The sequence below is a fragment of the Paramisgurnus dabryanus genome, chromosome 1 (assembly GCF_030506205.2).
Source record: "Paramisgurnus dabryanus chromosome 1, PD_genome_1.1, whole genome shotgun sequence".
In the NCBI taxonomy this organism is placed as follows: Eukaryota; Metazoa; Chordata; class Actinopteri; order Cypriniformes; family Cobitidae; genus Paramisgurnus; species Paramisgurnus dabryanus.
The window spans coordinates 16481743-16770100 of NC_133337.1; the positions used below are offsets into that span (position 1 = coordinate 16481743).

Sequence of the window (288358 nt, forward strand, 5' to 3'; positions counted from 1 at the left end):
AAAAGAAACATCTTTACCCGTCTTTCCTGGTTTGAAACCATTTCTGCCAAGGTACACACCAGTATTACTGTTATTCTTTCGATACATCAACTCATTTGTCCAATAGACAGCAGTTTGTACTTTTCTAAGTGAAATTTAATTATTTAATGAATTAAATTATGATAGATGATATAATGATGTTATGAAATAATGATAGATGATATATAAATATTTCTAGATTATATTAAAATTCTCATTTTAGGTATAGTACTGAGAACACTCCAGCCATTGCTTAGCAACATCTTTAAAGGCTAATTCACACTGATCAGACAAACACCAGCAACACCGAGAAACACACTGATGTGGTGTTTGTCATATCAGTGTGAATTAAAGATAGCAAGTAAACAGCACTGCCATGGCAACCACAAAGAACAACACTTGCAACCACTCAAAGCATCCTAGCAACAACGTAGCAACATGCGCATGCCATGATGTGTACCATTTTTTTTTTTGCAAAAAATTAAAACTTATAGTTTATATAAGGGTGTACAAAGATATTGCAAGCATATATAACAAGATGTGACACTGCTATCAGTATGAATAGGGAATGATGATGCTTAATATGGCGCTCTGGCGACAGAAATCCCGCCTTTCAGTTAAAGGAATATTCCATTTTCTTAAAAGAAAAATCCAGATAATTTACTCACCACCATGTCATCCAAAATGTTGATGTCTTTCTTTGTTCAGTCGAGAAGAAATTATGTTTTTTGAGGAAAACATTGCAGGATTTTTCTCATTTTAATGGACTTTAATAGAGCCCAACATTTAATACTTAACTCAACACTTAACAGCTTTTTTCAACTGAGTTTCAAAGGACTATAAACGATCCCAAACGAGGCATAAGGGTCTTATCTAGCAAAACGATTGTCATTTTTGACAAGAAAAATAAAAAATATGCTCTTTTAAACCACAACTTTTCATCTAGGTCCAGTCCAGCGCGACCTAACGTAAATGCATAGTGACGTAGGGAGGTCACGTGTTATATACATAAAACACACATTTGCGGACCACTGTAAATAATAAACTGACACAAAGACATTAATTAGTATCAGTTGACATACAACAACGTAGGAACGGTCCTCTTCCAACACACTTGTAAACACTGGGGCGGAGTTTCGTGTTCGTCCTCTGTGACCTCTTGACGTCATGACGTATTGCGTGGGGACACGCTGACGCATCACGACCGGATCTAGACGAAAAGTTGTGGTTTAAAAGAGCATATTTTTTATTTTTCTTGTCAAAAATGACAATCGTTTACTAGATAAGACCCTTATGCCTCGTTTGGGATCGTTTAGAGTCCTTTGAAACTCCGTTAAAAAAAAACTGTTAAGTGTTGAGTTAAGTATTAAATGTTGGGCTCTATTAAAGTCCATTAAAATGAGAAAAATCCTGCAATGTTTTCCTCAAAAAACATAATTTCTTCTCGACTGAACAAAGAAAGACATCAACATTTTGGATGACATGGTGGTGAGTAAATTATCTGGATTTTTCTTTTAAGAAAATTGACTATTCCTTTAAAAGAACCAATAGTCAATTTATAAAGACTGATGATTCTCTGGTAGAGGGGCTATATACAAAGTCATGAGATGCTTGTCAACCTGTGCACTTGCACAGTAGCTGAAACGATCATAAAAAATATATTTTTAGTGCAATTTGAGCTTAAAGAGCTCCTATGGTCCGATTCACGTTTTTTAAATTTCCTTTAGTGTGTAGGTAATTATTAGTACATATTAACGATATGCAAAAGTTACCCAAAGTAAACGATGAGGTGAGTTATCGTCTGCAATGTAAATCTCTTTTCTTGGACTGCAACAAACACACGGATTGTAGGCAACAGTTTACTTAATGGGATTGGTGATGTAGACAAGACCGACATTATCATAATTGCTCACGCTTCAGACTCTTATAGCCTGTAAGTTTATTCTTGTTAGCATTGCATTGTGAGTGAATCTATCAAACATAGTAAGGAGCATCACATTTCCGGCTGATGTCAGAGGTATTCAGGCCAATCACAACGTACAGGTTAGCTGACCAATCAGGGACACAGAGCTTTTCTGATCGATGAGCTTCAAAATCAGAGCATTTTAGGAAGACAGTATATCTGTTTTTAACCATAAACCACGCAAAAACACATTGTATTATACCAAATACACAAAATAACATTGTTTTTCAGTAATGAAATAGATGCACTTTAAAGGTGACAGAGAATGAAAAAACTTTTTTACTTTTCTTAGTTGAATAACCGTGGTCTACCCACATTCACGAAAATACGAAAAGTGCTAGACATTTTGATCATCTCCGTTTCATAGATATTCTTTCTTTAAGAAATGTCTCCCAGATAATGGCCCAACCTGAACAACGGATACATATTACATAAAATCCATCTCACTTCACCCCCACTCTCATTCAATTCCCTCCCCTTCAAAGTAATTTGCATACATCCGGCCTCTGCCTTCAACTGGTAAATTGCAACAGTGTTTGCGTAGTTTAAGGCGAAATGGCGAGTCGCGATCCGTGGTGTGCTCTTCTATCTGTAAAATTTTGGTCTGTCCGTGTTCTGAAGACGGCGAAGTTTACATCTTTTGAGTGGCAGCAAAGGCAGCCAATCATAATGAGGTTGCCAGTTAAGCCCGAAGGGACGCCAAATAGGTGCAAAACCACTTGTTTAAAATCCCCCACCCTAATATAGCATTTTGAGAGAGGTTTTTAAAAAGCTTCTACGGCATTACAGACCCAACCAAAATTTTGTTGTCTACATGTTACATCACAGAACAAGGATAAATACCCTGTTCAATCATTTTATGTCACTTTTAAGAAACAAACGTTGTGATACAGATGACGGCAGGTATAATTGTTGATCAGAAGTATGTTGTTTAATTGTGATTATAGCATGTGAATTTAGAGATATCTGTATTTTCCCATTCAAGAAGATAGGACTTTAATCTTGCATGACTAAAATGACTGCCCGGAGGTGTTGCAAACACGGCCAACTAGTGGCAAAGGGACTTTGGTGTATATGACATCCAAACATATGAAAGGACACATAGATAAAGTTCTTTAGCAACCATAAGCGACCTTTGGTTTGTTACACAGTGAAGTAGTGGTGTAGAAAAAATGTGATTTTGTTGAAATAATAAAAAACAATGAAGACTCATGGGACATTAAGCAGTGCTCTCTAAATGTCCCCTATGATATTGTCTTGGTTTTAGATCATTAGCTCTATATGGTTCTCACAGCGCTTTTCTGTGAACTGAAGGTAGTTTTATTGTTATTACTGAGTGCTCAACTAAACTCTGAATTTGAGGTAGTACGCAGTCAGTGTTGTCAAATTGCTTTTATTGACAGAAGGTTTTAATGATGTACGGTGTCGGTGGGTACATTATGTCCCCAAGTTATTCTTTCTAGGTAAAATCATGGTCGCTAAGAATATTTAAAAGCCTTGAGGATTTTGTAAAACTCCAAGAGTGGGATGTTTGTTATACTAGTCCAATATTTCACAGCATATTGCTTGTTTTTCACTCTATTCAATTAAGTTGATATTATCAGTGCTGCTTTAAACACATACAGTAACTTTCCTTATAATCTTGCTTATAATGTTAAGCTTATTTATTTTAAGTTTTGGGAGACAAATGGAAATTATCAATTATAAATAGGAATGCAAGTTTATATTTAGTGTGTCCTAAAACTGTAAAGTGAAATTGGGATTTTGAGCATGTTTTTGCCTAGTATTGCACACAACCTGTATGTTACAGAAAAGGACTTTATGACAGGCTTCTTTTAAGTGTAAAAAAGATTTAGACTTAGTAAGGCCCAAGTAAATGAAAAGTTACTGTGTGGGGCTCAGGTGCGTTTTCCACGGCAAGGCCAGCCAGAGTCCATCTAATCTGTACTGAGTTATTTAAAAAGGCAAAGCATTTTAAGCATGCGTCAAGACGCAGATGTTATCAATGTTACAATGAGCTGTCTCCAAACAGTGATTTGAGAGCTTGCAGACAGCTGTTTGTTTGTCTTTGTAATGTCTCCGGGGAAGAGTTGCAGAACTAGACGGTCTCAACGGGATGCAACACACAGAATAAATCAATAAAGACGTGGAGAAGCAACAGCCAGGAGGAAAGGAAATGGAATTTACTTTGTGGATGGAAGATGAGAAAATTACCCGGCTTCATTGGCATGCTGGTCCAGATAGCAGCGTAATGTATGGACCTTATCGAAACTACGAGCGGAACGAAGAATGAAACGGAGAACTAAATATCTCTCAATCTCTCTGGAGGGAAGAACTTATTTCTCCCACACAGTCATTTTTTGCATTGAGCCCACTGGAGGCATCTCATTCGTCTATTTTCCGATCAATCGCGTTTAGCTCTACATTATTAAATGCTTTTAAAAATAATAACAAAACATGAATGAATGTTACAGATAGATAATAACAGCTCAGGTTCTGCATCTTTCAGTTCTGCAGTTCTTAGAACTGAAATATCTATCATTTACAAATGCGGGCGATGCTTTAAAGACTAAAAAGGACAGTAGAAGGACATTTATGCTTATGCATCTATAGCAGATGCTTTTATTCAAAGCGACTTACATTGCATTCAAGATAAATTTTATCAGTCCTTGACCTTTGTGCTGAGAACATAATGCTCTGAGCTAAAGCAACAAATCTTTATATTAATCAGTATGTAATATGGACAATACAGAACAAAAACTTCTTTAAAGCCTCTTGCCTTTCATTTAGGTTGTGTTTTCCAGCAAAATAAAATTTTGTCTCATGTTTTCAAAATGTATACCTGAAACCACCTACTGTACAGTGGCAAGAAAAAGTATGTGAACCCCTGGGAATAAACTGGTTTTCTACAGTGATTTGCCATAAAATGTGATTTGATCCTCATCTAGGTCACAACAATAGACAAACACATTGTATATAAGCTGACAACACACAAATAATTCTAGTTTCCCATTAAACATCACAGTGCTGGAGGAAAATGTAAGTGAACCCATAGACTAGTTACTTTAATGAAAGCTAATTTGTATCAGAAGCTGGCAAACTGGATTCCAATTAATAAAATGTGTTTAAAGGTGTGGTTTAGTGCTACTTTGATTGATAAAAAGACACTCAAACATTTTAAGATTGCTGTCCTTAAGAAGCATCAGCTCTTATGAACCATTCCTCTCTAAAAATATTGATCAAGAGTTGTTGCACTCCATAAGGCTGAAAAGGGATACAAAACAATCTCAAAATGTTACAGTTGGACAAATTGTCTATAAATCGAGACAGTTTAATACTGTAGCTACTCTTCCTAGTAGTGGGCGCACAGGCAAGATCACTCCTAAGGCACAACGCAGAATACTCAGTGAAGTAAAGAAGAACCCACGAGTAACAGCTAAAGGCTTGAAGACATCACTGGAACTGGCACACATCTCTGTTTATGAGTCTACAGTACTCACAGTGTTTATTACAGGACACCACAGAGTGAGCTGCTGCTCTCCCGAAAAACATTGCAGTGAGCCTGAAGTTTGCAAAAGAGTACCTTGTCAAACCCGATTGCTACTGGGAAAATATTTTAAAACTGATGAAAAAAAGTTGAATTGTTTGGGGAAAATACTATGGCGCAAAAATGGCACAGCTAACCAACATCAAAACATCATCCCAAAAGTGGAGTATGTTGGAGAGAACATCATGGGCATGCTTTGCTGCCTCAGGGCCTGGACCACTTGCCATCATTGAGGGAAAATGAATTCCTAAGTTCAACAAAATATCCTACAGGATAATGTCAGGGTGGCTGTCCACCAGTTGAAGCTTAAAAGGGGGGTTTAATAAAGGTATTTGATGGATTCTGACTTATTAACACAGTTATAGAGTTGTTTCCTCATGCTAAACGTAGGCAAAGTGTCAAAAAAGCAGTTGGACGTGTTACAGAGTATTTCTGTGCCGAATGCACTTCGCCAGGGTTCGCACAAGTTTCGGAAAGATTTTTCGATTACAGGTCCAACTGACGTTTCAGGGGTGTTCTATACGTATCACTTCTTTATATGGGCACTTCCCCTGGAAAACCCTGCCCACATGTCAATCAGCGGGAGACGCTAGAACATACAAACATTCACATCACGCGACAGCTTTGTTTAATTTCAAAACTTAACAACGGCACGAATGAAGAAGTGTGTTTTTGGATGTAAGGAGAAGAAATCCAGCCTTATGAAAACGATGGATATAGTTTATTATCCGGGGTAGCAACGGAGTTTTGCGTGTGTGTGTTTGATGCACTGGATTTTCCCAACCGGTAGTTGCACGCGGTAAGTAAGACTTCTGTCTTATGTTGGAAATATGCGCATGCATATTACATAAATGACACAAACATGTAGTGAATCATAAGTTATAAGTGCTGTATAGTGTTGCATGACTCGTACTCGCTCCACCTGCGGCAGTAACTCCTCCTTTTTCATTGTTTCGTACGTTATTGGAAAGATTCGGTAAAGCTAATCTTTCTTTTATAAATCTGATTAAACTAAAGACTCTTCGGAGATATAAAGGATGTCATACTACTCTATAGGTACTCCAGATTAACATCAGAAATGCAGAAACAGCGTGTGTTACGTGAGCTTTAAGATACACAAAATGCGCTATTTGTGTGTTGTTAGCCTATACAAACTGTGTTGGTCTATTGTTGTGACCTAGATTAGGATCAGATCACAATTTGTTACTAATGCCGGCTAAGTTGTAACACAGACTGTTTACATTGTTGCACAAGGTTAAGTTTTTTTTCCGTTAATTTTTTCACGCTGCCAAAAGACAATCTTCCGCAAATTATTGGAAATGTATAATGTTTTTCCAAAGAGTTATTGATGAACGAGTCTTTTGGTGGCATGTAAGTAATTTTTTTCATCATATGTTTTTTTACGGTTTCTAAATTGGGTGTGTAAGATACCAAATCCAATGCTGTGTCATATTAATCAGTGTCTTGTTGACTAAAACATAGCATTGTTTTGAAATATGTCTGCAGCTTTTAGCAACTTTATTGCTAGGCTTAAATATATTTTGCCCCAGCGGAGTTAATTGTAACGCTGTGTTACAACTAACAACTCAGCACTTACGATATAAAAACCGCTAACGTTAGCCTAATTCTTGCCGTTGTTTTAAATATATATAATTTAATATAATTTATAATTGAACTATTGTTAGAAAAGGGCTGGATGAATGAATACAGTGTGGATACCTGTCTATTATAGACAGATATATAAAAATATCCACTTTAAGTATATAAACAAAATAGTATTGAAATATTTGCCTGCAAACTTAATTTTTAGCAAGTGTTACAATGAACCCCACCTATGGGGTAAGTTGTAACGTTTACACTTCTCTCACGTTTGGTGTATTTGTCCAAGAATGGTAAGTACTAAAAACAAACTTCAAATGTTCATTTGTACCAGAGATTTGTGTGTTGCTTGTGTAAAAATATAATTAATCAAACTCAAACATTTTTTTAATGATTGAGCCACAACCAAAAAGCGTTAGGTTGTGCCACGCTCTCCCCTACTAGTATCCATTATGAGTCTCACAAAAAACAATTTACAAGAAAACATGTCACACGCACATAAGAGGGTTTTGCATCTGAGCTCTCCATATTTAGAATAGAAATATATTTATTATAGGCCTATATTGTATTTAAAATAATATAGAATAAGTGCTTATTTAAATGAAAGTTGATAAAAGAATTTTCACAACAAGGCTTAAGCACAATATAGACTTTATTCAGGGGCTTTCTTTTCATTACAATCAAATTAACAAGTACATCTTGAAACCTGCAAGATGAGTGATTTTTAAGATGATGATTTCAGTCAACGCATCTTCATTTAAGAAGCTGCCAGCATAAAGTGACTCATTACGAAGAACGCCCAGCACAAAAATGAACACATGGTGAAACCACTTAAACATGCACAATAACCAGATAACCTGTGGTGATACAAACCAAACATATGGCTACAGTAAGTTTTTTAAATGGGTTGTTATTATATCTTTGGATCAGTAGGACAGCTGGTGTCACAGTGCATACACAGCATGTTATGGATTTCATAAGTTTTAAAACTACACAAGTTTTGACACGAGGCTAATAGTACACCTAACACAAATACAGATCACACAACAACAACAAGCCAAAGTTCTGTCAGTTTTGGGAGCTCTAAAACAGTGCTTTGCATGCAATATGGCTACAGAAGTTGTGTATGCAGCACAGATGCATCTGCATCATGGGAAATCCATGCCTTCATTATCTGGCACCGTTTAGGGCAACACTTAAGGAATGGAATAATAAAACAGCTGACATGCAAAAAAGCGAAAAAAGCCATTTCTCTTTGCTTTTCACTCATTCTATTCTTTCATACAATAAGAACCTTCTAAAGAAATAAGACATCATCAATGTAGGCAAACAGAAAGTCATTACAAGGAAATATTTGCTCCAGATTTGCTCTGATGACTTCAAACAGCTATACAGACACATTAAACCGGAACTGACATTGTATAGCCCCCATTGATTGTATTTTGGTTTACATGCTACAGTACATTCAGATGCTTGAATTGTTCAGGACCACGTAAAAATACATTGTTTCTCTAGGTCTGTGTGTTTTTGAATCAGATTGATATGTTTTGAAAGCGGCACTTTAATAGTAAAAAATGTTCATAAAATAATAAATCAGCGGCTGTTATTTATCATAGGTAAATGAGAATTAAAGTAGGCTACTGTGTCTACATGATGGATGCTGATTCATGACAACCTTTAAAAAAAAAGAGAGAAATTCTGTCATTTAATCACCCTCATGTTGTTCTTAAAGGAAAACACCACCGTCTTTCAATATTTTACTATGTTCTCACCTCAACTTAGATGAATTAATACCCATCTTTGTACAGCACGTCGTGAATGTGTTAGCATTTAGCCTAGCCCCATTGATTCCTTTGGATCCAAACAGGGATGAATTTAGAAGCCACCAAACACTTCCATGTTTTTCCTATTTAAAGACTGTTACATGAGTAGTTACACGAGTAAGTACGGTGGCGCAAAATAAGAAGAGCACTTAGTTTGCCGCACTTCGACCTCGACGTGCAGTAACATCATTACTCCTGACTAATCCCCCTCTTGCTCAAACTTTCATCAATATTACTGCGCCCAAAGTCAAAGTGCTGCAAATTAAGTGCTCTTCCGCTATACATTATAGTTCTAATTTTTTATCCCCTTAAAAAATCGTCACGTTTTATTTTGTGCCACCATACTTACTCGTGTAACTAGTCATGTGACAGTCTTTAAATAGGAATAAACATGAAAGTGTTTGGTGGCTTTTAAAGTGATCCCTGTTTGGATCCTAAGCAATGAATGGGGCTAGGCTAAATGCTAACACATTCACAACGCGCTGTACAAAGATTAAGTGTACACATTGAAGAAAGATATCTATGTATTAACTTGTCTAATTTAAGGTAAGAACTTGGTAAAATATTGAAAAACAGTGGTGTTTTCCTTTAATCCAAATAGAGATGATTTATAAAAATGTCAATGCTACTCTTTTCCATATAATAATGCATGGTTTCAGAAGACTTGTAATAGAACACACAAGTCAACAGGTATTTTATATTTTTTTTATGGTTTATTATCTACACTAGTCAACATTTGAAGTGAATCAAAAAAGTCCATCAAAGACAAGAACTTTATGATAGGGTTTGATCCACTTTAAATGTTTGCTAGTGAGCCCAACCACATGTGTCGTCATTAACATTTTTAATATCGTGACAAGCAAATCAAAGCCAGTCATACTGGTTTGGAATAACAAGAGGGTAAATAAATGAGAATTTTATATTTTCAATAAAACTAAAACCAGAACCCCAACCTATTAAGAAAAATATTAAGGTGCTACCAGAAGGAATGTTTATAAGAATGATTTTTTTTAGTTTGGACTGAACTAATCCTACTCTCAAGACCAGCTTGATTGGTGGAAGACATTTGTTGCACAGCAGGATATATAACCAGCAGAGCGATAGTAATGCCTACTGCAGGTAATTCAGCTAACCCTATTATTTCTAGATCTAATACTGCTTTACAGCCAGCATGAAGACACCATAAAGATGCTATTCTCTCTAGCTCTGCAGGAAGTTCTTTTACTGAAGATGCTTTGTATAGAGGATCTAAGTATAACAGCACAAGAAACAGCGTGACATTATGCTCAGCTGAAAAGGACTTTTCGGTTAAGAGCCTCGATTCTTCACAATGCAGCAGGAGGTTTCTCGGGTGAAGTCACGGCGATCTATATTGCACAGTGAGCGTACGGATCCTCAAACACTGAATGCTCTTCGATACCTCTTGCAAAGAGTGTAATCAGCTGACAATGGACCCTGAAAGAAAACGAGAGAGAAAAAGCATGAGTCAAACAAAATAGAACAAATTAAAACATTTTTTTTTTTTTTTTTTTTGGTGTTTGCCTAAGCAACGCTCTGATAATGTATTATTTTGTGGGTGTTTGTCATGGGCATGCGTTTTTATAATAGGCAGATGCTTCTATCCAAGGACAAAAGAGTGAATTCACAATACACATTTTTTATCACTATGTGTGTTCCCTGGGCATCGAACCCACAACCTACCAACTAAGCTTCAGATTGTTTACGTTTGAAAGATTGTGTGAAAATTGTAAGTCTGTTAAAATTTTGTCTGAATTAGACCAGGGGCCAGATTTACTAAACGGGGCAAATTAGCACGAGAGCGCAAATCCAAAGTAGTGCTTTGAGAGTTGTAATATCTGCGAGTTATTTACTAAAAAGGTGCAAATTAAATAAAAAAAGAGCAACAGATTTCCATAATGACCAACGCAATCTACAAAGAGCAGTACAAATTAGTTCAGGGTTGCAAATAAGCAGAGCTGATGCTCCTGCAGGTGCAGGTGATTTATTAACACCTGATGCCCTTGAGTTCAGCACCACGGACATCTCAGCTGAAAATTCAGGGTGTCAAATCCCAGCTAACAAACCCATAGTACACTTAAAAGAATCGTAGAAGGTTTACAAAAAGCTTTACAATACTTGGTATTGTGCGACTTTGCCTCCAGCAAATAAAAGACATGGCTTGGCAAACAATATTTTTGAATAATATGTCTCTTTGTCATTCCAAATATCTGTTAAAAATCCTCTCTTATCTCTTATCAGCAACAACTGCAGCTATTTCAAGCACAAAATGATTCAAGAAATGCTTTTTTACAAATACCAGTAATATAACACGCACAAACAATTGTAAATCCCATTTGCGTGAATCCTTTAAATACTCTCCTCCCATAAATTATGTGTCTGAAAGGGAAACTCCTAGAAATGCATAAGCAACAAAATCAATCGCAAAAATAACTAGACCACACCTTTTCAGCACTAATTATCCACTGCGCGCCTTAAGTAAATCCCGACAGTCTTTATTTAACACCAAAATGATGGTTTGCGCTCGTGCAAGCTGTTAGTAAATCTGGCCCCATGCGTTAAACAGGCAACCAATTAAAAATGTCAACAGTTTGGTGCCACTTGAGACACTGTGTAAATGTAATCGGTGTAACTGCAGTACATATCGGGCCTTAAAGGCTTAGTTCACTCAAGAATGAAAATTTGGTCATTAATTACTCGGGCTCATGACGTTCCACACCAGTAAGACCTATGTTTATCTCCCGACACACAAATTAAGATACATTTTGATGAAATCTGAGAGCTTACTGGGCCCTCGTAAATAGCAATGAAACTCACAACCAAGGTCCAGAAAAGGCAGTAAAGACATCATTAAAATAGTTCAAGTGACTACATTGATATAAATCTATATTTCAAGTGACATTTTGTGCTCATAAAGTCATTCTTCAATGCATATTCACGAAAGCATGGCATGCATACATTAAACACCGGCATCTTGTGTCAGCCATAGACGTATAAATATTCATAGATACCTCACTAGACCTCTACATAGATGCATGCTGTTAATAGGGAACACAGAAAGCTTTTGGATTACATAAAAAATATTTTCATTTGCGTTCTTAATATGAACAGAAGTCTTACCGGTTTGGAATGACATGAGGGCGAGTAATTAATGATAACATTTTCATTCTGGGATCTTTATGTGCTTAAGTTTATCAATAGAGATTGGCTCAACACCACCGATAAGCAATTCCAATAATAATACTTGACTTAGCAAACACCACATTTGGTGTAACAATAAGTGCTACCTGTTCCAGTAAGCAATAAAAGGCACGTCATGTAAAGTAGAAAGTTTTGTAGTAAAATCTATACACCGCTAGGTGGTTTGGGGCCATTTAATTTCCTCTAATTCCACTCAATACTCTGGAGGTGTGTTCAGCGTTCAGGCGAAGGCTTTTTCTTCAGTGGTATCATCATCAATTATCTCAACAGGTTATTTGCTTACTCATTCGAGAAACAATTACTGGAGCTGAAAATGGAATAAATGAATGGACTTCTATTTTAATTAAAGGAGGTGAGCCTTTAACAGTGAGAGGGCCATTAAATTAGGAGCATTTCATGGCTACGCATTGTTGACAGAGAACAATGGGGCGTAAAGGAAATGATGTGTTCGGAAGAGCCGTCATGCTGCATAAAAGAACAGCTCGTCTTCACAAGCACGACAGAGGGAATTATAATAGCATCTTTTCTAAATGATCAAAAGACAAAAGTCTGTTTGTTTGCCTCTTTTTGTATTCTAGTGCTGACGGCTATGTGATCCTGTCCTGGAGAGAACTCAGCAGTCAGCATATCAGCTACAACCACCAGTGATAAACACTTCATGTTCAAGTGTAGCCATAAACATTTAGACTTGTCTTTGGCTGTTGTGTATTATGTCATATATGTACATAAATCACCTTCTGTAGTGTCACCTGCATCTGGGTCAAAAAGTTGAACACCCAGCAAAAAAACTGATAAATACCCAAAATAGCCTAACGTTGACTGACCGTCAGCCTGGTGTGTCAGGGCCTATAAGACGTAGGGTGTCCTACCTGACTTGAATGGCAGAGTGAGGCAGGATTTCTCCATCACAGTTCCAGTTACTCTGGGCTGGCATGCAGCCGCAGGCTCTGTGTTCCCTGCAGATCTGACTGAGGAAACGCTTGCCTCCAGCACCACTCTCTCTCAGATCCATCTCAGAATCACACTCCTCATATCGGGGTGTAAAGTGAAACTGTTTCACCCGGTATACCTCCACAAAAGAGTGATCAAACTGTAAAAAAGCCAAACAAACACAGTTATGCTTACTAAAATCTGCTTTAACCTAACTAAACAGCAGGTGTGTAAGCACTATCTTTTAAAAATCAAGTCTATCAATCAGCTCTGTACTATATGTTATCATTTAAAACTGAAATGTTGATACACTGTAATTGGATGCTGTTATTTTGTTAAATAATTGTTTGATCTAAACAAATTTGATGGACTACTACACCTAAAAAAAGAAATCATAATGGTACACTTTTTTTTACAACTAAAGTCCGATTTATAGTCGTGCGTAAGCCCTATGGCGTAGGTCAGGGATTGGCAACTTCGGTCCTGGAGGGCCGGTGTCCTGCAGAGTTTAGCTCCAACTTGTCTCAGCACACCTGCCTAAAAGTTTCTAGTATGCCAAGTAAATCCTTAATTGGCTGCTTCAGGTGTGTTTAATTATGGTTGGAGCTAAACTCTGCAGGACACCGGCCCTCCAGGACCGAAGTTGCCCATCCCTGGCGTAGGTTATCCGTAGCCAAAATTTTTAACAGCGCGTCAGTTCCACTCGGACCGCAAGCGCTGTGATTGGTCCACCAGAACCCCTCCCGTCAGGTAAAAAAACCCTGCGTCATAGGTATTTCCATTAGCAAAGGTGAAAACAAAGATGAGCCAAGTTGAGGAGTGATTTAACTCAAACTGCAACAAAAGTCGCTGTTTATTTACTTCCATCATTGTTGCTGTTTCGTCTTCGTTTGTGGGATAACTTGCCAAGCTTCTTCTTCTTTTTTGACGGTCGCGCTGCTACTGTGGTACGTCAACACGGATGATGACACAAAAGTAGAAATGAAAACCGACGTGGAACCTACGCTGTCGCAGCTACGCTGTAGGACCTATGCACAACTAAAACGAGCCCTTAAAAAATTTAAGGAACACGACAACATTTTTGGACTATAGCTTATTCACTGTTTTCCCCAGAGTTAGATATGTCCATACTAGGTCAGGGACTTTAACGCGTTAATTAAGATTAATTAATTACACAAGAAATAACGCGTTAAACATTTTTAACGCATTTTAATCGCACTTATTTTTGCACCGCGGAACATTTCTCATTGGATGAGTTTCGGCAAAGCGATTATACTGGAGCACCAACTAGCGTTCATGACTTCAGACAACAACAAACCACAGTGAACATGAACGAAGAAGCTGATGAGATCGCTTTGGTTGGCCCCGTGGATGGGAATTTTTTTTATAAAAAACGAACGGATGAAAGCGTCGATAAGAGCATGGTTGTGTGTAAGCTATGCGACAAGGAATTCACATATCACCCATAGCACATCGAGCCTCAAGTATCATCTCAATGCAAAACATATAGCAGCTAGCGTGGACGTTAGCCCGACTCTGGGTACAACGACTTGGTTGAACAAAAATAAAAAATAAATTGTTGCTTAAGCTTATGTATTCAGTCATTATTCATGGTATACTAAAAATCCATGTGAAAAAATAACTAAATAATAAATGTTCTCAGGTCAAATATTTATATGTGATTAATTTCGATTATTAATTACAAAGCCTCTAATTAATTAGATTTTTTTTTTAATCGAGTCCCAGCCCTAGTCCATACATACAGTTTCCATCCCCGTGCGTGACGTAACTCTGTCTGACAAACCCACTGCTAGCCTAGCTTAGCACAAAGACTGGAAGTAAATGGCTCCAGCTAGCTTACTGCTCTTAATAAGTTACAAAATACGCCAACATTTTCCTGTTTATATGTTGTGATTTGTATAGTCACAGCATGTACAAATAACAAAGTCATATGAGACACAGCATCTTTTATCCGTATACATACTGGGAACTATATTCTAAGAGGGCGAAGCACTGCTAGTTGGGTGGAGTGATTAGCGCAACTCTGAGCGAAGTCTCTGTTCCTTACCAGGGGGCTTCTCAGGTGCTTCGAGCAAATAACTCTACCCAAATAGCAGTTCTTCTCACGTATTAGGAGCAGCATGCTAGCTGGAGCCATTAACTTCCAGTCTTTGTGCTAAGCTAGGCTAGCGGTGGGTGTATCAGACAGAGTTACGACATGCAAGGAAATGAAAAGGGTATGTATGGACTTATCTAACTCTGGGGGATATGGCGAATAAGAGTCCCAAAAGGTCGGCATGTTCCCTAAATTAAGGCTTTTAGAAAGTGTGTCCATTTGCCTTAATGAAACATCAGTGGGTTTGAGAAAAAGCAGGTACCTGGTCATCTTTATTGGTGTGTCGCAGAAGATGTCGCAGGAAGTCTAGGCGCGAGCATTTCCTGACGAGGATGAGGTCAGTGGTTCCGTCTGCGAGGTGTGCCGATGGCGACAGGCCTTTGGGACTGCGAGGACATGCGCAACTCATGCTGGCTGCGTTGATGGCCAGAAACTTCCCTCTAATTACTGTCCATTTGCCCTGACGCTCTAAGAGACAAGGACAACACTTAACACATATACTGTCTGTACTGCAGAGTGAAGCCATCATTATAAACATCATCAGGTAGAATCTACATGTAACTCTTTCCCTGCCATTGACGAGTTAACTCGTCAATTAAGAGAAAACGCTTCCCTGCCAATGATGAGTATTTCTGTAATATTGCTATTATCCATTAGGTTGCGCTCTTTCACAACTTATAAAATCCGGAAGTATCGCCCTAGGGCAAACAGCTGTATGTCCGTTTGTGTTTTTAAAATCGCTCTAAATCTGATCTTATTTCATTTCTTCTTATGTCTTTACTGTACTTGTATGAAATGAATATGATGTGAATAATCACGTTCCTTTTTTTACTTATTGTTAATTGTTTCCTCTCCATAATGAAGAGACCAAGTAAAAAGCTCAATTCATTTCAACATCCTGTCCATGTGAAGCTGTGGCATTCATTTTTATTGATGAAGGGCTTTTTACTTTAACTCTGTGCATCACTCTTTGACTCATTCCTCCCAGAAGACTCTATTTATGCCACACGGTCTGAAAGCGCTCAGGAAATCATCATGCACAAATGCCAATTTGGGACTGTGAGGGCAGAGAGTGTGTCTGTAAACAGCACTTATCAGTGCTCAGGGTAAACACACAGAATGGTGGGTAACCGAGGTGCCAGTTGTTTGGAGGGTGCTGAGAGGCAGAGATAATATGCTGTGTGTGTGTGTGTGTGTGTTTAAATGATCAGCCGACCGGCAGCTTGAACCATTTGGCCTAATGTTCACAAACAGCGTGCCAGGCGAGCCGACAGATGGGGGCATTAAAAATCATGGCTTGGAAATGCACTTTGTTGGCCTGTAGCGTGGGTGGGCACATTTACAACAGAGTAGATATGAGACTTTCTCTTCAATGCCAATTTCAGTTAAATACCGGTATATAGACATTTCTCAAAAGTGTCCTCACCAGCATCAGGAACATTGTCTTCATCATTGCTCACCAGTTTGTCAGACGAGGATTGCCGACAGACACTACACCTGCAAACATTAAAACAGTACTTAGTTTCTCACTAAATGAACACTGGAAAATATTAAATTTATCTTTATTTAATTTTATCTAAATCTTCACATAGTTTCTATTTAGCACTTTACCTAAAATATACCGTTTCAAAGCAAATACACATAAAATTTTACAAATAAAATACTGCAGAGTGAAGCCATGTTCTAACAATATGAATATAAACATCATCAGGTATAATCTACATTTAATGTGAAAGGGCTTTTTTACTTCTGTAATATAATTAGAAAGCTCACATTACCTACAACAGTGGCCTTAAACAATACTTCAACAGCTGCTGATTTACTTTAAATTATGACTCTTCGGGCCCTATTTTAATGATCTAAGCGCATTGTCTTAAGCGCACAGCGCAACGTCTAAATGGTCGTGTGCGAATACACGTTTGCTAATTTAACGACGGGAAAAATGGTTTGTGCACCGAGCGCATGGTTGAAAATGGTCCTATTTTTTATGAGTAATGGGAGTATTTGGGGCGTAACGTGCAATAAACCAATGAGAGTCTCAGCTCTCATCCCCTTTAAAAGCAAGTTGCGCGGGCGCTATGTCTAATCCCTATTTAGATGACAGACTTTGTAAACTGAAAAACTAAGCAGAGGAAGAAGATCACCAGTTTAAGATTAATGTTAAATAATTGTGTTGTTTTTCACTTGTATTGGAACCTTTAAAAAATTTTCTTTTAGTCATGGAAGTAAAAAAGCAGGCTTTTAATTGCTTTAAATGTATGGCTATCCAATATCATCAAAAAATAATTTACAAGTATGTAAGAAAAGGTTTGTACTCTAAAAATACTTTATTTGTAACAAACAGGAGATAAAGAATTTACAAACGGCTCTCCGCAAGTTTCAGCACTTGGACAGCGTCATTAGTTTTTTTTAAGCATTACTTAAAAATGTTTCTCATCTCACCATATCCACAGGTACAAAGTCATCATATACAATAAATCCCTGAAGTAGCATTTTAAAAAAGCATTTAAAAAAAAAGATGCATTTGTTTAAAGCAAAGCATTTATTTACTTTACTTACCAGGCTACAGGTGAAGCAGCTCTTTGCGCCTTCTAACATCTCATAATTAGTCCTCATTTATGTCCAAGAGACTCAATAATAATCTTTTACATTCAATCCTTTAATCTTTCATATTTAAAAGCGTTTTTGTGCTGCTGCGCATTCATCTAGTGATAAGCAAACCAGCGTTGCCGTTTATAGGTGCATATTACTATTGCGCTTTTTAAATAACAAAAAAACATATTGCGCCATTGACTTTAGACTTTAGACAAGTGGCCGGAGGCATAAAACTTTAAGACTAGTCTTAAAAGTTAGTCATGATTTTTTTTCTTCAAGACTGATCATAGCTGTTTTAAGTATGTTACATAGAAAGGTAGATTGGTCTCATTTAAATCCAAATAATAAGACTGATTAGCCCTAACTAATTGCTAGTTAGTCAGAATCTTTCTTAAGACGCAGTCTTAATGTCACGGCTATGTTTATGCAACCGGCCACAGGTTTTTGTTGGTCAATGGCGTAGTCTATTTTAGTTGCCTCAAAATAGCAACGCGCCAACAATGCGCCTGAACACACCTCGTTTTCAGACCAGAACGCCCATGGGCGCAAAAGGGGGCGCAAATGCATTTGATATTTAAACAACGTGGCGCTAAACGTGAAAATGATAATTGCGCAGGGTGGAAACTAGCAAAAGACACTTGCGTTGCGCACTGCGCTGCGCACTGCTTTGCGCACTGCGCTGCATTGCACCGGGTGTAAGATAGAGCCTGTTAACTCGTCAATTAAGAGAAAACGCTTCCCTGCCAATGGCGAGTATTTCCGGCAATCCATAACACTGCTATTATCCACCAGGTGGCGCTCTTCAGCAACTTGTAAAACCTTGAATTATCGCCCTAGGGCAAACAGCTGCATGTCCGTGTATGTTTTGATCATACTCTGAATCTGATGTCTATCAAGAGTCCTTCATAAAAATCTAAAAATTTGGTGTTTTTGAAGAAACCTACCCATATTAGAGAGGTGATACAAAAAGAACTAATAAAGGTAGGATGAAACCTTTTTTGCTTGAAAGCAGAGGCTTTGTTCTTTCATTTGATATATTGTCTTTGCAAAACTGTACAAATTCATACTAAATGTAAAATCATGAAAAGCATAATAGGGGCTTTTTAAAATAAATAAAAAATATATCTATATAAGCTTTATTTTTTAAAAGCTTTTAAAGCTTTGTTTTAAGTCTGACCAAGTAAGTCAGTTAGACAGTATATATATATAATAGACAGTATTTACCCAGATCGGCACTGGATTTTATCTCTGGGAGTTCCCAAATTCCCTTCAGCAGGTAGAAATGACACAGTTCCCTCGTAGTAGCGATGTGACAGAAATGTTTTAATACCTGTACCAAAATAATCTCCATTAAAAACTGCCGTTGGATAAAGGTCAAGTATTTTAATCATTTTCCTGCAACGGTATCTTGTGTACCTGAGATATCGTAGCGGGCTGGCCCCATCCAGCGCTTTCTTTCGCTGTCTGTCAGCACGTCTCCGTAGAAACCATAGCCCAGCAGCGACACAGAGTAACGCAGAAAGGTGTCGTTATTGTGCACCGAACAAATGTCCATTGGCTGAGAATCACCTGTGGGAAATACCAGGACAGATTTCAGGAAACAAAGGCTGATAACATCAGAATTCTGTGATAGGACAACACGTTTAAACAATGAAGCACACTGCGGCAAAATCACAATCCAAATTGGTTTTTGGAAAGCCGTATTTCCATATAGGTGTGATGCATGAATAAAGAAATAAGCCACTCGAGGCAGTGATTTCATCATAGTTAAGAGGGGTTGTTAGGGGACTCTTATGGAATCTGTCAAGATGACGTCTGGGTAATATTTCACCACAAAATCAAAAGATGACTAAGAAATTATATTTGGTATAAAGAATGAAACCTATTTTAAGAACATTAACATTCATATGAATATCAAGCAGCCCTTCCCCTCTTTTATTATGATTATGCAAAGGTCTATATATTATATTTATTACTGTATATATTACTGTAATATACAAGACCAAAACGCTCAGTGGTTTCTCATGTTTTAAAAATGTCCTAGAGTATTCAAATTTACCCAATATATTATATAATACACTACAAAAAAATCTTACTTAGTATTTTGGTCTTGTTTTCAGTGGAAATATCAAAAAATTGTGATTTTTCTTGATGAGCAAAATTACCTAAGAAAATGTATCTAGTTTATAGAAAAAAACTATATAATTCAAGTAAATTTAAACTGAAAACAAGCAATAATATCTGCCAATGGGGTGAGAAAAAACATCTAAAAATAAGTTTCTTTTTTCTTAAACACTTAATTTAAGCAAAATTTTCTCACACCATTGGCAGATAGTTTTGCTTGTTTTAAGCACAAATTCCCTTAAATTCTATAGTTTTTGTCTAAAAACTAGACTTATTTACTTAAGACTTCTTAAGAATTTTTAGATATTTCTACTGAAAACAAGACAAAAATACTAAGTAAGAAAGTAATTTTTTCAGTGTAAATGTTATATCAATAATTGTTTTAAAGTCATCTCTCTACAATTTTACAATATATTTTGATAGACGGTTTACTCACTGTTTCATGGAATGACAGAAAAATTAATTTACTAAGTTGCAATTTCTTGCTTTCTTTTCTTTTAAACGCCATACCAGCTTCTAAGGCTATATTCATGGTGAGAATAAAGTATAATTAAATAAAGGAAGACTAGGAAAGATGTTTAAAATTAAAATTGCAATTTATGATAAGCCATAATCACCATACCACCACTTGTTCCAATACCATTATTGTGGTACCCTCAAATATATTGTCAAAGTTTTTCTCCTATCTACAATCTAAGTATGCAGTCTATAGTACAATAAACAAAAGCGCATGAATTGACAACTGAATTTATGCATTTAGCAGCAACGCTTCTATCCACAGACACTTGCAGGTATAATTTTTTATGCTGCTGCATGCTCACTGAATCAAACCCATAATCTTAATGCTTCTAGTGCAACTGAGGACTCTTAAGTTAAAACCTCAAAATAGTTCTGACTCTGAATTGTGATGGATGAGCCATGTTCGTACATCAGTAACATTTTATTTTAATGTGCACGTATGCTACATTGCTTGGCAACCATAAATTACAGACTGTGTTTACAGAGGGGCATACGTTAAAGCGTTTTAATATGTGCTACAGATTTTTTTTTATGCTTTTATAGATACTATGTTATAAACAGTAAAACAGAAATATTCTCACTACAGACTGTTCTTATCTGACAGCTGCTGGCTGGCAAACAACCCAACCACTATTACAAGAGCATAAACAGGTTTGGCTCAGAGATATAACATTGAGAAAAATAACATCACACATTCATTGCTAGATATGTGTATCGTACTGCAGATATGGAGCTGTCTGCTTACCCACAACGATGTGCAGTGCTGAGGTGACGGGGTCATTTGAGCCCACGGTGGCATAGCATACACAATCAGTCGAACCTGTTTCAGAAACACATTTCATGGGTCAGGGGATCAGAAACAGCCTAAATCTATCTCTCATAATTCACTCTGAAGGTTAACGTATGAAAATCATTCTTTCAATTTCAATTTCACTGGCATATGGGGGCAGCAGCAATCTAACCTTCAATTGCCAAAGTTAACTAAACGTCAGAAGCCAATGAAGTTTTTGGTCCATTCAGCCCATGTGAGAATCAAATTTTTCGATCTTCTTTATACAGAACAAAATGGCTGTGGCTGAAGCATGGCAGGGCACTTTTATATAGAGAGATGAGATTTCAGATAAGTTCAGGCTTTTTTCTATTTCTTATATGCTCGCTGATAATCTAATTCCGCTTTCTTAAATTGCTTATATAACTGCTGTTAGGTTGACGGTTTAAAAAGCTGCAGATATGCTGGCCTGTATATTTTAGCATCTATTGTTACCACAAAGGAATAAATAAATGTCTAGATGTTTGTGAGACATTTAAATCTCAAAGACAAAGTACTGAGGCAGTTCTATGAAAAATAATAATTATTAGTATTTCTAACATTTTTAATGCCATATCAGCAACAATGCTATATATTCATGGTGATAAACCTCGTAAGAAAACCATACATCAAGAATAAAAGACAAAAAATATGTTCTGGATTTTAAAAAAAAAATAATAATCTGAACAAAACTGCTATCTATTTGTATTGAAAGCAGTGCATTGCTTGTATTTATTTTTACTTTCAGATCAGCTGTAATCCAGTAACATGATAAAGCTTGACCTGAGAGCTGCTTTTCTTCTTGTATGTCTGGCAGGCGTGAGATAAGGCCATAAATGAATTGAATTATACATGCTGATAGCATTACTGATAACAACATGGACTCTTTAGCTCCCTTGAAGACTCTCCCTTGGTCAGAATTACGTGGCAAGCAACAATATCAGAGAACATAATTTGATAAGTCACAGTTATTATATTATCAAGAGCTTTAGTAAATGATTATAGTGCATGACAACAGATTTATCTGTCGATTACTAATAACATCTCTGCTAAACCTTATTCAAGTATTCAACCTTTTGACTGACTTTACAGACTTAGACATAGAATACTGTCTACTAGGGCTGCACGATTATGAGAAAAATCACATTATTTTCCCTGATTCTGTGATTGAGATTATTAATTAATATGTTAAGTATGTTTTAAAGGGGCCATGTCACAAGACTTTTTTAAGATGTCCAATCAATCTTTGGTGTCCCCAGAGTACATATGTTAAGTTTTAGCTCAAAATACCATATAGATAATTTATTATAGCATGTTAAAATTGCCACTTTGTAGGTGTGTGCAAATATGCGTCATTTTGGGTGTGTCGTTTAAAATGCAAATGAGTGGATGAAGTGCATACACTGATCACAATGATGGCGGTTTGATGTAATTCAAACTCAGTTCTGCTGTGAATTATTTTCTCTCTCTCTGCACTAAATGGCAGTGCTGTGGTTGGATAGTGCAGATTAAGGGGTGGTATTATTATAATAAGAGCTCCTTATGACATCATAAGAAGAGCCAAATTTCAACAATCTATTTTTTCATGTGCTTGTAGAGAATGGTTTACCAAAACTGAGTTACTGGGTTGATCTTTTTCACATTTTCGAGGTTGATAGAAGCAGTGGGGACCCAATCATATTGCACTTTAACATGGAAAAAGTCAGATATTCAAGCCATGACCCCTTTAAAATGTCTTAACTTTCTGTCAAAGTGTAAATATCAAATACAAAAATGTGCTCCTGAAATTAAGACTCACTTAAAACACACACACACACACACACACACACACACACACACACACACACACACACACACACACACACACACACACACACACACACACACACACACACACACACACACACACGTTTCCATGTTTTGTGGGGCCATTCTATAGATTCAATGGTTTTTATACTGTACAAACTGTATATTTATATTCCCTTCCCCTAACCCATACCCTAACCACAACATCACAGAAAACTTTCTGCTACCTTTGATTTTCAATAAACATCATGTTTCATTTATAAGCTTGTTTCCTCATGGTTTTGAAAAAGAAAAAATTTAAGTGACTGATATAAGTCCACAAAACCCATACTAAACATGTTTTCCCCACACTTTTCAAAACAGGATCTACTATAGTTTTTCTTTAAAATGATGTGAAAGTCATTCTGCTTACCCATTCACATAAAACAATATATGGATTTACAATTTCAAAGTCACTTTTTGGTTAGGAAGGCAATAAGCAAGGATGCTGGAAGCTCTTGAATAATCTGTGATTGACAGCTAAAGAACAATACACTTGCATAATGAGCTGCATAATCATCCTTAAGGCAGTAAGACAACGCCATTATTGTTACGTGTTTGTTTCTAAAAGCAACACAAAAGAAATGCCTTCCCATGCATGATCCTGCGTTAAATAAACTTACTGTGCAAAGATATACGCCAATAAACAAGGTTTTAGATGTGTTTAGATGCGTCTTAATACAAAGTGCGTCAAATATTAGGCATTGTGTTTTTGTGTGTGCGTTTGGTCGTTGATCGCATCTGACGAAAGCACAAAGAAAACATTAGCGTCTGGAGATAACTTTTATTTACAGGCGAGAGTAGATGACAAGTAGATGTAATGTTTACAATCGTATCTTTTATAAGAATACCACAAAGCGCGTCAAATATGAGGCATCGTGTCTTTGTATGTGCGTTTGGACATCGATCCCGTCACACTGACGAAGCACACACACACTCGCGTCTGTCTGGAGATAACTTTAGGCGTGAGTAAACAAGTAGATGTCATGTTTGCAATCGCATCTTTTATAATGATACCATAAAGTGCGTCAAATATGAGGCATTGTGTGTTTGTGTGTGCGTTTGGACGTCAATCGCATCACTGTTTGATGAAGCACACGCACTCGCGTCTGGAGATAACTTATCTCCAGACGCGAGTATAAAAGTCGCGAGGAAACAAGTAGATGTGATGTTTCCAGCACTCGGATTAAAACTCAACACATCACTGAATGGCTGCAGAGACGTATAGTCTCCATTGACTGTGGGGTTGACTAATGAATATGGATGATCTCTGCTATTCTCTTCAATGGAGCGGGCGTGGCTCATTATAGATAATGAAGTAGCAGGAGAATGACGGTACATCTCCCTCTTCTAATACAGTTAACAACGAATGACAATATTTGTTTTCGTTTTCACTTACATCTTCCAAAAGCAGACATTCCAAGCATTATGTAGACATGTATATTTTGTTTCTATGACAAGTATTCGTTAAGTTACAGTTCATTTTTCTGACGTGTTACTGAAAGTACTTCACTGAGGGAGAGAGAACAAAATGCGCATCATGTTTATTTTCTTAATTTTGCGAAAAAAGCAAAACATTCTGTTTTTATTGGGAGTGGACAGAAAAAAAACTAGACACTTTAACGTTTTAAATGATGTATAAATCATATCTGTATGTCCAAAATCAGCAGAGTTATCCAAGTCTCTTTGAAGAGTGATTGAAAAATAAAGAGTTTGACCCCAGAGTGTTAATTGCTGCTAACCAAAATCTTCTTGGGTTCTCCAGGGATAAAATGAATGTGTTTTGGCCGAACGGACCAGAGAAGACCTGATCTCTTGCGTGTGTGCATCTAGTCCTTTTCCAACCCCTCATTTGTTTGCCTAAAGCGCTTGCAACATCATGTAGCTGCCGGTAGGTTCACTTTCGTGAGCCAGACTTGTCAATCAATTTTGAATGCACATTTCAGTGGTTACCTTCATGTCGTTGTCAGATAACAAATGAAAACAAATGGAGCAGCGGGCCAAATTGTTTGCAAGGCCACTGGGGTTTCTTTCTGTCTGACTGGTGGGTGCAGGGCGGCAGACTGCACGTCGGTGCCGTTTCCATTTGGAAAAACTGCCACCGGGTTGGGTCAGACTCGGGTCTAATTTTCTTTGAAAAAATGTATGCACATCTGTTGTAGTCCAACCTGCTGGAATGATGCCAATGCGAAGTCCACATGGAACAAGCGTCTCCTCCATGGAGTTCTCATCGACACCTTTGTCACACTGCGTACGAGACACGAGGCCATGCATGATCTCACTGAACATGCCATCTCCCCCGACACACACCACACTGCAGGCAGAGACATAGCACTGATCACAAAGTTATAAGGTATATTAAATAATAGATGACATTTGGGAAAGTCTGTTTTATTACTGAATTTACTATATTTCAGGCAAAGCTGGTTATAGTAATACAGAGGAAGAAAGTTTTCAGTTACTAATAACGAGGACGATTAAACAGGTTTCATGTGTGAAAGTTGATATGTCTAAACTGCGGTTTACGGATGCAGACAAAAGAGATTCCATTATTTAGTGAAAAAAGCCTTTGGGCTAGCTTTGGTGCATCCACAATGATGCATCATTGTCGCAATTTTCCAAGTTGCCTCCCATCTTGTGCTGCAGTGCCAAACCAATGTGTATTCATGTGAAAATGTTGATCTGTGCTTTGCTGCAAAAGACATATTCCTCAGCAGGCAAATTAAGAGTGGCTGCACAGCAAATGTGATTTTCCAGAAGATATGCACTCACCCGTCGTACTTCTTTAGATCAGCCTCTGTCTTCAAGTGGTCCTTGGCATGATTTGCATGCTCTGTAACTATAGAAACAAAAGGGAAAAATCATTCCCGTGTTAACGGGACGATGACAACCAGTCTGAGCAGGGGGGTGGGGGACATCATTATGTTCATCTGGCAGTTAAATTGCATTTTTCTCGTGTCTTGATGGAGACTATCCATCAAACTACATCAAATGATAAAGCTATAGCTGCAATGAAAAACAATCCCTGGTACATTTCATTACCGGTTCTTCACCATCAGCACTGATGTAAAATTGTAACTCGGAGGGACGTGTCGAAAATGAATGGGGCTTAGGATAGAGCCCTGTGGATCACATTGATGATATGTGCCAAAGGTGATTTATGGAGCTTATTAAACCGTCTGCAGAACATCTTGTTTGGCACCTCTAATGATTTAGTTTGAATGGTATTTGTCCAGCGAGAGATGCAGCTTACCATTTACAAAATATTTGTGTGGTCATAAAAACAGCCCTTAAGCAACTGCTGAGTAAGCCTGTAATCCTTTGCTCCCACAGCTAAAAGAGTGTCCTCCCTAAAAACTAGTAAATAATGAATGTCTTTGCATTCCTATGTTTATCGACTATCACACTTTGCATTATGGCCAGCTCTAGTGATAGATGACACTGTAAATAAAATCATATTCTTGGGACGGCCTGACAGGTGGGGCCATTTGTCAACCGAGATCTATTTGCAACGCGTAAAAGCTCATTTTTTATTTAAATGTTAATGCAGGCAGCTGACGGGTCCTCACCAATCACGTTGGTGGAAATAGAAGCCCGGGAAAAGATGGGGGCCACTTTGTGGTCGTAAATCTGCTTCCCGCGTTGTTTTCCTCCATAGGGGTTAATGTACACCAGCAAGTGCTTCGGTCGATTGGCTGGAAAATAAGAGGCAGGTAGAGATTTAAGTCTTTCGTTTTAATTTGTCCAACTTTAAAAAAATTCTACGTGAGAACAGATGAAGACCTAGGAATGTACTAGATTAAGCATGATTGTAGACGCTTACATTTTTTTTAATAGTTTGGAATTAAAATTGATAATTAAACATCGTTTACCATATTTTTAACTTCATTAACTACTGTATAATTTTAGTGCTGATAAAAATAATTTCTATAAATTCGACATGGATCAAACATTTGGGAATCAAAGAGCATATTATTACTCAATATTTAAAAGAAAGGGTCATAAGGACATACTTAACAATGCTAGCTGTTCTTTAATAGTTTCGACCCATAGCAAACACAGGGCCCGCTCAGGGCAGTGAAAAGTCACGTCGCTGCACCGCCAGCAGTGCTGCCTCGTCCTCTCCACATATGTAACTATAAAAACAAAAATCATAGACCAAAATCAAGTACCAACCTTTATGATCAACTTTGTTTGGGAACATGCTACAGTAGATCAAAGTTGAGATACAGGCCACACGTTTACTCTTATCAGCGAACAGATAAGCTGATAACAGGCTGGCGTGTCTGTGCTTGTGTACCTGTGAAAGCGTGCTGTTGGGAGTCCACTGGACTCTGAGGAACCTTCTGCCATTTCCCACTGTACTTACTGGGACAGTCATCATCATTTTCTTGAACAGCGATGATCTCACACACTGGAACACAATGACTACCTGTGTGAAGAAAACAAGTGGGTCAACCTCCTATAATATGAGATTCTGTTCCAAAGAGTGAGCTGCCCTACAATCTATTGTATACATTTTGCTAAGGTAGCATCTGTATCTTCTCGGGACCCTAGTGACTGAATCTGATTGTTCAGCATAACAGGCAACTCGGTGCAGTGTATAAATAGCCCTGAAGAGTTTAAAGTTCACATTTTGAAATGCTTTTATTATGCTGACGTACACTCAGCAAATCTGTAAAGGCCAGTCTGACATTCAGTTCTCTCTGAACCCAAACAGAATAAACAGACTAATTAACTGATGAACCATGAAACAAAAATCATTTTAAGCATCCACTATGTTGGCAGTTTCAGGCAGTTCCCTAAGAAAAAATATCTGTGGTTTTTAATAGTAAAAGGGAAGTAATCATGTTTGATTACAATATATCAATCAGAAATAAATTGACAAAAAAGATCTGCCACGACTCACTTTGATAGTCTTTGCAAATAAAAACTTCATATTAGTCCCTCAAAGCTACATATTGCTACCAAAGAGTACACATTAGTACCTCAAATGTATTGTACCAAATGTCAACATATGTTTACATAAACTGTACACTTTAGGACCTTTTTTAAGGGTACTGCCCCAGTGACAGCTTGGGACTTTTTTGACTATTTTATTCTAACACTATAGTTTTACTACAAATATCATTGTCATTATTAAAGTGAGGCCATGGATACCAAAAAGCTATAGTTATGGTTATATATATATAGTTATAGACCAATTTCGTGTTTGCAAACGGAGATGACGTTTTTTGTGGGCGGAGCCAAACTGGTTGCAGAAAGTGACTGCTCCGCAGTAGGGTTGTGAAGTGTTTTAGCATTAAACCGTGATTTTTATGGATCCGGTGTTCTGTCGAAGTCTGATTCCTTTATGTTTCCCTTTAGTGCAATGTTTCTTAAAGCGTTTTAATCACGTTACGTTTATTTTTTTAGATAGATCAAAAGTTTAAATGGCTTGCTACTGATATGCATGTATGTAATGTATATGTATTGTTCTTTGCTAAATCAAATATTTTTACAGTCTGAATCGCTAAAGTACATGTAAAAGCAATACTATCATGTATTATATATAATAGCGTTTATTAAATATTTCATAATTTTCCTGTTTTCTATTATTTCTTCCTTAATAAATTATAATTGTAACATGATAAAAACGCTATAAGAATCACATGGAGGGAACAGACTTCGACAGAACACCGGACATCTTCTCTACTTATTTTCTATAATGATGTCTTTGACGATGGTATTCTATAAAAACGAAAGCCATCTTTTTTTGGCATTCTTATTCTGACACTTAACAGCACAACAGGACATTTTCTAGTGAGTTATCTTGCTCTTTTCACTCGTGTCTAATTCATTTTCACTGTTTTTCTGCAACCGCATTGCGCGCGCAGCTTGCAGTGACGTAACTGTGACGTCTACTCTAAATTGGTCTATAGCTATTATCAGTAATAATTTAATTGGTTAAAAAGTTACAGAAATGTTGTCAACCATAGAAACGTTTTATTTTCTATTTTAATTATCAGGGCCCGTAATCAAAATTATCTTACCACTAAGAGCTTTCTTAAATAGCAGTAAAAGCTCTCTCCTAAGAGTTTTCTCCTAAAACCTATTCACAAAGTACTTTTCCTAAGGAATTGGTAGAAATCTTAAAGGGGAAAAAATCATGAAAATCTGACATTTCCATATTTAACTGCTATAATTGGGTGCCCAGTGCTTCTATCAAACTATAAAATGTGAAAAAGTTCAACCCAGTAACTAAGTGTTCGTCAACCATTCCCTGCAAGCATGTGAAAAAATAGGTAATGAAAATTTGACTCCCCTGTGATGTCAGAAGGGGATAATACCGCCTCTTATTCTGCACTAGCCAACCTCAGAACTGCCATAGAGACAGAGCGCAGTTATGCTAATTTGAAAACCATGCCCACTGTGGGGGAACCAATCCAACAGTCTCCATTGACTTTGTATTGCGAGAGGCATTTCTAGCTTATAACAAAAAACTGAATAATGCCTAAAAGCTGCTATGTGACAAGATGTACAGCTAACAAGCCAAAGAACCCAGAAATAAGTTTTTATAAGATGTTGAGCCGTAAAACTCTGCCTTTAAGGAGAAAAAAGTGGATCGCCGAATTACGTTTCCCCCTAGTGGGCGCAGTTCTACTAATAGTAGTACTATGAAAAGTTAAACTTTTGTGTCTTTAAGCGCTCATTTTTTTGGGGTCGACAGCTTATAAAAACTTATTTCTGAGTTTATTTGGCTTGTTAGCTGTACATCCTGTCACACAGCAGCTTTTAGGCATTATTCTGTTTTTTGTTATAAGCCAGAAATGACAAGGAGACAGCCTCTCGCAATTCAATGTCAATGGAGACGGATGGATTGTTTCCCCCCCAGTGGGAGTGGTTTTCAGGTTATGACGCTCTGCGCTCTATCTCTATTTAGTGCAGAAATCAGCTGATTTAAAAGGACACCCCAAAACAGCAAATTTTTGCTCACAACTACAAAGTGGCAATTTTAAAATGCTATAATAAATTATCTATATGGTGTTTTGAGCTAAAACTTTACATACGTACTCTGGAGACCAAAAAAGATTTATTTTACATCTTAAAGTCTTGTGAAACATCCCCTTTAAGTTAAAAGAGAAGAGGCGGGGCTGGCCTTGTTGCTATGGATGATGTCATCAAGATTACTAACTATGGCCACAGTGATTGGCAGATATGAGTGATTTAATCCAAGGTATAATGTAGTATCATGATGCCATAATCAAATAAATATTTTTAAATGAAAATGTAGTCATTTTTAAATAAAGATTGTAAAATGTAGGCTTAGTATTAACTATTAAAGTAAATGCTAATCTAATTTACAGCCTCTTACGTGTCTGCATTTTATAAACAATACTCTGATATGCTTAAAGATGCTAAGGTTCTTCACAGCGATTCAATAAAATTCCCATTTGGGCTCGCAAAAGAACCATGAGTCAAAAGATATAAAGGGATTGATCGACTAAGCAATATTATAGGCATGCAAGAGGGCTGTGTATCTAGCATCACAAATGGCTCTAAATAGACGCCACAATTTCAAACATTATGATGGTACTACTGAGAGAGAGCGCTTTACTTTCTGTTTTCTTTCAAATGGGTTGAAAAAAGTACAGTGTGAGTGCAAGCTTGTGTGGGAGTGGGGACAATCATGCTCGGGCACGTTTCGATCCGATAGGTATAATATGAGCGGGCCCCAAGCCTTTTATGATTTTAATCATTGCATTTAAATGTTAACAAAACTTGCGCTTAAAATTTTCTCTGTCAACCTGACATATGCCTGACAACCTGGGAAAGTAACTGAAAGCATGTATTTGGCTTGCTGAAGATTGCATCAAGGGCAAAAAGAAGGACACCATACAGCAAGCAAACCCAAACCATTTAAAACCAAAAGTCTGCAAGTCCACATTAAGTGTGACATTGCTTTAGAATTTGGACACAATTATGTATTTTTAAAAAAGGTAACATATCCTGCCAACCTTTACAAATATCCTTTTGCATTTTGGAAACATGTCTACACTTTCTGTTGGCAGTATCTGTGATATACAGGACACAGCAGGGAATTGGATTCTTCTTATGTAACCTCAACATTAGTCAGAAAATAATGACAAAATGCTTTGAGACTCCAGTTGTGATATTTCCTGTGAACATGGTGAAGCTGGCAGCTTTATTTTGTTTGTTTCTGCAGTAAGACATTATGTAAATGTCAGTTTCCATCACCTCTGCATTCTGTGGAAAATATCTAGGCAAACCATCAGGGATTTTTTGCATTCTGACAGCCTGTGCCCAAATGACTTGAGTCAGCTTGTGTCATGTTACGTAATGCAAGCTTCCTAGAAAACCCCTGGGAGAGGAAGTTAATAAGGTTTGACCTTATTAAAAAGATCAGAGAGTTATGTGGATTAGAATAGAATGGAGTGGGGCCTAAGAAACTTTACTTAATGCCTAAATACAAACAATTTATCATAATTAAATTATGATAAATTTAATTATTGATGCCTTTAAATTAGATGTAGTGCATTTCATTTTTACAGAGCCTAATGAAACCTTTCATACGATCAGATGTGGCCATAAACTTGACGGCATCATAAACAGGGAAAACAAGCTGATAACAGTTAAGTGATACTTTTATATTACAGTGCTTCGTTACAATGCTTGATTTCATTATAAAAGAGAGCTATAAATGCAGGGTCAATACATTACAGTTATAAAGTTCATAAGGTAGATGCCAAAGCAATCATCTTTTTCTCAATAGCTTCTTGACATCCACTCACAAGTCAAATCTTGGTTCATTTTTTTAATAAAGTATCATTAAATAGAGAAAATGTAATGTTGTCATAGAGTTTGACAATGGAGGTCAAACTAAATATTTCATGAACCGTTTAATGTTACAACCTTGTTTATGTCTGGCTATAGTCCTAAAACTCCCCATCATTAAACAGTAAACAAACATAAAAAAACCTTTGGTAACATGGTTGAAATGTTAGGGTAATGAGCTTAACAATTACAGCCAAGCCAACACTATAGTTTTATTCCAATGTATATGCTTAAAAAAATGTAACCCTCCTAAATTCACCCATATACTTCCCGTATTAGGGTTGTGCCGATAGACGTTACTATCGACAATAGTCAGATTGCGAGTGTGTTGTTTCCGCTACCTAGCACATAGGAAATTTCAGAGCGCCTGGGCTTTAAAGGAATAGTCTACCCTTTTGCCATATTAAACTATGTTATTACCTCAACTTAGACGCATGAATACATTTCTATCTTTTTTCAATGCGTGCACTGTACAGCGCGTCGTGAATGTGTTAGCATTTAGCCTACACCCATTCATTCCTATGGTACCAAACAGGGAAGCCACCAAACACTTCCGTGTTTTCCCTATTTAAAGACTGTTACATGAGGAGTTATACCAGTAAGTATGGTGCCACAAAATAAAACTTTTTTTGGTACCATAGGAATGAATGGGGCTAGGCTAAATGCTAACACATTCACAACGCGCTGTACAGTGCACGCATTAAAAAAAGATAGGTATAATTAATTTGTCTAGGTTGAGGTAATAACATAGTTTAATATGGCAAAAGGGTAGACTATTCCTTTAATAATAAGCTTGAATTAATGTCATCTGTTTTAAGAAGGTTGCGGTTATGATAGTGTTGCCCTATCAGCTTCTTTTTTGTCCACCAATCAAGTGGCTTATCATAAATGAGTAAAAAATGAAAGAAAAAAAAATTAATGAATGAATGAGTAAACTATTGCCCTGCTCCCCAATACTATCATGTATCGGTAATCTCACAGGCTAATGACAGGAGGACGATCTCACAATGGGGCATATCGCCCCACACTATCCTGTATCTTATTTAATAAAATGCCTCTAATGAGACGGACATCTATTTGAATAAAATGTTTTGATGATGTCTCGTTTCTGTGTTAAATACAATAAACTTGTGAATTGGGGAAGTAAAGCAAATTACAGGAAATGCCGCTAAACAATAGTTGACATTCCCGGATCTATTAATATTATTTCGGAGTGATCTCCTTCCAAAACACACTGCGTGTCCTTTTCAAAGACACGGATCTGGGGCTCAACTACACACAACAAAGCAGCTCACCATGGTGTTCAGAACAGAGCTATGGTTAATGGTTAAATTGCTCAAAGAAATACTGCTAAATAATTAAACTATCAGTAACACAACTGTTGCACAAGAAAATAGTCCCCTGCTCAAGGTTTCTCCTGACACATAAAAAAAGTGTTTAAATGGATGCAAGAAAATCAGGAAATTTGTGCAGTGGGTGGCTGGAAGCCTAGACTTTAACATGTTAACTCTCTTCCAGCAATGTTCTGAAGTGCTGTGCTTGAGCATCATAACAGGGCATTCATTTTTGCGTGACGTTTCCAGCAAAACTAAACATTTGTTTAGCATAAAAGGGCCCTCCACAAATACTGTCTTTTGTGTCCCCTCTCCTCTTGTTTCATGTGCTCAGAGCAAACTACTTCATGGTGAAAGGGGTTTGATTACACAGCAGATCGGAAGAAGTACACTACACTGGCAAGCTAAAGCTCTCCACAGTTAAAACCGATGCCCAAATAAGAAAAAATAAATGCTCATGATGAATTATTATTATTATACAAATGAATAAAAAGACAGTTGATTATGACATACCAAATAAAAGGCTTAGGGAATATGGCACATCAACGTCATCCACAGCATCAAATAAAAATCAAACACAAAGATAACAACATAGGCTATATTAAGGGAATTATGTCAATAAAGTTCACAAAATTCCCCCTAACCGTCTTTGTGAGCAGAACACCCTATTAGAAGGCTACTTTATGCAGGGTGGAAACTTCAAATTCATATGCATCATAGCCCAGAGGAAAACATCCATCAAGAGCTTTAAATAAAGACCTGCTTTGTGTAATAGATATTGGAGGTCACCGTGTTCTCAATGGCTCCTCAGGTGTATGTATCAAAAGCTTATGTACCGTAGGCCCACATTACAAGATTACCAAAATGACTGATTAACTGTCCAAACCTGCAAGATATTCCATCAAAGATAGATAGAAATTCATTAACAATGATATATACAGCAATACAGAGAGACTGGTAGAATACAATGTGTGGAGACTCACAATCCTATTCCTTAAGATTATCAATGACATCTCTGACCTTCCAGCACAGTCTATGAGTACTTCACAGTCTTTACCAACAACTGAAAACTCTAAATCTATACTAAAAAATAAATAATAAATAATTACATTGCTAAACAAACAAACTTTATTCAATTAAGAAAAACTTTTCCACACAGTTTAGGTATGTACAACAATAATACAACAAGATGATTCAAAACAATGTCATAAATGTTAACTGAAACAACTTAAATTTAAGCTTCTGCATCCCGTAAAGCACATTTTAAAATGAACAATAGAGACATATACTTCTATAAGTATAGAAGGGGGAATTTAAATGAAAAATTATTCAATGCAGTGCATAAACATATATCATGAATTGCTTTATTGTATTTTTTTGGTAAGATGTACATATCATTAGTGATTGTCTAATCAGACGTTGTGTTCACAAGTATGCGTCTGAATTCAGTCACGTAGTAAATGCCTAAACTTGACTAAAACAATGAATCAAGTAAGTTGTCTTATACATGTCTGAAAACGAATTGAAAGTTTTTGAGAAATCTTTTGTGTTCATAAAGTTTATTCAAACACAAGACAAAAGCTTGTAACACTTGATGTTTTATGGGTATTTATATCTAATTTTCAATACCATCAGTACAGCATGTAAACAGACAACCTTGTTTACGCCACTTGTGTCATCCGACTATATTTGTTTGTTATTATATTTCCTTTATAGTTAAGTTACAGTAATAATGTGTTCCAAATAAGCGGGCCACATTATGCTGGGTGCTACGCACGCGACCACTAAGCAGGCAGCTTCTCAATCAATAACATCGCATTTTGTTGCCCATGTTATAACTGTATCAGATATTTAACTCACCAGCTTTGACAGCTCCATATATTGCGCGCCCGGCTTGTTTTTTGGTGGTCTGTGTCTCTTTCCAAGCAAGAATCGCGCAATTTAATATGACCTCATAAGGTCTGCGCTGAACACAGAGCACGGAACACAACAGACGCGGCTGCTTCTCCATTTCTAATAATAACGACAGATATACGTTAGTTATCTCACTTTCATCTTCACGTCGGCTTTATGCTATACCGCACTGAGATTGTAAATCATATTAACAAATAACGATAGTCGCTACCATGTTGCTTGTCTTTCCATAAGCAGTTTAGCTACATAGCGGTTCTTTCTTTCCTGACAAAGTGGGAGGGAGCAAATGCGTCACACAAAATGCTATTGTAGGAGGTGCGATGTTGACGTCTGACAGTAGTGTACCTCAACAGTTTTGCTTGCTATTAACACGAATGATTTTAGAATGTAATTAAACATAATAAGTTAAGGTTATATAAGATGTCTTTATTTAAGTTCCGAACACAAATAACATGTTACAGTAATTATGGACCATGATTCATGTTATACTAAAACGTAACAGTGAAATATTTTATACATTTTGGAAAAATAAATATAACAGAAATCTCATTTAAGCATTTTAGAACAATAATAATTATAGAAATAACTGTAATTGTAAATATTCTAAAAAATATAGATAGACTTTGGATGGCACTTTTAGAAGGTATGTAGAATCACTTGTGATTGGCTGTCCAGCAGCCACTCATTACAGCCTTTAACCAATCACGTTTGCACTTTTCTGCTGTGGGCGGTGCCAACATGGCGGCTCTCTGAGTTTGCGAAGAGAAACTGAGGTGTAAATAAACTCTTTGTGCACCGTTTGGACATCTTATTAGCTATTTTCTCTAAATTATTTAATGAAAGATCGACCATAGCCCAAAGGATGTCAGGTGACGGCAACAAAAAGCAGTTCTGGAAGAGAAACACATCCAAGGTTCCTGGGAAGTGAGTGACGTGTTCATGCTAATGTCTGTATGTTAGCTGTATGTGTGTGTTTATATTTGTTAAATTATAAATATAACTAGTTAAATAGTATTTTATAGTGGCAGATCTCGCGAAAGGAGCTCTAAATACCCAGAATGACACGTGTCATTCAAATCTGATCTGTTTTTAGTCTTTACTCATGTGATGTTAGTTAGCTGTACAGCTTCATGTCTGTGTTTATGGCTATGCATTAACTTTGTGTTAATCCTGTTTAGAGTCGTTCAACACCTATAATCGTTGTGTGATCAATTTGCCTCATATCTGATTATTACAGCTGCTATACAGATCAATGCCATATGTTTAAATAATCTGTCTTGTCATGTGTTAGCCTGTTAGCTTGGTGCTGTTGGGCCTCTAAATTGACAACATTTAAAAATTACTGTGATGGTACAGTTGTAGTAATAATGTATTATGAGTGGTTATAAGTACTTAATTAAATACTCACCATGCTGCTAAATTATGTTTTTTTTTTGTGGCAGTCAAAAGTACTTCAGAGCATATTATGTTGCTGCTAACAAAAAAATACTATTCTACTTTTTAGTATTATATAGTAGAGATATAATTAATAATATAAAATATAGTATATACTTAATATGCTTTAATATAATAATAATATATAAAAAGTTTCTTGCTGTATTGTTCCAATAACTATTAATAGTATCATGTCTTTCAATTGCATTTTAAAGTAATTAGTTGAGTCATTGTTGACTTGTTAAACCAGTTTTCATGTCACATAAATAATGGTGAGATATTTGAAAGTATTGATATTAATCTATTGATTTGTTTACTGTACAACTCTTCTCAGTATCCAGCATGTGTATGGAGCCCAACATCCCCCATTTGACCCTCTGCTACATGCCAGGTAAGCTCACTTATATCTGAAGATTATAACAAATGTTTGTACTCTAGGATATTTACTCTAGTTTGTACTCTAGTTTTTAATATTTTCACAATTAACATTTTGTATATTGACTCTTATGAAGTTACTTGCATAACAGCTATGTGTAGTGAAAGTATGTGGAATCGATTGTTAGACATTTTTTTTTTTTAAAGTCGATTATTTGTGGCACCGTGAGTTACTTAGACACAATGGCAATAAAGTGTGGGTGTTTCAAGTGTTGCATCAACATGGAGAAAACTCTTAAGACACTGAGGCACACATGATTCAGCTTTTCTGAAGAACTGCAAATATTTATGTAAGCAACAGCTGTATTATCATTCTTAGTTTGATTGTTCATTTTGTTCATGATATTATTCATTAGATTTGCTGGACTTTATTAAAGAGATTTAGTTCACCCATAAACCTGTAATGTATTTGATTTAATGAACAAATTATATGTTAGAAATTTTTAAAAATGTTTGTAACCGTTCATAAGCCCCGTTCACTTCATAGTATTCTTTTTTCCTACTATGGAAGTGAAGAATAGGGCTTATAATCAGTTTGGTTACAAACGCTCCTCAAAATATTTTCCTTCATGTTTTTCTTTTTTCTGATGTTAATACAGGTTTGTAACAACATGAGAGTTAGTAATTGATGACAGAATAGTCTGAAAGTTAAACTTTTTTCTCAATTGGCTTAATGCATTAAGACAGTGATATTAATACACTAATTTTACTATAGACTAATACTTATAAGCATACTATTATTGACGCTTTTCCATATTATAGTACGGTAGATCTCAGTACAGCTTGCTTTTGTTTTTTTCCTCTGGTACAGTACATAGTACCCAATACTTTTTTGGTACCACCTCGGTTGAACACAGTGTGCTTGTGTTCATTGAAGGAAACAAACGTGCCCTTTAGCGTTTTACATTCATATTCTGGGATCTGCTTGCCTGTCCAGATGTTTTATTAATAAAATATTTGCTAAATTTGATGTGATCAATCTGTAAATGCATTAAGACAGATTCAGCGTTTTCTTTCAGTGTTTTTCTTAAGTGCATCTCCCTCATATTGTTTTGTTAAAGGGGACAGAGAATGAAAAACCATTTTTACCTTGTCTTTGTTGAATAATGGTAGTCTACCCGCATTCACGAACATACAAAAAGTGCTAGACATGCTAAACATCTCAGTCTCATAGAAATTCCTCTTTTAGAAATGTCAGCCAGAAAACGCCCCAATCTGGAAAAACTGATGCTTAGACATCACAGGCATCTCACTGCCCCTCCACTTTAAAATAATTGGCTACATTTTTTGAGTGGCAGCAAAGTCAGCCAATCAGTAATGAGATTGCATTTTAAGCCAGTAGCGGGAGCCAAATAGGTGCAAAACCACTTGTTTAAAATCCCCCACCCTAATAGAGCTATCTGAGAGAGGTTTTTTAGGAAGCTTCTAAGGCATTACAGACCCAAACAAAACCTTTTTTGTCTACATGTCACATCACAGATCAAGGATAAATACCCTGCTCAATCATTCTATGTCACCTTTTGTTAATATAAGGCCGGAATGTAATTTGGTATTTGCTTTTCAGATCTGCCTGTTAACACTTTTATCACTCAAAAAACATGTTAATGTAAAAATATGACATTATTCGCAAAATATAATGACTTTATTCCCGAAACCTCACAACTTTATTCTCAGTGTTGACTTTATTTTCTAAATATTATGACTTTATTCTTGTTATATTGACTTTATTCTCTTTATATTGACTTTATTCTCAAGGTGTTTTTATTTTTAGCTTGGCCCTAATCCTACTTGGTTTTTTATTGTTAGTAAAAACTGATTAAATGTCAGAAGAGATTGAGATCTTTACACTACCCTTCATTTAAAGAATGAGTAAATAACCCTAAACTTTTTTATGAAAGTGTATTGTATTAGTGTATTTTTTGTGCAGACAAATCCCATTTGTGATAGGACTATTATCACTTGTGTTTTCCAGGCAAATACTTTTGAAAGGGTAATTTAACAGTAGATATGTGTTGTGATTGCTCAAAGTGTTTAATACCCCCCCCCCCCAGTTCATTATACCCCCTTCACTAAAGTCCAAGATTACTATCCAAATGTTGACTTAATGTTCTTCTGTATCTGTTATTCAGCCATCAATTGAAATGTTGAAACTGTGTCTCCATTTTAGCCTGATGAAAGTAGGAAACAAGCCTCCATCCACCACAACCCCAGGAAAACCAAAAAAAGCCACCACTTTCCAAGAGTTTGAAAGCATCACCAGTGACGCCTGGGATGTGGGCGACGACGACGATGAACTTCTTGCCATGGCGGCCCAGAACCTCAACATTGAGGTTGTCATGGAGACAGCCAATAAGGTGATAGAAAACCACAGCAAGCTACAGGAAAAACGACAGCAGCAGATAGACAGAAGTGTCGAACATGATGGAAAAGACAGAGAAGACGTGCACGAGGAAGATGACGAAGAGCTAGAGGATGAAGTGGAAAGAGAGGATGGGGCAGAGATGACTACAAACATTTCATTCAGTTCAGATTTGTTTCCACACAGTGATAACAGACTGGTGAAGTCGTACAGTGAAGCAGCTGTTGGTTCACCTAAAGGTGAGTAGCAAGTACATTAGCTACGGTCCAGGTTTGCTGTGTGCTTCGTTACCTAGTTTTCATGAATCTGATATAAACTTTTGCTTTTCTGTGTTTCTTCAAACTTTAGTGCTTTGACAAGTGGTTAACCGCATGGGTCAAATGGTCAAAGAGTGTATTGATCAAATGGTCAAAAGCGTTCAGCGTACATTGGCTAAAACGTTTCTATAATATTGGCACTACATTTTTAAATGCCATGATCTGTTAATGTTAAGTGCCTAATCTCTGAAAAGCTTCAGGAATGTCATGACTCATGAGAAACCCACAAATATAGTGCAATGTAAGCTTCTCACCAGTGACTATACTGAGCTGTGATTTTAAGTACAATAGACCAGCAGGTCTTTTTCGTGCTTTTAAGAGCCCTCCAAAACATTAGGCATTGTATACTAGAGGACATTGGCTTTTACGTCATAACTCTTTTTTCCTTTTCCCCCTATCGTCCTTTTGTGATATTTTTGAAGTTGCAGCAGTAGTTACAATCAGTTCCACTTAGGTGTGGGCCATACAGCCTCAAAATTATAACGTGATATTTTAAGAATATCTGCCGTAATGATATGACGGTATAAAACATTAGGAAAAGTAAGGGCATTTTCTTTCCAATGAGCTGTCATTGATGACAGACTACTTAATTCGAAGTGTTAATCCATTGTCATAAGGTGGCAGAAGCAGCATTAAAGTGCAAAAGTAGTGACACGATCACACAGCATGAGTCAAATGTAAACAAAGTACAAACATGTCTTTGTGAAGACATGTGATGCACATGGTTCACATCACGCAACAAACGCATATTTTGAAAACACGAGCAACACACGTGACAATCCGAACACACATTGTAAAAAATACTTTGCTGCCTTAAAATTTTTTGTTAAATCAACTCAGATTTACAAGTCATGTCAACAGAGAAGAGTTGTCACAACTTATAAAATATAGTTCAGAAAAGTCAACTTAATTTTATAAGTTATAACAACTCACCTGTAGTTATAACAATTCATCAATAGTCAAGATGAATAACAGTAAGTTGAAATGACTTGTAAATCCGAGTTGATTCAACAAAAAAATTTAAGGCAGCAAAGTATTTTTTACAGTGCATATTTTGAACTTGCATCCCTCGGAAGAGCAGTCACCAGCCGCCACTGTATTCAAAACTAAATAATAGGCTTTGCAGGCCTTATAAATGTAAATCACAAATAATTATGGGAGTTATGTTTAACAAATGGCTAAAGGACACGTCAACTTACTAATTTTAAAATCTTTGATTCACCACTGTATTTGGTGCCCAAACGTACTGGCAACGCACAGAAATGAGCACATATGGACAGCTGTAATTGAGGCTTTTGAGGATTATGTAATTGTTTCACCCTTTTTTGTAATCCCGATGAGTTTTTCGATTAATTGTGCAGCTCTACCATGCACTGCCCAAATACCAACTGAAACATCAAAATTCTTCCATCTTTAAAGGAAAACACCATCACTATGTCAATATTTTACTATGTTATTACCTTAACTTAGACGAATTAATACCTTACTATCTTTTTTCAATGCGTGCACTTAATCTTTGTACACCGCATCGTGAATGTTTTAGCATTTAGCCTAGCCCCATTCATTCTTTAGGATCCAAACAGGGATAAATATAGAAGACTGTTACATGAGTAATTACACAAGTAAGTTTAGTTTGCAGCACTTCGACCTCAGTGCGCAGTAGGATTGTGCCGATTGACGATCGGATTGCTATCGCCAATCGTCAGACATATCGCCAATTGCGGGCTTTCATGACGATAGTTGCCGATAGTTATTATTATTATTATCATAGTTTCACATTAACTTTTTCTAGCATAAGAGGGTTAGTGGGCTTCACTTTGCACGAGAGAGCTTGCTAACGTGTGTCGAATACTTAAAGGCGTTCTAAGCGAATCTGCGAGACGTTAGTTATTGTTGACGTTTGAATTGTTTTCAAACAGACGGAGCTAACTCCTCCCCCTCCCTTCCGTGCTTTCATGAACGCGCCCAACCCCCACCCCCAAATCCTTCGTGCCATTTATTGGCTGATACACTTTGTTATGGTTTCTGTTTGTAGGTTTGGCCACTGTTTTGTTATTGCCGTTTGTGAAGCCTGGACTGTCTACAGAGATCGCGTTTTTTACAGTTCGATCAGCGGACAGGCAGCAAGCAGATAGTGAGGAGACGTTTACTGTATGTAACAAAAAATGTTTTATGGTCTAAAACACGTCAATTCGCTTAGAGCGCCTTTAAACCTGGACTTAATGAGCGTGTCTTGGACTCTTGCTCGAACCTGAATGCGCGCGGCATGGACTCCTCTTAGCACCTGAACTTGTAATGGGATGACTCAGACTCGGATCGCACATGAGCTTGTAATACGCGCGGCTCTGCCATTTCCTTGCACTAGGGAGGTTGTTAAGCATGCAGGGGTTAAAACCAGGGATTGTATTGTTGTTCCCGCTCCATGGCATACAGGAAATTTCAGAGTGCCTGGGCTTAAAGACACGCTCAAAGTAATGACATCAGTTTTAAGAAGGTTGCGGTCATGACAGTGTTACCTTTAGAGTAAGTCTTCTTCTTTTTTGTCCACATATCAAGTAATTTGTAAAAAAGTGAACAAATAAATAAATGAGTAAACCATTGCCCCGCCCCCCGATACTACCGTGTATCGCCGATCTCACAACCAATGCAAATGGTTGTCACTGAAATGTTTGATGAGCTTTATTTTGTTATGTAGTATGTATTTTTTCATAGAATGCATTTCTGGGAGTAGCAAATCAAACATTCATCGCAAATATAGTGATAATTGAAATACAAAACACAGTCAATCTTAAGTTCAGACAGGGAGATGTATACATATACGTATACCATCTGCTGCTACCTTTACCTGCACTTACAGGCATATCTGCCTGTCTGTTGTTGTGATGACCTCAGCGATGATGGATGACTTTGGAAATTGACTTGGGTTGATGTGTATCGCCTTCACTTTAGTAGTACCTTTATTTAACCTAAGCCTAAGTCAAGCACTGTCTAATTTCTGGACATTATAAAATATTTAAAATATATGTCAAATGACTCTACAGTAAGACACATTTTTATGCCTCTAACAAGCTTACAAATACATTTGTTAATGCTGCATTTAGGCGGGGGTTAGACTAGCGGTACTGAACAAATAATTCTCTATACCACTGCAAAAGCTAATATACTTAGATATACTTAATATACGAATCTTACTTTGAGGGGCAAACAAAGTCAAAGTACTCTGGTACGGTACGCATAGTGGGAGTTCAAAATATTATAACATTTTTTGAAGGGGCCGTGCCAGTGTTTTCAGAATGAACCATAAAATTTAATTGTGTAATGTGTATCCACCATTATGTTCCCTGTGGCTTGCTTGATTGTCAGTAGATTTATTTGATAGTAAATACTGGATGTGATGTACAGTACAGTGATGGCATGCTCCGAACAGAGCTTCTTTAATAGATATTGATGACATAAAAGTGTTTCATTACCACTCTCTTGGAAACAGCTTCCTCTGACCTGCCGGCTCACTGATGTCCCTTTGTCAGGATGTTTCAGGAAATAGACTTAGCTTCTGTAATTAAGTTTAATGGGCTGAGGAGTGTGAGAGACCGTCCGGAGCTGTTTATTTGGTCATTAAAGTTGTGTTTTGTCCTGTGTTTGTGGATCAGAGGTGGGCGGAGAGGGGACAGGACTCTTCAGACAGCAGTCACTTCCTCACAGGCCCACGATTCCACTAGTTGCCCGCATGGCAGATCAGAACACGTCAGGAACACCAGCCATGACGGAGAGAGAGGCATCGCGACTTGACAAATTCAAACAGGTTCTGGCCGGGCCAAATACTGATCTAGGTAAGATTCTTCTGTAGTTTTATTACTTAATGAAACACACTTTCTCTCTTTTGCTGTCATTTGTAGTAAGCTTAATGTTCTTTATATAAATAGCCTGAAACTGAGCCAACTAAAGTAAAGTAGCATCTGTTAATTCACCCAGAAATGATAATTCTGTCATCCTTACGTCATTCTAAATCTGCATACTGCTATCTTAAAGAACATTCACACATATCTTCTCTTTAAAATAATCGTTCATGATTACTGTCAAGCTTAAAAAAGGACCAAAAAGTTCTGTAAGTGGTCCATATGACTTTGAATTTATTGATTTATAGATTTTTTTAGCATCTTTAGCATTTTTAGGTACCCAAGGGTGCTTGTCAATAGGGCACCCTCAGGTCTCATTCAAACATGGTGAATGACAGGATGAATTTTGAAGTCATGTTGCCTTGATATTAAAGGATTAGTCCATTTTCTTAAAAAAAAATCCAGATAATTTACTCACCACCATGTCATCCAAAATGTTGATGTCTTTCTTTGTTCAGTCAAGAAGAAATTATGTTTAGGATTTTTCTCATTTAATGGACCCCAACACTTTAGTTTTAATGCAGTTTAAAATTGCAGTTTCAAATGACTCTAAATCATCCCAAACAAGGCATAAGGGTCTTATCTTGTGATACGAATAAAAATTTAATTTATGTTAGTTTAAACCACAACTTCTCGTCTTCCTCCGTTCGTGTGACGCGCCAGCGCGACCTCACGTAATTGCGTAATGACGTCGAAAGGTCACGTGTTACATATATGAAACGCACATTTCCGGACCATTTTTAAACAATAAACTTACAAAAACAAAAATTACTTGGTGTCATTCCACATAAAACAACGTCGGACTCGGAATGGTCCTATTTCTCCTCACTTGTAAACACTGAGGCGTAGTTTTGTATACATCATCCGTGACCTCCTGACATGATGTCGTATTACGTGAGGTCACGCTGGCGCATCACACGAACGGAGGAAGACGAGAAGTTATGCCTCGTTTGGGATCGTTTAGAGTCCTTTGAAACTGCAATTTTAATCTGCATTAAAACTGTTAAGTGTTGGGGTCCATTAAAGTCCATCAAAATGAGAAAAATCCTGGAATGTTTTCCTCAATAAACATAATTTCTTCTCGACTGAACAAAGAAAGCCATCAACATTTTGGATGACATGGTGGTGAGTAAGTTATCTGGATTTTTTTAAAGAAAATTGACTAATCCTTTAACATTTTGCAGCTTTTGCTTGACTCGGTGGAACCTTATGGGATTAAACCAGACAGATCCATGAAGTTTGAACAGTGTAGATGTTCACAGGCCTCTGGATGTTAAAGTGTCAGGTCTGGTTTTGTCTTACCGTCTCTGAGGGTGTTCTGGAATCACTTTAGCTGCTGTTGTGGTTATTAGATATCTGAAACGATGAGCTAGATGTGTAGCGGCAGAATGAAATATGAATGAAATCCATAATTAAACTGGCATCTCCAGCATTATAATGATTTCCCATCCCTCCACAAGACAGTTGACCCTCTACTGTCAGTGACTGATTATAACCCAAAGACCCCATAAAATCACTTGTTTTTTTTTTGTATTGATTTAATTTCCACTGAAACAAGAAGTTTGGGCAATACAAGAGCTGTGCCCTTTTTTAAGTAAGTGATAAAGTTAAACCTTTGGTGGCAAACAGTATTGGGGGAGAGGCGTTGTCATTGCCTATAAATTGTCATTTATAGGTAGAAAATTCTTAATATATCAGTTTTTCCTGTCTATTTTCCAATCAGAGATCATCTTTTGGTTATATAGACGACTACTAGTCTGATGGCCTCAAAGCTAATAGGAACTAAAAGTCACAAAATGCATATTTAGGTAAAAGCAAAACAGCACGTCTCATGCACGTCATGCTAAGTCAATCTAGAGATTGAATTGTAATCGCATATGTTGGAAAAGCTGTATCAGACAAAGACATTTTCGAACTATAAATAAACTAGAACATATAATTTGTCAAAATATAATTTGCCATATGCAGTGCATAATAGTGAGCAAAAAGTAATTTTCTTCTTTTTCAAGCTCTTGTTTCTCAAGAGTTTGGCCCCGTCGTCTCTTAGTGGCTGTATTAATGAGTACCTACACACTGACAGATGTGTTTTTAAGAAGACTCTAGTCAGGAGGTCAGCTTTCACCTCTCTAAGAGAAAGAGAGACCGCCACAATCACAAGAAGCAATTACTGCTTGATGCCACTGTTGCCATGGTGATGCATCACCTGCTGCCGAATTCTTCTCCACTTACCTTTTTCTTTCTTTCTCAGATGGGGGAGCTGTGGTCTTACCACAGCAAGTTCTTTTATTAACGCTCAATATCAAAGGCACGAACGCAATTAGAGTCAATTTCACTTAGTTTAGAGGCATTTTGATGATTATGTGACACAAAAAGGCCTCAGTAAGGAATTAAAGAAAATTATATTGAAAATATCCTGAAGCATTCCTTTACAGAGGCAGTGTGCTGTCTGTGTAGGAATGCAAAGCAACAAACCCTAAACTGTAGAGTGCCGCAGGGATGATGTATTTTTGTAGGCTAACCCGGAAGTTAGCAGGATACTGGTTCCCTCACAAAAAGCCCATTTATTTTCCCTATAGACTTTTAGATTATCGCAAAAAATAAGTTCTGTGTTTAACAAAGGTTTATGACACTTTCAGGTTTGGTCCAACAAGTTAGTCTTCACAGATGAACGCAGCTTCGGCTTTTTATATTTGTAGTAAACGCATTTACACTTATACAATTTGTATTCATTTTTAAAGATTAACTTGTTAACCGAGGACTGCCAAATTTTAACGAAATCCAGCGTTGAACAAAAACAATTTATCCATTGTTCTTATAATGCTGGGTTTATTGGGAAGCTGCGTCCAAAATCGCGTACTGTGACAGTATGTACTGAATTAGATGAAGTATCTAATCATCGACAGTTAAAACAGTACGTTCTATATAGTATATGGATAGTATGAATGATTTCGGATGTAATACATTCGCCATTTTGAAACATCACATGACATACGTCGTCATAACAACAAGTTAGTCGTTAAAAGCACTCTAAGCGAAACTGTGTGACGACACTTCTTGTTGACGTTCGAAGTGTTGTCAAACAAAATTGAGCGTAGCTAACTCCTCCCCTTCTGCTTTTTCGCAAATTTTGCCCTTTGTTCAGAGGAACGTCATCTCTTTGGTCGTGTATCGGCCATATCCAAATTCAGGAGAATGTAGAACGTATTCGCTGTCTATGAGAGCTTTCCTCTAGCTATCTGACCTCTTCACCCTTTACGCTTCTCTCTCTCCTACACTCCTCACACTCCCTTCATGTGCACACGCACTAACCTCCTAAACCCCACCCCCAAATCCTTCTTGTCGTTTATTGGCTGGAATACATCTTTTGTGGTTGTAGGCTGCGCCACTTTGTTTTTGTTGCTGTTTGTGGAGCCTGGGCTGTCTACAGAGACCGTGTTTTTTACAGTGTGTTCAGGGGACAGGCAGCTAGCAGATAGTGAGGAGATGTTTGCTGTATGTAACAAAAAATGTTTTATGGCCTAAAACGCATGAATTCGCTTAGAGCGCCTTTAACTGGAATGACATTAAACTAGCCCAATTTAACCACAAGGGACAGCTGGCTAATATATGTATTTGCATTTGAATAGAGCTGCGTTACAGCTTTTGGACATTTTTTAATAAAACAACACCCCTCCGTCGTCGTCTTTGTTGGATAACTCCTCTTCCAGGGGGCTCACGGGATAATAAAGTTTCCATTGAATGAACACTTTGAGATCTTGCCGGAAATAGTAGGTCAACTGGGTACTTTTTGCCTACTGATTTTGGAATACTATGAATCCCGACATACCACTCACCTCGCCTACTGCTTTTTGCCTACTATATAGTATGAAAGCAGGCAGTTTTGGACACAGCCACTCTTGTGGTGTTGATTTCGTGTCAGCTCTTGGTGGGTGGGTGAATGCGCTATTCTGGGTGAAGTGCCCATAAAAGGACTTCCACTGTACTTCCTGCACTGAAATTGCCTATAAAAGAAATAAAGCAAGATGGGTACGTACCGTAAAACTTCAAATAATAGCCGAGTCCCAAATAGACGCCTGTCTCTTTTAGACGCCTGGTGTGACGACAGGTTTGGGTAAATAAACGCCTGTCTCAAATAAAGGCCTGGTCTGTTTTTTAGTTTCGGTTGTATTTAATCTTCTAAAACTCGTCAGATAGTCTGTTTAAGACCGTTCTATGGTGCAGATTGAACACGCTAAAGTTTTTTTTGCTTACCGGTAGATGTCACGTGACAGAAGCAGTCGTTCCGTTACTCATCACTATGACAACACAACAAGCTTCGTCGCCAGGATTGAGGTGATGATGACAGTAGCGAAGTGGCAATCGGGAAAGTCGGGACTTTTCCCGGTGGGCCGGTAGTGTTTTGAGGCCGCTGATAATAGCCGGGCTTTCAGTCTTTTGTCATGCATGCACTCCCGCCACACATTGTATTTCTCGCGCGGAAACACTATTTATCATATTTAATATGCTGCAGCGCCCAAAATGTATCTGGCCGCACTGCTCTCTCTCTCTATCAAGCCCGTCTTCCCTAGAGTTCCAGTCGAGCGAGCCAATACAAAAAAAGAGAAAGAGGCTACACAATAGCCAATCAGAAAATAGCACTGTTGTATCTGGGTAAGATTTCACGCAACAACCAATAAAAAAACATATCCTTGTTTGCTTTATTTATACTGCCAATAATTTAAGACTGTTGTTATTACACAAACTAATTTGTTAAACACATTCAAAAAAAAAAAAACGTAATATGTGGTAACCTCCTGCTGTCATGCTGGAACAATTAAATTAAAAGCCTGTCTCTTATAGACGCCTGGTGTGATGATAGGTTTGGGAAAATAAAAGCCCGGGCTATTATTTGAAGTTTTACGGTATGAATCTTTTACGTTACCAAAAAACTTTCCAAAAACTTGTACAAACCCTGGCGAAGTGCATTAGGCACAGAAATACTCCGTCATACATCCAACTGCTTTTTTGATACTTTGCCTATGTTTAGCATGAGGAATCCAACTCGTTAATAAGTCAGAATGCATGAAATGGCTTTAGACCCTCCGTTTAACAGTTTTTACATTAATCCTCATTACTGCAGACATCTGCCATCATATACAAGCATCTACTGTTATGCATGTAAAGTCTGTGACTTATGTTAACATGATTTTTCTCAAGGTGAAACTAACAGCGCTCAGTATCTGTTAGGTCATCTTAAACTCAACTTCTATTCCGTAAGTGTATTCAACTTGGCTTGAAAATGTGCACCAAGGGTAAAGTATGCACTTTTTGCAAACTTTTCTCTCCAGAAATATGTCACCTGGCTTGGGATGTTGTACTTGCCTCATGACGCAATCCATATGAAAGATAAAGCAAATTTCTAATGCAATCAATGAAATGCAGGCATGCAGTTATTCTGCAGTCTCAGAGGAAGTGTCTGCCGTACTCTCCCCAGACACCTGAACTATATATCATCCTCCTCAACAGCCTGTGTTAATACAGTGAAGTATCTCTTTATATTTTAGACTTGCATTAGTTTATGAGTCTGCAATGTGCTGCTGTGTCCTTTATATAACTTAACAGAGTGCCATTCAGGAATCTAATTAATAAGATTTAAAGCCAGAACTAAACTTTAACAGCTCTGATAGAGACATTTATGAGCATGTCAGTAAATTTTGAAGTCTTAATAATTTTTTGCATGCTGGTATTTTTTGCCTAAAATTTAATTGCCTTTTGTTGCTTATTCCTCACATAATAACATAATAGTTTGTGGTCTGTATTTGTGCTCTGTTCATGTGGAAAATAACAAATAATCTTAAGAGTTGGCATATGCTTTTATCCAAAATGGCTTAGAGGTAATTAAATGTATAAGTTTTATCAGTATATTGCGAGTCGGACCCTTGGGCTGCTAGCGCAAATCTCTACCTACAAGAACACCATTAATACGTTCTCTCTGCATCACTGAATGTCTCTGACCCACCAAATATGTTGTGCTTCATTTGATGAGCAGTACAGCAAGTTTGATTGACAGAGATCATGTACTCTGTTGGCTGTTGTACTTTCTCTCCCTCTCGCAACGTTTCCTTCCTTTTTTCGAAGAAAATCAATGATGAATCATTGGTGCATTGGCTGTGCTTTAGAAGTTTTGTTGAAGTGGCAGAATATATGTTTTTTGTTCTTTGAGAGATTATAGAGCACATACTTCCTGTTTGAGTCCATTCAGAGTCGTTTTGTTTAATTCGCTTTGCGGTAGTGTTTGAGGCACACAATAGAGCACAAGACAGCTGATGCAGACAGCCAACACAAAGTACTGACAATATAATCTATAGTGTGTTCTGGAAGCAATGTTCTTTTATAAAGAAACATAATGGGCTGTACCGGAGGGGTAGTTTTTTCTTACTGAAGAGCTGAAATGAAAACTTTAAATGAATAGGAACTTTAAGAATAAATTTGGTCATTTACTCACCCTGAACCTGTATAACTTTCAGTTTAATGTGAGATACAAAAGGTTACGTTTTGAGTAAAGTACTTACTTTTATTTTCTATATATTAAAAGTAAACACGATTACATAATCAAATAAGTTTGACAAAATTACAATAAATATAGTAAAGGCAGCTTTTGTATTAAAAGTATCCTGTTTAAATCAGACTTCATTTTTATTTCAAATCAAAATTTGAGTCTGTTTTTGAAAGAATAGCTCCAATCCCTATTCACTTCTATGTTATGAAAAAAGCTGCCTTAATGTTCTGCAAAACACTTCCTTAAAGTGTTTTTTTGTGTTTCTCAAAAGAAAGAAAATTGATAAACAACAGTGAATGAATGAAACTAAATCTTTATTATGATTGAACCATTGCTTTAATGCATTTCTTTCTAGGTGTTGATGAGTGATAACCAAGTGCTGGATTAAAGGGACACTCCACTTTTTTTTAAATATGCTCATTTTCAAGCTCCCCTAGAGTTAAGCATTTGTTTTTTACAGTTTTGGAATCCAGTTAGCCGATCTCCAGGTCTTGCGGTAACACTTTTAGCGTAGCTTAGCATAATCCATTGAATCTGATTACATCATTAGCATCGCGCTCAAAAATAACCAAAGAAGATATTTTTCCTATTTAAAACTTGACTGTTCTATAGTTACGTCGTGTACTAAGATCGACGAAAAATTAAAATTTGCAATTTTCTAGGCTGATATGACTAGGAACTATACTCTCATTCTGGCGTAATAATCAAGGATTTTGCTGTCGTACCATAGCTGCAGCAGGCTCAGTAATATTATGCAGCACCTAAAGTAGTCCCCTTGGTAACTTAGCAGGGGGCTATTTTCAGACACTGCACAATATCATTGTAACTACAGAAGAGTAACGTTTTAAATTGGAAAAATATCAAAACTCTTTAGTTATTTTTGAGCGTGATGCTAATGGTCTAATCGGATTCAATGGATTGTGCTAAGCTATGCAAAAAGTGGTACCGCCAGACCCAGAGATCGGCTAAATGGATTCCACTCTATGGGAGCTGGAAAATGTGCATATTTTCAAAAAGAGTGGAGTTTCCTTTAAGAAAGAATAGATTTGTGCTAATAACATGTGTTCAGATAAATGGGATGCTTTGCTTGAAAACGTTCAGTGTAATTTACAGATCTGTTGTGAAAACGTTGGTTTGCTCTGAGCCACATCATTTACAGAATGAATGCAACATTATGCAAGAGATGGAGTCTTATTGATGTTGAATATGATTACAAAATGAGTTCATGAGACTTAAATTCCAGTAACAAGAAAAACATATATATCAAACTTGAAGGAAATGTTTTGAGAATATAGCTATACAATTTCCTTTGCCCTTTTCCTTTTTTGTAGAGTTAACAAAGAATGTTTGCTAAATGGTATTGGCACACAAATAAACAATTACAGTAAAGATGCCAAATAAAACTACAGCTGCGTTTTCATTGTTTGACACTGAATACTACCAATTGACTACAAACAAACAAACCTACATCTGGTGAAGTTGCATGAAAACATACCCAGGTCACATTTTACCCCAAAATGAAAGGAATAAATTTGCTGCAAAAAGCCTGTTTTAGGACTATTAAGATTTTTTTGTATCACAGTAAAGGACTTTTTACACTCAAATATTTATTAGGCTACACTGAAAAAAAATGATTCATTGAATTTAATCAATTTTTTTTAAGGTAAGTGGTTGCAATCAATTTATTTAAGCTACATTTAAACAAAAGTTTTATATTTATTTTACTTTACTAATCTTTTTTGTTTAAATGTAGCTTAAATAAATTTTCTTCCATACAATTTTTATTCATGCAATACAGTAATGTTCCTTACTGTATAACACTGCAATGCATTGTTTTTCAATGTTTGAAGGAAATGCAAGTTATCACCTGATGCCATTAAAAAAAAACTATTATTTTAAAACAATATTTTGGCATTTAAGTTGTGAAAATAAAATAGATTTAGCTTTTTTTGTATTACACAAATTATAATTTGGAGAGAAATAATTGTCATTTTGAATAAAATATCATTATGATATATCTCTCTTTAATTTTGGGATGAAATATGACCCATAAAGGTTCTTGACATATTTTGAGACGCTCACCTGGCTGGAAGCCACAGCTGCTTTTCAGGTATGCTGTCCAGACGATCACCACCTTTTTTGAGGTCACTGTCTCCAGAGGGACGGAGACAGCGACAATGAGAGCATGAAATAGTGAACGTCCAACTCTTCCCCATCGTGAGATTAATGCCACGTGGAGGAAATATAACAGATAGTTTAATTAAGTGCCAGGGCACAAGATTCATCGACTAATTTCTGCAGCTGACAGCGCAAATGAGAGTTCAAAGGTGCGAGCCGGGGAGACACCCTTGAGTGGCTCCATGCTTAATGAATTGAGCGCTTTCCCTATAAAGTTCCTCCACGAAGCAGCATGCACATTAAAGCGTGCCTTCAATGTGTCAGGACAACGTGCCTTCCTTATATACCACACTAGCGCTTGTCCCTGACCGGAGAGAACAGACTCGCGTGCCCTCTGTAGTAATGCTTTAGCCACGCTAGTATTACAAAAGTGACATGCATTCATTAGACTGTGGATGGTATGCTTAATGATGATATATAACCTAATTGAAGTATTTGGAGTTGCATGTATTTCCGCATGAGCGTCTTTTAAAAATGAGATCCTGTGTTTCTATGTCATAAAGAAGTATAATTTACCCATAGATAACAAAAAAGCACCTGCAAAGCCAAATTAAGTTGACCAGGTATTTGGTTGATTCAATGAGTGCTAAAATAAGCACTGCTTTAGCACTTTTGACAATGCTTATATTGTAGATCTTTAGAGAAAATGCATGATTCTACATTTGTAATCTGTTATCAGAGCTGACTGCTGTGCAGGTTTTTGTAAAAGGAGGAACACAACCTTTTCTTATATTTTCATCATAAATGGCAGATTTGAAATAGGTCTGTAATTTGCCAGTTCTCTGGGATCTAATTGTGGTTTCTTAGGCTTAATATCTTTTAAAGCCCGTTGGTGGGATGTTAAAACTATGAACTTTAATCTTTGGTTTAATATTCAGGAATTGTGTTTGTGTAAATTACTGGACATAATTTTTTAAGTCTTCCAAGCCATTTGCAGAGACTGTTATTGTCGTACACTGTGATTATTTCAGATAACTGCTCCCTCACATGAAAAACTGGTTGGTCATTCGGCAAGATCTTATGCTGTAGTCAAATCTTCTTGCTGCAAGCATCTTTCTCTGACCTTTAAATTCAAGCAGGATGTATTTGTTTTGTATTTTTAGAACTACTTCTTGTAAGTTACCCCAGTTCTGATTGGCTAACCTTTGCCTACCAGTTGTTCATATGGGTGAGTGTGGTGGGGACTAGGTGTTCATTTTAATTACCTTGTGGTTATGACTGTTTTTTGATCTTTAGCCTAGCTCACACTACAAATTTACCATGATTTCCCCCTCCTGAATATTTGTGAAAAGTCAGGTCCTGGAGCTTGATTGGTTCTGATGTTCGGCTCAGATTATCATGAAAAGAGTGACGTTTACAGATCAAATCTAAACATACTGTTTCACAGGCAAATCGGGGCCGCCCTGATCATATGTAGCATTGATTTTTATGATTTAAATTCTGAATGATTACATCATTACTTTTACAATAGCCATGAGAGAGGAAGGTTAATGACAGACCTTTTGAAATAGCACCCGTGAAACAAGCTGCTGTATGGGTCTGGTAGACGGTGGAAACTCTTGTTGGAAGTGTGGAAACAACATGACTGCCTGAATAACACATCTGTGAAAATGTATCTTGTTCTTTGGCTAAAAAAAAGAACTTTGAAACAAATAAAAATTGGGACAAATAAAGAACTTTGAACTTGAACTTGAAATCACCTCGGCTTTTAACACACCAGGTGATTGTAGAAAGCTGCTAATGCACTAGCAAGCAAATGTAAGCATTAAAAATAATAACTTTTCGGTTGTGTCCTCTTCCCCGTAAGGTGATGGATGCGCTCGCTGTGGCACGATAATCTTAACTCATTAAAAAAAGTTGCCCTTCTGCCTTTTTTGATTTTCACAAAAGTTTCACAAAATGCCTTCCAGGAAAATTTTCTTCTGTAAATATATATATACATACTACAAATATATTTAAAATGAAAGAACCGACCCTCTGCTTTTAAGCAAACAAACAAACAAACAAACAAACAAAATGAAAAAATGTTTCATCCTATCTTAATTTGTTCTATTTTTATAACTTCTCAAATACGGGTAGGTTTCTTCAAAAGTACAAAATTTTGAGCAAAAAGCTAAAATAATTGCGTTATAATAAAGGGCTTTTGTTAGAGATCAGATTCAGAACGATGATTAAAACATAGACAGAGTTTACCATGTTGTAGAATTAGCTGATGCTTCAGTTTCTTTATAAATTGGGTAAGAGCACCACCTAGTGGATAATATCGGAATTATTGATTACCGTGAAAACTCGTGTCATTGGCAGAGAAATGTTTTTTTTTTATTGACGAGATAACTCGTTAATGGCGGGTAAAGAGTTAATAATATACTCTAGTGTGTGATGTACCATGATTTTCAAATCTTGTAGTGTGAGCGTGTTTAAGATTAAAGAAAAGAAAATATGTCAAGGTTCTCCTGGTGTGTGTTGTAACCAGATTTCATAATCGACCAGGAGTAAAAATCGTGTAGGAAAAAAATTGTGTAGTGCGTGCCCGGTTTTAAGGGGGCGTACACACCAAAGCTTGTTTTTAATTGTTTCCAATGGAAGCGCAGCATTTTTTAAAACAGCCAGCAGCTGGCGGATTTTTTCCATGCTGAAAGCCGGCACTCTGCGGTTTTTCCATGCTCAGCGCGGAGCGTTGAGAGAGATTCTACTTTGGGTGAAAAGCTCAGCTGGTCTATGTCAGTTCTCACACGGCCGTCTAATCACAGTGGAGGAGAGGCGGGACAAGTATCACAACAACCAACCGGCTCACAGCTCAAGTCTCACAGCTACCACAATGGATATAACAATTGTGGAGGGATACTTTTTTGATATAGTCTTTTCAAAAAGGTTTTGTTTTATTTGTTTATATGTTTTTAAATGTTAACACACATAAAATAAGCCAAGCTTATTAAAAAAAATGTAATGAATAAATATTAAGATTGGACCTATTATTAGAATGTGCTTTGATGGGCAACTCACAGACCCCGTGCTTGCAACCTGGTGCCCACGGGCACCATGTTGGAGACCACTGCTCTAGAGCAAAGAATAAATTGAAACGGAGATAATTATGGGAGAGCGCAACCAAAATATGTCTTATAGCATAATGTGAGGCCTTCAGATAAATGACCTTCAGTTATAATGATTGATTTGTGAGTAGTTAGTGCATGTTTACATTACCACATTGTATTTGTATTTTAATACACTTCTATCTTTAAAGAAACATCGCAGGAAGCAATTAAGCGCTGAAATCAGAAAGATTTGTTTTCATAAAATTTTAAATGGTTTAAATTTTTATGAAAACAAACATTAGACATTTAGACATCTTTTCTAGTGACTATTTAGATTTATCTTTGATGTAAAAATTTTATGCACATTACTTTGCTGCCTGTTTTAAAGCTCAAAGAATTTGATTAACAACCAGTTCGGATTCCTGATATTTCTCCATTTGCACTTTAGGTTCACAAATGTTGACTTTTCCTGTGTTTTGGGTAGAAGCTGGACTACAAATATCCATTTTCTGTCACTCTGACTGGCTAACAGTCATTTTACTTTGCAGTGTCCTTAATAGAAATTTAAAGTTGTTTTTCAGTTAACTGCAGCATTTGCAATGGTTATAACTTATGGTTAAAGTTTTACTGTTATTACTTTGTGTCAATGTAGCTACTCTTAAATAAACTTTTATGGGAAACCACAGTGACAACTGTTCCCTAGATTATTCAATATACATTTAAATCTTTAAAAATGACACAAAGTTGTTTTATATTGGTGCCATATTTTCTCTTTTTTTTTGTCAGTACTGTCTAGCTAATATGGGCTGTATAACTGTTTGATATAGGACTTCTTCCAGACCATTCTTAAGTAGGAAATTGTTAAAATTCAAATAGATCACAGAGGCTTTGCTGGTGTGAGATCTTGCGGATAACCTAAATCTTTAAAACCCTGAACCCTGTGTGGTTCTCTGTGAAGATGTGCAAAACATTAATGATATACATGTATAAGGGGATTTATATGATGATATAAAATATGATGTCATCATATGGTGTTTTTATTTAATTAGTCTTTCTTTAGTATTTATAATAATTATTATGATTTTATAAATGTTTCTCTGGTTCTGTGTTTGGCCCGTAAAATGGAGATTGATTTAAATATTCTGCATGATTTTAAATAGGGGTTAATTATTCCCCATGTACTGAAAATAATTTCTTTCTTTAGAGGAACTTCGGAAGCTGAGCTGGTCTGGAATTCCACGGCAGGTGCGTCCCATCACGTGGAAGCTGCTCTCAGTAAGTAGAACAATCCCAGCACCCATTTCTGTTTCAGACGTCCAGCTCATTAAAACACTACAGCACACATCCAGTAAAAGATAAATTAAAGAATACATAATACATTCTAGATAAATACACATAAGTAATTAGGCTTCCCACTAATGACTTAAACTGCCTAGAAGCTCAGAGGTCCAGTGGAGTAATGGATAATATTGAACCATCGCGGTCTCTCTGAATAGGAGCTCTAGAGGTGTAGTGTCTTTAGAGTATGCTTTTTCATAATTATTTTAATGATTCGTATTAATGCATATTTAAGCTGAGTTGCTTCTGCAAAAATTATTCTCTCCAAAGATAAAAGTCTTTAAATGGCCTCAGAATGGCATCAATAATTAATTATATGAAATATAATAATATTAGTGCTGTCAAAGTTATTGCTTCAATGCCATAATTCAACGCAATAAAAGTGCACAACCCATGTACACTTAATGACTGCTTAATAGTCATAAGACACCGTGAAGGGCATGCTGAATGAACTCTATAAATATTTTTACAGTCGCATTGCTAAAGAATCTTCATATGAATAAAGCTGTACAAAGATTAAACTATGTGCACAAAATGGTAAAATCAAATAAACATATTTATACATGGGATACTTGGACCACAAATGTAAATTAACTCACTGATTTTGTAAAATCTTTAAGTTATATCAGCAAATCCTATCAGCTCTGTTAACAGAGAGAGCAAAGCAAAACTTAATAAATAAATAGAAACAAATCATTTTAATCCTTTTCTTAACCTTGATTGTCCCTAGCAAAAATGCATTGTGTTTATGTTTTGGACACTGAAAGTGGTGTCAATATGTGAGACTATACTAACTACTAAGATATTTCCGGGAAAGCTTTTCTTAATAGGTATCTAAGCACTAAGGATGTGCTATTAGTGTTATTGTGTCTCATTCACTTAGCATGCGTGTTTTCATGAACAAATCATGATTCAACAAAAAAATTTGTATCGAAATTTCTTCTAAATGTACGCAAAAATTCAAGAAAACCTAAAACCACTCGTACACAATAATCACATACTCTATAATCAAATGCAAGGCTATAATTATGATGTTTATAATCATGATGTTATATAAAATTGACATGATTATATTTTATATGATATTATTTTCTGTATTATATATTTTTATTCATGATATATATTATTATTATTATATACTAGGGCTGGGCATAGATTAATCTCATACAAAATAAAAGTATTTTTTGCATAATATATGAGTTTGTGCTGTGTGTAAATATTATGTATATTTAAACACACACACATACATATATATACATTTAAGAAATGTTTTATTTTTGTATTGTTTTTTATTTATATATATATATATATAATAGAATATACAAAAATATATATATATACATGTAAATGCTTCTTAAATGCATACATGAATGTGTGTGTGTGTGTATGTATATACATAATAATTACACACAGCACAAGTCATATGTTATGCAAAAATACTTTTATTTTGTATGAGATTAATCTAGATTAATCTATACCCAGCCCTATTATATACATTATATTATACATTATTATAGTCTACTTATTTTTTCTACACATATAAAGAAGATGCACAAAATGAAAAATCTTCATGGTTTCCTTCTTATCTTTTTAAACCTTTATATAAAAGTGTCTGCTTAATGCCTAATTTAAACATCATGTAAATGTAATGAGAAGTCCAACTGTCAATCACTTGATCTCCTGTCTGTTTTATTTTTGATTCAGATGCGCGTCTCTGTCATATTAATTAAATGTCATATTTGTTAACGCATCCAATACTTCTTTAATGTTAAATATGATCATGGATTTATTTTCGAGCTCTTTTGCGTCTATGTCAAACTGCTCTAAAAATTGCAGAAAGCCCTTATATGGAGCTGGTTTGAGTGTGTTATGCAAATTACCAACCTTGTGCACGCGGCCGCTCCTATAGGACACAACAAATGCATTAGCGTATAAAAACAGGTATAAAAACAAACTCATGTGCGTACACACATGTTGTGAATTAGTTTTTGCAAAAAGTTCAAGTGTGCGTATAAATACGAAAAACTTACGCAATTATTAGTGAATGAGACCCAGGGCCCTATTTTAACGATCTGAAACGCAAGTGCGAAGCGCAACGCACAAGTGAGTTTGTGGGCGGATCTTGGGCGCTGTTGCAATTTTCCGGGCGTGAGAAATAACTCTTGCGCCGGGCGCAAATGAATAAGAGGTTGGTCTGAAGCAGTGGCGAACCGTGGGTACTTCAGCTGGGCCTTCAAAATATGCAATGAAGTGCAAATGCCTCTCCATCCATAATACTAGGCTATTCGTATTTCGTTAAATCATACAGTGAACGTGTAAAAATTCTGAGCACGCAAAGTTAAATTACAGAATGGGCATTGTCTGCCTTTAAATGCAGTTTTAAAGTTTAAAATTACTTTAATCTAACTGATAAACACAAATACAGACTCTGCTGCTCTGTAATGACAGGGGCTCTGTAAATTTGCATTTAACAAGCTTAAATTATGTTCTTTATTTTATTTTTTATTTTTTGGAAATATATATTTAGCTGTAGGATACCTTGTTTGTCTTTTTCATAAGGGGAAATATAGCACCCTGCGTTCTCAGTGCACCTCCTTGTGGCTTATAACTGTTTTTATAAGATATGCCCATCGGGTATAGCGAGGAAAAAAATATTTGAATGTTTTCGCATTCTCTCAGATTTAGTTAGGAAATTATATTGTATGTAATTCGGCGTCGTCTGTCAGTCATTACTTTCCTCACGTAACAAGTGAAACTGTCAGGAAGTAAAAGTATAATTAAACCCATTAGTTTTCTCGTGTTCGCGTCATATGAACAGGCTCCTCTGCACGCGCTTCTCACAGCTGTGCTCTTCACGAGTACGCGCATAAGTAATTTCGTTTTTACCTCAGCCCTATCAAGCTAGCCACAACGTCAATCACGTTTTCCGCCATTTACCTCAACCACTCTCACCGCAGAGATTCGGGCCATTAGACTGTATTAATATTAACAGTCTATGATCTTCGTCTTTGGTGTTTTACGGCAGCTCGCATCCAGTTTGTTGCATACTTAGGACTTCATGAAGGCTTACAATGTATTGTTTTTTACCCGCCCACTTGAAATCAAAACGTGATTGGTCGATTTGCCCGTCACTCTCCACACCAAAACACATAGCTTGGCCTTCCCGGGGATTCATGAAGTCCTAACCAATGAATGAGCCAGATAACCGGGCCTTAATAGAGACAGACGATTCTGATTGGATTAGATGTTTTCATGACATAAACCTGACAGTAAGCTTAACGTTAGAACATAGATGAGAGAAAATATATTACATGTATTGTATTAAATTAAATTAAATAGAAATTAAAAAATGTAAAAACATATTTTTATTGAATACTATATTATTTATTATTTATTTATAAAAAATCTTTTTATTAAATTTGTAAGGCCTTCTCTGAAGGCGTAGAAGGCCCTGAAGGTTCCCCACTGGTCTGAAGTAGGTTCATTATTCATAGGTGTGGTTTGGGCGTAACGTCAAATAAACCAATCAGAACGCTATCCAACATTCCCTTTAAACGCAAGGGCGCAAGTTCCATGGCGGGTTGCTATTGTTATGACGGATTTACCAGGCGTACGCCAGGAGCGGTTTACAGCCGAGGAGACCCACGTTCTTGTAAGAGCAGTCAAACACTGAGAAGTTGTTTTGTATGGGGATAGGAGAAACCCGCCCAAATCAGCGTAGGCTAAACAGGCGTGAGAGGAAATAGCCACAGTCTCATTAGCTGGCATCCCCATTGTTGCGCCAGCATAAATCGGGCACGCCGTGTAACGGGAGGTGGATCTGCCTCTACACCGACCCAGCAGAGGACATCGCTGCGTCCACCCTCACCGCTGAAAAGGTTTGGGGGCTTTGAAATCGGTGCAAAATACAAATGATACATGCGTCACTGACAAAGTCAATTGCGCTGGGTGCAAGATAGGGCCCCCAATGTTTTAAAAACTATTACCTGAGTAGAGAAAGTGTTTACGCTTATATAACAACCCTTTCATTATTTACTCAATATGATGTCTTTCTGAACCTGTATGCTGCTATTTTTCTAAGAAACCGAAGGAAATTGCTGCATAGCGTTAGCTATTCAATAACCATCCATGGTGAGAAGATACTGTCCAGCTTTAAGAAATAACACCAATAAAAAAGTAGGGATGGGACAATTACCGGTTTCACGATTAACAACGATAAAATGTCCTCACGGTTAGTATTATCTTTTAAAGCAGACATATCATGCTTTTAAATCTGTCCTTTTTACATATAAATCATCTATTTGTGGTCTATGTAAAGCGAAACTGCAATGCTTGGGTCTGAATTCCTCATTATTATAGCCCCACAGGCCCCCTTTCTACCCCTTTTCTGATGTGCATCTGAGAGCAACTCGTTTTGGTACTGTCTTTTTAAATGCACGTCATACCCTGCCCCCTCTCCAGGTTGCAGAGGTGACACTCGGTTAAACTCCACCCCGTTCGGCCATTTTTGTAGTTTTATAGCAGAGATACGATTATCTAGCTGCACAGTAACTTTTTTTTACTCGTTATTCACAAAATGTCAACAACGGAAGACTTGTCCACCCAGCCTTATATGTTCGCGCCAGAGTCGGAAACGGACTGAGAGGAAAATGAAGACGACGAACCTGCAGAACAACGTCTTCATATGAAGGTATCGCAATGGTGTGAGGCTGCACCCTCCGGAGGTCGCATATCTAGGCTGCATACGTCATCAAGACGGTCTTATTTCAGAATATTAACAATTATAAAGTTTACTTTTATTCTTAGTTAATCGTAAGTTGTTGTAATATGCTCATGACTTGCAAATGTGATGCTCAGTTAACTTAAACCAGGCTTGATGCCCAAAAGCGATCTCCGCAGGCTGCAGCCTTCGGAGTGAGAAACAGCACTGCTAAACCATGACCACCGTGTACTTTACTTTTTTACTTTAAGTTATAAACTGCTTACCGAAGTGCTCTGCTCGTCGTCTCCAAAGAAAGAAGTAATTGACTCCTCAATCAGACGAAGTCTATCGGCAAATCCTTCTTTATACTGGTGGAGATTGGTGAAGTAGTTATCCTTAAAGTGCCTCGGGCACACAAAAATGACTTTACCCACAGATGTGAGTACATTTCTTACGCTCTCGTAACTTCTGCATCCTTGAGCTTGGACTACAATATCGCAGCGAGAAATATAAAATGGCGGATTGCTCGTAGTGTTGGGCTGGAAGTCGATGTCCTTATTTAGCAGTTCCGCTGCAAATACTGTGACGTAATTGTTCAAAAAACGTAATAGATCATAGAAAAATCAGAACCGGTTGGAAAATATGACCAAAACAGAATATAAAGATATCAACAAAGCACCTGAAGAGACTAATTTCAACTTTTATGTACTTATAAACACTACAAATATACAACAAAATGCATTTAAGAGCCAAGAAAGTGGATTTAGCATGATATGTCTCCTTTAAAATTTAGTTATCATTACAACCGTGTTTGATAACTGTGATTTTGAAAACTCGTGGTAAATCCTGTCCAGCCAGACTGACGCAGGCGCACACATGCGACATAATTTTTTGCATAAGAAGGAATTTCAGGGATAATGTATTGTATTCATTCACGGTAAACTTTTAGACAGATTTTTTTTTTACCACAGAAATAATTTCAGGGGCATGAAATATTAAATTGTGATTTTCAAAAATAAAACCATCTCATTTAAACAACACCATGATAATATTGATAACCGTGATAACTTTGGTCACCATAATCATGATATGATATTTTCATACCGTTCCATCCCTATAAAATAGCAATGTTTGAGGAACAAACTACAAATTCACTTCAACTGAATCTCATGTCTAGCCTGCTATAAGATTAAATAAACAGTGCAACTCGTAGTTTATAAATGCTTATGTATGTATTCAAAATTTTAGCTAGCGCAACCTAGGCTCACATGTCAAAAAAGTATGATTGTAAGTGAACAATAACTTAAATTTTGATCTGTTTGTAAATCCCTCTGAAATGTTTTGTAATCCATGAATGTTTACTGTATAATACAACTGTGTAATTGACGATTGTACTTGGCAGTTCGATGGGTTGGCTTGTGTGGTTGTATCCTCCGACACAGATGGGCAGGGATCTGCCCTCATGCCACAGTGATAGATGAAGTGTCATCCTGAACCAGGATGGCGCAAAAGATGGTGTTTTCATAACCCGAACCCCATTTAGGCAAATATGTGGTCTTAGATACATAGAATCATCAAATTTACCCATCTGACCTTCATTTGCCTATGGCTAGCTCATCTGTCATCTTGACTGGACGGCAGCCCTATTCAATCAAACCCCATCGATCTACACTATTGAGCTGCTGCTCAGGTGTGTGGCGTGCAAGTTCATTGCTATGTGTGTGTATTTGTGTTTGAGCAACTGTGAACAGCTGGAACTCATCTTTTAACAAGAGTAATGACTGGCAGAGGATGGCGCCACTGTTTAAACGGGTGTTTTAATGCATGATCAATTCTGCGCATCCTGCTGATGTCTCAAACTGCCAGTCGCACACGCCCAACGCTTTACTAAGAATTCATTTATGTTTCGTCAGCCGGCTACTAAAAAATAAAGATTTAATTTGCTTTGTTTGCTGAATTGATTCCTAATCTCTATTTTCAGTAAGCATATGTTGTCAGAGCAGATTTTGACTGGTGATATTACAGGAAGTTTGCCACTGTTATTATTGCTTTGAATGTGGCGCATTACATCTTAAGTAGGAGAAAGTAGTAAGCAGAAGAAGCTTGAAAGAAGCACGTTTGGTGCTATAGAAGGTATTGGAGAATACAGCGTCGCAAGATCATCACCGTCAATTCCCTCGAGTGCTTGTGATGTGTATAGATCCAATGTGTTGCCGCGCTTTCATGTCAAATCGCAAGGTTTGATTGTGTTAATGGAGTGCAATGTAACATGTTCATCCTTTTGTAAAAAAAATCAGTTTAAGCCTCTGCATCATAAATAAGCAATATGCTCAGATTGGTTAGCTTGCCGTGTGTTGCAATTCGCTTACCACCTACCGCACATTGTCCGGAAACATCACATCCCTTGCCATTATGGGTAATTGCATGTACTTAAGTGTATTGTAAACGGTGGGGACAATATTGCCTTACCATTTTGATCCAGCGAGTCAGACTCAGGGAATATTAGTAAAGAGGATCGAGCAGAACCTGTGCAAACAGCTGAAACTCAATAAAACCTGTCAAGTGGTAGGGTACCTTTGATCTCTATAAAGGATACAACTACACTCTTGTAAAAGTTTTTTTTTATTCGATGATAGCACCATGCCCTGGACAGAGAGGTGACCTGGGGTCCTTACAGGTCTTATTTCTACACAACAGCACCGTGACACAATTATAACCACAACCCTCTACTGTCTGCATTATTTTTTAGGCTTGACAACACTAAAGTATTGGCTTGTACTTTTAAGTTGTAGGTGTAAAAAAACTAAACCAACTAAGAAAACAACTTACTGTGTTTACCTCAGCGTCTCGTATTCTCAGTGGTAATTTTTTTTGGGACGCATCTCTCTCCCACCCACACTCAGTGAGATAGCACATGGTGGGCTTTAATAAATAAAAGGATAAAGCTGTGCGAATGATTAAATAGTGCTTTCTGTCGCACTAATACGAGGTGTTTGAGTAATGGCGTCCCGTCCCGAGCAGGTGCAAGAGTGTTGATGCAGAGCCAGCGCTGGACACAGGCCTTACCCGTGTGTGCACCCTTACCCAGCTGCCGGGGAGCATTTATTACCAGCCTGTTGTTCGGGACTTCTGCACCTGCTGTGAACAATGCCACATTTTCTCTCCCTATCCCGACAAAATGAGAACAGTGGCTTCATTTAATGCTTATTTCACCTCGTGCTGTGAAAATAAGTGCCGGGACATCGTTGTTGTCTTTTGTTGGTGTCATTAACAGTACGTTTTTTTTTATGAAAATATTGTCATTGTTCATTTTACGTCACTCAACTAGTCACATGACACAAGAACTAGTGAATTTTGAAGTTACCAATGCGCCGACATATTTTAAATTTAGCACTTATGTGTTTATTTTAGCTTCAAAATTTTAATAAGATTAAATAAATTATTCAAATTTTTTTTTAGTGCAGTTAATCGCTTATATTTGTATTTTTCAGATTGTTAATAATTGATCAATAAATACTTCTCCACATGTTTATATCGAAATAGGTAAAGTTATTTCTGATGTGACCGCTGATGATATTTGTGACTCTGCCTGTGACAACCCAGCTAAAGTAATTTTTTTGTGATTTACTTATCTGCATAAAATTATCCTACATAATGTAAAGAAGCTAATTTAATTTAAAAATGAAAATATATATATATATATTTCTCAGAGAATGTATTTATTATCAATATATTGAAAAATAAAAAAAATTGCCACCAAATAATGACATCTGAGATATCAGTTAAAAACGTTTGGTAAAAACTGCTCTTAACTAAAAATATAACCTTGGGGGCGGTTCATACAGAATGCATTTCTGGCAGTGGCAGGGGCTTTTTTGAATGGTTTTCTATGGGCAGTGAGCGTTTTGCGCGCTGTTTATCTGCGGCGAATGGCTCATGTTTTGGCCGCTTCCTACGCCACGCTTTTTTGCAGGAGCGCTCTGAGCGGAAAAGCACCAGCTGTCTTTTGTGTTTTTTCCATTGTCCAATCGAATGAGGGGAGAGGCGGGCAGTTACTTGGAACAACCAGAAACTGCACTCATTCACTGTTTCCTGCCTGTTTTTGCACCTCTCACCCCAGTAGGGTAGCAAGTCAGTCGCGGGGCCATATGCAAAATAAATTTATGGGCCCCCTTAAGCCAAAGCCCCCCCAACCTTGCCCGTTGGCACTGTTAACCGTGGAATGCAGGTCTGTTAACAACATATGCTTTAAATAAGGTAGTCAGATATTTTTACTTTTTTACTTTAAAATGTAGATTTAAATAAAGAAAAAAGAAATGTTTTGGGTAGTTTTTGGCTCGTGACTAACTTCTCCGCCGCCTTTTTTTCTCTTTAAGGCCCCACTTTTATGTTTATATTTGTCCATCCTTAATGTTCATGTAAATAGCAGCTATAGTAACCTTTGTGTTTTATTTATTTTTTGGTGCGGCAATGCATCATGGAAAAAAATGATGGCTTAGTAGTCTACGGCGGCCGCGGAGTGCAAAAAAAATAAAATATAAACGCAAGCAAGAAATGACGGAGAAATTAGACATTATGGCGAAATAGGAAGTCACTACACATGATATGGATACAAAAATATATTCATTGCAGCCACAAATAAAAATTAAATTGAAAAAAGTTTTTAATTAAAAGCGTGGCAGGCCCAGGGCTGGGCCCCCTATTGGCCCGGGCCCATTTGCACGTGCATACCCTGCATGCCCAGACGCTACGCCACTGTCTCCCCCTCGATTAAGGTCAGAGCAAGTGTCATCTTTTTAAAGTTTTTGCTAATGACAGTTAACAACAAAAGAGAGGCTCACGCTTCAATATTTAATTGACAGGACAGCTGCCTAGGTGATTGTCTAGCAATATAAAAAAATGCACCGCACTGCTGATTTTTTGGGATTCAATCAAAAAAGTCAATGAGGCACACCTTGCGTTTCTAATTGTTTAAAAACGTGTTCGGTGTGATCGGCCCATAAATGTCTTGAATATTGACTGAGTGAGGCCATGTCAAAGATTAAATTCATAGTAAAATGAATGATTGAAATCAAACTTTGATCCCCATAGTCTCATAATTAGATTGAGACTTTGGCTGGACTTCACAGGCAGGGTCTAATTTTTCTAATTTAAGAATTTATTTTAGGATTTTTAAATGTCAAAATCGGCATCATATTTTTTTTGTACTTTTTTTGCCTCTCTATTAATATATTTGGCCCTGCCTATGAAATCCAGGCTAAAGTTTCAATCTAATTATGAGATTAGGGGCATCAAGGTTTGCTTTTAGTCATTGATATCACTTTAATTTCAATCTTTGACACAACCTTACTCAGTCAATATTAAAGATATCAAGTTTATGTTTTTACTTTAGGATGATTTTATGTAGAAAACAGAAATGTCAAAAAATTCATTTTTGGCTGGGTTTTCACAGGCAGAGTTGAGTTCTCTTATGATTCAATTGCTGCCTTAAACTTCCTTCTGTAACCACAGATCAGGGTCACTTTGGTTTTTTTTGTAATCTAAAAGTTACTCAAGTCTGTTTGACTTAATTACATGTACGTATACTAATGGAGCATACCGAAAAGCACTGTATGGCGCACATACATCTTGTCACGGAGCTCATCTAAGTGTGGAAGTAAAAAATAGCCACATGGGGGAGCGTCTTCTGTGATAAATGGATTTCTGTGCTTGTAGATTTTTGTGCAATCAATTACTTTATCAAGAGACTTTCTTTTTTGGGCCCAAACATCTGCCGTGCTCTTTTTCTTGTGCTGTGGCAGTAATAAGTGGAAATCTAACTTTAAATGTGACTGATATCAACTTATTTGCCACAAACTTTGTAAAACTTTTTACTCCATAATTCCAATTCCAGTTCTTTCCAGGGGCCTTACAGTATTTATAAAGTGCTCATACACCCAAAAAAGGGCGTTGAAATAGGCAAGAGCAATTGTCCACACACATATCAGAATTTATATAAAAAAATAAACTTAATAATTGCTCACCGTACAGACACTTTAAGCAAAGTAATAAAATACACAAAATGATTTTAAACTTTGTTTTTGTTTTTATATACATGCCGTTTAAATATATCCCTTTTATTAATGGTGGTAAGCACTCAAATTACGTCTAGAAGTTAAACTGAAAACTAAAGATATATTTCTAGTGCATGCGCTACTTGATAATTGATCATTTAAAAAGTTTCATGTGACATAATTCGTTTTATTGTTTTAATGACAGCGAGGTGTGTTAGGTCCATGATCATTGCTCTTTAATTTACAGAATTGTGTTAAAAATACATAAAAGGATTTGTAGTGACAACAATGATCAATGAGGTGCATTTTGATATTAAGGCTGACCCTGCTGGATCTGGTATAACGGTCCATTGGCAGGTTTGAGTCCGGTGATGACAGTTGTACAACCAGAGGTGTGTTGTTGATGTCGTGTACAGGCATTAGACAGTAGCCCTTATAATAACTCATGTGATCTTTCCAACATTATAAAAATTCTGTTGTATTTAAAGGATTGAATTTGAAGGTAACTGCAAGGTTTGAATGTTTTTTTATGTTTTGTCAGTGACACACTGAGTTAGACAATAACACAAGAAAAAAGATTTCCATTTCAAATATAGAAACATCCCAAAAACCTCATAGACGAAACTGCATATACTTTTGTGTAAAACTATCAAAAAGTACTATTTGGCCAAAGGAAAATAATGACAATAACTTGTGTCTGAAAACTTACTTTGAAAATTATTTTAAACAGTTTGCTTTTATGGAAATGTTGATATGTATTTCAAAACAAGACAAGGATGCTGAATGATTTTTAGCAATGCAATGTGACTGCAAAAAAAGTATTAATAGCCCGGATGCCTTATCTATTTTTTTCCGACTGTCAAATGGATGTAAATATGCATATAATGTTTTATATATTGAAATGATATGCAGATGTCATTATGCATAGTTAAACTAGGCATTGTAAGCTCTATAATGGTTACTTCAGGAAGGAGATGAGGTGAAGATGCATGTTCGCATGTTTTACCCTAACTGGAATTTAGAAAAGGAATGTTTCTGGCGTCCGCATGGTTTTACAAATGTGAAAACTTTTGTGCATATGCTTATTCTGTCTTATGTGTGCACATTTTGAGGAGGAAATCTATGCAAAGTTTAATTTTTTACAGATCAGCCCATCTGTATGCTCAATATTTTCATGTAATCACCTTATTCAGAGAAAATGGACCAAAAATATTGATATATTCACAAATATTGAAATATTCAAAAAAAAAAAAAAAAAACTTGAAAACTTAAACTAAATTGCAAAAAAATGCACATTCTGTAATGGCTGTAATGCTCTCAATAATTAATTTTAGTAAAGGGCTCAACACTGCATGTATTAAATATGGTTTTATTGGGATTGTGATCTAAATTCCAAATTAACCTTTTTATCTGTTATAGTAAAGTAGACAACAATCATTTTGTACCTAGGGGCTGAACAATATTGTTTTCGATGAATCTCGGCTGCCGTGGTTTAGCTTTCTACCCTCTTAGCCTTCTTTCATGTTTCTTCACAGGGATACCTGCCTGCCAACGCCGAGCGGAGAGAAAGCACGCTACAGAGAAAGAGGCAGGAATATTTTGGCTTTATTGAGCAGTACTATGACTCTCGTAATGATGAGAACCATCAAGATACCTACAGACAGGTAATGGATAACATTCTGTCCTACATGCTTCCTGGCACTTCTCATGATTAGAGTTTTTAAAGAATTTTAAAGTCCAAATCCTCATGTTGTTAGAATTATTATATACTCACCAGTCACTTTATTAAGTACAAGTATTCAGTTGCTTATTACTGCAAATATATAATGGCCCATCACATGGCAGCAACATTTAGGCATGTAGACATAGGCTATGTCTGAAATCGCACTCTGTACCCTATTAAAGTCCACTGGTTGAGATGATTGTCGTTTTGTAGTAGTCCAGTGGCATTATGGACATTCCTGGGGGCATTTATTCAATACTATATAAAACACCACAATAACAAGCAAGTAATGTGCACTATGAGGCTTGTGTCAAATAAATTCCTGAGGTGAAAGGACACTGTTCAAACAGGTTCAAGCTAATAGAAAGGCAATGGTTATTTCAAATATCACTTGATAATATGATGTGCAAAGGAGCATCAATTGAATGCACAAAAGACTACACAGAGTGCCGTTCAAGGTGAGGCTATAGTGGGAGTGTCTTTACTATGTCAGTAGGGACTTAAATCTCTAAGTAATGATTCCAACAACTTGTTGAATTTATTTTACAAACTATTAAGACTGAAGGCAAAAGGGCACCCCACCTGCTGCAAGCAAGGTGTAATTGATAAAGTGGCTGGTGAGTAGATATCAGATAAATATTATGTAATATAAAATTACCATATGATAATAAAGTAGCTAGTTTTAAAAAGACTGAATCTCCCTTTAGTTTATTTTTATATTTTAAAAAAATTCCTTTTCCAAAAATAATGTAATATTTCTTAAGACTATGATAAATAAACATGTACAGCATGATGGAAAGCACAGTAGTCTCATTTCTTTATCTTTATTACACAACAGTTGGGACGCTATCTGCATTCATCATGCTGAAGCATTCAAGCCTGTAACACAAGTTATTGTACAAAATATTATTGAACAAATAAATTATAACATTAATTAAATTACTAGCAAGCCCAGTGGCATAGGTTGCACTGCGCCTTAATGTTTTAATCAATTACTTCAGCTTATTTCTGCTACTGTCATGTTTGGTTATTAGTCGAACCTCACACATTTTTTGTTCCTTCCTGGGTGGTTTTCGGATTATTTCATGGGTAATGCCCCAGGATTCCCATAACAATATTCTGTCCTCAGCCACAAAGCCTCCTAATCCACTATGTTTTACATATGAGGAGTTCAGATGCAAAAGCCGTTAGACGCCATCTCCGTCAAAAATAGGATAATGATATTGACCGAATGTTCTAATCATGTATTATATGTTTGTTTATCAATTATTTTTCTTAAAATCTGCTTAATCCCGAACATTCAGAAATAACGCTTTGTTGGCAGAATCCGCTAAACTTCACACAGATTTTTCATCAGAGTTGAATTGGATGCGAAACAATTGTGGATCACATTCAAAGTTTTGTACCTTGTGAGTACTTGAACTTAAAGGACACGTTCGGTATTTTACACTTAAAGCCCTGTTTTCAGATTGTTTATGATGAAATAGAACGGTTTTGACAGAAATTTCGACATATGCGGCTGTCCCGAGAATTTTCGGGTGTTTGTTTTTCACCTCCCTCTACAATGGGTGTATAGGTGCACTAGAACAATCCTTCCTAAAATGCATTAAACTTTCGTTTACAAAGACGTCAAATTCACCGAGTGGTCAGGGGTGTTCACTGATATGCTCGCACAAAAATCACTGCAAAAGATGCTTTCCAACAGGTGTTTTAGCATTCGTTGTAAACTTGTGGACCTATTTTTTTAAACCCCTCACACTCATATATTTTTCCGTTGAGAGCTTGAATAATAGACACTCCAGCCCAGGTGGTGGCGATAATCCACCTTTGCCAATTGCAAGAATAGAAACAAAGTTCCCGGCGCGGAGTAATACCGTACCTCACAGCACATCTAATACAAGTCAATGGCGTTGGACAAAACTACGATAAAACCTGTTGGAAAGCATCTTTTGCAGCGATTTTTGTGTGAGCATATCAGTGAACACCCCTGACCACTCGGTGAGTTTCACGTCTAAGCAATTTTTATCAGAGCTTTTCAATGATTTTAGTCCCGTCCGAAGGCTCCATGGCAGAAATCATTACGGACAATATTAGTAAAGATTACGGCAACTTTTACTTTCTATAAAAGGGTCCGGAGAAATTACCTCAGGTAAAACTAATCCAGTGCGAATGGACCAGCTGTAAAAATGCTTGTTAATTTTGCAGGTTTCTTTCGTATATAAAAAGCGCTTAAAAAGCATTTACTTGCGTTCTAGGCGAAAAAAAACTAATCAGTTCCTGAATACCACGACACAAACTTCATAAAAAGTCAGATTCACTATTCAGAGGTGAAAAAAGTGTTTTGAGTTTTTCTCGTCTGTGTCATGTTGTTTGCACATGTGATATCAGGAAAAATGGTAATGTGCACGTGACGACGAGAGGGTGGTAATGTGCTGCATAATTGAGTTAGGCCTCCTACTTCTAAATGTTTTACTGAGATTTCGTGCGAATTGACCATCAATAATACAGACGTCCTCTGGCAAATTACATTATGCCATCTCCTCCCATAAAACTAATCCCGTCCTAATAGGGCTAAAGACAGGAAAAATATTTAAATACAAATCCAATGACCAAAGTGACATTTGTGAAAATAAAGCATTTCAATTAATAACCTTTTCATTCCAATTATAGTGAATTTACTGAACATTAGAGCATGAAAAAAAAATCCTCATTCCGCAACATGTCAAGTCTGTTAAGAGCAATACTTTAAATTAGGTAGCTTAACGTTTTTTCAAGAAATTTAATGTTATTTACATGTTATATACTCATTATTAAATAATGTAATATTCCGGCCCAGCTCTAGCCCTAAGGGTTTAGCATCTGAACTCCTCATATGGAAACACATAAATTCTTTTGTATTAAATGGACACTCCACTTTTTAGAAATATGCTCATTTTCCAGCTCCCCTAGAGTCAAACATTTGATTTTTACCGTTTTGGAATCCATTTAGCTGAACTTCGGGTCTGGTTGTACCACTTTTAGCAAAGCTTAGCATAATCCATTGAATCTGATTAGACAATTAGCATCACGTTCAAAAATGACCAAAGAGTTTTGATATTTTTCCTAATTAAAACTTGACTCTTCTGTAGTTACAATGTGTACTAAGACTGACAGAAAATTAAAAGTTGCCATTTTCTAGGCAGATATGGCTAGGAACTACTCTCTCATTCTGGTGTAATAATCAAGGACTTTGCTGCCATGACATGGCTGCAGGAGGCGTAATAATATTACGCAGTGCCCGAAAATAGTCCCCTGCTATTGAAAGTTATTCAGGGGACTATTTTCGGGTACTGTCTAATATCATTGCTCCTCCTGCAGCCATGTTTTGGCAGCAAAGTACCTGATTATTACGCCAGAATGAGAGTATAGAAAACTTTAAATTTTCTGTCGGCTTTAGTACACGATGTAACTACGAAGAGTCAAGTTTTAAATAGGAAAAATATCAAAACTCTCTGGTTATTTTTGAGCACAATGCTATTGGTCTAATTTGATTCAATGGATTGTGCTAAGCTATGCTAAAAGTGCTAGCGCCAGACGCAAAAAAATGGCTGAATGGATGAATGAAAACGGTAAAAATCAAATGTTTCACTCTAGGGTCGCTGGAAAATGAGCATATTTCCGAAAAAGTGGAGTGTCTTTTTAATGAACTCAAACATAAATACTGTTGCTAAGTGTCAAAACCTATAGGTGATCTTTAAATCTTTAATATATATAATAAAGTGCAATACTTTTGTTAGGTTTTGACTTTGGAATTGTCCATTTAATGTTGGATTGCCTATATTTAGAGAATAATGAACCTTATATGAATCAGCGTTTTTTAAATAATTTTTAGTCTAGACTCAGAAGACAATTCTGATAATAAAGTAAAACATTTTATATTTGCCTTTTTTCAAAGGTTAACTACATAATTTCATAATTTGTTGAAAAAGAAAAAAAAATGCTATTTTTTCACTCTGGTTATGAAAAGTGCCTTTTGTACTGTAGTTTTCGAGAATGGTAATAAATACAGTATATCTAATGTAGGAACACAACAATTAACAGGTTAATTACAGACGCCACAAGATTGACTTTATTAGAATTTTCTGTCCTCAGCTTCCTGTTCAGCATTTCACAGCCTGTTTTAATAGTACTGTTAATAAAAGACTTGATCAGTTATAAGCCAGCAGCTCAGTTTGTGCCAGGGATTTAGTGTAACATGGTAGGGGTTTTTGGTTGTTTATACTTCCTGATTGACTGAGTTGGCAGCAGCAGTAGGTTAGCTGTGCCAAAGCAAGGTTATGTTATGAGCTCACAATGTTTAGAAATGCCACAGAGTTCGATATTTAGATACAAACGAGGACAGCAACATACCTGACAACGTTTAAAGCTACAGTGAATTGGCAGGATGTAAATGTAAAGATCAAGCTGTCCCTCTCAGATCTGAGATGTCTGGATGATTGAAAACTGACGGCTAATGATCACTGACTATGTGACATTCACATGTGTCAAACATGTTTTATTCCTTTTGGGTAGCTATATTTGAGTAAATCTTTAGGCGTGTCAAGAACATGTCAGGGTCATTTTCACTCCAGAATTAAGCATGTAAGAAAATATATATTGCTTAATGAAAACATTATAATTTGTATCATAGTATTATTTTTATTATAGGTCCACTTTTAGCCTGCATTTCTTTATACCCTATTGTAAAAAATGGTAATCATATTGTTATTTGTAAAGTATTTATTGTGACGTGAGTTTAACTTTTTAAAATCAAATAAGAAAAAGCATTTTTGGCATTTTTAAAATAAATTGTTCCAATGGTTAATATTAATTTTCTTAAACAGTTGTAATGTATAGATATTTTTGAGAATGTATGTGTGGTTTTGCCCTTTCATGCTTCCATGACTATGTATGTTCTTAACATTTTGTATGTATGTATCTACATTTGTTTTTTCCATGCCATCAGATTCATATAGATATTCCCCGGATGAGTCCGGAAAGTTTAATTCTGCAGCCCAAGGTAACAGAGGTAAGAGGACAGATGGACCTCCCAGAGCACCCCACATGCTTCCGTCCACCTGTCATCCATTAGCATGTCGCTCAATTATCTTCGTCCGTTTGTCTGTCAAACTATCTGTCCAGGCAGCCAGCTCTGTCTTGGCCTTTAAGTGTTTGTCGGAGGGCAAGTGTTTAGGTCCACAGGAAGCAAAATGCTAGAACACAGGAAGTAGTCTTCAGTCAGTTTTGTTCCTTCTCAGGCTAAGCGTCAAATGGCCAGACTTGTTTCTCACTGAGCTCTCTCGCCGTTTCGATCTGTCCTAACCTGCTTGTGCTCCTTTTTGTGTCTTTTCCTGCAGATTCACATTGACATACCGAGAACTAATCCTCTTATACCTCTCTTTCAACAAGCTTCTGTGCAAGAGGTGAGATGTTTGCACCAGCCACTTCACTCAGCTTGATGCGTTAACTTTCACAAACTCACACCCAACCACAGGAAAACACCTTAAATTAATAGGGGTGAAATCTCTCATTTTTACAACCTCATGTTATTATAATCCTGTCTGATTTTCTATTTTCTGTAGAACACAAAATAATAATAATAATAATAATACAAATTCACATAGTTAAAGTGAATGTGGACTGGGACTCGTACACTATATTCCAGCAGTCCTATGTCCCAGGATGCAAATTTCATTGGAGAGCAGTAGTGTGTAAAGATTTTTATTAAGGTGCCGCTAAAATTGGGGACTGTTCCTTAAATAAGCTTATTTTATGAATTCTAAAGATGTTTCTGAAAACACCTATTGTGTTCTGTGGATCAAAGAACGTCATACAGATTTAGAATGACATGAGGGTAAATAAAACTGTGCCTTTAAACTTATGATTACACCTAGATGGTTGCGGGGTTGCCTTTGAAATGCTTTCACTGCCTATAAAGTCACTTATTTGCATGCGGAGATGCCATTTAATGAATACTGTGTGAATAGGGCATGCACTAACAAACTGTACTAAGCACACACACATTCTTTGTGTGCTCTCTCAGAGACAGAAAAAGTCTATTTCTCTTTATTATTCATTTTTTACACAGTTCTCAAAAAATGCAGTACACCCCAGCTCTAAAATATTTATATATCTATATAGGCACATGCACTACTGTTCAACAGTTTAATGTCATTTAACTAAAATGTTTTTATGATTCTACAGTAAAAAAAATTTGAAGGTGCTGATGATGTACTGTATGTTTTAAATTAGTTTTATTGACAAACATATAACATTGGCGAATTATTAATTTCTTTCAATGCATGAACAAAAAATAAATAAATAAAATATTTGTAAAATTGATAACCTGGACCTGAATAACAAAGAAGAAACAGTCAAATAAATTCGAAACGTTATAGTACCGTTTAATTTAAAAACTCATCCAACTGTTATATATATATATATATATAATAATTCCCACACATGTTTGTTATTCCATACATTGTCAGAAAAAAAATGTCAAAAATGGTCTCTAGCTGTCACCGGGTACCCTTTCAAAATGTACATATTTTCACCAAAAGAGATCCTGTTAGTACCTCAGAGGTAAATATTGGTACCAAAGAGTGCATTATTACCTCAAAGGTACATTTTGGTCCCAAATGTACATATCTGTACCTAAATGGCACATATTGGGACATTTTAACTCTTTCCCCGCCAGTGTTTTTAGAAAGGCTTCCAGCCAGAGAAAGCTTTTTTTAATGATTTTCCCAAAAGTTTAATGCCTTTAATGAAAATGTTCTTATTTAAATATATAAACCTACAATATATCAAATAAAAGAACTAACCCTCTGCTTTAAAAAAAAAAACTTTCATTCAACCGAAAAAAAATTTTTTTTTTAATTCCATTTAGTGATAGACCGATATATCGGCCGGCCGATATTTGCGAGTTTTATGTGTATCCGGCGGCCGTGTTCGTCGTTTTTTTCCGGCATAATACAGACAGAGTGCTGGAAGCCGCAAGCGATGGCAGGTCATGTGACTAAAAACAACCAACTTTTCCATGACAACATTGAAAGCTCGGCCTAACAGCTGATCATACTGTAGCTGGACAAAGCGGCTTTTTATTTCTCATCTCTATGCGGCAGTTTCCCAGACAGGGATTAGACTAGTCCTAGACTAAAATAATTTTAAGAATTGTCCAAACTAATAAATCTCATTACCATATCTTAAAATACATCAGTGCCCTGTGTTTTGCCTCAAAATGGACACAAGTAATGTTTTTAAGAAGGCATGTTTGTTTTTTCCTAATTAAACTAAGCTCTAGTCCTAGTTAAAGATAATTCCTGTCTGGGAAACCACTCCTATATGTTTTTGTAATAGTAAAGTGCTAGAAATCAATATCCTTTGCTGATAGTTCCTCTTCATTGTGGAGAGTGCAGTTCATGTTTCCATAGCACCCTCACCGGTTTTTACTATTTGTTAAATATAGTTTTTTTTTTTAAGCTCAATAAATGTAACTTTTTTTAAAATTGAGACTTGTAACATTTGGCATCATCATTGTGTCATTTTTTTTAGGTAAATTGGGTGAGAAAAAGCAGTATCGGCTCAAGAAAATCGGCATCCTATATCGGTCATCGGCTAAGGCTGATGAAACAAAAATCGGCATCGGCACTGAAAAATCCATATCGGTCGATCCCTAATTCCAATTTTGTAAAGTACTTTTAATAGAGATCTGATTAGGAGCGATCCTCAAAACTTACACAGAGTTCTTACTCTTTCACATGAGGCGTCGCTTCCGTGTTGTATAAGTTGCTTATAATAGCGGTATTGCGGATTGCCGGAAACACTCGTCATTGGCATTTAAGCGTTTTCTCTTTATTGACTCGTTAATGGCGGGGAAAGCGTGCAAAGCTTACTGTGAAAGTTTCCCACCTTATTTCTGACAGTGTAGTTTTTATGAGTTTACTCTATATTATTTAAGAATAAGCAAGTAACCCAAAACTTTTCCATGGTTAGTATACATTCAAAGAATAGATGTAAAAGGAGATCATTGAAACATATAATAATAATGTAATCTAATCCAGAGCAGATCTCCAAGAGCTGAGGATATGGAGTTGTTTGACACCAACGGTTAGCATATCATGCATTACTGTCCTCTAATTGGCTTATAACTAAAAATTGTCATGTGTAGGGAAGTGAAGGGCATGACCTTTAAACTTTACGGGCAAGTATGTGTGAGCAAGCATGCCCCCCAGATGCTGATCATTCATTGGAGTAACACACATTCTTAGCGAAAGTTGTCCTTGCGTTATACAGATCCATTGAAAGAGAGCATTGCGACAACAGAAGTATACTCAGTCGTCACTTAATTTTGAGAGGGTCTATGATCCGCAGTTGCTTTAAAAAAAGTCCATTGGATTGAAAGGAGTTTACACAACCCTTGCTTTCAACGCCTCTAGCCTTATACAGCTCATTATATTTAGTGCAATGGACTTGTTGGACATGAATTTCCTGTGCAAAGAAAGATCTGTCGATTCATTGTAGCCCAGAGCAATTCCTTCCACTGCTTCCCCCCTGCTGCTTAAAAAATATCTTTTGCATTTAAAAGCATCGCTTCAATAAACAGGAGCGGGGTTATGAAAAGCAGGCATGTACAGAGGAGGCTTGCACTCTGGATGTCTCCTAACCAAATAAATGGATAATGTATTCGCCCCTGGCACTTCAATGCACTTCAACTCACTCATTGATTTCTGCTGCCTGGTTTAGTGTCTAATTTCCACTTTCTAATGGGCTTCTGGAGGAGAACGAGATCTGGCCACGACTTCTTTCGGGAGAGGAGAGGGGGCGAGTGGGTTTGAGAAAGGAAGGAGGCAGGAGATGTCAGATATTTGGAGAAACTCACATTATGAGTCTAACGTCTTTGATAAATGTAGCTTTGATCATGGAAGAGAACGCAGATGAGAAAGTCACACTGTTTGATCGACAGAATCCTGAAAAACAAGCGCAAGCTGCCTTGTACACTTTTATTGTTTAGAGCTCAACGTGAAAGATGAGTTTATTTGGGGAATGACAGGTACATGGCGCTCTGAAAGGAGATGCAAAATAGACCTCTGGAAATAGAAAGAATCAGCCTTCCATTTTCCCTCTTGATTCAAACTTTCAGTTTCCTTCAATTCAGACGAGCTGACGGCGAGATGAAATGTACAAAAACATGTCACCATTGCTTGCTTTGAGTTAGGGTAGAGGCACTGATTCCAAAAGCTAAGAAAACCGTCTGCCTGTTACTCATAACTTGCTTTTCACACTTGAAATGGTTAATCCTGGGTTGTTCTATACCCCCTGGGTTATCTGTTTTAACATTTCGCACTGTTTACCCTACTACTATGTTTCACACTGTGCAGTACTAAACACTGGGTTGGCATCTTATTTTGTACGTTTGCAGTGTCAACAGCAAATGCTGCAGTTGTCTTGTACTTTCGCATCAGTGAGAAAAAAATGTCACCACATAAATCCTCCCTGGCTGTTTTAAGCCCCCTGAGACATTTTTGTCACAATGCATGTGTTTTCTGTCAACATTTGATGGAAACCCAGGGTAAAGGCGGGGTATTAGTAGATAACTTGCAGTTAAGCACAGTGTGAAAAGCTCTACTGTGTGTGTGTTTGTATATAATAAAAGAAAGCGACTTTGTCAAGCAGGATGAGTGGAAATTCAAGTTCAAGCTCATCTTTTAATGGCCTTGGGTCAGCATTCTTGTTACGCAGATATACTTTAACCCTAACTCTATCTTAACCATTAATGACGTAAAATCTAACTACATACACTGACATTACCTACCTGTCTTGAATTCAGAGCAAGTCATGGGTAACGTAAGTTGAAGGGTAACTCCATACCAAAAGTAAAAATGTACTGATTTACTCACCCCCATGTCATCTAAGCTGCTTATGTCTTTCTTTCTTCAGCCGAACACAATTTTGAATTTTATTAACTCTTTCCTCGCCAGTTATCTCCTCAATTAAGAGAAAACATTTGCATGAAAAAAACATGTTCCTGATGAGTTTTTATGGTTATCTGTAATGTCGCGATTATCCGCTATATGGTGCACTTACCCAATTTATTGAATTATTGAATAATTTATTATTACTTAATTTTAATAAATTTTCCCTAGATTTAATAACTCGCCATTGACGAGTTATCTTGTCAATTAAGAGAAAACATTTGCATGAAAAACGGGTTCCTGATGAGTTTTATGGTTATCTGTAATGCCGCAATTATCCGCTATATGGCGAACTTACCCAATTTATTGAATAATTTATTATTTATTAATTTTAATAAATCTTTCCTATATTTAATAACTTGCCATTGACGAGTTATCTTGTTAATTAAGAGAATACATTTGCATGAAAAACGGGTTCCTGATGAGTTTTATGGTTATCTGTAATGCCGCAATTATCCGCTATATGGCACACTTACCCAATTTATTGAATAATTTATTATTTATTAATTTTAATAAATCTTTCCTAGATTTAATAACTTGCCATTGACGAGTTATCTTGTCAATTAAGAGAATACATTTGCATGAAAAACGGGTTCCTGATGAGTTTTATGGTTATCTGTAATGCCGCAATTATCCGCTATATGGCACACTTACCCAATTTATTGAATAATTTATTATTTATTAATTTTAATAAATCTTTCCTAGATTTAATAACTTGCCATTGACGAGTTATCTTGTCAATTAAGAGAATACATTTGCATGAAAAACGGGTTCCTGATGAGTTTTATGGTTATCTGTAATACCGCGATTATTCACTTACCCAATTTATTGAAAACTGAAGCAAAAAATTATTTATTAATTTTACACTCCGTGTATGTTTTGATAATCGTTCAGAATGGGATTTGTAACAAAATTCCTTCACAAAAATGCAATTATTTCAGCTTTTTGCAAAAAATATGTTTTGAAGAAAAATACCCATATTTAAGAGTTTAAAAGAAGATAAAAATATAAATAGGATAATTTTTTCCCTTTTTTTGTTTTTTTGAAAGCAGAGGGTCTGTTCTTTCATTTGATATATTTGTATGTTTATATATTTTTAGAAGAAAATTTTCCTTGAAGGCATTTTGCCAAACTTTTGTGAAAATCACAAAAAATGCTGGCAGGCAACTTTTTAAAAAATAAATAAAAATAAAGGCTGGTGGGGAAAGAGTTAAATGATACCTGGATCATCCTTGCTTTATAATTGCATTGACTAGGTTAAAATATGAAATCTCATTGGACCTTGCATGTCTCTTGAATAGTCGTCATATGCGTTATGACGAAACGCAATCATTAAGACGTGCAAGAAATGCTATTTTATGTTTGTTTTTTTATGTGCATACATGAACATGCATGTAACATACGTTACATATAAATCTTTTTGTCTCAAACCTATCGTTTCGCTTTAGAAGACATTTATTAACCTACTGAAGTCATACAGTATGGATTACTTTAATGATGGATTGGAGCAGCCAAATGTTGAACCCGGTCAATGACATTACAAAGCAAATAAGAGCCAGTATATAATTAACTTTGTGTTCCGCTAAAGAAGCAAAGACATAAACATCTTATATGATGTGGGTCAGTAAATAGTCTGTAATTGTCTTATGACGGTTGCAGGATAACTTTTATGTGTGCTGCTGAAGCACCTGGTCCTGGGCCTAGCATTAATCTTATCCAACACTCACACACTGACCTGCCATTAAAACTGAAGAAATTGAGATATTGTAAAGAATGCAAATTTTTATGACCCTTATCCCAGCCATACAGGCTCAACCTAAAATGTTTGTTTACCTTAACTTGTTTTATTCTTGTTGTGCAGACCTAATCTAACTAAAACGTTTTCTTTTTAAAGAAAATAAGGTAATTAAACAAACCATTTCGACTGCTACCATCAATTATAACACTACAGTGAGTTGATTGGTTGAAACCAGTGCTATTTCAGGATCATATCCTGCTTGGCAAAATCACGGTCGCCATTTACAAAGACAGCGCCCTCTAATAAGACATGCTGCACACAGTTAATTCCTCACCTTGCTGTCTACACTATTGAGTGTTGTGATGTTAATGATTAAAAAGCTCAGAAGGCTTAATTGATTTTTTTAATTGATTGCTGGCTGGGGGTGGCTGATCCCACTGTGTCTCTAATTAAAACACTTTCAGTGACCTTGTACGCTCACAATTTAACACAGTAACACTTTACATGTTATAAAGCAAAATGCAACTATATTTTTATACTTCAAGAAATGCATAAAGTCTGATAACGTCTATTTTCTCTCTTTTGCTTGTAGATCTTCGAACGGATTCTGTTCATCTGGGCGATACGGCATCCAGCCAGCGGTTACGTTCAGGGCATTAATGACCTTGTCACGCCCTTCTTCGTTGTCTACGTTTTCGAGTATATCGGTGAGTCGATAACCCTTTTACGATGTATTAAACCTCATAGGTTTGTTGTAAAGTTATGCCCTGGCAGACTCCTAAAACGGCACAGCTGTGTCAACTCCCACAGTTTATTTTTTTCCCGGCTATTCTTGGAGTTATGCCAACGTGGGTGTTTTACCAACTGAGAGCAGCCCGATGGCATGCATTTAATTTTATTTCTCAATAAGAAGTTCATGATATATTTCACAACCTGCCCTTTTTATCCCTTCTTTGTCAGATGCCAATCTGTGTAATTGTACTCAGCCACTTACATGCTTTTGACCTTTGCACGAGTGTTTGATCTCCACTTCACTAAACAGGCGGAGTAAAATATTATTTTAAAAGGCCTTATGGGATCCTTTCAATGCACTTATGAGAGCGTAATAAAATGAATAATGCAATGAGTAAGGATGGGTATATATTGATGCACCAAGTGGATATCTTTTTCCCCATGCACTGCAGCCGTTTGCATGCATGCAGGCAGGCAAATTGTAACTTCTGCGGTTGACTTGTCTTGAACATGTCTGAAGCTTGAAGAGTCAAAATACCCTACCTTGTACAAGTTTAATGCCATAAACAAACTATGCAGGTAAACATCCGCATATTTATGTTGTTTTGTATTTGTTCTATGCTGTTGGTTGCCATCAGGCATTCCTGATCTACCGCCATGTGTCGGTTTGCAGATCACAATCTACTCTACAATTGGTAGTCACAACATTTAAGCTGAACATTTCAAAGTGCATGCCAACTTTCTTATTGAAAATGAATAGGCAATTTTTTTTACTAACAAGCTGCATTTCTGAAGGCCTCCTTAACTCTTTCACTGCCAGCGTTTTTAAAAAAAGTTGCCAGCCAGCGCCAGCGTTTTCATGATTTTCACCAAAGTTTAATGCCTTCCAGAAAATGTTCTTCTTTAAATATATAAACATACAATATACCAAATGAAAGAACAGACCCTCTGCTTTCAAACAAACAAAAAAAAACGTTTCATCCTACCTTTAGTGTTTTTTTTGCAATCAGCTTTTGAATATGGGTAGGTTTTTGAAAAAACACCATATTTTGAGCAAAAAGCAGAGATAATTCCATTTTTATGACGGACTTTTCATAGAGATCCATTCAGAGCGATCTTTTAAACAGACACGGACATGCAGCAGCTTGCCATAGGGCAATACTTCCGGTTTTAAAAAGTTGCGGAAGTAGCCACCTGGTGGATAATAGCGGTATTGCGGAAAGACAGAAAATCTCGTCATTGGCGGGGAAGCGTTTTCTCTTAATTGACGAGATATCTCGTCAATGGCGGGGAAAGAGTTAAGGATTGCATTATATATTTTGGAATGCAGTAACAGGTGAAATTGAGCTTCTGTCTTACATGTTTTTATGTTGAACAATCACGGTTTTTTATGTTGAACAAAATAGTCCCCTGCTATTGAAAGTAACCAAGTCTACTATTTTCGGGCAGTGCATAATATCACTACGCCTGCTGCAGCCATGTTACAGCAGCGAAGTCCTGGATTATTACGCCAGGATGAGAGTATAGTTCCGAGCAATATCGCCTAGAAAATCCCAAATTTTAATTTTCCGTCAGTTTTAGTACACAATGTAACTACATAAGAGACAAGTTTTAAATAGGAAAAATATCAAAACTCTTTGGTAATATTTTAGCGCGATGCTAATGGTCTAATCAGATTTAATGGATTGTGCTAAGCTATGCTAAAAGTGGTAGCGCCAGACCCGGAGATCAGCTGAATGGATTCCAAAACTGTAAAAATCAAATGTTTAACTCTAGGGTCGCTGGAAAAAAGCATATTTTCAAGAAAAATTGAGTGTGCATTTAATTTGTGAACAATACATATGACGACAGTAACAATATTTTTGCACAATGGTTTTAATACACATTTCTTATTTCTTTACATTTTCTCATTTTTCCTCCCACCGCATTTCAGCTGTTCAAATTTAAAAAATTACTGAAGGTGCTTATTTGCTCAAAGGTGCACTTGCTTTGAATGTGAGGTTGGTTTATATATCTGTATATTTGTCAGGGGATATCAAGCATGTCTGAGAATGTTCTCCCACAATAAAGGTGTTTTGGAAATCTCTCGCTCTTTTACCATTGTGTATAAGGCGAAGTTTGTGGGAAAATGTAATTGTTAGTGGCTCTCACTTTTTCAGCCATTTATTACCCACAGTTCCACCCGGTGCAATAAGGCATGGTGCCATGTGTGACCGACACTTTTTCAAAGTGTGCTATTTCAGCCAAATGCTGACTGCTGAGACCAACCGGCAGCAAAACATCATAGTTTTACTGTGGCAAGAGACCTATATCCATCAATGCCTGTGTTACAGCACACGTTGCATGCCAAAAACTGTCTGCTTTGTTGGCAAAGCAGCTTTGGAACTGTAGCTTCCCAACTGTAGCTTTCCAAGCAACAGCTGCTCAAAATAAAGTAGTCGAGCTCATATAATTCTCCATACTTAAATTTGTTATACACTGAGAACGGCTTAAAAGCTATTAAAACTATTTATAGAGGAATTTGTCTTTTCTAATGTAAGTATCAGTTGAAATATTTGGTTGTCACAGTAGTATTTACTACAATATTGCACAAAATTAAAAAGCATCTCTAGAATCTCAGTAAGGGTGATAACATTAAAGGTGACATAGAATGAGAACGGGGTATTTATCCTTGTTCTGTGATGTGACAGGTACACAAAATTTTTTTTGTTTGGGTCAGTAATGCCTTATGCTGCGTTTACACAAACCGCGGTAGAGGCGTGAAGCGCGAGTGATTTCAATGTTAAGTCAATGTGAAGACGCGTTGACGCGCGTCAGGAGGTCCAGCGGCGCGGAAGGCGTGTTTCCGCCAAGGCGCGAATTGAGCGTTGTGCGCGGTACGCGCGAATGGTGCTTTTTGTGCATTTTGCGGTTCACGCGAATTTGCGGCTGATGCCCGAGTTGAAAAATTTGATCTTTGGCGGAATTTCGCGCCGCATTAACCAATCAGGAGCCTGCTTGCTGCTGTGGTGGCAGCCCCGCCTGGAGTCACTCATTCAACCAACGCTTGATATTGTCCGTAAGCAGTCACCCGGAGCTATACGACACACATTCTTATTTCTATAGAGACAGGAATTAAAAAGACCTCGCTTGTAAGTGTCAGTGAGGACGTTGGGCAACCTGGTAATTGTAATACACACTTCACTTTTGAGTCACGTGACGTTTATCGACCCGCGTCATTTATTTTTCCCCTATAGTAAGGTTACCAAATACAAACTGGTAACTCTCTCGATAAATTCTTAATCAACCTTTGCCATCCTGCAAACAGACAACCGCATAGCACTTGCCCCTCCCACAAGAAGCGGAGTTTGCCTCTGACGCGCGCCAAATTCTTACTTTTTCCGCACGTCCAAATTGTTCAAGCGGCAAACCACGCGCGGTAGACGCAATTTTGACCCCCTAAACACGGTTGGTGTAAACTCAGCAGTTGAAGCTTCCTTAAAACCTCTCTCAGAGAGCTCTATTAGGGTGGGGGATTTTAAACAAGTGGTTTTGCACCTATTTGGCTCCCCCTAATGGCATAACTTGCAATCTCATTACTGATTGGCTGACTTTGCTGCCACTCAAAAAATGTAGCCAATAATTTTAAAGTGGAGGGGCAGTGAGATGCCTGTGATGTCATAAGCATTAGTTTTTCAGATTGGGTTGTTTTCTGGCTGACATTTCTAAAAGAGGAATTTCTATGAGGCTAAGATGTTTAGCATGTCTAGCACTTTTTGTATGTTCGTAAATGTGGGTAGACTACCATTATTCAACAAAGACAAGGTAAAATGGTTTTTCATTCTCTGTCCCCTTTAAACATGCATTCAAATTTTATCCACTTACTAGTGAATAAAACCTCATTCACACTGCACTTTGGTCCCATAAAAAAACGTAAAATTGGCAGACAGGCTTCTGTGTGAATGCAAACACGTCCCGCAAATGTTCTGGGATCGCTCCTGGAAAGAGGACCTAGTAACTTTGCCATAAAGTACCCAGAAAGCCCTCTGTGTGAATGAGACACAGAAACAATGCCGTAAGGGGCATGCCGTAGTGAGGACACGTGTGTCATGGCAACATAAAGTTTAAAACCAGGAATTGACATGCAAATTAACATTCACGACGAAAAATGTCTACAACCTGGACTGAAGCAGTTATCAGGAAGCTCGTCACCATCCGTGCTAAAGCGGAGATCATTCAGCAGCATAAAAGTATATTGCATCACACGATTATAATAACAAAATATAAATAAATATTATAGAGAAGCGCCACAACGTGTTTGACAACTTGCAGGTATCGCACACCGTACTTGCACATTGAATTGTATAACCTTAGTCAGACAGAGTCTACTTGCAAAATATGCGCTAGCAGCCTATGTTAATCGTTATCCATTTCGGACAAATATGATGTTATTTAATGTTAAACTGTGCAAGTGGTGCTCTGTGGCATGCCAGGGATTTGAGCATCCAAAGTCACAGCGGACAGTCGCCGTCAGGCGCTGCCGGTATGTGTACATTCATAAAACATGATGCGTTCAAATTGTAGATACTGTACATGGCACAATGTGACGTGGCTGGCGCTTCTCGCCTGGTGTGCGATGTTCTTTACTTGCTGCCAATAAGCTGTAGTTAGGAGATGATGACATCACTTGGTTTGCTCGACGGCACACAAGGGTAAGCTAATCCTGCATTTAGCAATGACGCTGGAAGTGATGATTCTCTCTGACAGTCAGTGATCCGTAGTGTTTTTACACGTCACATTTTATTATCATTATAGCTCGCTTGGAACCTTAATCGAGGAGGTACTAAAACAGTACCAGTACTAGTCAGCCGCACTGAGCTACCTTAATAATAAAGTGTTATCTAAATCCGTATACCATTTTCCCTCAACTAATAAAATTGCTAATGTGCTTTGTGAGTAGCATTTAAAGTGCCAGGGCCTGATGGAATTTAACATCTGAAGTTAAATTCAACATTATTGATTTGTCCTTGTAGCAAGATTGCAGGGAGTCCTCTTTTATTAGTCAAATAATTGTACAGCAAAGAGAACTTTTACATTTTACAATGTTTTTGCTTTCTAATGAGTCATACATGATATTTCACACTTGGCAAAAAGTCTGCTCTTTGTTCAGGTTTATTTTGGCTGAAAACTGTTTGTTTTACATGACCTTTAGAGACGCGCTTATCTAGTTTGTTATAAGTAGGCTTACCTATTTTTTAACAGTGATAGCCTCAGATAGCTGTGAAGTTTACAGAAAGTGGAACATACAGTATTAAGATATCGAAGATGTGATGCCATGGTCAAGCTTTGACAAATCCAGTCAATAGTGCTTGTTGTAATATTATGTTACCTTGTCAATAACACACTGGCAGTTGTGGCCTAATTGCTATAGAGTCCGGCTTCTAACTTGAAGGTTGCCAGTTTTATTCTCATTGCCAGCAGGATGTGGATGAGGTGCTCTTCAGCAAGTTATTATCCGGACACTGCAGTAATAGCAGAGGGGGTAGGATGGGTTAAATGCAGAGGTTACTTTCCAAATATTGGTTCTCATACATGTCCCTTTCATGGTTTCACTGTTATTGTTTACTGGTGAACTGATTAAAAAAGAAGAAGAATAAAGATAAAAATACAAGGAACGATATTGTTGGGATCACTAGCTGGGTGATTTTTTTTTCCCCAACTGATAAACGATAAACCAATGATATCCAACCAAATCTACTTGAATCTAAAGTGCATGAGCATTTGAAATGGCACAGAGCAGAAGTTCATTGCTGAGGTCCATTAATTAAAATAACTTTAGGTGTCCTGCACTGTTGCACTTGCAGTGAAATTGACTTCAAAATGTTTTTATTCTACTACACTGACTATTACACCAAAAGGTAAGATATAAGGTTACACAAACTAGATTCACTGTTTAGAGATATGGGGTACGCATCTGCTGGTTATACCGGCTGTAAATACAACAACAACAGCATATTTATACATTTAAAGACATGTGAACATGCAATATTGATATATGCAGTATTAGTTAATGCCATTTAGGGTAAATGATTTGCACGTGTACTTCGCCTCGCGAGCAAAATTAGCATGAAGTTATCATTATCGTCGAGAAGTGTAGACGCTACATTATAGTTATTCTTATAATGTGAACGGCCCTTTACTCCTGAAAATGGGAAAAACAAGATTTTTGCTCATTTTTAAACTCGTTTTGGAACCCAATTCTTCAAATATTGTTATTAGGGGTGTTAAAAATTTATTGATCTTCGACTAATTGTCGATAAGCAGGGAGCTACACTGCGACCAAAATGGTCGCATATGCGACCTTTTGAACTGCCGTTGCGACCCTAATTTTTAATGGGTCGCAAATGTGCTACCTAATGTTTTAGACAATATGCTATGAATTACTATGAGCATTTATTAAAACAGAAATGTGGATTTTAAGAATACGTTTTATAACATGCTCTGAGCCATCAACACGTTGGCTTCATTTTGCGTGAAAGCACGTCGTGTCTCTCCCTATCAGTGTGCGTTTGCGTGCTCAGCTGTTTCTCAATGAATTATGTGCGACGCGACGCAAGCGCAGTGTCTTCCATGTTTCTGAACTTGAGCAGAGGTCTTTCTTCACTGAGGACGCGGGACCCGTATGGTTCCGGGTTTATATTTTAAATGGTCTGTCGGGTCCGGTTAGGTCCTAGTTTAATTACTTTGGGTCCCAAGTCTGATTAATGTTGTGTTTATAACCCGAGTCGATCGGAAAACGGCCATGAGCGCTACCGCGCTAAAGCTCGAGTGCAGATTCAGCGTGCCTCCGGTTTCTATGGCGATGATTCTTGTTACGCCCACGCGCTGCATTTGCTTTCTCACATTTTTTTAATGATCTTATTATTAATAAACCATATCTTTTCTAAAACCATATCCATATTAAGTTTGGACAGAAATTGTAGCAAAAAGCAATGCTAATGTCAAGCCAATTGCACTGAACGAGCAAAGCAATGTAAAGTTTGTCACCGGGACAGCAAGTAGACTTTTAAATCTGAAATAATGAGTGGATTAAGCTTTTTAAATCGGCAAGAGAGAAATAGAAAGATAGAGCAGAAGCAGTAGCAGTAAAAATCTAATAGAAATTATTACCATTATAACATCAGTCATAACATCAGTCACAATTATAATCTATAGACCTGCACTGTCTATTAATATACTATACATAGTATTGTATTATATTGAGTTTGATAAAAGGGGTCTAATTGCTTCATATATCAGTGCAAAAACAGTAAGTGTTTTCGTGGTGCTTTGACAAACAGTGTCAGCTTTGTTAATGGCAAAGAAAGTTTGGGGTGGTTAGATTGATGAAATATAATGTGAAATTAATATTAATTTTCAATGAATCAAAGTATTGTGTTGTGTCACACATTATTAGTTCTACGTCACATGTATAGTAGACCATTATTTGTCAGGGGGTAATAATTGCCCTTTTCACCGGCTACCACCACCAAGTACATTTCAGATCTGTGGGAAACACTGCAACGTTTAAGAAAACAAGGCGGCATGTGGTTTAAAAGATGGCAAGTAAAATAAAAAGCATATCTGTATGCAATACAGTTTCATTATTGTTCATTATTATCCAGAGCGCCTTAATATAACTTGGAAAAAAATATGTGCGACCAAATCATATTTTGCGCCAGTAACTGAAAAAGTTGGTAGCGCAAGTGCCACCAGTGGAAAAGTTTAGTGTAGTTCCCTGATAAGAATTCAATCGAAAAAACTTAATGATTGTTGAATAAGCAAGATCATGCATGTGTGTGTGTGTGTGTGTGTGTGTGTGTGTGTGTGTGTGTGTGTGTGTGTGTGTGTGTGTGTGTGTTCTAGAGGTCAACCCTAATGTTTTTTTCTCTGGCCGATGCCGATACTTAGAAATCAGGGCAGCCCATGGCGGATATATGATGCCGATATGTTTGGCCGATGTTTTTTTTTTTTTAGAGCAGAGTTCCATTCGTTTGAATGGAGAAGGCAGGGTTTATGACTTGTACTGCAGCCAGCCACCAGGGGGCGATCAAAGAGCCAGCGGCTTCACTTTTCAAGACTTATGAGGCACACCCGGTTTAAATCGTTTTCAATTAGACGCGTCGTGTGCTAATCCAGGCTGAGCAGTGCAAAACTGTAAACAAAGTGTTACTGAAAAAACACGAACAACATTTCCTCGTTGGATATCATGGCGATCCCGCCATCGTTTACTTAAGCTGTTTGTGAACAAGCCCCGGAGTCTTACACACACAGCCTCAGCAAGCTGCAGCAAGAGGCGGCGTGGCGTCACGAGTTCTACAACTACGCTTAGATGTCTGCTGATGCGCCTACCTATTAATCGGCCTAATTTTGCAGCAAAATCGTCCAAAGCTGATTTTTAAAAATATGCCGAATTATCGTCCCAGCTGATGAATCAGTCGACCTCTAGTGTGTTCCCTGTGCAAAACACATACAGCCAGAGAAAAAAAAAATGAAGTGAGCGTGCAGAAGTTACTAGCCATGATCACAACGATGCTCGATGCCAAACACACACCTGGGCTTTTAAGCGATGTGCGAGACAAGGCTGGCTGCCAAAGCAACGAAATGAAACGCAGTGGATCTGATAGGGTCCAATACAGAAAATGCAAATACGGTTAGGATACTGAAAGCAAAGACCCTCTTCAGGGAATTTTTCATGATTTTCACAAAAGTTTAATGCCTTCCAGAAAATGCTCCTTTTTAAATATATAAACATAAAATATATAAAATAAAAGAACAGACCCTCTGCTTTCAAACAAAAAATTCATTTCATCCTACCTTCATGTGTTCTGTTTTTATCACCTCTCAAATATGTGTAGGTTACTATTACAGTTAACGATTATTCAACTGATTGATCGTTCATTTAAACGATCATCGAACATGGGAAATTGCATAAGTTGACAACCCTAATTGTTATATTATAATGCTTCTGAAAGGCCATTATTCATTCAGTAATTTATTTTACATTCATTTTTATATAGCTTTAACATGCACAAAATCTGTCTTGGCTATAGTTCTCTGTATGAATAAAGCTTTAAAACCACAGCTCATCAGACCATTATAATATCCTCATTCATTATTCTTTTAACCAAGTGGCTTCGTCTGCAAACCTTGTAAAGCTACACAAGTCCGCGCTATCGATATTTTTAATCTACAGTGCTGTTCTTCATGAAAGCAGTCATCCAATCGGGCAGCTGCTTTGTCTGGGAAGGTTTTGTTCTTTGTCTTCTCTGTTCTCCTTGTCTTCTCTTTTCCTTCTTCAGGCCAGAGCTCTTTTCCCATTGGGCAGCTATAGAGTTTTATAATTAAAAGGAATGAGTGGGATGAAATGGTATGTGCAGTAGTGTGGGGTGCTATTGATTTAGTAGAGAGATCGTGTAATTTGCATCTTCTTTATAGATTCTCCCAAATAGTGTTCAGGAGGACAAATGTGGTTCAATGGCCCTACTTTTTAAAGATGAACAGGATTGGGTGAACTATTACTGTGAACGCCAGTATCTGTGCCAGAGGAAGAGCTTAAGAGTTGTTTTATCTAGGGACCTGGTGTGTAGCGAATGAGTTACTGAGCTGAAGATTAGAGCTGAACGGTTCTGATGAGTTTTGCAATGGTTGTTGAGGTGGAAGTTGTTCTACAATGAGATTCATTTTTTACAAGTGGTCATAACCAAGCTATAATTAATCTACCACAAGTTAAAATAAAAATGGTTTTTGTCCTTACATTGGCAGTGTATGGTGCCAATATCTTACCAAGATTCAAAAAGACAAGAGCTTTGTTCTGAATGGACAAAGTGTGCATTACTAATGAATACATTTTTATTTTTGGTGAGGTATCCCTTTAATCTCTCTTTGCAGATATACAAGACACAATGGGTAATTGAAGATGTACATGTTATCTCTGTGTTTCAGAGCTGGCATATAATGTCATGATGCATGTCGTATCTCTCTCTCGTTATATGTGCACAAAACCATATCCAACTGTGGCTCAGTTTATGCATTAGCATGTTGGATGTAGTCCAGCTACAGTCACATTATCCATGACTGTTAATGTGATTTCGAAAGACAAATCTTATGGTTTCTTTCAGGGTTTACTCAACAGTTCTGTGTAATGGTGTCTACTGTCTCTGTCTTTGGGCAAGAAGCTTTCTGATTCTTGCTGGGTTTTTTTGTACATATGAGACGAGTGTCAGCGTGTCAAAAACATTTGAAAAGTAGTATTCTTGGAAAGAATAATTTTTTGGAAAGGCTGCTTGTATGATCGATTAGAGTTTGTAATGACATGACAGTGAAGTACAGTATGTGCAAAAGTCTGGTGGCCAGTACCACCACCGGACTTGTTGTGTTAGAAGTTTTAATGTCCATCCATATTTATTTTTCGATTTATTTTATTAAGATACAAACAGAAAATACAGGAAATATGTACAAAAAATAATAAAAATACATTTTCAGCAAGGCTTTGAACCGGTTCACGGAACGAAAACGAAAACCTGAAACCTTTGATGTTTAGCAAGGAACACACTGAAAAAACTAACTTTTTGGTGTTCTGTAGTAATATTTATTAGATTATCTCTCATAATTTCTACATAATAATATTAACATTTATTGAGAACTAGATTTTCCTAAGTAAAAGGATGATAAATACACAATTAATTCATGTAAAAAATGAACTGTGTGGGAATAGTAAGTCTTATTAGATATTTTCTTGTATTATTTAACTGTTTTATAGTCACTGCACATAGTCCTAAAATAATTAAGTAAATTTTAATCAAAAACTTTAGCAGATTCAAGTAAAAAATCTTAGTTCATTTTACTTAAAAATATTAAATCCATGAAACAAAAAAATCTAAGTAAAATTTACTTACATTTATTTGCACATGTTGTAAGGAATACCCACAATTCTTTGCGCCTGAATATTTTTATTTTTTAAGCTTTATCACAGAATAAGAACTTTAACTACTTAAATATTTGTTAGCAAAATGTCATAAAGGTTTAAGCTCTTATATTATTGATGTTGTTTTGTTGTAAATAATAATTTTGTGAAGTCACCGTTCAGGTGATCAGTGTTTCTTTACATAAACCCTGTTCAGAACATTGTATTGTAATTCTCTCCACAGTGCTGATAATGCATGTCAGAAACACAGTTTGTGTGTGTTTCTGTTCAGAATCAAGTTAATTTAATGACTGACTTGTTGTCAGTCATGAATTTTGTGTTATAATGCCATTTATAACACAAAAAATAACTAGGTCCATAGAAATATGTAAAGAAAATGACAAACAGAAAATACGATTTATTTAATATTATTAGGACAGCAATGCCTCAATTTTCAAAAAAAACCTAATAGACTTTACCTAAACGATTAAAATAAATCTAACTTCTAAATAAAATAATTAAGTAACATTTATTAATTATTTAACATATGTTTTATCATGCAATTTTAAGTAAATTTTATTTGATTTTAGTAGGTACGTTTTACTTATAAAAAGCAGTAAATTTTACTTAAGAAAAGTTCGTGCAAATTGTTACGAGGATTTTTTTAAGTAAATTTTACAAGTTGTTTTTTTCAGTGCAGAAACGAAACCAGAAAAAAAAAATATATATATATATATCATCTTTGACTTATCAGAGAAATGAGAAGCTTGCCACCAGCAAGTAGCCTAGTCAAGCCCAAGTCTCTAACGCTCAATAATAAGAGGTAAGTAGGTTACCAAGTATCTCAAGATGTTTGTTTTTTAAAAATAATTAGTGTTGTAACAGATCGCAATTGATCCATGGTCCGTAAAGATCACGACCCACGGATCGGCTCCCATGCGATTCGCGGATTAATACTCAACTTTCACCGTATTTAAATGTGATCATTTGCACATGTTTCAAAGGCTTGCAAATGTTAACGCTTAAATGATTTGAATCAATTTAACTGTGAAAGGTGTTAAAGTGGGCAATTTTCTGCACGCACAGACGCACACACGGTTGAATGTGTCTGGTCCAACTTCAATCAAACGTGATTATCCCTATGCCCTTCAAAGATCAGAACTCTTGATGTATAAACTTGAGAAAGAGTTGCGCTACTGTGTCTCATACTGTAGTCCATTAAAGAGCCACACAGATTCAAAATCGAAACTGACCTGTAGTGTGTCATGTAGCTGTCCATCAATGTAAACAATGTGAAAAGTAGTTGAAACAAAAAGTGCACGATTAATAAAGTTATTGGCTTCTAAAGTAGGGAGTCGACTCTGAATTGCTGAAACGAGTCGTTATATGGATTGAATCTCCTGCCTGACTTTTTTCACGTCACACGAGATATTAATCTCCGCCTACAGTTTCTATGGGAGAAACGAAAACTATGACCTGCCCACAGCTAGTTAGTGTGTAAACGTCATATCACGCTGTGTTTTCAGTTTGTGTTGTTTTCACTACCAAAGGAGACTTTTTCATGGAAGGATATACTAAACGTTTGGCTGTGAAGAATTGGTGGTTAAATAAATTTTTAACGGAGGGATTTACTAGACGTTTGGCAATGAAAGATGGTTCAGTACCCACTTTATTTGGAACAACATGGGTCCCCCAACCACAATTTGTAAGTATGAATATATCTACATACTTGCTTAAATGCGTGTAAAATGTCTATTGTCGTTTTTATTACTTGGATTAATGATGAATGATATTGTTGTTTAAACTCTTAGGAGCAGTTCCCGGACAGGGATTAGCTTAATCCAGGACTAGGCCTTAGTTTAATTAGGAAATATAACTAGTTTTAACAAACATGCCTTACTAAAAGCATTACCTGTGTGCATTCTAAGGCAAAACAAAGGGCACTGATGTATTTTAAGATATGTAAGTGCAAGTTGTTTTCAATTTGGACAGCTCTTAAAAATGTTTTAGTCTAGGACTAGTCTAATCCCTGTCTGGGAAACCGCCCCTTAATATACTGTCAGAGAGTCATGTTAGCAAGTGGTTAAACGTGCTCACTTACGTTTTTTACGACCCAGTTATCTTACATAAATGCTTAAATGAGTGTAAAATGTTAGTTTCTATCGTCGATTTTATTGCTTGGGTTAATGATTAATGATGTCGATAATGTCTTCTCAGTAAATCATGTTAGCACTAGGTCAATACATGTTGCACTATTGTTGGTCTGTGCCACTGATCTGTGGTCTGTGCGGAGACTCTGTCAGTTGACCAATCAGAGCAGTGTAGGCTACTGAAAGGTGGGGTTTAAGCAGACTGAGTCGTTGAACGGCTTCACGCGAATCGTTTTGGGGATCTGAGTAATGGGGTAATTTTAAATTTATATTTTGACAAAATTACAGTGTTTTTTTTTTACCTTGCATGCATTTAACCTGTTGTCCGGGACTTATAAACAGTGATAGGACGCTTAAAATTGGCATCTTACTGGCTCTTTACATTTGGCGAATAAAGCACTGAAAAACAACATAATTTACACTTCATGTGGAGCGACTGTTTATGCTGAATCTTCTTCCCGAAGCGCCCTTTGGAATTCATCCTCCGTCTGTGTGTGCTTGTGTTAAGGTGCACTCAAAAGTGCATACACGGAGAGACGCGTTTCAAATATCAAGCGAACAATCTTTCTGTTCTTGACAGGACACATACAAACAAAATGATCTCGAAATACCACAGTATTCTTTTTCTAATAAAAACATTTGTTTAAGTTGTTTGCCAATAAACGTCATGGCAGAAATTGTCCTTTTCTTAATTCATGTATAATGCTGAAACAGATGTAGGCATGTCAGAATTACAGTTATGCCGCTTGCATAATGTAGCCTTTTTTAATGTTTGATGACAAGATGGAGACTTAAGGAAAATTATGTAGACTAATAATTTAAGATTAATGTAGATCAGTCTACTTATTTGTCCCACGGCTGACATGGAACGGTTTGGGAACTTTATTTTTTTGTTCTAACCGGTTCAGTAACATCTATTTTAGGGTTGAACCGAAAACTGGAAACGTTAAAATACTGTTTCTGTTCGGCACGAATCAGTTGGAAAAAAAATCTGGTTCAAAGCCCTGATTTTCAGTACTAAATGTCTTCTTTAGGCATTGTCGGTGTTTAGTATGACCTGTCTTTGGCACTTAACACACATTAAGTGTGTTTGAGCAGAATTAAATAAAAGACTTATTTCTTTAAAATTAGAAATTAGGATTTAATTTAATTTAGTTTTAAGAGATCCTGCAGTTTCCTGCTATTGCTCAACTGGAAGGGAAGTTTACCCTGAAAACTTAACACATCAGTTTTTATACAGTTTTTAAAGGGGCCATGTCACAGGACTTTTTTAAGATGTCAAGTAAATCTTTGGTGTCCCCAGAGCACATATGTGAAGTTTTAGCTCAAAATACCATATAGATCATTTATTATAGCATGTTAAAATTGCCACTTTGTAGGTGTGTGCAAAAATGTGCCGTTTTGGGTGTGTCCTTTAAAATGCACATGAGCGGATGAAATTCAAACACTGATCACAATGATGGTGGTTTGTTGAAATTGAAACTCAATATTTCTGTGAATTATTTTCTCTCTGCACTAAATGGCAGTGCTGTGGTTGGATTAAGGGGTGGTTTTATTATAATATGAGCTCCTTATGACATCATAAGGAGAGCCAAATTTCAACGACCTATTTTTTCATGTGCTTGTAGAGAATGGTTTACCAAAACTAAGTTACTGGGTAGATCTTTTTCAAATTTGCTAGTTTGATAGCAGCACTAGGGACCCAATAATAGCACATAAAAATTGAAAAAGTCAGATTTTCATGCCATGGCCCCTTTAAAACTATATACACATTTCCTGTATTTTCTGGATGTATTCTAATAAAGAGACTGAGAAACAATTATATATGATCACTATAACATTGCAAAAACAACAAATCTAATTCTGGCATGGTGGCCTAAGACTTTTGCACTGTATGTTTGTGCATTTGTATCATTGCCTTGTCACAGCATTTGGAGACAGCATCTAGGGCACTCCAAGGACAATGAGCTAAAGTAGCTGAAGCAATAGTAGAAGTGTTTTAGTGCAATTCAACCTTTTTATTAAACAAAATTTATGGTACAGTTATTGTTAGGTCTTATTAAGGCTCAGATACATTTACATATTTGGCAGACACTTTTATCCAAAGCGACTTAATGTGCATTTAACATATAGTTTTTTTACCCAACACCATCTGTGTGTTATCTAGAGACAGTGATTGTAGCAAGCGATTTAAAATATATCAGTCTTCATCCATTCAAGCAGATAAAGCGTGGTCTTTTAACTTAAATAGCTGTGCAAAGTGCTGCAAATATGGCCACCGAGTGCGGTGACTTTCCCTAAAATGACTTTGAGGAAGAGAATGCAAATCTCGCAGTGCAGGAAGGGACCTTGCCAGCTACAGCATTAACCACTTCACATTATGCTGCTCAGTAGAGGATAAACACTCATCTGCCTGAGTGTTCCCGCTGGATACTCTGCATTTATCTACCCTGGAGGCACCCTGAATCACATAGCTCATAGGTTCCCAATAGCCTTTGTCTGTTACGGCATGTGCATTATTAGGTTGGCTCACCCTATAACCGCTGACTCCTGCTTTCTGCCCATCTCCTGGAAGGCCATTGTGGACCGATCATCGACTAAGTGCCACAGGGCTCCACGGCCGAATTGAACGGTTAGTGGTGTGTGACCCAAAATCGAGGTCCTAATGAGTATCGGTTTGTCGAGATTTCTCTCTTTGAGGAACTAAGCCCAGTGCTGATTTTAATGCAGATTAAGTTTCCTCATGTGCTTCAACGAGATGTTATGCGACTGCCTTGAGATGCCTGTGATATCTTGTGTCAGGTATTTTTCCTTTTCTCTTAAGTTCACACTAGGACATTCTTGCCTTGTTGACAAAATAAAAGCAGTTTGAAATCACATTATGATCACCATTATGATTTTGTTGACCAGTTTGACTCCTTTCACAGTTAATGTCAATGTATGATTTTATACAATTATTCACAACCAAAGTTTACCATGCTGCTGTACAACTTATAAAACATGAAAGGAAACAACTGAAGTTGATAAGAAAACACTGCACTGAAGCACTGTTTAGAGAATTAAAAACAAGACATAATATTTTTTAAATCAACTTGTGTGAGCATAAGACATGTGATTTGTTCCCATTTTTAGCACTAGGCAAAAATGCCACAAAAATGGTTCAAATGACATAGCTAGCATTTGCACAAATGTACCAGCAAGTGTGATAACACAGGTCAATTTCTATGATCTGTACCACAGGCTTGCCTATGTCTAGTTTTTAATCTCACAATGTAAAATGCTAAGAATGATCTGGAAAAATTGCCCTGTCATAAAGTCATTCGTTTTCTCTGACTAATCGCACTTATTGAATATTTTTGGATCTAGTTTAATTACTTGGCTATAAAAAGCTATAAATTGAATTTCAGCGCAGATCCTCGTTCTGAGAAATCGCTTTTGGTTCATTTACATCACCGAAATGTGTCATGCTCGACTTGGTGCAGTTCATAACAATTAACAAAATCCATTTCTTAGAGTTCCTCATATTTTTTGGGAACGCCACGCAGTCGCCCATGTAAATGTATTTGCTGTGTTACTAAAAAATTCTATTGATCAATTTTATTTTTCATTTGGTATCAATTTACACGAAATGAAAGTGCGGTATTGCGGTCTGGCCATGGTCTTAATGGCTCATGAGTGTAATGATATAATGATTCCCCTTACGTTTCTAATAAAAGCAAATTAATTTTTTAATGGGCTAATCTTGTATCATATTTCACACTCAGGGAAGTTCACTTCCTTTTCAACCAATGCTGAAGCTTCTGCGTGCCATAATATAAATGCAGTAATAGCAGTGAATGAAGTTGAAGATAAAGTGATATTTATTATGTTTTTTATTTAGTCCACATACCAATCTATTGCAAATGCTTTGTTTTATTCACGTCTTTAAAACAAAAACACTGAGAAAAACTTTGTAACATTTCTCAAATCTTTAATGATTGTGATGGTTACTTGTCCAACAAGTCATTCATCTAAGAGAAACCCACAAAACATTTTTTTAAGTGAATACACAACAGCTTATGATATTCTGTTACATGCAGATCAAAACACTTTGTATCGACTTGTTAAGCCTTTTATAGTTTCTCATTTTCTTTTGCTCATTCTTGAAATGTGAATTTTATTTTTGTACTTTTAAGGTTGAACCGAGGGGCAGGGGCTCTTTATTGCATATGTAATAAAAACTGAAGCATAAAGTTTGCTGCCATATAAAGAACAAATTCAATAGGTAATTAAAACAAAGCTCAATTTATTGTGTTTTGCTGCTTGAGGCATGGATCCCTATTACTCATAGTTTTATTACTCTACTTGTTTATAGTTTGAATAAACTCGATCCTAGGTTCCTTTATTATTCTTTTAACCTCAAAAATAGCTTATCATTTTTGAAATGCACTTTATTAGGTACACCTGTCCAAATGTGCGTCAATGCAAATTTTTAATCAGCCAATCACATGGCAGCAACTCAATGCATTTAGGCATGTAGACATGGTCAAGACGATCTGCTGAAGTTCAAGCGGAGCGTCAGAATGGGGAGGAAAGGTGTTTTAAGTGACTTTGAAAGTGGCATGGTTGTTGGAGCTAGACGGGCTGGTCCGAGTATTTACGAAACTGGGATTTTCATACACAACCATCTCAAGGGTTTACAGAGAATGGTCCGAAAAAGAGAAAATATCCAGTGAGCGGCAGTTCTGTGGGCGCACTGCCTTGTTGATGCCAAAGGTCAGAGAAGAATGGCCAGACTGCCAAATAACCACTCGTTACAACCGAGGTATGCAAAAGAGCATCTCTGAACGCACAACATGTCGAACCTTGAGGCGGATGGGCTACAGCAGCAGAAGACCACACCGGGTGCCACTCCTGACAGCTAAAAACAGGAAACTAAGGCTACAATTCACACAGGCTCACCATAACTGGACAATAGAATATTGGAAAAACGTTGCCTAGTCTGATGAGTTTCGATTTCTGCTACGACATTCAGATGGTAGAGTTAAGGGCGATTTATAGTCGTGCGTAGGTCCTAGGGCGTAGCAGCGACGGCGTAGGTTCCGCGTCGGTTTTCATTTATACTTGTGCGTCGCCGTCCGCGTCGACGTGCAAACACACGCGAAACCGCTGGTTGGCAGTAATCACGCGTGTAACCACAGTAGCAGCAGAAGTCGTCAGAGAAGAAGAAGCTAAGCAAGTTAACCCTAAAATACCTATGACGCAGTTTTTTTACCTGACGGGAGGGGTTCTGGTGGACCAATCACAGAGCTTGCGGTCCGCGTAGAGCCGACGCGCTGTTAGGAATTTTATGAGGTGCGCGTCAGGCTACGCAGAGCTACGCACAGGCTACGGATGGCCTACGCCGTAGCTACGGCGTAGCACCTACGCACGACTATAAATCGCCCTTTAGAATGTGGTGTCAACAACATGAAAGCATGGATCCATTCTGCCTTGTATCAACGTTTCAAGCTGCTGGTGGTGGTGTAATATGGTGTGGGGGATATTTTCTTGGCACACTTTGGGCCCATTAGTACCAATTGAGCATCGTGTATTGTTTCTGACCATGTCCATCACTTTATGACCACAGTGTACCCATCCTCAGATGGCTGCTTTCAGCAGGAAACGCACCATGTCACAAAGCGTGAATCATCTTAGACTGGTTTTTTGAACATGACAATGAGTTCACTGTACTCAAATGGCCTCCACAGTCACCAGATCTCAACCCAATGGAGCATCTTTGGGATGTGGTGGAACGGGAGCTTTGTGCCCTGGATGTGCAGCCGACAAATCTGCAGCAACTGCATGATGTTATCTAGAGTTCTCAACGGGCCTGAAAATTACAACCCGACCCGACCTGGCCCGTGGCTTTTAAAGCCCGGACCCGATCTAACCCAACACATCATCGTGAATTATCCGTCCAAACCCGACCCGCGGCCCGACCCCGCCGACCCCCTCCCTGCCTTTTTTTTCTTATACACGTAGGCTATTATCATGACCAGCAGACGGGAATTCAAATCAAGCTTTAATGTTCACGCCTTTTAACAATACAAACAACTGAAACAATAAACTTTAAATATAGGCTAAGTGTGAGGCACTGGGGAACAGATGAACCCAAACGCAAACGGTGTCGGGGGAAAAACAGAAAACACTTTATTTTATACAAAAACAAAAACCCACGAGGGGGCACACAACATGAAAACATGAAACACTTAACTTTGACTGGATAGCAAGACTAGACTGTGACCTGAACACGATAACAGAACAAAATGAACCTGCACAGAACTAAAGATACACTGACATTAAATAGAAGAAACCAAACAAGATAACGAGCGGGAACAGGTGATGGGAGAAAACCAATGATACTAATAAGCAGGAGAACGAGGGGGCGGGGTCACAAGACAGGACACCGGAGGCACATGCCACACAAAAACAAGGCATGAACCTCCGCACAAGGCCTGGAACTGCCAGAACTCTGCCACCATAACAAAAGACAAATATAACAAGACTTCAAGGCAGAGTCCTGACACTAAGGCTATATGCCTTAAATAAAAATGACACAATAATAAATAAAAAGAACTCAAACATGTACCCAGCCAGCGGCTTTTCCTCCTCCAAGCAACGGTGAATTCAACTGCGGCAAGTTTACTTTTCGCCATCTCTTCTTCTCCAGACAACAGGCGTGCACGCAGTGATAGCAATAAGCTCCGGGGCGGATCCGCAACGGATCCGCTCTGAAGCCGGCAGTTCCGGTCTGGATCCGTTGCTGATCCGCGCCGGAGCTTATTGCTATCCCCCGCCCCTCTCTGTGATGCACGCAGCAGCCAGACCAGACTTTCTTTACGGTGAACAGCAGTGATGATTAATAATTTTTTTCACGAAGTGTAAAAGATTAAAGGCGCCTTTCCACTGCACACGACAAACGACGGCCGATAAGCCGGAAGTCATTCATTTCCTATGGAGAGTCGCAAAGGGTCTGCGTGAAGTGCCGACCATCTGCGGATGCGTAAATATCGGATCCGTTTTGAGCGTTGGATCCGTTAAAAAATTTGAACTTGCGCGACTAAACCGCATGCGATATGCCGACCGGAAGTTATGTATTTCATTGTATTCCAATCATAAACTGTTTGTGAGGTAAAAATGATGAATTCTTTTTATTTAACTTTATTAGTAACACTTAAATCCTTTAAAAAAAACTTTTGATTACTGATAATAAATACATTATTCATTTAATTTGTGTATGTAATTATTTTAATCTTGTCTTCATATGTTCTCTCAAAAAATATTGGCAATCTTTGTCATATATGCATAGCTGTTTATTGTTTCATTCATTTGCATTCATTTATTTATTCCACCATGGTAAATATATTAGAATGAAGCCTCTTGCTATGAAGGAGCTTCCCTCCCATATACGATTAAACTGAAACTTCATTACGACTGCCACTAGGGGGAGAACTCCGACTGTCGTTTCCGTATGTCGTGTGCAGTGTAAAGGCGGCTTAAGCCCGAGGTCCGACCTGACCTGACTCATTTGCTTATATTTTTGACCCGAACCCCGCCCGGAATCCGCGGGTCCCGTCGGGTTTGTTGGGCCGGCCCGACCTGTTGAGAACTCTAATGTTATCATGTCAATATGGACCAAAATCTCTGAGGAATGTTTCCAGTACCTTGTTGAATCTGTACCACGAAAGATTAAGGCAGTTCTTAAGGCAAAAGGGGGTCCAACCCGGTACTAGTAAGGTGTACCTAATAAAGTGGCCGGTGAGTGTATAAGCAGTATTATACAATGTTACCCATGCCTGCTAGCGCTAACGTTTCAACCTGCCACAATTATCATTTTCACGTTTAGTGCCACGTTGTTTAAATAGCAAATGCATTTGTGCCCATGGGTGTTCTGGTCTGAAAATGAGGTGTGTTTAGGTGCATTGTACGCCATTGACCAACAAAAACCTGGGCTAAAGTCAATGGCGCAATATTGTTTCTGTTGTGTAATGAGCGCGTTAGTAATATGCTTAATTGAGCCAGCCTCAATTAGATGAATTGCACTTTAGGTCACTTTCGTATTGGCTTCATCAGAGAGATCGGACGGTTGCCCCTTGTTTCTTTCTTATAGTAGGCTGTTGAAAAGACTGCGCTCCTTAGGTGCATAGCAGGCAATGCACAAACAGAGAAAAACAAAAAAGATAGATAAAAAGCAGCACAGGTAACAAAGAGCTTGAAAAATTATATACAACCGCCAAATCCTGGCCAAATTACGGAGATGTCGATTTGCACAGTACTTAAATGATTACAACACCTAGGTGTTCGGTGAAATATGGTAGGTCGTTTGTGGGGGAATTTTTACTCTGCAGATTCTGAGTAAAAATAATAATAAAGTTGCATTGAAGATCCCAAGGGGGAACTAGAGCAAAGATTTTACGTTAAGATACAATGAATCCTAACCAGGCAAGCACCATTCACTCAAAAACAGACTTGCAAATTACTAATCAATATTTGTGTGCTTTTTCAGTAACCTACATCTGTTACCTCTGTGATTCAGTTTCTCTCACTGAACCGGTTTTAAAAATGTAATTAGGCATCTCTCCTAATTATGCTACAAAGGGAATATTTGGCACTTATCGGCCATACTGGTGTTGCTTGTTTTTTTCTGGAATGTGGTATAATGAAGCTTGTTTGGAACTTTTCCTTCCACCAACTGGCTCTGGAAACCAGTTGCAAAACTTGGTCATCTGTTCTCATTGCCATTGTTTATCCCCTACTGCAGCCATTTTGTTCATTACAACCCGATGATCTGAATAAATCGCAGACGGATGTACATCTTGTCTTTCACTGCTACTACTTTTACACCATAATTACCAACCCAGCAACCTCATTATTTCACCCTGTTGGAATGGCATGTTTGCGGAGTTGACTCCCTTGTTAATTAACCTTGCCTTCAATTACACATCCATGGATTCTGTTCGACACTCATTAGCTAACACAGGGGGCGGTAGTGGGCGTTACAGGGTTAAAGGATTAGAACACCCAATGGGTCAAATTGCGTAATCCATCAGAGAGAACTGTTGCAGTGACTTTTGTAGTTGAAAAAAATGCTCTGGGCCATCTTGCTTGATGGTTAAGAGGCTGGTAAAAGCTTGCAATGTCCTCTAACCTCCAAGCTGACTGTTTGCTTTGACCTGCTAACTGAGGGCATATAATGCTGCAGGCTTTTGTACAGTTAGATGTCAATGATGATTTCAGCTTCTTGCAGTCTTTTGTTCCTCTATGCCAGGGGGAATCTACCCTTTGCTTTTACATAAGAAAGATAATATACTACCACATTGTGTCTTTTATTAGAAAAGGAAAAAAGTCACATGTAGGGGTGGGTGATAAACCGGTAGATATAAATTTGTCAACTGATAGAGATTTTGGGCTATCGTCTCTATAGAGGTTACGCGCCCACGTCACGGAAACGCACCGTTGGACTTTGGTCTTAAAGGGGAAGTTATCTAATTTTGCTTTTGTGTGTCACTCATGTTAATCAGACAGAATTGAGAGAAGATCTCTCACTGCTTTTGACTAAATCACTTTTCTAGCTTTAATAATTTATTTGTATATATTATTTATAATCATTCTTTCATCACTGACTGTTTATCTTCAGGGAGTTTTTTTTTTGTTGAGAATTATGACAATTCTATGGCATTAAATATTTTAATAACATAAAACCTCATTAAAAATAAATAAAACCTCAAAAGATAAAAAAGTACCTTGACACATTGATATAAAACGAATGTTATCGTGATATAAGATTTTGGTCATATCGTCCACCCCTAGTCACAAGTTACTGGCACACACAACCTGAAAAGTTGCATGCATTTTGCTTGATAATTAATTTTGTTTCCACATGACCATTCTTTTCTGGATACAAGTTGCAAATAAATGAAGTGAAATGGCATGGCCTTCAGTAGTGACTGTTTTAAGCTATAATGGTGAAGGCAGCACACAGGGAAATAATATGTGTGACGTAAATGTGATTTGTATATTGCTTGCAAAAGTACAAATCTGTAAAATTCACAGCTACTTTTGAATTGCTTTAAATGAGTTTGACCTCTCCGGTTCCTTTTTGTTTTTTTGCCCAAGAATCACAAGGGACTTTTAAAGGTCTGTAGATCATGAGAGACTCTTGGAAAAATTCTTAAAAAAAGGCAGTTGGTCTGCTCTAGTGTGTGTTCACAGCGAACCTCAAACAGATCTCTAAAGACATCTGCTTGTTTCAGTTGCATGTGTTCAGACAGATGGTGTTATGTGACCTCATTGGATAGATCCTTGGACACTGAATTGCGCACCTGTTTTTGTATATATTTATGCATACATGCATGTATGTAACCCTTGACTCATAATACTCATAATGACTCATAATACTTGTATGCATGTTTTGAGGTATCTAAAATGAAGACATTGGAAAAAAATTATACCATTTTGGGTCCCCATTTGGGTCCCCAGTGCTTTTATCAACCTAGAAAATGTGAAAATGATCAACCCAGTAACTTAGATTTGGTAAACCATTCTCTGCAAGCATGTGAAAAAATAGGTAATTGAAATTTTGCTCCCCTTGTGATGTCAGAAGGGGATAATACCACCCCTTAATCTGCACTATCCAACCACAGCACTGCCATTTAGTACAGAGATCAGCTCATTTGCAAAATAATTTTCAAAATTTTTTTAAAGGACACCCCCTAAAATTTTAAGCTAAAACTTCAAATACGTACTCTGGGGATGTCAAATAAGATTTATTTGACATCTTACAAAAGTCTTGTGAAATTTCCCCTTTAAGATATTTGAACAATATGCATTATATGCAAAATATATGTAGAAGAGGTTTTTGGAGCACATTTACTTTAAGCAAATTTACTTTTAGGTTGTATTAAGGTGACTTTTAGTAAATATATGAAGTCAGTTCCAGTTATCTTCAGACAGTTGTTCTCACAAATAAATGCCATTTGGTTTGATATTTTGTTATTTAATGTTATATTCACCATTTATAATTGTAAATACAGTGTCCAAATTCAAATCTTTGTGGCTACTGTGTAAGAGATAAAAGGTTGAAAACCCATAATTTACTTGCAGTTCTGTAGTTAACCACAGGAGGTGCTGTTGGCTTCTTTTACCCTTTCATCTTCCCTTTAGCTCCTTTTTGTGTGTCCTTGTTTTGTGATGATTAAAAGTGCCGTTAAGGGACTCTGCTTAGAGAGAGCTCGCACAACTAGAGAGATTAACACTGCCTTATTACAGCCCACACACACACACACATGCTTAGGAAGTCTCCCAAGCACCTTGATTCCAGAGCGGAAGGCCGTTATGTGAAAGCACACTCAGCTTGTCCACTATTTGGAGGTCATTCAGTCTCAAACTCAAAATCGTTCTGTTATCTTGCCGTACTGCGGGAATCAGGCTCCATCTTCTCTGTCCACTGTGATCTGTCAGACATCTAACTCAGATGCGCATCCAAAACAAGTATCGATGACGCACTAATGCTGTTGGAGGCCTAATTTTGGATGTGCGCCTACTAAACTGAGGTGCTTCGAATATTCCCAACAGCCCACTGGTCCTGTCAGCCAGGTCTCACCATACGCTTTAAGGTTAGATTCGCGTTGCCAAGGAGACAGAGCAGTGAGAAGTTTAGTTCTGCCTCTGCTCAACCTTTACCTTGTCTGTCAGAGCTTTGGTTTGAGTCATTTGCAATGGTTACTGAATAAGTCACAGGCATTCGATGCTGGAGTTTGTTGTGCAAATCGCAAATCCACAAGTAATTTTCATATGATAGATTATACCATTTGCAAAGATAATATGAGGTTACCCTGGGGAAAAGAATCTTTCGTTAGAATGTATTTATTTTTTTATTCAAGCATAGTTTTTTAATAACCACTAGATAAATGTTTGTGAAAATAAATAAGGGGACATACATGGTGTTGGTGTCACATGTGAATGCCCTTTAACAATCGTCTATTACAGTATCATAAAAGGCTCTTGACTTGCACGTTTAGTTATACCCTTAAGCCCTATTTATAGTCGTGCGTAGGTTCTACGCCATAGGCTATCTGTAGCCTGTGCGTAGCTCTGCGTAGCCTGACGTGCACCTCACAAACCAAGTTGAGGAGTGATTTAACTCAAACTGCATCAAAAGTCGCTGTTTATTTACTTCCATCATTGCTGGTCTTCTCAAATTATACACAACAAGTTGCTGTTTCTTTTTCGTTTGTGGGTTAACTTGCTAAGCTGCTTCTTCTTTGACGTTTGCGCTGCTACTGTGGTTACACACGTAGTTACTGCCTACCAGCGGTCTGCGCGTGTGTTTGCACGTCGACGCGGACGACGACGCAAAAGTAAAAATGAAAACCGACGCGGAACCTACGCCGTAGGACCTACGCACGACTATAACGAGCCCTTTAATTGTCTCACATACCATTAGGTAGCTACATTTTTAATTTTCTTTGCTTGCCTAACTTTTATGGCAATAAATGTCAATACGCTTGTGCTTTAGCATTAATTTCAAATGTATTTCTATAGTGCTTTTCACAAAAATACAGAAAATAGACAATCAGTAGAGCTTAATTTAACTAATGACTGTCTTACTTAGTATTTTTGTCTTGTTTTCAGTACAAATATCTAAAAATTCTTAAATCAAGATACATTTTCTTGATTAGGGAAATGAGTAAAGAAAATTTGTGAATTTGTGCTTAAATCAAGTTTTCTTGAATTAATTGTTTAAGAAAAAAAATGCAACAGATTTATGTACTATAAACTTATTAGGATTTTTTTATTACCCCTTTGGCAGATGTTTTTGCTTGTTTTAAGCACAAATTCACTTAAATTTGATATTTTTGTCTAAACTAGACTAGACAAAATAACAAGAAAGTCTTTTTCTTTTGCAGTGTAAAAGCTGAAATTGCAATAATTAATTCCCCATCCCACATGTTAAGTGTTACAACCCAAGCTTAAGAATAAATCTATTAATCTTTTAATATACATCAATATAATACTATACGTAAGGGATAATGTAGAGGCAGCCGGTAGTTATTGGGAAATAAGCCCCGACAGTGTGATCAGGACCCGACGCGAAGCGGAGGGTCTTGTATCACACTGAAGGGGCTTATTTCCCAATAACTACCGGCTGCCTCTACATTATCCCGCTTATTACACGGCTACTTGCCACATAAGAAAAAAAACTGGACATGAATATGAATTTGAAACATTTTATTGGCATATTTGTTTTAAATTAACATTTTTATCCTTCCGCGAAACTTTGCACAGATGCATAAAATGATCGTAATACCTTATTAAGATCCTCTGCTTCATACTTGTCTCCATTTTTTCTCTTTTAGCCAGTCTTTTAATGCCAGAAGTCAGAAGTTTTAATGCCCATTCTGTATTTTTTTGTGTGTTGGCTTCGTAGCTGTCATGCTCTATTTTGTCAAGTTCAGTCTCAGTAAGTTAAGCTGTCTGTGTCTTGTTGTGGTTGTCGAGTGTTTGTCACAAGATGGCGCCAAACAGACAGTAATCTTTATTGATCTTTATTGGCGCGGAGCGATTTTACTCGTGAAAGTAGTCCGGCTATGCGTTATTATTTTGGAGCGGTTATTATTTGAAAAGAACGAACCTGCAAATGTCTCAACTGACCAATCAGAATCAAGCATTCCAGAGAGCCGTGTAATAAGTAAGAAATAAGGTACGAGAGGCTGTGCTGTATCGTGAATAAGTAACGGCTGAAGGGCGTAGTTAGGCAAGACGCGAAGCGGAGTAAAAAAGTATTAGTGTAACTTTCATGAAGTTAAATCAATAAAAAGCATTCATTCCGCTACAAAAAATAGTCCCTGACCATGAACAAAAATGTGTTCCAATGTGTAATATGCATGAAAGCTCAAATAAAAACAACAAACCGACACGTGTGGTTGCTAAGGGTGTTGCTAAGGGTGCAGTGATAAACAGAACCGTTGGGTGAAGCCGTCATAGCAGTGTTTTATCGTGAATAAAGCACACCTATTGACCAATCAGAATCAAGGATTGGAACTAACCCTTTTATAAACATATTTAGACCAGGTTTAATATGCAGCACTCAGTGATAAACAATATGGTGGTCCGTGTTTTCTTTCTCTTTGGCCTGAAAGAAGTTTAAAGACCCCGGTTAAAAAGTATACACAATGGTACTTTTTCCTTTTGTGTAACATCGCTTTTTTCTCTCTGAATCGTTTTCTATCTGTCTTTCTCTCTTATTCTTTTTTCTTCCTCTTATGTTCTTTTGTCTTTTACTCTTTGCAGAGGAAGAGGTGGAAAATTTCAATGTTTCCAGCTTGCAGGAAGAGGTGTTGCGGAACATCGAGGCTGACAGCTTCTGGTGCATGAGCAAGCTCCTGGACGGTATTCAGGTAAATTGATTCCCTATCTGCCAGCGTGCGGGCCTGATTACATTCACTGTGTGTGTGTGAGTGAGTGAGTGAGAGAAAAAGAGAGAGAGAGTGGGAAGAGCTCACCTCTGGGAAAGCGCCGAATGTGTCGTGCTGAGAGTCCCCTGCGTGTAGGTGCCCCGTCCCGTTTCCTCCCCTTGCCTTCCCTCGCTTGGCCTGTCCAGGAATAAAATCAGTGATGAATATTCTTTCACCGCACCACAGGCAGGAAATAACCTCCTTATCCAAAGGGCCTAGCAATGCACGAATTGTCATGGGAAAGCAAAGCGTCCCCTCCGCCCCACATTCACTTTATCTTGCCTGCCATATCTCTAATTGATTTAAGGCTGTAAAAACACCCATGCTGTTTACGCTTCTAAGGTGGGACATGCAATATAGTTGATGGTGGTTGCTGTCTCTTTGTCCTCACGTTTCCACAATCATCTCTCCAAGGAAGATGACAAAAGAGACTCGTGATGCTTGTTTTGTTGTATTATGCATTATAAAAATTCTTATTTTTTTTATTTCTTATACACCATATCACCATCTTAAAAGTGCACTTTTGAAAAAATGTGTTGCAATTTACATGAAATTATATAAAAATGTTTATTTTGCACTTTTTGTCATGATGAGTTTTGACATCAAATTGTAATTGGATTTTTATTTACAATGATTTAAATGTAATAAAAAAAAGATTTAAAAAAAAAATCAGTATTCCGTTAGTGAACGAAGGGGCCAATAGTTGAAATTCTTCCCTATTATGCTCGTGTTTGAAGTGCCTATAGATAAAGATGGACTCCTTACACACACTCCACGCACATAAAGACCATTTGTATTCAGTGAAACTGCCTTCCTCGCTGGTATTAGATTGAAATGCACTCCAGGCCCTCCAAAGCTTTTGTGGTATTTTGTCTCTAATTACTGCAGCAATTTGTGTGTATAAAGCATATTCTCTTAGGTGCTAATGATTTTTCTCCACTCTTTGTTTTCCTTACACCTTCACACCATTGCTGCTGATAGCTCTGAACATTTGCTCGCAAGTTGTTAAGAGTCGGCTGCGCAGCGCTCGCTGCATGTTTTGGTGTGGTTGTTAACACTTAGTTTAGTTTTTACTGCAATTTTGCCGTGCGTAATTGTGTTCGGTTCTCAGGAGAGCTCTTCCGTTTTATATGCATGGGGTAGAAATTGCTTTTAATTACAAGTATTGTATTTCCCTCCTGTGTCGGACAATAGAGTAATATTGCAATTGTAAAGCCTCGTAATAAATTGTACTTTATAGCGAACATCTTCTATGAAAGTATAAAAGCTGATAGTTTTGAGTGAGGAGAACAGTAGATTGATCTATATGATGGAAAAGCACTCATGTGCATTACTGCATTTTGGAACAACATGATAATAACAAAACATGCAAGTGAAGTATTCATTTAAAATAATGTGACTTAAAAACAGTTTAGTAATTTCAAATGAGCATTCTGTACATTTCTGTACTTTTTATGAGATCATGGCGTTTTAACCCAGCGATTGTCCTTCTGTCCTGCCTGTTCTCTTAAAAGTCGATGTTTGCTGAAAAGTCATGACTTATTAATAGGAAGACCTTAAGCCCCTGGAAAATAACTCTGTTGTTTGTCTCCTGCTAGCCAAGCTGGCTGGTTTATGTACATGTGTGGATCCATTAGGTGCAAATCCATCTGTATTCTTAGCCCCGAAGAGGGGAAATGAAAAATGCGTGTTAAAGTAGGCAGCTCACTGCACCAGCCATTATCTGTGATGTCCAACCCTGAGGCCAAGACACCACAAAGCAGATTCAGCCTCAGGACTTTGTGTGTCATATTGCAAATCAACACAGAGTCATCCTGATGGACCACTCCAGCCTGCGTTTTTTTTTTTCTTGGTTTGGGCCTCACAACCAAAATACAAACCGCAACATTTGTCAAACTTCGCTTTGGATCATAATCCACTTGCTGTCTTCATCACAAAATCCACATGGTAAAGTTATATTGGGAGAAAGTCAGTTTTACTACAGGTTAAACAGTAGCTTACTGCAAAGTTTTTAGATTAAATTTAATAATTAGTAAATATATAAAAATAGGATGTTACTGTAACTTAAAGGCAGGGTGCATGATCTCTGAAAGCCAATGTTGATATTTGAAATCACCTAAACAAACATGCCCCTACCCCAATAGAATCTGGACCTTCTTTTGAAAGACCTGCCCCACACATACGCAACCCAGGCAATGATGTCGGTTAGTACGGTTAATTGGCTACAAGTGTGTTTTGGTACTTGGCCCGACAGACTTTTTCTAAGTGTTTTTCAAAAATCATGCACCCACGCCTTTAACAATTAAAGCAATGAAGTTTGCTTACAAATATCATTAACTATAAAGTTAACTACGGTATAAAGATAACTGTACTGTATGTGACCCTGTCTTTGAAATCCAGGCTAAACTCAACCAAGTCTTATAATCTGATTATGAGATTTGAGCATCAAAGATTTCAATCTTTGACATGACCTTACTCAGTCAATATTAAAGATATCAAGGTTATATTTTCATAGAATGTTCTATGCTGGATGATTTTATGTAGAACATGTAAATCACAAATAAATTACTTCAGCTGGGTTTTCACAGATTTTTGTCCACACCATCGGACAATAACATTATGCTCTTAACAATTTATAAAACTAGTTATCATTCTTGGTGCATTAAGTGTAAAATCATGAGGGAAAAAATACTTAATAATTACAATGCCAGCACTAAAATGAATTATCATTGATGCTGACAGGTCAATATAGTATTTTATTGGTACTAAAATGCACAGTATAATAGCAGCTATGATGTAAAATATTATGTTCACCTAGCTTTTGTGCATAACACTGCACAGCACCCATAATGTGTTTACTTCATGCCATGCATTATATCTTCTTTTGCAATCGACAATAATTGAATATAAATGTATCTGCCAAGCATTTTATGAAAGCTAATATGCTTTTCATCATTCATTTGTATAGTTTGAAAATAATCAAGGTTGAAGAACAATGTATTTAAACCTGTTAAAATGATTGAAAATCTAACTTTGTTTATCTTTTCATAACAAGAACTAAATCAACTAAAATAATTTATGCAACCGAATAAAAATCAAAGTGCTAAACAGCCAAATATAACAATTTGACTGTCCAAATAAACAAATTTAATAATTAAAATTAATTTCCAGCACAGTAAAAAAAATCACTGTGCGAAAATGCATTTCATTAAGCATGATTAGATTGACAGCTCATCTTTTGCAAGCACAAAGCTACACTACAAAGCTGAGCTACTGTTCCCTTGCCAAAAATGTAATCCTTAACTTGTAAAATGGGGTAGAATGGACTGCAACTGTCTCTCCATCTTGCCATCAGACCCTCCATATCCCAATGTAATAAATAAACGTGGACAGCTGTTGTGTAAACGCATACAGTTAAAGGAGACCTTTGTCAGTCATGGAGTTGGGAAAGAGACGAGGTCTTCCTGAAACTGAATGGATCTGAGACTTCCTGTCAGCAAGAATGCAATTTACTCTTCTCAAAGTGAATGCTGAGGTGTAGTGTGTTGTGCTGAGGTTAATAGTCAAACCATGACCTTCTAACTGTGGGGATTCAGACGCAGTGATGTTTTGAAATCCATTATGCCAATGATATATGAAAGATAAACAGAGCTGTGCACTTGTTTTTTTCATATATACAGCCATTTTTAAAAACATATTTGTTAACTGGCGAATCCGTAGGAGGAAAGTTAAAGTCTGTGTCTGACAAAATGACATTGAGACTCTTGGGAAAACACTGCTTCAAATTCCTGCTGTCTCTCTGCTAGTGACCGTTTATTCTCCCCTTACGTGCTTTCAAACGCAGCACCTGCTATGAGCACTGATCTAAGATCAGCTGACTATTACCAGATGCTCAATTGAATGTAGCGATTCTCAAGCAGGTTGGATGTATGTCTTTGCTGACACATACACTGGCACAGCTTCTGTACTTCTGTATTACACCCCAGGCCGTATGACAGTTTACAACTTGTTGGACAGATTGTTCGGTCTGGGTTCATTTTTTGTGGAGTTAAGCAAATTATTAATGTTAATCTGTAAATGATCTCATGTGTATTAAATACCACACTGTAGCTTGTGTTAGGTTAATTTAAATTTGATGTTTTTATAATATATTATTAAAAAAATCACTTTAAATTGCTGGGTTGTTTTCAACATTAGGTCAAAAATAAATTAACCTACAACATGTTTATATTTGACCAAACATTGGCCTAAAAAAACCTAGCTTTTTGGGTTGAAATTGCAATATCCAGTACAGTAGGTTGGGTTCGTCCCTTTTTGACCCAACGCTGGTTTGAAAATAACCCAGCATTTTTTTTAAGTGTTGGTGTCTTGTACACTGTCGCTTACAGCTCATTTTATAAAAGTTATTTTTATAAAGGCCATTCGTTAAAGTGATTTTATCACAATTAGGGGTTTCACTTACAAAGCTACTTAAAAAGAAATAGCAAAGCTAATGCAATTATGTAATAAAAACTGTCAGGAGCAAACTTTGGCATCTCCAGGGGCGTATAATTAATCATATTTCATGAACAATTTGCTGGTTGCTTAAAAAATTTAAGGCAGTCAGATAAATTTTTACTTTGATTCATGTTAACATTTAGATAACAAAATAAAGAAAAAACTAAACTATGTCTGAAGACCAAGGAGTTTCAAGAACTGTAATAATTTTGAATTAAAATTAATTTTTTAAATAATAAATGTCAAAAGAAGTTCAAAACAACTACTAATGCAATTAACATCAAATAAAGACGCTTTATTTCTGAAATGCTCATCTGAAATTTACGCATTTGCAAAAATAAATATGACCTCATGTGTCAATCACACTGCCTCAAAAACTTTCATCCGTCAAAAAAATCTGATCAGGTTAGATTTCTGCGTTTTTCGTGTTGGTAACAATCAGTTTAAGTGGTGTTTTGACATCAGAGCCATCGTACAAGCAAACGTGAAAATCAAGAATAGCATCTTACAAGTTGATCCATATTGTCCGCAGCAAAATGTATGACAATAAAAATGAACAATACAATATAAAGAACTATAGAAAGTGCTGTGACTGTCAGGTATGGTAGCCCACACTCGAAATATTACCTCTGTATTTAACTCATCCTAGTCTACTGAACGCACACATGTGCACAAACACCCGGAGCAGTGGATGGCGACAGCAACCCCCAGCAGGGAGAAACTGCCGCCTTGCTCAAGTTAGCTAAACAGTAGCTTGTTGCTAATCATCCAATCGCAGTGAATATTGCGTTACGTGTGATTTGTTTTCCTTTTTTTCACAATGGATAACTGATATGCATCGGATACAGTGTGCATGAAAGATTTGTAGGATAACGAATACGAAAAAACACTTTGACTGCAGTGTGCAAAGATCTTTACTAAATTAATATGTACACTACTGTACTTACCTACATTACATAAGCAGAAACCCTTTCATGAGCAGGGAAAGCAAGGCTCTCTATATTATATATATTTCTCACCCACTGCATAATATTGATAAGCCAAAAAAGAGGCAAATGCTAGATAATAGATGAGAGGGCACCAACCCAGCCTTGAGAGGACCAGATAGGTGTGTTCATATCCACATGCCTGAGAGGGTAATGGAGGCCATTTATCCCTTATTGAGCTTGTGCATACAGCTCTGCTGTGATCTGCCTCACAGTTGGAGCGACCACTGCCTTATTCGTCTTCCCCGCTTCTCTGATCAACACTCCTCGTTTCAAGGCTTCTGTTTCTTCGTCTCCCTTTAAAGCCCAAAGGATTCCAGCTGTTGCTGTGTTCTTTTAGTAATGCTACTCGCACACAGGAAAATCACACTCAACAAATGTATATAGCAGATCAAAACTGACTCCTGTCAGCCATCTGTTTGGCCCAGATGGATTTTTTGAGACTTGTATAAAAAAAAGCTTTGCATTGGTATTGGAGGAGTACCGAAATTACAGCCTATAACTAAATCATGGATTAGTAACCAAATGTTTATAGTTTAAATCTGGAAAATATGATCATTGTGTACTTAAAGGAACACGCCCAGATTTTGGGAATTTAGCTTATTCACCGTATCCCCCAGAGTTAGATAAGTCCATACATAACTTTCTCATCTCTGTGCGTGCTGTAACTCTGTCTGACGCAGCCCCCGCTAGCTTAGCTTAGCACAAAGACTGGAAGTGAATGGCCTCAGCTAGCATACTGCTCCCAATAAGTGACATAATAACGCAAACATTTTGCTATTTTTGTGTTGTGATTTGTATATTCACACCGTTTACAAATAACAATGTCATATGAGACACAGCCATCTTTTAACAGTATACATACTGGGAACTATAGTCTCAGAATGCAAAGCACTGCTAATGGGCGGAGTGATTTGCTTGCAGCACCCGAAAAGCCCCCTGGTGAGGAGCAGAGAGTTCGGTCAGAGTTATACAAATCACAACACATAAATAGGAAAATGTTTGCGTGACTTTGTCACTTATTGGGAGCAGTATGCTAGCTGAGGCCATACACTTCCAGTCTTTGTGCTCAGCTAAGCTAGCAGGGTCTGCGTCAGACAGAGTTACAGCACGCACGGAGATGAGAACGGTATGTATGGACTTATCTAACTCTGGGGGATACGGTGAATAAGCTAAATTTCCAAAATCTGGGCGTGTTCCTTTAAGAGGCTATTCCAACTAATTATTAGGGATGCACCGAATATTCGGCCACCGAAAATTTTCGGCCGAAAATAGCCCAAAAGAGCATTTTCGGCTTTCGGCCGAAAGACTTTTATCACCGAAACAATACGGCCGAAATGTTGTGATGACGCAAACAGAAACCGCGCCCTGCACGTGCTTGTCTGAAGCAACATGTATGCGGCGTGGATGTATTTAACCGCAAAAAGGCGCTAAAGTACGCACAGAGGCACATGCGGTTGTGTCCGGTCCAGACGTGATCATCACAGTGAGTACGCCCTTCAAAGATCAGAACTCTTGATGTGTAAACTTTAGAGAGAGTCGCGCAAATGTGTCTCATACTGTATAGTCCATTAACATACATGTGCAGAATAAAGCAATGAAAAACAACGTAACGTTTTTATGCTGCGCTGTTTGGGATTCGCCTTCGTTCTCTGTGTGCGCGCGCGTTTCAGTGCCCTCAATAGTGCACACACTAGTGAGACGCAAACAAGCGAACGTAAAATCTTTCTGTTATTGACAGGGCACATATAAACAAAATTATCTCCAAAGTATTCTTTTTCTAATAAAAACATTTGTTTATGTCTTAAGTGTATAGATTACAGTCACAAACCAGTCTCTGCTTATTTAAAGAGACACCTCAATTACTTAAGTCTAACAAAGAGACAAATAGCTCTAAAAATAATAATATATTTAATTTATACATTAAAGACAGTGTTATGACTAATTTAATTCTATTTCTGTACCTAATGCTAATGTTAGCCCTTATTAATGTGCAGCTTTGTTCTTTTTTATAAATGTTTGTAATTTCTTTATTTGTTATTAGATTTTCCCCACCCCCTTTTTGCTGATCTTAAAAAATAATCCGATCCATGCCTCAAAAACTGTAATGTGATCTGAACCGTGAGTTCTGTGATCTGTCACACACCCCTAGTAAAGGTAGTACACAGTGATAGCCATAAATGCATTTGTACTAATAATTGGCATAATAATTTATTTCGGTGTTTCGGTTTCGGTTTTTCGGCCTTGGTTTCCTCATTTTCGGTTTTCGGTTTCGGCCAAGAATTTTCATTTCGGTGCATCCCTACTAATTATCCTGAATTTTAGGTTAGGTGCAACATTATGATTAATAGAGGAAAAAAATTGTGTGTCCTTAAAAATGCAAATGAGCTGATCTCCGCACTACATGGCAGGGCCGTGGTTGGATAGTACAGATTAAGGGGTGGTATTATCTCCTGACATCACAAGGGGAGCCAAATTTCAATGACCTATTTTTTCACATGCTTGTAGAGAATGGTTTATCAAAACAAAGCTACTGGGTGGATCTTTTTCATGTTTTTTAGGTTGATAGAATCATTGGAAACCCAATTAGCACTTAAACAAAAAGTCAAATTTTCATTATATGTCCCCTTTAACAAAAATGTACTCCAATTTCTGCCTTTTAAAAACTCTGGTTAAGATCCCCTGTAGATGTTAATCAATTGATTGATTGATTGTTGATTTTTTGTAATTGCAGTTTATTAATTTGAAATTGAAATTAAATTGAAACAAATTTATTAAATAGAAATTTTAGTTGTCAAAACATAAATCATGCATGTTCGAAGTCTCTTTATGTTCACCAAGGCTCCATTTATTTAATCAAAAGAGCAGTAAAACAATATTTTCTGTGAAATGTTATTGCAAATGAATACAACTGTTTCCTATCTGAGCATTATTCAAAAATATAATTTATTCCTGAAGCTAAAGCTGAATTTTCAGCATCATTGCTCATTTATTATTCATGTTGGAAAAATTGTGCTGTTTACAGTAATGTAATGTTTAAATGCAAATAACATTGCATCATATTCAAGAATAAAATATTAAATACTCTTTGTTTAAGCTGCGTTTTGTTGTTAATTAACATGAGTTACATGTTAAATATGCTGCTGTCACTTTACGACTTATTGCACAGTTAAATATGTTGATACACATTTAGTTTCTTTTTCAATTCAACCGACTTTGTTTATGAGAAGAATACTTGCAGCCAGAGACTGTGATTTTCCCAGATTATTTTGTGTGTGAAAAAAAAATTATATGTGTGTGTGCGCGCGCTAAGAAGAGTCTCAGTGTGTGTGTGTTTTGCGTGTGCATAGACAGTCTCTCCTCATATGGTGCATGGGTAAAGAAAACATCCCCCCCTCACAGCAAGCCTTGATGACTGTGTACTAGTACAGTATGTACATGGCAGAGAGTGCCTCTTGAGGCAGTTGGTGCTAAAAAAATTAACATCTTGTGTGACCCATGTGTTTTCTGTCCTTTCTGAAATATAAATTCTCTGTGTTATGTATGTTACCTAGAAAAGAAAGTGCAGGACCCCGTTAATGTCCTGCACAGTACGGTTAATGCACCACCACTAGACCCCCTACTGGTTCCTCCGTCAGCAGCAGGATCTGGGTCTAGGGCTGTGAGCCAGAGGACCATAAACTAATTAAGGTTGTATAGGAGCGCAGCCCCTTTAAAATTGTTTATAAACCATTAGGGGGAAACGTGCTCTCACGAGTATCTGCCACGCAATTAGAACCAAGGTCAGAGGAACGGCGGAGTGGAGTGGGGCATGCTCAGAACTGCTGCTGTGGACAAAAAGTGGCATTTACACTGGGGCAAATGCTCACTTTTATTAATTTCCTAAATAAATAGCTGCCTCTCGAGACCCTTTGTCAGTAAAATGCACCTTCAGTGATATTAATGAACCTCTTGCTTATTTAGCCCATTTTCACTTTCCCTGGCTTTCTCGCCCTCCCTCTTTTCTCTATACGCCAACTTTAAAGAAAAAGAAATGAAACCATTTGCGACCATTTTGCGCCTCGCGGCTCTTGGGGGTTGGTGTCAAATGCAGCAATGGAATGTGTGAAATTAGTTAAAGGAGGAAGAAGAAAGGGAGTTGTTAATCATTCGTCTACTGATGAGAAGCAAATATTGTTTTATTTTGCATTAGTTTCCATTAGGCCCCCACTTGCCGTATTACACTTTATTGCATCCAGTGTTACATAGGCAATAAAAGCTGAAGATAAACGGTCTATGATGCATTTTCCAGCGAGCAGGCCTCAAGGTAATCTATCCATTTTATTATCTCCCTCATCTGTTATTCCCCAACCAGGTCAACACCATTCTCGAAAGTGCTTAAACAGCCAGGACAAATTAATTGCCAGCGGAGCTAATAAAGATTGGGTGATTTGATAAATATTTGCATGCAATGGTGAAGAACACTGAAGCAAATGGGCCCTGAGGCTTTAACAATTTGATTTGGCCAATTGGTCCCCTGCTTCGTTGGAACGTTTTATTGATAGAAAGTGCAAAGCTGCAGATTACATTGACACATGTTCAGACAGTTGCCTGCCAGCCTGTTCTTCCATCTATTACACAGTTAGCATTGATTAAAGTTTGATCCTTGACACTTATGCCAAGTTGGGTTCCAGCTTTCGACACGCGATCCGCAATCCTTGAAGTACTTACACTGAATGTCAGACCTCTTGCAGGAAACGCATCCTGTGGTTTTTGTGAATTTGTCAGTGTGCCTTAGGGTTTGTCGTAGAATACAGATGAGGTGGTCCTCTTTCATCTTTATCAGCTGGGTGCCTCTCAGAGCAAAGGGTTCGAGCTGTCCTTCACTTGTTCATGCAGAGCCAAGCGCCCTTACAACATACCAGTCAGCGAGCTTCCAATACCGCCTCAATAGTGCTCTTGAGACATTCAAACTTATCTCTTCTTTTCGCTTTTTGTCTATCTACTCTTGCTCTCTCTGTAAAGATCATACTGTTGGACCGGTGTGTAATTTTATTTGTATCCTCCAGGGCCGACATGGCCCTGTGCACAGTAAGGTTGTTTTCTGAACTGTTGTTCAAGCGAGAAGAGGCTGTTTTCTCATATTGTGGCAGATAATGTGACTTTGAGCAGGAACACAGTTGCCATTTTTTTGCTCCGAGGAAAGAAACTTTTTTTATACGCGTGTTTTCTGTGTTGCGTGAGGGCTGCAGCAGGGGCCGCTCTTTGGTTAGGAGCCTCTGTCATCTTTCTCGTCCCCCTGCCAATTATATTCAATCAGCCACTCTCGGGGATGTGGCAGGAGGAAAAGCTGAGTTTTCTGCTTGGCTGCTGCTCTCTCCTGTCCCTCTTTTACTGACAGCCGTATGCCTCCGTCGCGGCTCACTGAGCCCCTCGCTCAGATCTAGGATAGTGCAGCCTGTCGCTCATATTCTTCCTGCCACATAACCTCCCTCATTAACTCTTCTTTAAGATTGCACATAGGGAAGCGGTAAACTCCTGAACCACATCTTTACAAAGCAAATCTATCAGCCTCTGGCCAACACAACACATGTATACTGCTGTCTTATGTGATTGCACCCTTTCAAACTGATCTTTTGCTCCGCCATGATGATATGAGTGTTTTCTGTGCTGAAAAATTACTAGAGGAGAAATTATGAACTCTTGAGTACTTTACCCTGAAATGAAAAGTTTGTTAGCAATTCTCCTCATGTTATCTTAAAACCATTCTGGCATTTTCTATTGAAACAACACCACCCTTTCAAGTTAAAGTAAATCTGATTTTTCCATGTTTAAGTGCTATAATTGGGTCCCAAGTAGGCTTGCCGCGATAGTCTGTGAAAAGGTGATAATTGGTGCTTCCGCCTTTTACCGATAAGATCACTTGCCCTTTCCAATATGAAACCGTCTTTCACCGTCGTTTTGATATTTTCGTTTAATTAAATCATTTAGTTTCGTTAGAGAGAGCAAACACAACTGAATGTGTCTGCTGTCTGAATTCAGCGGAGCTGAACGCGCATCACGTCACAGAGCAGCAGGTGTCAGATTTCATTTATTTCTGTCAGACTTTGCGAGGCGAACTGACCGACCAGACGATGGCAGAAGCCGCGTGCTTGCTTTTACTTACTTTTGTTACTTACTTACTTTTTGTTATAATATACATATATAATGTTTAATATAAGCAAGATCTTTTTGTTGTTGTGTTTTTCATCAAGAAAAATAAGAAACCCATCATTCAAGCAGCGCTTTATGGAGAAGTAGCCGGTTGCTCTGCTTGGGACTGGCGGGTTCTTTGAGAATTACCTGCGCACATTGACTCAAGCACTTAAGTAAACCAGCTGTTGCACTCGCATTGCACGCAAATTCATACGCGATTTAACGCAGCGTACGCAAGCACTGCATTTAAACAGTTGAGTAATTCAAAAGTGAAAGTAAAATGCGCACGTCTGCATGCACATTTATAAGCCCCTCTCACCCAGTGATACCGGGATCACCGGGTTTGTGACGCGCTGATTAACTGGTGGGAAAATAACGTCACCGCGGCAACCCTAGTCCCCAGTGCTTTTATCAACCTAAAAAATATGAAAAACAACAACCCAGTAATTAGTTTTGATAAAACAATGCAAGCATGTGATAAAATAGGTCATTGGAATTTGGCTCCCCTTGTGATGTCAGAAGGGGATCTTATTATAATTAAAGCGGAAGTCCACCCTAAAACAACATTATCCTCCAACACTATATTTCATGCCATATGTGTAGTTGATTGTGCTGCCATCAAATGTACTAACTCCATAAAAAAATTAAAGCTTTTAACTGCTACAGTAACGGTGATTTGACGCGTCATCAAATCACCGGAAGAAAAATGCACGACTACATTAATTCTGAATGTTCTAAATGGGGGCGGGTCTTGAGGCGAGATGATTGACAGTAGATGATAACGTTTTTGATTGACAGCTGCACAGGAGCTAACGTTAGCTTGCTTTGCTCGTGTTTATAATAACAACAACATGATAATAACTTTCTACGTAGTATGTTTACCGTAGTTACACAAAACAAGCAACAACTAAGCCAAATGATGTTTTAGATATTTTAACAATTTTACATTACCTGAGTCCGCGGAAAAACTGGGCTGAAAACAGTACTCAAAATCTTCCTGACGAAAGTGCTGGCTGCATATTCAAAGTAGTGTAGTGGTGGGTCAGCTGAGGGTCGCGTTGATGTCAACAATAAAAACTCCCGGTGGCCTGAATTTGTTGTCCTTACATCCACATACTGCACAGGTTCTAGTCATCTTTTATCGAGGGCTTTGGTGATTTCCCCCTCAGAGACGGTTAAAGCGGAGTTACTCTTTGGATGGGTTCGTCTGCCGGCTAACTTCAAGTTGACTTGAGTTGATTTGAGAGCTAGTTGAGCGGTAAAAGAAGTTATTAGGCTTGTTCAACTTCATGTGGCGTTGCAAGAATCGACAGCGGGATGACGTCAAAGTACCGCGAGAGCGATTCGCGAAATCATACGGAGGAGTTTGCTTTTAAATCCCTTTCGCGGAACCTTGACGTCATCCAGCTGTCGGTTCCTGCGGCGCCGCATGAAGTCAAACAAACCTGACGACTGCATCGAACAGTGGTTAGTGGGTGGAGCTAATGACTCAGTTTCGCGCAGTGCATTCTGGTTAATTGTGTCCATTAAGGACCGTTACGAAAATTCCGCTTCAACACACTATCAATCTAATAATCGAAATCGTGCAAATTTATTTATTTTTCCTCATGTATAATGCAAAGTGGACATAAATTACCCGTGATAAACAGGCTAAAATGTCTAGATTGGACTTCCCCTTTAAACTGCCCCTTGAACTATTCAACCACAGCACTGCCATTTAGTGCAAAGAGAGAGAAAGAAAATTATTGACCGCACAATTGAGTTTCAATCTTAACAAACCTGGTGATTAGCGTTTGCATTTCATAAGCTTATTTGCATTTTAAAGGGACACCCAAACACGGCACATTTTTGCTCACACCTACAAAGTAGCAATTTTTACATGCTATAATAAGTCATCTATATGGTATTTTGAGCGAAAACTTCACATATGTACTCTGGGGACCCAAATATTTATTATACATCTTAAAAAATTTGTATGAACTGACCCCTTTAACCCCACCAGCGTTTTTTTTTTTAAGTAGCCGGCCAGCGCAAGCATTTTTCATGATTTTCACAAAAGTTGAACCACCAAAATTTGAGCAAAAAGCTAAGATAATTCCCTTTTTGTGAAGGACTTTTGATAGAGATCAGATTCAGAGCGATCCTCAAAACATACACGGACATAGAGCCGTTTGCCCTAGGGCAGTTTTATAAGTTGCGGTTGGTGGATAATAGCGGTATTACGGATTGCCAAAAATACTCGTCATTGGCAGGGAAGCGTTTACTCTTAAAGGCGCTCTAAGCGAATCTGTGAGACGTCACTTTTTGTTGATGTTTGAACTGTTTTCAAACAAACGGAGCATAGCTAACTCATCCCCCTCCCTTCTGTGCTTTCATGAACGCGCCAACCCCCACCCCCAAATACTTCTTGTCGTTTATTGGCTGGAACACTTTGTTATGTTTCGTGGTGCTAGGTTTGGCCACTGTGTTTTTATTGCAGTTTGTGGAGCATGGGCTGTCTACAGAGATTGCTTTTTTACAGTTTGATCAGCGGGCAGTAAGCAAGCAGATAGTGAGGAGATGTTTGCTGTATGTAACAAAAAATGTTTTATGGTCTAAAACGCGTGAATTCGCTTAGAGCACCTTTAATTTACAAGTTAACTTGTCAGTGGCGGGGAAAGAGTTAAAGTAAATATGTTAGGTTCCAAAACAGACAATGTGTAGATGGATGTAAAGTCAAACATTGACATTGTGATGTTTAAAAGTTCCAGAGCCTGGATGCCCATAAACTGTGTTGTTGTGTTATTTCGCATCTGTTTGCCTGGAAAAGCTAAAGCGACGGAGAGAGGAAATTGGGCTTCTCAAACTAATGGAAATGCATTAGGGGCTACAGAAAGAGCGTAAAAGCACAAAGCTGAGGTCTTATTATGTGTTTGGGATATCAGAGGTTGTCATCAGTCGCAGATCCTTTCAGCAGTCTGGTTGTTTGCATCTGGAATGTCTTTTTAGCACTTCTTATCAAAGGATTGACCTTCATCCTTTTAGACTTACAGTCGCTCTATCGCTTATTTACAGGAAAGTCACCATTCTCTTTTATTGATCTTGGATTACCTTTTTGTTCAGTAAACCTTTATTCATTTTTACCTAGCATGGGTCCTTTTGTAGTGAGTGTCAAGGGGAGATTAGTGATTTACTAAGGCTGAGTGATGGACAGAAATCAACAAAAAAAGCTTTAGTTAGGAAGCACCAATCACTTTACTGGATAAAAGGTGGAGTGAGCAAAAAAGAATGTCGCAAAGCTTAGATCAAATCCTTAGAAAGTAATGATGCTAATAATGTAACACCTGCTTGAATCTTCAGGGACCTTTCTTTTACCACATGTTATAAGTTATAAGTCAGACCTTACCTTGCTGCTTTTCCAGATGCTTCCGGATTGGATCATTGCCGGTTCATGTAAATGATATTGCTGCAAGTACACCATAGTTTAAAGCCCTCTGTGTGTAAGAGCACCTGCTCTTTATTAAGGCTGCTTTAATAATGCAGATGTAATTATGAAAGTCTCTGGGCAAGCTTAACGCATGCTTAAGACTGACCCACTATTCCTGTCTCAGAGGTAATTGCATTGCATCCATGTACTAGATGCATGACATACGAAGAATGAAAAATAAGATTTCGTTATTTCTTCCATGCAGTTGATTTTTATCTGAAGCTGTATCCAGTAAAATTCAAGTTAAATTGGTAGTCCTGTATTCCATTGGGGTGTCGTTTCTGAGTTACAATTGACTCTGTGCATAGTGTATGGTATGTAGGAGGATGTTTGAGCCAAGATCTGTGTTTTGTCAATGAGATGGCCTAGTAACATGTACTCAGATCTGACCTGATTGTGACAGCAGCTCAAGTCGTGACTCTCGCTCCTTTCCCCACAGCACGGCCGCTTTGCCCTAACTCTCAGGGACTCTTGCAGAGATAGATTAGCCTGGCATGGAGCGTTAATGTTTAGTGAGCCACAAGCATCCTCCAGGGTCAGAGCTCCAGCTTAAGATTAGGTGCAGACCTGTAAAAGTAGGGCAAACACGAACTCGGTGGCCGACGCTCCATCTGTTTCAGCGCCGCCTCATTGTGCTGCCTCTTTGAAAGTCCTGTTTCGAGGTCACAGCGAAGTGGAGGAGGCCAGTTTTAATGGTCGGGATCCAGCTATTCATGTATTCATCTAAGGCACCTCTGGAGCACAGAGGCTGCACGTCTGAGCCTGAAGGACAGCTGAAATTGTTTATCGGTTAATGACTTCTCTCCCCTCGTGGCGTGTTTGCCGCCTCAGCTGCTCCCAGGCTACATTAAAGTGTCCTGTCTCTCTGAAGCCTCTTCAGAGATGGAGCTGCCGTCCTGCTCCGACACTAACGCACAATATCTCTCCGTCTGTATTTGCAAGTTACGGAGTGATTAAGAAAAGGATTTTCTGTGTTCACTCCAGAAGATGTGCTCTTGTTAGGGTTGCCAAGACAGAGAGAACTGCAGTATTTGGCAACCAATTAAGATGATTGTCCAAAGAGTATAATTACTCCCACAGTCATTACCTCTTGACAAATTTTGGACTCTTAAACAGCCACTTAGATGTGATCAAGTGAAAATTGATTGGAGTAACTGTCCTAAAAGCCATCGAGATGATACTAATATCAGCACATTTTGATGCAAAGAGAAAGGCTTGCTTTCATAATAAATATAGTCTGTGCCACATTACAGATTTCTTTTGCCCGTAAATGAGCTTCACAAGTTCTTATGAAGGTGTCCCCATTATTGATATAAGATTAATTTATAAGATGTTACATTTTGTGTCATTCAAACTGTCACCTACCTTTCATTAAGATTAAGGTAGCTCTTCTCCGGTCATAGTAATAGTGCTGTTGATATTAAACCACATCTACAGCTGCGGAAAAAAATAAATGACCACTTCAAGGTTATTTTCAGTTTTTCTTACTTTACTATTTATAGGTGTGAAGTAAAAAGATTTATATTTTCATTCTGCCAACTACTAAGAACATTTCTGCCAAGTTCCTTATAGAAAATAATTTTTATATTTGAATTTATTTACTGAAAATTTTATAAGGGAAATCATGGTCCAAATAACAAAAAAGATGCAGTGTTTTCCAATCTTGAAAACTGCAGAGAAAACAAGTTTCAATTAATTTCTCAATAACAAAGTGTTAATGTCTTTACATGTATTTCAGGAAAATTTCTGAAATAAATATAGCGCCGCCATCTTAGTCTACGGAGGCTACTATGCTGCTGCTTTGTGCCCCCGCCCTTCGAATTTGTCATACGTCACTAAGAAAAGTGCGTACACTACGCTAATACTCTCTCCTGAATACAGAGGAGTCTAAGATGGCGGCGCTACTGGAAGGTAGTTATTTATGTTAATAAAGTTTTAAATATGGATATTTCTACAACAACACTGCGCGGATTACCCTCAGAAGACCTTTGTTTATTATCCTGGAGCCGTTTGGATTTATTTTTTTGTGAAGGATGGATACACTTTTTTTGGACTTGAAGGTCGTGGACCCCGTAACATTACATTTAATCAACTTAAAGATCTAAAACATTTTCTAAAATATCCGAAAATGTGTTTGTCTGAAAAACGATGGACATATGCAACTCGGACAGCTTGGGGGTGAGTAAATCATGGGTTTAATATCATTTTTGGCTGAACTATCCCTTTAATAGATTTCCAGATGATTTCATCGCTCAAGTCTGTCAGTTTAAGGGCTTATTGCAAACATAAACACCTACGTTTATCTTCAAATGGTGTCTTCGACGATGGTATTCTATACAAATGAAAGCCATCTTTTTTGGCATTCCTATTCTGACACTTAACAGCACAACAGGACATTTTCTAGAGAGTTATCCTGCTCTTTTCACTCGTGTCTAATTCATTCCCATTTCAATTGCAAAAACAAGATAATCGAGGTCATTTGGTTAGTGCGCCGTTTCTGTCATTTTGTTTTGTGTTATAAATCCCTAAGCAGCTGTGCTGCTTCGCCACGCTCTCGCGTCTCTCCAAAGTCCGAACACAAAGCAGTAATCCTTATGTATTTATCAAGTTTTATTCATGTATGTATTAAGTAATTGGGTTAAATAATCTGGATTATGATTTTTACCATAATCGAGCAGCCCTAATTAAAATTTTATGGAATAACCCTCTTTTTAATCACATATTTAATATGTCTTTGTATCCACTCGTGTCACTCGTTTGCTTCTGTTGGAATTCAACAGACATTGGACATAAATGCTCGTAAACATGTATAAGAAATTATGATTAAATGCAAAACTGGAGTGGTCTCTTATTTTTTTCCGCGGCTGTATGTTGCTATCTGTCTAGTGTGTGAGGGCTGAAATCATAAAGTGCTTTTTTTAGCCGTAATCTGTCCTGACAGACATTTGTATGACCTTCTCAGTTATTAACTTTCTCTGTCACATACTACACCTTTTCCGCAGTTTAGCTTAGGGGTCCATTTTCACAGCATGTATCTTGGGACCTGTTTACGGTAGGATATCTCTTCCGCAGAACAGTTCGCGCCGCACCCTGCCTGTTTTTCGCTCTCTTTAGATGTCTTTCACAACATCAGTGCTGTGAACGATAGGCCTTTAACTTCTGTTGTTTATATCTATGTCTGACAATCGCACGGTAGTAAACCACCCAATTTATCATCCCTAACCAACTGCTTGTTTTACGCTGGCTCTCGACAGCAGAACCTTCGCTTAGTGCTTATTAGATAGCTAGACTGTGCTTTCTTCCGCTGCTAGAACAGACGGAAGTCCCACTGAGGTTTAGGGAGAGATGGAGGTGGGTGGGGGTCTCTTATGTAGCTGTCTGGTCAAGAAAGGGCCTTTAACGTAGGCTGAAATGAATGTGGTAATTAAGCTGCACTGTGGGCCACAGGACCTTGATGAATATTATCACTTAATTATAGGGATCACTATTCCCAGCACGCAGTTAAGCTCTGCCAGCGCAATATTTTTTTTCTCAGTGTGGATGTGTGATGGTGCATGTATGCATGCTTGTGCATATGTGTGTGCTGTTGTCTGTGTCCTCTATTTGCGTCATTGTGTTTACTTGTTTGTACATTGTTCTCGTCACCTCTTCTTTCACAGACTTGGTGTAACCTTTACTTAAGTGTTGTAGAATAAATGTATCATTACACCTACACTGTTAGAGAAAATGGTCAAAATATGTAAACAAGCTATATCTATAATACATTTAGTACCATTATAAACCTTTGAGAGACTTATACAGTATTAATATAAACTCTTTATGTGCACAGCTGTCCTCTTTGAAAGGGTACATTCCCAGTGACAGTTGTGGTACATAGTCTGATAATTTTTCTGATAGCGTACCTCTGTAGGAAAGTTTTTATTGCCTGTTTTGTTACCTGGTACAAACAACTTTTTACTTAACAATTGGTTACGGTTTATAACATGTACTGTACTAATGTTATAGCATTTTATAGCCACATTGCAGTAAACACACATTTTATGTAACCATCTTTTCTTTTTTTTTTCTCAAGGACAACTACACCTTCGCCCAACCAGGGATCCAGAGGAAAGTGAAGGCACTGGAAGAGTTGGTCAGCCGAATTGATGGTGCGTACCCTCAGTGAGGCACAGCCTACTTTGTCCTCTTTCTCTAAAAAGCAACCCCCTTGTCCCCCTTCAGTGTCAGCCCCAATCAGGGCAGCAGTGCTTTGGCCTTTCGCTCGCTGCTCTGGCCAGGAAAGCAAAAGGCACCCGAGCATAAGCCTCTCTCATTACTTTCTATTAGGTGGCCGTAATCAGAATTCAATCCCCGTTTCTCAGAGACAGGAAACCCCCTCCTCTCCTGTCACACGAGGCCTCTATCTCCTCCACCTGCATTAGACCCAATGATTGCTTTAGTTTCCGAGAGAAAGACTGCAGTCAGAGAATAGTGTTGATGTTTTTTGCCTCACTCACTTTGTGTCTGTTTAGGAGATAAAGATTTATAGAGATATACACATATATAGTTCCCCCACTCTTATTTAGTTTTTCCTTAATAGAAACTCTTTCATGTCTTCTAGGTTTTTAAATATATTTTAAAGGTTAAAAAGCAGCTGATGACAACATAACATCAGAGTCAGTGACGTGATACAAAAAAATTGCACGCTTTTTATTAACTTAAAGAGGACATATCTTGAAAATCATACTTTTTCCATGTTTAAGAGCTATAAATAGGTCCCCAGTGTTTGTATCAGCCTAGTAAATGTGAAAAAGTTCAACACAGTAACTTAGTTTTGGTAAACCATTCTCTGCAAGCATGTGAAAAAATAGGTAATTGAGATCTGCCTTTCCTTGTGATGTCAGAAAGGGATAATACCGCCCCTTAATCTGCACTATTCAACCAAGGCACTGCCATTTGGTGCAGAGATCAGCTCATTTGCATGTTAAATGACACACACAAAATGGCACATTTTTGTTCACACCTACAAAGTGGCAATTTTGACATGTTTTAATAAATTATCTATATGGTTTTTTGAGCTTGAACTTCACATATGTACTCTGGAGGCACCAAAGTTTTATTTGACATCTTAAAAAAGTCCAATAAATGTCCCCTTTAAAAAGAAAGAAAACCATCTTTAGGCAAATACATGCAAGTATGTGAACATGGACCACAAAACCAGTCATGAGTGTCAAGATTATACATCATCTGAAATCTGAATAAATAAGCTTCTTATTGATGTATGGTTTGTTAGGAAAGGACAGTATTTGACTGAGATGCAACTAGGTCTGAGGGTGCAAAAAATATAAATATTAAGAAAAATGCCTTCAAAGTTGTCCAAATAAAGTCTTAAGCTAGATATATTACTAATGATAAATATCTTTTTTATATATATTTACTGTAGAAAATTCACAAAATATCTTCATGGAACATGATCTTCATTTAACAACCTAATGATTAGGATTTAACATCCTAATGATTTTTGACAAAAAATATAATAATAATAAACAATAATTGTGACCCATTTAATGTATAGTTGGCTATTGCTACAAATGAAGAGTTTGGTTCCAAAAAGTGATAAATGACCTTTTTTTTTATAGTTGCCGCCAAAATCAGTATTGTATCTGGTCGGTATTAAAAAGTAAAGTCAAAATTTAATATTGCTGTATTATTCTGTCATCTTTTCTCCCTTTTTTCCAAACCATGACAAACGCCAGTCCTCCTTCTTTGCAGAATGCAATAAATCTGCTTAACCAATCACAGCACACCATTCCATGCATTGTAAACAATAATGGCAGTGCTTTAAATACACACTGAATCCTAGTTTTCCTCATCTACTTTGTACTTCATGATCAACAAACTAACAAAAACAAAATAATATTTGATGGCATTTATTAACCTGTAGTGGTTTTCTGTGGCGGGGAAGAAACGCAAGCCATCAAAATCGAATGATTTACGTGAGAGGCACTCAGGCGAAGGAAAAATTTTGGCTGTTGCTTGTTCTCACATGACCGCATCAAGCTTCTGTCATGCTAACACATTGACCCCAGAGGATCTTATGAAAAACTTTCCATTATTTTACTCAAAGTCAACAAAAATCGAGCAGGACCAAAACATTTTACAGCTGATAGCCGAGCGATGACGTCCCAAGGATGACAGCAGCAATGACAGTGTTCTTAATATGACAAAGTAAGTGTTTTGATTAATGCCATTAATGTTTATTTATGTTTTTTAATCAGTGGATACCAATAATCAACTAAATGAATATAACATGGCAAAGATGAATGCACATTTATATATTGATTCAATAGATTTATAGCATTTTGAAGTAAAAACAATCCGTTTTTTAATAATCAATAAATCTTTGGAAAAACTAATTATGCATTACAATTTTGAATGTTTTTATAACCTAAAGATGCTATGTGAAAGTTTGTAACAGAAAAATAATGATTTTCATCATGTCACTTTCTTAGTAGAAAACACATTTTTACCCAAATTATTTAAAATGGATTTATTGCGTTTTGGAACCAAACTCTTCAAATATACCTGTGCTACTTATGACTGGTTTTGTGATCTGAACATATGTCAGAATATCTTAAAGAGTTCAAGCTTCCTGAAACCTACTTATAGTGGACGTTCCCCTTTTCATCAGCCATCTTTCTTTGAAACATGCACATTTAATATTGGTTTAATGAGTGTGACAAATGAGCATTATCCGTCTAAGTATTTATATTCGGTTTTGTTCTTGAGTAACCTTCACGTTGTCAGGCTCCAGAGCTTTTTGCCTGTCACATTTATTGTGTTTAGCCACTCATGATTATAGATAATATCTTCTATTAGACATTCAAATGGGATTTGAAGTGCCTTGGAAAGAAACCAATGAAAGGGAACAATTGATATTTTAGATGCAGGCGTACAGCGCATGACTTGAACATTTTTTTTTATTGTTCCACACATGAATCTAAACAACATCTTCTGCTTTGTAATGATGGGTACAGTTAGTGAGCCTGATAAACTATGTGTTGCGTCAGTGTTCTTCTAGAAAGTTATTTTTAGAGACACGGCCTGTCCTAGCATGTACGTCGGGTATAAATAACAGAATATTTGGTTGTTGCCAATAAAGTTTAAATCAAGCCAATCTTGAATCATATAGTGTATGATACGGAACAGCGTGGGAGCTGTGAAATTCACAAATGTATACTGTAGATCATAATAACTGGATAAAGAAGAACTGTCAGCTAGTAAAAATGCGCTATTTTAAAATAATTGGCAATTTTTCGTAGCCGGACAACTGCTCGAAAAGAAATTAGTTTCTTGTGAGTGAAGTTTAGATGCCAAACACCTCTTTCACATTTCCCATTACTCCTTCATTTTACCTAATCTGTTTTGATCAAACGTAATTTGATCGAGTCAATTGGGTGGGGATTTCTTGTCCACATCAGATAATCACTTCTTTTGATTCAGTCCTATGGGTCAGCATGCTTTGTTCACCGCATAAGTCATTCCGATTGACTTGTTAGGACTCAACGCAAATAGCAATAGTATGTTTTAATACCTGCAGTCTAGGCCAATGTGGACAACATGTCAAGAAAATAGGGAAAATACTGTTGATTTCTCAAGGGAAATTCTCTACGGTCAGCTTAGTGACGATTTTGCCATTTTGCATTCTGATCCTTTAGTTAATACAAAAAAAAAAAAAACTAGTTTTCAGGACTGCGCTTGTGCCCACAGTACCAAAAGTGCCCTTTATCCTTGAAGTTGTTGCGTATGACTACTTCCTCTTCTCTGCCCGCCTATCCCTTTGTCTTGTCATCTCACATTTTCCTTTCTGACTGGGTTTCGCGTTCCCCATCTATAAAAGACATGCCAGAAAGGGAGGGTGTAATTGCTGGTCGCCCGAGAGTTGGGTTTCTGCCATGCTCATCTTCATCAGCCTGCCTGGATTACTGTCCCATTATTTCCAAATTTCCCACTTGTAAGGACGGCACATGTCGACCTTAATCAGGCTGCTCTTAGATCTGGCACTGTCATGGTGTTTTACATCATATTCTCAGCTGTAATAAAGTTGGGGGATGTAAATCAATCAAGCGAACCCTTTTTTTGCACTCACACGAGTGAATGCATGCTTGGTCACTCTCATGTCCCGGATGGAGGTCACGCTACCACTTCTAGGACTAATGAGGCTTGGGGTTTAAGACACTGGGAAGGTTTAAATCTAGGTCTGTGGTCGTGATCAGGGTACGTGTTGCTTTACACTCTTGACGCTTCAACACCTTTGTTCACGCATAGGTCACCATATGGCTCTTCTTATTCGGGATACATCTAGGGCATGTTTGTCAAGGCCCACAGCGGCCAGGCGACATGACAGGAGTTCCCTGTAGGAGGCTGCCTCCGAATTTCAGTGAGAGAGGCCAAAGGTCATCTGACCTCGCAGCTGTGAGCTGTCTGTCCCTTCTCGCTGACATTGGCACAGTGTGTACTTGCACACACAGATGTTCAGGTGCAGATGCGCTGCTGAGATGCTGAGGTCACGCTCACACACCTGCCTTTAGTGGAACCTTTAATAGGATACTGTGGCACAATGCCAGTAATACGTACAGAAAAAGATGAACTGTTTGGGGTTGATAAGAACATAAGCTAATTAGATTACATCTTTGGTTCATTTTGTGTTTTGACAAGATGTTTACTATTATTTTTTAGGTTTTCAAACTTTTCAGATAACATTTAATGGACCATAAAAATCTGGTGAAAGCTAATCCATATATAGAGACCAAAATTTTATGAAGGGGCCAACCACACGTCAAAGTTTTAGATTCTAGCAACTACCCAGAACACCCTAGCATCATGGGGGTGTTTTGATTTAATGATTTTTGCACTTATTAGGATTAATAGGTTTAGCTAGACATCACTTTGATTCTTACTAGTCTATGCATACATAGAAGTAAATCTAGCAAAATGCATATCAAAAGCCATTTAGATTTTTCTTCAGAAAATGGTAAAAATCACTTGAGATTATAAACTGCTAACAATACTTATTCCAGCTAAGATGACGAAACAATTTAAGCACATTTAGAGTAGATTTGTTTAAACATTGTGTTTGGTGATATTTACCCTGTGTCTCTGTTAATTAGGACTACAATTACTTTAAATTGAGCATAAAATATTACTCTGACATTGCAATAAAAAGACTTTCTTAGATTAGTAAAAATATTTCCTTTGGCTTCCAATGTACAGTTATAACACAAAATGATAGGATTTGGGAATTTTTTCAGTTAATTTGATGATTATTTTTATTTATGTATGTAGTGGTTGGCAAAGATTAATCACGATTAATCACATACAAAATCAAAGTTTTTTTGCATAATATGTGGGTGTGCCCTGGGTAATTTTTATGTATATATAAATACTCACATTCATGCATGTATTTAAGAAACATTAACATATAATATTAACATAAACTAATAATGAAGTGCACTTATACAGCATTTATTAATCTTTGTTAATGTTAATTTCAAGAATACCTAAGTCTTTATTAAAATCTTGTTAACGTAACATAATGCACTGGGAACTAACATGAACAAACAATTAAAAGTTTTATTTATATTAACTAACATTAACAAAGATGAATAAATACTGTAATAAATGTATTGCTCATGGTTTGTCCATGTTAGTTAATACATTTACTAATGTTAACTAATAAACCTTATTGTAAAGTGTTACCATTATATCACATTACATTACATTACATTACATTACATTTTTTATATATTTTATAAAAATTAAAAATATATATATAAATAAATAAAATAAGAAATGAATACATCTATACAAAAGTTTTAGGCCACCATGCCAGAATTAGATTAGTGTGTGTGTGTGTGTGTGTGTGTGTGTGTGTGTGTGTGTGTGTGTGTGTGTGTGTGTGTGTGTGTGTGTGTGTGTGTGTGTGTGTGTGTGTGTGTGTGTGTGTATAAATATACATAATAATTACACACAAAACACACCCACACTGTAAAAAAAATTATGCAGCTGGTTGTCAGTAACTTACCATATAAGATAAAGACTGAAAATGTTTCATGTTTTACATAAATGTAAAATCTACAGTAAGTTACTGGCAACCAGACATTCCTGAATGTCAGACAGTAGAAAAACTCACTTTTATTTTGTATGCAATTCATCGCAATGAATCTTTGCCCACCACTAATTTATTTACTCATGACTGCTTAATATTGTTAATTCATGAAGAGAAGTTTTTGTCCAGGAGCCATACCTTTGATCCAAGTTTTAGTGATATTCTGATCCCTTGTTGTCTTTAGTCATTTATTTAATATCTAAGTCTAAGGGATTTTTCAGCTGTTTCATTGTATGTCTTGTAAAAAATGTTAATCTCAGAATGTAATAACGTTTTCTACTAAACAAGCTACATAAGTTATCATTCATATCTGTAGCACAGTCACAATACTAGTTGCATATTTAATATGTGTTACTTTATAGTTACTTATTTGCAGTGTCATTATGTTTGAATTTGTGTGGGTTTTAAGCTGGTAGAGCATGGCACTAGACATGTATTGATTGTGTGTTTGAACCCCAGAGAACACAAGCTGATAAATGAACATCTTAAATGCACTGTAATTTGCTCTGGGAGTCTTTAGTCAAATGCATAAATTTAAATGCATGATATAGCTGGCATGATTTATAGAGTAAAGATAAAAGTATATGAAAATGCTTTCCGTACAGACTTGCATGATTTGTTTGATGGATTTTGTAGAATTTCACTTAAAAAGCTTATAGTGGGTAATAACTCCAGCACTGTGTGTTCCCTGTGCAGGTATATTATTTTAAATGACAGTGCTATAGCAGAGCCTCGGTTGTAATGTTATATTGTCACGGAAACTTTATTTGTGGAATTTAATGCGCTGGATAGTCATTTTGCTGTTGGGTAGGCTATGGCAAACATTTCCGCAGGAAAAAACACTGCAGGTTATTTTCTTTAAGAGCTTGTGAAAGGTAGATTTTTTTCACGGGTCCAGCCATGATCAATGTCAGACAGTGACAATTATTTGTGTGTTTTGTAACTTTTGCAATGTTGTAAAATTAGGATGAGAAAACATGAGCCAGGAAATAAGGTATAATAAATACAAGTCAACTCAGCCGAGGCACAATACTTATGGCACTTTCTCTTATTATAATATTTTATGAATTGGTTGTCTATATACTATATATCAGGGCTTGGCTTAAACTATTTTGTTTTTTGGGACAAATACATTTTATATAATTAAAGTTGACTTTGGCTTGCTCAAATTACTTGATATGGAGTAATTTTACTTGATTTAAAATCCTTTTAAGACTACCTATCAGGTGGTATATCACTACAACATTATATCATATATTAAGCTGCATGAATACATGCAGTGTATTAATGCATAAATAGAGTAGCTTTTAATGAATATAATAAAAGTGGTGCAGGGGTATATAAGATTAATTGAAAAGATAAACACAAAAATAAAACACTTAAAATATTTATTAACAACAGTAGTAAATACTGTAGTGGTGAAAAGAGAAAAAAATCTCTACACTAAATAAACAAAGTTTGTTGGTCCGGCCACAAAAAAAGTCCCCTTTATAAAAGCTAGCATTTAATGAAAACTGCTTAGTCAAGACATGATCGTGAATTTTACTGTCAACTTGTTTATACAGATTGCATTTTATGAGCTTAATCATGGTTTCTGTTGAAAGTAATTTAAGGTGCCGAGAGGGCATATTGTTGTGCAAAAGTAGCATTTATTTATTTTGCTTGTTGCTTTGTATTCTGAAATGCATGCAGTACTTTCTTAAAATTGCTTTTAGCTTTCAAAACCGCCTTTATGTTGGGAGCACGTCTGTGATGCCCTAAAATACTTCTGTGGTTTTGGAACAGAGCAGGAAACACCAGCTTGTCTGATTCTTATTCTTTTTGCCTGCCGTAGGCTGCATGATGCATATGCGGATGTGCTGTAATGACAAACTCCATGCTTTTTCTTATGAGTCATTTATTGTCAAACTCTCCTCCAGTGTAATGCAGTTTTGAATATTATAGTGAAGATGTCTGTTAGTTTTCTTGATAGTTTTTTGCTCTCAGTCAAAAAAAGAAAATCACCAGGTTTATCAAGTCATTGTGCTGGATCAAGCTTTCAAACTGCTACGTTGAATCCTTTCCTTTTTCTATCACCATCAAGCTATAAGCGGCCTGCCAATTTCCTCACCACATAGCAATCCTAGGCTTTAATTATCTTCCTGCGTTTCTAAAGAGCTGCGAGCACTTTTATAGGATTTCCACACCATAACCACCCTCAAGATACGGCCATTTCCACTTATGTTCTCATAATTACAGTGTGTGGTTGAAACACCTTCCGTTCTTAAAACTGTCAGCTACAGCTCCAGCAGTAGCTAACAGAAGATATGACTTTTCCTTTTGGATGTTAAAGATTTAAAGGTGGTATACCATGAAAATCTGTCTTTTTCAATGTTTAAGTGCTATAATTGGCTCCCCAGTGCTTCTGTCAACCTATAAAATGTTAAAAAGAACAACTCAGTAACTTAGTTTGGTAAACCATTCTCTGCAAGCATGTGAAAAAATAGATCATTGAAATTTGGCTCCCCTTGTGATGTCAGAAGGGGATCTTATTATAATAATACTGTCCCTTAATCTGCACTGTCCAACCATGGCACTGACATTTAGTGCAGTACCGGTGTCAGACATTTCCAAGGAGATAATTAATAATTTCTGGCGGACAGGTTAAATAACTGAGAGAGGAAGAAAAAGGGACTGCAGTATGCATTTAAAGGATATATCCATGACATAATATGCAACCGATTAAAAAATAATTTAATCAAAATTGAAGCTTAATCAACTTAGGTCCCAGCACAAGCAGCAGCCACCTCATACACTGACCTTTCAAATGGTAAACAGCTTTGTTCATGCACAGCAGGGTAAGTGAAATTTGTAAAAAGAATCTAAGAATTATAAATCAAACAGCTTATCCAAGTCTTATGAAATAAACACAAGACATTAACCTGACAACTTTGCAATGATAACATTGTCCCGCTTATAGAACTAGCCCCAGGAGAGCCGCTGTCAGATTGGGGTAACTTACTCAGGGGTAGGCTGTCCATTAACAAAATGCTAAAATATTATTTAAAGTATGTCAGTCAGGCTCCGTCTTGCCTTTAATCATCTTATTTTATGTTCAAATATATGCATTATGAACAAAGAACCGTCATTATTTCAAAGCAATGATGTGCTGAGCTAGCTTACATTAACAATTTTTGTTAATTTTGTTAATTGCTTGATCCACGTCCGGCATTTCTCCCCTTGGGTTTTAAGTTTTGGGAAGGGAAAGAATTCCACAACCCCATGCATTTCCTCAGCTCATTTGCATTTAAAAGGACACCCCCAAAAACGTCATATTTTTGCTCACACCTACGAAGTGTTAAAGGAGTAGTCCACTTTAAAGATCGGGCCCATTGACTTACCATAGTATTTTTTATTCCTACTATGAAAAGTCAATGGACCACATTTTTAAAGTGGACTACTCCTTTAACATGTTATAATAAATTATCTGTGGGGTATTTTGAGCTAAAACTTCACATATGTACTTTAGGGACACCAACGATTTATGAAAGGTCTTGTGAAATGTCCCCTTTAAAATGAGTTTGTTATTAATGTTTAAGCAAATTATTCTTATTTATATACAGTATTTAACATTTAGCATACTTGCTCTGATATGAAACCTAAAGACAGGTTTACTTCTGTTTATATACTGTATATCTACAGTGGTGTGAAAAAAGGTTGGCCCCTTCCAGATTTCTAATGTTTTTGCATCATCAAACAAATTTAAATATAAGTAAAAGATAACACAAGTGAACACGACATGCAGTTTTTAAATGAAGGTTTTATTTATTAAATTGTTTGCTCCCTGTTAAAACATAACTTAACTGTGGTTTATCATACCTGAGTTTAATTATCAGGCCTGAGATCCTCAAAAGCTAGCCATCATGCCGAGATCCAAAGATATTCAGAAACAAATGTAAAAAAAAAGTAATTGAGATCTATCAGTCTGGAAAAGGTTATAAAGCCATTTCTAAAGCTTTGGGACTTCAGCTAACCACAATAAGGGCCATTATCCACAAAAGGCGAAAACATGGAACAGCATAGAACCTTCCCAGTAGTGGCTGGTTGACCAAAATTACCCCAAGAGCGCAGCAACGATCCATTCAAGAGGTCACAAAAGACCCCACAACAATATCCAAAGAACTGCAGGCGTAACATGCCTTAAGCCCGGTATACACTGTGCGATTTTAAATAGTCTTTCAGGATTGTTGCGATCAAGATCATAGTTAAATCCATGTCACACTGTATGATTTCATTTTCCATCAATGTCAGACTGTACGAATTTTAAACATCAGACGCAAGAAAACAAACGCGTCCGCAGTTTTACGTCATCGATCGACGACGACTGGGAAAACACAAGCTGAAGCAAAGGCTAGCAAAGCGAAACAACATCTACCGTTCATTTTAATCATGACTTGTCTTGAGCATAAAAAGAAGAAAAACTGAAGGAGACGAGTAAGTTACCTGTCATTTGAATTTCCAGCGCGATTTCTCTCCAGGCGGTTTCATTTTTATCCTATCATGGTACAGTGGCGATGACACGTTGTACAAACACTCTTTATCTTTCCATAACTCCACAAGTTTCTCCTCCTGTTGTACAGTCTACCTGGCTCTTTTTGACATTTGTCTGCGTTGATTTGTTGTTGTCGCCGCACTAATTGCGTCATCTGGTTCTGTGCTTCTATTGGTTATTGATCTGCCGGTTGTCGTAGGGAGATGTCACACAGCAGGATTGTGTCTTAAAATTTCTGACACTGCCAGAATTTTGTAGGAGGATAATTTTGATCGCAAAGGTCATTTATCGGCTGTCTGTGAACATGTCAAACTAGCGATCAAAGACGGCAGATTTTAGCTTAGGATTCCAGAAATCTTCTAGGATTTCAACATTTGTCCCAGACAGCTAAATCATGGCTGAAATCTCAAAGTGTGCACAGGGCTTTAGTTAAGGTCAGTGTTCATGACTCAACCATAAAAAAGAGACGGGGCAAAAATGGCCTGCATTGCAGAGTTCCAAGATGAAAACCACTGCTAAGCTAAAAGAAAATAAAGGCTTGTCTGTTTTGCCGGAAAACATCTTGATAATCCCCACTTTTTGGAAGTCCAACTTTTTGGCGTCCCATTATGTCTGGTGTAAGTAACACAGCATTTCAGAAAAAGAACATCATACCAACAGTAAAATATGGTGGTGGAAGTGTGATGGTCTGGGGCTGTTTTGCTGCTTCGGGACCTCGAAGACTTGCTGCGATAAATGGAACCATGAATTCTGCTGTCTACCGAAAAATCCTGAAGGAAAAATGTACGGCCATGTGTTCGTGACCTCAAGCTAAAGCCAACTTGGGTTCTGCAGCAGGACAATGATCCAACACACCAGCAAATCCACCTATTATCGGCTACAGAAACACAAAATGAAGACTTCGGAGTGGCCTAGTCAAAGTCCTGACCTCAATCCTATTGAGATGCTGTGGCATGACCTTAAAAAGGCGGTTCATACTCGAAATCCCTCCAATGTGGCTGAATTACAACAATTCTGCAAAGATGAGTGGGCCAAAATTCCTCCACAGCGCTGTAACAAACTAAATATATTTTCTGTTTTTGGTAGGGTGAAAGTGTATACACATTTTCACAAGTTTCTTCAATTTTGTCTTTGAGACCACCATGTCCTTTGAATAACCTACCCTTTAGCATAGGTATATTTACCTTTCAGCCTTTCAGTTATTTTTAGTCTGCCCTTGAAAAATAGTAAAAAACATGTGTAATGTCAGTTTACATTTCATGTCAGTCAGTCATAGGTCTGTTTTCTTTCAAGTGGGCTGATCTTAAACAGAATAATCTGTAAAGTGGACTTTGTGCCAATAGTAAAGGAGCTGGTATTGCCCGTACATGAGTTCTGTGATCGATGACCAGAGCCGGCACTGCTGATCAGCTCAAGATTAATTGCTCTGCAGTAACGCCTTCATTTTTCAACGCCTTGAAACTGACATAGAAATAAGAATGTGCTCACAATTAAAATTAATACACCAAGCAGGCTGCTAGATAAATGAGGGTAAAGGAAAAGCAAGATTGTATATGTAGAAAAGACAGAAGTGGAATTTGATGTTTAAAACCATTGTTTTTGTCGTGTTTTTCATCTCTTTAATTAAACATTAGATTCTTGTAACTGGCCATTAACATGCTCATCACCCAAAAATTTGATTATGTGGACTGGTAGTTAGATTCTTATTAGATTTGTACACTGAAAATTTAAGTGGTGTCATCATGTTGAATGTGGTGTGATAGTTTTTGGTTTCTTGGTGTTTTAATTCCTTGGTTTCAGGTGCGTTAAAAAGTAATAGCAACCCTCTTCTCAACATGCCACATAGTTCAAGTTTTATCTTTGTTCATCTGGCTATTAAGAATAGTTTATAGCCTTGCACTGAATAAGGAATGTCTTCAAGAATATCTAAGGAAAATAAATATTTAGTAACTACTTTAAAAAAGCCCATGCGATCGAAAAATAATTACATTTAGTAGTATGGATTATGGTTTGCATCATGTTCTGTCATGTAATTTGTCTGAATAATGTTAATATGTATGTTAGATGGTTGTGGGGAGTGCTCCTCAGATATATTGTAAATCTCTCTCTTCCTATTTTTCTCTCTCTCTCTCTTTCTTGCCTCTTGCTTGTACTTCTTTTTCATTAGAAATCCAAACACACAATTGTCACCATGCGCTTGCAGTTTGTTTGAGAGCTTGTAGTAATTAGCAGTCGTACTACACAATAGCCCATAAGAGTTGTTTAACACTAAAACAATTCTGTTCATCAGAAGCAGCCCAGAACGTGAACACTGTTTGCTCTTATCTCGTATGTTTTTTATGAATATATTGAGGTTCATCAGCATGCAAATTGCTCAAGGTGAATTTATTTATGTAAATGAGGACACAATGTGGGTTTTGCACGCAAATCTTATAAGGTTTGAAAACACACATTAACATTTCAGTGACACAGAACAGAGACGCATAAGAAAGTAAAAGACACTCTGGTAACTTTTAAAAGACAAATGATGCGGCCTCTCTTTAATGTAGTTTCCTTCATAAATGCTTTTATCATCAAGTTTACCCTTTTGACCCCAGAAGAACACCTTAAACTGGTAGGAAACAAGTCTGTTTGATTTCTTTCTTATTCTTATTTTTCCCCATGGATGTTATAGTGCTTTTGGTTTCTTTTGGCAGCTTTTTCATGCACGATTTCAAATTCTTCTGAAATTGATCAAATGTCTTGTGCGGTGCAGCTGTAGAACTCTCCAATCATATATTTTGTATTTGTTATATATCAACATGTCTCATGGCAATTGCATTAATGTATTCTTAAAGCGTCATGAAACCCCACTGTTTCAGCTCCAGTCTACCTCACTATCATTTAAAAAAAAATGCTACTTAAATGGGTGTGGACGATGATTGGAGCGGGGCAACTGATATAAGCTAAGATTTACTAAGATTAGCTGTATTACAGAAATAATTAAACTGAATATAATATTTAATTTAAACAATGGTCAAGTAAAACTGTTATAGCTGAAATAATAGCGTGTTTGAAGAAAATGAAAAGTCCTCAGGACACGGTACTTCAGAACAGATCAAAGTCCACCTGCCTCCCGTAGCTTTCCCAAGCAAATTCTGTTGATGGTGAGTCTAGTCCTGACAGCATTAGGGCTGGGCAAAAAATCGATTTTTCGATTAATCGTTTTTTTTTTTATGTGGTCGATTCAGAATCGATTCTCAAAGAGCAGAATCGATTTTTTTTCTTTCATATTTATTTCTGCAAACATTGAACGAAAGATTAACGCTAATCGAATTACTAGTCTTCTTCACAAGATGTCACCCTATTTTTTGCTTTGCGCGAGGTTACCAAGGAGCGAGAGGCAAGCCTGTCATTCATTAATTCAGTGCTTAAAATGGCGGTTTCAGGTGCTTCATCGATTTTAATAATTACTCACTTGTAACCTGCTGTTCACTGTTCTTTTTATTAGTATAGTATTTGTATTTAATCTATATTTATTGAGTTGAATCGAGAATAGAGTATAAAAACCGGCCAGAGAACCGGAATCGTAAATTTAATCGAGAATCAAAATCGAATCGATTTGACAGCTTGTGAATCGAAATTGAATCGATCTGGAAAATCTGAATCGATACCCAGCCCTAGACAGCATCATGGGGAAAATCAACCAACACATTTACAGAGTGTGCGTAATGGTGCAGTCACATTTACTTTACTATACAGAACCGTATCCATGTGTGATCAGGGCTCCAGACTGCCACCAAATGGGGGCATTTTGCCACCAAAATTTGAGAGTGTGCCACTGAATTTTACATCCAGTTGCACATGTGCGACCAGTAAATTTGACCTTTTTTTTGTGATGTGACACTGAATTTGAAAACAGCACATTGTACTTTCTGCATCTATCATTAAATTATTTAATAGTAATACAGGGTAAATTAGAAGAAATGTGAATATTTGGATAGCATGTTGATTTACAGTGTGTGCCCCTAAATTTTCTGGTTGCGCCCCTAAAATTTTCAGTTGGGGGCCACTGTGCTCCTAGTGAAAAAAGTTAGTCTGGAGCCCTGGTGATTATCCTGAGCCCCCTCCCCCGTCTGACCTGGCCGCATGGAGCACATGCATGTGCGCACACACACACACACACAAGCGAAACGTCTCCGCATTGGATAAGAACACGCTATCTTATAAATATTAATGAAACAGTGGTGAAAACGTGACCCTTAATAAATAAAAATACTTCATATGTACTTTTTTTTATTGAACATGTAGGTATGTGTATTTATTTATACAAATACATATACATTGTATATACATTATTCTACACAATACACACACACATATATGTGATGTAAACAAAACCTTTTATTCTGCAAACGATTAATTGCGATTAATCCTTATGCAGCCCTTCGTGTAACTGTTTTTTTTTATGGTGAATACTTTTAAGTTAGATTTACAGGAATGTCACATTACAAAAGTTAATTTTCAAATATAAAAGTAACCTAAAATAAATGCTGAAAATGTCAAAACTCAGTTTGACTTTTTCAAACAGATCTCAAACAGGTTTCTGCATGGTGTCCTTTTCTACTAATGGTCAAACAAGTAGCCCAAAGCTCAAAATATCAGTGTTGCTGTGTCAGGTTGATTGTAATGCTCAAACGAAGCAATATTTTGATGTCTGTGAGTCGTGTTTAAAACTTTTTCCCAAGGGAATCAACCTATAAATGTTTTTCCGATTCCAGTTTAAGAATATTTTAACATCATAAAAATTGCACACATAACCTTTAAGAGTTCTGGCAAAGAACCCTGCTATTGACCTTCCATATGCATTTATTCATGTGCCGCTTTGGTCATTGATTTGGTCATTGATGGTATTATATTTTTCCATTTACTTCGCATTAATCGGCGCCTGACTAAAGTGAAATAATTTCAGATTAAGTACAGTGCATGAGAGTCTGCCCTTAAATGTTTTTTTTCTGTTTGGCTGGGGGACTTGACTTATGCTTCATAAATGCTGTAAAGTACAGGAAGTAGTTTTCTGCCACAGTGATAAATGTCATCGGTACAATCCAGAGAAAGTGACAGCGCAGTGACAGGGGTGCTATTAACTGTCACATTTTTAGATCTGTGTTTAAATGCATTCACACTGAAACAATAGTAAACAACCCTACACACAAACACAACAGTGTCTGCCTGGTTGATTTTGACGGTAGTTTACAGAGACTGGCAAGTTTGGCAAATAAAGGAGTTGCTGTAACTAAGGAATTGCAGTCTTTAGGTCCTCTTTTTAAGGAATTTTTGGAAACATAATACATGTTTTAAAATGCAATGTGAGAACATACAATACAGTACAACACAAGCAATTGTAATTTAAAAAGATCATTCTTTTTGTGACCATTGATATAATACAATACATTGATATGGATTGATGCACCAATTAAATATTTTACGATAGAATGCATCAATGCCACGCGTAAAATATTAATATGAGGTACATTTACATTATTTTGACAGTCTTCACAAAGCCTGCATTTTCGTTTGCTGACAATATGTGTGCATGTGCGTATGATTGCAATGCAACAACATCGTTGTGGTAGCAGCAGAATAACAGTCACAGGAAATGCAATCGAATCGATCAATATAATAATAATATATATAATATATATGAATCGCATTGAAATTGTATCACAGATTTTTTATATTTATCGGCAAACTGGCTAAGAGATGTCCGTTTTACACCTCTTGATTTTATTATGCTATTAAAATAATATCAATCTAGATAGAAAAACATGCTTAATTTTATGTATTCTGAATATAATTGTTACTGACTCTTGACTTAAGTTACTTTGATTCAACATTTCTTTGTGAGATTTCCCCATTTTCTGGTTTTGTGACCTGCAATAATATTTATATCTATAAATGTATCCATATATATTTTTTTGCATGGTGCGGGTAAGGGCTATAGACTCTTTCTCTCTAGGTATTTGGGCAGGTTTGAGCCAGAAATGCAGCCGGGGCAAGAAAGGGTCGGTGGAGATGTAATTATGGGATAGATGGGCGGGGGCAGAAGTCGAGCAGAAGCCCACTGCTCAGCAGATTCATGGCAAACAGCTCACTTGTCTTTCTGCGACCTCTGACCTCTGCCTGTCGCCTCCATGCTTGGAACCTGCATGTGTTCTGCTGCATTAAAGGTGGAGTGCAGTTCAGAAGCAGATCCATTCTGCTTACAGAAAATCCTAAAGGCTATCTGCAATGTATTTGTATGTATATATTAAGGTATTGTCTTCCTGTATATTTTTTTAAATAATCTTGAAATAGTTTTTATTCACAGTTTTAGTATGTTTTAATGTCAAAAGTTTTCAGACTTCAAGTGAAATCTGCATATTTTTGTTGTCAGACTCTGTCGTGTAAGCGAGAAGTATTCAGCGTTAACAGGAATAAGTTGTTTATGCAGAAGCCTGATGTGAGAATGATAGTGTGAAGACAAGTGAGATTTGACACCGAAGCTAATCTTTGACGTTCAGGAGCACAAGTGGCACTAGATATTTTTCAGCTTTCTCGATATTTATGTATTTGCTTTGAAATTGCTTTAAGATAGAAAAACCGTTTTTGTTTTTATAATTCTTCTTCTCCATTTTTAATCTTATTTTTACTATAATTGTTTTATTTTTAAAAATCCACCAACCTAATCGGTAAACGTGCGACTCAGGAATGTCATCTTTGCAGGCAGGCGAATAAAGACGGCAACTGTATAATTCTACAGGATCACGCAGTCATGCATGTCACACACGCTAGCCGTCAGTAGCGAGTCCATGTTGATTAAAGAGACGCTCCATAAATAAAGCCGCTGTTTCCTCTCGAACATAACATGCTCTGACGTTGGCTGACAGCTAAGTAATTACCTTGTGCTTAAATGACAGCACCAAGCACATGACGCCTTGGACAGAGACATTTTTTATGGGTTTTATTAGGTGTTTTATCTCACACCTAGTTGGCTGTCAGCTGTGAACCGTGTTTTTCTGATGAACATGCAGCTATGCAAGAAAAAAATGTTGTGTATGTGCAACTTATGTTGTTTATTGTTTGTTCCCAATATGGGTAATGAGACTTTTGATGATGATGTTATTGTTTGTGATGGATGAGCGAGATGAGCGTGTTTGTCAGCGAGATAATTTGTGCCGTTTTTTATTGTGTCCTGAACAGAGACGGTCCATCGCCACATGCAGCAGTATGAGGTGGAGTATTTGCAGTTTGCCTTCCGGTGGATGAACAACCTGCTGATGAGAGAACTTCCTCTACGCTGTACCATTCGCTTGTGGGACACATATCAGGTACCAGAAGATTTGCTGGATCTTCTAGCATTTATTCTCGCTGTCAGTGTTTATTCACCTTCATTTTCTATAAAGTCTTAATTGGGTAGTGAAATGTTTTTGCTGTTTCATAAAACTAAAGGAGGCCACATGACGCAAGACTAGATTCTGTGGTCTCTTGTGATCGTTTTATCATATTCATTTTCGCTTTAATTCTTTTATTTGAATATAAATATGACTTTTATGAATTCTGCATTATGTTTGCTAATTTTGTAAATAATATGACACTTTAATTTATCCTCTGGATCTAATTCTGGTATTGACATCCTCAAACATATGTGATGTGGAGCCCTTTTTTTACCCTTAAGACCAGCATCTTAGATACCAGAATTTTGAGATTTTATATATCATTGTTAATTTATTAACTGATCCTCATTAATTTTGAGTATTTGAACAACACTGTAAAATGATTATGAAATCACACTAAAGTATAAAGATTTTTCCAGTGCACTAAAATTGCTATTTTTAATTGAAAATTACATTTATTTATATTTATAGAAGGGGTGCGTGGGGCAAAAACTACACAGGGTTAGTTGTAACACGGATCATTTACATTGTTACACAGGGTTGAGCGATTTGTTTTTCTCATATTGTTTTCAAGCTGCCAAAAGATGGTTTTCCCATAGAGTTATTGATGAACAAGTGTTTTTTCGTCATAAGGTTTTTTTTCTGTGTTGGGTGTGTAAGATACCAAAAACATATCTTTAATATTGATTGAATAAGGTCACGCCAAAGATTAAAATCATAATGAAATTAATGGCTAAAATCAGACTTTGATTTTCATTATCTCAGAATTTGATTTTGAAACCTTAGTATGTTTTTTACAAACTAGGTCACATATACAAATTATAGACATATATATATAAACAACACCCACTTCAATATATAGACAAAATAGTATTGAAATATTTGCCTGCAAACTTAATTTTTAGCAAGTGTTACACTCACCCCCTGCCGGTTACAATTAACCCCACCTATGGGGTAAGTTGTAACATTTGCACTCCTGTCATGTTTGGTGTAATTGTCCAAGAATGGTAAGAAACAAACTTTAAATGGTCATTTGTAGCAGAGATGTGTGTGTAAAAAATAATTAATCAAACTTTAAAAAATTGTAATGATTGAGACAAAACCAAAAAGCGTTAAGTTGTGCCCAGCTCTCCCCTATTAATATAAGTGCACCCTTTTAAATGATCATACAAAGCCAGGAAGATGTAACTGGTCTTTATACTATTTTATTAGACCACTGTTATTTGTGTCTTGTATATCATAATTACTGTGACAAGGAGAAGCAGGAATTTATGATCATTTCCATATATCCACCCTCATACATGCTTGTCATTGAAAAACAAAATGACAATGTATGTTTTTATACCATCTGGCATTTCTTAAGTGTATAAAGTTTTATAGAGTCGAATGTTTTTAAGCAGACATCAAAAGAATAAAACAATGCAGGAAGAAAAGGTTTCAGCACAGCAAGGAACCTCAAAGTGCTGATGACATCTAACCCAAGACTTGCGGGGGCCTTGGTGCATTTTCGTGATTTTACAGATGCAGAGGCCTGCCATTTCTGAGTTTTCATTCACTCAGCTCAAAATAGTATGAAATTATGCTTAATTCTCACTTTGAAAGAACATCATTGTAATTGTGATATGCCATTATAAGTCTCTTTGTCTCGGGAGGATTTGCTTCCTGTCAGCAACAGAAGCCCATGCATTAAATGTCAACGTCCTTCTATCACTGTAGTGCAGAGGAAATGCTTTAAACTGCTGACTGCCCTCTGCCCTTATTCTTTTTGACCGTTTTAGATTTAAACCGATAGTAACCATTGGCAATGCACAGTTCAGGTTTCCTTTTGTATTTGTTACCCGCCGGAAATGTGCCACCGGCTTCATTGTGACAGCTTAGGACCCGCCATTGATTGAAATGATCTTAGATGCGTACGAAGTGAGATGGGACCCACAAAAATACACTCGCTTGTTAGGCCAGGGACAAGTCAATAACTCTAGGATATTGCTTAACATACGCTATTGATCGCATTATCCGATAAAGAGAAAGGTGCAGAGAAAATATGGTGTGCTTAAATGATTTTAAGAAAGTTTAACTTCCTTTGATGGCTTTTTTTCTTTGTGAGAGGTCCCAGGTTTTGTTAGCTTATGATTGGGTGCACTCTTGAGTTCTCACAGTTGTTTTATTTTATTGATCTTGCAAGCTGAGCAAACTGTAAAAGCAAAGGTAAGAGGAGATAAATGTGGCCAGAAATACAGCAGTAAATGCAGTTTCACGTGACTCGCATTAGGGCATCAACACAAGCACAATTCTGTGACCTTGAATGTTTTTTGTATTGAGAATAACGTAAATACTTGCATTTACTTGATATATGTAAAATTTGCCTTTTTATTCCTGTTAAGCTTAGGTTTTATTTATTTTACTATTTTTTTTTATTATGGTAGTTTGTGTGCATTTCTCATTTAAAAGCCTCTTGCATTGACCTGATACAATAGTGGCCATAGCATCAGAACCTACAGGGAACTTGGCCAAAATCCTTTCACACTTCCATCTGCCTCTTGTACAAATCAAAGGACCATTTCACTCATGTTTGGCCAGAAGCTATAAAAGCCCTGCTGTCAGGCCTGAAAACACACCTGAAAGTGCTGCCTTAAAAAAGAAGTGAACCCATCTCAGTGGTCTTTGAATTCCAGATGGTTGTGTTGGATGTTGGACTTCAGGTTTTCTTCTTGTCTGTAGTGATCTGACTTCAAATGGAAAGTGTCCATGGAAACTTTTTCAAAAGTGAATTACTGTTGTTTTCAACCTGGCTGAGTGAAAAGTTACAGATGTAGCAACATTTAGGAGTAAAGCATTTCCTTATGACCAAGTAAGCCATTTTTAGGCTCACTATCTGTAATAGTGTGAACACTGGGACATTTTTCAAACAGCATGCTTGCATCAGCATGTTGTGGCAATCGTTGTCTTTAAACGACTGTGTGTGTTTAAGCTCAACTAATAGAGTGGTACTTTATGTTCTTTTGTCGTTTGTTACTTCTGTTTCTTGGGGAGGTACTTCCTGTTCTACCAAACACTCAGTTGGGTGGTTGATGTGTTTGAGAAGCTTGTAAATTGTAGCAATATGCTTGAAAAAGCACTTAGGCCTGTTAAAATTGGTATAAATGGTATCTTTTATCCAAAGTGACTTGGTGCATTCAAGGTACGTTTTTGTTAGTTTGTGCACTGTAAAAGGGTCAATTTTAGGATTTTACCGTAACTTACTGGAAAATGGATTCTTCATATTTTATACTGCTTAAAAGACCACACCTTAAACAAAACACTTCCCAAAGTTCACAGTGGTAAGGCCCCCCAAAAATATAGCAAAAGCTCCATGGCCCCACCCCCCATTTGTCTATTACGTGTGAATTATGAGCACTACCATAAAATGTAATATTTTTATATTCTGGTGAAAAATAAAGTAAACATTCTTTAAACCCATAACACTACATACTTAATGCATACTATTTACAATTATAATACATCAAAGTGTGTAACAGAAGCTACATAGTTCACAAATCTATTGCAATGAATTACAGATTTAAAAATAAAAAATCTAAAACCATTTATAAGCAATGTATCTCACCTCACTATAATGGAAAAAAGTGTATATGCTTTATGTTTTGGTTTAAGGAGGGGAAAATCACATTTCAGAACCATTAGAATATAATAATTTTAATTAATTATTTTAATATTTTGATTTAGTATGGCCAATGCCCCCCTGCAGTACCGCTTCGGCCCACTGGGGGGCCAGCAATGGTGTAAATAATTAGGTTTAAATAGACACATGATTTAGATGAATTAAGCATTTCTAGTGAAGACCTATAAAACTGTCAGATGATGTGATATTTAACAATTAAAATGTAATATGTTAATACATTGTACTTACAGTGATGAGCATATATTTTCCATTATCCTTTAGAGTATTGTAAACGTACTGTTGAAAACTGTTTAAATGACAAAAAAGGTTTACAGTGTGTTCCCTGGGAATCAAACGACCTTTAGGCTTCTCTGCAACACTCTACCTGTTGAGATACAGACAAAATACAGTATAACTTAATTATATGTAAGGATAGGGATGCTCCGATTGATCAGCCACAGAACGGTATCGGTCAATCATCGCATTTAATGACTCGATCTTTACTATTTAAATTTGCCTGTCTTTTTGTTTACTTTTGTCATCAAAGGGCTCCTGAATGCAGCCGCAATTAGAAACCATTTTTACACAGTGTGAGCATTTTTATAACCCGTTGCTTATGTACGAACTGCGAATTTAAATAGATTTTTCTGCCTTTAAAGAAATGTGTATTTACTATGAGGACACGCTCCAGACCCCAACGAAGAGAGTATAAGCAACACTTATAAATCGTGGACAATGCATCTTCATGGCGAAAGTTTATTATTTGCATGGGTTTTAAAGTTTTGTCAGTTTAAACTTAAATTTTCCTCACAGCTGCTTTTGTTCGCATACATCCGAAGCAAGCACACACAGCAGTGCACAGGTAGAGAGTGATCTCTCTCTCGCGTCTAAAAGCTACAGTAACCAAATTCATCTCTCAATGTACTTCATACGAAATACATGTATATTTAATTCATACACTGAAGCCTGTGAAGTGTTTATTCTCATTACTTTAACAGACATACACCTTTTTAAAGACATATTAAATAGAGGTTTCTAAAAATTAAAGCTTTATATCATAATTTCTTAATTTTACATATAAAATTGAAGCATATTTCCGTACAATTTTTTGAAATTGGAAATGTAAAGTTAATTTCTGCTATATCAAGTGCTTGATTTTGGACCCTTTTGTGCATTTTTAACAGAAGCCAGGAATAGAATATAATTCATCCCATGCATTTTTAATGCATAACCAAATAGTCTGAAAATGACTGCTCGCACCCGCTGCCTCTCTTGCCGACTCTGACAATCTGTGTCATACTAACTCACCTTAAATATCTTGATGGCCTGAATTAGCAGAGTCTGAATAATGAATATTTCATGGGCTTTTGAAAACAAAGAGTACTCTCCCCTGAGCTGTTTTTTGTGTCATTCACAGGGCATTGTAAGTTTTTCGCGGTCTTTGCTGCTTGTTGTTGTCACATTTCTGCTTAACATGCTCACTCATGTTCTTTTGAACTCTTTTTTTTTTGTAACTTACAAGGCTCCTCACAAAACCACTGCACTGTAAACAGAAATCCTCTGCAGTGCAGTGAAGGTCACATCAAAGCTCAAGGTCTTTGCAACTGCCCTGCTTCATTTATAGATTTTCATTCTTGTACCAAAAATCTATTCTAATAAAGGCTTTTATACTTTCTTATAGCCCAATATGTGCATAATAACATGTTTTTTCCTGATTCACTCATATTCTACTTATTTTTAATGGCACATTGTAAGGTATTGGTTTTATGGTGTTTACTGTGGTTGTCAACAGTCCATTGGCTACTTTCTTTGCCACGCTGTGTGCGTAAAATAACCAAACCTGAGGTTGCTTAATTATGCTTATACAGCTCCCAGAGGTTTCATCCATTGTTGAAGGTTTAATGAGGTGCTCTAGGCAATTCACCCATTTCACCAACTTCCACCATATTAATAAGTTGCATGCATGCCAAGTGCGTGTTTAGGCAGAGAAACTTTCTGGACAGCCTGCTCCCATGACTCTTAACTAATTAGTGTGCTTTTGCATTAGAGTTTTTTGCTTGCCAAAGCTGACAATTTGCAAACTTACTAAAATCAAGTGAACTGCCCACCTACAGTAAATCAAATTTTTGCGAATCATTTACATAACCTTATTCGATAAAGCAATCCTAAAATGCATTGCATCAAAAAACTTATAGCAAATAGAAAAAAAGGAATATGTATTATTCTCTCAGGCCAAGACGACATTGTGTTTTAGGCTGAAGTCTGCAGAATGAATTTAAGCTAACAGAGCTGATTGATAGCTGAAAGGATAATTAAAATGTGTGTAGCTCATTTTATAGCTTTGAAAATATGCTATAAATTCTGCATTATTTGCAGAGTTTAAGACAGGCTTTGTGCCAATATAAGGTTATAATTAAACTCTATCAAAGCATTTCTTTTCATAGTCTTTGAATTTTTTATAGTCTTTACGTATTTGAAACCAGATATGGCTTTTTGTCTCCTGCCTTTCATCATGTAATGCTTTACTTATATTACAGAAAATACTGCAACACTTTACCTTAAAGCATCCATAACACAAGCTGTTTCTGTGTATCTGTTAATCTGGGATACCTATAGAGTAGTATTACATCCTTTATATCTTCGAAAAGTCTTGAGTTTTATCAGATTTATAAAAGACAGATTAGGTTACCGAGTCTTTACGATAACATACAAAAAAATTTGGAAGGAGAAGTTACTAGCTGCAGGAGGAGCGAGTCCCAGTCAACACTTTATACAGCACTGACTGGATAACTTATGAATCACTAAATGTTTGTGTCGTTTATATGAATGCCCTTACGGGCCTATTTCCAACATAACACAGAAGTCTTAATTACCGCATGCAACTCATGACCCGGTTGGGACTTTTCAATGAAATCCAGCATTAAACAAACACACACGCAAAACTCTGTTGCTACCCTGATTAAACAAACTATATTCATTGTTTCCATAATGCCGGCTTTGTTCTCCTTACATCCAAAAACACACTTCTTCTTTCGTGCCAATGTTGAGTGTAATATAAAACAAAGCTGTCGCGTGAAGTGATGCCTGTAACTTAGCATCCTCGGTTCTCACTCTCCCGCTGATTGATGTGTGGGTGTTGTTCCCCTTCAATTCGGTTCACTTCGCATTGCATCAGTTGCTGACGCTATGGGGGGAAACTCCTGTTTACTCCGCAATTGAAGCCTATTGGTTAACGTCTGTAGAAAATACAGACCAATGACGTTTGAGTCCGCGCGGGGCGTGGCACGGCACGGCACACGTCCTTATATAAGTCCGGGATCAAGCGCCAAGAGCTTAATTTTCTCCTTCAGCGCAAACCTTCTCACTGCTCCGAAGAAGAAGCCCTTACTCGCCGACCGTCGATCTGAGCACTGCAGCGGACTGCTGTTCCCCTGACGCTTTCCAGTTGGCTCATGCCGAGCCCCTTTGCCTGTGGAAGACCTCCACACCGAGTGCGTCCTCTGTCTGGGTCCTGCCCACGCCAAGTCCATGCTCACAGAGGCGGGCTGCACCCACTACAAGCTCCTTCCTATTGCGGTACTGCGCTCCCGCCTCGATGTCTTCAAAAGGAAGGCTTCCCGTGCTCTCCCGCCTAAACAGCAGCGGAGCCGTGAAGTCGAGAGGCGCCCTGAGACCGAGTCCATGCCGGCTCATCCCCCGCGTGCTCCGTCTCCCCGCCATCGTCCTTTCACCTTTGTCCATGAGGACCAACGCCCCCTGCTGTGTGCTAGTGGCATGGTTTCCTTTGGAGAACCACTCTTTAGGTATGCCGCTCACTAAACAGAGGCTATCTAAATGGATCGTCGAAGCCATTGCTTTGGCTAACGCCTCCCTGAATGAACATAGTCCAGTTGGTTTAAAAGCCCACTCCACGCAAAGTATGGCTTCATCATGGGCTTGGTCTACGGGGATTTCTATCTTTGACATTTGTAATGCGGCCGGCTGGTCCTCGCAGTGCTTCCCAATCCTGGTCCTTGAGGACCCCCTCCCAGAAAGTTTATTAAGTCTCCTTATTTAAAACACCTGATTTAACTCATCAGGTTGTTAGGGAGCAGTGTTTATCATTTTGGAAGGAGGCTAATAAGTGGAATTAGGTGTTTTAAATAAGGAGACATCTAAAACTTTCTAGGAGGGGGTCCTCGAGGACCAGGATTGGGAAACACTGCACTAGAGAGCTACCACAGAGCAAAGTCTTACATCACTGTATACGTCTCAACTTTGTCGGCTGTTGCATTTTTATAAATGATAATGGCTTTACATGCCTACATTGGCATCCAAACACGGCGAATCCAACGTGTACATGCAGCTCAACATAATTTATATAAACACTATTAATAGTCATGGCTTTGCATACCTACACTGGCATCCAAACACGGCAAATCCGACATGTACGTGCAGCTTGATGTAATTTTTATAAACAAAGGGTTGCAATCGAGAATAATGTAAAATCATTTACATAGAACAACCATAGCCTTAACATGTAGCTACACTCCTAGTATCATGTCACAGTACCCCAGACCCAGAAGCAATCAATTCTTGACATACAGTATTAGACATTATACGATATTTGCCAATATACAGTAGGCATTCACAATAGGTTTTGAGACAGTGGGTCAGCTTATATTTTTGTGCACTGACTCTTGTTATATCAAGTCAGATCAGTTTTGCTAACACACTGTTACTGTCTCTGCACTGAAGTGAAATTGCAGTGTTGTTTGTACTGCCTAAGGAATCCTCCCCTCAGTCCAATTACACTTTCAGTATGTCTTAGTCTACTTGAACCTGAAAACAGTAATAGTCCCACTGTGGTCCTTCAACACACTGTATGTGCAGCAAAGCCATCTGTTCGTGTGTGTGTGTGTGTGTGTGTGTGTGTGTGTGTGTGTGTGTGTGTGTAGGCTTGCAAAAGCTATTGTGTTCAAGGCCTTGACGTCCCTGTTGCAGTTTTTCTCATTTTTGGTTATATTATTCCTTAGTGTGGGTCCATACATGTTCTTAATGTAAAACATAATCATTTTACATGTTCATCTCAATGTAACCTCCACATCCAGCAACACGAATCAGCTGACTTAATGTTTAAAACCTTGCTCTGTAATGATGCAGCTTGTAACCCAGCAGGTGTTTTTTAGTGTTGTTGCCTTCTAATGCATCAATAGCGTGGCCTTCAATTATTGAACTGCTGGGCCCAGCTGAAAGTGAACAAGGATGTTTCATGACCCATCAAAGTCGATAGAAGTCAGCGGCACTAAAGAATAAATGTGCATCCATATGGGTTGCCTAAAGCAAGGTCTTGCGCATTTTATTTTATGACCACTGTGTTTCTCACATATGACGTCTATATGGGTGTTGGGTTTACTCAGCAGGGTACAAGCATCTTTTAACACTGTGTGCTAAAACTTTAATGGATGGCACACATCTGGAGACTGAATTTAGTGAGACAACCTCCAGGTTGAGCTTAAAATACAGTATTGAGTAAACTAATTTCTAACTTGAGAATCTTTATTTTTATGGTAAAAAATTTCTCTTAGATTTAAATGTTTTATTTTCAAATATTTGCGAAGCAGAAATTAGCAAGGAATTTCCAGGTATGGCTAACTGTAAAATTTGCTGCAGGCCCCAGTTCACTTTTTTCTTGAAAGCCTTGAAAGATGTCTCTACCTGTCCAACAGAAACACTGCAACCCTGCCATCGTCTTTCAGACCCTTTGCCTCCCACTGGTGATGGGTGGGTCGTCTTATAACCCACAGGCCTGGCAGGTATCTTACGGGTCAGGTTGTAACGGGTAAAGAAATTGTCACTATATTTGCAGGTCTGGTTTAGGGCGGGTCATTTGAAAGAAATAAAAGACATAAAGTTGCGTGCAATTTCCTTTAGCCTATATTAAATATTTGGAAATATATGTTTTCATATTTATAATAAGGTTACAATACGTAGGGCTGCGTAGCAATGCAACTTTTGCGTGATGTCTCCAAACCTTTGGACTCACATCACGAAAGCGCAACAAAACAACAAAACAAAACAAAGAGAATTTAAAGTAAAGAGGAAAGACGAGGTGCTGGAGAAATTTGTCAAATGATGAATGTTATCACGTGATGCCACATTTATTTGCATAAAATCAATTTGTTTCAACAAAAAGTGTTTCCAGACATTTAAGGCATCGACATTGTGTTTATGTGCTAAACATTTGAACATTTTCATTGGTAAACTTTTTGATGCGCTTAACTTTTTTGCAAAAAACCCTTGGATGGAAACATGGCTGTTGATGCAGACATGCTGTTCAGTTGCCTTTGTTCAGCCCTGTACAGGTTTGCAAAACTCCCTGAGCCTGAGCCATTTTCTCTGTAATGAGCCAGAAGATTGCTTCTGCTAGGACATACCCATCTGCAACATCATTCCCCCAAGGAAAGAAACTACAGCCAATTCCAAACACACTTTTCTGCATATTCCTAAAGGCCTTTAAAGACCACTTACATTTTTTTAGGTTTGGAATTGGTGTTCATCTGGCAAGCATTTATTTTACAAAACTTGTTCTGCCCATGCAGTCTCCCTTGTATTTACCTGTGCAGTGCACATACTCATGCCAAGCTACATCCTTTTCTCTTCTTTCTCTCCTGTTTTAAAACCTGACTGCGAGGCACAGAGGAAAGGAGCTTCCCAACAGGGATTTGGACCTGCGACCTAAATCCCTTTTACTGGTCCCAAGGGATTTCCCTAATGATTGGCCTATGTTTTCTGACACAGAAATCTGGTACCCAGAAGGCAAGGGCCAGGTCAGCAGCACAGCCTCGGGAACATCAATATTTTATCACGACTTCACCACTGGCACCTTCAAAGTTACCCGACATAGTCACTTATAGAGCAACTGCTCACGGAGTGACCTAGACTCAATTATTTACAATACATTTTAACAGGATTCAACCGGCAGTGCATGTCTTGAGTTGGGGCCAAGTTTTACTGTTGAAGAATGACAATAGTAAAATTTTGATCAAATCATCACAACTAGGCTTTTTAACAGATTTTAAAACACTTTATTTTATTTCCTCTTATTTCATTTCTCTGAATTATGGAATACAACTGCAGTATAAAACTTTACAGAGGGATCATTTAATATAGTTCCTCATGAGGTTTCCTTCTCCCTCTCTTTTTTATTCCTCTACCTTTCCCTTTGTGGTTCAGAGTACAATCACTTCTGCTACCTGTGGCCAGGTCATCCTTTGTTTTACATTTACATTTCCAAAAGTCAAGTAAAAAATTAACTGAACTTTTTTGGCCCCTATAGACTGTTGAAGTTAGCTTGACAGTAGAGGCCAGACCTCTGTGTTATTTAAGTTTGAAGGGCGATTTTGGAAGATGAATAGCAAAGAAACTATAACTGGGGCCTTCTGGAGAAAATAGTATTTTATCAGCTTGACACATTATCAGTCTTGAAGTCTTGTAATTGAGTTTATTTATATGTTAATAAAAGGTTTGGGGCTTGTGTTGTGCCAGATCTGAATTACATCCTTTATGCATTTTTTGTTGGATGTAAACTTCTTTAAATATATACTGTCTTAAAATAATATCTTGTTTATGAATGTGCAGTAAGTTGATCTCAAAGGAAAACACCACCGTTTTTCAATATTTTACTATGTTCTTATCTCAACTTAGGCTGGGTACACACCCAAATTTTTTTACATCTTATAAGATTTTAAAAATGTGATAGACCCACAAACATGAGGATAAAAAATCCTAGATTTAACCATTTTGCTCCTATAGCAGATTTTTAACCAGAGTCTCGACTGTGAACACCCACAAATCCCACAAAATCTCGCTAGACTTCAGAATAAGCATGGCGGACGATATGCAGGAAGACATTTCAATGATAGTGCTTGGAATAATTTTAACAAGACACATTGTATAAACATTCGTGCTGTTGCCACAAATCAACAAGCTGATCCTCCATCTCTGCTGTCCACATCAACTTCACTTTGGCCGTTTCTCAATCCGAAGGCTGTAGCCTGTGGAGGTCGCATTTGCAGGCTGCAAACGTCATGAAACCTGGTTTATTTAAGATAACTGAGCATTACATTCGCAAGTCATAAATATATTACAACAATATACGATAAACTATAGGAATAATAGTCAATTTTATAACTGTTAATATTCTGAAATAAGACAGTCTTGATGACGTATATGCAGCCTGGAAATGCGACCTACGGATTGAGAAGCGGCCTTTGACTTTTGGCAGCATGCCATGACTGCTTCCCTCATCTCACTTTCTGATCGGATATGGTTTAGTTTCACATGATAATCTCAATATCGTGCTCGCGTTTGTCCTCGGGATTCCCCACACACATCAGGATTTCTGATTCGCGATCTGCACGTCTCAGTTGTTCTTCCGAGCAGGTTCGGACACTCTTAACACACGGGAGAGGGGAAATCAGCCCAAAATCAGCCAGATTATCTTGTGGTGTGTACCCAGCCTTAGACAAATCTATACTTTTTTTCAGCATGCTCTTAATCTTTGTACAGCACGTCGTGAATGTGTTAGTATTTAGCCTAGCCCCATTCATTCCTTAGGATCCGAACAGGGATGAATTTAGAAGCAACCAAACACTTCCATGTTTTCCATATTTAAATGAGTAGTTACACGAGTAAGTATGTTGGCACAAAATAAATGTGGTGTTTTTAAGCAGGCAAAAATTGTGAACTATATTGTAAGGCGGAAGTGCACTTAGTTTGCAACACTTCGACTTCGCTCAAAAAATGCCATGTTTTGTTTTGTGCCACCATACTTAGTCGTGTAACTACTCATGTAACAGTCCTTAAATAGGGAAAACATGGAAGTGTTTGATGAATTTTAAATTCATCCCTGTTTGGATCTCAAGGAATGAATGGGGCTAGGTTAAATGCTAACACAGTCATGACGCGTTGTACAAAGATTAAAGGCATGCATTGAATAAAGATAGGTATGTATTAATTCGTCTATGTCGAGGTAAGAACATAGTAAAATATTGAAAAACTGTGATGTTTTCCTGAAATTAAAAGTAGTAGTGTTTGCTTTGTGAATTATCTTATAAAAAGCACTAATACCCTAAACATTTCTTTGCTGTATATTCACATAGGGTGTTAATCGAGTAAGACATACAAATAAATACCTTGTATTTTTCGCTGCTAGATGTCACTAAACACCAAGTTTTATCTTCAATAATAATAGGAATCGATCTGACAGGACTCACAAATCATGTTCATGGATGATGTATTGAAATAAAGTTTTATAACAGATACATTTTAAAGTAACACATTGCTTTAACTAGAAGCGACATGATAAGATTCCAGCGATTCGTCTGTCCATACTAAACCACAATTACTGCCTAAATTTTTTTAACCCCCAATCTGATTTTTAAGCTTGACACATATGTATAAATGTATATGATTTATTATGTTGTGAGTGGCACGTTTGTTGCCATATACAGTAGGTGTTTTATTGCAATCTGCTGTAAGACCAAAAAATACCCCAAAGTATAGAGTGAATACTCACTTTGTCATTTGACTGCACACACGCACCCAGACAGTGGGCGATTTTTTTTCCCCCGTACTGACAGCAGGAGTCTCACATCTTGCAGGTAGAGAGCGGTTTAATAAAGTAATAAAGCACAGTAGCAGGGAGCGTGTCACAGCTTGATACCCTCAGACGGTCATCTTCCCTGCCGCTCTGATTAAGGCCGGTAGGTTACACCAATAGGCAATCATCACCCTGAACATAACTCAGGGAGGCTCACTCCATTTCATCTGCTCGCTCTCTGTTCTCTTGCTCGGGGCTGTAGTATGGGTAGATATGAATAGTATGTGTGCTGTTCGATGTCAGATCTACTCCATCTTAGCGGACTTGTTGGTAAATTGAGAGCGCGTTGGCATGAGCGAGGAAAATGTTTAATATTAGAACTGAGTCTATAACTAACTGGCCTTATGATGGATGGAAAAATGACTTTTCACCATCCAGTGAACTTCCAACTGCAGACATCTGCCAAAAAACGTTCTGGCAACCACATTGCTGCTTACTGTGATGATGTTCCTCAGATCTGCACCTCGGCTGTAAGCTAACATAACATAAAATATAGAAGTCTATAAATATCCTGTTTCTGTAGCTCGGCTGGTGAACTATTACGTTAGATGTGCAAATGTCATGGGTTCAAATGCACACATACTGATTAAAAATGTATACTTTCGAATGCAGTTTTTTAGAAGTGTGACAGTGTCATTGAATGGCTCATGCTGCTATGAGCAGGGTTGTTTGCAGAGTGGTTTGCAGTTTAATTTGTAAGATAATAAGTGGTGATTGCTATAGCATACATCAAATTTTTTCCTGATACACAATTGTAGCGTTGAACGTATCTATATTAAATTAATACTTACCTATATCTAAAGTGTTTAAATGGTTAAGCATTGCATTAACAGTGCATGGGTTTGATCACACATACTGATAAATTTGTATACCTAGCACTCAGGCACTTTAAATAAAAGCATCTGGCAAATGCATAAATGTAAATGTAAGCTCCAGAATATCCTGTGAAGGTGAAAGATTTTTGATGTGTCTATGCATGAATGAAGGTTACTTCATCCTAATTGCTTTTGCTGTAACTCAGCGTGTGGCACAAAAAAACAACGTATGTTGTAATGGGTTTGTCCTCATTTCCAAACCACGTGATGCGTGCCACCAGGTCTTGCATCAGAACGTTCCAGAATGGCCCACTGTGTCTTATCCCCCAATGTCCCCATTAATTAAGACTCATCATCAACCCATCAACCCCCTATCCCCAAAGGCAGCGATGTAGGGAGGGACAGACCAAATATTTCAAATGATCAATGAAGAAAAAGCTGTGGCCCATCTAAATATAAACCCAGCCTTCAGTAGACCGCAGGTCAGCAACAAATATCTCAATACTCAAAAGTGTTTTATGTAACTTCTACATTGATTCACGTTATAGTGAAAGTGTGCCAGCTCTATGCGATTTAATTATTAATTTACCTGGTGTAAGATTAATTCTTTTAATTAACTGGATAGAATTGGTAGTGCATGACATATAGGATTTGCACAACATACCTTCATTTATAAATATATTGAAGACAACCGTAGCTGTGCATTGTAGGGACAGAATTTATCCCCACACAGCTGAACGTATGCAGATGCCCTTGCAACCTGGCCCTGTCTATTGAGTGTCTAATTAGTTGCATTTCACGCTTGTATGGTCACTTTGACGAGAAGGTGACTCGGAGTGACTGCAGGGTAATTGGGCTGGATGTAATGTCTGCAGTCTGGAAACTTCCTCTTGCCACCTTGGGTCTGCGCACACGCCTGTTTGTGTATGGATGTTCTAACCCACCGTACAGTTAGGAAGATTTTCATTGCACACATTTACCCTTGAAGGGGAGACCTGTCCTTCCTGTTTATTGCTGGAAGAAATGCACCCATTGATTTTCATTAGGACCCTCTGTCCGTGGCTGGCATTGCAGATAATCTTTCCTCCTGTGCATGTGGAGCTCATTTCACCTCCAGCTGGAGTGGTTGCACTACATTGCCTTCGCTGGTGTTTTGCGTAAGACATTTTACCAACACTGCCGAGAGCCACCCACTAAAGGCCTGGGTATACTTCACTTTTTATGCACACACGGGGGTCAGTTAGTAGTTAATCAGTTAGAAACATGGCAACATTTGTAAGAAAGTAATTTTTTGCAGTGTCCCCACCATTCCCTTGCGTAGTAGTGAAAACGGAGGGATTGTTAGGGGTATCCCAATATTGCTGGGTATGAAAAAGCAGAGTAGATTCCAAGTGTTTTCAATACAACAGTATTGACAATTGTTGTGAAATGATGACAGAAGTCATGAACATCTTTTCTGTAGTCAGACACCAGTGTTAATAACTGCAATGATCTGCCTCAAACAATAAGGTTTTGTGCCTAATATAAGTTCATAAATACCTAAATACTGCAGGCACATTTATAATGTTTTGCTAGTGAATGGCGATGACAGGATATTACAGATGCGTGAGGTAAACTTAGCGACAAGGTTGTTAAAGACTAACCTTATCACCTGCTTATGAAATACAAATCATGTGTGCGTGGGTTTATTTTATGCATAAGATTCAGATCACCACAGTAACACCGTGCTCTTCTATATAAAATCTAATGTAAACAATAGAGAATATATCAAAACTTCTTATATCTATTTATCTAAATCGTTTGACCTTTACAATGCTATACTGTATATAGTATGTGAAGATTAACACTTTTCTTGGACAATAGAATAAACATATGAAACACTTTAGGCCCCTGCGTATCAGTCGTCTTATAAAAACCTTTGTAAGCGACTGGAAAAAAATCTAATATTTTAAAAAGTAGAAAAAAATAAGAACGTTATATGTAATCCATTTAATGGAATTTAACTACAAGTTCTTGATTTTTGGAATCTGAGTACGTAATCCAGATTACATCCGTTACTACTCAGCTCTGTATGTAGGCCAGGAGATGTATTACAGTTTGTCGCAATGCGCATGCACCGAGCGTCTGTGTACACTGTAAAAAAATTCCGTAGAAATTTGCAGCTGGGTTGCCGGTAATTTACCGTAGATTTATATTTATGTTATTACTGGCAACATTTTATTCAAAATTAAATGAACATTTAACATTTACAAGTCTTTGTCTTTACAGAATAAAACTAGAAAAACAGCATCAAGCAAAACGTTATGGGAAACAAAATCTGAAGCAAAAAAACAGAAAAAGTTTGATGATGATTTCTGGTTCCCAGAATGCTTTGCATGAGGCTTTATATATATTGTATAGTTTTATTCTGTAAAGATAAAGACTTGTTAATATTTAAAATTTATTCAACTTTGAACAAACTCTTGCCAGTAAATAACAGAAATGTTAATCTACGGTAATTTACCGGCAACCCAGCTGCAATACCATTGTAATTTCTACGGATTTTTTTTATAGTGTACTCGTACGAGTCAAATGAAGTGTACTTTGCAGAGCTGTGCATTCGACTATGCGCATTCGCTCGCTTATGCATAAATATACTTTTGCATAATATACTTATGCAGGGTTTACACCAGCCGCGGTAGAGGCGGCAAAAAACGCGTTATTCGCACATAGTTGGATGCTCAAACATTTGACTTCATTCGGACGTGAAATTCTAGTCATTCAAGAAATTCACGGGAAATTTACGTCATGGGAGGGCCTTCTCACTCCTCTTGTTTCCTGTAATCACGTCACCACTACAGCAAGGTCCTGATTGGTTAACGCTGCACGGAAATCCATCAAAGTTCAGATTTTTTAACTCGCGTGTTTCCCGCGGCAACGCTCAATTCGCGTGGAACGCGCCATCCGCGCAGCGCTTTCCGCAAGTTCCGCGCCATCCGCGAGTTCGGCACTATCCGCGCTTACTGCGTGTACCGGACCGCAGGATGCCTAAACGCGTCTTTGCATTGACTTAACATGTAAATCACCCACGTTTTATAGTACTTGATTTCTGCAGTCATATAAATCTGAAACTGGACAAAACCTAAACAAATGTTAAGATTTGCTGATATAAATTTGGCTGCTGGTTCATTCCTTTACATGTCTTAAGCAGACTTGCTGTAATAAACATTAAACGCTGTATCCTTCGTCCAGAAATAAAGATGTGCTCAGCACTGGTGACAATCTGGTCTTACTAGCCCCGCCCAAATTGAAATGGCATTGGTCCAAAAACCTACTCTGCACTCTTTTCTGTGATATGGTCATATTCAGATGAAGAATGGCTTGGTTCAGCAGGGGTTATCGCTGTACAAGGTGTTTGAGAAGGAGAATTACATGCACTCCTCCAACACGTGTCTCATTCAACAGACACAAGGCCTTGTAAAAGGGTTACTATTATTATCCCCGCTAGGGCTTTACACAAAGCCTTTTCTTGTTCTGACCTGCTCTTTAATTCCATTGTTTTATTATGGTGCAATCAGACAATGTGTCGGGAAACTTAATTGAGCAGATAAAATATGTTACAAGGTCAAATTAAATGTTTTTAAGTGTTAGATTTTTTTCTACTTTTTTTTCTAAAGTTCTGATAATGAAAGTGAATATATATTTTTACTATTTGATCATTGTCGTCTATTTCTTCTGATTTAAAGCCAGTTTCTAAATGGCACAGTGATCTGGCATATATATCATGTCGTGATGTAAAAAATACAATTTCTGGGTCCAAGCCACCAATTGCTTGATATGAGACTACAGTCTCAACAGTCATTTATGAGCGATATGTATTCGTGTCACACATTTTAAGTTGTATTTTTATAAACTGGCAGTATAGACTACATTCTCCAAGCTCACAGAGTTCCAGACTTTTAACAATTCATTAGATAAATTACTTTCTGACCATCTGGGATTTTTGTATGGAGATAAAAGTTTAGGATCACAATTTCAATAGTTTTACAGCACACCATAAGTGTATTTTTAGTATAGTTTGTCATTTGCTTAAAGCATCTGATGGAGCATTTGTAGCTGGAAGTTGTTGCATACAATCTAGGATAACAAAATATTTATAAAATTATTGAACAACCAAATTAGTTTGTAAATCATCTAGCTTGATTGTTTAATGCCAGCAATACTAAGAATGCCCATACATGCATTGGTTGTAATCGAGTTTGCATTGCTTAAAGCACTTGTTGTACTTGAGATGTGCATGTTTCAGCTCTGATTGTAATCTCTTTTTCCATTTATAGGCGGAGCCAGAAGGATTCTCTCATTTCCATTTATATGTATGTGCCGCCTTCCTGGTCCGGTGGAGGAAAGAGATACTAGAGGAGAAGGATTTCCAGGTAAGATTGTTTGTGTCATTTTATGTGCGGCCCCAGAGCTGCAGTAAGGGTCGTCCTTGCATGAGCCCCCTCCTTCCTCATTAACTCACGGGGTCTGGGGGTCAGCGCGCCTGCATTAGTGTGATGACAACAGCAGCTGCTGTAAGGTGACATTGTGCCGTACCTTTGAGACTTCTCTATTTCCTGTCCTCAAAAGCATTCACTCGTTCCATGCGATTGAGAGCTAAAGTGTTTAGCAACGGAGACTTGGAAAAGGCAGACAGACGTAGTATGTCGCCAAACGTACAATAAGATTTTACTTTATACTGTAGTGAGTACCTCAGCTGTTGTTGCTTGACTAGATGTCTTTTCCTTCTTATTGCTTACCTTATAACTGTTCATGAGAATTAAATCAAAATTCACTTTCACAAAAGAATAGTTCAGCCAAAAATATCTCTCATTTACTCACCCTCATGCCATTCCAGATGCTCTTCAGTATGATGTAATAACTTGCTGCATCTTTTGATTGACTCTTTCAGCTGACATCGTCTTGCTCACACAGTAGCAGTAACCAAAGACAATAATTGTAAGCTGTACTACTAGGTATTAGAGCTGGGCAAAAAAATGCGTGCCTCATCAGTAAAGCCGGTCCGGTGATTAGTAGTAAACCGTCTTTACCTAATTTCAGATAGAGCGACATTTACTACACAGAGTGTATTTCACAGATTGTATTGTATTGTATTTTCCGCGATTATGAATGTGATTTGGCGATCTTCTCAGTGAAATTCGGCACTGATGAGACATCCATGAGAATCAGAGAATTGCAGGCATTTTTTCCAGGTCTTCTAGGTATGTAGCAGTTTTAAATCCTGCTCATAGTTAGTGGCAGGTTTCTATGCCATTCAAACGTTACAGTCTAATTTTTAATGCAACATGTTATAATTGAGTTCAGTATTAGGTCATTCCAATTTAAATTCTTACTTGTATATTAAAATACGAGTGCCCACTTTATCCATAGGGAAATATTTGATTATAGGGATCATTTTTTTCTTGTCAGTTAGAATTGAGACATATTACGTAAGTACAATAATTTGTGTATGCGGGTTCAGATTGAATAGAGAAACTAGATTAGCAACACATTGGTGCATATTTTATGACTTTTTTGATTTGTATGTAATTTGTACAAAGCAAATCGTACAAAAATAAACGATTATTAAGAAACAAACAATAATGTAGCCCCCCCAATCCCACGCCAACCCCAGCGTCACAGGGCGAAAGTAGAACATACAAAAAATAAACGTACAAATGTGGTGTACGAATCAGCCACTTGGTAAAATATGTACAAATTGCCATGAGATGATGGATTAAGAAGTGAAAACTTTTCCAAAAATTTTTTTTCATGATTTGATTGGACTCTAGGTATCATTAGCCTTTGATTATTAGTGATTAGTTCATAATAAGACCAGAAAGTGTCTTAAAGGAAAACACCACCTTTTTCAATATTTTACCATGTTCTTACCTCAACTTAGACAAATAGTAAATACCTATATTTATTCAATGTGTGCACTTAATCTTTGTACAGCGCGTTGTGAATGTGTTAGCATTTAGCTAGCCCCATTCATTCCTTAGGATCCAATTAGGGATGAATTTGGAAGCGACCAAACACTTCCAACTTTTCTCTATTTAAAGACTGTTACATGAGTATTTACACAAGTAGGTATGGTGGCACAAAATAAAACGTGACAATTTTTTTAAGCGGATAAAAAATTAGAACTACCTGTATATTGTATGGCGGAAGAGCACTTAGTTTGCACCATTTTTGACCTCTGGCGCAGTAACATCATCGCTCCTGACTTCGGAAAATTGATCCTTAGGAATGAATGGGGCTAGGCTTAATGCTAACACATTCACGACACGCTGTGCAAAGATGAAGTGCACACATTGAAAAAGATAGGTATGTAATAATTCATCTTGAGGTAAGAACATAGTAAAATATTGAAAAACAGTGGTGTTTTCCTTTAAAATCAGTGTTGTCAAATTGGAATTTCTTTACTAATACTATAAAAAATGTATAGCGTTTCTTTTTATCACCACTTTTTTACCGTTCCCCTTCTTTTTTTCCCTCACTGCAGCTGTTTTCATCTACACATCTTTGATGTTCTTGCTGTCTTGTTTCTAAATCTTTGTCATCCTTTAACTGTGCATCATCTTGCAGAATGAATAGGCTGCTCAGTGTGTCTGTGTGTGTGTTGTTGAATATGCAGCAAGTCGGTGGTGTGTATCAGCAGTGTGTTGTGGGGCGGTTGATTTATTGTGTTTACAGTGCTCAGTGATTCAGGATTATCCCCTGCACCAGCGCTGCAGCACTCGGCCGCTGTTTGGCATTCAGACAACAGCCTGAGGCCTCTGTCTTTACCCTGCTGTACCGTGTGTGTCACAGAAAGATCATTTCTCCTATTCTGGCTCCCTGTTCTTTTTCTCCATTCTTTTCTGCCCGTCTTTGCTGATTTGTTTTTCAAACACACGAGCGCTGACATTATGACCGTCTATTATGCTGTGCATGACGTGATGGAGTTTGAAAACACAAAGGTGGACTGGTGTGGTAAACATCTCTCTTAGTGAAGGTGGTGGAGATGATTTTAGTGTTACACAACTTCCAGTGTGACTGTCTTTAGAGATCCCCCACATTTCTTTCTTCATTTGTTGGTCTAGCAAGTGTCCCTCCAGGTGTAGTTCATATTATATACTTACATTTCCTCTGTTCTAGCTTTCTTTAGTCTACATTGGCAGTTTTCTTGTTTGAAAATAAATTTAATTTAATCTCTGAAGTGACTCATTTGAAAGGCTACACACATATAGCACTTGTTTCAAGTGACACACAACGTACTCTTAATTACAGGACAATCTGGCATTTAAAGTGTGTATAAACTTTGATGCTTAAAGAAAAAATATTATAGCCGTTTTTATTCAGTAAGCATAGTTTTTTGTTTCATTCTTAGTATTTTGTGTAAACTTTCATGACGTTATCCTCACTATTTAGTGCCAAAAACATTTATTTATTTTTGTTATGTTTCTTTTGTGTTTATAATATATTTCTGGGTCTGGTGGTACCACTTTTAGCTTAGCTTAGCATAATCCATTGAATCTGATTAGACTATTAGCCTCGTAGTCAAAAATAAAAACCAGATTTTTTAATATTTTTCCTATTTAAAACTTGACTCTTCTGTAGTTGTACTCAGACCGACAAAAAAATTAAAAGTTGTAATTTTCTAGGCAGATATGACTGGGAACTATACTCTCATTCTGGCCTAATAATCAAGGATTTTTCTGCCATATTTCTTCCATATTTCATATTTTTTCAGCCATTCTGGCTGCAGCAGGCCTAATGATATTACACAGTGCCCGAAAATAGTCCCCTTAGTAACTTTCAATAGCAGTGGACTATTTTTGGGCACTAAGTAATATCTTTGCACCAGCTGCAGCCATGGTACGTCCTTGGTTGTTACACCGGAATGAGAGTATAGTTCCTAGTCATATCAATCTAGAAAATCCCAACTTTTAATTTGCCGTCGATTCAATAGATAATGCTAAGCTATGCTAAAACTGTTACCGCCAGACCCACAGATCAGCTAAATAGATTCCAAAATGGAAAAAATCTAATGTTAAACTATAAAACGAACTGGAACAACCTGGAGTGTCCCTTTAAGTGTAATTTGCTACTGTCTGTAAGTATCCTGTAGTATAGAAGTAGTTGTGCTACTGTTGTACGTTAAATGCTTTGAATTATCAGATGCTTTAATTTTGTGAGCTACCTTTAAAGTAGCTTGCTCGGCGCAGCTTTTATGTTTGTAGTAAGGCATTGTTACACGATTGCATCTTGGTTACACATCATCTAAATGAACCTTAACAGTTTAATGAATGAAGATTGGCACATCCGTATCTTTAATGTGCATAATCTAATGTCAAAGATGGATCGTTAAAGATCATTTTGGAGGCCGTTTTTGATGTCCATAGAGCAAAGTGGGTATAATTCCAGAGTAAGTGTAAAAAGGTCTGTGATTTGATTTTTTCGATTTGATTTGAATTTGATTCTTCTTATAAAGATCATTTGTATTCAGCTGCAGAGATTGAGATTGAAGGAAAGACCTTATATTAAAAATTAAATACGTCTCCAGTCGGAGGAGAGAGGGAGTTATGGATCTATCAAACTGTGAAAATTAGTCTTGTCTTTGGGGACTATGGCCTTTTATAACAGAAGATTGCATGAGTAAGATATATCTCTTAAAGACGGCCTCTGTCTAGCCATCAATCTGTCTGTCTCCTTTAGCCCTTTGTATTATGTATATGTTTCTCTTCATCAAAAGAAGGCAGTTTTAGTTCAGAATTTCTTCTGATTAGTACTGCTTTTCGAAGAAATACTGGAATACCTTAAACCTCATCATTTCTCAGCTGTTGGAGACTTGCAGGTCTTGATGAGAATTCTAGCCGGGAAAACGTAGAGATAGATTGCAGGGTGGGAACAGACTCAGTTTTAGGCGATTTTTCAAGTAGATTAGTGAGCAAACAATCATAGAGCAGTGAACCGTTCCTTGTATTTGCACAGGGTCAGACCGCATGAAATAGACTCTGACTGAGACAGAATAAGTCGTGGTTTGAAATGAAGGGTTTATTGATGAATGTAACAGTTAGAGAAATTTAAATACATTTATATACACACAAGTCTCTTTTTATTTATTTTTTGCAACTATTTCTATACTCTTGAAAATCAGGAAATGTTTTTGCTTTTTTTTGCATAAAATGTTTATTAAACATATCAGTTTAAGTTACCCAAAAAATAAGTAAACTCAGGCTTATCAAGTTTTAAATCTATTTCACATGAATTTGTTTTGCAACTTTAAATTTACTAAATTGTAATTAAATTGGTTGTACACATTTTGACTTACTATTTCAACTTACTAGTTTAAATCTTGCTCTAACTTATAAAAAAGCTAAAATGGCTTAACTTATTTTTATAAGATAAATTTAAACACATATTTGCCGTTTTCTGCCTTTTTCTCATTCATGTTTTTTGTATCGTTAAACATTGTTTCTCTTTATCAGATATAAGAGACAGAAGAACCATGGTTTGCCATCAGGTGCCAAGTTTAAATCTAACTTAAAGGGACAAAAGTAGCTGTAGCTTTTTTTAGCAACTCTCGTTTGTCGCACGAAGCCTATTGCAAAGCTTCTGAACTTTTGAAATATGGTGATCATATGAATCCGTTTTATGGTCCTTAAAGGCACACAAAAGCATTCCCACTTTCTTTTTTATATCTGTATGTGTATCTTCCGCAAAATATATACTCCATGTCAGAAAAAAATGGACATGATTTTTCATTTTTGTGTGAACTGTCACTTTAAAATAGTGATTCTCGTCTCATAATGCTAGTCTGAATTACGAAGACATCTGTGCAGTTTTATTAAGGTTTCACAGAAACGGTAGTGTTCTGTGTGCCACTGACATTTCTTTGAACTCCTTGTAGTTCAGGGCATTTGTAATGGCTTCTATTCTTGGAAGGAGGACAATTAATGAGTATTTGGAGTGGGGTATCTGCATTGGGGCAGAAAGAACTCAAAGGCAGTTGCATTTTTTTAATATAACAAAAACTAAAAGATTTGTATGACATTTGTTCTACTATTTCGACAGTTGCACGTCCTCAAAAGCAAACAAAACAATTAGCATCTAATTTTTTGTTAGCTGTGCATGGGACTTAATGATCCATACTTGTGTTTGGCCTTACAATCAGTTTAAATCCAAAGTACTAAACCTTAATGAATGATTTGTACCTGAACCTTAGTATTTCTTTCACACTTTTACTAAACTTAAATTTGACTTTGTTTTGCAATTGACAGAGACTTCACCAGACAAATGATCAACATTTACAATGTTTACTTCTAGGACCAAGACTTTGCGCCTGAACACACCTCGTTTTCAGACCAGAATGCCCATGGGCGAAAAGGCATTTGCTATTTAAACAACATGGCGCTAAACATGAAAATGATAATTGCAAAGGGTGGAAACTAGCAACAGACACTTGCGTCACACATTGCGCTGCATTGCGCCGGGTGTAAGATAGAGCCCATAAGCTTTAATATGACATGAAGAGCTCAGATGCAAAAGCCTCTAAACGCCACCTCCCTGAAAAAATGACAACGATATTGATTGAATTCATCCCAACCTGAGGGCATTTAGAAAGACTGCGTTTTTTCCCCAGAATTAAATGCCACATCAATTTTTCACCAAAGTCCTCTTAATGCACAGAAGATGAACTAGATGAATGACGGCACGTGAAACGGCTGTGTATCACATTCAAACTTGGGCCTGAATACTATGGTTCAGTTTCTTCATTTTTACATTCTGACTTTGATCATGTGCAATGTTTATAGTTTCACATTAAGTGATTCTGCAAAAGTTTACTGTGTCTTGTCCAAAGAAAGTTTTCAAAAGTGGAGGTTTTTGCAAAAAAAAAAAAAACATTGCACGCACTTAGAGGGGTTTGGCGTGAAAGACAGTCAAATTTATTAAATACCAATGAAACTACTAAAATGAGATTTGTGAAAATAATGCATTTTAATTATTGACTAATAACCTTTTCATTGACATTATAGTAAAATTACAGAACCTTTAAAATAAATATGATAAAAATGCATGATGAGATGCACTTAGAGGGTTTTGCATCTGAACTCCTCATTTGTAGACCACATTAGTCTATTTTTACATAAATTATTGTTTTCACCAACCTGAAACGAATCAAACTCGAACAGAACTGATTTATTGTACCCTAAGTACAGCTGTTTTTTGGATTTGCTACATTTCCTGTTATTATCCTATTTATAGATGTCGGTATTAGGCATAGAAGTGTTTTATGATGGTTTAGTTATGGCATCTACCACCTGGTGGTAACTAGAACATGTTACGTAGCCGAACCTTGCACAAAGTTTACACTGTATAACAAAAAGAGCAGCTCCAGTTTAAAGTCTTGGCTCAAGACAGCCCTTTAAAGACAGAAAAGAGTATAAAAACAATGATGAAAGAAAATAAATTGGATGCTGGTGTTTTTGGGCGAGCAGCCCTAATGCTTGGGTAAGTGAGCGTGAAGACATAATGGTGGTTGCTATCTGTGCCTCTGAGCTCCTCTTATTCACTGCATTGTGCTGCCGATACTAATGACTTTTGGTCTGTTTCGTATCGAAGGCAGGTAGAGATCTGAATGAGAGCGAAGGGAACAAAGCCCTGTGCGGTTGAGCGTTGACTATGAGCTGCCCGGCATCTTCCCCTGCAGAGTGCCCTGCAGGTTACAGACAGCCAAATGTCAACCCCTGATGCCATTTAGCGCGGGCAATATGCAGCAAATGAGCTCTCATTAGGGGTTTGTTTATCACGTAATGAGAAAGCCTTTGGTGCAGCTAACGGACCGAGAACTTCCCTCTTTTGTCTGTGATTACCAATTTACTTTCTTTATCGGTGGGATTTTGTTTCGATTTTTTGTGCCCCATTGTCCCAGATGCCTTCTAGAATAGAAAATATATACTTTTTATTTGTAAAATACCAATCTCAGGCATCTTGGCTCAAAGGGACCAGAAAGTTGCCGTGTTTCAATCAGCGAGTCTCCTGTGCAAAGCACTGTTTGTGTGTTGTGCATGAGTTGCTGCATATGATTCAGTCCAATTCTGTCTCTTATTAAGCTCTGTTTTGGTTGCTTAAGTTGTTGTTGCGAATAGACAGTAAAGCAACTTACTAGGCTTTCGAATTGAACGGTACCATACTTTATAGAATTTGACATACTTCTGCATAGTATACTTTTCCATTTTCTACTTCCATAAACTATTCCAGTTTTTTTTTTACTACACTAGCTGCATAGTATTGTATTCCATTTTTACCAATATTTATTTAATTGTTGTCAATGATGAATATAGTTAAAATGAGGGATTGCCTGGAACATAAACGGGGTGCTACTGATGCCGTTTTAGATATTGGCTAAGCAAGGTATCTTAAAGGAAAAGTCAATTTTCTTTAAAAAAATCCAGATAATTTAATTATCATGTCATCCAAAATGTTGATGATGTCTTTCTTTGTTCAGTCGAGAAGAAAATTTTTTTTTTTTTTTTTAGAAAAACATTCCAGGATTTTTCTCATTTTAATGGACTTAAATGGACCCCAACATGTAACAGTTTGAATGCATTTTAAAATTGCAGTTTCAACAGAGTTTCAAAGAACTCTAAACGATCCCAAACGAGGCATAAGGGTCTTGTCTAACGAAACAATTGTCATTTTTGGCAAGAAAAAAGCACTTTTAAACCACAACTTCTCATCTATCTCCGGTCATGTGACGCGCCAGCGCGACCTCACGCAATACTTCATCATGTCAAGAGGTCACAGAGGACGTATGCGAAACTACCGAGTGTGGAGTAAGAGGACCGTTCCAACCTTGTTGTATGTCGAATGATATTAATTAATGTCTTTGTGTCAGTTGAAAAACGGTCCGCAACTGTGCGTTTTTATATATGTAACACGTTAACTTTCCATGCATTACGCAATTACGTAAGGTCGTGCTGGTGTGTCACAGGACCAGAGATAAAAGAGAAGTTGTGGTTTAAAAGTGCATATTTTTATTGTCAAAAATGACAATCGTTTCTCTAGACAAGACCCTTATACCTCATTTGGGATCATTTAGAGTTCTTTGAAACTCTGTTAAAACTGCAAAGTGTTGGGGTCCATTAAAGTCCATTAAAATGAGAAAAATCCTGGAATATTTTCCTCAAAAAACATAATTTCTTCTCGACTGAACAAAGAAAAACATCAACATTTTGGATGACATGATGGTGAGTAAATATCTGGATTTTATTTTTAAGAAAATTGACTAATCCTTTAATGTTGCTGAACCGATTGTGCATCAAGAATGTGCATGTGACATGCGCCAATGCTATTGTTTTCTCTCATGCTTTCGGTTTTAAGATAAATGTTTGTTTTAATGTTAAATAAAACTTTCATTATGTTAAAGCAGACTTGGAGTTCGCTCTGTTTATATTAAGATTTGCTGTCTCTGTTGCATCTCAAAGCATTAACATGGCGTAAGATCACAGAGTCTCCTCTAACCACTGAGACGCAGTCAGGTGTGAGGTCGGATAACACGTTCATGCGCGGATGGAAGAAGGAATTGGAGAAATCAATCTTCCACTTTGGAGTTTTAATGGTTTGATTTAAATGGAGTTTATGGCTAGACTCGAGCTAGCTGAATCACAAAGCAGTGCTTTAATATCGGTGCGTGCAAGCTAAAAGAGCGACTTCTTAAGTAACAGCTCCAGACCCCAGGGCAGACTGCTGGGATCTCTTTAACACGTGAAGTGGAAAACATGGAGTTATGTGCTATCATTATGGCCGCCATATGCAAATTTGAGGTTAAATTAAAAGGGGATATAATATTACACAGTTCCAAAAACGAGCAATGATGTACACTTTCAAGCTGGCTTCATTAGTAGTGCATATTAATAGCCTGTGATCCGCACTACCTGAACATGAATGCAAAAGCTGTCTGATCATTGTTGTTTTAGCTCTTTGCTCTGTCTGTTCTTTTTAGCTGCTACCTTGTAGTATTTTGTTTTGTATTCTCCTCCTAAAGTAAGGTTTCATCACTAATAATATTAGGGGTGCATGATATTGCAGACAAATACCTTATATGACAACTTGCTAAATAATTCTACCTACACGCATGCACATACTAATAAAAATTTACCTTGAATGCACTGCAAGTCACTTTATATTAAAATAAATATGTCTTTGCAAGTCTTCATAGGCAAGCACCACCTGCATTCTTCTGAAAATGTTACAATCTAGTTCTTTAGGCGACACTTCTTCCAACTTAAATGTGCCCTGCATTTATAATTCATCTACAAATAAAACAAATAGCTAGAATATTTCATCTTCAACTCTCTTTTGTCTTTCGCAGAAATGACTGAATAAGTTAAAGAAATGGCAAAGAACTCATAGGGGAAGCAGAGAGGGTCACGCCGGTTACATTCATTATGTTGCTAAATTAAAAAGCAACAACTATCAGCTCCTAATGTTTTGTCTCGTTCCACCTCAGGTGGTTTAAACAGCTGAAACTAAATGGATTCGCTGTCTGTGTGAATAACTGGGAGCAGACGAACTCTTAATTTGCTCCGTAGGCCCTTATGGGCGTGTGGCTTATTGGTTTACCATTCAAACCTCTGAGCTAATGCAGATCTTTAATTCGCATTCTCAAGTGTGTACGTCATCGAGATACTTCATTTCATCAAGTGCTGGAGCTAAGGAACACAAGCTGCGTTCGTCCACCATGAAGAGTTTGTTTTAGTGAATTAAAACATGACTGTTTTTAATTGCTAAAGTTTAATAGAGCGAGGGAGAGAGAGAACGAGTGGAATTTGGCATCAGTGAATATATGAAAGGACGGATACGTTTTGAGAACTGTAGTGGTGGGCAGGATTCATTAAGGATAAACAGGTGCTGGGACAACACAATGTTTGGCAATGACTTCTACGTCAGACTGCAACTTGAATAACAGTGTTGTTGTCTTGTATTTAAGAGTAGTATTTATTTTACTTGTTAATTCAACTGTGAATTAACAACGGGTCAAGTTTCTCATATATAAGTAGGTAAAAAGGCAAATGCTTGTTTTGCATAAAATGGAAAGCCATCTTTACACTGAGAATGTTACGGTACATTAACAAGGGGCAAAAGTGTTAATGCTTGACGTCAGGCTTTTCTGAAGCGTGGCCAATAGCCAGTCACAGGGGCTGTTTACACTGTTTACACAGGGGCTGTTTACACAGGGACTGTTTACACGACACATAACGTTTACACCTGGTATTTAAATCTGTCTCTTTTGTCCACATTCGACCGCTTCTGTCCTGAATACTGTGAGGGGGTGGTCTGTGAGATGGTGGGCGAGTCTCTCTGCTGTCATTCAAACGCGAGCGGGAGTAATTATGAGTTTATATGGACGCAAACTAATATTATGTCAGAGTCAGCTGCTTGTTTAGCAAGTAAACATGCTGCACAGAGTTTTGTATGTGTGTATGTTAGAGCTTTCTCTGAATTTTCAGCGCAATAGATAAAATAGGATCGCGCAACTTTCACACGCGTTCAAAATGAAACTACGGAGAACACCCCGCGGTAGTTTTATCAATGAAAGCCTAAAAATAGAGCTGTTCACGCCAGAAGTAAAAAAAAAGATGTAAAACTTGTGTTGAGTACCTCAGATTAGATAAATGGGCGGAGAGAAGGCGGTCGCATGTGGCTGTTCGAACACATTCAACCACATGTGTGTTTACACTACAAAAGCAATCTGATCAAAAGGGGTTTCGACTACCTCTGAATGTGGTTGAAAGTGGTCGAAAATGGACGTGTTCAAAACGTTTTGAACACCGTTTACACCTGGCATTAACGTGGTCCACTTGTGATCCAATCGACGAAAACGCATGTTAATGCCAAGTGTAAACAGCCTCACAGTGGCTGCAACACATGCTCTGGTCTTGCATGAACGTAATTGGCTGGCTTACACTAGGTTATTTACATAAGGCAATCTGATTGGCTGTCACACATGTTGGTGCTTAAAAAGTTGAGAAATGTTCATCTTTTGCGGCATTGACGGATCCACAATTCAGTTCGGCAATAGATGATGTCACCCATTAAAAGTAAATGAGAAGCGTTAACCACCAGCCATGTTAACCAGCACCCTGTAGCCCAAGACAGCTTGCCCACTGAAGCTAAGTAGGGTTGAGCATGGTCAGTACTTGGATGGGAGACCTCCTGGGAAAACCAGGTTGCTGCTGGTAGAGGTGTTAGTGAGACCAGCAGGGGGTGCTCACCCTGTGGTCTGTATGGGTCCTAACACCCCAGTATAGTGACAAGGACACTATACTGTCAAAAAGCAACGTCTTTGAGGTCTGCAGAAAAGCGCTATATAAATGTAACAAATTATTATTTAAATTATTAACGCTTTCACCACATGTGAATGTACCGTTGGGGTTTTTCTTGTGTCTACATAGTAAATAAAACCTTTTTTTTTAAGTAAAAAATACAATATGATATAATTTCCACAATATAATAAAGCAAAACTTGTTGCTACTCATGAGTGTGCATATCAAGCACTTTTTATATTAACGCTCTATATTATATTGGGAAGTTATATTTTTATTGTTGGGCATCTTCAGCATTTAGTGTTTTTCCGAATCAGATTGACTGTGGTTTAACCGTTTGAGTTTTTCAAATGAACACATTGTAATATTTTCATTCCTGTCTTTTGTGTTTAAAAGTTAATAAGTCAGGTAAATTTGTGTGCAGTTTTAAGGAACTCATCTCACAGACTAATGGCAGTACAGATATTTTCTTGCCATCTTGTTACTGAGTTATAATGTTGACTCTATTAGGATGGTTGCATTGAAGGATTAGGTGAAATGAACTCTTTCTGATTAATCGAAAGCCCAACACATTCATCAGAGAACTTGTAATTTTATCCACACCGGAGCTCCTGGAGCAAAGTGCCGGTAATGATTAATCGTCATACTTTCAGGTCTCGAATGAAGAGCAAACCTCCTGCCTGTAAATGTGCTTTAATACAGTTTAATGATAGAGTGTCACTGTTGTCGCAGGAAGCCTGCTCAACGAGAGTCAGGAACAATTTATCCAAAAAAAGACAAGGAAAAGCATGGAGGACTTAATATCCAAGAAGTAATTACAGCTTTGCTCTTTCCCCTGTGCTGCAGCTCAAACTTTCGCTTCTCCGTCTTGCGGCAGCTTCGATAAACAAAGCTGTTTATAAAGTTCCTGGCAATCAATCACCACCTCTCCGCTGGTTAGTCTCACGAGCGTTTAAAACATGGGGATCAAACGCTGAGTATCTGCAGAGCTGCGGCTTTGCCGTTTTGATGGAGTGACTGTGGCGGTGTTCTTGAGCCATCGATCGATTCCTACAAATTCAGGAGGGCTTGCCGAGAAGATGAAGGTCTAAACATCTTGGTTCATCATAATCCTGTGTGGCAAACTTTCAGCGGTCGGCAAATGTAGTGATGCAAAAGCAGTGACTAGCAGACAGCGAGGTGCCGATCATGACGGCAGTTTATCAGTCCAGATGTCTTTGTAATTGTAAAGGTACTTTCTTTGAGATTATTAATGCGGCTGCTATTGTTGGGGTAATCGTACAGTATCAGTTAACAAGTGCAATTCAGTCACCACCACCTAAGATAAAAGACAACAGTAGAGAGCAATCAAAATGCACTGGGGAGCGTAAATAGTGATTTCGAAGAAAATCCTCCCTAAGTCCAAGTCATTCTCTTTATGCAAGTTTATTGTGCTTTTTATGCATTTCATCACCTTGCCAAAGTTAACTGGGCTGTTAGCCATGCTTTTGTGCGTAATTAAGACAGGCTTTTAAACATAGATTACTGTAAACACTACAGCACGTTGATTGCTTCGGTACAGTATTTATTATTGATCTTCAGTTGCACAGCGTGAGTTAATTAAACCTGTCCCAGTTTATTGTTGTCTAACCACTACTGAATTTATGCAAGAGCAACATTCCAGACAACTCAGGAATTGTGTCATGTGCTCCGTTGGTAATACACTCTAAATTGTGTTGGGTTATTTTTCTTAGGGCTGGTCCCAATACCAATTTTTGGGCTTCTAAGCTTTGGTAGTAATCGGTAGTATTTGGAGGTGCATTTTTATTATGTTGATAACCATTCATCCTATCAACTTGATGTGTGTGTTGCTGCAGAGTCATGGGGGTGCAGTGTCCAATTTGGTGCAATTTGGACACGCTAAAATTAATAAACTTTTAATAAACTAAAGTATCATGCGAGATGGAAGCGGCACATCTCAAATGGCCAAGGCTTATGCCTAGAGAACTGCACTAGTGATACAAAACACACGGGTAGTAATAAGGCAGCCTAACATTTTTCTTAAACAAATCACTCCCAAATCAGAAATTAGCAGCACAATAATTATTTACATCCAAGCGTGCCGCACAAGCCCTGAAAAGTGAAGCCAAAACGTCTCGATCGCTCCCAGTGACTGGTCCCAGTATAGGTCATAAACCCCGCCTCCCCATGTTATTCAATGGGACTTGAGACCAACTAAAAAAATGAATTACACTTCAATTATCTTTTTTCCGAAACTGGTTTCCGTCATTTATTGTAGTTTTTATCACACTGATGTAAATTCAAATGTTTGTATTTAAAATAAGTTTGTGTTTAGTTAGTTATTTAATGATATAAAAACGGTGGTGTCACGTCATGATTGACAGCTGTGATATCGTGTGATATGCGCATTTTGCGAGAGCGAGGGCGGGGTTTTGATTTCCTGGCTTCACTTCCTGCTCACTACTGCGCATGACTGGTCCCTAATCCCTACTGCGCAGACCCAAGATGTCAGCGCCATATCGGGACACTGGCGGCTTCACTTTTTTCCAATGGAAGGGAGCGAACAGGCGTTGTCCACCTTTTTTTTTTTACAGTCTATGTTAACATCGTAAAGGGTAGGCTATTTGAATTTAAGAAGAAAGAAAAATAGGGAAAATGAAAAAACACACGTGACAGATCAACTCACAGGTCGTAACTAGGCTACGTTGTAACTTACGCACAGCTGGTGCAACCGGCCCCCGATGTAGTAAACAGAAGGAATGATTCTTGAATCTGGAGAATTACTGACTTCCTCCATAACCACTGAGCCCAGAGCAAGGTGCTTAACCCCAGGCTACCCCAGAGGGACTTTTCCTGTTCGAAGTGCACTAAAAGGCATTTTGGATGAGGTTGTGGTGCTGCATCACTAAGTAAACTTGAGTATATTTCAGATAAATATTTTATCGAACTCTTATGGGAGAGGAACCTTAAGATCACGAGTAATTCTCATAGCTGATGTTATGCAGATGTTCCTAAAAGTACTGTATCTGACAGTGACACAAGGTTTTGAATAAAGCAATCAATATGTAAATAAAAATAAAATAAAAATTTACCTTCACACTCATGCCATCTCAGATGAGCATAAACAAATTACTTTATATTAAAATAGCATCATTTTAATTTTTTATAGTATATGAGATCCAAAATGTCGAAGCCTTAAAATTACATAAATCCATCATAAAATTAATTATCTAAATTATTCAAGTTTGTTAATAAATCTCTTCTGAATCTGTGCGATTTTGAATACTTTTGTCTTATTTTATTTAAATTTACTTATTTTTATGCCTCCTCCTCTCAGTGAAAATGCATACTGTACCACTTGCTTAGTAGCCTACTTGGCTGGCAAAGTGTGCTGTAGGCTCAAAATAATTCATCAAATTACCTGTCCAATCAAATGCTCTCTAGATGAAGTGTCCTGCGCCCTACATTGTGCAGAACCTGCACCTGAAATGAACACTTTTTAATACATTTACTTACATGGGGAATGGCACATAGTGCACAATGTAAGAAATAAGAACCATTCAGATAGTCTAAATATGCTTTTCATTGGGGTGAATGTATAGTCTGATATTGCGTCAGTGTTATGCAAGCCGCTACGGTGCACACACAGAGTGCCCCCGGTCCAGCACTGTGATTGCAAGGGCTGATCATATGCACAAATCTGCATTGAAAACAAAAACTATCCGATTCCAACTCGTTTACACAGAATAATGTATTATAAAGCACAGTGGAGGAGATCAAACATGGCAAACGTTTAGACAGCCTCGACATTATAAACTGATAAGCAGGACTGATGAGGAAAATAGAAGACAAACACAGCTGCCATTTGCTAAAAGAAATTACACGTCACTCTTATAACGGTTTATATTCTGCAACAACAGTTTCAATTTTAGCTAAATCGGGACACTGTGGAGTTCACAAGCTGTCAAATGTGGCTTTGCTGGATTGTGCCTTAAACAAAACACTATTGGCTATTTTAAAAAGAATGGAGGGTCTTCTCGATAGTCCCACACTGGCTTCCCGTCTCAGTTAAAATGATTTCACTACATCAAATAATGCTCTGTGTTTTAAGGCACTTCAATGGGCCTTTAAAGGCTTTCTTCATTTTACACACATGGGTCATAAAAATTCTGTAAGACCAACTATATAGGGAATAACAAATTATTAAATGATTTTGAATATACAGCCTCAATGTACATCTGAACAGTTACAAGGTCTTTTGCAAAGACGGACACAATGATCAAATGTGACTTATAAAGTATTTTACGACTTTATAAGTCTTTATAATATACCGTATTTTCCGGACTATAAGTCGCATCAATCAAAAATGCGTCATGAAAACGAAAAAAAATATATAAATTGAAGTGGACTATACGTCGTATTTATTTAGAAAATTATTTTACAAAATCCAAGCCAAGAACAGACATTTAATCTGGAAAGGCAAGTTATTCAACTAAACAATAGCACAAAGAACCGCAAGCTGAATAGGTGTCCGTATGTTAACGTAATACAAACAGTTATTTACACGATAGCATACTGAACATACCTGGAAGGCTGAATAGGCTAAATGAACAGAACAAGCCAATGCGCATCAAGTTTGCAGGATTGTCATTTTCACATCACTGAATTCATTGAATTACATAAATACAGGAGCAGCTTATAGCGGACTCTCGCGGCTGTAGACAGTAATGTTGTCTTTGGTTTATATATGTCAAAACTAATTCATACTGATTTACAAGTCACACCTGACTATAAGTCGCATGACTAGCCAAACTATGAAAAAAGCGCGACTTACAGTCCGGAAAATATGGTGTTAATTATAATGGTAATGATAATAATGAAAAAATGCCAACATTTTATATTCGTATATGGAATCCAAAATACATGTGTGAGAAACAATTATTTTAAGCCTATTTGGCGAATTTGAAACCAAAAGGAACAAACAGTAAAATCTTAAAATTCGGATAACTTTAAATATCATTGGTTCTTGTGTGTCTCGTGATGAAATATGTAGTAGCTAGAAACACATTAGTTCCCACTCTGCATTTTTTCCAGTTAAATCTTATTGGTCACGTTGACTGCAAATGCTGTTTATTGTATTTTAATGATGGGCATTGTCAGTGTAGATACCATATACCATTAACATTATATCCATCTCCCGTATGTACCCCAGAAAGGAAATCCCTAAATGCCGAAAAATTAGAAGTCTCCAATCTATTAAGTTGGTTGGCTGTGTAGATCATTAACGCATTCATTTATTTCAAATTATTTGGCATAGTTCATTACAACTAATTAGGTTTCCCAGTCTAGTTATTCGTAACCAGACCGTGATGACTGAGGCATGGTGATGGGATAAGACGAGGCTATTAAATGTATGCTATTCGGGGTAGTTGACAGCTGTTTTACGCATCCGTCTTTAATTTATTTTGATATGTAACATCTACTGATGTCACACTTTTGATGATATCTGTGAAAAGGTCTCTTAAAAATCATTTTCTATTTCAAATACTCCGAAGTATGGGAAAAGCTCTTGGACTACCTCCTACACGATGTTATAATGTTCTTCAGTGAGATTATTTGCCATGAAGGTTTTACACACCCTCACTATTTTTATTAAGCCATCTACTTGGATTCAAGAAGAACAGGAGTCCTTAAAATTTTGATTGAAGAAGAAAATGATGTCCTTTAGAAAACGTTGTTTTATGCATAGACTGATCTACTTTGGAGACTCCAAAGAGTCATTTGACATTTATCAAAAGATTTCAGCTGTTGATACCTGTAGGAGTGAATTATACTGCTTTATGTAAGTGATCCAAAGAGAGGTTGCGTAATGGCAATTTTCTAACTGTGAAAACTTGGACTGTACAACTTTGGAAAACCTTTTTTTCTTGCATTTATGAATACTTACACAGCACCTCTAATTCATATGTAATAATGATGCTTTTTAGCCCTTTTGATCTTATTCATAATGCCATGCTATATGGCATTTTTCTTTGTTTTACTGTAATATTATGAGTCAATGTCATGTTCCTTAATGTCTGTTCAACATTCAGAAATAAAATATGTATAAGGATATCAGTTTATAGTCTAATGGTTGGATTGTGTTTTCCTGCATAATTAGTCTTGGTTTTACTGTTAAGAGTGCATTAATTGCAGATACTCGTTGTATCCTATACTTTCATTACTCTTAACTAGTCATATGCTTGCTTATAACCTGGCATGCGTGTTGTCTTGGGCATCTTTGATATTGTAAGACACATCATTACCTCTTTTGTATCTATCTTCTCCTCCTGTATCTTTTCTAATGCTCTCATTCCCATCCACCCCCTCCATACCTCCGTGCCGTGATGGAGTATTAAGCAGGCTCATTCGCCTTCATCAGACCAGGCAGGATAGGTGAATTAGGCTGGGAGATTGAAGCTGCGTCTCTGCTCTAAACCGCTCTAATGCAGTCATTGACTCCGAGGCCTGCCGGAGCCACCCGATGCCATCTTGAGTGAATTAAACTTGGCCCCTCTATACCTAAGAGAAATGGGCTACCGATGGCGGGGTCCTGACCGCATAGAGCGAGAAGAGAAACACATATCTTCGCCTGCCCTGTGCTTAAGATTGAAGAATCCGTGATTGAAAGTTATAATAATTTAGAGGAGTGTGGTGGCGCTTTGTAATAGGATGGCTTGACCCCGGTCAAGAAAAAGAAATAAACAGCCCCATGCCGCAATGCCTTCTCTGGTCTGCTAAATGGCAAATAAACCTCATTCAAGGATGCTATGCGGTCTCCCTAGGCAACTCTTTATGTCTGTTGGAAATAGGTGAAGATGGTTGTTTTGTCCGTCAATTGACTAGGCAGCTAGTGATGCTTATTAAAGATCTGATGTAGAGCGTGTTTGCTTCAGTATTTTTATTTGCCTTCTTTTTTTTTTAAAGATGTCCCTTTCTGAAGAGGCTTGCATTGACTATATTACTAACACAATTTACACCATGCTGCATATGAAAACAGACTTAAAGGGATAGTTCACCCAGAAATGAAGATTTATGTTGTTTTAAACCTGCATGAGTTTGTTTATTCTGTTAAACACAAGGATGTATTTTGCTAAATGATGGTAAGCACACAGTTCATGGTACCCATTAAGGTAATAGTACTGTAGCAAATACTATGGAAGTCAATGGGTGCCATCAACTGTGTGCTAACCATCTTTATTTATTCATTCTTAACTCCAACCTTTAGTCTTAAATTTTTTTTTTTTGTATATATTTTCGAAAAACAATCGCACATAGTTTTTTCTTGCACAGTGACCAGGAGATGACAACAATAATAGTTCAATAAACAGGTTGCATATGTGTTTAACTGTGTCTGTGACCAATTAAAATCTTGAAATCTGTTGACAGCCCATATCTACCAGATGATTTTGAATATGTATGCCTATGTGTATGCGGGGCTCTCCTGATTTTGCCAAGTGGTTGATGTCCTCGGGGCAACATTATGTTGACCCTGGGACAACATTTCAATCAACCAATCAGATTTCAGAAATAAGTTTACAGTTTGTTTTAAGTTTTAGCTCACAACCAGGATTAGCTGTTTGTAGACCATTGTTTTTCACTTATCATGTTCCTGGTTCCATGGTTAGGGTTGGGGTTATTGGTGGGTTTAGGTTTTATTTAGAAAAATGTTGTCCTTGGTTAACACAATGTGTTGCCCTGAGGACATCAACCACTTGGCAAAATCAGTTTGAGCATGTATGCGGGTCAGTGCCAAAAAATGGTTTAGCAAGATGAGAAATTCAAATTAAAAGCATGCATCAGGTTTATTTCAATGAGCATAGTGTATTTATGTTAATTTTATGCAATAAAAAATTAAATTTGCACAATTTTTATGAAAGTTAATACTGAATTGACTTGAAAATGGCAAATGGTGTAACCGCCAATTTTGCCAAAAAATGAGAAATATTAAATATTTTATCCACCTTGGTGGCATGTAAACGTAATCATAAAAAAAACATTTATTAGGTTTTTCCAAATGTAAATTTTAATGCGTTTTTGTAATATTTGTCCTGACAAAAGTCTGAAAACAGCTCAGTTTTCTAAATAATCTTTGACAAATAATTAAATTTTTTTGTAAAAACAGAGATGATTATATTTTATTTCATATTTGTATGAATATATTTATATTTTCATAAAAAAAAAAATACTAGTTATACCAATTGACACAGACCGGTTACACCATATTGACTTTTTTGCAAATATACCCAAATATTCTTTCAAAATGAAATAAAACCAGAAATTTTAGACTTGGTCCTCAAAAAGGAGAATGTATGCAAGTAATCTGCACATTTATTTTGAAATTTTAACCATTTTACATTTAATTGAACCATACGGACACAAAATAATTAACGTCACGTCATTGACCCATGCACATGCAAACATGCTAAAGAAGTCTATTTCTTCACAGGGTCTGATGATATTGCTTCAGAACCTACCCACAATGCACTGGGGCAACGAGGAAGTTAGCGTACTTCTGGCCGAGGCTTACAGGCTGAAGTTTGCCTTTGCTGATGCCCCCAACCACTACAAGAGATGAGGCTCTGCCCGACCCAACTGCTGAACACGATGACCCCAACCAACCTCGGTGGCAGCACAGACATTAATAAACTGATAACACATTTTTGGGAAGCAAAAACATGTACAGTGAACCTTCAACTGTTCCTGGATATTTTCCTTATTTCTACTCATGTCAACACTCCCCCCATCAAGTCATCCGGATAACAATTTCTTACTCTTAAAATACACTAATTGAATTAATCTTTGTTTTCTTCTTCAATTTATTGCCATCCCACTTCTAGAAACCTTTGCAAGAAAATGGAGGCTTTTGCACAGAATCCATTGAAAAAACAGCTGGCCCAGTTTATTCAAGGCAATAATAAAACATTATTGAGACAAGATGCTTCATAAAGACTTACAATAAGATTGTCCCGCTTAAGCAGCGTCTATGAACTCATAACCTTTGTCTACCTCAGATTGCGGCAAGAAGTCATAGGGTGATGATTTTGTCAGTATACAATACCTACGAGTAGATAAAATCTGCCTTATTTTGGCTGTTTGAGTTTTGCAGTGTGCAGGTTAACAAAGGCAGCTTGGATATGCTTACTGAAGAGTTGATTACATTTATGCTTTCAGTGGCATATGGGGCTGTCATTTTGATGTCCCATTTTGATACTGATATAATAATCCATACTGACTGTACAGTTCTGTCATTATTAGGCGTGTTTGGGGAAATCAGCTTCTGACTTTTGATGTTTTGTCAGTATTTGAACTGTGCGCTGCTTCGATCATGTCATCAGCTTTTGCATTTGTGTGCCACTTCATACTAAATGTAAGTGAATCTGCACATGATGTCTATTTTTTTGCCTTTTTGTACTAAGATATATTCGACGAATCAGCTCTTATTTTAAATCTTCCTTTCTTTTATATACTGTTTACATGAGCCTGTTAAGTTGTGCCTAACTCCAGAGATTGATGACATTTATTGACCTGTCAGATATTTATTTTACGTTTATGATGATTTGGCTGCGGCAAAGCAAAACGTTTGCCATCAAAACATCATAAGCAGTGAATTCAGCAGCTCTACTGGTCTGCATTGGCAGTTTGATGAGTGGCAGCAAATTTATTGGAACTGGCATTCAGTTCCTGTTACCGTACGAGCCACACGGGGCGCTAGATCTTTTCTTTAACCTGCAGAAACGTCTGAATGGATTTTAACAAAGGTGTGGGTGAAATATGTTCTTAAATTTAATAATTGTGTACAGAATTATGTTTTCAAACACATGTACATAGAAAATGTGTAAATAAATGCTATATATATAATTATCATTTGGTGATTCTGTTAATATTTTATTCAACTCTTGTCTTGATAAAACCAGTGGCTGTGATTCCCAGTGAACACATCATCAAGTCACTTAAAATTGCCTGCAAAATGCATGGGTTATGTACGTCTGTGATTATGCATGTATGTAAAGTTTTGTTCTGAGGCCTGCCTTGTACAGCATACCAAAACAAATTGAATCTGGTTTAGATGGGGTTCAAAAGTTTGTCCCAAGTTCACATGCATGCATATAAAAGTGTGTCTCACTGCCAAGGGTATAAAATAGTGGCCAAAATACTACTATCAAGAGACAAGTATTAAGAATTTAAACACATTTACTTAGCAAGGAGAAATGCTCCGGCTGCAGCTTGAGATGACTGCTGAGAAACTAGTGGACTATAATCTAAAAATAGGGGGTATTTAAATGTCCACAATTGTGGTCTTATCTTCAATTCATGGATATATAAATCAAATATTAATTTGAAATGGAAAAGCTTTTAGAAATGTTTAACTTACGATCTTAATATAAATGATTTAATAAGTTCAATATCATTATGAGTCATGTTCATTTTATATGATTAGGCTAGTATAATTTTAAACAGAATATAAATATTTTAGATGAATAGTTTAGACAGCAAAGCACTAATACATATGAGGGATATTGTTTTGTGAAGTGCTTTAATGATGCCCAGGCATTATATTTTTTCAATGACTGCGACTGAGGGTCATATTTCATTTGACAGGTATGAACTCCGATTTCCCTTTTTATAACTCGTGACACAAATCAAAGTAATACTGTCACTATAAGATTTTCTACATAAAATAAACATCAAGTACAAATGCTGGAGCCTTAGACCTTTCTAATGATGTATTGTTTGTTGTGTAAAGTTAAAGGAATAGTCTACCCTTTTGCCATATTAAACTATGTTATTACCTCAACCTAGACGAATTAGTACATACCTATCTTTTTTTTCAATGCGTGCACTGTTAAGCGTGTTGTAGGGGTGGCACGGTCCATGAAAAAAATCCGAACCGTTCGGTTCGCTTGTCTCGGTTCGGAGCGCGTGTGTGCCGAACGGTTCAACGGTTCATGGCATGCGCAATGTAGTCTCATGCCCTGTATGTGACCTCAAATAGCGTGTTTCCCTTTCGCATGAAAGAAGAGGTGACTGGTTTGGAGTATAAGTAACTGCAGGTTATGTTACGTGTAGAAATGAAAAGTGGGAGAGAAAAGGAAGTCTGCCCGCAGTTGGAGGATGCGCCAGCGTCGTATAAGTTTGGTGTGTGGAAACATATTTTTATTTCATGTTACCTATGATGACAGCGGAAATAAAACAATAGATTGAACTGCAGTCTATGGGTTGAATATGCTCCAACAGCTACAGGAGACCGCCTTCTCTCCGACCATTTATCTAATCTGAGGTTTTTTTAGCCTTTCATTGATAAAATTAAAGCGGCTGATTTCCGCGTAGTTTCATTTTCATTTATTTTGTGGCACCATACTTACTGGTATAACTCCTCATGTAACAGTCTTTAAATAGGGAAAACACGGAAGTGTTTGGTGGCTTCCCTGTTTGGTACCATAGGAATGAATGGGTGTAGGCTAAATGCTAACACATTCACAACAGGCTGTACAGTGCATGCATTGAAAAAGATAGATATGTATTAATTTGTCTAGGTTGAGGTAATAACATAGTTTAATATGGCAAAAGGGTAGACTATTCCTTTAAATATTTTACATTCTTTCGCGGCCAACGTTTAAAAAAAAAAGTGGCCAGCCAGCACCAGCATTTTGCATGATTTTCACAAAAGTTTAATGCCTTCCAGAAAATGTTCTTTAAACACATAAACATCAGAGATGTATACTAAAGTATTTTTACTTTCTACGTAAAAGTAAATTTTAAGTATTCGTATTTTATCAGTGTTTTTCTTTGGAAAACATACATTCCAAAGCATATTACCATAATTTTTACTCCACTACATTTCATAATTTCAAGTTTTTGGTTTATATTTAACATTTAAGTACATTAAACATCTAGTAATTTTTTTGTACTTTTACTTGAGTACATTTTTTTTTCGTACTTTTACTCCAGAAAGTAAAAGTACATAATTTTTATGTAATTAGGCATTAAATCAATTTTAATATGCAATATATAATGAATATACAGTTTGATTCTATGCTTTAGAATGTAGTGAACATTTTTTAGTAAAGAAAAGTAAATTTTTCCCCGAGACAAACACTCTGATACAGCACAGATGCTTGGAAAATGTAACTAAAATACTTAAGTATTATGAAACAGTGCATTCCTTTCACATCAAAAACCTGACAGAATTTTAAGACTGCAAATTTATTTTAAATTTTAACCCTTTTATATTTAATTACACCATACGGACACAAAATAATTAATGTCACTTCATTGACCTATGTCTGTAGAGATGTTCTAATATTAGGGATATAAAATATTCTCCAGCACTTAGTGGAAAAAGTGAAATGGTTAACTTTGATCACGTAAGTAAAATCTAGATACAGTTCCGTCAAAAATATTGTTTTGTGTACAATAAAACATGTTAACGAATAGCAGACAGGCTGCCGATTCATTAAAGGGATAGTTCACCCAAAAATATTAATTCTGTCTTAATTGACTCACCTTCATGTTGTTCTAGGTCTTTATAAATTTCTTTTATCTGATGAACTCTAAAGAAGCCATTTTGATATATGATGATAAACACACAGCTGGTGGAAACCACTGACTTTCATGGTAGGAAAACAATTTCTATAGATTTCAATAGGAATCGTCAACTCTGTGCTTACCATATTTTATCAAAATATCTTCATCATCATCATTTATCACAGTTCTTCACTTGTTTATCCTACTATGGAAGTCCATTGTTTCCACCAGCCAGTGTTGGGGCTAGTTACTCAAAAAAGTAATATATTACGTATTACATATTACTCTCAAAAATAGTAATGCCTTACTTTACTTTATTACTCCCTGGAGAAAGTAACTAGTTATATTACTAGTTATATTACTAGTTACATTTTTTTTCTGGACAAGAATGTTTATTTGGGCAAGCCACGGCCAAGAAAATGCTGGCTTCCTTACCCGCTACCGGACGCGGGGCACAGCGTTCGGAGAAACATTAAAGAGTGTGCACTTCACCGTCAAGTTATTTTCCTTCCGTTGAACATAATAAAATATGACTGAATCTCCACCCGTCGAAACTAGCTTTCTGTTGCTGGGAACCTTCCTCTGAAAAAGAGCTTGCCGTTGTTGACGCTTCCATTTACCCGATCTGTCTTTGAGTGTGCCGCTGCCGCTCTGTGCTGCTGGCTGCCGGGTGTCGACCAATCGGTGATGGTAAATGATACCTCGTGCCAAACTTAGACCAATCACTGTTCCATTCACGCCCTCCTCCCCTTCCCTTTTGTTCTCTGTGTTTTGTGCCTTGTGTGATGAAGGTGCTACTGGCGAATGTAACTAAAGTAACTAGCTCGGGAAAACTGTAATAATATTACCATTTTCAGACGGGTAATGCCTTACACTACTAGTTACTGAAAAAAGTAATATTATTACAGTAACTAGTTACTTTGTAACTAGTTACACCCAACACTGCCACCAGCTGTGTGCTTACGGTATCATCATTTATCAAAATTTCTTATTTTGTGTTCATCACAAATGAATGACACAAGGTTACGGAAATGATGACAACATTTTCATTTTGGGGTGCCCAATTGTTTTAAATTATCCGTTTTTCCTCACAGAAGCAGTTTTTAGCATACAGTATGATGCCCTTGGAGGCTTGTCTTCAATTGGCTTTGACGTGTCATTGAAACATCCCTTCTTATTAACCATGAAATTAAGTGTCAAATAATTTTATGACTGTCTGTTGTCTGTTATGGGATGCAAGTTTTAACTGCTCTTTTTATAAATTAGGTCCGTTTCTCAATTCTATTCGCGTGGAGATCAGTCAGGCAACCTTGGAAGAATGAACTCAGAAGGTCACAAGAACACAGAACAAGCTTGTGAGAATTGAGATGTGTGGGATCTTCCCGTTGGTCACCTGACCTCGCCCATAGTTTTGCCGCAATGACTTCTGGGGGTAAAGCGATTTCAGTGCACAACAGTGCGTCCCAAACTGCCTACTTCCATACTATATAGTATGCAAAGAGTACGAGAAGTAGTGCTTTTCGCCTACTATATAGTATGGAAGTATGCGGTTTGGGACGCAGGGCAAGTCTCCACTCAATGCATCCTCGAAATCAAGAACACATCCGGGTTTTTATGCATCCTCTGTACTTGCGTTCTTGAGAATTGGAATTGAACTTCGACGGTTAATGATGACGTAGAGCGAGAACTCAAGGACGCAAGATCGCTGAAGAACGCATATTGAAAAACAGCCTGTACTGGAGCTAATAGACATTAGCATTTTCTTCAAATCTCCTTTTGTGTTTTATTTACTGTAGATCAATACTAAAGTATTGAATGGGATCAATCCTCAAAAATACAATTTTATCATCGTGGGGGTCGGGGGATCAGGACCTACCCCATCTTTGGGCTGACCCCTTAAAATGTCATTTAAAACTACATCATTTACAGCCCAGTCTCACGAAATTTCGTTATATAGTCACGTATTTTTTTGATTCAAAGCGACAATGGTTTAAAAATAGGAAAAAGCAGTTGAGTAACCAATACGTGATAATCACACGAAAACAGGAATTTGTTATACGATCATGAAAAACATGGAAATTCGTGATAATATCACGAAAAAAAGAATTAAAAAAATACGTGACTTTGTGAGACTGGGTAGTCATATATAGTGAATGATATACAGTATAATTAATTGTGTAAGTAGTAAAACAATACAAACAGGGTTTTAAGTTTAGAAACATTTTGAGTCCCCCTGTGTACATGTATCCTTACAGTACAAATAAAAGTTCAATTTTATCTGTGTCCCCTTCATAAATTTCTCTTGAAGAATTTTATTTTTTTCCCCCCACAAACTGTTAGAGGAAATTTATGGCCATTCATTTTATGCGTAAAAGGTGAATTAAGTTAATAAATAATTGTGTTGGAATTGGAAAAAACTATTTCGGTCACCTGAACGCATGCAAATGCTGGAAGACAGCAGCAGTAAATCACAGAGCGACTGCACTTATTTTAAGACACTGCATTACTCAAAAGCATCATAAAAACATAGATTGTAGAAAGTATTACCACAGTTGGTATCTGCATTCAGCTTAGGCAAACAATGCTTTTGAGAGACACAACCCAGAACAATGCTTATCAGTTGACAGAGTAACATAATCTGTAATTATTCATGTAGAAAGTGTACATGTCACATGTATTAGCTCATCTTCTGTAATTGTTCTCAATAAATCATACACAATAGGTCAGACACATCGCCCACCTTCAGTTTCAGAAGAATTAAAATCAAAGGATTGCAACAAAGTGGGTGTGAGCAATATATAACATTTTTAGTTTTTGAATGAAATGTTCCTTTAAACCTCTCAGATCTACGTTATACCCCCATCACAGCCATTTCCAACACATGTTTTTAAAATCACCACCATTTTACTGTGGTGTTTATATGGGGCAGGAGGTAGTCAGGTCCCCATGGCCGTTTGCTGCAGGTTCGCTGATTAAAGTCTTAATATGCGCGCTTGCATGCGGGGCGGGAGTTCCTCTCATTAGTCTGAGTGATGTTCACAGTGGCAGGTAATTAACGGCCTGCAGCAGCTCTGCCAGGCCATTCACATGAATTAAAAACACATTCAAATCACCACAGCGCCTGCCTCTGAAAGATGCCATAAAATGACAACCTGGGAGAAAGATGGGATGCAGAGTTTGTAAACACTAAGACTATGTTCACACATATTTTTTAGTGCACATCCGATTTGAACGAATGATGGATTTGTGTGTCCTGTAGCGCTTTTCCGTTTTCCGAAATACAGTAGCTGGTTTCTATAGCAATGATGTTTGTGGAGGTGTTTGAATGAAATAGGTGTTCATGCGGCGCTATGCAGACTGATCGATGTGGGACATCGCAAGAGTGAAGTGGTTTTTCAATGACTCTTTATGTGCACTGTCTGTCCTTTAGTACTATTTTAGTACTATGTGTTTTTGACAATTACTAAACAGCCATGGACAAAAAAATTAAGGGACCACTTCCTTTTACTGTATCGATGTCTAATATTACAGATGGAAATGTGAATGCAGACTTGTATCACATGGGGATATATCAGCGACAGGAACTGTAAAAGAATCTCTGTGGGATTGTAAACACACTGTTGTGTTCACAGCATGAGAAGGCAGGTGCCTTTATTTAAACGCTTCACACTGATATCCAGCTAAGTCTTGAAAGATGATTTCCAATACCGCAGCGATAGCATGAATGGTAAAACCCTTGAAAATGTAACCCTGATATATAAACATCCATTTAATCTGACAATTTTTATCCAAACGTGATTTGACTGAACTGTGGAGTAGAGGAATATCAATAAAAACACATTGTCCAAACAAAATGGAGGGCGCTTTACTGTATAACACTTAATTTACAGTATGGAAACTTTGTCAGTGAGCTCAAGAAGTTTGTCAAGGTTAAACATCCAAAATCTCTTAAGAAAGGATACATTTGTGTGAAAAGAACATTCTGATGTTTTGGCCAGTGTTCAATTTCTCAACATGTTTTAATTCACCTCCAGCCGAGCATCAGAATAAGGGGATTTTTTGCATTTCTAATTCGGTTCCCTCAGGGACTGCAGCATAAATTTAAATTTAAAGTGATAATAAATTTAGTCACATGTCAGCATAATGTTTAACAGATTTTCAAGTTTTTGATAAGCTACAAGAACTCTGTATGTGGCCCGTGCTGGCAAATTGGGTTGGGATGAGCACATTTTTAAAAATGAGTTATTTATATTTTGACATATAAAAATATAAAAAATATACTTAAAACGATGTATGATTTGTTGGGACTTGAGAAAAACATGCTTGAAGCTGATAGAGTCAATTTTGAGAAAAATCGAGTTAAAGATTTTTGAAGGTTCAAAAACAAAATCATTGCCTCTATACCTTAAAATCAGGCATGCAGTCAAAAACAATGTTATATAAAAAATATCTTCAACTTTTATCTTTCTTTTATTGTTTAATTGACATTGAGACAGACAGCTTCTACTGTAATGCAAGGATCTAATATAATGTTCAGAAAGAACCGGGGAGAAAGTAACGTGGAACGAAATTAACAAAGCGATTTTTCTCAGAGCTCTCACCACATTTGCATTCCAAGCTATGACAGCATCTTTAGCACGCAACCCTTGACAGAGCTGACAAATATTGTGTTTTTTCCTCACCGTTTTGCATGTGTAGGTCCAGAAAGCTGTTAAATATTCCATAATTTTTTCTTATAACGCATTGTGTTTCTGGTTTCATGTGTTACAGTACTGATCAATCTACAGGTTATTTAGTGCTGTGACACATCCTGAAGTTTGACTTTTCAAAAATAAAAAGTTTTTCAAAATAAAAGTAAATCGGGTTTAAATGTCAGGAGTTCCTGTCGCGACGAAAGTAACACTTGTTATTTTTGTCCCACTGCAAATGTTGCATTATGTTAAACATTTATATTACTCTAATTTGATTTTATTTTCATATCAAACTGTTGAAAAAACGTCAGGAAGATCGCTTTTGAGTTTTTCTTGTAACTCTTAATAACTCATTTAACATCAATCAGTTCCCGAAGTTTATCACTCTTAATAATTATTTTAACATCAACCAAGTCCTGCAGTCTATTTTCTATAATTTCTGCATGCTTTAAAAACGAAACCAAAAAGTGAATGAATATGCATCTTTGCTTTAGATTATGCATTTGGGACAGTACGTTAAATGTGTTGTCCCTAAACTAACACATCTTCTGTGTTATTATTCATTGTGCCGCCCACCACGGTCCTGCGACATTAGATCAGAAATGTCTTGTCTGCAAGTGTTCATTTATCACAAAATAGAGTAACAATAGTAACCAACTCATTTAAATTTCAGTAATTGTAACTGCGTTACTTGATTTAAATAAATACTTCGTTACATGTTAATTACCGCTAAAAGTAGTGGAATTAAAGTAATGGAATAACTTTGTAACGCGTTACTCCCATCACTGTTTTAAACACAACTTGTGTTGGCCCTTTTTTTTATTTTAACATGAAATAACCCCTTAAATGGCATGACACACACAATGTGTAAAAAATTAACACATCATTTTTTGCAGTGTACAGATAGCCTAAATATCATTTTAGATGTTTAATGGCCATTTAGAGCATTATTTTCACTAGACGAGAGCTTAATGTTCTTATTTTTATGAAAACCTCCGACTCATTTAGACAGCGCCGGTCCCAGCTGACAGGGTCAAAAGTAACAGTTCGCTACTTATGTTCAAAGTGAAATTATACTGAAGTCTTTTTACATTTGTTCAACATTCCACCTGGTATTGATAGACCACACTTGTGAGTTATTGACTACAGCAAAAATATATCTCTGTCTAAAACATTATCTTTTAAAAACAATTCTGAAAATTTTACTTTCCCCCCAACAGTTCACCAAACATTCAAAAGACATAACAGATATCTTGTCTCTCTTAATAACTCTTTCAACATCAAGCAAGTCCTGAGCTTTATTTTATAATTCCTCCATGTTTTAAAACCAAAACCAACATGTCAGACAGGCGTGTGGATGGACACGCATCTTTGATTTAGAATTAGATTAAGCATTTAGATTGGTACACCTCTCAAACAATGTACAAATAAAAATAATTTTAGATGTTTAATGACTATTTAGACAAATGAGATCATTAGACTTATTTTTATGAAAACCTAAATTTCCACCAAAATCAATATTTTTACATTCTTTCTCCTGTAGCTCAAAATTAGACCGTGTGCATTCCCCACTCATTTTGCCAGAACGGGTCACGTATGCTGAGAGCTTGGGAATTCCTTAAAGGGGAAGTCCAATCTAGACATTTTAGCCTGTTTATCACGGGTAATTTATGTCCACTTTGCATTATACATGAGGAAAAATAAATAAATTTGCACGATTTCGATTATTAGATTGATAGTGTGTTGAAGCGGAATTTTCGTAACGGTCTTTAATGGACACAATTAACCAGAATGCACTGCGCGAAACTGATTCATTAGCTCCACCCACTAACCACTGTTCGATGCAGTCGTCAGGTTTGTTTGACTTCATGCGGCGCCGCAGGAACCGACAGCTGGATGACGTCAAGGTTCCGCGAAAGGGATTTAAAAGCAAACTCCTCCGTATGATTTCGCGAATCGCTCTCGCGGTACTTTGACGTCATCTCGCTGTCGATTCTTGCAACGCCACATGAAGTTGAACAAGCCTAATAACTTCTTTTACCGCTCAACTAGCTCTCAAATCAACTCAAGTCAACTTGAAGTTAGCCGGCAGACGAACCCATCCAAAGAGTAACTCCGCTTTAACCGTCTCTGAGGGGGAAATCACCAAAGCCCTCGATAAAAGATGACTAGAACCTGTGCAGTATGTGGATGTAAGGACAACAAATTCAGGCCACCGGGAGTTTTTATTGTTGACATCAACGCGACCCTCAGCTGACCCACCACTACACTACTTTGAATATGCAGCCAGCACTTTCGTCAGGAAGATTTTGAGTACTGTTTTCAGCCCAGTTTTTCCGCGGACTCAGGTAATGTAAAATTGTTAAAATATCTAAAACATCATTTGGCTTAGTTGTTGCTTGTTTTGTGTAACTACGGTAAACATACTACGTAGAAAGTTATTATCATGTTGTTGTTATTATAAACACGAGCAAAGCAAGCTAACGTTAGCTCCTGTGCAGCTGTCAATCAAAAACGTTATCATCTACTGTCAATCATCTCGCCTCAAGACCCGCCCCCATTTAGAACATTCAGAATTAATGTAGTCGTGCATTTTTCTTCCGGTGATTTGATGACGCGTCAAATCACCGTTACTGTAGCAGTTAAAAGCTTTAATTTTTTATATGGAGTTAGTACATTTGATGGCAGCACAATCAACTACATATATGGCATGAAATATAGTGTTGGAGCATAATGTTGTTTTAGGGTGGACTTCCGCTTTAAATTTATTTACCCAGTTCCTTGGTTTTGATATTTTTTTACAAACTTTAACACAATCAAAACAGATACCTGTAAACCATTTTATGCCATTTGTTGTTCAAATGTTTTCCTCCAATACTAGTTGATTTTTTTTTAAAGCTTTAGAGCTTGAGACGATAAACATATAATTTACCTGCTAATGTGATTATTAATTAAGTCTTCTTACCCAGTGACAGCCAACTATTATACTGCACATTCTACAGAACAAATTACTTACTGTACATGCCTTGATTCTCCAAAGACATCAGGGAAGATTGATCCACAATTCACATCTAATTTACATTATGTACTTTTTAAGCTCACTATTGAATTAAAGAATGTCTTACTCTAATGTTGTTTCAAACCTATATGGATTTATTTCTTCTGTAGAAAACTTCATGTTTATATGCAGCACAGTAAGGCTTTTTGTATACAACAATAGTTTAAAGTGGCCATGGCTGTCAAGGTACATAATTGATGTTTGCATTTTTCACATTACATTTAGGCATTCAGATAGCAGGAGCCGCTGGTCTCCGAAGCAACATATAATCGTGAGGTAAAATATACTGTAGGAGCGATTTTTTGGTCACAAAAGGTGCTACGCAATATTGTGATGTGCCATATTTAAATTATAGCACAAAAATTACATTATTTTCTGTAGCAGAAACACTGTCAGAAAGTGTATATACACGCTGCTTTTGTTTATTATGTGCCTTATAGTGTGATATGTCTTTATGACATATCTGTATGGCTTAATGCTGTTTTTATTAAATGCATAGATTTTGTGAAAGTTTGTGAAAGAAGCAAAAGTCCATATGAATGTGGTTACATATTATATTAAACCGCTGCAGATGGCTTACTATGAAATTATTGACAGTTACTGTAAATTTGAAGCCTGAACATTAAATCAGATGTCAGGGGGAGCATTTTGAACTTTAATATAAAAAAGAACATTATTTTTTTGAAGAATTTTAAGGCAGAGGGTCTTAACCTTCCAATAATATTTGACCTTATGGGAGTGACTACCAATGGGAGTGAAGCAGTGGAGTTCACGTCATCCATCTCTTGTCATTATCTGCGGTGCGCGGTTACTCGTTTGTTTGTGACTGATACTAGGAAACCAGAATTAGTAACGCCTCCTGACGACATCATTGAAAGATACGAGTAAAACACAATGACAATAACTGGGTTTCCACCCAAACTTGAAGGGAATATTTTCAAAATTCACAACAAAAAAAGCAAACTAGGAGCGTTTCCATCAAGTTGTTCGAGCAAATGACTGTGGTGTATTGGTAACCTAGTAATCAACAGTAAACAAAACAAGGTACTTTGCGAAATTGAGACAGAACTGCAAGTAGTCACGGTGAGGCAAGTTCTTTATTTATTAGCAGTGCAGCTTGTAATTGCCAAAATGAATGATGTGCACAGAAGAAGGAATTCAGCATTTGTGATGCAGGCACTAGCAGCAAGGGCATTAAGACAACATTGAGCCCCATATATGGTAGAGTTCATAGGCGAAGCACCCCTAAAAAGGGGCTCAGCACCCCTAAAACTTAAGAGTAAGAAATATTGTTTTATTTAAAAAAATTGACAAGGTTAAATAATGTACAAAACATACTCTGTAGTTTGTAGATATAAATTAGGAGATTTGTCATTTTGGCTTTAAACAATACCCTGTATATTTACATAAAACCATACCCGCACTGCTGCTGTAGCCCACCTTTTGCCATGTATTTAATAGTGAGAGTTGGCAACCTTATATGGCTCAGGAGACTTCAATATGGAATTAATGGCAAAAGTGCTAGCTCGCCATTAATCAGAAGTAAAAAGATTGGCAAAAAAATGCATCTCAAAATTCATCAGATTAATGCTTAAAAAAATGTTTTATTTTTAATTTAACAAATTTTCTTACGGGGGAGCATACCCGCAGACCCCCCTAGAGGGGTAATATCCTTTTCACCTTTTTCACTCCTGACACGTTTTCATGCCTGAAAGTTTTCCAAAAAAGACTTAATTTTGGATTTATTGTTAAAATGTTAAAATGATAAAGTTATTTTTACAATACACATATTTGGGGGTTTTGTGTGAAAAAAGAGGGAAAGGTGGCAGTGAAGCTCATTGGTGCTCGGCACCCCTAAAGCTCTAACCCTAGAATCGCCTCTGGTAGAGATAGCATTAGCAGAAACAGCTTAGACGGTCAGTCTCGTGGGTTTAATGTTCGCCATGTCAAAAAAACTTCTGCAAATGCATTTCCATCTCCCGTTATTCACATGTACTCTTTTTTGCATAAGTCAAAAACCACCTCAAGCAAGCATAAAAACCTTTTGCAATTAAGGAATTTTTATTCGTAATTTGGCATTTCCATCACTCATTTTTGATTTGATACTTCAAAATTTGCACAAAATGATGGTAATGGAAACATGGCTAATGTGCACCACTTTTTGGTAAGAACTCTACTCTTTTTTAAATTACTTTAAAAGGCTAAAAATAATGCTCAGAAATCTGTTTTCTACTTGTATGCTCCATAGTTGATCATTTTTAAAGCTTTGCCGCAAATTGTTTTCTTTTGGGTGAACTGTTCATTTACAGCAGTTGACTAAAGACAATTGCATGGTGAATTGTGAGCGAGCTGCTGTTTGTACAGCAGTGTGGATTTACTTTGTGTCTGATTCTGACCTTCCATCATGTGCAGATCAAGAGCATCAGATTACGGTTTCTAATGCCCATCGCTCTTGAGGTGGATCTAATACATATATACTCTCTGAAGGTTGTTTTCACAGAAATGATTGAGCAGGACGGACTTACAGAGACAAATGCTGACATTCCAACTCCGAATCAATTTCAACAGGCCATGCTCTCCTGTCCTTGGGCTACGTGTCCTCTATCAGCCCTGGTCATATATCTGTTACTCAGCAGACTGCAGCAGAACCAACCGCTGAGTGCAGACGTGCTCTGTGATTGAGACGTGGGTCACAAGTGTGATTTATTTAAAGCGCATTTACCTTTTGTATGTGTCCGCCTTTACGGTCCAAATTGCAAACTGCTGTTATTAGTGATGTTTGCTAAGGCAAGCTACAATATTATATTTTTATCTTGAACAAACGCAAAACAGAACACAAATCAAAAACCCTAACAACAACATGCTAAACACCACATTAAACACTTCAGCATTGTGCAACTACATTACATCCAAGCTATAACCAAAAACAACGGCAACTTGTTAAAATCCACCTGGAACACTATAAAAATTGCACATCAACACTAACATTAGCAAGTCACCCAATATCAACTTATTAGTAACACACTAAAACACATTAGCAAGCATCCTGATGTCAAGTTTGTTTGTGAAAACAGATTTTCCACATAACATCTAAAAATTTGGTGGTGCAATAGCTATCAAAGCTTCCATGAATCCACTATTTGTGGCTCAGCTGATAACATTTGGTTGGGTCAGCGAGCTTTCCCTGGCTGTTTCCTCCAGGTTTCATCAGAATGTTGTGTTTTGCGTGATATGACTTCGCAGTGGCATTCCTCTTGTCGTCAGGCTAAGCTGGGTACCACACCAGAGAAAAGCATGCCAGAATTCAGATGGCCTTTTGCCTTCATTATTTGCCTTGCCTCATTAGCAGAAATGATTAATATTAATCCTGTTTTCATGAGAAGCACTGCTGCATTTTAAGATGCGTGGGTAGGTGGGCATCAGGGAAGAACACAAAATATAACGTTGATAATTATTTCACACCTTAAGAAAAGCAGCTGGTTTCGTGTTCACTTGAGGATTATGGGTTGGATTATAAAATGCTAGTATGCCTTGCTAACAGTGATGCAGGCAGGCTGGTAAAACTACACAAGTTGGTATTTATTCCTGTAAAAGGGCAGCCGTTCAAAATATTCACATCTAAGGAAATTGTATTTACGCTTATTCTAATTCCCTACCTGTATTAATAATAGAAGCTAGTTTAGCACTGACCTGTCAATGTTAAGGTGTTTCTGCTTATGAAATTTACACACAGATTATATGCACACACAAGCTGTATATGACTGATTAAACTGAGTCATTTATAATGTAAAGCTCATTTCATGTTGAGTGAGTTTTCACACAAAAGCCAGTCACGTCTTGACTATGACAGAATAATAAACTCAAACAATATCTTGGCACAGGTTAGAGCCGTCAGTTATGTCTGATGCCTGTTTAAATGCTCAAAGAGGCCGTTAGCGATGCATTAGCAGCACGTAGGCATTGCATTTGCAGCACCCGCCTATTGTTAAGTTGAACTGTTGGCATATTATCAATACAACAATCTCAAGTTCTCTTTAGTCTGCGTAAAGTACGATTTTAAATGTGTTCTCAGTTTGTGACACCACAGAAAAATGTGATATTAACCACCCAGCCAAATTTAAATGATTTAATAAATACCAAATAAATAAAATCAAAATCGGAGTGATTTGCACAACTCTGATCGAACTCTCTGCTCCTCACCAGGGGCTTCTCGGCTGCTGCGAGCAAATCACTCCAACCAAGTAGCAGTGCTTTGCCTTTTGAGAATATAGTTCCCAGTATGTATACGGTTAAAAGATGGCTGTGTCTCATATCACCTTGTTATTTGTACACATTGTGACTATACAAATCATAACACATAAATAGGAAAATGTTTGCATTATTTTGTTACTTTTTGGGAGCAGTTTGCTAGCTGGAGCCATTCACTTCAAAACTTTGTGCTAAGCTAAGCTAGCAGGGGCTGCGTCAAACAGAGTTACAGCACGCACAGAGATGAGAAAGGTATGTATGGACTTATCTAACTCTGGGGGATACGGTGAATAAGCTAAATTCCCAAAATGTGGGCGTGTTCCTTTAAGGACAGTTGTCATAAACGTGCATGAAATCTCCTTCATGTTCACGACACTTGTTTGATTATGAATGTGTCATGACAGTCTTATGAACACCCCTTCAAGTAAAGTTTTACTGTTTGTTTGACTGTCAACAAAGCTTAGACTGTACAACTTTTGTTTTATCGACATTTTTGGTGCATAGAATAATAACAAATTGCATTAGTTTATTTAAAGTTATCATTTTGATTAAGGATTGTTTTAATTTCATTATTATTAAGGCTTCATTTTAACATTGTGTTATAACAAACCCAGCTGTGTAAAAATGTTTTCAATCCGTAACTATCAGTTCCCTTTCAATACGGTTCACTTCGCATTGCGTCAGTTAGCTGACGCTATGGGGGAAACTCCTGTTTACTCCGTGACTGAAGCCTATTGGTTAACGTCTGTACAAAGTACAGACCAATGACGTTTGAACCCGCGCGCGGGAAGAACGCGTCCTTATATAAGCGCGGTTCAATCGTCAGGAGCTCATTATTTTCTCCTTCAGCGCGAACCTCTCGCTGCTCCGAAGAAAAAGAAGAAGCCTTACCTCGCCGTTGACAAAAGCCCTGCAGCGGAGTCCAGGCCTAGCGTCTTCCCCTGCCGTTTTCCGGCTGAGAACCGAAGATAGCAGAGTCCAGGTCTAGCGTCTTCCCCTGCCGCTTTCCGGCCGAGAACCGAAGATAGCCTTCGCTTGCCGTGGTACGAGCCCTGTGCAGCGGACACACGCCTGACGAGGTCTCCCCTGCGGCCGCCCGGTAAGATCAATATCTTTAATATAAAGCTTTACGCTAAAAGAGCAGGCGCTGTTGTAATAGCGTCCAGCACAGCGGCTCGGTGAGCCTCTCTGATATGAATTTCCTCCGAGCGCGTTACCGGTCTGGCACCTCCCACGCCGGGACCGCGCTTATGCTTTGGTTGTCTTATCCATGTTTCGTGCTCCCCCTGCTGTTCCTCTCTCGCCGGGATGAACACACGGCGAGCCATGAGACTAGATGGATGCATAGACAAGCACACACGGACTAACCCCCCCTGTGTTCTGTCACACCGCAACCGTTGATGCTTACAGAGTCCCTTCGCTCCTCTCACATTAAGTGGCGAGATCTCTGGCACATATATTAATCCCCCGAGTGCATCGGGTGATACCGTCACGACGCATGGCTGTTCTGTCTGTGTTGCTGCTCCCCTCTGCCGTTCCTCTCTTGTTGAGATGAACAAGCGGGGAACCGTAGACCTGGATAGATGCATACGACAAGCAAACACGGGCGGTCTGCCCCTGTCTCTGTCATAGCACAGCCACTCATGCTCCACGCTCGCGGAGTCCCTCGCTCCTTTCCCCACAGTGGTGAGGTCTCTTAACGGCTTAGCTAGCACGCGGTATTACGGCTCGCTGCCTCTAAATGCAGCTGTCCAGTGTTCAACGATTACAGAGCTTCATGCCCCTCCCCTCATGGAGCGGCGCGATCTCATTCGTCTGCTCGATAGGGCCGATTCGCCGCTATTGGAGCACCAAGAACACTCATTATAAGAGAGCTTCATGCCCCTCCCCTCCTGGAGCGGCACGATCTCATTCGTCTGCTCGATAAGGCGGACACGCCTCTATTGGAGCGCTAAAACACTTATTATAGAGCTTTACTGGCCTGAGCCGATCTCACTTCAGATAGCTCATTCTTCGTCTGCCTGGTAATTTCTCTCTGGTTTAGACGGAATCAGAGGCAGAACGAATTTGTTTATAATATTCTGAGGCCCGAATACTTCCCTTTATTCAGTCCCGTCCTATATCAGTGCGCTGAATATTGGTACATTCTTATATATATACCCGGTTTTTCTGCCCTTTTAATAAACGGCAAAACCGCGGGCCTCACGGCAGACTTCCTCTCTGCGATGGGTTCAGTCTGACATTAAACCACCTAGACATACTACCCTGCTCCGTGAGCCGTTCGGTCACCGTCACTACTGAGGCTTGTGGACCTGAACGGCTGAGCTCTGGTCTCCGCAGCACAGCTGCATCAACAGAGAACGAAACTGTCTGGGAAAAAAGGGGTTATGTCGCGCCTCGGCTGGACTGCCCTGAAATGTTTTCTGTGTGCTGTTTATCCAAACATACTGTGTAATACTGTCGGCTATGCGACCTCACTATAGTGGCGAACGGTATTTAATTCCTCTAAAAAGAGTAATTTCCGTGCTTACTATACTGTGTATTGACACCTACGGTTGTACGGTGTCTCTAAACACTTTATCGCCTTACTGACAAGCATTCAGTAATACGCACACACGGCCCGCTGTCCATAATTCTATCGACGCTAGCCGAAAAAACCCCGGTTTGGCCATATACTTTGTATTGACACCCCACGACTTTACGGTGTCTCTAACACCTTTCTGCCAAATTCGCTCGCAGCCCACCTCAGTTTCTCCGCTACGATGCTGATGGCGCAAACGAGCACGGTCTTACGGCTGTTATTCTCTCTTCCTAGAGGAAGGACAGCCTCAGACTTTCGCATGGCTCCAAGCGTTTGAATCGCGCCCTCTCCGGACGGCCACTCAAAGGCTTACAGCCAAGCGGTTTATGACGTTTTTCGGCCATATAGCTGATTTATATTAGCGGATCCGAAGACGCTCACACCTCCGCTCCAATACTCGGAGATATTAAGGGTAATATCAACCTCAAGTGAGCTTGCTACCCGCCACAATAAGTTTCAAAGCTTAAAGCGCGCGCACAGTCAGACGCGCGCGGCATCTCGTTTAAGACGGGCACACGTACCCCTCTAACGAGCCTCAGAAAGCTGAATATCGTGGCATTCTGTTCATAAGTCCACTTCAGTTTGACTAAGCAAAGGTCCCGCCCCGAGCTGACGGCCGGGAAGCTTGCTTAAGTTACACACGGCTGCATGAAGTGCTGTCATTACGAGCTAGCCCAGCATTTGCTGTGGGTTGAACACGCTTTACGACGGCAATCAGCCTTCGGCGCGTGGAACGCCGTTTGTCTCATATAAATCACCTTGTACTGTGAATACGGTACATTAAGAGGATGATTTAGCACTGCAGCACTCTCGACCGTGTTATTGTGATAATGCGGTCGGGCAATCTACGGTGGTTTCATTATTTACCGAACCAGACTGAGATCTCGCCCCCTGAACAAGCTGACGAGTCATCTCCTTTATAAACTCATTGCATCGCTTTATAAGCTATGTTCAATCAGAGTGATACGCATCTCATGCTTAAACTACCAATATTAACCCATTACGATGGGCGTGCGGAGATGGCATCCGTGGGACACGACCTACATTACGTGCCTTATGACACATTGACACAAGCTGCTAGGACCCCTTTCACGAGGCGTCCTTATGCAAAGTCTGATCCATTCTGTCTAGTGACATTTGAAAGTCAAAAACCCCCGCGAATCGCCGGTGGAACACTTTTCTCCTCACTACAGAGGCACGGCGGCTCTCTCCCCTACCTATATCTATGTGGCCGTGATAACAGCGAACCACGCTTTTACGACCGACCATTCATTTAATTCACAAGCCTGTCATCTCTCAGATGCGGACGGCGGCGGTAACAGCGAACGCTTAGGTTACTCACGTAACCCCGGTTCCCTGAAATAACGGGAACGAAGCATTGCGTCAGTTAGCTGACGCTATGGGGGAAACTCCTGTTTACTCCGTGACTGAACCCTATTGGTTAACGTTTGTACTAAGTACAGACCAATGACGTTTGAACCCGCGCGCGGGAGGAACGCGTCCCTATATAAGCGCGGTTCAATCGTCAGGAGCTCATTATTATTCGACTGAAGCGCGCAGCCGAATAACACTCGCTGCGTAGACGTTTGTAGCACGGCAAGAGACGCAATGCTTCGTTCCCGTTATTTCAGGGAACCGGGGTTATGTGAGTAACCTAAGCGTTCCCTTTCAATACGGTTCACTTCGCATTGCGTCAGTTAGCTGACGCTATGGGGGAACGTAATCCCATCACGCCGTGCATACACAACGTACTGAAGTGCCTTACCGGAGAGACACTGCGTGTGGCCCTATACCCGGCATATTCACAGCTTTAAAAGCAAATGTGTAAGCACCATATAAATTGTTGACGCGCACACGGTGGGGTTTTAAACGCACCGGGGGCACATAACATAGCACAAGACGGCGAGGTACCGAGCGCGCCGCGGCTGTGCGAGATAAGTAAATTCAGAGTCACTTTGGTGAGCTCGCTGAGCGCACCGTGGTGTACACATAAAACGCATGAGCGTGCATGATTGAGCCGAGAGAACCTGCGCTCGTAGGGAAGGGACGTCTAAGCTGTACAATCTGACAACTTAGACGGCGAAGACCAGCCGGCCGCGTAGCAGATATCAAATATAGATATAGATACCCCTGTAGACCAAGTTCATGAAGAAGCCAAACTCGCACAGAGTGGGCTCTATATAGAACATAGCTCATAGAGGGGCGTGAGCCAGTGCGATGGTTTCAACGATCCATCTAAATAACCACTGTTAGCAACAGACATACGTAGTGAGTGATCTGCGCAGCTCACGAACGGCCGATCTGACTATAATATGCGGCAGAACGGTTCGTAGCATGGGATTATACAGATACCACAATAGTGTGAACCCAGGTGCACCCTCGAGCGCATCGGGATGCATATAGGTAGTATTATAGTGCACAGATCGGTGAGCTTTCCAAGCGCGCCGTAAATGTGTATTGACTATAAATTGCACGGGCACAGGTGAACACTTGAATACATCGTGAATGCATATAGATGAATCAGAGTGTTATAATGCACAGGCCGGCAAGATTCTCGAGCGCGCCGTCATGTGTTCTGATAATAAATTGTGCGCACACGGGTGAACTCTTCAGTGCACCGTGAATGCGTATAGATAAATCAGTGCACAGAACGCGCCGTGAATGTGTACAGATATGATTGATGAACGTAACGGTGGGCACCCAACGCACCGTGAACGTACACAGATGAACAACAATGTATGTGTCACAAAGCATAACACAGCTGTGTATACAGGTGAGCTTTCCCAAGCGCATCTTATTGTATACCAAAATGTTATAGCGTGTACATGTGAGCTTCTCTAAGCGCACGGTGGACGCATATAATTAAAAACCATATCGTGCATACAGGTGAGCTAATGGGCGCACCTTTAATGCAACAAACCTCAGTAGTGCGCGAAGCAGGGATGTCGAAGCTGTAAACTGACAACGTGGACGGCGGGGACCAGCCGGCCGTGTCACAATTGTCAAATGATAAACCTCTAAGACCATGCCCATGCTCTAAGACAAGTGAGCATAATTGTCACGGGACGTGATAACGTCAACGATCCATAAATAGCCTGTATTGACAGGTGCTCTAGTGAGTGATCTGTGACGCAGATGAACAGCTGATCGTCTGATGTACGTCAGACGTATGTGTCATACAGGACCTTGGACAGTTCCAGAGCGCTGTGCCTCGGGCACCGTCCGCATCTGAGAAATGACAGGCTTATGAATAAAGTGAATGGCCAGCCGTAAAAGCATGGTTCGCTGTTACCGCCGCCGTCCGCATCTGAGAGATGACAGGCTTGTGAATTAAATGAATGGTCGGTCGTAAAAGCGTGGTTCGCTGTTATCACGGCCACATAGATATAGGTAGGGGAGAGAGCCGCCGTGCCTCTGTAGTGAGGAGAAAAGTGTTCCACCGGCGATTCGCGGGGGTTTTTGACTTTCAAATGTCACTAGACAGAATGGATCAGACTTTGCATAAGGACGCCTCGTGAAAGGGGTCCTAGCAGCTTGTGTCAATGTGTCATAAGGCACGTAATGTAGGTCGTGTCCCACGGATGCCATCTCCGCACGCCCATCGTAATGGGTTAATATTGGTAGTTAAGCATGAGATGCGTATCACTCTGATTGAACATAGCTTATAAAGCGATGCAATGAGTTTATAAAGGAGATGACTCGTCAGCTTGTTCAGGGGGCGAGATCTCAGTCTGGTTCGGTAAATAATGAAACCACCGTAGATTGCCCGACCGCATTATCACAATAACACGGTCGAGAGTGCTGCAGTGCTAAATCATCCTATTAATGTACCGTATTCACAGTACAAGGTGATTTATATGAGACAAACGGCGTTCCACGCGCCGAAGGCTGATTGCCGTCGTAAAGCGTGTTCAACCCACAGCAAATGCTGGGCTAGCTCGTAATGACAGCACTTCATGCAGCCGTGTGTAACTTAAGCAAGCTTCCCGGCCGTCAGCTCGGGGCGGGACCTTTGCTTAGTCAAACTGAAGTGGACTTATGAATAGAATGCCACGATATTCAGCTTTCTGAGGCTCGTTAGAGGGGTACGTGTGCCCGTCTTAAACGAGATGCCGCGCGCGTCTGACTGTGCGCGCGCTTTAAGCTTTGAAACTTATTGTGGCGGGTAGCAAGCTCACTTGAGGTTGATATTACCCTTAATATCTCCGAGTATTGGAGCGGAGGTGTGAGCGTCTTCGGATCCGCTAATATAAATCAGCTATATGGCCGAAAAACGTCATAAACCGCTTGGCTGTAAGCCTTTGAGTGGCCGTCCGGAGAGGGCGCGATTCAAACGCTTGGAGCCATGCAAAAGTCTGAGGCTGTCCTTCCTCTAGGAAGAGAGAATAACAGCCGTAAGACCGTGCTCGTTTGCGCCATCAGCATCGTAGTGGAGAAACTGAGGTGGGCTGCGAGCGAATTTGGCAGAAAGGTGTTAGAGACACCGTACAGTCGTGGGGTGTCAATACACAGTATATGGCCAAACCGGGTTTTTTTCGGCTAGCGTCGATAGAATTATGGACAGCGGGCCGTGTGTGCGTATTACTGATTGCTTGTCAGTAAGGCGATAAAGTGTTTAGAGACACCGTACAACCGTGGGTGTCAAAACACAGTATAGTAAGCACGGAAATTACTCTTTTTAGAGGAATTAAATACCGTTCGCCACTATAGTGAGGTCGCATAGCCGACAGTATTACACAGTATGTTTGGATAAACAGCACACAGAAAACATTTCAGGGCAGTCCAGCCGAGGCGCGACATAACCCCTTTTCTCCCAGACAGTTTCGTTCTCTGTTGATGCAGCTGTGCTGCGGAGACCAGAGCTCAGCCGTTCAGGTGCACAAGCCTCAGTAGTGACGGTGACCGAACGGCTCACGGAGCAGGGTAGTATGTCTAGGTGGTTTAATGTCAGACTGAACCCATCGCAGAGAGGAAGTCTGCCGTGAGGCCCGTGGTTTTGCTGTTTATTAAAAGGGCAGAAAAACCGGGTATATATATAAGAATGTACCAATATTCAGCGCACTGATATAGGACGGGACTGAATAAAGGGAGGTATTCGGGCCTCAGTATATTATAAACAAATTCGTTCTGCCTCTGATTCCGTCTAAACCAGAGAGAAATTACCAGGCAGACAAAGAATGAGCTATCTGAAGTGAGATCGGCTCAGGCCAGTAAAGCTCTATAATAAGTGTTTTAGCGCTCCAATAGAGGCGTGTCCGCCTTATCGAGCAGACGAATGAGATCGTGCCGCTCCAGGAGGGGAGGGGCATGAAGCTCTCTTATAATGAGTGTTCTTGGTGCTCCAATAGCGGCGAATCGGCCCTATCGAGGAGACGAATGAGATCGCGCCGCTCCAGGAGGGGAGGGGCATGAAGCTCTGTAATCGTTGAACACTGGACAGCTGCATTTAGAGGCAGCGAGCCGTAATACCGCGTGCTAGCTAAGCCGTTAAGAGACCTCACCACTGTGGGGAAAGGAGCGAGGGACTCCGCGAGCGTGGAGCACGAGTGGCTGTGCTATGACAGAGACAGGGGCAGACCGCCCGTGTTTGCTTGTCGTATGCATCTATCCAGGTCTACGGTTCCCCGCTTGTTCATCTCAACAAGAGAGGAACGGCAGAGGGGAGCAGCAACACAGACAGAACAGCCATGCGTCGTGACGGTATCACCCGATGCACTCGGGGGATTAATATATGTGCCAGAGATCTCGCCACTGAATGTGAGAGGAGCGAAGGGACTCTGTAAGCATCAACGGTTGCGGTGTGACAGAACACAGGGGGGGTTAGTCCGTGTGTGCTTGTCTATGCATCCATCTAGTCTCATGGCTCGCCGTGTGTTCATCCCGGCGAGAGAGGAACAGCAGGGGGAGCACGAAACATGGATAAGACAACCAAAGCATAAGCGCGGTCCCGGCGTGGGAGGTGCCAGACCGGTAACGCGCTCGGAGGAAATTCATAGCAGAGAGGCTCACCGAGCCGCTGTGCTGGACGCTATTACAACAGCGCCTGCTCTTTTAGCTTATAGCTTTATATTAAAAATATTGATCTTACCGGGCGGCCGCAGGGGAGACCTCGTCAGGCGTGTGTCCGCTGCACAGGGCTCGTACCACGGCAAGCGAAGGCTATCTTCGGTTCTCAGCCGGAAAGCGGCAGGGGAAGACGCTAGACCTGGACTCTGCTATCTTCGGTTCTCAGCCGGAAAACGGCAGGGGAAGACGCTAGGCCTGGACTCCGCTGCAGGGCTTTTGTCAACGGCGAGGTAAGGCTTCTTCTTTTTCTTCGGAGCAGCGAGAGGTTCGCGCTGAAGGAGAAAATAATGAGCTCCTGACGATTGAACCGCGCTTATATAGGGACGCGTTCCTCCCGCGCGCGGGTTCAAACGTCATTGGTCTGTACTTTGTACAGACGTTAACCAATAGGCTTCAGTCACGGAGTAAACAGGAGTTTCCCCCATAGCGTCAGCTAACTGACGCAATGCGAAGTGAACCGTATTGAAAGGGAACCATGCTTTTACGGCTGGCCATTCACTTTATTCATAAGCCTGTCATTTCTCAGATGCGGACGGTGCCCGAGGCACAGCGCTCTGGAACTGTCCAAGGTCCTGTATGACACATACGTCTGACGTACATCAGACGATCAGCTGTTCATCTGCGTCACAGATCACTAGAGCACCTGTCAATACAGGCTATTTATGGATCGTTGACGTTATCACCTCCCGTGACAATTATGCTCACTTGTCTTAGAGCATGGGCATGGTCTTAGAGGTTTCTCATTTGACAATTGTGACACGGCCGGCTGGTCCCCGCCGTCCACGTTGTCAGTTTACAGCTTCGGCATCCCTGCTTCGCGCACTACTGAGGTTTGTTGCATTAAAGGTGCGCCCATAAGCTCACCTGTATGCACGATATGGTTTTTAATTATATGCGTCCACCGTGCGCTTAGAGAAGCTCACATGTACACGCTATAACATTTTGGTATACAATAAGATGCGCTTGGGAAAGCTCATCTGTATACACAGCTGTGTTATGCTTTGTGACACATACATTGTTGTTCATCTGTGTACGTTCACGGTGCGTTGGGTGCCCACCGTTACGTTCATCAATCATATCTGTACACATTCACGGCGCGTTCTGTGCACTGATTTATCTATACGCATTCACGGTGCACTGAAGAGTTCACCCGTGTGCGCACAATTTATTATCAGAACACATGACGGCGCGCTCGAGAATCTTGCCGGCCTGTGCATTATAACACTCTGATTCATCTATATGCATTCACGATGTATTCAAGTGTTCACCTGTGCCCGTGCAATTTATAGTCAATACACATTTACGGCGCGCTTGGAAAGCTCACCGATCTGTGCACTATAATACTACCTATATGCATCCCGATGCGCTCGAGGGTGCACCTGGGTTCACACTATTGTGGTATCTGTATAATCCCACGCTACGAACCGTTCTGCCGCATATTATAGTCAGATCGACCGTTCGTGAGCTTCGCAGATCACTCACTACGTATGTCTGTTGTTAACAGTGGTTATTTAGATGGATCGTTGAAACCATCGCACTGGCTCACGCCCCTCTATGAGCTATGTCCTATATAGAGCCCACTCTGTGCGAGTTTGGCTTCTTCATGAACTTGGTCTACAGGGGTATCTATATCTATATTTGATATCTGCTACGCGGCCGGCTGGTCTTCGCCGTCTACGTTGTCAGATTGTACAGCTTAGATGTCCCTGCCCTACGAGCGCAGGTTCTCTCGGCTCAATCGTGCACGCTCATGCGTTTTATGTGTACACCACGGTGCGCTCAGCGAGCTCACCAACGTGACTCTGAATTTACTTATCTCGCACAGCCGCGGCGCGCTCGGTACCTCGCCGTCTTGTGCTATGTTATGTGCCCCCGGTGCGTTTAAAACCCCACCGTGTGCGCGTCAACAATTTATATGGTGCTTACACATTTGCTTTTAAAGCTGTGAATATGCCGGGTATAGGGCCACACGCAGTGTCTCTCCGGTAAGGCACTTCAGTACGTTGTGTATGCACGGCGTGATGGGATTACGTTCCCCCATAGCGTCAGCTAACTGACGCAATGCGAAGTGAACCGTATTGAAAGGGAACGCTTAGGTTACTCACGTAACCCCGGTTCCCTGAAATAACGGGAACGAAGCATTGCGTCTCTTGCCGTGCTACAAACGTCTACGCAGCGAGTGTTATTCGGCTGCGCGCTTCAGTCGAATATAATGAGCTCCTGACGATTGAACCGCGCTTATATAAGGACGCGTTCCTCCCGCGCGCGGGTTCAAACGTCATTGGTCTGTACTTTGTACAGACGTTAACCAATAGGCTTCAGTCACGGAGTAAACAGGAGTTTCCCCCATAGCGTCAGCTAACTGACGCAATGCTTCGTTCCCGTTATTTCAGGGAACCGGGGTTACGTGAGTAACCTAAGCGTTATAAAATTTGTTCCAGCTTTTAAAAATGATTTTTCATTAAGGAACATTATTTTGGAATCCCAACACACACTGTTAGTAGAAAATGATTTTATTGCTGTTATTTATTATTGCCTGTAGCTTTATGTGCAATTAAAGCAAAGAGACATTTATTGTTGAAGAATGTTGTCATTGGCTGAACATCATCTTGCATCTTTCAATATAATTGTATATACACGTTCTTATCCAAAAGAGCGCCACATTGTCCTGCTTGTGATAAATGTCAGAAAGCATTAATGAGACCGGGGTCATGAAGTATGGATTTTAGATTAATTCAGTTATCATTGCAAAGATCTTTTTGTTCAAAATTCTATTTACCGAGGTTGACAGTGCTCACATGCGTGCCATTGTGATTAGTGGTCACAGTGTTGATTATATAATTATGTGTGACCCAGAAGCAGCATGCAGTCATGGAAAGTGAATTATTCTGGACTTTTTTCTTCTCTTGCACAAACGGATTATGATAGTCATGTTTTTGATAATCACACAATCCCTTTAATATCTACAGTAAATTTCACCAAAGAAAAAAAGGTGTTAAATATATCAAAACCATTAACCTGTTAACATAACCTATTCATTTAAAGCATGTTTTCACAACGGATTCCAAATATAAATATAGGGATGTAGATGAAATATTACCCAGATTTTTGTCTATAAATCATAAACGCATGTTGTGGAATATTTTAAACTATTGCATTTTTTGTTGGTAAGATTTCCACTGTGCATTAATGGTGGTCATTAATACTTCTGTTTGGAAAAGCTACAGTATAATGAATTATGGTTAGGATGTCAGAGTTGCACTTATAACCCAAAAGTGGTTGGTTTGAGTCTCACGGCTGGGAGGTTGTGAATGAGGTGCCCTTGAGCAAGGCATCTTTCCCCCAATTGCTCCCTGGGCATTGCAGTGATAGCTTCCCAGTGCTCTGAATATGTGTGTGTTCACTACTCACTGGGATGGCTTTTTTATGGCTTTAAAAATAAAAGCTAAGTACAGGCTACTGAAAAGTAAAGTGAACAGATAATCATAAAATAAAAAGTAAATGAAATTGGAATGGCAAAAGTAATTTAAAATTCAAAACAACACCATTGCGGTGTTCCTGTTCTCTGATATGATTGGTGGTGGTTTATAAATCAAACTGTTACACATTATTTACTTCAGAGGTAAAGAGTGTGTTGACTTTATTCACTAAGCACTCTTTTAAACTCATCCAGAGTTAATCAGAGCGATTTATTTCTTCTCCAAGTCCCCGGTGGCATTTCAGTCTAGACGGGCTTTGTTTTCAGTGCCAGATGTTGTTTGTGACCTTTACAGGAAACGGCAGAAAATTGTTGTAGCGCAAATAGCCAGCAGTAGTTAAGCAGCGGGGACAGATTGTTTGGGTAATGAACGTCCCTTCGAGAAGCCACTTAAAATGGGCCGAATGTCAAGGCCATAGAGTTACTCATGCCCTCGTTTTGCATTGTTTCAGATGGACCCGTTCAGTTTTTGATCCAGATATACATGAACCCAATCTTTATTTTCTAATTCTAGTTAGGCCTATACACTCCAAAAATGTGTTTGTTCAATCAACCAAATTAAATTAAAGGGACACTTCACCCATTTGCATAAAGCTTTGTATAGTTAGAACCCCAGTCATGTTTTTGAATGGTCATGGATAATTTCCTCAGTTGCCTCTGAGACAGGAGAAATACAGATTTCAGTGTTGCACTTCCTTCTTTCAATGATGTAAAAATCATCATTTTGCATCAATGAAAGAAGGAAGTCCAATACCTTTTCTCGGTCAAATAGGCACCAACTTTTAATGTTATGTTACATTTCGTCTACAAATATGACACACTTTCAATAAAGATTAATGTTTCTATGGGTGAAATTCTCCTTTAAGGACAATTTTTCCACACAGTTATTTCTGATCTGTTCAACAAGCACTAAACAAGTTAATTCAAAAAATTTCTTGTTACACCAGCTTAATAAATGTCTCTATATCATACAAATTAGCAGATACACATGTTAGCATGCTAATAATAATAATAATAATAACATATGATATGTAAAATGAGCATGTGAGAAGAGACTGCTCTCCAGACAGGCATTAACACAGTTAGTGCTCATTGAGAGAAGTACCTCACGTTCAATTTAACCACAAGTGGCACTTTTTCTGCACAATGATAACCAAACAATTTAAAAAAATAAAACACAAACTGTTCTAAATCAATACCCAAAAATGCATAAAATAACACTTAAAGGTGGCGTTTAACAGTATTTCATGCATTCTGACTTATTTACACTGTTTAAGAGTTTTTTCCTCATGCCAAACAAATGCAAAGTGTCAAAAAAGCAGTTGGACTGTGGAGTATTTCTGTGCCAAATGCACTTCGTCAGGATTCGTACAAGTTTCGGAAAGTTTTTTCAAATACGGGTCCAGCTGATGTTTCAGGGGTAAGCTATATGTATCACTTTTTTATGAGCACTTCCTCTGGAAAACCACAGCCACACATCAATCAGCAGGAGAGCGAGAACCAAGGACGTTAAGTTACAGGCATCACTTCACGTGACAGCTTTGTTTAATATCAAGACTCAACAATGGCACAAAAGAAGAAGTGTGTTTTTGTATGTAAGGAGAAGAAAGCCAGCATTACGGAAACAATGGATATAGTTTGTTTATCCAGGGTAGCAGTGGAATTTTTTGTGGTGTGTGTTTGTTTAACGCTGGATTTCCTTGAAAAGTCCCAACCGGGTCATGAGTTGCATGCGGTAAGACAGACTTCTGTGTTATGTTGAAAATAGGCACGTAAGCATTTTATATAAACGACATGAACATGTAGTGAATTATAAATTATCCAGTGTGTTGCATGACTCATTACTTGCTCCTCCCGCAGTGCGTAACTCCTCCTTCCGAATTTTCTCATACGTTATTGGAAACACTCTGTAAAGCTAATCTGTCTTTTATAAATCTGATAAAACTAAAGACTCTTCGGAGATATGAAGGATGTAATACTACTCTATAGATACTCCAGATTAACATCAGATACGCAGAAACATCATGTGTAGACGCTTTAATTTTAAACATAACTCTCTAAAGGCAGTTGCATGCAAAGCATGCTTCGCGGCCCAGTTCGTAATATCAACAAAAATCATTCATGTGGTTCCAACATAAAATGATTAAGTACATTTAATTGTTTTTTAATTAAGTGGGTTGAACATGATAAAATTACATTTTCTTTTGAGTGGACATTTGCATTTCAGTATAACATGTTCATTATGATTCAATAACAGCAATTATAATGAACTCGATATCCTTTCAAACATCTCATCTGTTCAATATGATCCATTAGGTCTGACTTTAAAATAAGACACTTTTACAGGTCAAGAATACAAATTGAGCTTTTTAGATTGCAAATGTGCATTTCTCAGTGTGATATGGCGTATGACAATGTGTGACACTATGACAATGTGTAGCCCAGCAACACTTATGAGAACAATGGATGAGCTGGTTTTAATGTACTTGATAGATAATATAAGACCCTCTTATGATATTTATGAAAGACCATTCTTTATCCTCTTTCTGGTGTACTTTACAGTATGTTCCTCAAACATTACAGATTAATATTGGATTTAACTTGACTGATTTTGCTCAGAGATCTTTTATTTAAACTGTGAGTGGGGCTTTGAAAGTAAATGATGACAGAATTTTCATTTTCGGGTGAACTACTGCCCCAAAAAGTGGTTTTGTAGGTGGCACACAGTTACTGCAAGTGCATGCAGACATTTGGCAGCATGTTGACACTGTCTGTGGTGGCAAGCAGCTATAGATGTCCTAACAAACAAGGCCAAACACCACCAGGTCACTCATGGTCACTCATCCAAATTCGACACAAGTGGATTAACCCATCTGCCAGAAGTGGCCTTTGTGGCTTTTCCCTTGCATTCTATTTATATCCCATTACCCCAAATACGTCAGTGGGAGGGTGAAAAGACACTAAAACATTTTTAATCTGTTATGAGACTCAAATTGACCCTGTACCAAATCGAGTCTGTGTTGCTTTTAGGTCAGTTGGGTTTAAAATGGAACAGTCTAGTCTCATGCTAGAGTTTAATATGTGACAGAACAAGTGCAGTCCATGCCATATCTGACAGCATCATTAGAGACATATCAGGCGCTCCGAGCACCTCCGGGTGACATGCATTACAGCACAATCTTGTCCTTCTGCCCGTACAATGCTCAGGGCTAGAAACAGTCAGCGTTCTAATACAATAGGATGTATTACTATCTAGAGACGTCCTAGACTGCTGACAGTTTTTGAGAGTTCTGTCATTAGAGATGAGAAACGAATTGTTTGCTTTCGTGTTCATGCTCGATTACAATCCCCCATAGCAAACAGTCTCTGCTCTAGATACATAACTAAGCAGTTCTGAATACACATTGCTTGTTTCAATCAAGGGTAATCTCACAAAAACATGAAACTATTCAAACAAAAGCAATAGACTACTTAGATTGGCTGCTTTGTGAGATATTTTTGACGATTAAGAAAATTCTACATATAAAATTAACTGTCAATATATTTTAAGGCTTTTTTTCCAAATATAATAATAATAATGCCACGTGGACAAGATTTATGAAAATAGCCAACATATGGTTTGTAATACGGTTTGTAATATCGTTGAAAGACGATTCTTAACTGTGTAACACATGCAGAGGTTTACAGTTGTGTGGTGATATCACCAAGGCAACAGATGCTGACTCTCAAAGTAAAACCTACTGCCTGGCATATGGGCTAACCACAAATTACTGACATAAAAGACAGTATATGTGCAGCCTTTGTGGTGCACTTGAAACGCATTAAATTCCAGTGAAGAATCTGAGGTGTGGGAGAGACTGAGACACAAAGAGATTATTTTAGAAACAAGTTTGTGTCTGAATGTTCTCTGTAGCCTCATTTCAATTTCTCATACAAGCCAAACCGCAGTTGGAGTCAAACTCTGGAACAAACAAGTGCACTTGACTGTAGGAGGTGTGCATGATGAAGCTTTGAGTTCTCAATGAACCTGAAAAAACAGTTCTGCCTGCTAACCGACTAAATTAACTGCGCTTTCTGAAAATCCAGTAATTGTTCCCAGAGAGCGGTGCCAGACACAACCAGATACAGCTTAACACAATTTTATTCTTTAGAAGTGATAAAACTTTCAAATCAGTTTAAATTTCAGTAGAATTAAGTTTGTTTGAAAATCAGGCTCATTTTCTGGTGTGTTTTATGCTTTGAATAAGTTTTTACAGCAAACTTCTATAAGGTTTTAAACATTCTGTCAGACAGTGTTTATATTTTCATAAAATGTCCTCTGCCAAGTAAGTCAAATTAATTTAGCTTACCGATAGCTTGATAGCTGTAGAACAATTAGGATTAGAAACTATAATTAACTTACAGCACCCCTACTGAAAAGACTAGCTAAAGCCAGCCTAAGCTGGTCACCCAGCCTGGTATAGCTGGTTAACCAGGCTTGTTTTAGAGGGGTTTGGGACACTTTTAGCTGGTCATATTGGATGACCAGCTGACCCAAAAGCTTATACCAGCTAAAATCAGGCTGGGAGACCAGCTAAACCAGGCAAGCAGCTTACCCCCCAATCACATTAGCTACAAGAGACAGAGACAGGGCGACACGCTACCATTCATATTTAATGCTAGTGGCCATTTGCCAGCGTGAGCACGCCGCTGTGCCGAGCAAGGTGGGGCCAAAATAGACAAGAAGGCTATTTTATGCAAATGCTTAGCGATGCGACAAAGCGACTGCCAATCGGAGTGTAGGGGCAGCGTGACATACCTGTAGGTCTGTGGCTCGAATTCAAGATGGCGGAAAATGCGTATTTCTATATATATCTGGTAAGTTTGGCATTTTATCTCATATATTTTGTTACTATTATCGAGAAATAAATACTTTTAAATCCAAAAACATGCTTTTAGATACAAGCCATGGGACACCCATCAAGCGAGTGCATGTCGCTCGTTGTCGCTCAATTTTCTAGCTAATGTGACTTTAGGGTTAGGCTGGTTTTGGCTGGTGCTATTAGCATGTAGGAAAAGCAGGGATAGGATAACAAGCATGACCATAGTCAATAAGAACTTATCAAAGCTTTTTCAGCTCTGGTTCCTGTGGTCTTCCTACCTAAATGAATGTCCATTTACAGTACAGTACAGTTAACATTTTTGACCAATAGGTGATTTGTCAGCAGTAGGGGTGTTATCAGTTTTGCGAAGTTATACTTATGTTTATTTTATGCTCATTGTCTAATTCATAGAAATTCATGCTGATTGACCAAATTGTTCCTATATATATACGGTATATAGGAACAATTTGGTCTATCAACATGAATTTCTAAATAGTTCTGGATGTCTCTAGATGTTAAAAACAAAATTAAATGCAGATTAGACAAATGTAGGAGTTTGTAAAAGTAGGTTGTCAATGTTATTTAAAATGGTGGAAGAAAGAGTGCATTCAGTTTGGGAGAAGCCATGGAATCGGGTAAAAAAGTCTACATACGTTTTTTTTACAATTCATATGACAGATTTTTCAATACTTTTAACAACTTTTCAAAACTCTTAACACTGTTAGCACTACATCCGCATGTGTAAGCTATACTATTAACACAAAATGCATATAACACAAATTTTAAGTGCTTTAACTTCTTTTACACACAAGCTCAAACAAGACCAAAACAATAGATTTTTCATGTCAAATTTACAAATGCTTTCACACAGCATGTCAAAACAGATAACATCATGTGCTAAACTGGACTTATAGTCAAAGTAAACAGCTGTTCATATTATGAATTGAAACACAAATATACACCCTGTATTTTATTCCACTGGGAATGAAAAACAGCTGATTGTACCAATACAAATATATAAATCACAGCTAATTCTCATCTAAGAAACACACTCATGACCATATGGTATACAGTACAGTAAAGAGGACCTCTTTGGGTCGATCTTGTGTGGAAAAGGAACAATATACAGCAAGATAAATGTCAGCGGAAGACCATCAGGACAAGGGAGAGGTTTTTCTCCAGTCCCACCTGGATGCAATAGATGGTGCATTCCCAAACCTTACAACTGAACAATGTCAGGGGTGGATAAGACATGGCAAAGGATTCCTCCCAAGATGCCTTGCCGGAGAAGATATCAGGTGTGATTTGAATGAGAACGTGGCCAAACAGGAAGCAATAGTTGAGATGAGTTTTTTTTACTGTATTCTTCTATGGCTTTTTGGTTTGTATTTTTTTAATTTTTACTTTATACTGTAAATGGCAGCAATATTTGTTTGTTATCTTGCAGTAATGTGCTGTTGTAAATACTGTAAAGTCTTTACTGCGGCAAATCTGTCTCTGTCTTGTTTTTATCACAGACTGTATATTCTATAAATCTACTTTGAGATGGATGATTCTTTTTTTTTTGCAGCAAAACAAACAAGATGCTTACATTTACTGAACCCAACCAAACAAAAACATAAAGAGATTTCAAAAGAAACTTCAGTGCAAAACTCAATGTTATGATCAATACAATATGTATGAGGGCATACCTGGCACATATAAACTAATTCAGTTTCTTTTTTCCATCTGAAGTAAGTGGTTTTTGTGACATTGTGTTATGATTGACTGAATGTTTCTGTTGGAAGAGAATATGAGTTTGTGATTTGGCATTACTAGTTGAGTTGTGACATGTTTAAATTGTTTTGGTAAACAGTGTGAGAGTTAAGTTTACAATTTGTGATTTTGAGCATGAAATTAACAATTTTGCGAGTTGTGTTGTAGGTGTGTTGGTGTGTTTTGGAAAATTGTTAAAAGTATTGAAAAAATCTGTCATAGCAATCATAAAAAACTGTAAAATTGCAGGTTTGTGATGTAAAAAAAAAATGAAACCAAGAGGAATCATGTTGGATTTGTTCCATCTTTATTGCAAAATGTCAACCTAAATATTAAATTAAATAGCTATAAGAAAATCATTTTGGGGTGAAAATATGCCAAGTAAAAATTTTACAATATAAGGTTGAAAAAGTGTGCACCCACAAACTAAAACTTATTTAAAGCCTTTAGATTTAATCACAGCATGCAATTTTAATGGGTAAGTGCAAATCAGTTTCGCACATGACCTTGACCTTTCGCAATATTTTTGCCATTTTTCCTTGCAAAAGCATTCTGACTCTGTCAAATTTGTTGGGACAGTGCAAAGCCCTCTTCAGATTACCTCATAGATTTTCGATAGGATTTAGATCTGGACTCTGGCTGGGCCATTTCCAAAACCTTAATCTTGTTTTGGTGAAGCCATTCCTTTGTTGATTGAAGGTGTGCTTTGTGACGTTGTCATTCTGAAGGGTGAAAATCCTCTTCATCTTAAGTGGTTTGGCAGAAGCCTTAAGACTTCCAGCCAAAATTGACAGGTATTTGGAGCTATTCATTATTCTATCCACCCTGATTAAAGCCCCAGTTCCAGCTGAAGAAAAGCAGCAACAAAGCATGATGTTGTCACGTCCATGCTTTACTGTGGGCATGGTGTTCTTTTGGTAATGTGCTGGTTTTTGCACCAAACATACCATTTGGTATTACAACCAAAGTTCAGCTTTGGTCTCATCAGACTATAATACATTATTCCACATGGTTTGGGGAGATAGGAATAATATTTTACAAACTAGAAAAGATGGTCTTAGATGTTTTTTATTCGACTCATAGCCCAGACATTAAGAATACTGCAGAATATTGTCACATGTAGGGAGCAACCAGAACTTCCAGATATTGTTGCAGTTCTTTTAATGTTGCTGTAGGCCTCTTGGTAGCCTCCCTTACCAGTTTTCTCCTGGTTTTCTGATCAATTTGTCCTGATCTTAAGGGCTCATTATAGTCGTGCGTAGGTTCCGCATTGGTTTTAATTTATGCCTTTGCATCATCGTCCGCGTCGACGTGCAAACACGCGCACAGACCGCTGGTAGGCAGTATCCACGGGTGTAATCACAGTAGCAGTAGGACCGTCAAAGAAGAAGAAGCTTGGCAAGTTAACCCACAAACGAAGAAGAAACAGCAACTTGTGTATGATTTAAGAAAACCAGCAATGATGGAAGTAAATAAACAGCAACTTTCGTTGCAGTTTGAGTTAAATCACTCCTCAACTTGGCCATTCTTTGTTTTCACCGTTGCAAACGGAAATACCTATGACGCAAGTTTTTTTACCTGACCGGAGGGTTTCTGGTGGACCAATCACAGCGCTTGTGGTCCACGTAGAACTCACACGCTTTTGCGAGGTGCACGTCAGGCTATACGCAGAGCTACGCACAGGCTACGGATAGCCTACGCCGTAGCTACGGCGTACAACTTACGCACAACTATAAATCGGGCTTTAGTAACAAAGTTGCGCCATATTTTCTTTTCTTGTTTGTTATTGTCATTACACGTTTCCATTGCAGGGTCGGAGTGGGACTCATTTTCAGCCCTGGGGCCTCATTTATAAAATGCTGCGTAGAAGAAACCATCCTACATTTGATCTTACGATCAAATATTATTTTGATCATTTATCAAAATGCATTTGTGTGATTCATAAAATGAACGTACACACAGAAAACATGCGTACCCCTTTCTTTAAGATGTGAAATCTATAAATCGCAAATGATTTTGAACTTGTTCGCAGCTGAGCAGTTTCAGATCTTCTCCTTTAAACGACGCCTAATTAATATCATTGACATAAAAAGCGTGCCTATTAATGTTTAAAACCTTTTCAAACTTCAAAGACAGTTTTTATAAATATGGACGTTGCCGTGGATTTTTGCATATGTACACTTTACAATCAAATCTGTGCTTACACATGCTTTATTAATGAGGCATCTGGAGTTTCATGTTTTGGACTGGCTTACTTTTAGTTCATGACTGACTATATTAAATCCTTTATATCATTAAATCCTCAGTAGCCTACATAAGTCTGCAATAGTGCACTGTTCTCTGCAGTCTTGCAATTCATTGTATTTTTAAATATACTGTATCATTTCCAATTTTGTGCGAATAGTAGCCTAAACGATTATGATTTTTGCCATAATTGTGCAGCCCTACCATAAGGTATTTTAATATTATTCAATTAAACTTATTCAAAAAATACTGAAAGGGAACAATGTGTTTGTGTTTTTTTACTACATTCTTATTTTTAATAAATGGTGGGTCTTGAGATTACCTGTTGGGTTAAAAAGTTTGTAAACCCCGGATATACATTTTTTGCATCTAACATATTTTTGAAAAACTTAACTGAAAACAATTGACTGATTCTGTTTTAGTGTAACAAACGTCAATCAACGTTTTTATACTCTTCAATGTAGTTTAGCCAGTATATTCAATTTCTTTACTACAAACAGTAGTTCTTAAACCTGGTCCTGTGGACCCACAGCACATTTTGTATGTCACCCTTATCTGACACATCCAGTTGTACACGGAGTTCTCTGCTAACGAGATAATGTTTGAATCTAGTGTTAAATAAAGGCTTACAAAATGTGCAGTGACTTCTGAAATTGCTGCAGATACATAAGCCTGAAGCCCAAAAGAACCCATATATGACATATATTCCAGAGAGGTAATGGCCAACTTTTGAAGAAACTTTTGTATTTTGAGTTATTCACAGATTCTAAAAGTGTTTCTAAGTTTCTAAGCTTTCCAACGATGTGTAACACATGGAAATCTGATAAGAAGAGAAGTTGTGGCCATTTGAATATAACACATTCAAGAATGAGAATGCTGAGAAATTTGAGAAAGAAGAGTTAAAACTTTTCCCTTTTCCCAGCCTTGAGAGACAATAGGGCTCATTTACATCTCATTAAGCTAAGCCATACTCCCTGTAAAGCCGTATGGAGATACAGATGTTTTAGCATCATATGTAGAAGTCCGAAATGACAACATGCAAAAATAAACAGAACTTTTTACCTTTGTGGGGATCACAAGTCGAATCCAGTCTGTTTCAGATGTGTAAATCATCCAATGATCTTTTTGTCCACAAATGCGTATTAACTGTGAAATATAGATATTTAGGGCTCTATCTTGCACCCAGCGCAATTGACTTTGTCAGTGACGCATGTATCATTCTTATTTTGCACCGGAGCACAGCGGATTTTTCCCTCCACAGACGCACGTCGGCAAACAAGGGAATGAACTTGCACTCCCTGGGCGGTTCAGCGCAAAAAAAGAGGTGTGTTCTGGCGCAAACCATCCCTGATGCTATTTTGCAGTTTCAAAAAACAATTGCGCCACTGACCAGAAAAAAAAAGTTTAAAGTCAATGACACGTTGTGCTTTGTTCATTATGCTATTTTAAGGGCGCATGCTTGACCATAATGTATAGCGTGCACAACGCGCATACACTTTTCATCTAATCTACACAGATGCAACAGTTATTTTTGCAAATCATAAATTGTTACACTTAAAAATATTAATATACGAGATAAGGGGAATTTAGTGTTTTTATTTATTGTGTGGCTGCGTTAAAAAATTCTCATGCAAATAACGATTTAAATATTTTCATAAGTTTGTTGTGTGGCTGTATTACATTTATTTTTTGTAAATAATAATTTAAATGTTTTCATAAGAAACCTTAATGTATATGAACTTGATTTGTAAGAGTACTTTGGGGTTGGACCTTGCTTGCGTTTCTTGGGTCCGATTTCAAAGCCCCCAAACCCTTTCAGCGGTGAGGGTTGACGCAGCGATGTCCTCTGCTGGCGTCTGTGTAGAGGCAGATCCACCTCCCGTTACACGGCGGGCGCGATTTATGCTGGCAAGATTGGGATTCCCCCATCTCCTGACATCATTGTAGTGCTTGGTGCAAAGATGGGGATGCCAGCTGATGAGACTGTGGCTATTTCCTTTCACGCCTGTTTAACCTACGCTGATTTGGTCGTGTTTCTCCTATCCCCATACAAAACAACTTCTCTGTCTTTGACTGCTCTTACAAGAACGTGGGTCTCCTCGGCTGTAAACCGCTCCTGGAGTACGCCTGGTAAATCCGTTATAATAATAGCAACCCGCCATGGAATTTGCGCCCTTGCGTTTAAAGGGAATGTTGGATAGGGTTCTGATTGGTTTATTTGACGTAACGCCCAAACCACACCTATGAATCTTACTTCAGACCAACCCCTTATTGATTTGCGCCCGGCGCAAGAGTTATTTCTCACGCCGGGAAAATAGCAACAGCGCCCAAGATCCGCCCACAAACTCACTTGCGCTTCGCACTTGCGTTTCAGATCGTTAAAATAGGGCCCATAGTCTATTGTTTACATCAGATTTCGCATGGTAATAGAATATAATATACAATCTGAGGACTATTTACATCGTAACATGTAAGGGTATATGCTTTTACACTCCGGTAATTTATGTTAATTTATTAAACGTTAAACACATGAACCCGCCTTCATATTTTGTATTTAAAATAGGGAGGTAGTATAATAGATAATCCAAAAACAGCACCGTCGAAAACGTGAAGTCCTTTAGAGATGTTAGCAATCGCTCGTTCGTTCCTCCCTCAGCCAATGACTTCATGGAAAATATTGATAGACAAAACATGTAGCCAATTATATAAAGAGTTCAACGATCTCTGTGAAACTTATATGTGTTCGACTTCATGCTGTGCTGCAAGAACTGACAGAGAGATGACGTCAAAGTACCGCGAGAGGGAGTCGAAATTAAACTACTCCGTAAGATTTGGAAGAGCTCTCGCGGTACTTTGACGTCATCTGACTGCGCCGCCGCATAAAGTCAGTGACGCGACTGACGTACGAGGCGGCTGACTGTTACCTGTTCCGCCCCGCAGCTTCTTTTATTTTTTGTGTTTTGTGCGCCCGAGCTTTGTTTAAAGTCTGGAGAGATGCACAATAAAAAAAAACTAAAAAAAGACTTAGCAAACATGTCTGAGGAACAGGGCAGCTGCGTCACTACAGTCCCGTGACTTCACAGGGTTCTTAGCCGGAAGAAAAGACAATGCTGAATAAAGTTGTTATTCTTGCTATTTTTGGACCAAAATGTATTTTTGATGCTTCAACACATTCAAGCTGACCCACTGATGTCACATGGACTACTTTGATGATGTTTTTATTACGTTTCTGGACATGGAAACCGTACATAGCTTTTCAATAAAGGAGACACAAAGCACTCAGACTAAATCTGACGTTAAAACATCTTAAACTGTGTTCCGAAGATGAACGGAGGTCTTCTGAGTTTGGAACGACATATGGGTGAGTCATTAATGATATTATTTTCATTTTTGGGCAAACTATCCCTATTCAGGAGCAACGCTGTTCCCTTTGGGGGCGGAGGCGAAAACACAAGCTTATACAGTATGTAAATATACACACAGACAATGACGCCCCCCGCTGCATGCTAGAATCTCCGGAAAAACAAGCAGTTTCAACCACAAAATGTACACTTTTAAATGTACAAAAACTGCTTCTTCGTGATCTCAACTAACAGATTCTGCAATAAAACGAAAATCACAAATTTTGAAAAAAAAACCTTTGTTTCTCATTTTCTCGAAACTTGTGCTGCCGACTTGTGACACTGGTTTCCGTGACGGGTCACAAATTAGTCCAGATTCATTAGTCACAGTTCGCTACTGGTATGACTTGTATGTGCATATACTATCTCTTGTTGTGTTTGCTCATATTCAAACTTGGCATTAGAAATCTAATAGACCATTTTGACATTGAATTATATCTTATTATCATGATCGTCTGTTCAAAACATCAAATAATACCGCTAAAAAAGTTTTAGCTTGGGTAAATGTATTCATGTGTGATTGCTTGACATGCATGCATGTCTGAAAACATACATTTGTCTGTAAGATTGGATGCACTTCTCTAGGTAAAGCACATCTTGTTGAATTCACTTCTGAAAAGTCCAGCAGGCACCCAAAGACAGCTCTGTCTGAAGCTCAGGGCAAAACAAATTAGTGCCTTATGACTTCAAAGCCTCTCAGCAAGGAAGCAACTGAGAGATGGCCAGACCAGAGCAGAATTCTGCTGCTCAGAGTGAGGACTTAATACAAAGAATACTTCAATCCTGTTACGTTGACACAGATAAAAGGAGACTAGAACCTACTTGCAGCAATTTTGTTCATAAAACAAAGGCCAATATAATCCAGACAAAGGAACAGGAATATAGAACACAATACAAAGGGGACAGTAACCAATGCGAAGACAACAACCTACAAGACAAGACTGAAACAGAGGGGTATCTTTATAGACAGGATAACAAGAAACACCTGACCTAAGACCAATTAATCACCAATGTAACAAACAAGCTATCTACAGAGACAAGAAAAACAAAAATGAGAAATAATGCACTAAATTGAACCCGAAAGCACTTCAAAATAAAAGACTACAATTAAGACACATAACCAAGAGACAGGGATCAGGAAGTAGCCCCCCCATTAAGTGTGAAGTCCAGACGCTCTTTGGGAGTACATAGTGCAGGAGGATAGGGAAGCGAAGGCAAACAGGGGGCGGGATAAGGGGCCATGCCCGCGGAGAGGCAGAGGGTCTGGAAGACAGGTCAAGGAGGAACTGGCAGAGCCAGAGGCCAGGGAAGAACTGGCAGAGCCAGAGGCCAGGGAAAAGCCAGCAGAGACCAGGGAGGAGCAGGTGGAGGAGACCACAAGAACCAGAGACAAGACCAAGACCAGGCAGCAGCTTACTTGGCTGGGTCAGAAAGTTCAAGGATTTTACCCAAGACAGGGTGCCTAGGGAGTTCAGAAACATCCATCTTGGTTGAGACAGGAAGCTCAAAGATGGCCATCTTGGCCAGAACAGGGAGCAGAGGGAGTTCAGGAAGCTCTGGGGCAGCCACACTTGCTGAGTCAATGAGCCCAGGGAACTTGGGAAGGGCCATCTTGGCTGGGTCAATTAGTACTTGAAACTCAGGGGAAGCCATCTTGTCGGTGACAGAAAGTTGAGAGGACTCAGGTTCAGCCATCTTGGCCATGACAGGGAGCAATGGAGTGGACTCAAGGGCTAAGTGTCCATGACCACCAGTCTTGGGACCCCTGGTGAATATCAGCTCCCCGATTTAAAAGCACACCAAAGTAACAGAAGACTCAAAAATATTTTTAAAACACCAAAAAAAAGACTTTAAGGGGAAGATTTACTGATAAGTATTATCCAATGGTACCTAAAATGATAAAAATGTTAAACTGCATATATTGCAGCTTGGAGTACAACTGTCATGAATGAAGTAGCGAACACACCCAGGCGCAGGCAGTAGGTAAACACAAAATACTTTTATTACACAAAACAAGGGGCAAAACAAAACCCACAAGGGGGTAACACAGGTCATAACAGGGACTGGACAAGACCATTAAACGAGACAAAGACTTGGCTAAACTGACTGCAGAGTAACTTGGACAGAACTTCACATAGAATTCACAAAACAAACCAGCAAAGCACAAAACAGCAATAAATAAGGGAAAAAATCAAGAGGGAAACAGGCAGTGTTGGGGGTAACGCATTACAAGTATTGTGCATTACGTAATAATATCACTTTTCTTTTTTTTTTTTTTTTGTTCTAACCCTAAACCCAAGCGAAAATGGTAAAAAACAGCAAAAATTGAGAAACCAATAAATAAACGACAAAAAAAGATGTGCCGTTTAAGTGAATGGGAAGGACTGGCATATCATATGCACACCAAAGTGGAATTTGGCATATGTATTGCAAGATTTGTACACTTTTTGCTATTTATACGCAAATCCGTCAGACTGGGTTGGATCGGATAGCTATTTGACCGTAAAAAGACCAGGTGTAAATGCCCTGCGAAACGTTTTCGAGACGGATTTAAATCCAATCACTCAAATCACTTCAGGAGATGAAACTGGACAAGTGTAAATACATCTGGTTGATGAAGCCACATATGTCAGCGCACAACTGCTCCCAAATGTAAGGGAGCAGGTCATCTGGAAGTTAGCCGGCAAAGAGAAAAACAAACAAAGACGAGGCACTTATTGCTTTATGGAGTGACGACAGCGGTTAAAAGCTTTTTAGAACCAATAAAAGAGTCCAATGACAAATTTGACTGATATTAAACAAAGAAATAAAACTCTTGAGAGAGAGTTTTGTTAACGATTTTCCCCATCATGAACCTGTACGCTAAATCATCACGCCGGCACTCTCCTGCTGCTCTGTACTGCGCGCCCCAGCTCATGCTGAACAATGAGATGCGCATGCCCTGCCCAACATACAGTAAACATACAGTTGTTGCCTTGTATTGCATAAACGTTGTCTTAGGTTTTTTAAGGCAGAGTATTGAATAGTGTATTTGCATTTTGGACAGGAATTGAAGATTGGATTGATATCTGTTTTGCCAAGACGCATTTACGAGGCCGTTTTAAAAGGCCCTGGTGTAAAAAGGCCCTGAGTAATGCAATGTTACTTTTTGGGGAGTAACTTAATAATGCATTACTTTTAAAAGTAACTTTCCCCAACACTGGTAACAGGTGAGGGCAATGAATCAATAATGGGCTAATAAACTAGAAGAACGAGGGGGCGGGGTAAGGAGACAATACAGGGAAAGCACATGGCCTAATAAAAACAAACAAAACATGTGGGCCTGTCATGATCCTGTCACAAAAAGCTCAAAAACAGTGACATGAAGACAGGATCATGACAAATAACACAATCTCTTTCATGGAATTCCTGGTTATTGATTAAAGAGTAATAATATATGAATGAGACAGAGGTTACTTTAAAAAACAATTTAAGGCTGAATCTTAAAAGGTGTCTAATTGGGAAAATGAGCTACAAAAAAAATAACAACATAAAAAACTAGATATAAAAGTTTGAGGACAAACTTTATGTTGGCTTGACAAAGCGTAGACTGAACGTTTAAAATGGTTTGACAGAAGATTAGTTTTGTAGGCTATCTGGCTGTTAGTATGTTTGAGTATGAAGCTAACATGATTTAACATGAAACCATCATGATTTAACATGATGTTAGCATGATTAGCCTGAAGCTAGCATGATTAGCATGGAGCTAGCATGATGTTAGCATGATTAGCATGATGTTAGCACGAAGTTAGCATGATTAGCATGATGCTAACATGAATTAGCATGAAGCTAGCATGATGCTAACATGAATTAGCATGATGCTAACATGAATTAGCATGATGCTAGCATGATGCTAACATGAATTAGCATGAAGCTAGCATGATGCTAACATGAATTAACATGAAGCTAGCATGAAGCTAACATGAATTAGCATGAAGCTAGCATGATGTTAACATGAATTAGCATGAAGCTAGCATGATGCTAACATGAATTAGCATGAAGCTAGCATGATGCTAACATGAATTAGCATGAAGCTAGCATGATGTTAACATGAATTAGCATGAAGCTAGCATGATGCTAACATGAATTAGCATGAAGCTAGCATGATGCTAACATGAATTAGCATGAAGCTAGCATGATGCTGACATGAATTAGCATGAAGCTAACATGATGCTAACATGAATTAGCATGAAGCTAGCATGAAGCTAACATGAATTAGCATGAAGCTAGCATGATGCTAACATGAATTAGCATGAAGCTAGCATGATGCTAACATGAATTAGCATGAAGCTAGCATGATGCTAACATGAATTAGCATGAAGCTAAAATGATGCTAACATGAATTAGCATGAAGCTAGCATGATGTTAACATGATTTAACTTGAAGCTAGCATGATGCTAACATGATTTAGCATGAAGTTAGACAGATTTATTATGAAATTAGCATAAAGCTAGCATGAAACTAGCATGAAGCTAGTATGACTTAGCATGAAGCTAGCATGAAGCTAACATGAATTAGCATGAAGCTAGCATGAAGCTAACATGAATTAACATGAAGCTAACATGAATTAGCATGAAGCTAGCATGAAGCTAACATGAATTAGCATGAAGCTAGCATGATGCTAACATGAATTAGCATGAAGCTAGCATGATGCTAACATGAATTAGCATGAAGCTAGCATGATGCTAACATGAATTAGCATGAAGCTAGCATGAATTAGCTTGAAGCTAGCATGATGCTAACATGAATTAGCATGAAGATAGCATGATGTTAACATGATTTAACGTGAAGCTAGCATGATGCTAACATGATTTAGCATGAAGTTAGACAGATTTATTATGAAATTAGCATAAAGCTAGCATGAAACTAGCATGAAGCTAGTATGACTTAGCATGAAGCTAGCATGAAGCTAACACAACCAAAAGACCCAACCCCCATGTCTCTATGATTTTCGGATCCAGAGATATAAGGCTTTGTTTATTATGTTGCTAGGGTGCTTATATTTGGTTGCTAGGGGCGTGGCTTAATACCTCAATAAGAATCCTCAGAGACTGATTGGATGCCTGAGTAAAATGAGCCCACCCCCATATCTCTATGACACTCTAAAGTGAAGATATTCCATCTGGGACACTTTTATTCCCTTATATGGGCATGTTTCCTGCCCCATTATAAGTCAATGGGGAAATTTGGGTGCCTCTTACACCCCAGGGGTACAGCTTACACCCCATTGTGATGTATGTTCTTACAGAGCCTGCCAGCCTCTTCAAATGTGGTAACCCACAAGTTTCTACAAATTTCTCGCTTGCAGCTATGACCCGTCAAAGTTTGTCGCAATGTTAAGTCAATGGAAAATTTGGGGTGTTTGAGCGCCCCGTTTAGGAATTCGGTAGGTCCCATCAGTTAGAAAAGTCATAGCAACAATCTACGTACCAGTCTTAAAAGTTTTGTAAAGTTTTGTGGGTGTAGCTTGAAAGCTCTAGGAGGAGTTACTGTGAGAAAAAGTTTGTACCAGAAGAATAATAATAATAATAATAATAATAATAATAAGCTTAGATACAACAACAGTATGTTGGCTTTGTCAAGCCAACATAATAAGGGGCCTTGTGATTGCAGTTTATGTATGATTCTGTCTACAAACACAGTAGTAGAGAGATAAATAGAGAGAGATAGCGGGGCAGAAAGAGATAGACACAGCTGAGAGGAAGGACAGACGATATTTGCTCTGTAATACCTGCTGCTGTGAGGGATCAGTCAGTTGAAAAGCTAATAGTGGCCCTGGTGTGCGGGCGCAGCAGGGAGACGTCACTCGATTCTGGGTCTGATCTTTAAAGCAGTGTACCAGCACAGGTCTCTCCATCTCACTTCCAGTGCTGCCTTTCTGACAGAGCTCGGGACAGCGCCATCACAAACCAACCCTGACGGGCCAGGATGTCGATCCAGCTCATTACCAATGGAACTAATGGAGCCTGTATCACAGGTGTGTGAGGGGATTGCACATTGGTATGGGTGACTGCAACATAAAAATGTAAGTAACAAAGAGTCCTGAGACCTGTGTGCATGTGTGATCAGCAAATGATGAAGCCTTAAGCACAAAGAAATATAAAAAAGTCATACCTTATGTTGCCCACAGAGGTGGCATATCAGGAACAGAAAAGCCACTACCACAATTGTGGCAACAATCTCTGTCAGAAAGTTAAAACATACTAACAGTGAATACACATTTAATTACACAGGACATTTGTAAACTAAGTTGACCGCCGGGGACAGTCCAGTTTTTTGGTTTTCTGACCTCCTCAAACCCACAACAGTACAAAGACATTCAAAAAAGTTCGTCAGATATGTTAACTATAAGTGTTTGATGGTATAGTTTTGTGTCATTCTTACAACAGTTTGCTTTGAACCACATGAGGGTAGAAAAGAATTATCATTCAGATAAATGAATCCTTTAAGATTGTACTACAACAGCCTAAAGTAATAAATTTTATATGCATATACAGTAAACGTGCATGCATAGGTATTTTTCCATATTTCCCAAGAAACAAACCATAGCCCTTGAGTAGCTGAAACCGACGTTGCAAGAACTTTTCAACACATTATAGACGTTTTGTGTCCTGGGGGAAAACATCTGGTGGAGACGCCATATGGATCTAACACAAGAACACAGAAGCATATATTGTATTTGAGCTGACGTTTGTGCTGTGCAGACATTCGGACGATGCGGTGGCAGTTTCAAGCTGTCAGCTTGACACATGACACTTCAGAGGGCATCTTTCACTGCCAGAAAAGACGGCAATGAAAGCTCAAGTGACTGTGTACAAAGACGCATGAGAAACGGACAGCAGCATCCTGTCTGAGCGCAGTCTTGCATGAAGCTGTGAAATATAGAAGTGCTGTTTTAAAAAGTTGTAGGTGGTGATGCCGGGCTCTTGGCAGCAAGCCACTCCATCAGCCTTTCCTGAGAACTTACTGTTCTGTACTCAGACACACACACACACACTTCACTTACATTGCCACGGCAACAGTTCGTTTCTTGCAGATCATGGAGTGCTGACCTTTGAGACACCTTATTGAGATATCTGTGGCATCTTAATATAGTCTAACGCTATAATGAAGACAGGTGAGCGTGAACTAAAAGCTCTGCCTCTAATTGGCTCCATGCGGTTAAGTGCCTCAACACTACAGCAATTAATAATTTATTTATAACAGGGTGTTAGTGATGTATACAAATTAGGTAATATCAAGGATTTTGGTTTCAATAATATACTCATGATGATCATGAAATAGTATGACAGTCATTAATAGAATGATAAGGTTTTTTTTATTTTTATGATTATATAGAATTTTGTACTTATTTACAAACACACAATCTAAGTAGGCTGTTTGATTTAAAGGGATACTCCACTTTTTTTGAAAATATGCTCATTTCCAGCTCCACTACACTGTAAAAAAATCCGTAGAAATTACAATGTTATTGCAGCTGGGTTGCCGGAAATTTACCGTAGATTTACGTTTATGTTATTTACTATCAAGAGTTTGTTCAAAGTAAAATAAATTTTAAATATTAACAAGTCTTTATCTTTACAGAATAAAACTATACAATAACAGCCTCATGCAAAGCATTCTGGGAACCAGAAATCATTATCAACCTTTTTCTGTTTTTGCTTCAGATTTTGTTTTCCAGAATGTTTTGCTTGATACTGTTTTTTTTAGTTTTACTCTGTAAAGACAAAGACTTGTAAATGTTTAATGTTCATTTAACTTTGAAAAACTCTTGCCAGTAAATAACATAAATGTAAATCTACGGTAAATTACCGTCAACCCAGTTGCAATTTCTACAGAATTTTTTACAGTGTAGTGAAACATTTGATTTTTACCATTTTGGAATCCATTCAGCCGATCTCAGGGTTTGGCGCTACCACTTTTAGAATAGCTTAGCATAATCCATTATATCCGATTAGACCAGGGGTGTCAAACTCATTTTAGGCTGAAGGCCGGATGGTAAATAACGCCATGAAGTGCGGGCCGGATAATTTTTTAAAACCTTAGTGTGCTGATAATTGTGTTAAAATTAACTAAACAAACCAATTAATTAGTTTGTTTAGCAAGAAAACCAGAGAAACACACAGCTCTGTGAAAAATACATTTCATAAGGTCACACTCATACTGTATATTATACACACAAATTTACATCTGAACAAAACCCACTGGCCTTATAGGTTGAAAAGCTTTAATTTAACTTCTTTTGCCTTAATGCCAAAATTATTTATAAACCATTCACTTTTCTTTGGAATATATTTGTAATGAGAACAGTCATTTAGAAAATGAAAATGCTAGATGGGGCAGTGGCCCAAACCAAAAATGGCACTATGGGGGGTGGTACTATTATTATGGTTTTAATAAAGTATTATAAATATTATGTGTTATATTACTAGCATCAACTTAGACAAGTGATAATGATGGGAAATATAATAAGAATTAAAGTGTGACAATCTGCTAAATATTCAATATGATTTACCTGCTGGCTTGATGGAGCTTTGAATTCATGTTTGCAATGTTGAACTGCTTCTAAAAGCCTCTCTTTCCGTTCTCTGTCGTTATTTTGTGAAGGCATTGGTGTTTTTTTGTATTTTTTGTCTACAAAGTGTGCCAACAACAGCAAATTTAGTGTTTATATTAACTTAGATCTGAACATTAAATCGATTAGACAAGCATTGTAACGTAAATAAGAATGTGGATATTTTGTTGTTTGCTAAGTTGTTAGCACTTTTAGAACACTGACAGCAAATCATTACCGGAAGAAATACATAAACATACTTACAAATTACCAATTCTGCGGTTTAACAACTGATATAATGTAATGAATCTACCTGTTAATGCAACGAACTTCGGAAACTGTTGTCTTCGCTCTCTAGGCAGAGAGTGGACACATAGATGCTGCGGAGCGGGCGGGAAAACACGAAGTGGATTACCAGAATCGGTGGATCTTTAGCGGAGCGGTAACAATAGAACAGCAAGATTTTTGGGCACCGTGTTTACTCTATGTTCCGCGTTTTGCTGCTTTCCGCAAGTCTCTCATATTAAAAACGAACTAGACACCCGCCTAAAAGGGTTTTTTAAATATGTATTTAATATTTAATAAAACTGTATAAATCATCATGCGGGCCGGATTGGACACCTTTGCGGGCCGCCCGCATGTTTGACACCCCTGGATTAGACCATTAGCATTGCGCTAAAGAAATAACCAAAGAGTTTTGATATTTTTCCCATTTAAAACTTGACTCTTCTGTAATTGTGTACTAAGTCCGACGGAAAATTTAAAGTTGCGGTTTTCTAGGCAGATATGACTAGGAACTATACTCTCATTCTGGCATAATAATGAAGGACTTTCCTGCCGTACCATGACCAAATTTCAAGTGCCCCCCTCCAAAAAAATGTATACATTATATTATATATATATATATATATATATATAATTTTGAACTCTAGTCATTCAGGGCTCCAGACTAACTTTTTTGTTATTAGGAGCAATGTAGCCCCTGACTGAAAATTTTAGGAGCGCTAGCAGAAAATTTAGGGCACACCTTAAATCAGCCTGCAATGCAATTATTCACATTTTTTCCAAAATAACTGCATTACTGAAAAATACAGTACTAAATAGACTTAACTCTATGCAGTTGCTGCACATGTCATATGCACAATTGAAGAAACTTTTAGAATAGAAAGTTATGAACCAAAGAATCATACAACCCCCTTAACTAATTCTAGGCATAAGATACATACATATACAATAAGTTATATCCAGATAGTATACTGTAATGAGGTGAGTGGCAGGGTAATCTACATACTTTGACCGCAATCTGGAGCCCTTGGTGCCCCCCATTGGGCACTCGCCCAATCCCGTCTATGGATAATCCGGCACTGATTATGCACAGCTATGCTAAAAGTGGTAGCGCCAGACCTTGAGATTGGCTGAATGGATTCCAAAACGGTAAAAATCTAATGTTTAACTCAAGGGGAGCTGGAAAATGAGCCTATTTTCAAAAAAGAGTGTCCCTTTAAAATATTTTTATCTGTGTTTGTTGCTGTTTGCCAAATCTTTGTAAATTAGCATAAACAGAGTTCAGAACAAAAATCAGAAGTGTTGAAAGCTGTTTACTGCATACTTCGCATGGTATACTGAATACACCCTACTCCCAGCTCATACGTTTCTTTTTTGGCATTGAACCCATCAATTCCCAAATCTACTCATAGCCTTGTGAAAAAGTTACAAACTATTTATTATAAACCATTAACAACACAATTTGTGCTGTATGCTGTTAAACTAACTACACAAAGGTAATTGGTTTGAATCTCATAAAATACTTTGAATGTTAGTAAAAGTCAATTAATTAAATGTTAATGCACATTTTTATTATACTGAAATACAGTTTTAATGACTGTGTGTGGATGTATGCAATCAATAGTGAAACCACTTGAATATCACAAGCATTTTAAAGTAATATGAGCCCCAAAAGCTAACAGTGATATAAAATCCACCAACAGAAATTCAAAAGACATCCAGAACCCTCTGAACACTAATGGAAATTTAAAACCTGTGTCCTCAACAAGCCAAATTTTTCATGCAGAAACACCATAATGACAGTTTTCTTTGAACAAGGAAATAATCACAGAGGGTTTTGTAGGACACAGAGACGTGTGTATTTATATTGGTCAGTGGATCCTGTGGGAACACAGATCCACTTCAGTTGCTCTGAGCTGCCGCTGGGGTCTGACTGCAGCTCTTATACACACAAACACAATGAAATGTCAAGCGCACAGTGCTTGTTCATGTCGCTCTCCTGTCAGTATCTTTCTATATCTCTTTCAGTCTTTTCTGATACTATGAGAACACATTTAATTGCAAAATCCTGTTTCCTTCTCTTTGCATTGAAATGTATCAGGTGTGAGAGTATCTTTGACATCACTCTGAATCTGTTTTTAGAGCTTCTTCTTTGTCTCTGCAGTTGTACACATGAAACATGGTGTAAATATGTATGACTAGTTAACATTGTGTATAGCAATACAATGACTTGCCTCACAGACTTCATTATACTAAAAGTATATTAGTGTAAACCAACCTATCTTCTATTTCATACAATTGTTTTGGTCGTTTGTCCATTCCCCAAATATATCCCACAGTGTCTACTAAATTAGTGCCTCTGCCGGCAGTTAGTGAACTTAAAGAGTAACTATTATCCAATTCACAATTTTACATTTCCTTTGGTGTGTAAGTGTGTATTAGTATGTTAACGATATGCAAAAGGTACAAATTCCAAAGTAAACAATGACGCAAGTTATCGTTTCAAACGTCAATCTCTTTTCTTGGACTACAACAAACACGCGGATTGTAGGCAACAGTTTACTTCCTGGGCCGGTTGACGTGGACACAACGGTCATTATCATAATTCCTCCTGTTTCTAACTAACAGCCTGTAAGTAATATGTAAGTCAGTATGAAATTTTGAGGAGGCAGGGATATCTGGAGTAAAAAAAAAATTACGGTATGTGGAAAATAATGTTTTTTTTTAATCATAAACCACATGAACACATAAAAATAACGTTGTAGGTGCTAATAATAGGTGCTCTTTAATACATTGGGATATATTATAATATTTTGGGCTTTAATTTTGCAATGAATACATGTATTGGGATATAATTTCTATTTAAACCGCCAGGATTATTTGTATTTATATTACACAGTACACTAATTACATACCCATTATATATTGTAATATAAAACAGATCATACAAAATGCACAAACTTATTATTTTAAGTTTACCATGGTTACGGGATCGATTTTTATGAGGAAAGACACAAAATCACTATCTGCTGTAAATCTCAGATCCAGTTTGCATGTGTACGCACTAAATTGATTTTAAACTGATGCTAGAAGCGTTGTTGTGTTTTATATGGTTGAGGTTGGGTTAGCATAGGGGCGGAGTTACATTCACCAAAATATCCTTAAAACCATTAAAGTTTATGAAAACCATTTTTAATTTTACAAATTATCATACTTTCTGTGGCAATTAATAACATGAAACAGGTGTGCTCTATATAGCTTAAATTCTGTCAGAACCACTATCGTCAAAGATTATACGTCAGCACTAATAATACATATTGTTAACGTCAGCAATAATAAACAATAGCAGTAATACCAATATCACTAAAGAAATATCAATTTAAGGTTGGCAAAATGGAACTGTTCTGGGCAAAAGTCCTTGCTCATTCCAGCAGCCTATCTATACAGCGCAGGGAGCGAAGTGATACACCCCCCATCGCCACACCTGAGAAATGAGAAGAGTTTAGCAAAATATATTTACATGTACAGAGAAATCTCATTCAATAGTAGCTAATACATGAAGGATAGTAAACCTGAATATAGGAAAAATATATGACGATAGAAAAAAAATTGTGAATACGTGACCAAGGGTATGGGAAATGAACCAAATAGTTATAGTCATACAGGAGGTGTAAGGGGATGGAGGCGAGTTACTATGAATAGCCAGGATAGCGGATTAAAATAGAAGCGGCCTATTACGTGTTGCATCTCTATTGGTTGGCATGTATCAGCTTAATGTTAGCTGACACAAGCTTGACTGAGGTAGGTTGCCTTTCAGAACTGACACTATTTGCTTGATATTTTTTAAACCTGTAACGACAAAGTTAGTCTTCTGGAACTGTGATGCGGTCAATAGTCCTACTATTTTTAACTACTTCATAGTACAGTTCTAGAAAATTAATTAGCTCATTAAGAATATCTGTCAACCCAGCAAAACATTTAACAGACTGTGGTGTACTAAGTATGTTTTTTAAAATGTAAAAGAAAGCTTTAATTAAAAAAAATAAAAGCAGTAGGCTGTAAAAACGCCTCGTGTATTAGATGTGGTTTCATTGTGTTGATTAAGGCAATTTTGTTGGTTAATAATTTTGCAGGCATTTTATATCTGGATACTTACAATTGAACTGCAGTACTACAGGGGCAGTCCTCCATTAGCGCATCTCCCCTAGCCATCCTCTAGGGTCCAACATTAACAGAACTCAGAAACCCATTATCATTGTTTAGGATGCTATCTCAACCTAACATAGACATTTTTCAGTCTTATTTGAGTCAACTGGTTCATTATTCTACAACCAATCACCATAAGAGTTTACCCAAAATGATAATTGTTTATTATTTGCCTTTCCACATATATTATGTGAACTTGCATGCCATGCCCACACTGTAAAAAAATTCCGTAGAAATTGCAGCAGGGTTGCCGGTAATTTACCGTAGATTTACATTTATGTTATTTATTGGCAAGAGTTTGTTCAAAGTTAAATGAACATTAAACATTTAAAAGTCTTTCTCTTTACAGAGTAAAACTATAGTTACTATATATATATATATATTATAGTTATAGTAAAACTATAGTAAAATAACAGCATCAAGCAAAACATTCTGGGAAACAAAATCTGAAGCAAAAAACAGAAAAAGGTTGATGATGATTTCTGGTTCCCAGAATGCTTTGCATGAGGCTGTTATTGTATAGTTTTATTCTGTAAGGATAAAGACTTGTTAATATTTAAAATTTATTTTACTTTAAACAAACTCTTGCCAGTAAATAACATAAATGTAAATCTACGGTAAATTACCGGCAACCCAGCTGCAATAACATTGAAATTTCTACGGATTTTTTTTACAGTGCAGTTGTTCATGTGTGTGTCAATGCCATTAAGGTCATAAATGTAAAATCTAAGACAATGCATCTTTGCACTCATGTACACTCACATGGATTGTAGGCAACAGTTTACTTCCTGGGATTAATGATGTAGACAAGACCGACATTATCATAATTCCTCCCGCTTCGGACTCACAGCCTGTAAGTTAACTTCTGTTATCAACCGAATCTTTTAAACATGGTACAGGTAAACTGGCCAATCAGGTACAGTTTTGAACAGAATCTGTGCGTTTCAGGAAGAAAGGAAAATCTGAACCACATCTGAAGAAATGTACGGTATGTGGAAAATAATGTGTTTTAAAACCATAAATCACACGAACACATTGTATTTCAAATGCATTGTTTACCAATGAAATAGGTGCACTTTAAAATCTACAGTGAAGAGGAATACAATTTTTAGTAATTGTTTAACACAAAGCTTTATGTCTAAGTGTAATAATTTCATATGGATTCAAACGTTGGTACTTTAATGGTAAATTGTTTTGTATATTGACCTCATAAATCACCATTAATATTGGCGATAAGAACAGCATTTTCATTTTTTGATTAACCTATCTTTGTAACAAAAAATATCCTGTTGATGTAGTTGTTGTTGGATGGAAAAAATGATTCCAACTTTTAAATATCACCCAACTTCACATCACATCTGCAAACTCTACACATCAACCCCTTCTGGCTTTAATCAATATGTCATAGAGATATGAAATGACAGTCTGATATAGGCTGTGAATGTGATCGATTCTTTTCTAAAAGTGATCATGGCATGCATAATCATCTTCGTACCTTAGTGGAATGTGCAAAAAAAAAAATTGTTGCTAGTAAAAAGTTGATCATAAGCTCAACTGATATTCAGTATGCTGTGCTGCTGGTCCAAAATGGTTTACCAGCTTGAACCAGCCAATTTTGGTAAAAAGCAGCTACAGTATCATGTTATATCATCTATCATCTTAAGCTGGATTTCGCAACCAATGTGTAATATCATGGTGAATTATGATCTAATGGACCATGACATTTAATCTATAAAAAAAGTTTTCAAAGGTACTCTAGATTTGCTTTAGTAAAGATCATCTCAAGATGTAGTTAATGATTTCCGGGGTCGTATTAGGTCCCAGAGTTTGTGAGATCAATCTGGAAAGACCTCATTAAGACCTCTGTCGTCGGATTAGGATACGAATACAGCAGAAAAGCAAAAATAGGCTACCTTCTTAGCATTCATCTTGTAACAAAAATGCAACCTAGTAACCTCTACAACTACCACCAACACACACACGCACACTTATTTAAACGCACACACACAGATACAGGTTTTTTATCCTCAGTGGGCCTGTGGGTCATTATCTGTGAACCTGACTGCCATCGAATGGAGGCTTCATTAGCTGTGGCATTTAGAGGAGGCGTTGCCGTATGGCCAATACAAATGCCAACGTGTCGTATGTGCAGCACATATTACTCTGACACCCATGGAAAGGTTAATATAGTCTATGAGTGAAAGATATCCTTGTTCTGATCCAGAACTTGTCCAGCAAACACTTCTAAGACTACTTTTAACAGTTTACTTAAAAAACTTTAATAGAAGTTCACAGTCTAAAAAATGCTGGGTTATTTTTTCTACCCAAACGCTGGGTTGAGCCTTTTGGGTCATTTATTTGGGTTATTATCTCAGACTTGGGTTTTTTTTTTGTAGTTTTGTGTATCCAATTAACAGTTAAGGGTTAATAGTTGGTTAATATTTGGGTCGTTGTCACTGACATTTGGGTCACTGACAACGACCCAATACGACCCAATACATCCCTCCCGCGATACATCAACCCAAATGCTGGGTAAAATTATCTCAGCACTTGTGTAATGTAGGTGCGCAGTGCTGTTTGAGTTTACTTCAGGTGTGAAGAGGTTGCGGTTTTTACATGAACAGATTTATGTGGATAAACAAGGTTGGTATAAATATATTTATCTGTAAAACTATGTTTACTAAAATAAGCAAATATGTGTGACAACAGTCCAGTTTACATGACGTGAAACCAACGTCAAATGTTATTACATGCATCGCTATGGTCAGTTATGGTTAGCTTGTTTAATAAATTGTCCCCACAGGATTTTAAATGCGTAGGTCACTCTTTTTTGGATGTTTAAAATGCCTCCTTTAATCAAAATCTGACATTTTTGTCATAAATATATGACTTATGGGAGGTTTTTACTCCATAGCCTATAAAAACCTAATCAAATAACATGTTGTAAAGGAAGATGAGTGGTGCGATTAATGTCATGTAAATGCACATAATCTGATTTTTCAGATAATTAAAAATAAAGTTTTTAACCGTTGCATAAACTGCTTTAGCAGCTCTCACAATGCATTTATGAACATCATCTTATCCTGCACCTCAACTGTGTACACTGCGCTGAATCAAATCAACCCCACTGTTAAGTTACCCGTCATGGGCAATTTGGACCATCATTAGAAGAGATGGTGAAATACATTTTATAAAGGTATTTTTAATTGTGATTAGGTTTTATTCTGAGTTCTTAGATATTTTTGATTGAGGTAAAGGGTATTACAGAACATGTTATGTCAATTATAGCACTATAGTAATGTTATTAATAAAGAGTAAAGGAGATAACATGTTGGCATGTGTTTTTAATACAGTGTATTTGCCATCTGCAATAAAGTCACAAAATAAAATTAAAATTAACCCAATGTTTAAATAAAAATGAAACCATCCCAATTACTGGGTAAAAATTAACAACCCAACTTGTTTGGTCAAGTTAGCCCAGTGCGTGTTCTGTTCAATTTACCCAGCCGTTGATCTACAAAACAACCTTATTTGGATTGTTTTTAACCCAATGTTTTTTAGAGTGTTTCCAGTATCCAGAATTTGAGGTGCTTGTTTGCAGACAAAATCTAAGATCAGGTAATTTTGTTTTTAACTTTAAAAGACCGTCAAAAATTCTTATAGTTCCCTTTCAGTCGGTCACTACGACGTCACGTCGTGACCGACGAATTGGGAACTCGCTTAGAGGGACCAATCTGCTTCGAATACTACTAAAACGCCAATGAACTTGGCATTGAGATATTTGCATAATGCTGGCGCCGCCCCGCCAGGTGCGTATATAAGCAGCAGGTGCAAATATGGAAATTAGCTTTTTATCGCTTCGAAAGCCGGCAGTATCTGCTACTGAGAAGCTACTTTCTGCTCTGGTGGGAAACGATTGCTGAAGTTGGTTGGACTAGCAGTACCACAGCGGACGCCGCAGTTTTTCCACTACTCTGCATCTTTTTTGTTTTGAGTTTTAGTGAGTGCGTTGCTGATCCCTGTGCGCATCATCAACTGAGCATCTAGAGTGAATTTCCCTAAAAGAGTGATACGAGAGAGCTCTGTGTCTTGTTAAAGACAGCCACTCTCTCGTATATCCGGAGATCAGCGTCCTTTCAGGATGGCTTTTCGTCCGTGTGTTCTTGGATGCGGCAAGTACATGGGTCCAAAGGACGGTCACGAGCGCTGTCTGTCATGCTTGGGCATCGAGCATGCGGAGGCTGCGTTCGCTGGGGGTGCATGTTCTCACTGCGAGGAGATGTCCCTTTTGGATTTACGCAGGCGGTTGTCGTTTCTACGGGAACGGCGTCCGCGTCCGGTGAGTGCTGACCGCCGCCACGGAGCGGCCGTGAAGCTCTCTAAGGACGATTTGCGTCTAACTGTGCTGAGCCGGTCGGGGGATTCGTCCTCCGGCTCTCAGCCTTCCCGTCCTCAGCCGGTAGAAGTGCCTATGGAGACTACAGCATCGTGTTCTACGAGCGCTGTAGAATCCATTGTGCCTCCCTCTGGACCCGCTTCGACCGCAACACCCGAGGGTGGGGCCCCTCTTTCCGAAGCTGACTCCGACGTTCTTCCTCCCTCTGGTCGGGTCGTGACGCCAGAGTTTGACCCGGAGATGGTGGCCGTGCTCGCTCGAGCGGCGGAGACCGTAGGGTTAGAGTGGGTAACCCCCCTCAGCCCGAGCCGTCCCGCCTGGATGATTGGTTCTTCGGAGCTGCCCGGGCTTCACAGCTCTCTCCACCAGTACCTTTCTTCCCCGAGGTGCACGAGGAGCTGTCACGGACTTGGAAGTCGCCGTACTCTACCCGGTTACGGCCGATTCAGCCCTCCCCCCTCACCTCCCTCACCAACGGAGCCGCTAAGGGTTACACGGGGATCCCTCCTGTGGAGCGAGGGGTCGCGATGCAGCTGTGTCCGGCCACCGCTGCCTCTTGGAAGGACCACCCAACCCTTCCCTCTCGGGCTTGTAGACAGTCGTCCGGTTTAACGGGCGCTGCCCATCAGGCTTGTGGAGAGGCGGCTTCGGCTCTGCATGCAATGGCTTTGCTGCAGGTCCATCAAGCGAAGGCCTTACGGGATCTGCACGAGGGAGGAGACGACTCACCCGTCCTCTCGGAGCTCCGGGCTGCCACTGATCTGGCTCTCCGCGCTACGAAGGTGACGGCGCAGGCGATTGGTCGTGCGATGTCTACTCTCGTGGTCCAAGAACGCCACATATGGTTATGTCTGGCTGACATGACGGAAGCGGACAAGAACAAGTTCCTGGACGCTCCAGTGTCACAGACTGGCCTATTCGGCGAGTCGGTGGAGTCTTAAGCTCAGCAATTCACCGCCGCTCAGAGGCAGACTGAAGCGATCTCCAAGATCATGCCCCGGCGCAAGAGGCCTGCCTCTCGTCCACCAGCACCGGCTGCCCAGTCTGCTCCTCGCCGAGGGCGCCCTGCGGCGGCTGCCTCCGCCCACCCCCCCTAGGAAGTCATCCAGACAACGGAGGGGAAACAGCCGTCGACAGCCCGCCCCGCCCGCTCGACCCGCTTCCCGTGGTGGCAAACGGGGATCTAAGCGGCCCTGAGACGGGCGACCTGGAATTGGATGGGATCACTCTTCGGGAGACGGTGAACGCACCGCTCCCTCCCCCGGAGGAGGGCCGGGTGGAGAATCTTTGGTTTCGTTTTGTTTCTGTTCTGCCGGCACCCACAAAACCACAAAAAGAGTGCATTCCTATTCCTTCTCCAGGTCTTCAGAGGATCGAGAGAGCCGTGAGCGGGCATTCATCTGCTCATCCTCCCTCTCCTCCATCGCCAGCGGGTGTCCTGAGGAGTCCGAGCTCTCCACTGCGGAGACTGGACCACCAGCACCCTCAGCGGTCTCAGGTCAGTGTCACAACACACACACACACTGTAGTTGCGTGCGCTCTTACGGCGCGCGCACCGGCAGTCTCACCTGTTCCGCTCGTCTGCCCCACCGCGAGCTCTCCGGTTGTGCCGTTAATTCCCCTCGCACGGTCTCTGGAAGCTTGGCTTCAGCTTACCAGCCCGTCTCGATGGGTATTACGCACGATCCGCCTCGGCTACGAAATTAAATTCAACCGGCACACACCCAAATTCTCGGGCATTCGTTTCACCACAGTGAAAGCGTCCGATGCACATGTACTGCGTGCAGAATTAGGTGTCCTCCTGGCGAAGGACGCGATCGAGCCGGTCCCTCCAGCCGAGATGAGCTCGGGGTTTTACAGCCCGTATTTCATAGTTCCAAAGAAGGGCGGTGGGTTACGACCGATCTTGGATCTGCGCGTTCTGAAACGATCTCTCCAAAAACGGTCCTTCAGGATGTTAACACCGAAACTGATATTTCAGTCCATACGTCCCCAAGATTGGTTTGCAGCAATAGATCTGAAAGACGCGTACTTTCATGTGTCCATTCTCCCTCGCCACAGGCCGTTTCTGCGCTTTGCGTTCGAGGGGCGGGCATACCAATACAAAGTACTACCATTCGGGCTGTCTCTCTCTCCCCGTGTATTCACGAAAGTAGTGGAAGCGGCGTTAAAGCCCCTGAGAGAGAGCGGTGTTCGCATTTTGGCTTACCTCGACGATTGGCTTATAATAGCGCATTCTCGGCGGACGCTTTGCGAGCACAGAGACTTAACGCTTCGGCATCTCGCCCGTGTGGGTCTTCGGGTCAACTGGGAAAAGAGCAAACTTTGCCCCACGCAGAGGATCTCTTTTCTCGGGATGGAACTGGACTCGATCGATTTATCGGCACGTTTAATAGAAGCGCGCGTCCAATCAATTCTGACTTGCCTCGGTTCTTTCCGAGGGAAGAACGCGGTCCCTCTGAAACAATTTCAGAAGCTCCTGGGACATATGGCAGCAGCCGCGGCCGTGACACCGCTTGGGCTGCTCCATATGAGACCGCTTCAGCGTTGGCTTCACGATCGAGTCCCGAGGAGAGCGTGGCGCGCCGGCATTCACCGTGTAACCATTACACCTGCGTGTCGTCTAACATTCACCCCGTGGTCAGACCCTGCGTTTCTGAGAGCAGGGGTTTCCATGAAGCAGATTTACTGGCATGCTGTTGTACACACAGATGCATCCAACACGGGGTGGGGAGCCACGTACAACGGGCTTGCAGCTTCGGGGGTGTGGACAGCACCCCAGCTGCACTGGCATATCAATTGCCGCGAGTTGTGGGCTGTATATCTGGGACTCGTACGCTTCGCTACGGAGCTGCGAGGGAAGGATGTACTAGTACGCACCGACAACACTGCGACCGTTGCGTATATCAACCGTCAAGGCGGTTTGCGCTCTCGTCACATGTCGCATCTCGCCCGTCATCTCCTCCTTTGGAGTCAGAAGCATCTGAGGTCCCTTCGTGCCATTCACATTCCGGGTTCGCTCAATACAGCGGCAGACGCGCTTTCCCGAGCTGCGCGCCCCAGAGAATGGCGACTCCACCCCCAGACGGTCCAGCTAATTTGGAAGAAGTTCGGTCGTGCGCAGATAGATCTATTTGCGTCACCGGACGATACCCACTGTCGCCTGTTTTATTCACTAACCGAGGGCAGCCTCGGCGTGGATGCGCTGACACACAGCTGGCCGCGGGGGATGCGCAAATACGCGTTTCCACCAGTGAGTTTAATCGCACAGACACTGTGCAAAGTCAGGCAGGACGAGGAGAGCCTTCTACTGGTCGCACCTTACTGGACGACCAGGAATTGGTTTCCAGAACTGATGCTCCTCGCGACAGCCCCTCCCTGGCGGATTCCCCTGAGGAAGGATCTTCTTTCTCAAGGAGGGGGCACGTTATGGCACCCGCTCCCCGACCTGTGGGATCTCCACGTATGGTCGTTGAGCGCACGCAAGGTTTAGGTGATTTATCGCAAGCGGTATCTAACACCATCGCCGCAGCTCGAGCTCCGTCCACAAGACGGGCTTACGCGCTTAAATGGAACCTTTTCGTCGATTGGTGTTCCTCGCAACGCGAGGACCCCCGAGAATGCCCCATTAATATCGTGCTTTTATACCTTCAACACCGGTTAGATGGTAGGCTGTCACCCTCCACCATTAAAGTTGATATCGCTGCTATTTCTGCTCATCACTCACTTATTAACGGCAGATCAGTCGGCCAGCACGACTTAGTTATTAGATTTTTAAGAGGCGCTCGTAGGCTAAACCCCTCGCGCCCTCCCTCTATTCCTCCCTGGGACCTGTCCATGGTGCTGAAAGCCCTGCAGGGAAACCCGTTCGAGCCTTTGCAGTCTGTGAGTCTGAAGTTTTTATCAATGAAAACTCTGACCCTGCTCGCATTGGCCTCTGTTAAGAGGGTAGGTGACCTTCATGCATTCTCCATCGACGATTCGTGCCTTCAGTTTGGTTCTGATGTCTCGAGCGTAACACTCAGACCCAGACCAGGCTACGTGCCCAAAGTTCCCACCACTCCCTTCAGAGATCAGGTGGTGAGCTTGCGAGCGCTGCCCCTGGAAGCGGCAGACCCAACCATGGCTTTATTATGCCCCGTACGAGCGTTACGCATCTACGTGGATCGCACTCAAAGCCTTAGGACTTCAGACCAGCTCTTTCTTTGTTACGGTGGTCAGCAGAGAGGGAAAGCTGTCACTAAGCAGAGGATGTCTCATTGGATAGTTGATACTATCGCCCTTGCTTATAATCTGCAGGGCATTCCTTGTCCATTTAATTTGAGAGCTCACTCTACTAGAAGTGTTGCCTCATCTTGGGCACTCGCTCGTGGTTCCTCGCTAATAGACATCTGCAGAGCTGCTGGTTGGGCGACACCTAATACGTTCATTAGATTTTACAGTGTTCGTGTCGAGCCTGTCTCCTCTCGTGTTCTTTCCTCGTTAGGGGAAGCACAGAGAACAGGCTCGCAGGTCGGCTTGCAGCCTCCGACTGCTGCTCCAAACTGAGCTCAGTATGGAAGGCCTTCGAGGAAAAAACGCGTAATAAATTGTTTTGCCTTCCTCCGCTGCCTTGGCAGCCTGATGTTGCGGAGCATCCGCTGCCAGCCTCTCACTAGCTGCATCCTCGCGAACCTGTGTTTGGCTCGGGCATCCACATTGCGTCCCACCGGGTCCCTTTGTGAGTATTTTTCCGTGGGGTTAATCCTACTAGCCCACGTTTCCCTCAGCAGAGCACTGCTTTGCTTACACAGCCACGGCTGTCATTTATACCTCAAACTACGATTGACTTTCGCCCACCAATAGCCCTTAACGGGGCGGTGGCTTCCGCAGCGTCCCTATACCGCTCAGATAGGGCGCTTCCCAGTCGCTGGCACTACTGTGGGATTAAAGGAACATCTAGTGCCCGGCCTTCTGCCTTAAAACCTAATTCTCCTTATCCTTAAGTGGAACCGGAGGGCTTTACGCAGACACTGGAAGAGGTCAGCCCTCAGTGGCGTTTTGGTAGGGATTCCCAATTCGTCGGTCACGACGTGACGTCGTAGTGACCGACTGAAAGGGAACGTCTCGGTTACGTATGTAACCCTCGTTCCCTGAAGGAGGGAACGGAGACGTCACGTCCCGTCGCCACAGGGCTGCTCCCTGCTGTTTATTGGCCGGTCACACTTTCCGGCTTTCTCAGCGAAAAAGAAGCTAATTTCCATATTTGCACCTGCTGCTTATATACGCACCTGGCGGGGCGGCGCCAGCATTATGCAAATATCTCAATGCCAAGTTCATTGGCGTTTTAGTAGTATTCGAAGCAGATTGGTCCCTCTAAGCGAGTTCCCAATTCGTCGGTCACGACGTGACGTCTCCGTTCCCTCCTTCAGGGAACGAGGGTTACATACGTAACCGAGACGTTTTTCAATTTAAGGACCATAACTTCAAAAGCTGAGAAAATAAAAAAACTGTTGAATATCATTTTTAATTCAATGACTGCTTTTACTGTTCATGGAGAGTCTACTGTGATTACACTTAAACTGATTATAAGAAACAACATGTAAATGGGTAATACAGTTTTCTGCGTAGCCGGTTTATTGATTTGCATGTAAATGCATGAAAACAGGTTTCCATAATAAGCTGATTTTGATAGATATCAGGGCCCGTATTCACAAAACATTTTATCTTACCACTTAGAGTTCTCCTAAATAGCAGTAAAAGTTCTTAGCTAAGAGTTTTTGGTAACACTTTACTGTCAGGATCCTGCCAGATTCCTGTTTGTATTTAGATCTAGCATGGCAGGGTTCTGACAGTACAATGTTTTATGTGGGAGATGAGTGGTTTTAGTATTGGTTTATTCTGACCACGCATTTCGCAGGTCTCGTCACTTTTTCCCCGATCCCTTACTCATGATTCTTTTCAGATGTGTGTCATTAAGTTTTCCCTATTTAAAGTCCTTGGGCCCTATTTTAACGATCTAAGTGCATTGTCTAAAGCGCACAGCGCAACGTCTAAATGGGCGTGTCCAAATCCACTTTTGCTAATTTAACGACGGGAAAAATGGTTTGTGCGCCGAGCGCATGGTCAAAAAGGGTTAGTTCTTCTATTTTAATGAGTAATGGGAGTATTTTGGGCATAATGTGCAATAAACCAATGAGAGTCTCACCTCTCATCCCCTTTAAAAGCAAGTTGCGCTGGCGCTATGTCTAATATCTATTTAGATGACGGACTTTGTAAACCAAAAAACTAAGTGGAGGAAGAAGATCCCCAGTTTAGGATTAATGTTAAATAATTGTGTTGTTTTTCACGTGCATTGAAATGTTATTTTTTATGAAAACCTTTAAAACCCGTTTTCTTTTAGTCATGGAAGTAAAAAAGCAGGCTTTTAATTGCTTTAAATGTATGGCTATCCAATATCATCAAAAATAATTTACAAGTAAGAAAAGGTTTGTACTGTAAAAATACTTTATTTGTAACAAATAGGAGATAAAGAATTTACAAACGGCTCTCTGCATATTTCAGCACTTGAACAGCGTCAGTTTTTTTTTTTGTGCTGCTGCACATTCATGTATGTGTTAAGCAAACCCGCGTTGTCGTCCCGTATGTCCCGTTTATAGGCGTATATTACTAATGCGCTCTTTAAATAACAAAAAAACACTTTTGCGCCATTGACTTTAGACCAGGTTTTTGTTGGTCAATGGCGTAGTCTATTTTAGTTGCCTCAAAATAGCAACGTGCCAACAATGCGCCTGAACACACCTCGTTTTCAGACCAGAACGCCCATGGGTGCAAAAGGGGGCGCAAATGCATTTGCTATTTAAACAACGTGGCGCTAAACGTGAAAATGATAATTGCGCAGGGTGGAAACTAGCAAAAGACACTTGCGTCGCGCATTGCGCTGCATTGCGCTGGTGTAAGATAGAGCCCCTTGTGTTTGGTGTCTTGTACTGGTCCGTTTTGTCCTAGTGTGAGTATCTGAAGTTTGTTTAGTTTAGCCAAAGTCCAGTTGCTTGTTATTATTTTTGTAGTTTAGTCTAGTTAGTTTGGTCCTGTATAAATCCTGTCTTTTGTTCAGTTTATTGTTTGTTGTTTGCCCCATCGTGGGTTTTGTTTTCTTGTTTTATATTTAATAAAGTCTTTATTGTTCATATACGTCAGTGCTTGGGTTCGTCTCTGAAAATCCTGACATTTACTTTACAGATCGCTAATAACTGGGTAATGTTATTATAATACACACGTAATTTCATAGTCATATTATTTATAAACCACATATTAAAAGTAATTGATGTGCAGTTTTGAGGCAATTACTGTGGAGTTTCCATACAATAACAGTGTAATTTGTGTTGATATAAAGGTATAATAAAATAGTAATAACTAAGTGAATAGGTTCTTACTGAAATGATAAATGTTTAGGATTATTGTGAAGTAATATTTCTGCAATTACACCAGCCTGATGGTGTTATGAAGGAGTAAAATGTTGGTATAGATAAGAAATCACAACTATGAGCTTGTTTTAACAACTTTTGAATTCTTCAAAAAGATTTTACTGTTTAATATTTTATCTCTCTTGAAACTGAAACATGATGACTCGTCAAAGCTTTGTGCTCATTATGCCAATCTATTCAGTTTTATTGTTTCTTAATAATTCATTTCTAAACTGTATAGCATCCGTGCCAAATGTTTACTCCCTAGCCCCTGACATCCTTTAAATAGGTAATAAGTTGTTGTCAAAACATTCACAGCTGTCAAATGCAACATAATTTGGAAATGTCACATGACTCAGTAACATACCTGTTAATATCTTAATGACTAAACAAAGCAAGACATCCTGTTTTTTGTAGCCCTGTTTATAATCTGCTTGTCAAGCCTGGCGTCACATAAAGCACTTTATCAGATATCAGATCCTAACCTTTATCTTCCTCCTGAAATCCCAGATGACCACACAACAGATAAAAAATTAAAGACTGTGAGGCCGTGAGCCAAGAGAATTTAGTGTTCTCTGTGAGTTTGTAAAAGCTTAGCCTAAATGCATGAAATGAGTAAACAGTGCTCATAGATGGATGTTGAAATTGTAGTCTCACTTGACATGAGCAGATACTTAGACCTGGAATGACTTGACAAGTGCATAAAAACCCCCATGTAAGACAGCTGCAAAAACTATGACTCACCCCTCTCAATCATAACATCAGTAATCAAGATGGTGGTATATTTAAGGCATTTCTACTTGGCCAAAGTATCAACTGAAAGAAGAGGTGGATCACATGCAATTTCTTCTCACCCACTATTAATGGGTTTTGGCCATTTGCCTAAATTTAAATGGTCAAGTCAACTTTGTTGTTTGTATCTGTCACAGATTTTTCAGCTCTCAAAATCACTGCCAGGTATTTGACCACAGATTAATGTAAACACCCCTTAATTCTGAATTTATTTTGTCACCACTGGTACTCTTAGATGGCTACAAAGCTAACTCGCTACCGGCTTTTAATAAATCAAACCATGAAGACTCAGTTAATTTTGCCTAATGTTCCAATAGTGGATAAAAACAATCTTGCAAATCTTAGGCGGAGGTTTTTTCCTCAAGCCATGAGACTTCATGGTAGCACTTTATTAAACAGTACGTGTACTTACCTTGTACATTAATGGTAAATATGTTGTACTTACAGACAAATGTGTGGTACTTACTTTTGAGTAGTTGTACTTACCATTGATACATACTTGGTAGTTATTATGTTACTCTAGATAAGTACTGGGTAATAGCAGATGCATAGTTACAGTATAGTGTACTATACTGTAACTAACAAGAAACAGTACTGTACTTCCAAATGAATGTACAATATAAGTATTCAGTACTTACAGGCAAGTGCGGGTTAATGGCAGGCACTTATAGTGTATGTATACTGTAACTAACGAGAAACACAACTTTACTTACAAATTGTATATACTTGGTAAATTTGTAGTACTCACAGGCCAGTGTAAGTTATTGACAGGTACTTATAGTGTACATCAGGGGTGTCAAACATACGGCCCACAAAGGTGTCCAATCCGGCCCGCATGATTATTTATACAGTTTTATTAAATATGAAATACAAATTTAAAAAACCCTTTCAGGCGGGTGTCTAGTTCGTTTTTAATATGAGAGACTTGCGGAAAGCAGCAAAACGCGTAACATAGACTAAACACGGTGCCCAAACATCTTGCTGTTTTATTGTTACTGCTCCGCTAAAAAAATCCACTTATTCCGGTAATCCACTTCGTGTTTTCCCGCCCGCTCCGCAGCATCTCTGTGTCCACTCTCTGCCTGGGGGGCGAAGACAACAGTTTCCGAAGTTCGTTGCATTAACAGGTAGATTCATTACATTAAATCAGTTGTCAAACAACAGAATTAGTAATTTGGAAGTATGTTTATGTATTTCTTCCGTTAATAATTTGCTGTCCGTGTTCTAAAAGTGCTAACAACTTAGCAAGCAAACAACAACAAAATATCCACATTCTTAGTATTAACATTACAATACTTGTCTAATCGATTTAATCTTCCCGATCAAATCTAAGTTAATATTAACACTAAACTTGCTGTTGTTGACACACTTTGTAGACAAAAGCACCAATGCCTTGACAAAATAAAGACAGAGAACGGAAAGGGAGGCTGCTAAAGGCAGTTCAACATTGCAAACATGGATTCAAAGCTCCATCAAGCCAGCAGGTAAATCATATTGAATATGTAGCAGATTGTCACACTTTAATTCTTGTTATTATATTTCCCATTATAATAACATGCTAGTAATATAACACATCATATTTATAATACTTCATTAAAACCATAATAAAAGTACCACTCCCTTTGTGCCCTTTTTGGTTTGGGCTACTGCCCCAACTAGCATAATCATTTTCTAAATGACTGTTCTCATTACAAATATATTCCAAAGAAAAGTGAATGGTTTATAAATAAATTTGACATTAAGAAATAGTGCAAACGAAGTTAAATTAAGGCTTTTCAACCTAAGGCCAGTGGATTTTGTACAGATGTAAATTTGTGTGTATAATATGTACAGTATGAGTGACCTTACGAAATGTAGTTTTCACAGAGCTGTGTGTTTCTCTAGTTTTCTTGCTGAACAAACTAATTAATTGGTTTGTTTAGTTAATATTAACACAATTATCAGCACACTAAGGTTTAAAAAAATTATCCGGCCCTCACATCATGGCGTTATTTACCATCCGGCCCTCAGCCTAAAATAAGTTTGACACCGCTGATGTACATGATAACTAATAACAAACATTACTGATGTGTTATTTTTGTCTAAGTATCTTTGTCCTTTATTGTACCATTAAAAGTAATCATTAAATACTGTACACATTAAATACTGGATACATTCACTAGTACGTCCATAGTAATTGCAAACAGGACTGTAAAATAAAGTGTTGAATTTTACACAGTTATTACACAGGACCTACCACCTAAGTTATAGCTTAGTTTTTTTGTGGTAAACGTGTAGTAACCATGTTGGTTATATGTGATAACCATGGTTTTACTACAGTAACCGTGTTTTTTGGTTTTGACTGTAATAAAACCATGGTTAATACTCATAAGGGTTAGCTTTAGCTTAGTTGTGGTATTTGTCCCACCCATCCTCCAATATGATTGAATGGCTGACCGGAAAGTGACATTGACAGGCTGAGGGTTTCACCCACAGTTGAAAATTTTTCAACTCTAGCCAAAGAAAAAATGTAAAGTGCTGGTGCTCAGTCTATGCAGACAAAACCTGCCAGCTGCTGACGTTTTTGAAAATCATGGTGCTTCCATCTGAAACAATTAAAAACATATGCCAGGCGCAGGTGCATTGGTGTACATGCCCCTAAGGACCTTCATAATACCAAATTATCTGTCCCAAAGGTAGTCTGCCTCAGCCCAGCACATTCCTTCTGTTTCTCATATGCAGATTTGCTTTTTGGTTTCTTACACTGTAAAAAATTACAGTATTACTGGGTATTACTGGCAACTAGCTGCCAGTAACTTATAGTACTGTAGATTTTACATTTATGTTATTTACTGGCGACAGTTTGTTCAAAGTTAAATGAACATAAAACATTTTCAGTCTTTATCTTCTACAGTAAGTTACTGGCAACCAGCTGCATAATTACAGCAAATGTTTTACAGTTTAGTCATAAATACACATAAAATTGTTTATATATCTACATTAGTTAGAAGCTAAACCTTATATAGCTATGTGATTTTTTTCTCCCAAGAGATCTTTTGTACAGTCATTACCTTTTTACTTGTTTTGTTCTTTTCAATGATCAATGTCAAGATGGTAAAATTAATCCAAACTCATTAAAAGGACACACACCACTTATACCATTCACTGCACTTTTGGAAGCCTAAGTAAATATGACCAATAGATTTGAAGTTTTCCCATTACCCTCTTTTCGCCTCAAATTAGCAGCAGGCATCTGTAGTGATGGCCAGGCAGACAATCTAATAAAGCTGTAAATTCTTGACACCCCAACGGCTCTTGGAATATTTCTTTCATTCCCTTTCTAATCATTTTACAGGTCATGTTCAGTGTCTTATTGAGATGATTATTTCGCCACGCTTTTGTCTAACCCCTGTAACACTGTTGAGCGGTGCCAGCATGAAACAATAAATTTCTCCGTTACAACCTGATTTAGAGCAGTCATAAAATTGATAGTCTAGCCTGTGCTTATACGGTTACTTGTCATAAACAGCTCAGCTCTCATTTTAAGATATCAGGCTTTGTCAGGCTGTCATAGAATGGGGGTCCAGCAATGTCACAGACCCCTCTCAAAGCCTTTTTGTTTTACTAATGCACTTTATACAAAGCCTTGAATAACAAGTAACTTTTGAAGAAGCTTTGTGAATTCAAGAAAAATGCCTTACAACTCTATTTTAAAGCCTAGTGATCTGCCTTCCTATACAGCCTTTGAAGTACTTATAGTTGTGTTTTTTCGACATAATGCTTTTTCTACATGGTAGCCTTTCAGGTAGCCTCAATTTGGCCAGCCGCTTTGTATTACGGAAAAGATAATCCCAGAATGCAACCTGGTCAGGCTAATCGAATTAGATTGATTTAGATGGGTTTCACATGTCAGCTAATTCTGTGAAAATCTAGCTAATTTTTTGTTATTTACAAAAATTTTAAATTCTGTGAAAATATAACATTGACATCTTTAATGTTGACTAAGTAAGGCCATGTCATAGATTGAAAATGATATCAGGATCTAAATGCAGATAACTTTAATAACTCATATGACAGTAACATAAATCTGTGGCATGGCAAGGCAATAAACAAGATATGATGACTACACATTACAATATCCAACAATAGACAATGGAAACATGAGGGCTACATATACAGTGAACCAGAGAGAACATGAATTCAACAGTTAACATGTGAATATGAAACTATGTAACTTTATAATTAAGGTTAGCTCTTGGTTGGATCTTTATTGGTCAATTATGTAATCATTGTAATAAATAAGTTATGTAAATTGCACAGACATCATTTAAATTGTAGCATGGTCACATGTAAAAAAAGTATGGTGTTTCACTGTCATTTTTTGTTGAAGTGTATGCCAGGGATTCTGTTTGCAGAGCTTACCAATATTAGTCAATCATGTTTATGTGACCTCTTCTGAACTGGGCTCTGAATAGGATCAGGAACAGAGTTTTTTGTGATTGGTCCAGGCAAAAATCCTTGATATTGCGGCACGTTTTCTAAAAAAATGCAATGGAATATGCGGGATATTTATGCAATTTTATGCGATGAAAACTGTGGGAGTATTGCAGTGATTGAGCTGCGTTGTAACATTAGAACTCAGTATTCTTGGAAAAAATCTCTTGAGGTTGGTTATCTTTCTTGTTAAATCTAGCCAGATCGACCAACCATCATTTTATGTAATTTTCAGTAAATATCCACTTATTCTAACCATCAACTTCATCTGAAATGCAGCATTACAGTAGACCACTCTTTAGAGTGCTTACAATCCAGACGAAGTTTGGAGCATTTTATGGTAAGGTAAGAGGATTCACAAGATCCATTTTAAGGAATACAGTATGTCTAAATTCTAGATGAAAGTTTGCTTGAATTTGGATCTGGGATCTTTGAAACATCATGGGGGAAGGGGTTTTCTTCTGCAAAGACACATTAGGAGAAGTTGTTTGACACACATTTTACTGCTATTAAATTCATCTTATTCCTCTGATCTCATTTTAATATTTAATTGACCATCTCATTCATTATGTATGTAGAGACAGACATACTGTAGAGGCAAAGAAATGGCAAGGAATCTTGGCCTTTGTGAAGTTGGAGGCTCTTGGAATATCTAGATGTAGGGAGTGTTGAAGAAACTTGCTAATATGTAGATTTACAGTAGTGTATTTAATTTAGTCTTGTGTTGTTATGATACTGCAATAGGATGCTCTCAGGGTGTTGTTGTCTTGCTTTATTAAAGGAATATTCAATTTTCTTAAAAGAAAAATCCAGATAATTTACTCACCACAATGTCATCCAAAATGTTGATGTCTTTCTTTGTTCAGTCGAGAAGAAATTATGTTTTTTGAGGAAAACATTGCAGGATTTTTCTCATTTTAATGGACTTAATAGTGCCCAACATTTAATACTTAACTCAACATTTAACAGTTTTTTTCAACGGAGTTTCAAAGGACTATAAATGATCCCAAACGATGCATAAGGGTCTTATCTAGAAAAACGATTGTCATTTTTGACAAGAAAAATAAAAAATATGCTTTTTTGAACCACAACTTTTCGTCTAGGTCTGGTCCAGCGTGACCTAACGTAAATGCGTAGTGACATAGGGAGGTCACGTGTTACATACATAAAACGCACATTTGCGGACCATTGTAAACAATAAACTGACACAAAGACATTAATTAGTATCAGTTGACATACAACAACGTCGGAACGGTCCTCTTTCAACACACTTGTAAACACTGGGGTGGAGTTTCGCGTTCGTCCTCTGTGACCTCTTGACGTCATGACGTATTGCATGGGTCATGCTGACGCATCACGACCGGATCTAGACGAAAAGTTGTGGTTTAAAAGAGCATATTTTTTATTTTTCTTGTCAAAAATGACAATCGTTTCGCTAGATAAGACCCTTATGCCTCGTTTGAGATTGTTTAGAGTCCTTTGAAACTCCGTTGAAAAAAACTGTTAAGTGTTGAGTTAAGTATTAAATGTTGGGCTCTATTAAAGTCCATTAAAATGAGAAAAATCCTGCAATGTTTTCCTCAGAAAACATAATTTCTTCTCGACTGAACAAAGAAAGACATCAACATTTTGGATTACATGGTGGTGAGTAAATTATCTGGATTTTTCTTTCTAAACATATTTTTTTATTAAATGACAGTAACATGTTACTGTACATCATTAAGTCTGAAAAATGTCTTTAAAATAAGAGGTATCATATATTTTTGTATACCCTCAGTGGCCAATACTTTCATCTACAATTCTTTATTTTCTTTATTTTTATCCAACCCTTCAGGACACCTATAGTACAAGTCACATGGAGTTATCCTATAACATTTTCACATCTTTTTTTATAAATCACTCATAAACCACTTCTATTTAAACCAGCTAGTCCTGTCTCCACTGTCTTTACCAATATGTATTTACTGCAAAGCTGCTTTGCAACAACAACAAAAATATAGAAAAAAACATAAGAAGATTATAATCACTCAAAGCATGAATGACTCGCATTTGCTGTGTCACTTCCTGACAGCAGAAGGGAAAACCGATGAGTCAATATTTCCCTAAATGAAGAGGAGCTGTCCCACAGTGCACTGAGCCTAATATATAGAGACACTAAAAACCCTGAGAGAGACACATTAACTGTATATATTGTGTTTGTGCCTGTTGGTGCTTGGAGAGCTCTTGAACACATCTGTTAAAGCTAAATCTAGAGGGTTGAGTGATAGCACAACAAAATTCTAACCAAAAGCCACAAATTGATTTGCTCAATGCACAAAAGAGCAGTGGAGGAAACTGTAAACAAATTATAGCACCTAAAGACAGTCTTTTAGAGCTACATATTGTAATAAACAAAGTATATTTCTTCAACTATATATTTTTTATGTCTTTAGTCCAGTGGGTTGATTTTTAGTCAAACCATCAAGCCATATAAAAATACAAATAAACTGTCTACAAAGCTTTTACTATGCCTTCATTTATGCTTGCTAGTTTTCAAACCCCATTCCAATTTATTGATGAGATTTTTCTTCTTATAGCAACATAAATATTTCTAATGTTGAATTCTGCTCCGTGGTTTCGTTATTCTGCCATTGTTCACAGCTAAACTAAATACCTCCCCGTCTCTGTTATGTGCAGCACACACAAACATGTACCATACGTAGGAACACATGCTCGCTCGCTACTGCCTCAGCTTTCGTGGTCGAAATCCAGAAGCGTGAACTGGCAAGGATTTAAGACGTCCTTTGCAAAGCACCCGCTCCCCTTAGTTCTTGTTGCTATGTCTCACGGATCTCACGAAAAATTAATTGTGCAAAATCTTACAATTCTCATGAAAATACATCAACGAAGCCGAACCCCTAACCCTGCACCTAAACCCAACGTCACAGGGGTCAAGGCAAATCATACCAAAACTTATGAATGTGGTTGTATGAATTAATACGAATTTGCCCACTCATAAAATATGTATGAATTCTCATGAGATAGCGTTTGACAAGCTATGGCATCACCCATTATGTTCCCAGCATCAATTTGTGCACTCCCTGGGGAAACAGTGACTAATTTCTGTAAAAATTACATCCTGATTTTGGACAGAAGCAGACAGAAATGTCTGTGATTTGCATTAGAAGGATATATTCAGGATATGAGCGTAACTAAAAATGAAAACAAAATAAAGATTGAAGGTATTGCATACAAGTCACAGGGTTTAACATTTTATGACCTCAAGAATTGACTACTGTTACTCGTTACTAAGAGGCTTGCTTCAGCTGGTTGAAAACACAGTGTTCGAATTGAAGGGGGTCCTGGACCTGCTATAAGTCTCAAGGGACCCCTCATAAACCACAAAAATATAAATTAGGGGGGTCCCCTGCTTTTTATTAAAATTAAAATACAACATGAATTTAAAATTCTCATGTTGCACTGTCACAAAGCGATAGGCTGCTGTCCGTTATTTGTCCCAATTTCACAATAATCTAATTAAAATGATTTCAGTCTGATTTCAGTAAAAAACAATTATGGTTTGAGTTAAGGGTAATTTGGGGTTTCTTTGATTAAAACCAGGATCAGATGATTGTTGATCCAGGATCACATCTTACTATGTTAAATCACAGCGACTCTATAATGAGGGGGGTGGGGCTTGGACAGGGGGTGGGGCTTAGGTAGGGGACCCCCCATAAGCTTTAACATAATTCGAACACTGTGAAAACAGCGCTGCAAGAGTGCTTATTTGATCTGAGAAGTATGATCATATAAGCCCAATTTTGGCATTTTTACACTGACTACCGGTTAACCCCCCCCCCCCCCATTGACAAGTTATCTCATCAATTAAGAGAAAACATATCCCTGCCAATAACACTTCCCTAAAGAGTTGTTATGGTTATCTTTATTCTGCTTACCCAATTTATAAAAATCTGAAGCATCAGCTAATTCTACAAAATTGTTAACTCTGTGTATGTTTTAAATTATTTCAACTTTTTGCTCAATTTTATTTTTTATTTTTGAAGAAACCTACCCATATTTGAGGGGTTATAAAAAGAAAACAAATAAAGATAGGATAAAAAAATCCGTTGTTTATTTGTTTGTTTGTTTAAAAGCAGATGGTCTGTTCTTACATTTTAAATATATTTTATGTTTATATATTTATATAATTTTTTTTCTTGAAGGCATTTTGTGAAACTTTTGTGAAAATCACAAAAATTGCTGGCGGGTAATAAGGTAAATAATGCATACATTTTAAAACATATGCATTTAACTCAAGACCTATACATGTAAAGACCTTCGACTCTACTTGCGTGACTCCACCGAGCAAGGACACCGACAAGGAACTTGAGTATTGTTTATTTTACATTCTATTTATGTTTTTTACTTTCATCTAACAATGTGTTTTCAGTACATTCCTGTCATTCACAACAGACACCGCCTGAATTTCAGATGCAAGACATGCACGACGTACTCACTCCATTGTGCAACCATACCAAAACTCTTGTGGATTCAGTGGGGGACTCTTGTAAGCGATTCAGTGCGCCGGCCAGTGACTTATTTTCCCTTAAACAACCTGCGAAGAGTCTGTTACAGCTATGTTGTATCTTCAATACCTTAACTAACTCTTTCTTTTCAGGTATGGTTTAGAAATAGTGAAAACGTTTGTACTATGTCCTACCTTTGACACATCGCATTTACTGTTTCCTAATCTTTGTAAGTAACTTTGGACAAAAGCGTCTACTAAATGCCTACATGTAAATGTAATGTAATGAATTATAAAATGTAGTTTCGCACTTTAGTAATGCCATTGGACATGCCGTTTTAATGAAAAAGCTATCTAGCTAACCATGCACATTTCCATTATGCTATATTTGTTTTTAGGAAAACTTACATTTTGCACATTAATCAACTCCTCCATTCATGCACATAGAATCAGCACACCAATTTACTCAGGTTGAATGTACATGCATGCTCAGTTTGAGATCTGAATATTGGCTCTTTTCAAGTCGGAGAGATTGTCGGGTACATCTGAAAGTCAGTAACTCATGGAACATTTCTGACTCGAGAAGCAAAACTAGTAATGAAGTGCATGACATCATAAACCCAATCCACCCAGGCCCATATGCACATATATACACTAAATACCAAAAAGCTATGCCACTGATGAAAGCTATAAATTAGCTCATTTTATTTAAAAACTAAAGTACTAGAAAAGTTCTAAATACTAAAGTTCTAAAACACTTAATAATAGTTAAAGGACAATTGTTGCTTTTGAGAACTATAGGAGATTGTAAGTTGACAATTTAGTAAGAAAGTAAAAAGTGTTTTTCATACTGTAGAAAAACGCAAGAAAAATATTTCTTTCGACCACTGACCCATAGTTATTTACACTTAAAGGTTAAAACACAGGCCTACAGACATGTGTTTGAAGAGATTTCCTGTGATAGAACATCATCTATAATTGAAGATTGGAGTTTGAAACTTGTCTTGTTGACCTGACCTGCGACCTGTTGCTCAGTGTGTATTAGTTGTACATTATTTCTCTAGGAATCCTTGAGGCACGCATCACACTAATCAAGCAGACAGCAGTAATAGGCCTCAGACAGAATACAACCATTTGACAAACACAACAGGTGACATTCAGCCAATATCAAACAACTGTTTCAACTGCAACTTTCAACAGCATATCGCTGCCTAAAGGCAGAGCTCTTGTATTTGCAGACATTTAATCATGGTAAGATTCTTATGATATGACAGAGTTTTATAAACATTTCTAATGCAATACACTCTAACAATCCCTAAATGTGAGCTAATATCTCAATTCTTAAATTAAGTGAGATTATAATTTAAAGCCTTCACATTTATTGGGTTTGGCTGGTTAACATCTTCCAACTAGCCCTTGCTGGAAAATAATAAAACTGCACTTTTCTGCATGTTTCTCTATTGAGAGCAGCTGTGTATTCTGACAAAATACATTTTATAAGCAATATATTGCAACTACACTGGTCAAGATTTGCAGTGGATCAAAAATGTCATCAGAGTTGTCCTAAATTTCAAGACTACTTTTATAAAAGGTTTTGAACCACTTTAAATGTTGACTAGGGTATTTCATTGATAAAGTGCATATACATTTATTGATTACACATTTTCCACAGTTTTTTGGAGGGCTTTAAGTGTTTTTTTTTTTTTTAATATGTGTCTCCTTTCCTGTACTTCAAAACAATACTAAAGTAAAAGAATATATGAATACTGCAATATATAATCTTTTACATTTGAATTTGATTTATATATATATATAAATATATATGTGTGTGTGTGTGTGTGTGTGTGTGTGTGTGTGTGTATATTTATATTTTTATATATATTTTTTATATTCCAGTACTTTTCCAGTATCAGTATTAAGCTGCAGGATCAGACTCAAGTCTAAATTAAATGAAATTTTAGTCTCAAAAGGGGCTCTATTTTAACGATCTAAACGCATTGTCTAAAGCGCACGGTGCACAGTCTAAATGGGCATGTCCGAATCAACTTTTGCTAATTTAACGACATGAAAAATGGTTTGTGCGCCGAGCGCACAGTCAAAAAGGGGTTGATCCTGTTCTTTTAATGAGTAATGGGAGTCTTTTGGGCATAACGTGCAATAAACCAATGAGAGTCTCAGCTCTCATTCCCTTTAAAAGCCAGTTGCGCTGGCGCTATGTCTAATCCCATTTAGATGACGGACTTTGTAAACTGAAAAACTAAGCGGAGGAAGAAGATCCCCAGTTTAAGATGAATGTTAAATACTTGTGTTGTTTTTCACGTGTATTGAAATTGTTATTTTATTAAATCCTTTAAAACCCGTTTTCTTTTAGTCATGGAAGTAAAAATCGCAGGCTTTTAATTGCTGTAAATGTATGGATATCCAATAAAATTTAAAATTATATATAATTATAATTTAAAAGTATGTCAGAAAAGGTTTGTACTCTAAAAATACTTTATTTGTAACAAACAGGAGATAAAGAATTTACAAACGTGTAAAGCTGTTTCAGCACTTGTACAGCGTCATGAGTTTTTTTTAAAGCATTACTTAAAAATCTTTCTCATCTCACCATATTCACAGGTACAGAGTCATAATATACAATAAATCCGTGGGGTAGCATTTAAAACAACATTTGAAAACAGATGCATTTTTTTAAAGCAAAGCATTTGGCCTATTTACTTACCAGGCTGCAGGTGAAGTAGCTCTTTACGCCTTCTAACGTCTAATAATCGGTCCTCATTTATGTCCAAGAGACTCAATAATAATCTTTTACATTTGAATGCTTTACTTTTTCATATTTAAAAGCCATGTGTGTGATAAGCAAACTCGCATTGTCGTCCCGTTTATAGGCGCAAATTTCTAACGCGCTCACTAAATAACAAAAACACTATTGCGCCATAGGCTTTAGACTTTAGACCAGGTTTTAGTTGGTCAATGGCGTAGTCTGTGTTAGTTGCCTCAAAATAGCAACGCCAATTTGACAGTGAACAATGAACACAACTCGTTTTCAAACCAGAACGCCCATGGGCGCAAAAATGGGCACAAATGCATTTGCTATTTAAACAACGTGGCGCAAAATGTGAAAATGATCATTGCGCCGGGTTGAAACTAGCAAAAGACAATTGCGTAGCGCTGCATTGCGCCGGGTGAATGATAGAGCCCTAAGACTCAAAAGTGCTTAAAAAGGGCATATGTAAAACAACATTAATCAAAAAAAAGTATTTTAAATATATAATCAGAGCTCATTGTGAGTTGATCTTTTGAACTTATATCAATGGGACATAGGTTTCTTTTGTTTCCAGAAAATATAAGAGTTAAGTGACCTCAAATGTTTTTGTGAGCTTAAGATCATATCAGTATTTGCTTTTGAAAGAAATACACAAGGGGCTGCAGACATTACTGACATAGCCGTAAAAGCTCCCACATCCTGCTTTGATCTTCCATCATTGTCTGGTCCTGCCAAATCAACTCAGCTGGCTTTATGTCAAAATCATCCCATGGATTAATTATTAAAAAATGAATTCTAAATGTTTAACCAGAGCCTAGCATGAAACTTTGGTGAAATAGATGGTGATTAGTTACAAGTCCATGACAGGGCTCAAATGCTTTGGCATGTAAACAGATGAGAGTGTGTCTGAGAAAGCAAACTCCAAATATGTCAAAAGCAGCAGCAACACAATTTGAAGAGTTCGGTTCCAAAATGCATTAAATCCATTTTGACTAATTTTGGTAAAAATGTGTTTTCTATATCAAGAAAGTGACAAGATGAAAATCATTATTTTCTGTTACAAACTTTCACATAGCATCTTTAGGCTATAATAACATTAAAATTTGAAATCCATAATTTTATGTATTATAAAAACTTATATTTTTTCCACAAAATGCAATAAACTTATTTAATCAATATATACATTTGCATTCATCTTTGCCATGTTATATTCATTTAGTTGACTAGTGGTATATACCGATTAAAAAAAAAAAAATGGATGGCATTAATCAAAACACTTACTTTGTCATATTCAGAACACTGTCATTGCTGCGGTCATCCTTGGGACGTTGTCACTGAACTTTTTTACAGGGATCAGCTTTAAAATGTTTTGGTTCTGTTTGATTTTTGTTGACTTATGTAAAATAATGGGGTCAGTGTGTTATTCGATTCTGGTGGCTTACGTTTCTTCCCCACAGAAAACCACCACAGGTTTATCAATGCCATCAAAATTACAATTTTATTTTTGTTTGTTTGTTGATCAAGAAGTACAAAGTAGATGAGGAAAACTAGGATTCAGTGTGTATTCAAAGCGCCACCATTATTGTTTACAGTGCGTGGAATGGTGCGCTGTGATTTGTTGAGCAGATTTATTGCATTCTGCAGAGGACTGGTGTTTGTCGCGGTTGTGAAAAAAAGGGAAAAAGATGATAGAACACCGCGGATATCAGATTTTGCGTAAAATGAGGAATTAACTTTTTAATATGACTATACAAAACAGATTTTGGCAGTAACTAATACAAAAAGGCATTTATTGTGTTTTGGAACCCAACTCTTTTTATACTGTATATAAACTTGCAGTCCACACTTGCACTCCATAGAAAAGGCAATTTTGTTATTAATAGTACCATAAATCAAAATCCTTCATAATAATATTCCATTGTTTAGCCGTTTCACTTTAAATTATCATAAGGCATCTTTTCCATAATGCACTTAACACAGATGGCAAGTTTAAAGTCCACAAAGACATTCAGGGGAACAAGGTAGGTTGCTAAAACCATTTATTTTGATCCACTTTTACTATTGAATCCATCATGAAAATTGAGGTAACATAGGATTATTGGCAAGCAAAAATTGTGAGATAACAAATCCAAAGATGATCAAAAAGGATTAACTGCACCAGGGAAACACATGCATAAATGTCCCAACCACTGGATGCCCCCTTCACTCCTTTTCTTGCCAACAACTCCACCTCCCTTTCTCCCACATAATAAATCCAGCAATATCCACTGATTGACCCATTTGTGGTGGCAACCTTTATGATTGGATAAATAAAGTCGTGTCAGACTGACTGAATTAAATGGTGCACTATTGCTTTAAATTACCTTTTGTCCTGTGCATGCAAATCTTTCTTGGCTCCAGGGATGTTTTAATTTTTACTACAGTTCAGGAGTTTTTAATCACCTTTGACAGTATTTTACACATTTTCTTCAAATGGTGAAACAACTGTTTACACAAAGTGTGCAGAGTTTCTGTGACTGAACACAGCTTGTGATACAGGTATGAGAAGTTTTTGTCTGTTACTAGCATCAAGTCATAACCCGTTTCGTTTTACTCTGTACACAGCTGGCATTGCAATGCAGGGTTAACCCCGCAAAATTGGTGTTAACTCTGCTTCAGAGTTTTGGGGATAACACGGCTTCTAAATTATGAGTGTGAAATGCTCCTTAACTGGGTTAGTAAAGATAACCTGGAAAAAGATAAACAGAAAGCATAACTCAAAACTCAAGTATTACAATTATTATATAATTAAAAATTTCAGAGATGATAAAATATAGTGTGCTTCAACATCTGGAGGAAGCTTTGTGTTAACATTTAAATTTTCTCAGTAGCAGTTCTCAGCCAGTGCATGACATTACAGAAGTGCACAGCCTGATTGCTGCCATCTTTGCTCATTGGAAGTCAGTTCACAAATCACTCTGAAGCTAAGGAAAAAATATCCTAACACTTTCATGCTTATCAATAAATTCTATTTTTCCATTTTTATTTGCCATCGGTCAGTCACTAGTGCAACAATACTTCTACATCCCTTCCCATATGGGGATATCAGCATATACAGACACTTGCCTCCACCAACATGCAGTGCCAACACATGCTCCCTGTTCAGAGTTGCCAACTGCGTCCCCTCCACAACAGACAACTGTAATTCATGGGCATAATTAGAGCAATTGGAGCAGCACTGGGCCACGTCCAAGCAAGACAGATATAGGTCAAAGCAGTTAGCCAGTCATCTGAGAGATAGCAGAGAAAGGGTAGAGGCTGCTGACAGGTTCAATCCCAGAAGACCCATGTGATTGACAGCAAAATTGCTTCCAAAACACTCCCTCAGCATCTGGCCAGCTGATTGGTGGGTCACATGCCCATAGAGAGAATTTGGGTACAGCTCACCACCACACATGTTGTTCACCTAGATTGATTAGCACTGGGAATATGACTTACATGCTCTTAGTGAACCTGTTTATTTATATGCTGTACAAGTTGGACAATGTTTAAAGAGCTGTTGATGTGATAGGTACAGAGATTCTCTAATGGATCCAGAGAGAATTAACAGAAGCTGCATGGAGTATCAAACAGGAGTATAGACCCTTTTACAGCTCACGTGATCAAATAGCATGCTGCGCATTTCGGCAACGGAAGTGGTGTTGTTTCCCAGTGGTTCTAACATGTTAGCAACTCAGAAAGTTTATTAAAACGGTTTCCCAGCATCAAAATGTCTGGTTGTTGCGTTTGGTTGCACTAATATAATATACTAATATACGTATATATCTATCTGGCCACTTTATTTTCGTCCATCTGCTAACGTCTTCTATCCACTCCACTATAGTACATGGATCTGGTAGCTGTGTTGAAAAAGTTTTTAAGTCAACTTTTTAAAATAATTTTCTCTGTCTGTGTTGCTTCACTTCTGATTCATGCCATACTTCCATTGCTAAACTGCATGCGCATACATTGCCCCGTCATCATTGTGTACAAACAGTAAAAGGGTCTATTAGTTTATATTAAAATCTTAAGCCTTTCTATGTACAAAATGCTATTCTAATCTACTGTACATTTACTTTATGAGCACTGACTCATACACTGTTTTATGCATACTGTACATATTATAGCCTATTATGCACAACTTTGGTCAATATTAACCTTATAATCAGAGATTGAATTAAGGTAAGAGCTTAATGTCTCTGCAAATTTTTTGTCTCTTTTAGTATTGCCTTAGACATTTACAAGATTAGATGAAAGGCAGTAAGTGACATACTGTATGAGCATTATCACAGATTTAAAACTTTGCACATTTTTATTTTTATTTCTTTAATTTTTATTTTAAAACAATAAAAAATAAGAACCCAATAAATAAATATACATTTAAAAACATGACATTATCGTCATTGCACAAAAGCAAAGTTTAGGTGCAATTTTGATTGTCCTGCAGGTGACCTTGTAACTCAATTACGATGTACTTAAAGATTTTCCATTACTCCAGAGTACTCTTAGATCTACGACAATTTTCAAGTGCTACTTAAGTTACAATGCTTTTGGGTAATGGTCCCGTAAGTCTAAGATGATTCGTACAATCTTTTTTAGTGCTACTGATTTTTAAGAGCAGAAAAGTGCATCCATCCTTCACAGAAGTAACAAAGGTCTTCTGAGGGAAATCAATGTGATTTTTTTAAGAAAAATATCTATATTTAAAACTTTATAAACTATAATACTATAATATATGTTAGCAGGGGCGATTCTAGGATTTTGGGCTTGGCCACTCTATAAGGTTTAAACAAAAAGAATACATAAATGCCGTTGAGTTTGTTGTTAAACAGTGCAAAGAGAAAAAGAAAGCCCATTTGTTAAAACATATACTTTTTTCAGTCTATAGAGAAACATACCATGCACCCTCTTACGGCCTATGGTGAAATCATTGTATACAATTTGCAACTTTCATTAATTTTTCCTTAAAGGAATAGTCTACCCTTTTGCCATATTAAACTATGTTATTACCTCAGCCTAGACGAATTAATACATACATATCTTTTTTCAATGCGTGCACTGTACAGCGCATTGTGAATGTGTTAGCATCAGTGTTGGGAACGTTACTTTAAAAAAGTAATTAGTTATAGTTACTAATTACTTCTCAAAAATAGTAACTGAGTTAGTAACTGCGTTACATTATTATAAAAGTAATTAATTACCAGGAAAAGTAATTACTGCGTTACTTAAAAAAATCAAATATTTCAAATAACTTGAATACCCCTTACAAATTAAATATGTTAAATGACTAAAATGAATACTAAAGAGAAATCACAAATTTTTTGGCAGCATGTAACGATTTGAGGTGCTTTATTAGATCAGAATTACTTGCCACAGACGTGGAGAGACTTTTTCTTCATGGGCATAAGTTGCACATTACACAAACATTATTGCATTTCACCTTAAAGGCGCTCTAAGCGAATAATGTGCGACGTCACTTCCTGTTGATGTTTGAACTGTTTTCAAACAGACAGAGCGTAGCTAACTCCTCCCCCTCCCTTCCGTGCTTTCATGAACGCGCCCAACCCCCACCCCCAAATCCTTCTTGTCGTTTATTGGCTGGAACACTTTGTTATGGTTTCTGTTTGTAGGTTTGGCCATTTGTTGATATTGCCGTTTGTGAAGCCTGGGCTGTCTACAGAGATCGCGTTTTTTTACAGTTTGATCAGCGGACAGGCAGCAAGCAGATAGTGAGGAGATGTTTCCGGTATGTAACAAAAAATGTTTTATGGTCTAAAACGCTTCAATTCGCTTAGAGCACCTTTAACAATGGAAAAGTAGTGCTTTATACTTCGTGTTTGCGATCGCTACCTTTGAGCTTGTTGTACTTGCCATCACCCTGTCGCCGGTGTTTTCGGAGTGATTGATGCGCGATGACCAGGCTGCATGTCAGTGCTTTGAGATGGGGCACAGTCAGCAGCAGCACCGCTGCTCGTTGAGAAGAGAAAACTACGCGTATTTTCATGTCAGTCTACAAATGTCTCCAACCACGTCAGAAAAGATAGCTAGATTTGTCCTATAAAGTCGCTAAAGTGATAGAAAGTTGCTAAATCTAGCGACAAAGTGACAAATTGCTCAGACTTTTTTACACTGCTCGCTCGCTCAGACTCAGTCGGACTGTGCGAGTGGGCGTGCCTGTTTGTGAACTCTGCCTTTGGTTGGCTGACGTTGGAGACTAAGCCAATCACCATCAGCTATGTGGTTCTCCCACCCCCTCTAACACACAGACACACCAATCAGCATCAGTTATGTTTCTCCCAACACACACACACACACACACACGAGAAAATCAGTGTTTGGCTGAGAGAGTGAGCATACGCGGGTGAAAATCACTACAGTTAGATCAATTTTAGTAACGCGCAGCATTTTAATGTCAGTAACGATAACGGCGTTATAACGGGGGAAACAGTAATTTATTTGATTACTCGTTACTGAAAAAAATAACGCAGTTACTAACGCCAATTACTTATAACGCCGTTATTCCCATCACTGGTTAGCATTTAGCCTAGCCCCATTCATTCCTGTTTACAATGTTTTCTGGAAGTATTCCAGAGCCCATGTTATGATTTCCATTACAGTAGCATTCCTGTATGTGATGCAGTGCCGTCTAAAGGCCCGAAGATCACGGGCATCAAGTATGGTTTTCCAGCCTTGACCCTTACGCACTGATATTGTTCCAGATTCTCTGAATCTTTGGATGATATTATGCACTGTAGATGATGATAACTTCAAACTCTTTGCAATTTTTCTCTGAGAAACTCAGAAAACTATTTTTCGCTGCAGCATTGGGGGAATTGGTGATTCTCTGCCCATCTTGACCTCTGAGAGACACTGCCATTCTGAGAGGCTTTTTTGCAGTCATGATGCCAATTGACCTAATAAGTTGCAAATTAGTCCTTAAGCTGTTCCTTATATGTACATTTAAATTTTTATTGCTACCTGTCCCAACTTTTTTTGGAATGTGTAGCTCTCATGAAATCGAAAATGAGCCAATACTTGGCATGACATTTCAAAATGTCTCACTTTCAACATTTGATATGTTATTTATATTCTATTGTAAATAAAATATAAGTTTATGAGATTAGTAAATTATTCCATTCCTTTTTTACTCACAATTTATACAGTGTCCCAACTTTTCCTGATTTGGGGTTGTATGTATATTGCCATGCCACTCATCTCATTACAATGCTATCTGGATATAATTTATTATATATATATATGTATGCATTTTATGCCTAGAACTGTGGTCATCTCAGTCTTAGGAGGTTAATATTTGTTTTTAATCATGTGCTGCGCTGCCACACGTCAATTAACAGGAAATTAATTATTGGAGGGAGTGAAAGTAGCACATTAAATTTGGACACCCCGGACAACCCTCTAGCTCCGACACATTATCAGAGTATTTTTCTGTATTGCATAGAGGGGCTGAATGCACAGAAAGTCACAGACTAAAAAGAGGGAAGAGCCGACATCTGCCCGCTGCCGTTTTCATATGAAATTTAAAGGGGACTGAAGCAATCACAAATCCATCTACAGTTTATGGAGCTCACATAGCAACATTTTTTGACTAAAGTCCCCCTAAATATGGCCTAAATCCAGAACTCTTTTTTGGTGAACTTAATTTTTTATCATTTACCTTATTTTAATTACCCCTGCTGTTAAAATTCAATGTAATATACATTTTTAGTGGTGTATAAAGACCTTACACATGCAAGGAACTGTATTGATTGGATTACCTTAGAATGAATTATTATATCTACATACCGTGGGTCCCCTTTACATGAAGTTGCCATTTTGAGCTGCCATATTTCTACAGTAGCCCTAAATGGATAAACTGCTCTACAGAGCGCATTTTGTCAATTCATAACCTCACCGCTAGATGCCACTAAAATTTACGCATTGCACCTTTAAATGAACACAATGTTAGTTTACCTCATGGATACTTTTGCTTTATCAGTCATTTGGGGGATTTGACGTGTCCTAGGCGACAGTGGCAGTATGTAATTTTCCAAACCTTTTCACTTTTTCGTAGTTTTAAACCTGTTCCTAGCCACCCAGTGCTTTGCACATTTTGTATTTCTCTCCTACCTGGCACACTTAGCTCAATTCATAATAAGCTGATGAGTCAGGTGTGTTAGATAGCATACAGTACAAAATGTACAGAGCAGTGGGTCCCCTTGAACAGGATTGAAAACCAATGTTCTACTGTGCAGTCATTGTCCAGGCATATACACCCTGTTTCTCACCCCTAAAATGCAATTACTGCAGCCTACCTATTATGAAGGAGAACAGAGGAAAGTGGTTACAGGCCAGGGGAAAAAACTGAAGAGAGGTCTAATTAGAGCACACATGTTCCCTCATGTGGTCAGAGCAGATCAACCTCCCGTATGACTATTCGGAAGCTTAACGTATGTAACCTGTGTGGTTCCAGACCCCCCGGCATGCCTTGAGCTAAAGCTGCAGCCATTATGAACAATTATAGAGCACAGCTGCCAGTTTAACCATATACGAGTGTTCAGATTTGTCAAGATATTACATGCCTTGGCCATAGGATTTCGTTTGTCTGGATTAAATAGTGATGGTGTATCAGTTGACTCTTTGGCTATAAACTAAAGTTCCATAAATGAATGATTAACTAACAATTTACAGTAAGGTATCATTAGTCATTGTACTTGCTAACATGAGCTAACAATAGCAATATATGTTATAACCTTTATTAATTAACCTCTTACACTCTGAGGCTACCCTTACGAAAATTAACCATGGTTTTATTGTGGTAAAAGTGTAGTAACCATGTTTTTTTTTTGGTCTATTGATATCAGCAAAACCATGGTTTTACTCAACCTGATCTCACAAATTTCCGTGAAATAGTCACCCATTTATTTTGCTCAGTTTTGTGTGACATTGTTACGTATTTCTACCATTTTACGTGCCCCTACCACAACTTTCTTTTCCGTGACAGTTTCACGTATTGGTTACTCAACTGTTTTTCCTATTTTTAAACAATTGTCGATTCGGTTTGGGGTTAGATTTGCTGTTTGTGTTAGGATGTCACAAAACTTAAGTATTGGTTTGTAAAAAAATTGTGTGCATATTTAAACTATTGTCGCCTGACATTTGGGTTAGAGTTGGGTTTGGGTAAGGATGTCATTTTATGTAACAAAATTGTTCTAACCCCAAACCGAAACGACAATTGTAAGAAAATAGGAAAAACAGTTGAGTAACTAATACGTGAAACTGTCACGGAAAAGAAAGTTGTGGTAGGGGCACGTAAAATGGTGGAAATACGTGACAATGTCACACAAAACTGAGTAAAATAATGTGTAACTATTTCACGTATTTTGTGAGATCAGGCTGGTTTTACTACACTAACCATGGTTTAACTATGGTTTTTGAAAACCATGGTTGTCAAAACCATGGTAATATTGTGTTCCCTTTCAGTCGGTCACGACGTGACGTCTCCGTTCCCTCCTTCAGGGAACGAGGGTTACATCGGTAACCGAGACGGTTACCATGGTTTTAATACAGTAACCATGTTTTTTTTTGGTGCTAACTGTAGTAAAACCATGGTTATTTTTCGTAATGGTATTTTGGGGATTTCCGCCTGGATTTGGCCTACCCAATTTCAAAAGCTTCCCATACCCATGTGAGGTTTATGTCACAAGCCAGGGGCTGGCTGCTAGTGTTTAAGCCACGCCCCTTCTAAACTTTCACCTCGCGGAGGTCCCCAAAACCAACCCAATGACCAGACAACAACGAGTACAGGTAAGTATAAAAATATTCTTTATTTGTTTAAATAGTTAAAATATACGGGGGCTTGGGAAAAGGGGAATTAAAAACTAAAATCAGGATCTGCCCTCCAGGGGGCCACGGCCGAATGAATGCCAGAGGGAAGGGGGGGGGGGTTTGCGTCGGGGAACTGGCTCCCGCCTCTGGTTCCCTCTGCCCGTGGCGCGCTTCTCTTCCTTCCTGGAGGCAGAATAAATCACAATGAGTGTTGGTATGGACTTTTCCTGTCAGTGTACCTTTATTTAACGCACGGCGGTTCGCCGCCTATTTCCCACAGCTCCTTGCTCGTTGACTCACTCTCCTTCCCTATTCTCTCTCTCTCCACAGACTCCGCTGGGACACGAGGACACAGTGAATCGGTTTCAAGGGTTTCTTTCACCTCCGCGCTGGTTACAACTCCCGGGTAGGTATGGCTCTCTTCACAGCTCAGTACCTCGGCACTCACTCTGACTCTCTTTCTCTCCACAGACGGCTGCTGGGATACAGGGGCACAGTGAATCGATTTCAAGACTTCCTCTCACCTCTGTGCTGGTTACAGCTTCTGGGTAGGTATGGCTCTCTCTCCACAGCTCAATATGTCAGTGTTCACGCTGGCTCTCTTTCTCTCCACAGACGACTGCTGGGATACAGGGATACAGTGAATCGATTTCAAGGCTTTCTCTCACCTCTGCGCTGGTAACAGCTTCTGGGTAGATATGGCTCTCTCCACAGCTCAATATCTCAGTGTTCACGCTGGCTCTCTTTCTCTCCACAGACGACTGCTGGGATACAGGGATACAGTGAATCGATTTCAAGGCTTTCTCTCACCTCTGCGCTGGTTACAGCTTCTGGGTAGGTATGGCTCTCTCCACAGCTCAATATCTCAGTGTTCACGCTGGCTCTCTTTCTCTCCACAGACGACTGCTGGGACACGGAGACACAGTAAATCGATTTCAAGGCTTTCTCTCACCTCTGCGCTGGTTACAGCTTCTGGGTAGGTATGGCTCTCTCCACAGCTTAATATCTCAGTGTTCACGCTGGCTCTCTTTCTCTCCACAGACGACTGCTGGGACACGGAGACACAGTAAATCGATTTCAAGGTTTTCTCTCACCTCTACGCTGGTTACAGCTTCTGGGTAGGTATGGCTCTCTCCACAGCTCAATATCTCAGTGTTCACGCTGGCTCTCTTTCTCTCCACAGACGACTGCTGGGACACGGAGACACAGTAAATCGACTCCAAGGTTTTCTCTCACCTCTACGCTGGTTACAGCTTCTGGGGAGTTATGGCTCTCACGACTCACTCACTTCCCTGTTAATCAGCAGACAAAACAGGTTATACGGTAGCTTACAGGGTGGCGGGCTTACGCTGGCTGGCTATGCAATGCGTCGATTGAACAGTGGTTTGTAATGGGGCGCCGGGGCACAGGGCCCTCTCGGCGAACTCGTTGGTTGACAGAGGGGCGAGAACGTCACGCCGGCACACCGGGTCGAGCGCTGCCCTTTCCTCGAGACCCGTTGGTCGATCGAAAACTGGACCGGGGCACCCTTTCGAAGAGACCTCGGGCCGGCGGATCTCTTTCGCCTCTACTCTGTGATGATGAAAAAGACACAAGTAAGGTAACTATAGTAGATGTGATACTCACACACACCGCCAATCGCACAGTTCTTCGCCGCCACTCTGTGATACTGTTAGACTGAAAACACACTACAGCATAATCGTACAGGTATTCTCTAGCGCCGTTTTTCCTCTTCGTCGTCCCGGGACGAGTGACTGAAGGCGGGGTTACGTCAGACAAGACACAGCACTCTCACTGCAATACACAGCATTACACAGCACCACTTCAAGTGAAAATTTCTACATCCAAAGACTCACCCACCACGCTCAGTGCACACAATAGACACCCGTCCTCTTCCACTTCGCTCTGGGCGAGAATAGGGAGATGGTAGACGGCCTAGTATTTGTTTGTTGTCGTCACTGTAGCTGCTTCCACACGAGAATCCTTCGGCTCACCCACCACACTGGTACAGGGGTAGGGCCACTCAGTCTCTCTTGAAAACACTCAAACCGATGTATAGGTCAAATACATACAAAACACCTACTTCAAGGGATTTGGTTACTCACAATCTCTGTCTTTCTTCGTCCTAGGTTGACTGCACGCTGTAATAACTCCAGATGCATAGACAGGGCGTTTTCCAGCCACCAACACCACTTTTCCACAGGTGTATACTCACAACAGTAAGTTTTCCTCTTCCTCCGTTTCTCTCATCCAACGTCAGTGTCCGTCTAGTATTTCACCTATAAGGTCGTCGATATCCTCATTAGCATCGATCTACGATCCAAACGAGAGAGAGAGAGAGCAATACAGCGATCCAAAAATAGCGTATCCGGCGAGCCCAACTCGGCGCTACAATACACACCAACACAACAGGGATAACAACAACAACAACCGTGGTTTAAACTGTTCTTAAATACTCTCCTAGGTGTTGCTCTCCTCCAATCACCCGGCGCTCCTCTTAATAACTCCCAGCTGTGTGTAGTTTGGCTGATTACAGCGTTCGCGACGCTACCGGATGTCCGGTGTTTTCTCTTACCGGTCCGGGCGGAAACATCCGGGCGGAACCAAACCTTCCCAATTTTTGGTTCCGCCTAAAAGATCGTCACTCCTGTGACATCCTCCCCCGCCAATGCATTCTAGTCCCTGGAATGCCTCGGCGTTGTCCACTCACCGTACCGGGCAGGGGGGCGTCCTCGGCTCTCCCGTTGGGAGCGTCTCACGGGTGAATCGGGCTCGGCTGGCTCGGGTACTACCTCTGGTTGCATCTGGGCCGCAGGGGGTTCAACCGGCTCAGGTGCCAGCTCAGGCTGTATCTGGGCCACTGGGGGTTCAGCTGGCTCGGGTGCTATTTCTGGCTGCCTCTGGGCGGCCGGGGGTAGCGCTACCACGGGTCGACCTGGTACCACAGCCCATCCTTCCATCCAGGGGGCCTCCGGTACTGGCTCGGTGGGCCCCTCCATCACGGCCTCAGGGTAGTTCGGACAGGGGCGAAGCATATTTCGATGTACCACACGTTCGGGGCCAGGTTTTCCCTCGGGCCGGATGGTGTACACCGCTTGTCCCGGCCTCTGCTGCTTGCAGACCACATACGGGATAGCCTCCCAGCGGTCGCTTAACTTGCCTTTTCCCTGCCGCCGGTTATCTCTCGTCAGGACCCTCTCACCTGGTAACAGGGGGGCATCTCGGGCGGTCCGGTCATACAACCGTTTGTTCCTTTCTCCTGCCGTCTGTATTTTCCTAGAAACCTGTTCGTACGCAAAGTGTAAGCGCTGGTGATGGCGCCCCACCCACTCCGTCACACTCACTTCTTCCCGGTCTGCTGCTACTCCCAAGACCAGGTCAGTGGGCATCCGTACGTGCCTGCCGAACATCAGGTAAGTAGGGGCATACCCCGTCGTGCTATGAACACTGTTGTTATATGCTTGCAAAAGGTTTGGTAAAGCACTCACCCAATCGCTCTGCTGCCGTTGGTCTAAAGTCCCCAGTAGCCCCAATAGGGTCTGATTAAACCTCTCACAGCTTCCGTTCCCCTGGGGATGATACGACGTCGTGTGGGTTTTAGTACAACCATACAACTGGCATAACTCACGGATTACCTTGGATTCAAAATTTGCCCCTTGGTCGGAGTGCAGAAACTCGGGACATCCAAATGTCTGGAACACATTTCGCCATAGAGCTGTGGCGGTGGTGTTGGCTGTCTGATCGAGCGTCGGGACTGCCCAGGCGTATTTGGTAAATAGGTCAGTGATTACCAGAATGTTTTGATAACGGTCCTGAGGGCGGCCCAGCGTCAGGAAGTCCATTGCCATTATGTGGAGGGGGGCTTTCGCGTGGATGGGTACCATCGGTGCTCGGGCCTCTCGTCTAGATTTAAACAACATGCACCGGGGGCAAGCTTGAATTAAGTTGTGCACAGATGCCTCCAATCCCGGCCAGTAGAAGAATCTACGCAGTAGGGATACGGTCCTCTCCTGTCCCTGGTGTCCCAACTGGTCATGATAGGCTGAGACCAATGCGTTTACCTGGTCGGCAGGCACCACGATCTGGCACACTTCCTCGCCCACTTTCGGATCGCGGGTCTTCCTGCAAAGCACCCCCTCCTGTAGCTCCAGCTTCTCCCACTGTCCCAGTAACTTCTTCCCAGTCTCTGTCTGGGCTAGCCTTTCCGCCGGCGTGGGTCGTTGGCCCTGCTCCACCCACGTCTTCACCTGACACACGTCCCGGTCCTGGGCCTGCCTCTCTATCCAACGGCGGGGTCCCACCCCCAGTTCCCTGGTGCAGCTTCCTGCTGGCCTCCTGGCGCCTCCACGGCCCCTATCATGTAGCCCTCCTCGTGGCTATTCTCCCTTCGATACCCCTGGCGTCTGGGGCTCTTTCCCTCTGGCAGTCTCGAGAGGACGTCCGCGTTCGTATGCTCTCGTCCGGGCCGATACTGCAACTTGTAATCGAAGTTGGCCAGCTGAGCCACCCATCGCTGTTCCACGGCCCCCAGCTTCGCCGTCTGTAAATGCACTAGAGGGTTGTTATCTGTGATGACTGTTACCTTAGCTCCCCAAAGGTAGTCCTTGAACTTTTCGCTCAGGGCCCACTTCAGGGCCAGCAGTTCCAGCTTAAAGGAGCTATAATTTGCGTCGTTCCTTTCTGCCGGATGGAGGCTTCGGCTTGCATAAGCGATCACCCGCTCTGTTCCTTCTTGCCGTTGGGCCAATACTGCCCCCAATCCCAGGTTGCTCGCGTCTGTATATAAGACAAAAGGTTTGGAAAAGTCAGCATACGCCAAGATGGGGGCCTGTAACAACTCCTGCTTCAGCCTCTGAAAAGCCATCTCACAATCATCACCCCAGTCAATAGAGGGCGATCCACGGCCCCGGCTTCGTCCCGTGCCAACCAGCAACTGGTTAAGGGGTTTGGCAATCTTTGAAAAATCCTTAATAAATCGTCTGTAATATCCCACGAACCCCAGAAAGGATCGTACTTGCCACACAGTCTTAGGCGCATTCCAATCCTTCACTGCAGAGACTTTCTCGGGGTCCACGGCCACCCCTGCTGCGCTGACCACATGGCCCAGAAACTTCACTTCTCGCCGCAGCAGGTGGCATTTGTCCGGCTGCAGCTTCAGCCCGTATCTCTCCATGGCTCGAAAGACTTCCTCTAGGTGCCGGAGGTGGGAGTCGAAATCTGGGGAATACACAATCACATCATCCAAATATACCAATACCGACTCCATCAACTGACCTCCAAGACAGCGTTGCATCAAGCGTTGGAAGGTGGCTGGAGCGTTGCAGAGCCCGAAAGGCATCCGGTCCCACTCAAACAGTCCGAACGGGGTCGTGAAGGCAGTCTTCTCCTGGTCTGCCTCGGCTACTTGCACCTGCCAATATCCACTGGCCAGATCTAGGGTGGAATACCAGGCTGACTGCGTGAGGCCAGCGAGGGAGTCTTCAATTCGTGGTAACGGGAAAACATCTTTCTTTGTTACCAGGTTCAGCTTGCGATAGTCCACACAGAACCTCCAGGCTCCCGTCTTCTTTTGTACGAGCACGATGGGGGCCGCCCAGGGGCTACTACTCTCTCTGACGATGCCCCGGCCCAACATGCCCTGCAGAAGTGTACGTACTTCCGCATACATCGGTCGATACCTCTCCCTACTTGGCCCTGCATCCCCAGTGGGGATGTGGTGTTCCACCACCCGGGTGCACCCATAGTCCTCCTCGTGCCTTGCGAACACATGTTGCCACTTCCGAAGGAGTGCCTGCAGTTTCTGTGTCTGTACCTGTCCCAGGTCATCCCCTTGCAGTGACTCACCCGCCAGATGTTTTGGCACACCTCCCCCCTGGTTACTCGCCGGGGCATCCATTTGAGTCAGGGCCACCTCGATCACAGTGGGGCACACCTGACGAAAACTGACGTCCCTTTCTTCTCTCACCTGGTGAGGCGTGACCATCGTCAGCCGGGCCAGTCGTTGATGTCGGTATAATTGGACTGCATAAGGGTGTTCATTTCGCACTCTCACAGGGATCCTTCCCCGGTAGACCGCCGCTAGTCCCCGTGCCACCTCCACTTGTGGACAATCCGTGTGTGGCTCTACCAACACCCACTCCTCTGGGTTCGCTTCCCGAAGGGGCACTCTTGCCCATACGATAGCTTCACTCCTAGGGGGAATAGACAAAGCAAAACGACACATTACTCTTCCCACTTCCTCCCGATCTCTACGAACCTGGTTCATTTGGACCCGGCGGCAGTCGGCCACTACGCGCTCCCACTTGGGCCTCTCGGTAGGTGAGATCCTTGGACCAGGCCTAGCCTGGAATATCTCTTCCCAACACTCAGAGAGGACATTCATGCCCAACAGGGCCCTGTGGGCGCCCAAACACCTATCTTCAACAATGATCACACCTTTTTGGGGGACAACTACCCCATGCACTTCCAGATCCGTCAGGCGATAGCCAATGTAGGGGATTTCCAGGCCGTTAGCGCCCTTCAACGTCAGCCAGGGGGCCTCCGCTCCTTGTGTTCCTTCTCGTCCGAATATCTCCTTGGAGAGGCTTTCTGCAAACATCGTTACCTGTGAGCCCGTATCTACCAGGCACTGAATCCACTTGCCACACACTTTTACTTCTGCCACCGGGCTATGCCCGATCATCTGTTGCCTTGAACTGTCCCTTCTTCCCGGGTCTTCTCGAGGGGTCCCGGCCACACGACCCACTGTGGCCGGTCGTCCTAAAAACCCCCTTCAGATGCCCTGCGAGGCCCACACTGACGGCTATAGTGTCCTGGCTCCCCACAGCAATTGCAAATCGGCCGCCCCTGGTCATCCCATTCGAACCGGGGCCGATTATAGCGGATTGGGCGTCCAGGTGGCTCTCGGCTCCTCTCCGAGTATACTCGCTCTCGGGGTGCCGGCCTTGGTTCCTCCCGCGCCCTACCTTGGCGTAGCTCTCCCAGAAGGGTCTTAGACATTTCTGACATCTGTTCCCGGACGTCCTTCAAAAGTTCTGCCTTCAGAGCCTGCTTCCAATCCGTGCGCTCAGGTGGTGGTGGCACGCTTTCGTTTACAGCCGCACATACTGGGGTCTCACTCACCTCAACCTCATCGCCCTCCAACGCTAGCGCCTCCTTCCTTAGATCTTCAAATGTGAGGTCGGGGTCTCTCCGAAACTGGACCCTCAGACTCTGTCTCACGGGGCCCTCTTTCATCCCCAGAAGGAATTGGTCGCGCAGCAAAGTCTCTCCATCTCCTAATCCATGATCGCGGCGGGCCTGTAGCCGGGTGAACTGCTCTCGCAGTCTCAGGGCAAAAGCTCTAATGGGTTGTCGGGGGCCTTGTTTACTATTAAAAAAATGGGAACGGAGGACGGCTACGGGGGTGTGATCACCATATTGCTCGGTGAGAAACTGGAATATAGTTTGGGCGCTGGTTTGGACAGCTTCAGGGGCGGCCTGTACTTCTCGCCGCGCTTCTCCCTCTAGGGAGTTTAACACGAACTGGAGCCGCTGGGCTACACTAAGGCCTTGTAGGTCGGCTAGATACTCCAACTGGGCCTTCCATTCCGTTAGTCGTACTCCCGACTCTGTCCCTCCATACTTTTGGACCCAAGGGCTGCCCATAAAGACAGGCACCGCACGGGGTTGGGCTGCGGGCCCCGCGTTGTCGGTCATTGGGCTAGTCTGGTTACTCAACTCGAGGTGGAACCCTGCCGACTACGCCAAAATCTGTCACAAGCCAGGGGCTGGCTGCTAGTGTTTAAGCCACGCCCCTTCTAAACTTTCACCTCGAGGAGGTCCCCAAAACCAACCCAATGACCAGACAACAACGAGTACAGGTAAGTATAAAAATATTCTTTATTTGTTTAAATAGTAAAAATATACGGGGGCTTGGGGAAAGGGGAATTAAAAACTAAAATCAGGATCTGCCCTCCAGGGGGCCACGGCCGAATGAATGCCAGAGGGAAGGGGGGGGGGGTTGCGTCGGGGAACTGGCTCCCGCCTCTGGTTCCCTCTGCCCGTGGCGCGCTCCTCTTCCTTCCTGGAGGCAGAATAAATCACAATGAGTGTTGGTATGGACTTTTCCTGTCAGTGTACCTTTATTTAGCGCACGGCGGTTCGCCGCCTATTTCCCACAGCTCCTTGCTCGTTGACTCACTCTCCTTCCCTATTCTCTCTCTCTCCACAGACTCCGCTGGGACACGAGGACACAGTGAATCGGTTTCGAGGGTTTCTCTCACCTCCGCGCTGGTTACAACTCCCGGGTAGGTATGGCTCTCTTCACAGCTCAGTACCTCGGCACTCACTCTGACTCTCTTTCTCTCCACAGACGGCTGCTGCGATACAGGGGCACAGTGATTCGATTTCAAGACTTCCTCTCACCTCTGTGCTGGTTACAGCTTCTGGGTAGGTATGGCTCTCTCTCCACAGCTCAATATCTCAGTGTTCACGCTGGCTCTCTTTCTCTCCACAGACGACTGCTGGGATACAGGGATACAGTGAATCGATTTCAAGGCTTTCTCTCACCTCTGCGCTGGTAACAGCTTCTGGGTAGATATGGCTCTCTCCACAGCTCAATATCTCAGTGTTCACGCTGGCTCTCTTTCTCTCCACAGACGACTGCTGGGATACAGGGATACAGTGAATCGATTTCAAGGCTTTCTCTCACCTCTGCGCTGGTTACAGCTTCTGGGTAGGTATGGCTCTCTCCACAGCTCAATATCTCAGTGTTCACGCTGGCTCTCTTTCTCTCCACAGACGACTGCTGGGACACGGAGACACAGTAAATCGATTTCAAGGCTTTCTCTCACCTCTGCGCTGGTTACAGCTTCTGGGTAGGTATGGCTCTCTCCACAGCTTAATATCTCAGTGTTCACGCTGGCTCTCTTTCTCTCCACAGACGACTGCTGGGACACGGAGACACAGTAAATCGATTTCAAGGTTTTCTCTCACCTCTACGCTGGTTACAGCTTCTGGGTAGGTATGGCTCTCTCCACAGCTCAATATCTCAGTGTTCACGCTGGCTCTCTTTCTCTCCACAGACGACTGCTGGGACACGGAGACACAGTAAATCGACTCCAAGGTTTTCTCTCACCTCTACGCTGGTTACAGCTTCTGGGGAGTTATGGCTCTCACGACTCACTCACTTCCCTGTTAATCAGCAGACAAAACAGGTTATACGGTAGCTTACAGGGTGGCGGGCTTACGCTGGCTGGCTATGCAATGCGTCGATTGAACAGTGGTTTGTAATGGGGCGCCGGGGCCCAGGACCCTCTCGGCGAACTCGTTGGTTGACAGAGGGGCGAGAACGTCACGCCGGCACACCGGATCGAGCGCTGCCCTTTCCTCGAGACCCGTTGGTCGATCGAAAACTGGACCGGGGCGCCCTTTCGTCGAGACCTCGGGCCGGCGGATCTCTTTCGCCTCTACTCTGTGATGATGAAAAAGACACAAGTAAGGTAACTATAGTAGATGTGATACTCACACACACCGCCAATCGCACAGTTCTTCGCCGCCACTCTGTGATACTGTTAGACTGAAAACACACTACAGCATAATCGTACAGGTATTCTCTAGCGCCGTTTTTCCTCTTCGTCGTCCCGGGACGAGTGACTGAAGGCGGGGTTACGTCAGACAAGACACAGCACTCTCACTGCAATACACAGCATTACACAGCACCACTTCAAGTGAAAATTTCTACATCCAAAGACTCACCCACTACGCTCAGTGCACACAATAGACACCCGTCCTCTTCCACTTCGCTCTGGGCGAGAATAGGGAGATGGTAGACGGCCTAGTATTTGTTTGTTGTCGTCACTGTAGCTGCTTCCACACGAGAACCCTTCGGCTCACCCACCACACTGGTACAGGGGTAGGGCCACTCAGTCTCTCTTGAAAACACTCAAACCGATGTATAGGTCAAATACATACAAAACACCTACTTCAAGGGATTTGGTTACTCACAATCTCTGTCTTTCTTCGTCCTAGGTTGACTGCACGCTGTAATAACTCCAGATGCATAGACAGGGCGTTTTCCAGCCACCAACACCACTTTTCCACAGGTGTATACTCACAACAGTAAGTTTTCCTCTTCCTCCGTTTCTCTCATCCAACGTCAGTGTCCGTCTAGTATTTCACCTATAAGGTCGTCGATATCCTCATTAGCATCGATCTACGATCCAAACGAGAGAGAGAGAGAGCAATACAGCGATCCAAAAATAGCGTATCCGGCGAGCCCAACTCGGCGCTACAATACACACCAACACAACAGGGATAACAACAACAACAACCGTGGTTTAAACGGTTCTTAAATACTCTCCTAGGTGTTGCTCTCCTCCAATCACCCGGCGCTCCTCTTAATAACTCCCAGCTGTGTGTAGTTTGGCTGATTACAGCGTTCGCGACGCTACCGGATGTCCGGTGTTTTCTCTTACCGGTCCGGGCGGAAACATCCGGGCGGAACCAAACCTTCCCAATTTTTGGTTCCGCCTAAAAGATCGTCACTCCTGTGACATTTACATACAAAAGTTTGGTATCATTTTACAGGAAACCCTTTGAAATTACATAAAACACTGTTGAAAGTGCTAAACATGGTTGTATGTGTTGTCAGTCCTCTAATAAACACAAAAATAGATAGGCACTTTTTGATGTTTTTTTTTCTAAAGTTTGAAAGTATAACTCTGGCCCTCCAGCAACCTGCCGACAGTTTTGCTTGAAGCTTACAAAGGAAAAAGGAATTTTTACTCCAAATATAGGAAGGAATAATACCCTTTTTGTATTGCGCCTAAAACATTTGAAGTGTCCCCATCGGCTAATCATTATGTGCAGTTTCGACCAACTGGACAGGGATGGGAATTACAGTTGCAATCCGTTATATTTTGTGCCAATTACAAAGACTAAACTAACCTATGCACATCGAATTTCACAACACACAAATGCACACCTTTAAGTTTTCCTTATTCTCTCTTGCTTTCTTAATATGCTTTGAGCATATGTCACACCCCGAGGGCGGACCCAACTATGCTAAGGGTCACACCCCTCTCAACTCTTCCACCTCGAGGAGTTTCCCAAGACCACCCCAATGACCAGACAGACGAGTATACTATAATTAAAATAAACTTTATTAAATATTTAAAAGGAAAGGGAGGAAAGGGGGAAGGGCAATTTAAAACTAATGTGTCTCTTCTTCGCCTCCAGGGCCACTTAAGGGAAAGACTGGGGACAGGGGCTCCGTAGGGGCTCTGGCCCAACAATCCGTGGCGCGCTCCGCTTCTCCTGGAGGCAGAATCAAACAAAAGTCAGAAAGATAAAGTACTTTGATGCCAAACGCTGTTCGTCCACCCGAGACCTTCGGCAGAACAGGTAAGTAAGGGTTTGCACACAGGTCAAGTTTACTCCACAGGTTTCGCTATCCCCGGTGCTGAAGGCCCTTCCTCCACGCAGGGGTTCACTTGGACAGGTAGGTATCTGCTGGGAGCACAGAACAGTTTTACTTCACAGGTTATGTTACTCACAGCGCTGGGGGATCTTCGTGTCCACAGGACATCACAGGTACAGGTAGGTAATTGCTCTAAGCACAGAACAGGTTAGCTTCACAGGTCACGTTACTCACAGCACTGGGGATTTTCGTTCACACACAGAGCTTCACTTGTACAGGTAGATATTTGCTATAAGCACAAAACAGGTTTACTTCACAGGTCACGTTACTCACAGCACTGGGGATCTTCGTACACACACAGAGCTTCACTTGTACAGGTAGGTATTTGCTATAAGCACAGAACAGGTTTACTTTACAGGTCACGTTACTCACAGCACTGGGGATCTTCGTACACACACAGAGCTTCACTTGTACAGGTAGGTATTTGCTATAAGCACAGAACAGGTTTACTTTACAGGTCACGTTACTCACAGCACTGGGGATCTTCGTACACACACAGAGCTTCACTTGTACAGGTAGGTATTTGCTATAAGCACAGAACAGGTTTACTTTACAGGTCACGTTACTCACAGTACTGGGGATCTTCGTACACAGAGCTTTCCTTACAAACAGTGGGCTTTCGCTACAGTGCTGGTACACCGTATTCCTTCGCCCATCCACTCAAACTGTCCGGGCGTCGTAGGGACTAGTGGGGCTGATGACACGGAGCCGAACGCTTCCCGAACTCCCCCTCCTTCTTCACCAACCGGGGTCACGAGTTGGGGCGAACTTTCGTCGGGGCTCCGCTCACCACGAGCTTCTGGTGGAAAGGTCAGTACATCCACTGCTACAACCCACAGTCCGCACAGTACACTCTTGGTAATACTCACTGGGCTTCACCACTGTCTGCTCTATGGATAAACGAAGCTCTCGTGGACACACCCCGGGCACAGGGCTAAATATTCTCGCTCTCCTTAGGACCCAGGCCACAACGGATGTCGTCGTCTCGCGACTCGTCTGAGGCTAGGCAGTTTGAACGCTACAAGCACAGCATACACACAGCAAGTAAAGCGTAAACACCATCAATCAGTGAAACTCACCCACAGCACTCTTATAAACTTCACGTGGTTTTTAAATCGCCCTTGCCACCTGGCTACGACGACCTCGAGAGGATGGTTGGGCAGTGACTGGACCGCCAATGAGAGTAAGATGTGTGTAATCACAGGCCCGGCGTGTTGATTCCTCTCCCCTGGCTCACCTGTGTTTCCGTTTCCCCACAGGGCCACTGTTCTACTAGCGAACGGTGCTTCCTATCAGGTCCTTCGTCCGTACTTCCGGTCAACCCACGGCTCACCCACGCTGTCCTCTCCAGTGGGGCCAGGGACCTCAAAAACACACAGGAACACACCAAAACAACTCTTCGTACAAGTATGGCTCAGATAAGTACCGCATCGGTTACTCACGCTTAGTTGTCCACAACTGTTATTCGCTACACTCTTGATGGCTCTGTGTTCACTCCTTCTCTGATGAAACTCCTCAATATTCCTTCGTCAACTGACTGTCCCTTTCTTCTCTCTTCCCCAATAGCACGATCCAACCAGCCTGGTTCATCTGCAAAGCAGCAACACAGCGTAGACAAAGTACACCACAAGCACGCCGGTGTGGTGTCCCTTTAATTTCTTCACAGCCCCGTCCTTTTCGCCTCTTCTGGCGGCCGCACTCTTTCCTTCCACCATAGGTGACTCACGGATCAACGGCGCCCTTTGGCTCCTCCAGGGACGAGGCATGTGGTTCGGTTTGCCCAAGGCATAAAGGGACTCACGCCCGAAAACAGCTCTCCTGCCTTTGTGCTTCTTGGACCTTTTTATATGGCTTGTCTTTACTCTCTCCTCCAATCATGTGTTGCTTCACTGAGTCGCCACACCTGTTGCTCGTTTCCTCATGATTTTCGTCGTCAGGGAGACCAGGAAGTAAACTGGTGCAGTTAAAAATCGGGCCCGGGCGGAAACCATCTTCGCGGAACCTTTCTCCGCCACTTTTGGTTCCCGCCCTCCCATAGTCACCTGGTGACACATACACAGATACATCAACAATCAATACAAAATTATGTAAAAAATAAAACAGCATTGGTACGCACATCACCGGCTGCAGGTGCCACTGCTTATAAAATTTTAAATTAGTCAGCAGGTTAACACAAAACAGATTTCATGTACACATTTTGCTGTTCTTACTAAATGTAGGTCATTTGTCTATTCTAATTTTAAAAATCCATGATTTCTGAAATGTTTTATCCTGTGGAATTTTTTTTGTGAATGATTTTCTGTTTTAATGGCTGTGTGACAAGCATTCCGGTACAAAACAATATGATTTAAGCATATGCTCTAGACTTCTGTCCCTCACAGATTCATTTTGGAATCAAAATGGCAGCGGGCTGAACAAGGCGTGTAGCATTATTTTTCTGTGGTCCTACGTGCTTTTTAAATTCATTTGATTTTGTATTGCTTTTCACAATACTCTGTAAAGCATTTGAATTGTTATAAAGCACCTGGTCAGCAAACACCCTGAGCTGTTAAGTAGCTACAATGAAACCTTGTAAGTAAGCAGGACTCAGCTGGGGAGGCAGTCATACTCGAGCTGGCACATATTTAAAGGAACATGCCCACGTTTTGGGAATTTAGCTTATTCACTGTGTCCCCCAGAGTTAGATAAGTCCATACATACCTTTCTCATCTCCGTGGGTGCTGTAACTCTGTCTGACGCAGCCCTAGCTTAGCTTAGCACAAAGACTGGAAGTGAATGGCTCCAGCTAGCAAACTGCTCCCAAAAAGTGACAAAATAACGCAATATGCGTTATGTGTTGTGATTTGTATGGTCACAGCGTGTACAAAAAACAAGGTCATAAGAGACACAGCCACCTTTTAACAATATATATACTGGGAACTATATTCTCAGAAGGCAAAGCACTGCTACTTGGGCGGAGTGATTTGCACAACTCTTTTATTACATTTTCTGAATTTAATCGAAATCCACGCCATGCTATGGTCAGGTCAAAACTGTAAAAATAATTAGCTATCATTTATATTAGACCCTATTTTTGTATTTTTAAGTATATCACTATAGTTTACCATTGTATGCATTTTGTTGGGCAGACTACATGTTTGGCAACATTATGTTTTTCAGTAAAACTTCATTGTTTAAAAGTATGAAATCTGCTAGATACGTGCAGTTGTACTGTTTACAAAGACCACCAATTGTTTTTTTGGTCAGCACCTGTTCTTGCAGCCAGGTCCACACAGAATCAAAGCGAACACAGGTCATGCTCTCTTATTAATAAAGGAGACTAATTGAAATCGAGTGCACCTGTAATATATTTGCATAAGGAGAGGAAGTGGCCAGCTGGGAAAGTAACTTCAGTTTCACCACACAAGTCCCTCAAAGTGCTGAGTCCACGGAAGGTGTATGTGTTTAGGGGATATGGCTTTTGCCTCTCTAGAGTCAAGCACAGCTGCCACCCACACTGCAGAGTGCTTCATTATCAAGCTCTTGCACCTGCAGCCATCCTACAATGTGGCACAGAGCAATTACTACAGGAATAGCAATGAACCTTAAAAGCAAATGGCAATAATAGGGAAATAAAACAATGCTGTGTGTGGTCTAACTCTTTCAAACCAGCCTGTGACATCTGTTGCATCAAAAATTAATAAGAAATATGATGCAAAACAATGACTATTTATAATTGATCATCTCATTCAGGATCATTTATCATTCATCATTATGCATTATACATTCACACAAT

General features: G+C 38.8%; 2 protein-coding genes across 5 annotated transcripts; one reads left to right on the plus strand and one right to left on the minus strand.

Moving 5' to 3' along the window:
* Positions 1–9662: 9662 nt before the first annotated feature.
* cerk (ceramide kinase) lies at positions 9663–35470 on the minus strand. Of its 2 annotated transcripts, XM_065263419.2 has the most exons (14): positions 35401–35461; positions 35136–35288; positions 27407–27538; positions 27120–27242; positions 26676–26801; positions 25879–25945; positions 25275–25420; positions 21199–21273; positions 19227–19379; positions 19035–19140; positions 16642–16712; positions 15478–15683; positions 13039–13259; positions 9663–10405 (listed from the first exon to the last, which is right to left on the minus strand). In XM_065263419.2, exons 2-14 carry the CDS (start codon positions 35284–35286, stop codon positions 10318–10320), a joined length of 1665 nt encoding a protein of 554 aa, XP_065119491.1. In that variant the 5' UTR covers positions 35287–35288; positions 35401–35461; the 3' UTR covers positions 9663–10317. The 2 variants fall into 2 exon arrangements, with proteins under 2 accessions (XP_065119491.1, XP_065119489.1); XM_065263417.2 differs by having other exon boundaries at positions 35136–35470.
* A 419-nt stretch (positions 35471–35889) lies between these two features.
* Positions 35890–186773, plus strand: tbc1d22a (TBC1 domain family, member 22a). 3 transcript variants are annotated; one of them, XM_065263442.2, is made up of 14 exons: positions 35890–36113; positions 36958–37014; positions 39226–39656; positions 43385–43564; positions 56583–56653; positions 69007–69135; positions 74179–74241; positions 74570–74635; positions 81517–81631; positions 109044–109150; positions 128403–128478; positions 146230–146357; positions 164853–164948; positions 185356–186773. In XM_065263442.2, exons 1-14 carry the CDS (start codon positions 36052–36054, stop codon positions 185482–185484), a joined length of 1710 nt encoding a protein of 569 aa, XP_065119514.1. In that variant the 5' UTR covers positions 35890–36051; the 3' UTR covers positions 185485–186773. The 3 variants fall into 3 exon arrangements, with proteins under 3 accessions (XP_065119514.1, XP_065119516.1, XP_065119515.1); XM_065263444.2 differs by lacking the exon at positions 74570–74635 and having other exon boundaries at positions 35891–36113; positions 185356–186772; XM_065263443.2 differs by lacking the exon at positions 74179–74241 and having other exon boundaries at positions 35891–36113; positions 185356–186772.
* Positions 186774–288358: the final 101585 nt, after the last annotated feature.

Excerpts from the sequence above, each read along its gene's own strand:
- cerk (XM_065263417.2), bottom strand. The coding sequence starts at position 35,286 with ATGGAGAAGCAGCCGCGTCTGTTGTGTTCCGTGCTCTGTGTTCAGCGC. Across the intron at positions 19,380-21,198 it reads AGCACTGCACATCGTTGTGG|GTGATTCTCAGCCAATGGAC; the intron begins GTAAGCAGACAG and ends TATTTCCCACAG. Across the intron at positions 10,406-13,038 it reads CACTCTGCCATTCAAGTCAG|GGTCCATTGTCAGCTGATTA; the intron begins GTAGGACACCCT and ends GTTTTCTTTCAG.
- tbc1d22a (XM_065263442.2), top strand. The coding sequence starts at position 36,052 with ATGTCAGGTGACGGCAACAAAAAGCAGTTCTGGAAGAGAAACACATCC. Across the intron at positions 43,565-56,582 it reads CGGGCCAAATACTGATCTAG|AGGAACTTCGGAAGCTGAGC; the intron begins GTAAGATTCTTC and ends TTCTTTCTTTAG. Across the intron at positions 69,136-74,178 it reads ATCAAGATACCTACAGACAG|ATTCATATAGATATTCCCCG; the intron begins GTAATGGATAAC and ends CCATGCCATCAG.